The 231,694-nt window shown below is 47.8% G+C and overlaps 6 protein-coding genes across 8 annotated transcripts; 4 read left to right on the forward strand and 2 right to left on the reverse strand.

Moving 5' to 3' along the window:
- The first annotated feature begins 9,428 nt into the window (after positions 1-9,428).
- On the forward strand, positions 9,429-45,980 carry LOC118094284 (polyunsaturated fatty acid lipoxygenase ALOX15B-like). Its single transcript, XM_060281884.1, has 14 exons — positions 9,429-9,801; positions 24,459-24,663; positions 25,811-25,892; positions 27,511-27,633; positions 29,975-30,078; positions 30,439-30,611; positions 31,447-31,590; positions 32,504-32,707; positions 34,482-34,568; positions 36,463-36,632; positions 37,815-37,936; positions 39,720-39,820; positions 40,573-40,743; positions 44,193-45,980. Exons 1-14 carry the CDS (start codon positions 9,505-9,507, stop codon positions 44,370-44,372), a joined length of 2,163 nt encoding a protein of 720 aa, XP_060137867.1. The 5' UTR covers positions 9,429-9,504; the 3' UTR covers positions 44,373-45,980.
- Positions 45,981-56,321: 10,341 nt separating this feature from the next.
- Positions 56,322-85,876, forward strand: LOC118094283 (polyunsaturated fatty acid lipoxygenase ALOX15B). Of its 2 annotated transcripts, XM_035134513.2 has the most exons (16): positions 56,322-56,480; positions 59,778-59,881; positions 61,324-61,484; positions 63,207-63,425; positions 65,307-65,511; positions 69,384-69,468; positions 71,691-71,813; positions 73,849-73,952; positions 75,877-76,049; positions 76,698-76,841; positions 78,067-78,270; positions 78,716-78,802; positions 80,046-80,215; positions 80,342-80,564; positions 82,251-82,421; positions 84,760-85,876. In XM_035134513.2, exons 2-16 carry the CDS (start codon positions 59,788-59,790, stop codon positions 84,937-84,939), a joined length of 2,343 nt encoding a protein of 780 aa, XP_034990404.2. In that variant the 5' UTR covers positions 56,322-56,480; positions 59,778-59,787; the 3' UTR covers positions 84,940-85,876. The 2 variants fall into 2 exon arrangements, with proteins under 2 accessions (XP_034990404.2, XP_034990403.2); XM_035134512.2 differs by lacking the exon at positions 56,322-56,480 and having other exon boundaries at positions 58,511-59,881.
- Positions 85,877-94,389: 8,513 nt separating this feature from the next.
- LOC118094999 (hydroperoxide isomerase ALOXE3) lies at positions 94,390-129,556 on the forward strand. The gene is made up of 14 exons (XM_035135837.2): positions 94,390-94,780; positions 101,744-101,948; positions 103,340-103,424; positions 104,354-104,476; positions 110,863-110,966; positions 113,862-114,034; positions 116,260-116,403; positions 117,548-117,751; positions 118,278-118,364; positions 119,924-120,093; positions 122,500-122,621; positions 124,443-124,543; positions 126,576-126,746; positions 128,552-129,556. The coding sequence occupies exons 1-14, from the start codon at positions 94,634-94,636 to the stop codon at positions 128,729-128,731; spliced, it is 2,016 nt and encodes a 671-aa protein (XP_034991728.2). The 5' UTR covers positions 94,390-94,633; the 3' UTR covers positions 128,732-129,556.
- Positions 129,557-134,690: 5,134 nt separating this feature from the next.
- On the forward strand, positions 134,691-157,679 carry LOC118094805 (hydroperoxide isomerase ALOXE3). Of its 2 annotated transcripts, none has more exons than XM_060281886.1 (14): positions 134,691-134,776; positions 136,568-136,772; positions 140,778-140,862; positions 141,850-141,972; positions 142,398-142,501; positions 144,405-144,577; positions 146,068-146,211; positions 146,796-146,999; positions 147,760-147,846; positions 150,828-150,997; positions 152,255-152,376; positions 152,528-152,628; positions 153,747-153,917; positions 156,645-157,679. In XM_060281886.1, exons 1-14 carry the CDS (start codon positions 134,756-134,758, stop codon positions 156,822-156,824), a joined length of 1,890 nt encoding a protein of 629 aa, XP_060137869.1. In that variant the 5' UTR covers positions 134,691-134,755; the 3' UTR covers positions 156,825-157,679. The 2 variants fall into 2 exon arrangements, with proteins under 2 accessions (XP_060137869.1, XP_034991380.1); XM_035135489.2 differs by lacking the exon at positions 134,691-134,776 and adding an exon at positions 134,848-135,143.
- Positions 157,680-158,033: 354 nt separating this feature from the next.
- On the reverse strand, positions 158,034-181,494 carry LOC118094804 (polyunsaturated fatty acid lipoxygenase ALOX15B). The gene is made up of 14 exons (XM_035135487.2): positions 181,121-181,494; positions 173,308-173,512; positions 172,357-172,438; positions 170,885-171,007; positions 169,023-169,126; positions 166,683-166,855; positions 165,655-165,798; positions 164,227-164,430; positions 163,883-163,969; positions 163,603-163,772; positions 161,558-161,679; positions 160,479-160,579; positions 159,781-159,951; positions 158,034-158,473 (listed from the first exon to the last, which is right to left on the reverse strand). Exons 1-14 carry the CDS (start codon positions 181,265-181,267, stop codon positions 158,282-158,284), a joined length of 2,025 nt encoding a protein of 674 aa, XP_034991378.1. The 5' UTR covers positions 181,268-181,494; the 3' UTR covers positions 158,034-158,281.
- A 4,009-nt stretch (positions 181,495-185,503) lies between these two features.
- GUCY2D (guanylate cyclase 2D, retinal) lies at positions 185,504-220,335 on the reverse strand. The gene is made up of 20 exons (XM_035135850.2): positions 219,618-220,335; positions 212,740-213,041; positions 211,425-211,779; positions 209,831-209,915; positions 209,582-209,678; positions 208,510-208,602; positions 206,019-206,102; positions 201,572-201,652; positions 201,199-201,375; positions 199,661-199,817; positions 198,803-198,952; positions 197,838-197,986; positions 197,586-197,749; positions 196,727-196,919; positions 195,291-195,465; positions 194,987-195,085; positions 193,024-193,118; positions 191,506-191,591; positions 191,256-191,382; positions 185,504-186,158 (listed from the first exon to the last, which is right to left on the reverse strand). Exons 1-19 carry the CDS (start codon positions 220,333-220,335, stop codon positions 191,298-191,300), a joined length of 3,345 nt encoding a protein of 1,114 aa, XP_034991741.1. The 3' UTR covers positions 185,504-186,158; positions 191,256-191,297.
- Positions 220,336-231,694: the final 11,359 nt, after the last annotated feature.

The raw sequence follows: 231,694 nt of genomic DNA on the forward strand, positions 1-231,694 counted from the left end.
TTTTCCACGAATCTGCCCAATCCTAAAGCCATCCAGGTTGGTGGCCATCGCAGCTCCCTGCGGCAATGAGTTCCATAGTTGAACTATGCACTGACTGCGCAAAGCAGTACTTTCTTTTATCCTCCCTTATCCTCGAAAGCCCCTGGGCACCACCCCATTGCAATTTGCACAAAAATCAACAGCTGCTAATGTAAATGCATAGGTGCAAATTCAGGGCAACGGTCGTCGGAGGGGAAACCACCGTAGGAGCAAAGCAATAAAAATAATAATTTTTGTTTGAAGAAAGTGGAGATCTAAGAGCTAGTATCAAAGACCTGAGGCTCGTGGGGCACATGACCAGGCCGCACTCCCAGCACTGCGCCACCCCGGTGGTGTGGAAGTTAAATTTAAAAGAGTCTGCGTACTTCACAAACATGATGATGAGTCATGAGAACAGAGCATTAAGAATCGGAAGGTGTGTTAAATTGGAGCTCCCAGGGGAACCACACTTGTGAGGAACTCCTGCCATAGTTCTATGCATGCAGCCAAACCAGTGGATCGAGGATAACCCAGTACAGTATGTGCTTCACCCGATATGTGCCCACTTGGATGTTTAGATCGACGGAACGGACACCTCTACAAGCAGTGCGTAGTGTTTGTTCCACTCTTGCAAGAGATGGGATTTTCAATGTGGCAGCGCTGAACTTTGGAACTCCCCGCTCATTGATGCTAGGCCAGCACCTTCACTCTACCGCTAAAAACGTAAGAAGGGACTGCTGGATCCGGCCGGCAGCCCACCTGGTCCAGCATTCTGTTCTCTCAGTGGCCAACCAGATGCTTGTGGGGAACTTGCAAGCGGGATCCGAGTTCAAGAGCCCTCTCTCTTCTTGTGCATTGGTTTATTCCAGCCTGCCTATGCAAGGCATGTAATTTTTGCTTGTCATTTGTCCCCCCCCCCACGTAACCCGTGACCTTCTGTAACCAAGGGAGGTGCTCTGCCACTGAGCAATCGCTCCCTCCCTGTCTGCTGGGACATTTGAGGTGGGTCTCCACCTATGCAGCGCCTGTATATATTTTGCTGGCACCTGCCTGTCTCGAGAGACAATGGAGTGTACTTCTGGGGGGTGAAGCCAAACTGCTACGTTGCAGCATCCTTGAGACGCAAGCTTGGACAGTGTTTGTGGAGGTCCAGGGCTGCCCAGTCGACAAAACCCCCCTCTCGGCCTGGCTGATGGGGTCCAAAGGAAAGCAGAGCAAGACATAGAATCACAGAATCACAGAATCATAGAGTCGGAAGAGACCACAAGGGCCATCCAATCCAGCCCCCTGCCAAGCAGGAAACCCCATCAAAGCATTCTTGACATATGCCTCTCAAGCCTCTGCTTAAAGACCTCCAAAGAAGGAGACTCCACCACACTCCTTGGCAGCAAATTCCACTGCCGAACAGCTCTTACTGTCAGGAAGTTCTTCCTAATGTTTAGGTGGAATCTTCTTTCTTGAAGTTTGAATCCATTGCTCCGTCTCCGCTTCTCTGGAGCAGCAGAAAACAACCTTTCTCCCTCCTCTATATGACATCCTTTTATATATTTGAACATGGCTATCATATCACCCCTTAACCTTCTCTTCTCCAGGCTAGACATACCCAGCTCCCTAAGCCGTTCCTCATAAGGCATCGTTTCCAGGCCTTTGACCATTTTGGTTGCCCTCCTCTGGACACGTTCCAGCTTGTCAGTATCCTTATTGAACTGTGGTGCCCAGAACTGGACACAGTACTCCAGGTGAGGTCTGACCAGAGCAGAATACAGTGATACTATTACTTCCCTAGATCTAGATGCTATACTCCTATTGATGCAGCCCAGAATTGCATTGGCTTTTTTAGCTGCTGCATCACACTGTTGACTCATGTCAAGTTTGTGGTCTACCAAGACTCCTAGATCCTTTTCAGTCTGGCACCAGCTTGGCTGCAGGAGTTGCCGGAAGGAGGCGTACAAGGCGCCATCCAACCGTCTTAGGGACTCCACTCCAGATTTGTGTAGGGTTTACTCCTGAGACTTTTCTTCTCCCAGCGATATCCCGCTAGGTAGGCAGCAGAGGTTTAGGATCAGAGTTTTCCTCCTAGATGGGCTCCCTTGCAGGTGGACAAGCCCCATCTGCCCCTCAATGAGCTGTAAAAGGTAAAAGTAAAGGACCCCTGACAGTTAAGTCCAGTCGCAGACGACTTTGGGGTTGCGGCGCTCATCTCGCTTTACAGGCCAAGGGAGCTGGCGTTTGTCCGCAGACAGTTTCTCCGGGTCATGTGGCCGGCACGACTAAACCGCTTCTGGCGCAACGGAACACCGAAACCAGAGCAGTGCACGGAAATGCAGATTACCTTCCCGCCGGAGCGGTACCTATTTATCTACTTGCACTGGTGTGCTTTCGAACTGCTAGGTTGGCAGCAACTGGGACCGAGCAACGGGAGCTCACCCCATCACAGGGATTCGAACCGCCGACCTTCTGATTGGCAAACCCAAGAAGTTCAGTGGTTTGGACCACAGAGCCACCCACGTCCCTTCGTTGAGGCGTAGGCAATCTTTTCCCTGCATTCCCTACTGGGCAACTCCCTACAGAGTGGGTGGGTCCCATAGGTGCCAACTCCCTGCGGCCCTGGGTGCCAGAGCACCCACAAATTTCCCCGTGAAGCGGCTGGGTACCCAGAAATTTCGGTGGCGGGCTCATTCACACTACATGGCACCCACGAACCCGGGGACCCACAGTCACAGGGCCAAGCTGGCACTCCTGATGGATCCAAACCTTGAATGAGACAAGGTCCAAAAGCTGGCAATGTCCCCCCACTCCCCCCCACTCCCCCCCTTAGCCCAGGGAAGGGATACAATACTCCAGAATGGATCACTCACAAGGAGTTTTTGAACTCAATCCACGGACCACATGAAATTAGACCATATTTCCACATAATATAGTTTGAGGCGTCATAACTTTTATATGCCTGTTGTCTTTGTCCATGGAGTTTTCTTGGCAGGGATACTGGAGTGGCTTGCCAGTTCCTTCTCCAGGTGGATCACGTTTAGTCAAACGTATAGTTTAGTCAAACGTATAGTTAAAGCTATGGTTTTCCCAGTAGTGATGTATGGAAGTGAGAGCTGGACCATAAAGAAGGCTGATCGCTGAAGAATTGATGCTTTTGAATTATGGTGCTGGAGGAGACTCTTGAGAGTCCCATGGACTGCAAGAAGATCAAACCTCTCCATTCTGAAGGAAATCAGCCCTGAGTGCTCACTGGAAGGACAGATCGTGAAGCTGAGGCTCCAATACTTTGGCCACCTCATGAGAAGAGAAGACTCCCTGGAAAAGACCCCGATATTGGGAAAGATGGAGGGCACATGGAGAAGGGGACGACAGAGGACAAGATGGTTGGACAGTGTTCTTGAAGCTACGAACATGAGTTTGACCAAACTGCAGGAGGCAGTGGAAGACAGGAGTGCCTGGCGTGCTCTGGTCCATGGGGTCACGAAGAGTCGGACACGACTAAACGACTAAACAACAACAACAACAATAGTTTGAGGCATAGAAATCAGTATTCTGAGAATCTCGGCTTTCTTTTACAAAGCAAAACTAAACCAGCCTCTTGCCCTTACATTGGCACAGCAGGTTTCAAAGTGTGCAATCCACACTTGGAAAACTATTGATCACCAAACGGCTTTATTGTTGTTGCCCCTCACTAGGTCTTGTGGAAGAGGAACAAATTATTTAAACCAGCAAATATATGCCAGAGCTATTTGTACAAACTTTTCTGATTAATCCTAGCAACGAACAACTGTCCGATGAACCATTAAGCAAAATAAGCCCGTTCTTAGGGCATCGGGGAAGGAGGGGGACACTGCAGAAATATCCCATTGCCGGATTTTTAACATTAAGGGTCACAAATTGCCCAGCTGAGTGTTCATTTTCTCAGTTGAAGTATATTAAAAATCCCAGCCGAACAGCAATGCAACAAGGCAGGCTGGATGGCTTATCTCTAAGTTTAGAAGCCAATGTGTTGCGTAAGATGAGTTTTGAGGACCTGATCAAAGACTTTGCAATTAGAAAAATTAGGAGGAAATTTCTCAAACGGAAATAAACAAAAATAACCATTGTTTTCCATCTGTTTCATTTCGAAGGATAAAACTTCATCTTACGGTTTATTGTTCTTTATGTTTTGAATTAGATATATACGGGGCCCCCCAAATCTTTTAAGGGCTTAATCCGGCCCTGTGTCAGATAAAGACGCTCAGCCCCTCGGAGATCGGCCCAGCCACGGAATAGCCCAAGAGGCGACTCACACAAGCAAGCCAAGCCACATACTTCACATCATCCCAGACAATAACAAAAATCCCCAAGCACTTAGAGCCATTGGCCAACGTGATGACTAGCTGACAAAATTCCTTCCCTATTCTAAATATGCCAATGACTCAGAACTCCTCCTAGATTGCAATGGGAACTACCGGTAATCCATTGAGTCATCCCGAGGGAAATTTAAGTGTAACTGCACCACTGCTCAACTTCCTGCCCTGGTTAAGGCAGTTCCTGGTTTTCCAGAGGAAGCAGGTGGAAGGTGGAGGGAGACACGCTCAGAAAATGATGAAGACGTGCGGTTGGGGAGGGCTGAGGAGAGTGGGCTGTGGGTTAACAGGACAAATAAATGGGTCAACAGGACACTGTGCCCTGGGAGTAACTGCTCCTGCCTTCTAATCTCCTGATATTTCAGGAATGTTAGAGGAGGCAAGCTGCTCCCACCTAATCCAGGATCCTGTCCTCACAGCAGCCACCTGGATCAGGGACGGACTTTGGTCATTTTTGTGTGGTCTCGGGCTCTGAATGAGGCCAATATCTGTTTCCTCCAAATGGGTCTTCTCTCTCTCTCTCCTTTTTAATACTATTTTATTAATTTTAACAATAATAACAAAATAAAAATAAAAATAACCATGCCGTAATCCTTGGAACAGCTATGTATACAATCCAGTCGGGATTCAGGCCTCATCATGGGACTGAAACTGCCTTGGTTGCACTGGTTGATGATCTCCAGCAGGCTAGGGACAAAGGTAACAGCTGTTTCCTGGTTCTGCTGGATCTCTCAGCGGCCTTTGATACAATCAACCATAACATCCTTCTGGACCGTCTAGAGGGGTTGGGAGTTGGGGGCACTGTTATACAGTGGTTCCGCTCTTTCCTCCTGGGCCGTGTTCAGAAAGTGGTGGTGGGGGATGAGTGTTCAGACCCCTGGGCTCTCACTTGTGGGGTGCCTCAGGGTTCTGTCCTCTCCCCCATGCTTTTTAACATCTACATGCAGCCGCTGGGAGAGATCATCAGGGGGTTTGGGCTGGGTGTTCATCAGTATGCGGATGATACCCAGCTCTACCTTTCTTTCAAATCAGAACCAGTGAAGGCAGTGAAGGTCCTGTGTGAGTGTCTGGAGGCGGTTGAAGGATGGATGGCGGCTAACAGATTGAGATTGAATCCTGACAAGACAGAAGTACTGTTTGTGGGGGACAGGAGGCGGGCAGGTGTGGAGGACTCCCTGGTCCTGAATGGGGTAACTGTGCCCCTGAAGTGCGCAGGCCTGGGAGTCATTCTGGACTCACAGCTGTCCATGGAGGCACAGGTGAATTTTGTGTCCAGGGCAGCTGTCTATCAGCTTCACCTGGTACGCAGGCTGAGACCCTACCTGCCCGTGGACTGTCTCTCCAGAGGGGTGCATGCTCTAGTTATCTCCCGCTTGGACTACTGCAATGCGCTCTACGTGGGGCTACCTTTGAAGGTGACCCGGAAACTACAACTAATCCAGAATGCAGCAGCTAGACTGGTGACTGGGAGCGGCCGCCGAGACCACATAACACCGGTCTTGAAAGATCTACATTGGCTCCCAGTACATTTCCGAGCACAATTCAAAGTGTAGGTGCTGACCTTTAAATCCCTAAACGGCCTCGGTCCACCCCCATCGTTCTGCCCGGACACTGAGGTCCAGCTCTGAGGGCCTTCTTGCAGTTCCCTCATTGCGAGAAGCCAAGTTGCAGGGAACCAGGCAGAGGGCCTTCTCGGTGGTGGCGCCTGCCCTGTGGAACGCCCTCCCATCAGATGTCAAAAAGGAAAACAGCAACCAGATTTTTAGAAGACATCTGAAGGCAGCCCTGTTCAGGGAGGCTTTTAATGTTTAAGAAATTAGTGTATTTTAATGTTTCTGTTGGAAGCCGCCCAGAGTGGCTGGGGAAACCCAGCCAGATGGGCGGGGTATAAATAATAAATTATTATTATTATTATTATTATTATTATTATTATTATTATTATTATTAACAATTCCCAAACATGGGATTTCTAGAATTCCCTTCCCTTCCTGGTTCTTTTATTTTACATTTAATCTTGCATGCCCATAATAATACAGTGGTACCTCAGGTTAAGTACTTAATTGGTTCTGGAAGTCCGTACTTAACCTGAAGTGAACTTTCCCATTGAAAGTGATGGAAAGTGGATTAATCCGTCCCAGACGGGTCCGCAGAGTACTTAAATTGAAAGTTCTCAACCTGAAGCATACTTAACCCGAGGTATGAGTGTACTTTCCAATTTTATACATTCTTCATCATATTACAAGTGTTTTCCAAAGTCCTGCTAATGTATAATGTTGTAAGCATGCAAGAACAAATTTCCATTTTCCAAATTATTGTCTGCTTATTTTCTTGGATTTCTAATTAATTGATTATTCCTGTATGGTCCATTAATTTACTTTACCAATCTCCTTTATCTTCTTTGGCGGGGGCGTCTTCCTTTTCAAATTCTGGATGATCGTGGCCAAGAATCTCCTATCCGATACAGGGGGAGATTCTTTTTTCCCTTTGAAAACAATCGATCCTGTAGAACCCAATGTCAAGGCTTCCGTTTTTTAACAAAGGTTATTTTAAGCATTTTCTTCAAATCATTATACTGTATATCATTATCCAAGCTTTTTTCAAATAACCTTACATTGCCACCGCATATAGTAGCCTCTCAAATGGTCCCAAATGAGTCTTCTCAATGACGGGTCTTCTCAATTTTGCGGCCCCTCGACTCAGCAGGGGAACCACTCACACCCCATGAAAGAATATGATCAAATTCAAATATATAAATTGAATTGATCATCATTCAAAGAGAGCCTGTTTCTTCTTTGGCGATCACTCGTATCCAAGTAAGATTGTCTTCCATAAACACAGTTTTAACAGTGACTGTGGAGGCCAATTCTGGATCCACACATCCTTCCAAAGTGGGGACATTTGTTCCCGGGCGGGAGTTGATCACGGTGTGGATTTGCCAAGCATGCCTTCCTCTTAGCACGTTTCTCCCTTGCGTCCTGAGATCGAGTGTCTTCAAAGCCCATGACACCTTTGATAAAGGCTGTTCTCCAGCTGGAGCACTCACAGGCCAGGGTTTCCCAGTTGTCAGTGTTCATACTACATTTTTTTAGATTTGCCTTGAGACAGTCTTTAAACCTCTTTTGTTGTCTGCCAGCATTACGCTTTCCATTTTTAAGTTCGGAATAGAGTAGTTGTTTTGGAAGGTGATCATCAGGCATCCGTACAACATGACCAGTCCAACGAAGTTGATGTTGAAGAATACAGTATGATCTCACTGTATACAAGTATTTCAATTCAATTCAATTGTCCTCTCCGGGTGGAACGATGAATTTGAAAGATTGTGCCTGCCATGAATTCACATTCATTCATTTATTATTACATTTGCAGCCCACCTTTCATATCAGGGGTGAGGAGACTTTGGGACTCCATGGGTCAAGGTGTTTATGAGGACCCAGCCTTGTGGGACAATTTTGACCGCTGGGCAGGGCCTCTCACCTGTCAATAACCTGACTTCACGGTGACGTCTGGTGACAGGGCGCTTGGAAGTGTGTTTACTAAAAATATAGTAGGTTATAAATAATCATATATCCAGTACCTTTTTTCTGGAGGGACGCAGGCGGACGAATACCCCTAAACATTTTGTGAATCTAATGGGAGAAGAAAATAATTTTTTTAAAAAACAGTTTCTTCTCTTGCATGGTGAATCGTCAATTTCGTTGCTACCCCCGATGGCGGCCTTTTGTCCATTTACTGTATTTATTTTCCCCAATTTGAACTATAAAATGGTGATTTTCTTGAGTCAAAATGAGAGTACCCCTAAACATTTTTTAAAGAAAAAAAAGCACTGCATATGCGTATTTGGATAATAATAACACTTACATATTGATGTACAGTGGTACCTCGGTTTAAGAACAGCCCTCTTCATGAACTATTCGGTATAAGAACTCCACAAAACTGGAAGTTAGTGAACTTTACCTCAGTCTACGAACGGAATCCGAACGGTGGAAGGGCACCGGAGGCGGGAGGCCTCATTAGAGAAAGCGCGCCTCGGTTTAAGAACGGTTTCGATTTAAGAACGGACTTCCGGAACAGATTAAGTTCGTAAACCGAAGTACCACTGTGCTAGACAAACATGTGGAACTGTAGTTGTTTGCATATATAGTGATATAATATACCTTTCCCTTTTTATTCCATTATTAATTTATATATTTTATTGTTGTTTAGTCGTTTAGTCGTGTCCGACTCTTTGTGACCCCATGGACCATAGCACGCCAGGCACTCCTGTCTTCAATTTATATATTTTATTCCCTTTTTATTTCTGTTTATTCCGCTCAATTGAAATATCCTGTTTCTGTTTATTCTGTTCAATTGAAATATCCTGTAACAACAACAACAAATATACCAAAAAGGGGGTGGGAATGGGAAATCAAGGACTCACTCCTATTCACCTCCATCTCCGGGGGCCTGCCCCCGTGGCACTGCCAGTAGGGCGTGCCCCTAGATCTGGGGCCTGGGCTGCTCCTGACCTGGCAATGCTAGCAACCAGGTAAACAGAGAGGGGCACTGAACCCCCCCCCAAAAAAAACTCCTGCCCCCTCCAACTGCTCTGGAAGGAGTTTGTGGAGTTGGGCTTTAGCTTGGGGACAGAAGAACGCCTCCTTTGGCTGCAAAAGATCGCAGGTTCGATCCCTGCCGTCTCCAGATAGGGCTGGAATAAGACTCTGGAGGTGCCAGTGGGCCACGGCCTGGCTTAGTCCCGAACCCCTATCTTAATTTCTGTCGATGAAAAGTTACCCTCCCTTTCTCTCTGCCTATCTTCCCATCTGCTTCGCTCCATCCCCCTGCCTTCCAGCCCTGCCATCGCCCTCTCATCTCTCCCTGCCGAGATGCACCTGCCGAGATGGGAGGTCGAGCCACCCACGATGGAGAGATGGGTGGTCCGGCCCTCCATGTCCAGGTGCAGCTTGCTTTCCCCTTTTTCTATGCGGGGAGGATGGAGGAGAAGGCCTGTGTGTGGATGTGTATATATATAAACGTTAGCCTGCGCTGCACGAGGTTACCTGTATGAGTTGAGGCAGCGAGAGTGGGTGGGAGGACTGAGCTCTGTCGCTTAGAGGCACCTGGGCGTAGCTCTGCCAAAAGGGAGACGAGCCGGTTCCTGGATCAGATGTTTGCCTCGCCTGCGCACCGCACTTATAAGCCAGGCTCCCGGGTTGTTCCCGAAGCTTTTCCCAGCTTCTATTCGCCCCGATCTCCCGAGGGTCCAAACCTGGGCAGGATGGAGCAAGTGGGAATCTTCTCCGCCAAGCCGGCCGAACCAGTTACATACAAAGTCAAAGTGACAACCGGGAAAGGTCTCCTAACTGGGACCTTTGACTCCATTTCCATCACCTTGGTGGGGACCAACGGAGAGAGCGCCAAGCAACTTCTGAACCAGGTTGGAACCAGTTGCGCCAAGGGATCGGTAAGCTTTTGGGGTTTGGCTGTTCAGGGAGAAGGGAGGGCGTTGGGGAGAGGGTGGTCTGGCAGCTCCCCAGAGCAAATAGCAGCTCCTTTTGCAAACATGTTAAGGATGACCTTAAGGGAACTTTCATCTCAAGGCAGCTACGATTAAACGAACGACAATAAAACAAATTGCTTCTACATTTTTAATTCACACGCGATTTTACAATAAGCCACAAGGGACAGCTCCAGGACCAAAACAAATTTGCAGGAGAGCTCAAATTAATACCCGGGTATCCTTTTGAGTCCGACATTTTGCAACGTTTAGCTTTCGAAACCCGATCGGAAAACTCGACCAAAGAACTCTCTCGTTTCGCTATACAAGTAGCAGCCTGAAAGGTTTGTGCTGAACGTCGGGTTTTGGAGGTGAAAAACAGGGGGACGATCTCTGCGTGGCTACTTAATTTTGCATTTCAAATGCAAGGAGTCTGCCAAAAATGTTGAAGGCATTTAAATCTAAATTGATCCGGCCTCGCTTGTGGTTACTGAGACTTGGAGCGGTGGCCCTCAGACATGGGGACCTAGGAGCTGAATTATACTGAGCCGGACTCGTGGTCCATCTAGCTCATTATTGTTTACACTGGCTGGCAGCAGCTCTCTAAGATTTCAGATGGGACCTCTCCCAGCCTTACTTGGAGATGCTGGGGATTAAAAAACCAGGGACTTTCTGCATGCCTTCTCCTCCTTGGATATTTTCACACAAAGAGAGAGAGAGAGATTTAAATGGCTGTACCGGTATATTCTCTCCAATATAGATAAATAAAACCTATCGAAGTCAATGGGCCTAAGTTAGCCACGACGACCATTAATTCCAGTGGGGTCTACCTTGCATGGAACTGACATTGGATGCGGCCCAGGAACTGCAAACTCGCCATACCACAAATAACTTGTTTATTTATATTATTGGTTTCATTTAAAATTGTAGAGTTGGAAGGGATCATGAGGGTAATCTAGTCCAACGCAGGAATCTTCTGCCCCACGTGGGGCTTGAACCCACAACACTGAGCTTAAGACTCTCATGCTCTGCTGATTGAGCTATCTGATGGGCTATATCCCACCTTTATCTCTGAGGAGCTCATTTGTGGCCTCAGTTGAGAAATGCAACTAATGATGGGCAATATCATCTGCTCACCTGGATTGTATGCGCAGACAGGGCGCAGGACAAGGGTATGCTAAGAGGGCGTGAGAGCTGCATTGACAAAGGATAAGTCTAACTCTGCCGCCGGAGGCAGTTTGCCTCTGGCTATCCCTCGCTGGGAATCGCAAACCAGAAATGCACACTGCTGTCGAACCTCAGGTCTTGCTTGGGGTCTTCGCAGAAGAGGCATGATCTGGTTGGCCACTGTGAGAACAGGATGTTGGGCCTGAATGCAAGGAGCTGGCCCAAAGTGAATTCAAAGTTGGGAGAAGTGTATCCGAAGAAGTGTGCATGCACACGAAAGCTCATACCAATGACAAACTTAGTTGGTCTCTAAGGTGCTACTACAGGGACGCAGGTGGCGCTGTGGGTTAAACCACAGAGCTGAGGGCTTGCTGATCAGAAGGTCGGCGGTTCGAATCCCCGCGACGGGGTGAGCTCCCGTTGCTTGGTCCCAGCTCCTGCCAACCTAGCAGTTCGAAAGCACGTCAAAGTGCAAGTAGATAAATAGGTACTGCTCCAGCGGGAAGGTAAACGGCGTTTCCGTGCGCTGCTCTGGTTCGCCAGAAGCGGCTTTGTCATGCTGGCCACATGACCTGGAAGCTGTACGCCGGCTCCCTCGGCCAATAATGCGAGATGAGCGCCGCAACCCCAGAGTCGGTCACGACTGGACCTAATGGTCAGGGGTCCCTTTACCTTTACCTAAGGTGCTACTGGAAGGAATTTTTTTATTGTTATCTTGAAGTGAATTCAGTAACTCATTGAGGTCTAGAAACTTGGTTAGTCTGCATATTGGCAGGTGCATCACTCGATTGCTTCTCGCTCCATGGCGATTTGATGACTGACTGTAAGAAGTGACTCAAAGGCACGTGGCAAGTTGCCTTAGATCACGACAAGCTATTGACTCCTCAGACTGGTGACAGCTGTCCGGATCGCGGCTCAAGAGTGAGACCTTCCCCAGGACCTGTTGCTTGATGCTTGGGATGCTGGTGGTGAACTGGGGGCCTTCCAGATGCAAATCACACTCTCTCTGCGACTGAGCCTTGTGTTCTATCATTGCATAGCTCAGGCAGTAGAGGAAGCTTTGATTAACTACAGGGCCCAGAATCCTTTGAGAAAAAGAATGGGCTTCGAATGGGTTTCAAAGGCAGAGCACACATGCAACCCAACACTCCCGGAGTGTTAAGCTATTCCACGGGCATTTGGCTATGTCCAGTTTAAACTTATATTATTAAAAATCACTCCAGGCGATGGGTAGGTAACATAAGAAACAGGGATTATTGTTTTGTTCTGTTTCAACTGTTTATTTTGTGCTTTTTGTCTTCTGAACTGCCCTGAGATCTTTGGATGAAGGGCAGTGTCAGAGGTTGTTACGACTACTCCTGCGTAATGACCTTCCACATACTTGTCTTTCAAAAGTCTTTATTGGTGCACGTTATTTACAGTGTAGTGAGCTGTCTCCGTTTCAGAATCCGGCACTGCCCCTTTACGTGACTTTGACCAACATAAAAGCCTCGGGACAGTGAATCTCCTCCCCTTTCTCCTCCTCCTTAATTCCGGTGCCGGGGGAAAGGGTCTACGATCCGTTTTCTCCCTGTCCATTCTTCCTGCCTCTCTCTCTTCCCGCCTGAGGAGTAGGGGCTCTCCCATGCTGCCAGAGACCTGGCACTCCCTCTCCATTTCCTGACTAGCCCCTTCAGACCCCACGTTTTCATGGCTGCTTGGGGACGGACTGCTCCTGATGAGAGGGGAGGTTTCTCTATAATCCCCCCCCTTACAGGCAGTATATAAATGTTAACAACAACAGAGTCCTGCTGGATCAGGCCAATGGCCCATCTAGTCCAGTATCCTGTTCTCACAGTGGCCAACCAGGTGCCCGTGGGAACCCTGCAAGCCAAATTCGAACACAAGACCCCTCTCCCCTCCTGCGGCTCATATCCAGAGGCATTAGTGCCACTGACCATGAAGGCAGAGCACAGACATTGTGGCTGGTAGACATCGATTACCGTCTCTTCCATGAGTTTGTCTAATCCTCATATAACCTTTCCATAATGATGGCCATCAGAAATAATAATAGGGTTATAATAGGTTATATCAAATGTTAGTCCTACTGAGGGTACGCAGGTGGAAATCAATGGACATGACTAACCGGGGCCAATTAATTTCATCAGATCTACTCTGAGTAGGACTTACCTGGATACAGCCCAATCTCAGAGCATTTATTGATGATGGCTCTTCAGAAACGCTTCTGATAGTTGGATAAGTTTTTTGGAAGTCTAACCTGATTGGCCCTTGTTTCAAATGGGATTGGGGAAGGAAAAAAGGGGTGGTGTTGGAGATCTCTGGAAACAGAACTAAAGTTCACATTTGAAACTCACAGAATCTTAGAACTGTAGAGTTGGAAGGGCGCCCAAGCGGTCATCTAGTCCAACCCCCTGCAGTGCGGGAATCGCAGCTACAGATCCGCTGTGATTCTCATGTTTGCATTCTGGACAACTCAGAACCGAAACGCATTTGAAGGGGGATTCTGTCAACCACCCTTTGTACATTCCTGTCCATTTCCATCACGGAAAGAGATGGGGAATTGGCTGCATTCTTCCAGTGCATTCTGAAGCCATTGCAAGGGTTTCCTGTCTGTCTCAATGCAGGTGCTAATTGACTCAGCATTGCTTAGAGCCTTGGATGATTGTGTTATCTTCCAATTACTGTTTTTGGGAGTTTAACTTGGCATGCATCTAAGCCCTTAATTGAATTGTCACAGCCTGTCCTCCTTGCAGTCAGTCTTTGACGTCTGCTTCCATTTTCCTTCTCCCCCCCCCCTCCTTACACCCACGTGCGCCAAAGATTCACATATCTGATTACTCTCATCTTTCAGCTGATGCAACAAGGCACTTTTTTGTTGCTGCTGTTGCAAAGTTCAGCCACGGAAATCTGAAAGAGGCTCACAGGGAATACACAAATCACACCCTTGTTTTAAACTGTCTATGCCTGTTTGCGTGTTGGGGAAAAGATACGCAAATAATTAGAAGTTTTTAAATTGTGCTTGGCTTGGAGCAAGCAGAGGGAGAAGAGTTTTTCTGCCTTTCTCATAACATCAACGAAGATGAATGTTAGGAGATTCAGGACTGATAAAGGGAAACACTTCTTCATCGGTTTAACTATGGAATTTGGACTGCTTGGAAACAGAATTACCGTCAACATAGGGCAAGTCCAGTGGCGGATTTAGGTGTAAGCTAAACTAGCTAAACACTCTCTTGGGGGCCCCCCAAAAAATTAAAGGGAAAAAATAACTGGATGTACATTTCCAAAATACTGTATAAGATACAAAACAACTAAAATAAAATCTACATACAGCAACAGTGTTTTGTGTTGTGTAGGCTCCTATGATGTAAGTCATGGGCCCTGCCTGTCAGCCTGCTCCCTAAAATATCACTGGTTTACTCCTTTCTATATATAAAAGGGACCCAGGTGGCGCTGTGGGTTAAACCACTGAGCCTAGGGCTTGCTGATCAGAAGGTCGGCGGTTCGAATCCCTGTGACGGGGTGAGCTCCCATTGCTCGGTCCCAGCTCCTGCCAACCTAGCAGTTCGAAAGCACATCAAAGTGCAAGGAGATAAATAGGAACCGCTACAGCGGGAAGGTAAACGGCGTTTCCGTGTGCTGCTCTGGTTTGCCAGAAGCGGCTTTGTCATGCTGGCCACATGACCTGGAAGCTATACGCCGGCTCCCTCGGCCAATAATGCGAGATGAGCGCGCAACCCCAGAGTCGGTCACGACTGGACCTAATGGTCAGGGGTCCCTTTACCTTTTTACCTTATTACCTTCAGTAGCTTAGGGCCTCATCAAACCTAAATCCGGCCCTGGGTAAGTCTATGGATGGCTCCTAGCCCTGATGGCTGTGCTCTGCCACACACAATCGGAGGCTTCTGAATCCCAGTTGCTGGAAACCGCAGGAGGGGAGAGCGGGCTCTTGCGTTCGAATCCTGCTTGCTGGTTTCCCGTAATGGGCATCTGGTTGGCCACTGGGAGAACAAGATGCTGGACTAGGTGGGCGCCATTGCCCTGATCCAGCAGCAGGCTCATCTTATAGAATCACAGGCCTGTAGAGTTGGAGGGGGACCCAACGTGTCATCTAGTCTGACCCCCCGCAAAGCAGGAATCACAAAAAAACCCCACCCGATTTTATGCTTTGTCTTGCTGCAGCATTACAGATCTGGAGATAGTTGCCCCAGCACAATGCAAGAGAGACTGCTATGCTACACACATTTATGGGCGCCTGGACTTTTTTATTTGAAAACTTTATTACGTTTTATGGATTATGGGGGGAGGTGGAAATAGCATTCCGCCCCCCTTTTGCTTCTATTATGGTGGAAATCACAAGCTTTCTGGTATAGACCGAAGCTAATTTGGCAGCCCTCGGACCGATGATCCGAGGCCACCAATTTTCTCTGCTTTCCGGAACTCTTGCTAGTGAGTCACTTTGGCTTCCCTGCCTGTCACATTGATGTGAACTGGCTTGGTGAGGGTGCAATCAGGGCGCACATCTTAATGCGTTACGGACTAAATCACATGAATACCTGGAGATCTTTGATCTCTTCCCCTGCCATGCAAAGAGCCTGATGTACACGAGATAGCCAAGGCGTGTCAAGCAAACCCAAGTCTCGTGGCCAAGCAGTGCATCCCTCTCTCTCTCTCTCTCTCTCTCTCTCTCTCTCTCTCTCTCTCTCTCTCTCTCTGTGTGTGTGTGTGTGTGTGTGTGGCCGGCATGAATGAGCTTCGGTGGTACCACGGAATGCTCACCAACATTCCAGCTGCCATCGCAGAATGTTAATGGACAACAATTGCCATGAAGGAACTGGATATTATTTCGAGAAGTATGTCACAGAAGCATGGGAAGGGCTGTGGGCTGTAAACAGGTCAGAGAAGTTTGGGTGCCGAGGGACTACGAACCAGGAAGATACTTCAGCAGGATTCTGTTGACACAGCAGTAGTGGAATCTTAATTTCACATCTCAATTTGAACCAGCCTTTCGCTGCATTTGCTTGCATGTCTCTTGGGTATTTCTGAATTTTATCGGGCGAAAAATTCCTGCACTGCAGGGGGTTGGGCTAGATGACCCTCGGGGTCCCTTCCAACTCTACGATTCTGTGATCTCCTGGCAAGGCTGGGAGAGCTTCCTGATTGAGGTCTTGGAAAGCTGCTGCCAGTCAGTGCAGACAGTACTGAGTTAAATGGAATTCTATGATTCCACTTACTGCAGTTGTTTTTTTATTTTGAGCTTCAGCCAAGGAGGCTCCAGGCTGTATGTGTGGATTTCCTCCCCTCCCCACCCTCCATTTTGCCACCACAACAACCCTGCGAGGTAGGTAGCTCTGCCTGAAATAAATTTAAGGCTCGAGACCGCACACACAAAATTTCGCAGCAGGAAAGTGGCTGGAAGCTGGATCTTATCTGGATCTGAACTGGGCACCATAGTTCAAGAAGGATATTGACAAGCTGGAACGTGTCCAGAAGAGGGCAACCAAAATGGTCAAAGGCCTGGAAACGATGCCTTATGAGGAACGGCTTAGGGAGCTGGGTATGTTTAGCCTGGAGAAGAGAAGGTTAAGGGGTGATATGATAGCCATGTTCAAATATATGAAAGGATGTCATATGGAGGAGGGAGAAAGATTGTTTTCTGCTGCTCCAGAGAAGCGGACACGGAGCAACGGATTCAAACTTCAAGAAAGAAGATTCCACCTAAACATTAGGAAAAACTTCCTGACAGTAAGAGCTGTTCGGCAGTGGAATTTGCTACCAAGGAGTGTGGTGGAGTCTCCTTCTTTGGAGGTCTTTAAGCAGAGGCTTGACAGGCATATGTCAAGAATGCTTTGATGGTGTTTCCTGCTTGGCAGGGGGTTGGACTGGATGGCCCTTGTGGTCTCTTCCAACTCTATGATTCTATGATTCTATGATCTTTCCAGTCTAAGGGTTGCTGGCCCAAAATACTTTGCTGCCTGAGGCGCACCAGCAAATGGGGACTTGCACTATCAAAATCTCCACCCCTACGGCACACACAAACACATCAAGCTACGGTGCACCGGAGGATATCCACGGCCAACCAAGTTATAATGGCAACTGAGGCCAAAAATCCCCAAAAGCACCTCTCCGGCTGCAAAAATACAAGAATACAAATTGAATATCTAAAGAATTTGATGCCCATTATCGCCTGCCTGAGTCAGCACTGCCTCAATCTGCCTAATGGCAGGAGCGGCCGTCCCCAATCTTAATTCGGTAATCTACCGGCTACTCTTAGCTGGTTCACAATAATTGCTTTAATGCCAGAGCGGAGAGCTGCGGTTAACTTGGATTACGCTGTGTAAACATTTGTTCATTGGTTGGCATCCGTCTGCCTTGGGAGACAATGAAAGATCATATATATATATATATATATATATATATGGTTTTACAGATATAAAATTAAAACGATATCACGAGTATTCTCAAATTTTCGAGATTCCGCTCAACCTCCCGGCTTCCTACCCTGCCCTCCATGGGCCCTTCTGTCATCGTTTTCAACTGCGTATTATTTCATCCTCTATATTTTAAATCTGTCTGTATTGTCCAAAGTTTTCGTTACATTATAAAAGTTAAAGGTAAAGGACCCCTGGACGGTTAAGTCCAGTCAAAGGTGACTATGGGGTTACGGCACTGACCAAACCGCTTCTGGCGCAACAGGACACTGTCTGTGACGGAAACCAGAATGCACGGAAATGCCGTTTACCTTCCCGCTGCGGCAGTACCTATTTATCTACTTGCTCTGGCGTGCTTTTGAACTGCTAGGTTGGCAGGAGTTGGGACCGAGCAACAGGAGCTCATCCCTGTTGAGGTTGAATCCTGAGAAGCCAGAAGTACTGTTCATGGGGGACAGGAGGCGGGCAGGTGTGGAGGATTCCCTGGTTCTGAATGGGGTAACTGTGTCCATGGAGGCGCAGGTCAATTCTGTGTCCAGGGCGGCTGTCTATCAGCTCCATCTGGTATGCAGGCTGAGACCCTACCTGCCTGCAGACTGTCTCACCAGAGTGGTGCATGCTCTAGTTATCTCCCGCTTGGACTACTGCAATGCGCTCTATGTGGGGCTACCTTTGAAGGTGACTCGGAAACTACAACTAATCCAGAATGCGGCAGCTAGGCTAGTGACTGGGAGCGGCCGCCGAGACCACATAACACCGGTCTTGAAAGATCTACATTGGCTCCCAGTACGTTTCCGAGCACAATCCAAAGTGTTGGTGCTGACCTTTAAAGCCCTAAATGGCCTCGGTCCAGTATACCTGAAGGAGCGTCTCCACCTCCATCATTCTGCCCGGACACTGAGGTCCAGCAATGAGTGCCTTCTGGCGGTTCCCTCGTTGCGAGAAGCCAAGCTGCAGGGAACCAGGCAGAGGGCCTTCTCGGTGGTGGCGCCTGCCCTGTGGAACGCCCTCCCAACAGATGTCAAAGAGGAAAACAACTACCAGACTTTTAGAAGACATCTGAAGGCAGCCCTGTTCAGGGAGGCTTTTTAATGTTTAATAGATTATTGTGTTTTATTTTTCTGTTGGAAGCCGCCCAGAGTGGCTGGGGAAGCCCGGCCAGATGGGCGGGCTATAAATATATTATTATTATTATTATTATTATTATTATTATTATTATTATTATTATTATTATTATTATTATCCCATCACGGGGATTCGAACCACCGATCTTCTGATTGGCAAGCCCAAGAGTCTCAGTGGTTTAGACCACAGCACCACCCGCGTCCCTGCAAGTGTTATTCAACACCTGCAATTGTTTTCATTTGTTTGTAGTGGTCTCTCAAATACATTGTAAATCTTTCCCATTCTTTTTTGAAACTTTTGTCCTCTTGGTTTCTGAGCTTTCCAGTCTTTTTTGCCATTTTGGCGTATTCCAGCAACTTGATTTGCCCTTCCTCTCTTATATAGGGACTACTTTTTCTTTCCATCTTTGGGCTAAAAGCATCCATGCAGTCGTCATTGCATGCATGAAAAGTCTTTTCTGCTCCTTTGGGATCTTTGTACCTAAAATCCCTTCAGGTTTAATTATAAAAGCTATTTTAAACATTCTCCCCCCCCCCATTTCATTATAAATATCATTTCCCAGAAGGCTTTTATTACACGTCCACCACATATGATAAAAGTTGCCTTCTTGTTCTTTACATTTCCAACAAATATTTGTACTTGTACTGTATATTTTTGCTAATTTATTTAGTAGAAGTCAGATAACATCTATACATCATTTTCATATAGTTTTCTTTCAAGGTACAACACGCTGAAAATTTTAAATGTGTTTTCCATAACTTTCCCCATGCGGTTAATTGAATATTATGTCCCAAATCTCTCATGCAATGTATCATTACTGATTTAACCTGTTCACGCTTTGTGTGCCATTCTAAAAGTAATCTATACATTTTCAACAGGAATTTTACATTATTTTCTAACAGAACTTTTTCTAATCTTGAGGCTTCACAACTGAATCCTTTCTTTTTATCTGTCTTAAAGTCTCGTTTAATTGGTGATACTGTAACCAATTAGTTAATAAATGCCTTATCTCTCCAAAATCTTTCAGTTTCACCTGATGTTTTACTTCAATTTACAGCTCTATATAAGTCACCCATTCATTTCTCATATTTACTTTCTTCGGAGATATTGCTTCAATTGGGGAAAGCCACCACAGTGTTTTCTGTTCTAGTAAATTTTTATATTTCCCCCATGCCATAAAAATTGATTTCCTTACTAGATTATTCTGAAAACCTTTATGTACTTTTGCTTTTTTCATACTATAGATATGCATGCCATCCAAATCTATTATCATGTCCTTCCAAATCTAAAACATCTACATTTTCCAATAATATCCATTCCTGGAGCCAGCAGAGACAAGACGCCTCATAATATAGTTTTAAATCTGGCAAGGCGAAGCCCCCTCTTTCTTTAGCACCCGTTAACGATTTATATTTTATTCTTGGTTTCTTCCCCTGCCAGATAAATCTTGTAAAATCTTTTTGCCATTCTTGGAAGCATCCAGCGCCGCTGACCACAGGAATGACCACAGGAATAAAAATAACATTCTCGGCAATACATTAATTTTCATAACTGATATTCTTCCCATAATGATAGGTTCATCCTTCCCAAAATCTCTAAGTTTCTCTTTCTCTTTATGAAGTTATCTTTAAAAATATTAATATTCTTAGCTGTCAACCTAAATATTTGACTTTTTTCTCTATACATAAGGCCATAGTTTGTTGTAAATCCTTTTTATATTGTTCTGTCACATTTTTCACCAAAACTTTAGTTTTGTTTTTATATAGTTTAAAAGCTGCCACCTGGCCAAATTCCTGGACCTTCTCCAAAACTTTTGGTATACTACTTATGAGATGTTCCACCGTAATCACAAGGCCAAGGTAAATTTAATGCACAAGACTCCCCTGCGAAGAACCCTGGGAACTGTAGTTTGTTAATTGCTGGGAACTGTGCTTCTGTGTGCAGAAATCCATTTTTGTGGGCTGGGCTATGTTGGATGCGCTTTAAGTGGCTGATTATTATTATTTATTCAATTTATACACCTCCCTATACCCGTAGGTCTCAGGGCGGTTCACAAACAAGACCACAACATATAAAATCAAACTAAAAACAATAACTCAATTTTTAAAAAAACCCCAAAGCACCACATTCTAAAAGGGTGTTGGATGTTAATAAGATCAACTAAAGGCCTGGTTAAAAAGCAACATTTTCACCTGGCACCTAATGAAGGCGCCAGGCGAACTTCCCTGAAGAGAGCATTCCACAGACGGGGAGCCACTGCAGAGAAGGCCCCGTTCTCGTGTTGCCACCCTCTAGACCTCTCGAGGAGGAGGCACACGAAGGAGGGCCTCAGAAGATGATCTCAGGGTCCAGGTAGGTTCATATGGAAAGAGGCTGTCCTTGAGGTCCTGAGCCATTTATGTGTACAATTGATCTAGATCGTAAGGTAGGTAAAGGTAAAGGACCCCCGGATGGTTAAGTCCAGTCAAAGGCGACTATGGGGTTGTGGCGCTCATCTCGCTTTCAGGCCGTGGGAGCCGGTGTTTGTCTAAAGACAGCTTTCCAGGTCATGTGACCAGCATGACTAAACCGCTTCTGGCACAACAGGACACTGTGATGGAAACCAGAGTGCACAGAAACAGTGTTTACCTTCCCGCCGCAGCGGTACCTATTTATCTAGTTGCACTGGCGTGCTTTCGAACCGCTAGGTTGCCAGGAGCTGGGACAGAGCAACGGGAGCTCACCCCGTCGCAGGGATCCGAACCGCCGACCTTCCGATCGGCAAGCCCAAGAGGCTCAGTGGTTTAGAGCGCAGCGCCACCCACGTCTGGATCGTAATCAACCCTAGGAAGGCCCATTTTGTCACACACACTCAAACCACACCTTTCGCAACTGCCTAGCAACAGGAAGAAATTAAAGAGGTGAATCGATCCATTCTGGGAATGCAGGGCTTGCCGGATTCCAGCCTGTTTGGCAGAGGAGCCCTGTTTTTTAAATATAGTGGCACCTCTCATTGTTCAGTTGCCTTTTTCGATCCACCCTGTCACTTGCTTCCGTGATGGGCAGCCGACAGCCAGCGCACCGGAGTTCCTCTCTCTCTCTCGCATGTGCTCCGACCCACGTGCCATTCCAGTGGCAAGTACAGTCTGGTCTGGAATCTGACGGAACGTGATGGGAAGACGTCGCTTTATGGCTAACGTCAATTGAAAGCGAATCCTCAGCACCAACTCCAAGTTGATTCACAGCTGGGCAGCAAGGCCTGTCCAATGGGCAGACTCAGCACAGGCTCAGGGCAGGAGCAAAACAGCTCCCATCCCCCCAAAAAGTGTGTTGTTGTTGTTGTTGTACCCACATACCCACACAAAATCAAAGCAGTCAAATTCGGGGCTTTGTTGGGCTCCCTTACAATCCACTCCCCCATTTTTCTGCTCTCCTTTTATTCTTTATCCCTTCCTAGGCACACAGGGATCTGCTTTAGGTCATTTAACTCAGTACTGTCTACACTGACTGGCAGCAGCTTTCCAAGACCTCAAACAGGAAGCTCTCCCAGCCTTGCCAGGAAGATCACAGAATCGTAGAGTTGGAAGGGACCCCGAGGGTCATCTAGTCCAACCCTCTCCAATGCAGGAATCTTTTTGCCCAGTGTGGGGCTTGAACCCACGACCCTGAGATGAAAAGTCTCGTGCTCTACCGACCGAGCTATTCCACAGGTCAGAGGACTGAAGGCCCCGAGAGACGTCTCTTCCCCAATAGTTTTGAGATAAACTTCATGCCCTAAGTTTTTATTTTCTCAGATGTTAAAAGTGTCCTGTTTCCGGACTGCTCCAGTAAATCAATGGGGTGTTTGGGGTCATGTTGACCCCAAAACTGTTCCAAGGAACGTGGAAGCTGGCGGCTGGCAGGATTTCACTGCCCAACAGTGGAAAACAGTACAAAACTTAAACATTTCCATGTGGTATAAGAGCTTGTGGGCCTTGGTTAGTATGGGGGGGGGGAACCTTGTAAATTACTGGTCTCAGGGGAACCCTGAAGATTTTTATGCAGTGTGACAGGACTGTAATCTCTTATGTTTTAGATTTGGACACGTAATAATTTATCCCTGTGTTGCCTAGAGACATATCGGTGCCATGATTTAGGATTCGGGTGCCATAACTCTTAGAATCATAGCATCGTAGAGTTGGAAGGGACCCCGGGGGTCATCTAATCCAACCCCCTGCCACACAGGAATCTCAACACGCAACCCCCCCCCCCAATTCAATTTGAAGCCCTGCTTCGCTTTGCAAATGCTCTAACCGTTTATGATTACATCATTATACGCCCTGCTTGGTATTTCCGACGCTAAGCAGATCTTTTATGACTGTTTATTTGTTTTGGTTATGCAAGACTCCGTTTTGAAAAGGAATTAAAGAGTGTGTCACCATAAGCATTCTGCATTGTATGGAAGCAGCGTTAAGCAGCGGAGAGCCGGCTGCACGTTCCTTGCTCTGGAGAGAACATGTACGGAGGTTCCATTTTCATAGCTTTCCACCCCAAAGTTTCTAGTCCTCAGGGCGTCTTATGCTGTGGGTGTACAAGTTATTTAGTTGCAATTCCTGCATTGCAGGGGCTGGGCCAGATGACGGGCCCCCTCCAATTTTATGTTTTTATGAATGGCAGTTCGTTCGAAGGCATGACATTTTTGGGTGGATGGGGCAAGCTTTGGGCTCCCCCCCCCCAATCTTTGAATCAGGGTTTGCAGACTCCCCAGGTCCAAATTTTTCTAGCGATGAACTAGCAAAGCGGAATGATGTTCCAACAGTCCACCACCTGTGCACTATTATTGCATCAGTGAGTTGTTGCAGAATACACTGGTGAAAATAAAACAAAAACAATCCCCATTAAAGGGCCCTGAAGCAAAAGGAAGGTCCTCCACTAAAATTAAAAAACACCATTCAGTTTAGTTACAGGTAGGTAGCCCTGTTGGTCTGCCGTAGTCGAAACAAAACAATAATAAAAAAATTCCTTCCAGTAGCGCCTTAGAGACCAACTAAGTTTGTTATTGGTATGAGCTTTCGTGTGCATGCACTTTTGTTTCAGTGCAAAAGCTCATACCAATAACATACCAATAACAAACTTAGTTGGTCTCTAAGGTGCTACTGGAAGGATTTTTTTTATTTTGTTTCAACCATTCACGTTCTTAAGGATATAGTAAATCAAGTCTAAGCGTCGTGGGTTCGAGCCCCACACTGGGTGAAGGATTCCTGCATTGCAGGGGGTGTGTCCCTTCCAACTCCATGACCCTATGATGCTATTCTATGATTCTTAAATTAAGATAACGCTTTAGGCTGGGAGTAAACTTCATTGAATTCAACAGGGCTTACTTGGAGAGCAGACATAAGAACATAGCCAATGGTCCAGTAGACCTGAAGGAGCTTCTTCACCCCCATCGTTCTGCCAGGACACTGAGGTCCAGCTCTGAGGGCCTTCTGGCGGTTCCCTCACTGCGAGAAGTGAAGCTACGGAAAATCAGGAAGAGGGCCTTCTTGGTGGTGGCGCCCACCCTGTGGAACGCCCTCCCATCAGACGTCAAGGAAATAAACAACTACCTGACTTTTAGAAGACATCTAAAGGCAGCCCTGTTTAGTTTTTTATGTTCGATGTTGTATCGTGTTTTTAATATTCTGTTGGGATATTGTTTGTTGTTGTTGTTGTTGTTGTTGTTTGTTGTTGTTTATTATTATTAACCTGTTCTCACAGTGGCCAACCAATGTGCAGTTGCAATCAGCCTGTTATTTGCAATCACAGCCTGTCCGTTAGTGCTGCCACTTGGCGTTTGGTGTGAGTTTTGCAATCACATTTTGTGACAGAATCCATCCCAAGTTTGGACCAGAATCGAATTGATTTCTCCTCCTCCTCCTCCTCCTCCCTCCCTCCCTCCCTCCACAGGTGGAGGAGCATGAAGTCATTTGTGACCATGACCTGGGCCCAATCCTGCTGATCCACCTGCACAAGGACCCTTACTCCTTCTTCCCCGAGAACAGCTGGTACTGCAATTCTGTCGAGGTGACGTCTCCACATGGTGAGGTCTATCGTTTCCCCTGTTACCAGTGGATAGAGGGTTTCTGCACCAAGTCCTTCAGAGAAGGAGCAGGTGAGTCTTCCTCACTCCCCACCCCCACCCTGAACATCCTGGCACTTGCTGGAGAGGCAAGGTCCCATCCCATAATGATTCGTCCTGAAATGAGATTTGAAATTCAGAAGAATACTTTGTATGTTTGTTTGCTTGCTTGCTTTATTTTTGCAGACAACCCCCACCCCGAAAACTTCTTTAAATCGGATGTATTTATTTCATTTTTACCTCCCGCTGAGGACCTCATAGCAGAATGCATGGCTGTGTCTTTTCCTCTGCCTATTGATAGGGCAATCCCATTAGACACTTCCTGCATTCGTTTATGGCTTTTATTGGGTAGGTGAGGGAATATATTAACTGCACTTGATCCCTCAAAGGACAGGGCTTTTTGCAGACTCTTTCACAAGAGAGAGCCCTCTTGGCAGAGCCTAAATCTCATTTTAAGCAGTTTAATTGAAAGCATAGAGATCGGCTGTTTTGTTTCCCTGTTTATCAAAGAAACAGGCTACAGACTGGAAACTAAGTTTATAAAATGTATAGTTTACTCACGGTCAAGCATTTGTCCTTAACAGCAACAGCAGTAAAAACTAATACAGTTAAAATACTTGCATTTACAGCAAAAACAGCGTCAGGCATGCTTGTGATGCTGGAACATGTGGACAAAAATCCACTATCATACCTCGGAAGTTGAACAGAATCCGTTCCGGAAGTGCAGCTTCTGATTGGCTGCAGGAAGTTCCTGCAGCCAATCGGAAGCCGCGGAAACTCCATCAGACGTTTGGCTTCCAAAAGAACGTTCGAAAACTGGAACACTCACTCCCAGTTTTTGATCGTTCGGGAGCCTAAACGTTCGACTCCCAAGGCGTTTGGGAGACAAGGTAAGACTGTACTTCTCTGCTTCAGCTTCTTCCCTCCCAGGAGAGAAGGGGAAATGACATCACACAGAGCCTTCTCTGCCAATTACATTTCTATGGTCTGAGTCGGCAGCAATACAGCTCTATGGCCTTAACCCTTTCACACACTAACTAGCAAGAACGTGCATTGTAAGATTTGACTGCCTATCTCCCACATCCGTAAGGATGCGTAAAAAGTGGAGAAATGCTAAAAATTGGGAAAAGCCAGGGAAAGTGTCAAAACCACTTGACCCTTTTCTTCCTTTCGTGTACAGCCAAGACTCCAGCGGACGACACTCATTATCTCCAGCGGAGGCACCGCCGTGAAGAGTTGGCGCTGAGTCATACGAAATATGGGTGAGTAGGGAACAAATGTACAGAGAGACTTACCTACCTACCTACCTACCTACAGTACTTTCATTCCTCAACAGGTGGAGGAGCAGCAACGGTTGTTGCTGTTCTTGTTTTGCAGGAGGTAATCTTCTACCTTGGCCACCGGCCCTAATAACCGGGTATCTTCATCATATCATGACACATGTTAATTTTGCTATCATAGTGTTTGAAATCTAACTACCCAGAAGTGTCCTTACATCAGGCATGGAGAACATGGTGAAACCTGAAGGCCACATTCCCTTCTGGGGAAAACTTACGGCAGCCACTTTTTCCTTTTTCCTTTCCTTTCTTTCATAAAAATTACACACCGCTTGATTGTAAAACAAACAAACAAACCTCAAAATAGCTTACAAAAAGATAAGGCAATGAAATCAAGAAAGTTTTACCACCCTACTGTAACACATACAAAAGTTAAAATATTAAAACAGATTAAAGTTACCTGTCGGTAGCCTTGTTTAAACAAGAACATTTTTAGCAGGCACCAAAAAGAGTAAAGCGAAAGGTGCCTGTTTGATCTCATGAGGCAGGGAGTTCCAAAGTGTTTGTGCTACCCCACTAAAAGACTTAGTTCTTGCAAATGTGGGAAACGGTTATTGTGTGACACCAGTTCTGCCGATCGAAGTGGTAAGGCGACCTTGTAGGTGCATGTGGTGGGCGGGACCAGAGGCTAAAGTGGGTGGGGCCACAAATTAAAACTTGCCTTTGTAGAGTAGATTTGTTGCCACACACCCCCCCCACAGCCCTCTTTGTCCTCCTCGCAGAACGACGATTCCCAGAGCGCCTTAACCAGGCATCCCCAAACTTCGGCCCTCCAGATGTTTTGGACTACAATTCCCATCATCCCTGACCACTGGTCCTGTTAGCTAGGGATCATGGGAGTTGTAGGCCAAAACATCTGGAGGGCCGCAGTTTGGGGATGCTTGGCCTTAACAGTCAATCCCTTTTCCCAGGCAATTGCAGCTCTGTGACGGAAACAGATAGAGCTCCTCTAACAACTTTCAAGATCCTTAAGCAGCCACAGTTCTCGGGATTCCCAACGCTTTGAACGCAGAGTGCAGATGGGGCCTGACAATGGGCCAAATCCTGCCTCCCTTCAAACAGCCGTAGTGCCCACCGTCAGGCAATTCGTTCTGCCCTCCTGTTATGTATTCAGTGGTCTGTGTTTGCCAGAGTTTGAGTCTGGACTAAGGATTCTGAGCTCCCGTGTTCTGATTCGATACATGTTGTCCAATCACAGGACATTTCAGGATTTGGGCCTCTGCCATTGGCCCTTGAACTCTGAGTCATGATTTGCAGTTCGGAAGTTTAGACAGCCAATCACATTGGGAGTGGGAGTGGCTCAGGTTTCCAGGAATGTATATAAGCAGTTGCTTTGCCCTTGTTTCCCAGTTTTGTGGTTCAATAAAGGTTCTTGCTGTTATCGCTGTGTCTTGCCTCGTGGGAACCCACCTACACTTCAAGTCCTACACAAAAGGAAGCCTCGTGGTGTTCTGCAGGATTTTCTCACTGGCAAACACGGTTCGCAGGATTGCCTGGCCATCGTTCATTTGTTCTCCCTCTCTCTATTAATTTATCTGTACAGGTGGAAGGAATACATCCCAGGAACTCCATATTGTGCCGATGTCGACACAGACCAGACGATGGAGTACAATATCCAGTACTCTTTCCCCAAATCCACTGCCTTTTTTGGGCGTGGGACCCTCGCGTAAGTCTTGGGCAACCTGCCAGCGCTTCTTCCTTCCTTCCTTCCTTCCTTCCTTCCTTCCTTCCTTCCTTCCTTCCTTCCTTCCTTCCTTCCTTCCTTCCTTCCTTCCTTCCTTCCAACATCTTTATTGAAAGTTCAAAAAGCACGTAACCATATGTGCACCAAACATGGCGAGACGTAAATAAAAGAGAGAAAAAGAAACCTGTGTAGAAGGGAAAATAAAGGGGGTGGGAGGGAAACTATATTTTACAAGGTTGTTATTGTACTTCACCCGATCTTAACCTCTTACACTATTTGTGAGAGTGGATTCCAAATATTGTTGAGTTTGTCCATGGCAAGTCTGCGTTAAATGCAAGTTGTTCATATCTTGTGAGTTTGTATAAGTCTTCAGTTGTAGAAGGGAGGCACACTTTTATTTCCCCCCCAATTCATCAGTATCAGTCTTTTTCCTGTGGCGAGGGCACAGAGAGTCGACTCGCATTGTCCTTTTGTAAGGTTCAACATGCTGGGTCTAGAATTCAAGAGGATATTTTGCTCTGTAAATGTAAGGTTGTTCCGTACAGTTCTGTCGATAGTTTCAGTTACCTTCTGCCAAAAAATATTTCAATATAGGACAATGAAAAAAACATACGTTTCAGAAAAGCCTTATCCCTATTGTATCTCCAACAGTTAGATAGATACCTTAAAGGTAAAGGTAAAGGGACCCCTGACCATTAGGTCCAGTCGTGACCAACTCTGGGGTTGCGCGCTCATCTCGCATTATTGGCCGAGGGAGCCGACGTATAGCTTCCGGTCATGTGGCCAGCATGACAAAGCCACTTCTGGCAAACCAGAGCAGCACATGGAAACGCCGTTTACCTTCCCGCTGTAGCGGTTCCTATTTATCTACTTGCATTTTGACGTGCTTTTGAACTGCTAGGTTGGCAGGAGCTGGGACCGAGCAACGGGAGCTCACCCCGTCACAGGGATTCGAACCGCCGACCTTCTGATCAGCAAGCCCTAGGCTCAGTGGTTTAACCACAGTGCCACCTGGGTTAGATAGATACCTTTTTTAAAGAAACATAACGGGGTCCTCTGGCGTGCTCTGGTCCATGGGGTCATGAAGAGTCGGACACGACTAAGCGACTAAACAACAATATTGTAAATATTATTTTTTGTTGTATGTGCCTGCGAGCACTTCTTAAGCTAGAGGTGACTTCTGCAGTGGAAGGAGCATGCAGTCAAAGCGTAGCTTCATGTCACACTTCTCTTCCATTGTTTTATCTTTGGCTAAAGACTCCCCTGATAGTCAAATGTATGGATTCAGTCTTAGGCTGGGAGTGTTGTCTTGAATTCCTCAAGGCTTGAATGCTGCTGTGAGCTACCTGGACCTCGGCTTGGTTGTAGAAAAAGCTGCATACAAATATTACATAATACAACCTATTCATTTCAGGGGGAGAGGGATGTGTGACCCTCCAGGTGTGACTAGCCGCTCTGACCTGCAAGACCCCTGGGGATTGCTTTCCAACAATGCAACTTGCGTACCTTCCAACTTTTCCCCAATGCTAAACTGGGACGCTCATCTTCCGGGACGCAAGCGAGTCACGTGACCCGTGCCTTGCTCTCACCCTGAAAAAGTGCTTTGCGGGGTGACAGCGCAGCGCAAGGGCACGCTAGATCACAGCACCCAAAATGGCTGCCGAGATCTCGAGAGGAAAAAATGGGAAAACCCTGTTTTTTTGCAGTGCACTTGGAAGGTATGAAGTTGGTGGGCATCGCTGTTTCTTGTGGGACTGAGTTCCCTAGTTTGACAATGCAAGATGTGAAGAAATCCTTTCTTTTGTCTGTTCAGCCACCTCCCTTTGCACAAAACCTTGGACAGCAGCTGCCACCCAGAGTTGGCAACACTATGGCATAGCTGCCAAGTTCCGGCCTGAGAAATAAGGGACTGGACCGGAAGTAGCGCTGCTGCCATTTTGGAACTGGGCGGAGCATGCTTAGAAGCTACTTTTGATGCTGCTCTGCCCTGTTCCAAAATGGCCGCTGCACCAGAAGTCGCGCTGCAGCCATTTTGGAACTGGGCAAAGCAGCATCAAAAGTCGCTTCTGAGCATGCTCCGCCCAGTTCCAAAATGGCCGCCGCGCCAGTATAAACCGGGGGGAAACAAAAAACATCCGTTTTTCCGGCTGGGAACAGCTGGAAAAACGGGGGTTTCCCGGGGAATACGAGAGACTTGGCAGCTATGCACTATGGTCTGACTCTGCGTACAAGGAAACTTTGCTCAAGGGCAGATCCTCCTCCTCCTCCTCTGTAGTGGCATGTCTCTTCCTTGACAAGTTCTCTTTCTGTGCCTCCTCCTCAGGCTGTTTGAGGCCAAAATGAAGGGCTTCCTGGACAAACCATACTCCTGGGAGAAGCTTGAGGACATCCGCAAGGTCTTCTGGTTCTACCACACCCCTGTCTCAGGTCAGTGAAGGTTGAGGAGGCTGCCTCTCTTCAAAGCAAACCCTTTCCATGAGAGGTCCGGAGGGTGGCAATATGAGAACGGGCCTTCTCGGTGGTGGCACCTGCCCTGTGGAACGCCCTCCTGTCAGATGTCAAGGAGATAAACAATTATACAACCTTCCGTAGACATTTGAAGGCAGCCCTGTTTAGGGAAGCTTCTAGTGTCGGGTGTTTTTCTGTGCTTTTGTATTCTGTTGGAAACTGTCCAGAATGAGCAGGGCATCATCATCATCATCATTATTATTATTCTAGGCAAAAGCGCTTCTTTTCCACCAGGCTTTTCATTATCTGTATCTCTCCTTCCCTTCTTCCCTTCTCCAGAGTATGTGTTCAGGCACTGGAAAGATGACGATTTCTTCGGCTACCAGTATCTGAATGGAATCAACCCTGTGTTGATCCGGAAATGCACAAAGATCCCGGAAAACTTCCCTGTGACCCAGGAGATGGTGGCCGGGCCTTTGGGAGAATCCACCACCCTCAAGGAAGAGTTGAAGGTCGTTCATTGCTCTCTTAGTCATTGGTTGTATCTCAGAGTCACATTCCCTCCCTCTGTCTGTGTGTGTGTTCCCCCCCCCCCTTCTCTATGCATATACAGTGGTACCTCGGTTTACAAACACAATTGGTTCTGGAAGTCTGTACTTAACCTGAAGCAAACTTTCCCATTGAAAGTAATGGAAAGTGGATTAATCCGTTCCTGACGGGTCTGCAGAGTACTTAAACTGAAGCGCGTACTTAACCTGAAGCAAACTTTCCCATTGAAAGTAATGGAAAGTGGATTAATCCGTTCCAGACAGGTCCGCGGAGTACTTAAACTGAAAATACTCAAACCGAAGCATACTTAAAGCGAGGTATGACTGTATATGTCATATGTCTTGAAATATCCATAGCCCAGTAATAGTATCCAAGGCAGCTAACCAAAATAGCTCTAAAGAACCAAGAATGCAGCCGTCACCAGAGGAGCATGGTGGCTGGGGGATGGGAACCATAGCTGCCAAGTCTCCCGTATTCCCCGGGAAACCCCCGTTTTCCCAGCTGTCCCCAGCCGAAAAAACGGATTATTTTTGTTTTCCCCCGGTTTATTCTGGCACGGCGGCCATTTTGGAACTGGGCGGAGCAGCATCAAAAGTCGCTTCTGAGCATGCTCCGCCCAGTTCCAAAATGGCGACAGCGCTACTTCCGGTCTGCTACTTCCGGTCCAGTCCCTTATTTCTCAGGCCGGAACTTGGCAGCTATGATGGGAACCTTAGACCAAAATGGCTGGGCTGGCTGATGTCAGATGGGAGTCAAACTTTCCTCCCTTCTCCAACCCCCTCCAACTCTGTTTTTCAGAAAGGAACCATCTACCTAGCGGATTACAAGTTGCTGGAGGATATCCCTACCATCCTGGTGAACGGCAAAGAGCAATACATTGCTGCCCCTCTGTGTTTGCTCCACCAAAAGCCTTGTGGAAAAGTCATTCCTCTAGCCATTCAGGTAGCTATTTTTTTAAAAAAAGCAATCAGGGGAAAATTCACCAGAAGGATTCCAAACAAGCTAGGAGGTTCCCCCTCACTTAAGGGAAGTCAAAAGATATTCGACGAGACCAAGGAGGCGGTTGATCTTTAGCACACAAGGAGTAAACCCTACACAAATCCGGAATGGAGTCCCTAAGACAGTTCGATGGAGCCTTGTACGCCTCCTTCCATCCAGCAACTCCTGCAACCATGCGGGCGCCAAACGTCTTGCTCTGCTTTCCTTTGGACCACACCTGTGAGGCCGAGGGGGGGTGTCTTGTTGTCTGGGCAGCCCAGGACCTCCAGACGCATTGAGGGCTACGCTCTGCCTCCACAGCTTCTGAATCCCAGTTGCTGGAAACCTCGAGAGGAGAGAGGGCTCTATTGCTTGTGGATTTCCTACAGGCATTTGCTTGGGCACTGTAAGAAGAGGATGCAAGGGACCCAGGTGGCGCTGTGGGTTAAACCACTGAGCCTAGGGCTTGCTGATCAGAAGGTCGGCGGTTCAAATCCCTGAGACGGGGTGAGCTCCCGTTGCTCGGTCCCAGCTCCTGCCAACCTAGCAGTTCGAAAGCACGTCAAAAATGCAAGTAGATAAATAGGAACCGCTATAGCGGGAAGGTAAACGGCGTTTCCATGTGCTGCTCTGGTTTGCCAGAAGCGGCTTTGTCATGCTGGCCACATGACCTGGAAGCTATACGCTGGCTCCCTCGGCCAATAATGCGAGATGAGCGCACAACCCCAGAGTCGGTCACGACTGGACCTAATGGTCAGGAGTCCCTTTACCTTTAAGAAGAGGATGATGGCCTAGACGGGCCATGGGGCAGTCTGTCTTACGGACAGTCTGGAGACAGCCGTTGTTCATTTTATTCCATTGTGATTCCCCCTTTCAGTTGAGCCAACGCCCGGGTCCCCAAAGTCCCATTTTCTTGCCCACCGATGAAGAGTGGATCTGGACCTTAGCCAAGACCTGGGTGCGAAATGCCGAGTTCCACATCCACGAGGTGAACACCCACCTGCTCCGTGGACATCTGATGGCGGAAGTCTTTGCGGTGTCAACACTGAGGCAACTCCCCATGTGTCACCCCCTGTACAAGGTGAGAGGGGTTAAGTTTGGGGCATTTAGCGGCAAGTACGGGGAGGGATGTTTTCGACATCCTCTTATCTTTTGAAGGAAACAAACCGCGTCTGGGGGGGGGAGGCTGCCTCTCCCAGAGGAAGCAGCGATGTCACCAGCCTGGATAATAATAATAATAATAATAATAATAATAATAATAATAATAATAATAATTTATTATTTATACCCCACCCATCTGGCTGGGTTTACCCAGTCACTCTATTAAACATTTAAAGCCTCCCTGAACAGGGCTGCCTTCAGATGTCTTCTAAAAGTCTGGTAGTTGTTTTCCTCTTTGACATCTGTTGGGAGGGCGTTCCACAGGGCAGGCGCCACCACCGAGAAGGCCCTGATGGCTTTGAAAGAAAACTTTGCCCCCTTTTATAAAAAAAGAACTTGTGGGTATCTCGTGAAGCTGAAAGTTGGAAGATTGGGGAGAAATAAAAAGAAGTCCTTCTTGGTGCAGCGAATAGTTAAACTGTGGAACTCGCTTCTGCAGACCCAAGAATCTAGAAGGCTTTAAGAAGAGGACCAGGCAAATTCATGGAGAGAGAGAGAGAGGACTATTGTCAGGGATTGGGCTCAAGAGGGAGAGATGGAGGGGGAGAACTGGTGGGGACCCCCCCCCCCTTCTCTTGACGCTGCAGGAGAAGAGAGAGACAGTCTTGATTTACAGCAGGGCTTTGAGGAGTTTGAGGAAGGTCACAGCGCAGAGATAGATGAACAAAAGAGTTGGGACGTGTTGGGGGGGGATTGTGACAGGGCAGCCAGCTGACACATTGTCACTGGAGAGTATCTCTGATCCCCCTTCTCCCAGAACTCAGCATTCATTAAGAGTGCAGGGACAACGGAATCAGAGACTTTGGGCTACAAGCTGCCACCGTAAAGGGAGATGCTGTTGCTAGGCATGTGGGAGGAGGAAGCCCAGTTTGGAGCAATGCCATTGTTAAGGCTTGTTGTTCTCTTCCGTCTCTCGCTCTTAGGATTGAATAAAACTCATTGTTTTTTCTGCTCTGGCTGCAACTGGGGGGAGGAATAGCTTTCCCGAAGCCTTGACAGAGCCTAGACAGATATTGATAGCTACTAGCCATCGCGGCTGGGCTCTGCCTGTACGAAATGCTTCTGCAGGCCAGCAGCTGGAAACCACAGGAAGGGAGAATTCTCTTGCCCTCAGGTCCTGCTCATGGATTTCCCACCGGGACATCTGGTTGCCCACTCCCAGAATAGGATGCTAGATTAGATGAACCATTGGCCTGATCCGGGAGACTCTTTTTGCATTATTATGTCGGAGGGAGGAGCAGGAAGCTAGCTTTGCGAGGGTTTGCAGGCACCCGCCCACCAAATGAGACTCGGTGGAGGTCAACAGACCCTCCAAACTGCCTCCATCCATCCAGAATCACCTTTTCGAAATGTTCGAAAACCAAGGTGCAGCTTCTGATTGGTGCAGGCACCCCGGAAACAATAGCCAACAGCCACATTGGACGTTCGGCTTCCGAAAAACGTTCAAAAACCGGAGCGCTTACTTCCGGGTTTTCGGCGTTTGTGAACCAAGGCATTTGAGTATCAAGGTGTTTGAGAACCAAGGTACCACTGTATAGGAAAACCACAGAGGGGTGTGTGGGGGGTGGAGGGGCTGCGAAGGGGAGAATCAGAGAGAGAACATGCTATGACTTCAGTTACAAGACCTTCTCTGCGTACTTTGAGACACCCCCCCCCCCAATCCTCACACGTGTTCCCTTTCTGCCCCCCTCCAGCTTCTGATTCCTCACCTGCGTTATTCCATCCATATCAACGTACTGGCCAGAACCTACCTTATCAGCCAAGGAGGTACCTTTGACCGGGTAAGTGGGAGACTCGTGGGACGCCCTTGGAGGAATGACGCCACTGTGGAATGCCTTCCGCACTGAGCCAGCTCTTCAGGCCCAGGGACTTCCACATCCCACCCATTCCACCACAGGGTGATTCGCAGCTGACTTGGGGAGTTGTTTTCTGGGAGTGCCTCTCTGCTTTGCAGGACTTTGAGGGCAGTCTTCTGTTTGGAAGTGCCCTGCCTTTGAAGGCTGCCCAGTTTGGTTTAAAGATGCAGAACCCTAAGAAGGGGAGATTCACTGGGGAGCTTTGAGGTTTCCTCCCAAGGTTAACACCTGGGGAGCGGGTTGAGCCACATTGAAATGCATTGGGGATAGATCCCAGGTTAGTCTTACTCGGAATTTGATAGATGTAGCTAACTTAAGACTGTCCGTTTCAATGGATGTGCTCTGAGTACAAGTTAACAGAGTACAACCCAATTTAAATTATAGCAATTATTTCCTCTCTCTTTTTGGTAAAGTAGTTTTTATTTGGGTTTTTTAAAAATATAAACTTATAACAAAATCAATTTAAAATCCATATAAAGAGATTACTCTGAATCTCACGACTTCCACCCACCCATCCCCTCCATGGGTCCTAATATCAACCAGTCCACAATACACATTTTTTTATCCATCTAAATTGTCCATAGTTTTTGTTACATTACAAGTGTGATTAAAATCCTGCTAATGTTTTCATTTGCTTGCAATGGTCTCCTGAATAAATTATAATTTCCCCCCATTCTTCTTTAAAGTTCTTGTCCTCTTGGTTCCCGAGCTTCCTAGTTAATTTTGCCATTTCAGCACAATCCATCAACTTGGTTTGCCATTCTTCCTTGGTCGGGATTGTTTTTTCCTCCCATCTCTGGGCAAATAACATCCGTGTGGCTGTTGTCGCGTAATGAACAGTCTTTTCTGGTCCTTTGGGATCTCGGTACCTATAATTCCTAATCAGAAAGCTTCTGGTTGGTTTTTTTTTAAAGCAAATGTTATTTTAAACATTTTTTTCATTTCATTATATATCATCTCCCAGAAAGTTTTTGTTACCTGACACGTCCACCACATATGACAAAAGGTATCTAAATTATAGCAATTGTTTCCAAGTAGATCAGCACTGGCAAGTATAGAATCATAGAATCATAGAGTTGGAATATTGTCACCACATTTGATACTTTGTGATATGATTATGTAAATCTTGTCATGCTGAGCATTGTTTTCACTATGGAAAGGCGGCATACAAATAAAATGATGATGATGATGATGATGATGATGATGATGATGATGAGGCAGTTGTAGGGACTGACGTTCCCCACCTTCCCACACTTGTCTAAGTCTCCTCCTTCCCTGGGACCTCCCCAACAATCTGAGGCTCCCTCACTGGGCCTGTCTTTGCTCCTCTCTCTTCATATCTCTTCTGGTTCCAGGAGACCAGAAGAGAGGGGAGCTGGTTGCAGCAGGAGCATAACTGCCAAGTACCCCGTTTTCCCCAGGAACCCCCCGTATTTTCTTACTGTTTCCCACATGTGTCCTGAATGGCAAAATACCCCATATCCCCCCGGATTACGGAACTCCTGCCGGCGGCCATGTTCTTCTGGTGCCGCGCCGGCACCGGAAGTCGCTTCTATGCACTTCCGGACATGCGCAAAAGCGACCCCCGATGCCGCCGTGCCCACCCCCAACACGTCCGCAGTGCCAGAAGTCGCCTCCACGCATGTCCGGAAGTGCGCAGAAACGGCCTCTGCCGCTGCGGACACCCTGGAAATAGATTATACACAGGGGTGCCTCTGAAGACAGTTTGGAAACTTCAGCTGGGGCAGAATTCCAAATGTGCCTCATTTGGGAGTGTGCTGAGTGGTCTTCTCCCCTCCCCACCCGCTTTCCACCATAGGCCATAGCGACCGGGCGTCGAGGGCTAGCTGTGCTTCTTAAAAAGTGCCTGGACAACCTGACCTACACAGATCTGTGCCTCCCTGAGGACATTGAGGCCCGAGGAGTCAGCTCTCTTGCCGATTACTACTACAGGGACGACGGGCTGAAGATATGGGATGCCATCGAGAGGTAAGAGAAACAGGATTCGCGAGGAAATGTTGGACGGGCTCACGGAAGGTGCCCAGGTATTGTCTGGGTGCTTGCAGTGGAATGGCTGGCGTCTTCTTCAAACATCAGCCCCGTGCATACCTGCCAAGTTCCTCTCTGAAAAATAAGGGACCGGACCGAAATTAGCATGCCGGAAGTAGTGCGGCGGCCATTTTGGGACTGGGCGGAGCATGCTCAGAAGTGACTTTTGATGCTGTTGTGCCCAGTTCCAAAATGGCTGCCGCACCAGAAGTTACACTGCAGCCATTTTGGAACTGGGCAGAGCAGCATCAAAAGTCGCTTCTGAGCACGCTCCGCCCAGTTCCAAAATGGCCGCCGCGCCAGAATAAACCGGGGGAAAACAAAAAAATCCGTTTTTTCGGCTGGGGACAGCCGGAAAAACGGGGGTTTCCCGGGGAAAACGGGAGACTTGGCAGCTATGGCCCCGTGCCCACCTGTTCCTCACACTGCATGCCTGATCTCAAGCTCTGCTCCCAGTTTCCAGAGCAGTTTGCCACCATGTAAGGGGTGGGGAGAGCTGCTACTCAAAAGCAAGGCATCAAAGCACATGTAATGCACAGACACAAATCCTGGGGGGTGGTAGTTCCCGCCGAGATCATATAACACCAGTCCTGAAAGACCTACATTGGCTCCCAGTACGTTCCCGAGCACAATTCAAAGTGTTGGTGCTGACCTTAAAAGCCCTAAACGGCCTCAAAGGCCCAGTATACCTGCAGGAGCTCCTCCATCCCTATCATTCTGCTTGGACACGGAGGTCCAGCTCCGAGGGCCTTCTGGTGGTTCCCTCCCTGTGAGAAGTGAGGTTACAGGGAACCAGGCAGAGGGCCTTCTCGGTGGTGGCACCCGCCCTGTGGAATGCCCCACCATCAGATGTCAAGGAAATAAACAACTCTCTGACTTTTAGAAGACATCTGAAGGCAGCCCTGTTTAGGGAAGTTTTTAATGTTTTATTGTGTTTTTAATATTCTGTTGGAAGCTGCCCAGAGTGGCTGGGGAAACCCTGCCAGATGGGTGGGGTGTAAATAAATTGTAGTTGTTGTTGTTGTTTGTTGTTCTTATTGTTATAGTTTACGCCTCACAGAGCTACAATTCCGCACACAGCCTGCCTGGGGAGCCAGCCTAACTTCTCATTTCCCCCCACAGCTTCGTCTCTGGCATTGTGGAACTGTACTACAAGAACAACTTGTCTGTCCAGCGAGATTATGAGCTTCAGGCCTGGATCTGCGACATCTTCACAAAGGGCTTCCTGTCCAAGCGTTCGTCAGGTACTCCGCCAAAAACCATTTCTTGCTGCTTCTTTGTTCTGCTCGCTGTTTTCCTTCCTTCGGGACTTGTTTAGGCAGCCCGTCACAACTTTGGGAAACCTATAAAAAGTATCCGCTTTCCTGTAGGCCCTTTAACCTGGCGGAGGAGTGCAAAACGTCACGCTGCCCCATACCTCTGGTGTGCAGTCAGCTGCGATGCACCATTTCATGGAATCATAGAATTGTTGAGTTGGAAGGGGACACCCAGGGTCATCTAGTCCAACCCCCTGCAGGAATGTGCATTTAGCATGCACACCAGTTTTATTATGCTCTTCAGCCACGCCTCAGCCTCAACGCAAGTCACAATGTGAAAACGCATGAAGGAAGGTGCAGTTAGATTGGGGGTACTTGTCACAGCAGAGTCTCGAGACCCCTGGCAGTTGAAGCTGCAGTTCAGATTCCTAGGCTCTTTCCTCCAGTTTATGGGGGCAGGAGGAGATACGGAGGGACTTGGAATGATGAGATGCTGGCCCATGGAAGCAGCTAGTGGCCCCTGGTACCTTTTAGAGTTGGTAGGATGGAAGCAGGGACGTAGCCAGGATTTTTGTTGGGGGGGGGGGCAGCCAAAGATGTTGCTGTTTTTAAAGGAAATCAAAGTTGTTGAGCTTTCCCCCTTGGATGGAAGCCAGGGAGCCCAACACTAGATGGCGCCAGAGCCAAGAGCAGGCGGATTCTAGTTTTGTCTCTGTCCTTTTCCAACACTGCTGTAGTGGTCTGGGGTCACGAGCATAGCTGCCAAGTTTTCCCTTTTCTCACGAGGAAGCATATTCAGCATAAGTGAATTTCCCTTTAAAAAAGGGAGAACTTGGCAGCTATGGTCACGAGGGAAGGGAGGAAGACCCAATCCTATTTCTGCCCTAGGGTCCCTGTGTCCAGCCAACTTGAATAAAATATTGGGGGTGGGGTGGGCAGGCAAGCTTCACCCCATATAATTGATCACAAGATTCCCTCTCTCTCTCTCTCTCTCTCACACACACACACCCATTTGAATGGCAATGGCTATCAACTTTGGGGCCGCCCGACCTGTGTTTATAAACCTCCAACGAAGGAGGGAATGCCTTCTTCCGAGGGGGGTCCGTTCCACTGTCAAAATCCAACATGCTTTGTAAAGGGACCAGTATTCGACTGGTGGGTCAGGACCTGCAAGTGAGTTGTTGTGGGTCGCAACAGGAGCACAACCCCCTTGCAATGGTACAAGATTAAGAAACGGCTCCCAATATGCATGGCTGGGTTAAACCCCAGGGTGGTGAGTTTGAGCAAAAGATGGCAGGGCCTTGGGCTCGCTGACTCTCATGGTCCCTTCCCACTCTGCAGCTCTATGATTCTATGTTTGGTTGAAGATACCTGTTGTAAGTGGGACCCAGGTGGCGCTGTGGGTTAAACCACTGAGCCCAGGGCTTGCTGATCAGAAGGTCAGCGGTTCGAATCCCTGTGACGGGGTGAGCTCCCGTTGCTCGGTCCCAGCTCCTGCCCACCTAGCAGTTCGAAAGCACGTCAAAAATGCAAGTAGATAAATAGGAACTGCTACAGCGGGAAGGTAAATGGCGTTTCCGTGTACTGCTCTGGTTCGCCAGAAGTGGCTTTGTCATGCTGGCCACATGACCTGGAAGCTATATGCCGGCTCCCTCGGCCAATAATGCGAGGTGAGCGCGCAACCCCAGAGTCGGTCACGACTGGACCGAATGGTCAGGGGTCCCTTTACCTTTACCTGTTGTAAAGGACTTGTCCTCTCGCTTCTGTACAGGCATCCCTTCCTCCATCCGCTCTGTTCCGGAACTCATCAAGTTTCTGACCATGGCGATCTTCACGTGCTCAGCCCATCACGCGGCCGTAAACAGTGGGCAGGTAAGTGAATCTGCTCTCCTTCCTTAGAGTACATAGAGTATCTATGTAAGGGATGTTTGAAGGCACCGATTTCCATTCTGAAACATGCTAATATTTTTTCTTTTCTTTTGGTTTTACAAGTTCATTCACACAAATCAAATTCTTACAAATATTAGAATTTAACATGAGATTCCTCCGAATCGTAGGACTTCCCTCCTCCTCTCCGCGGGTTCTTTAAATAACTTTATCAACTGCGTATTATAAGTTGATCCAAATTACAACCCTCCATTATATCCAAAGTCTTTGTGCCATTGCAAGAGTTATTTAAAGCCTTCCAAAGAGTTCTAGTGTTTACAGTGTTCTTTTAAATACATTCTGTGTTTGCCCCATTCTGTACTGAAGTTTTGATCTTCCTGATTTCCGATTTTCCCGGTCAGTCTTGCCATCTCTGCATCGTCCAATGATTTCATCTGCCAAGTCCTCCCTTCTAGGTATCTTCTCATCTTTCCAGCTCCAAAACATGCTTGTCACAGCGGCGTTTCTGTTCCACTCCAGTTCGACTTTTGCAAAAAGAAAGAAAAGAAAAGATGCAATTTGTCTCGCTGCCTGCCAAAAAAAAAGATCCTTTCTGATCTTTGGGGATAGTAAAACGAAATAACAACAGAAAGGAGGAGTGTTATGTTCTTGTGCTTTTAAATCAATAGATAGGCGCTGAGTTTGCAGACTCTCTTTAACTTTCTTCTGTCCTCCCCTCTCTCTCCCCTGGGCTACAGTTCGAACTGGGTGCCTTCATGCCCAACTTGCCATCGTCCATGAGGAAGCCTCCGCCCGATGTTAAAGCCCCAGTGACGCTGAAGGAGTACCTGGACATCATCCCCGAGATGAACACCACCAGCCAAGTCCTTGCCGTCATCTGGGTCTTGCGGAACGAGGATTTTGACATGGTAAGAAAGGCGGCCTGTTGTCTTTGTCCATGGAGATTTCTTGGCAGGGATATTGGAGTGGCTTCCAGTTCCTTCTCCAGGTGGATCACGTTTAGTCAAAACTCTCCACTATGACCTGTCCATCTTGGGTGGCCCTGCATGGCATAGCTCATAGCTTCTCTGAGTTATTCAAGCCCCTTCGCCACGACAATGCAATGATCCATGAAGGATTCTTCGGCGATCAGCCTTCTTTATGGTCCAGCTCTCACTTCCATACATCACTACTGGGAAAACCATAGCTTTAACTATACGCACCTTGCCTACAAAGGTCCGTATAGTTAAAGCTATGGTTTTCTCAGTAGGGATGTATGGAAGTGAGAGCTGGACCATCAAGAAGGCCGATCGCCGAAGAATTGATGCTTTTGAATTATGGTGCTGGAGGAGACTCTTGAGAGTCCCATGGACTGCAAGAAGATCAAACCTCTCCATTCTGAAGGAAATCAGCCCTGAGTGCTCCCTGGAAGGACAGATCCTGAAGCTGAGGCTCCAATACTTTGGCCACCTCATGAGAAGAGAAGAATCCTTGGAAAAGACCCTGATGTTGGGAAAGATTGAGGGCACTAGGAGAAGGGGACGACAGAGGACGAGATGGTTGGACAGTGTTCTCGAAGCTACGAACATGAGCTTGACCAAACTGCGGGAGGCAGTGCAAGACAAGAGTGCCTGGCGTGCTATGGTCCATGGGGTCACGAAGAGTCGGACACGACTAAACGACTAAACAACAACAAGAAAGGCAGCAAATGGACAAGGGGAGGGGGGTGGGCTAGGACCTGGGAGAGACTTGGGTCCACATCCCCACTCAGCCACGAGGCTCACTGGGTGACCTCGCTGCCTCTCGGCCTAAGCCACCAGGTCAGCAATAAATCACATGGCACCAGTGAAGTGAGCTCGCTTCATTCAAAGCTCAGGAGGCCAGGCCTAGTGATCACAGCAACTGAGACTGCTTCCCTTTGTCAGTCTCTGCTCCACCCTCTTCATTCCCCCCCCTTTTATTTTGACAAAGTAATAATCATAAATAAATAAGAATAAAAATATGCGCATCCCGCCACCGAGACCATTGTAACTACCCAACCTCCCAAAATTTCAACACCTTTTGCGATGGTTTGACCCCTTTCCGTTTTAGCAGTACAAATTCTGCAAACACCTTCCATATTTCCTCAAAAGCATTCCTCCTGCGAATTCCCCGTCTTACCTTAATGGCACATGTTAATTTATCATGAATAGCTATATCCCACACCTCTTTGTACCATTCTTCCATTTTATATTCCCCTTGCCCCTTCCACTTCCTAGCTATAGTAATTCTTTTTTTTATAATGCTTTTTATTAAAATTTTCAAAAATGCAACAATAATTGGACACAGAAAGAAAAAAACTATAACAGTAACACTAAACAAGCAAAAAAGCAAGAAAAAGAAAAGAAAAAGAAAGACAAATACACAATTAAAAATACTTATTCCTCTGTTTGTTCACATTGTATATTGGGACCTCCTCGGGTTCCCTTCCCCTGTGTTTCTTTAGCTCGTTTATACTTAGCAAATTCTAAACCATTTTAATCACTTTGTATAATCTTATTTTCCTCCTTTCATTTAACATATTCATAAATTCCACAGTTTATTTACAACTTAATTTCTGATCTTAATATGTCACTTTTGCATATTTTTTAAAATATAACTTAAAATCTTTCCATTCTTCTTCTGTCGCTTCTCTCCCCGATTGCGGATTCTTCCGGGCCTAGCTATAGTAATTCATGCAGCTGTCAATAAATTTGTGAGCAAGTCCTTCTTAGCCTGCGAACCTTCCACCCCGTTATAAATCTATAACAATGCTACCTTCTGGACTTTTGGTCAGCTTTAACCCAGTGGTTTCTGTTATCTCCTTAAACATGCTTTGCCAAAAGAAATTGTGCATATTTACACCCCCACCACATGAGAAGGTAATTCCCGGTTTCCTGGCATCCCCTCCAACATAACACCGAATATTCCTTGTTTGTTTGATTTAATCTAATTGTGCCTGCCTTTGCTCCACCCTCTTCATCCCTTTTTGGGTCCTGGGAGACCAGTGGAAAGAGGAGCTGGTTACAGCAGAAGGGAGAGACACCCCCCCCCCCCAGCCTTCTTCATCAGCCTGCCTGCATTTTGATGTATATTGTCCTCTAGGAGCCTTAGTTTGGTCAGAATCGAGCATGCACTTTCAGAGTTAACACGAAATACATTACTTCTGGTAACAACAACAAGCCACCATATCCATTAGAGCGCCATGAAAATTTGTGTCCCGGGCTTTTTGGACTCTTCTATCTGTGTACCATCTGAAACCATCTGCCATATGCGGCAGCTAGATTGGTGACTGGGAGCGGCCGCCGAGACCACATAACACCGGTCTTGAAAGATCTACATTGGCTCCCAGTACGTTTCCGAGCACAATTCAAAGTGTTGGTGCTGACCTTTCAAGCCCTAAATGGCCTCGGTCCAGTATACCTGAAGGAGCGTCTCCACCCCCATCATTCTGCCCGGACACTGAGGTCCAGTGCTGAGGGCCTTCTGGCGGTTCCCTCGTTGCGAGAAGCCAAGTTGCAGGGAACTAGGCAGAGGGCCTTCTCGGTGGTGGCGCCTGCCCTGTGGAACGCCCTCCCAACAGATGTCAAAGAGGAAAACAACTACCAGACTTTTAGAAGACATCTGAAGGCAGCCCTGTTCAGGGAGGCTTTTAATGTTTAATAGATTACTGTGTTTTATTTTTCTGTTGGAAGCCGCCCAGAGTGGCTGGGGAAACCCAGCCAGGTGGGCGGGGTATAAATAATAATAATAATAGAAAAAACACACCAAAGGAGCACACCAGTTGCCAGATGTGAAATACATTGTCATTATTTTCAGCTCTCCTTCCCCACTAGTCAGTTCCTCGGCCTTCAGCTACTTCATCTCCCTGAAAACCTTTGTTTACTCATCTCTGCTAAAACCCACAACCTTTCTTTTTCCGGCGTCCCTTGCAAAGTTCCTCTGTCCATCGCACCGGCCCCCAGCACTTCCTTCCCAGCAACTGTTGTTGGTTTTTTGGGCGGCACCTTAGCAGCTTGGGGGGGTTGGCAAACATTCCCTGACATCACGGCAGCTCAGCCAATGGCAGTGGGGTGGCGGCGGCAGCGGCGGCAGTTTTCAGGCTGGCAACCGGTTGTTTTTGTGGTTTGTCAATTAGGAAGGGTGGCAGCTGTCCCTTCCGTGGCACTCTAGAGAGGAGGCACCTCCAGCGCTTTCTCCAGGGGTTAATTTCTTAAAATGTCCATGTTGAAGGCAGAGAGATGTTCTGCACAAAGGGAAGAGACACACATCCCTTTGGACGATCGAGCAGTTCCCAGAGGTGACCCCATCTTCGAACTAAACTGACCCTGCCTCTCTCTCTCTCTGTTTCTGTTTGCAGAAACCTCTGGGGCAATACGACGACGAGCACTTTGTTGAGGAGGAACCGAAGCAGCTCATAACGGCTTTTCAAGAGCGCCTGGCGCACATTTCCGAGGAAATCAAGAGCAGGAACAAGTCGATGAAGCTGCCGTACACCTACCTCTGCCCAGACAACATAGAGAACAGCACATGCATATAGAAGCAGCGCATGCTTCCAGACCACACTGGCCATGCTGCGGTGCAGCCTTCTTCAACCCGGCGCCCTCCGGGTGCTCGGTACTACAACTCCCACCAGCCCCCAGTCCAAAACACCCGGAGGGCGCCCGGTTGGGGGAAGGCTGCTTCTCAGTTTCTCTTTATGCAGCCCCACATCGCTAGAGATTTCTTTGAGTGCAGCAGGCTAGGGCCTGCGATTGTAAACACGACCCTAGGACAGGAATTCTGCAGCAGGCAGGCTCAGGCTGGCAGCATGCAACTTGAAGATTCACAGAACCCTCTAAAAAAAAAAACATCCACAAAATATGAAGGGCCTGTTCTGAATGGGGCGGCATCCTTCCCGGAGGAGCAGGGATGCCGTTTGGGGGTGCTCCTTAGAATCACAGAATTGTAGATAGATGGCCCTTGGGAATCTCTTCCAACTCTATGTATTCTATGCAGGAGGTCTGAGGTTTAATCCCTGGTGTCTCCCGGTAGAGCTGGGAGAGAAGTTCTCTGCATGAAACCACTGCTGCCAGTCAGTGTAGGTAGGGAAAGTGATCTGGGTGGACCAATGGTCTGACTCTGCAGAAAGCAGCTTCCTATTCTCTCGTGCAACCTCAAGTCTGGACTACTGTAATGCGCTCTGTGTGGGGCTGCCCTTTAAGACTGCACTCTTCACTGTGGAGGCGAGCCTAGCTGAAGCTTCTCCTGCACATTACATTTCCTGTATCATTTCATACCCTTCCTCACCCTTGTACTTTAAAGGGATCAGGAGTTTGGAGAGGGAAGAACCACTTGCAGATCACCAGGTTGCCACTTGGCGGCGTGATTCGAACACAGAGCCGTGTTTTCTTTCCATTTGGCAGGCAGTGGGGATGGTGGTAGGAGAAGTTTAGACAAAAACACATGGGGAGGTCATAAACACACACACACACACACACACACACACACACACACACACACACACACCAGCAACCCAAACCCATTTCAGGCTAAGTGAAAAGAAAATATGTCAATCCAGATAGCTTTGTGCCTTAGCGGATTTTTCAAACAAAAAACTCAATTTCCAAGCATACATACTGTAGTTTAAACCCGTTGCTGGCTTTGTGCCCCTTTGATTCCAGCGAGACTTCAAAAGATTATTGTTGTTATTTGTTAAATTTGTATATTGCCCTTCATCTGAAGACCACGGGGCAGTTCACAACATCAAAATGCAAAATGCAAAAACAAAATAAAACAATAACTCCCCACCCAGTAAGAGCTTGTGGATGGTGGATTGCGAATGAACTGCTTTCAGGTCAAGGCAGAAAATGCTGCTTGAAAAAATAAATTTATTGCATTTTTGAAAATTTACAGAGAAAGAATAAATATTACACCTGAATACACAAAAAGAAAAAGAAAAGAAAGAAAAAAGAAAAAAATACAACAATAAAGAGAAGAAGAAAAAGAATTAATGACATACACAAAATTGTTCAAAGGATAGAAACTGTAATTTGAATATTCTATACAAAAGGCTCCCAGAAAGAAATTACTGTACATTTATATTCCTTTTGTTTCTTCCCTTACAATCACTTGCTTTCTGTTCCAGTAAACTTGTTTGAATCCCTGTTATGTTAGTTGACTTCCCTCTTTGCGGCTTCGACACTTCTCATTGGTTACCAACAATCTGTATTCCTTTCTTCATTTTTTCTTACTATATCTGTGAAATTAACCTAAGCACAACCAAGCATTATTTTTGGAACCATATTTAGTCAGGTGGTTTTTGAAGCAAGCCCATTCCTTTTTTTACCTTGTCGCCTGAGTGATGCTGCTTTTAAGTCTCTCGAACAAGTAGACATTTCTGCTACCAACTGGCCAACTGTTGGTTGCTAGGGCAGGTGTGTGTGTGTGTGTGTGTGTGTGTGTGTGTGTGTGTGTGTGTGTGTGTGTAGCCCTGCAGAAGTGTGGCTGGACCTGTTGGGAGGTGGAGTCCACGAACCTGAAGGAGCGTCTTCACCATAGCTGCCAAGTTTTCCCTTTTCTCGCGAGGAAGCCTATTCAGCATAAGGGAAAATCCCTTAAAAAAAGGGAGAACTTGGCAGCTATGGTCTTCACCCCCATTGTCCAGCCTAGACACTGAGGTCCAGCTCCGAGGGCCTTCTGGCGGTTCCCTCACTGCGAGAAGCCAAGATACAGGGAACCAGGCAGAGGGCCTTCTTGGTAGTGGCACCCACCCTGTGGAACGCCCTCCCACCAGATGTCAAAGAGAAAAACAACTACAGTACCAGACTTTTAGAGGACATCTGAAGGCAGCCCTGTTTAGGGAAGCTTTTAATGTTTAATAAATTATTGTATTTTAATATTTCTGTTGGAAGCCGCCCAGAGTGGCTGGGGAAACACAGCCAGATGGGTGGGGTATGAATAATATATGATTATGATTATGATTATTATAACTATAACCTCAGCAGGTCTGAGTGTACACTAGGACCATACCTTACACACGTTTAACTTGTGTGATTTCAACTGTGCACGGTTGAAAGCTCACATAGAATCATAGAGTTGGAAGAGACCACAAGGGCCATCCAGTCCAACCCCCTGCCAAGCAGGAAACACCATCAAAGCACTCTTGACATATGTCTGTCAAGCCTCCGCTTAAAGACCTCCAAAGAAGGAGACTCCACCACACTTCTTGGCAGCAAATTCCACTGTCGAACAGCTCTTACTGTCAGGAAGTTCTTCCTAATGTTTAGGTGGAATCTTCTTTCTTGTAGTTTGAATCCATTGCTCCGTGTCCGCTTCTCTGGAGCAGCAGAAAACAACCTTTCACCCTCCTCTATATGACATCCTTTTATATATTTGAACATGGCTATCATATCACCCCTTAACCTTCTCTACTCCAGGCTAAACATACCCAGCTCCCTAAGCCGTTCCTCATAAGGCATTGTTTCCAACCTTTGACCATTTTGGTTGCCCTCTTCTGGACACGTTCCAGCTTGTCAGTATCCTTCTTGGACTGTGGTGCCCAGAACTGGACACAGTACTCCAGGTGAGGTCTGACCAGAGCAGAATACAGTGGTACTATTACTTCCCTTGATCTAGACACTATACTCCTATTGATGCAGCCCAGAATTGCATTGGCTTTTTTAGCTGCTGCATCACACTGCTGACTCATGTCAAGTTTGTGGTCTATCAGGACTGCTAGATCCTTTTCACATGCCTTGCACATGTTAAATGCAAGCAAGGCAAAGAGCTCAAGAGCTCTTTCTGTGCCAGGAAAGCCCCATGCTTTTAAGCTCTCTTCCTTGCTTGAGGAGGGCAGGCGAGACCCACTCTGCATCCCAACTCCAGAAGGCAAAGGATGCTCGAGGGTGGGGGCAGTTCAAATAGACATATTTTTGTATCTGTGAGGCCCTGGGAACCGAACCCCTGCATAAGATGTGATTGTGCTGTGCAAGAAGCCATGTTTTGTGTGTGTGTGTGATTTATTCCAGATGTGCTCAGAGACTCTGCAGACCGAACCCCCAGCAGTGAACTCTTGCCGATTGTCTTCTGCCAGAAATGTGATTTCCCTTTTTTCTCCGTTTCCCAGCATGTGAAATTCTGCTAATTCTCTCGAGGCCTTTGCGTCACCCTAACCTCGTTCCCCTAGCCTACTGTTTACCAAGTAATGTCGGAGGTTAAAATACACTGGTTTTTTGCCGCTGTCAATTTTGTACCCGTGTTTGTCCTATCGACTTTCTGATTAGCGAAACAATGGAAACTGAAGGGATAAAGTCTCAGGGCCTATCCAGCTCTTTTTTCCGTGGCTGATGAATGAAAAGACAGGAGCGCAGGAAGGCAGCTAGGTCAGAGTCAGGTCTTTCGTCCATCTAGTTCAGTAATGCTGGCACATTAGATGAAATCCTGAGCACTTATTCTGATTTGTTTTGCAGGGAGGCTGGAAGCCAAGAAGATTCATATTGATTTTATTGTGGGGTCCTTTAAAACACACACACACACACACACACCCCTTCCTGTTAATCATTCTGCACTTTGCAATGCATTTGCCCATCATTTTCCAAACCACAAAAAGCTCATTTTTAGAAAAACAACAACATTGATTTGTTGCTCTAGGGTGGACATCGTGTGTCGACCCAATTCCACAGCGCAAACCTACATTTCCCAGAATGGGAAGTTCGTTCATCAAAGGAAGCAATTCTGGTTTGGCATCTCTAAAAAGGAACTAATTCCAGCACCACATTTGTCCCTTTGCAAACAAATGAGCTAGTTTGGTTCATCTTCCATTCCCAGTTCAAGACACTTTTGGTTTGTCCAAATGATTGCGAGCAAAGAAAATTCAGCAGTCAGAATGCTACAAAGATACCCCTCCAGAGAAATCCATTTCATTCCACGTTGATGATTATTTGTGCTCATGGTGCTAAAGGGGTGGCCATAGACTCATAGAACTGTTGTAAATAAAAAAAGTAAAGGTAAAGGGACCCCTAACGGTTAAGTCCAGTCGCGGACGACTCTGGGGTTGCGGCGCTCATCTCGCTTTACTGGCCGAGGGAGCTGACGTTTATCCACAGATAGTTTTTCCAGGTCATGTGGCCGTCACGACTAAGCCGCTTCTGGCGAAACCAGAGCAGCACACGGAAACGTCATTTACCTTCCCGCCGGAGCAGTACCTATTTATCTACTTGCACTTTGATGTGCTTTTGAACTGCTAGGTTGGCAGGAGCAGGGACCGAGCAACAGGAGCTCACCCCGTTGCAGGGATTCGAAGCGCTGACCTTCTGATTGGCAAGCCCTAGGCTCTATGCTTTAGACCACAGCGCCACCCGCATCCCATAGAACTGTAGAGAAGGACAAAAAAAACCTGCACCCAGTGCTTTTCTTTTCTTTTAAAAAAATGTTTAGAGATACTCTCATTTTCCTACTCATATTGAAATACTGGCCTTCCACGAGGCCAAACTTAGATTCACAAAATGTTTAGGAGTATGCCCACGCAGGAAAAAAATGAAGGAAATGGTGAAGCTGGCATTCAAAGCCCTTCCTATAATTTCAAAGGAAAAGGTTACCAATCCACTTTAAACTCTTTAATTGCGATGCTTCAGCAGCCAGCTATTTCGCAGGAAGCACATGGAGTGTTTATTCCTTCATTGTAAATGAAACCTTACACTGTCTACTGAGAAGTAAATCCCACTGTATTCAAAGGAACTTACTCCCAGGTAACTAGGTAAAGACTGCATAGCCTTCTTAAATCTTAAGCATTTTTACTCAGAACTAATTCTCTCTGAGTTCACTAGGATTTTCTGGTATGCTCGTGATCATTTTTGCAGTTTCTATTATTATTGTTATTGTTATTGTTATTATTTCCAACCTTCTCCCCACCCCAGACAGGGACTCAAGGCTGCTTACAGCTAAAACTTTATTTCATTCTATTTACCCGTGGGCGGTTTTTGCACGCGACCCCTTCCCTCGCACATTTTTTTCCTTACAACAATCCTGCGAGGTAGGGTTAGGCTGAGAGGTTTCACTTGGCTCAAGGTGACAGATGTGTGCAGCGAGATCAAACAGGGGAGAAGCTTTCTGGTGTAGAAGAGGATGTCCCTGTTTTTCATCAGAGAAATGTTGGAGGCCGTGAACACCCCTTCGCTCCTCTTCCAGAAGCAGAACGTGGGTATTTGCTTAAGAAATTGGCGAGATCCCGAGAGAAAAGCCATTCAGAAGACATTTGTGTGGGACAACAAGGAGCTCTTGAGTATTGCAAACAGAGCGCTCCCCTGCCAGGCTACATATTCTGCCAAAGGCTTCCTAGGAATCTGGTGGCTTTGTGTACATTTGTTCTGCTTCAGATCTACCCGCCACCCCACCCTGCTTGTGAAACGATAAGATCTGCCATAAACTACCTGCTTCCTGTCCCTTATCTCCCCATAAAATTCATTCAAGCCCCAACAGCAGAAGAGAGAGTTAACCACCCCGTTTATTGAGCATTGACAATAAGCTGTGCTTGCGACAGTATTATCAGGGCAGGTGTGCAGATGCCCTATTTCAATACAGTTTGTGCCCGCTGAAAATTCTCTATGCCATCAATGCTCCAATTCAGGTTTTTGGGTCCCTTCTGGGTGTCAATAGTGCAGTAACTTCAAGAAAACATCACAAAAGCTGCCTGTTAGCCAGAAGATTGGTGGTTTGAGCCCATCCAGGGATAGCTGCACGCAGGATTCTACGATTCTGATATGCCGACAGTCCAGAATAAATCAGCCGTCATTCAAAATACAGTGGTACCTTGGTTCTCAAACTTAATCCATTCCGGGAGTCCGTTCGACTCCCGAAACTCTACTAAAACCAAGGCACAGCTTCCGATTGGCTGCGGGAGGTTCCTGCACTCAAGCAGAAGCCACGTCGGATGTTCGGCTTCCGAAAAACGTTTGCAAACCGGAACACTCACTTCCGAGTTTGCGGCGTTCGGGAGCCAAGCCGTTTGAGTACCAAGGTACGTACCAATGTACTGTGAGATTGACTCGACCTAAAATAACGACAAAACATTTTCTAAAACGACAAGAGCGGAAGTTCCATGATTCTCTGGGGGAAGCCAGGACTGTTTAAAGCGTTGTGATACCGCTCTGAATGTGTAGTGCAGATTTTAACCATCTAGCGGCTGTATCCTAAGATAGGTACAGCTTCTGGGAGACTTCAAGGGCAGCCCCATGTTGACGGCATTGCAGTAATCCAGAGGGGAAGGGAGGGAGGGAGCGTCAGAGCAGCAGGTGCTGCCGTCAATCTGTTTGCCAAAGGTGGCTTATCTGGAAGAGTGCAACTCCTTTCCAGAACTGGGCGAGGATCAAAACACCGGGCAAATGATCAAAACGTGCACCAACGGCACTTTGGTCTGGTTTATTGTTTGGGGTCCCTTATGCCATTTCTGCTGAGGGGCTGTGGGCTCGTCGTCTGCCCCCCAAGCCCTCGCCTGGGCGCACTCGGTGCCTTTCGTGAGAAAACACAGCTTTCAAGAAAATAAACTTTCCTGAGAAGGCTTTCTTCCGCCGCAAGCCTGGAGGGAAGTGAAACAGGATGAGAGGGTGTGTGTCTTCTGCCCCCCCCCAATGTCACAGACAGGACCCAAGAGTCACCAGGACAGCTCTGCAGCTGGCTCCATTTGTGGTTGTTTCCTGGTTCACTGCCCTTGTTCCCCCCCCCAGCCCCTTTGGGGAAGTCTTAGAGGGCCTTTTTACAAATCCTATCCCTGCTTAAAGCCACGTTAATTTCCGGTGTGGTTTCTCGAGGCGTGGCCATGTTAATCTCTTGCAGCAAAACCAGCAAGGGTTTTTGTTGTTAAACTCTCCTCCTCTCCCAGATCGTTATGAAGCAAGCTGAGACTACATCATGGTGCCTGTCTTTGCTCCTCCCTTTTCATACCTCTCCTGGTTCTGGGAGACCAGGGAGGAGGGGAGCTAGTCACAGCAGGAGGAGGAGACCCCCTGGCTTCTTCGCCAGCCTGCCTCACCTCTGCCTCTTGGCCCCCATCCTCTCCAGCCTCTGATCCAGCCTCCTCTTCTGCCTCTCATTCCGGACTGCTCTCTGCCACAGCCTCTTCCCACTCACAGAGCCCTGTTGCCTCTTCAGCTTCCGGCACTTCCTCCTCCCGGTCTGCTCCCTCTTCTCCCTCTGGCCATTCATTGTCATCCCACCACCCATCCCCTGGCCCGCCCCATTCATAAATATAGGGTAGCAAAGGGATACAACCGTTTCCGATTGGCTTCCAGAGCTCGTGTAGTCGAAGCACCTGCCTTTGTTGCAGCTGCGTTCGGGATTCACCCTGTGCGTTGCCTGAAGTCGGACGATTTGGATGTGGACCGCAGCGATCTAAATATTAAAGCCTTCGGAAGGAATCTTTCTTTGGAGTCTTTGTTCTCCGGCAACCGGGAGCCAAGAGAGCTGGTCTATTAGGGCGCTGCCCCATTAACCTCAGCCTAACCCCAGCCAGTTTCTGCCTGCCTGCCTTATTACACGCAAGCAGCCCAAGGTGGTGAAACTTGACATCATCTTTCTCCTCCTTAAGTCTCAATGTTGCCCTTGTAGAGCCCAGAAAAGAGGAAGATGGGGTCCAAGCCGGAATCAGGTGGCCCTGCCTCTGATCAGCTCTGGCACCACCTACTGTTGGCCTCCCTACCTTCCGACCTACCAGCCCCTGCTTGTTTGTTTGTTTGTTTGCTTGTTTGTTTGCTTGTTTGTTTGTGGTGCCCAGATTAAAATCTCCACCGCTCTGAAAGCGTTGCCCTTGATGTGTTGCCCGCACCTGTCTGTTCACCCAGGTGTTTGCAGGTTGTTAACCGCAGGGCCTTGGTGGCAACTGGCTGGTCTACTGCAGCTTGCCATTGTCTGACTGCATTCTAGCTCAGCCGGGAGAGCATGAGATGCTCAATCTCAAGGTCATAGAATCATAGAGTTGGAAGAGACCACAAGGGCCATCCAGTCCAACCCCCTGCCAAGCAGGAAACACCATCAAAGCTTTCTTGACATATGTCTGTCAAGCCTCTGCTTAAAGACCTCCAAAGAAGGAGACTCCACCACACTCCTTGGCAGCAAATCCCACTGTCGAACAGCTCTTACGGTCAGGAAGTTCTTCCTAATGTTTAGGTGGAATCTTCTTTCTTGTAGTTTGAATCCATTGCTCCGTGTCCGCTTCTCTGGAGCAGCAGAAAACAACCTTTCACCCTCCTCTATATGGCATCCTTTTATATATTTGAACATGGCTATCATATCACCTCTTAACCTTCTCTTCTCCAGGCTAAACATACCCAGTTCCCTAAGCCGTTCCTCATAAGGCATTGTTTCCAGGCCTTTGACCATTTTGGTTGCCCTCCTCTGGACACGTTCCAGCTTGTCAGTATCCTTCTTGAACCGTGGTGCCCAGAACTGGACACTGTACTCCAGGTGAGGTCTGACCAGAGCAGAATACAGTGCTACTATTACTTCCCTTGATCTAGACGCTATACTCCTATTGATGCAGCCCAGAATTGCATTGGCTTTTTTAGCTGCTGCATCACACTGTTGACTCATGTCAAGTTTGTGGTCTACCAGGACTCCTAGATCCTTTTCACATGTACTGCTCTCAAGCCAGGTGTCTCCCATCCTGTATTTGTGCCTTTCAATTTTTTTTGCCCAATAATAAATAATAATAATAATAATAAACTTTTATTTATACCCCGCCCTCCCCAGTCAAAAACCGGGCTCAGGGCGGCTGACACCAACAGAACCACAATAAAACATAAAAACAATTAATTTAAATACAGATTAAAATACAGTATTAAAATTTAAAGTGCAGCCTCATTTCAAGTAGGCCATAAGTGGCTGACACCAACAGAACCACAATAAAACATAAAAACAATTAGTTAAAATACAGATTAAAATACAGTATTAAAATTTAAAGTGCAGCCTCATTTCAAGTAGGCCATAAGTGGCTGACACCAACAGAACCACAATAAAACATAAAAACAATTAGTTAAAATACAGATTAAAATACAGTAGTACTTTACATTTCTCCTTGTTAAAATTCATATTGTTTGCTTTGGCCCAGTTGTCTAATCTGTTAAGGTCATTCTGAAGTGTGATCCTGTCCTCTGGGGTATTAGCCACCGCTCCCAATTTGGTGTCGTCTGCAAACTTGCTCAGGATGCCCTCAAGCCCACCATCCAAGTCATTGATAAAGATGTTGAATAAGACTGGGCCCAAGACAGAACCCTGTGGCACCCCACTAGTCACTTCTCTCCAGGATGAGGAGGAGCCATTGATGAGCACCCTTTGGGTTCGGTCAGTCAGCCAGTTACAAATCCACTGAATGGTAGCATTGTCTAGCCCACATTTTACCAGCTTCTTTACAAGAATATCAAGGTTCAAGTCCCACATTGGGCAAAAAGATCCCCGTATATTGTGATTCTATGAAACAGGCTGGAGGGGGCTAGCTGAGGACAAACTGAGTTTTATGGGGCAGCGGTGTCTGAATTTGACAAAACTGTGGGTCAATGCAAAGGGCTCCCCCCCTCCTTTATATTCCGAGAAGCAGCCCTGCCACCATAAAGGTTCTTGTGTGTCAGGACAGTTTTACCTGTCTTCCATGTAAACAAGGGCCGTTGTGAAACGGTTTAAAACAAAAGAAGAAGGAAGAAACCCACACGCCCCAAAGGGCAAACGCAGTTTGAGAAGTCGAGTTGGGAAAGGCCGTGCAAAATGTGCTTGTCTGAGCAAGCCAGGAGACATATAAACAGAGGCAAGTTCCTCGCTGAAGGTTGCTTAGTGGTGGGGCCTGGTTTTGGAAAAAAAGAGAGAGAGCTTTGACTTTTGATGCTGTCCTTGAACACCTGGCCTCAGGTATCGTTGTGGCTCTTAGCCTCGGTGAGAGCTCTGCCGTCCCTGAGAAGCAGGTTGACGGCAGGCAACTGTAGGCCTGCCCAGGTGCCGCCCACTGGGGGCCGGCTCTGCTATTAGGCGGAAGGAGGTCACACCCACACACTACGTTTCAAGAACCCCTAGCATAGCTGCCAAGTTCTCCCTTTTTTAAAGGGAAATTCCCTTATGCTGAATAGGCTTCCTCGCGAGAAAAGGGGAAACTTGGCAGCTATGACCCCTAGACCAGTGTTTCCCAACCAGTGTGCCTCCAGATGTTTTGGGACTACAACTCCCATCATCCCTAGCTAGCAAGACCAGTGGTCAGGAATGATGGGAGTTGTAGTCCCAAAACATCTGGAGGCACACTGGTTGGGAAACACTGTCCTAGACCACTTTAAACCGGTTCCCCCGAATAATCCTGGTAGCTTGTTAAGGGTGCCGAGAGTTGTAGGGAGGAGAGCCTATACCCCTCGCAGAGCTGCTACAACTGCCAGAGGGGTTTAAGGAGAAATCCTTCTTCCCAGGGAACTATGGGAAATGTAGCTTTGTGAAAGGACTCCTTGGCACAGCTCCCAGGAGGCTTTGGGGGAAAACCATAGACTGCTTAAAGTGTCAGAATGCCGGACGGGGACTGAGAACAAGCCAAATGCCAGCTTCCTTCAAAAAGCCATGGTGTCTGCCATCCGAAAATAGTTGATAAGAACGGATCCCAGGGAACTCTGGGAACATGGAGACTTGAGGAGGTTGAAGCAGGCAGGAGGTGCCTCCCCCTAAATGCAAGAAGGCCGGCAGGCGGGGGGCTGGCTGAGATTGGTGGGGCACTGCCTAGCTTTATGTCTTTTGATTTGATTTATTACAAACACATATTTGTTCTTCCAAGGAGCTCACGATTCTCTTCCTTTAATCCTCACAACAACCCTGCGAGGTAGGCTAAGTTGAGAAGCAGTGACCGGCCACGAGGCCACCCAGGGAGCGGATTCGAACCCTGGCCTCTCCCGGGCCCTGGTCCGAAACTCTAACCGTTGCAGTCCACCACTCTCTGTTGGTGGGGCGCCCGATCCTGTTCAGTTTAAAAACAAACCAGGCAGGAGCTGTACAAATTCTCAGCATATGTATCTTGCACACATTTCAGGAAGATGCTGGTGTCCATCCAAAAGACGATGCCCTCAGGCTGAACTCTGCGGTCTGGCGCTCAGCAGTTCCCTCTTTTGTAGACTGGGGGATCTGAACCACGCCGCCACGGACTGCAGTCGTGGCTCCTTCCGTGGCAAGGCCACTGGCCATTTCTGCCCCTCAATGGCTTCATGTTCCTTGCCCCGCTGCCGCGCAAATCCCCACCTGCCCTGCCGATCCTTCTGACAGGCCCGGTTTCCTGGAGGAGGGCAAGGTTGTGGGAGCCCCCGTTCCTTGAAGCCACGAGGGCCCTTGGCTCGGTTTTCCTTTCCACCCCGTGGCCTGGAAGCCGGGGCCTGCTGGCTGGAGAGGTCTGTACCGTGTGCTTGGCTAGGTGCCCTCTCTGCGAGGAATGCTCTTTCCTCTCCAAAGAGTGCTAGCGAAAGCACAAACTCTGCCACTCCCTCGAGCTGGGACAGCTCCTCCCAATACCTACCTCAAAGAGGAAGCAAAGTGGAAAGACAGCTGGAGGAGGAGAAAATATCTCGACTCGTTCGGTGCATCTCGGAGCTGTTTGCCTGCGCTGCCCGACTGCCCCAGCCGGTGTGGCCCACTCTGCCTTCCTGACCGAGGCAGCCAGAGAGGGGTGAGGACCCTGGGGAGGACTGGGAGGGGGAGGGAATTCCACTTAGCCCCCTCCCCAAACTATGGCAAACTCCCCCAGCATCACGGCAGCCCAATTCCTAGAGGGCACCAGTCTCCAGCTGGGTGAGAAGGCAGGGGAACTCTGTAGGTCCTCTCTGTTCTCAGGGGGTCCTGCCTCTGTGCCCCAACATTGCCTCTCAGAAGTTAGAGATTGCAATGCGCCAAGAGGCACCACCAAAGGGTGCATTTGAGCATGGTCCTTTGGGGGTTTCGCTCTCTGTCATCTTTTCTCCTCGCCATGATTGCCTGCTTTCTTTTTCTGCCTCAGCTGCCAAAATGTCTCTGGCGTGGAGGGAATGCTCCTTGCAAAAAGAGCAGCCACAGCCCATGCAATATTCTAGTCCTCATCGTGGCAGCTAAACCCACTGGCCGAACACAATGGTGTGTGTGCGCACGCATGTGTGTTTGGAAAATGCAGAGAGAGAGAGAGAGAGGCATAGATCCACAGATTTGTATATGCAAAGACTGGTGACCGGCGGGGCAGTGTGGTGCAGTGGTTAGAGTGTTGGACTAGGACCTGGGAGGCCAAGCTTCAGATCCCCACTCGGCCATGAAGCTCACTGGGTGGCCTGGGGCCAGTCACTGCCTCTCAGCCGAACCTACCTCGCAGGGTTGTTGTGGGGATTAATTGAGGAGGGAGGAAACCATGGGTGCCACCGTCGAATTCCTTGGAGAAAAAAAGAGCGATGCGAATGCCATAAGTCAATAATACTGATGCCCCTCTCGTGGCTCACCCTTTTAGCCGTTCGATGTTTCCCCCGTCAAGGCTCAAGACCACAAGAAGTTTAGCTCGCGGCGCGTTAACGTTGTCTGATGCTGCAAAGGCTCCATTCTGAGCTGCAGCAATTCACAGCAGTTTGAGCAGCGCAGCATTCTAGCCAGGCTGCTTTTATCGCAGGCAGTAATCAAAGAATTGCAACCTTTCCCCGCACGGCCTGTGTCTCAGCATGGTGCCTTGCGTGGCGCAGCTGGGAAGGGGCAGAGCTATGCGCTTGGGAATGCGTGGATATGGCAGCTTTGCTTGCTCTCGTTTTTTTCTGCTCTTAGGAAAGTTTGGCTCTCCACATTTCTGCGATTGTTTGGGACTCGTCCGGGAGAAAGCCATCAGCGAAAAATTTCTCCAAATATTTAAAATGCATTATTTATTTACTTCATACAATTGATTATACCGCTTGATTGCAAAACAAACAAACAAACCCTCAAAGCGGTTTACAAAAAAAGGATAAAGCAAAAAAACAACAAGAAGAATTAACAACAATGAATTAGGGTTTGGGGAAAGTTAATAAGCTAAAAACTGGTGAAGACTCGCGTCAACTTTCTCAATGTCTAAATACGTCTTTGTATCTCGTTTCCCCTAAATATGCACATTTTTGCATTTCCCCTCTAATATAATGAGCTTTGTATGTGTTTTTTTTAATTTTTAAAAAGCTTAATTTTATTTCAAGTTAAAATCTACAAAACATAACATAACACAACATAAACATAACATAATCAAATCTAACTAAACCCAATTAAACATAATCCAATATAATCCAATATAATCAAACATAATTTTCAAAAAAAAATTCAAAAAGAAAAAGAAAAATCGGCAAAAAGAAAAGGAAACAAAAACAGAAAAAATAAGAACAGAATAAGAAAACAAAGAAGAAATTTACAAATTAAAAAATAGCTTCCAAACATTTAAATTCGGTTCTCTCTCATGTACAATTCTACTAGGCTTTTCCTAATGTGCTTTGTATGTGCTTTCTTCTACAATATGAGCACTTATACCCTTACCAGATGTGCTTTTGTACTTGACTGGAGAACTGCTTTGCAAAATTCAGAGAGCTTTTCCAAGAATGGCTGCATTGCTTCAAAAAAAAAAGTTTAGCTTTAAATGGGAACTGAATTGAATTCATCCCTCCTCCCTCCTTGCAGAGTCATCCTATGTATGTTTACTCTGAGCAAAGAGCTTACCCCTAACGAAGGGCTTAGAGCTCAGTTGGTTAGAGCACGGTGCTGATAATGCCTGGGTTGGAAGTTCGATCCCCATATGGGGCAGCTGACTATTTCTGCTTTGCAGGGGGTTGGACTAGATGACTGTCAGGGTCCCTTCCAACTCTTATGGTCTCTCCTTGCCTCCGGAGCTTTTCCCTGTGAAAACCCGCTCTTTAATGCTAAAGCGCAACAAACAGCAATTTGGGCTTTCTGCATATTGCTGTTTGCTCCGATTCGGCGGTAAAGAGCAGATTTCTGCGGGGAAAGCTCTGGAGCTTAAAAAAAAAACACAAAATGAAAGAGAAATCGGACATGGGGCTTTAAAACACAGACCACACCTGGAAAATGTGGAGGAAAGGTACGTTTGGATGGGCCCAGTGGCGGAGCTTCATGCTCCGGCACTGGGGGGTGTAGAGCAGTTGGGGGCGTGGCTGGTGCGTATCCCAGGGGCATGATGCACTCCCCCCGCCCCCTCTTCCTCCGCCAGTGGATGGGGCCTAAGCCCTCCCTCCTGCTCCATGCGGCAAACTCCTTAGGAAGCATGCTTAAGATTTCGGTGGCTACCTGTGAAAAGGCGCTTAGAACAGATCCGCTCCAGAACCCTCATTCTTCTAATTCAGGCCAGGACTGGTTCAGATACGGCTCACTTGCAAGAAGTTGAGCGTCGGAACATCTGGGACAGTTTTAAAAAGGTACTTCTTCACGCAGCGCATAGTTAGACTACGGAACTCCCTGCCACAGGAGGCAGTAATGGCCACCGACCTGGATGGCTTTAGAAAGAGGATTAGCCAAACTCATGAAGGAGAGGGCCATCGATGGCTCCCAGCAATGATGATGATGATGATGATGATGATAATGCTACAATGGCTCTGCCCTGCTCCCACGGTCAGTGGCAGCAGTGCCATCTGAGACTACAGGAGGGGGAGAGTGTTGCTCTTGTGTTCGAATTCTGCTCGTGGGTTTCCCTATAGGGCATCTGCTTCACTGTGAGAACTGGATGCTGGACTAGGTGGGCCGCTGGCCTGATCCTGGCAAAGGCTTCAGAAAGCAGAATTGTTGCCAGCCCCTGTTGCCAGCACTGAACTAACAGTCTGTGTCAGTAGCGGGCCCTTTTCCACGTTCCTGTGCAAACAGCAAAGTTAAAAATAAAACGGCGCGTTCCAGTCTTGACATTCCCCACCCCCAGGTTAGGAATGTGTGGCATTTTGCTTCCTGGAAAAACCTGCCTGGATTCCCACCCTTTCCCTTTCTCTTTTCCAAGGACCTCGAAGATGAGGCTGAGGGTATTCTGGAAGGTGAAAGAGCGCTGGAAGAGATTGGAGGGCGCTCGCAGAGTCGTCTCCACCAGCAAATCTCCAGGAGCAGGTGAATGGTCTCTGGGGTGGAAAGAACAGCCCAAGGCAGGAGTCAGCAAACTTTTTCAGCAGGGGCCGCTCAGACCTTGTGGGGGGCCGGACTATATATTTTTTTGGGGGGGGGGAATAATGAACGAATTCCTATGCACCACAAATAACCCAGAGATGCATTTTAAATAAAAGCACACATTCTACTCGTGTAAAAACACACTGATTCCTGGACCATCCACGGGCCGGATTGAGAAGGCGATTGGGCCGGATCTGGCCCCCGGACCTTAGTTTGCCTACCCATGCCCTAAGGCAGTGTTTCCCAACCAGTGTGCCTCCAGATGTTTTGGGACTACAACTCCCATCATCCCTAGCTAGCAAGACCAGTGGTCAGGAATGATGGGAGTTGTAGTCCCAAAACATCTGGAGGCACACTGGTTGGGAAACACTGCCCTAAGGAATAATCTTGGCCTGGCGGTCCACACCCAGAGCAATTGTGTACTTAATCTGAGCGTCCGCTATTCCCCTGGCAGAAATCCTGCGCCTGTGACAGTTGTGTGGCAGGCAGAAATCCAACAGGGGAAGCCCCCTCCCCTTTGCCACACCTCCATGTGGGGAAACAGCTAATTCAGGCCTCTCGGAGACTCGCCAGGCTGCTGAGGTTAGGAGCAGCCAGCCGCGCCAAGTTGTGCCCACCTTTTTTGGGGGTTTCTGGGGGTGTGCTGCGGTTGGATCAGCGCCTTGAATAGTCATGAGTGTCGCCCGCTCTGCATTTGTGCAGCCATGCACACCGCCCGCTGAACAGCGATTTGCATAATCCGTGCGACGAGGTCCTGCACATCAAAGCATTGGGTGGAAACCACCCCTGAGTTCGAGTTCATCGCCGCTGGGCGCCACGACAGCTCTAGCATAGAATCGTAGAGTTGGAAGAGACCACAAGGGCCATCCAGTCCAACCCCCTGGCTGCCAAGCAGGAAACACCATCAAAGCATTCTTGACATATGCCTGTCAACTTCAAGCCTCTGCTTAAAGACCTCCAAAGAAGGAGACTCCACCACACTCCTTGGTAGCAAATCCCACTGCCGAACAGCTCTTACTGTCAGGAAGTTCTTCCTAATGTTTAGGTGGAATCTTCTTTCTTGTAGTTTGAATCCATTGCTCCGCGTCTGCTTCTCTGGAGCAGCAGAAAACAACCTTTCTCCCTCCTCTATATGACAGCATGGGGAAGCAGCGATAAAATAGGATGCGGGTATCGGCCAGGTCCTGGGTCACAGTGTCAGGATTGCAGCTGTCTGCCCAGAAGTCGCTCATTTGCAAACATTTGGCCCCATGCTGCTGCGTGGAACATCCCCAGGCCCCTTCTCCTCTCCTGCCCCGAATCAATAAACGCAGTGTCTGCCTGAAGTGGGAAACGGCCAGCAAGCCGCCAAGGAGATTTAAACAAACATTTTCCTGTCTCCGTAGCTTACGATGCCGCCCGGTGGAAAATGGAGGCCTTTTTGGGGAGGAGGTGGCCTCTGAACGGGGCCTGCCGTTGCTCTGGAATCCCTGCTGGCTTTCTGGGTGCCCAAGGAAGGGGGGCTGCTTCCCTGGAGAAACCCACCCATCTCCAGAAAGAACTTCAGGTAACTCTTCCGTCCCTTCAGCAGAAAGCAGAATCTTAAAATTTGGGCAGCTGTTTTGGGAGACTTCTGGGACGTTTTGACCGCCAGTCTGATATCCCGAGGTCTTTGGGGGGGGGTGCTGCGTCTGACCCCCTCCCCCAATGTGGCTGTACAACCTCCTTCACAGATGATAGTCCTGTATTTTAAAGCCGTCAGAGGACAGGCCAATGTTGGAAAGGCGTCTCTGCCTGAAGAGCCGTCAGGTCCGTTTTAAAGATAATGAATTATTATTATTATTATTATTATTATTATTATTATTATTATTATTATTACATCCCACCCATCTAACCGCGTTGCCACAGCCACTCTGGGCAGCTCGCAACAAAGTATTTAAAACACAACAAAACATTAAACATTAAAAACTTCATTGTACAGGCGTACCTTGGAAGTCGAACAGCTCAGTTCTCGGACGTTTTGGCTCCCGAACGCCGGAAACCTGGAAGTGACTGTTCCGGTTGGCGAACTTTTTTCTTGGGAAGCCAAACGTCCGACGGGGCTTCTGCGGCTTCCGATTGGCTGCAAGAGCTTCCGGCAGCCAATCAGAAGCCGCGCTTTGGTTTCCGAATGTTTTGGAAGTCGAACAGACTTCTGGAACGGATTCCGTTTGACTTCCGAGGTACGACTGTACAGGACTGGTTCCCTGCAACTTGGCTTCTCGCAGGGAGGGAACAGCCAGAAGACCCTCAGAGCTGGACCTCAGTGTCCGGGCTGAACGATGGGGGTGGAGATGCTCTTTTCAGTATATAGTGCTGAAGCCCTTTAGGTTTTAAAGGTCAGCACCATAAACCCTCAGATGGAGAGGATACGTGGGTTGGCCATAAAGCTCTACCTCGCAGAAAGGAGCTTCTAGAGAACTTGTGCCTCAGGCTAAAGAATTTGCAGGCTGCTACCTCTCAAGGACCCAGGTGGTGCTGTGGGTTAAACCACAGAGTCTAGGGCTTGCTGATCAGAAGGTTGGTGGTTCGTATCCCTGCAACGGGGTGAGCTCCCGTTGCTCGGTCCCAGCTCCTGCCCACCTAGCAGTTCGAAAGCACATCCAAGTGCAAGTAGATAAATAGGGAAGGTAAACGGCGTTTCCGTGCGCTGCTCTGGTTCGCCAGAAGCAGCTTTGTCATGCTGGCCACATGACCCGGAAGCTGTCTGCGGACAAACGCCGGCTCCCTCGGCCTATAGAGCGAGATGAGCGCCGCAACCCCAGAGTCGGACACAACAGGACCTGATGATCAGGGGCCCCTTTACCTTTACCTCTCAAACACCCAACTGTCTTCATCCTGTACTGGTTCGCACCACCCCATTGAGGAATGTTAAGCTCAACTGGTTTCACAAGGCTGGACCATTAGAGAAACGGGGCTATGATCTAGTCCCCTTCTTACAACCAGCTTCCTCCAGCCTTAGCCTTTTTGTTGCTCCTTGGGGAGGAAGAGGACAGGGTCGATGCTAGATTTAGTTGGCTCTGCCGGCCGTTGCCTCTGGCTCCCCCTCCTGTTGGCTCCCTGCCTCCTGCCCAGCCGTCCCCAGGGGAGTTGTCCCCTCTGCTTCTTCGCCCCTCGCTGATAACCTCTGGCCCACATGACGCTGAGGGGCTATCTCTGGCAGATCTGCTGCGGCCACCTCCCAGCTTCCACCGAAAGCATCTTGCTCGTCCAGCAGTCCCTCATACCTCCCTCTGGACTTCACCTTTAGCCCACGAAGCATCGAGAGGAGAGCTGCTGCAGGGGACGGCCGGCCGAGTCCAGCAGCGAAGAAGGAATCCTGATGGCTTCGTACAAGGTTCAAGTGGCAACCGGGACGTTCTGGGGCTCGGGGACCTTCGACACCGTCTCCATCACCCTGGTGGGCTCGAGGGGCAGCAGCCCCAAGCAGACGCTGAACAATACGGGGAAGGACTTTGCCCAGGGAGCGGTGAGAGGACCTGCAGAGGTGGACTTGGGGGGGGTGTGGGGAGGCAGGGAGGCAGCTCGGGGGGGGGGGGGCTGAGGAGCTCGTCTCTCCACTGCAATTCTTTTTCTATATGTAAATAATTTTTATTAGTTTTCCATTTAACAATATATAACCACAAAACAGATTTTCGGCGTCTCTGTCTGCGCAGACGCAATTTCCAGCGCCGCGGAAGCGAATCCCCGTGCTGCACCATTTTACTGCAGCGCGCGGGGACTCGCCAAGCTGGTTGGGGGGCGGCTCATGGGCTGCTTGTGGCCCATGGGCCTTGGGTTATTGACCCCTGCTCTAGAGCCTGTCCACTTCCCTCCCTCCCGCCTCATGGCTTTCAGAATTAACCTTTATATCAAATAATTTTTATTCATTTTATAAGAACACAAACAAACATACAAAACAAAAACAAAAACAAAAAAATTAACCTTCATATCATAGCATTCTATACGTTTTCCAATTCTAATTACACCCATTACAAAATACCTCAAAAGTTAAGTAAATATAAAAAGGAAGAAAATTTCTCATACAATTAAAAACCCATGTAAATGCAACATGTAGCTAATACGATTCAATGCCAACTCGTAGCGATTCAGAAATATTGAAATGATCAATAGAAACAGTTAAAAAGAATTAAAAGGCATGGGAAGATAATTAAGATCTACCACAGGCATCCCCAAACTTCGGCCCTCCAGATGTTTTGGACTACAATTCCCATCATGCCTGACCACTGGTCCTGTTAGCTAGGGATCATGGGAGTTGTAGGGCAAAACATCTGGAGGGCCGCAGCTTGGGGATGCCTGATCTACCATAATGTTAACAGTAGATTAGAATGGCTACTAAATCGAGCAGGGATTGAATTTATTTATTTAAAGCGTTTTAGTATCACCGTTCTGTGTGTGACCATATCCGCACATGAAAACAGTAAAATAATTCAAAGAATAAATGCAAATGCACAGGCGCCCCAAATACGTTACAAATTGCAAAATCTGAAAAAAAGCACAAAACGGCCAGCAGGGGAAACATGCATCTAATTTAGTCGTAATCAGACCCATTACCTGACTGATCAGAGGTTTAGGCTGCAATCCTCTATCCCAGGGGTCAGCAAACTTTTTCAGCAGGGGGCCGGTCCACTGTCCCTCAGACCTTGTGGGGGGCCGGACTATATGTTGAAAAAAAATATGAATGAATTCCTATGCCCCACAAATGACCCAGAGATGCATTTTAAATAAAAGGACACATTCTACTCATGTAAAAACATGCTGATTCCCGGACCGTCCGTGGGCCGGATTTAGAAGGCGATTGGGCCGCATCAGGCCCCCGGGCCTTAGTTTGGGGACCCCTGCTCTATCCGTTTACCTGGGAGTAAATTCAGCTGGTCTCATACCATTTTGCAAGGGGCGCTTTGGTAAGAAGCGCATATTGTGATTACTTAAATTAAAAGCGCAGAGCCCCTTCAAAGGGGGGTTGCAATTATAAAGACAAACAAAGCTCAAGAATAAAAGCAACATTTTAAAATCAAACGGCGCAATATAATCAAACTGTCTGCTGGTTTCCTGCACACACACACACACCCTCCATGTCAAAAAGTCTGATGGGAAATTCATCCAAGCAAAATCCTTCACTATCATTGGGCCGGAGGGGCTTGGTTTGACTAAAACAGCCCCACGGGCCAAAATGGATGGTGACATGGATAGTGCCATTTTTGGCTAAGGGCCAAAATTGAGGGAGGCCACGTGGGCCAAAAATAGGCCCACGGACCAGAGCTGCTTTAACAGGCCCCAAATCAAACAGGTGAAGTCCTGCTTTCTGGGTGCCGTGGCGAATCGGCGGTTGTCCCTTTTCTTTCCGCAGGTGGATGAATACAAGGTGCCCATCGATGGGGAGCTGGGACCGATCCTGCTGGTCCACCTCCACAAGGAACCCTACCTCTTCTTCCCCGAGGACAGCTGGTACTGCAACTTTGTCCAGCTGGTCACCCCACAGGGAGAGACGTACCGCTTCCCCTGCTACCAGTGGCTCGAGGGGTACACGACCGTGGAGCTGAGAGAAGGGACAGGTGAGACGCTAGTAGCATCTGTGCAGAGAAGCCCTTCACTGGGACGGCGACGCAGGGCGAACGCTCCCAGGTCGCCAAGTCCCTTCTGCCTGCAATCTCAGGGATAATGTCGTGGTTCCACCCCCTTGGTTTGTGTCATATGTGAACTCTTGGAGGTGGCTGACATCTGTCGGCCCACGTCCCTCCAGAAAATAATTCCAGACTATGGCCCCAAAGGTAGGGCTGGGGGGCTGGGGGCATTCGAGCTCCTGGGAAGGGTCATAGCTCAGAAGAACATGTTCTTGTTCCAAGGCAAAGTTCACAAACCAAAACACCTACTTCCGGGTTTGCAGCGTTCTTAATCAAAGTTGTTCCTAAACTAAACTGTTCTTAAACCAAGGTACAGCGGTACCTCGCAAGACGAATGCCCTGCAAGACGAATTTTTCGCAAGACGAAGGTGACTCGCAAGAAGAATTCGTTTTGCGAGAAATTCGTCTTGCGAATCGCGGTTTCCCATAGGAATGCATTGAAATTTAATTATTGCATTCCAATGGGCAAAAAAAAAGAAAAAAGGAGATTTCAATGCATTCCTATGGGAAACCGCAATTCGCAAGACGAATTTTTCGCAAGACGAATTGACTCACGGAACAAATTAAATTCGTCTTGCGAGGCACCACTTTACCACTGTAAAACTCATGGATCTGCCAGCGTATGTTCCGCCAAGTCCCGCCCCCTTCCTCGTGGCAAGAGGGGGGTTATTTATAACTCTTTTACAAAGCATTTTAATTTCACCCAGTCATATACAATCATTACCTCATTCAAGTTGTCAGATGCATTTCATGTTAGTACGCTTGCGCAATGAGCACCGGCTCTTTCTGCTGACACACTTTTGATTCCCACCCATGGCCTCCACGCTGTTGCAAAAGCCCCCCCCCCTGTGGTATATGGCAGGGGTGGCCAACTCCCAAGAGACTGTGATCTACTCACAGAGTTAAAAACTGGCAGTGACCTACCGCCTTTTGGCAGGTTCAGGTCAAAGCTGTTGAGCTTTTTTTTAAGGAAGGGAAGCCCTGTTTTTTGGGGATTCATGTCAAACTTGTTGAGCTTATTTTAGGACGGAGGAAGGCCCATTTCTTTAAGGGCTTTAGGTCTTAGTTGTTCAGCTTTTTGTTTTTTTAGGGAGGAGGGAATTTTTGGGTGAGCTTTTTTTAGGGGAGCCAGTAATCTAGCAGTAATCTACCACAGACATCCAGTGGTCTACCAGTAGATCACGATCTACCTGTTGGACGTGCCTGGTATATGGGAACCTGTGTTCCGTGTAACCATTTGCGTTCTGTTGTATGTTGTGTTTCTTCTTGCAGCAACTTATGTTCTAGCTTTGTGCTATATCTTGTGATTTACTATTAGCTGTATTGCTGCCCCGATGGAGACCGTGAACTTGCAGAATCAACGGTTTCTTAAGGCAGCAATTTCTTAAAGTGACAGGCTACCATAATTTCCCTATTAGCAGCACACTCTGGGTTTCACAAGGGTACACATATTGTGCCCCTTTGTGCCACCCCCACACTGGTAGGGCTGGGAATGTCCCCCCCCCCACCTAAAACCTTGGGGAACAAAGGTTGCCAGGCTGTGCTGTTGACAGTACGGTACTGAGCGAGGCAGAGCGATGGTTTTTACCAGTGCCGGATTTACGTATAAACAAGCTATAGCTTAGGGCCCCACTCTCTTGCCCCCCCCCCCAAAAAATTAAAGGAACAAAACACTGTAATATGATGTATTACCTGAAATGATGTATTACCTGAAACGATGTACCTGGAAACGATGCCTTATGAGGAACGGCTTAGGGAGCTGGGTATGTTTAGCCTGGAGAAGAGAAGGTTAAGGGGTGATATGATAGCCATGTTCAAATATATAAAAGGATGTCATATAGAGGAGGGAGAAAGGTTGTTTTCTGCTGCTTCAGAGAATCGGACACGGAGCAATGGATCCAAGCTACAAGAAAGAAGATTTCATCTAAACATTAGGAAGAACTTCCTGACAGTAAGAGCTGTTCGGCAGTGGAATTTGCTACCAAGGAGTGTGGTGGAGTCTCCTTCTTTGGAGGTCTTTAAGCAGAGGCTTGACAGGCATATGTCAAGAATGCTTTGATGGTGTTTCCTGCTTGGCAGGGGGTTGGACCATAGCTGCCAAGTTTTCCCTTTTCTCGCGAGGAAGCCTATTCAGCATAAGGGAAAATCCCTTAAAAAAAGGGATAACTTGGCAGCTATGGGTTGGACTGGATGGCCCTTGTGGTCTCTTCCAACTCTACGATTCTATGATTCTAATACAAAGCACAAGTGAGCGAAAAGATTAAAGATTTTATTCTAAACAGCAAACGATATATGTGTACCAAGCGAGCATTTCAACCTTCCACTTGGAAGCTCTCAAGAAGCGGTGAAGTGACTTCCCCGGGTAGCCTCAGTTTGCACGGCCCTGCGGCCGATCAGTCCGTACACGAGCTTCTCAAAAACTCTTCCCAGAACTGATTTATAGATTGCTAGGCTGTGTGGCTTGCCCGACTGGTTGCATGCACATCATTCATTACTGGCTACATACAGATTATTTATTAGCCAGCCCCTCCCAATGCCTCACTTTCTAACTCCTCGGGGACAAGGTCCCTTTGGCACCCCCGATAAAATATTTCAGAAGGCGGGATCCCTCCCCCAAAAGTTGATGGGCTTTGCCATTCAAATGGCGTGTATGTGCTATAACATGTGATTGATTATGGGGGGGGGGAGCGAGAAAATACCGAAGATAGAAGATTGGCAAACGAAATTAATAGGATATAAAAATTTGGCTATAAAATATGGGATCTCCAAAGGAATAGGGAAAGAGAAAGCAGGGGAAAATTGGGAATCCTTTGAGACATATTTAAAGAACAAGAGAAAGCAAATCTTGTGGCAGATTTATGAAGGGTGAGGAAATTAAAGAAAGAGAGAAATTGGAAATAAGCATGCATTAATCAAGAATGGAATAACTCAATATATAGGGAAGACTGGAAGTAAGGGAGGTTGGTGGGGGGGTAGGGGACAGAAGATTTAATCTTAAGAAAAAAGACAACATGGGAATTTTGGGGTATGAAAGAGAGAATGAATGTAAGAATTCGTTTAAAAAAATTATGATTTAATTTAGGATTATGTTTATGTTCTTTATGAATTAATTTATGATTATGATTATGTTTATGAGGATTATTATGATTTCTATCTTTTTTTGTAAATGTGTGATCTTGTTTGTCCTTTTGTTTTTGTTTTTTAGAAGTTTGGTTACTGGTTGTTATGATTTGAACAATTTTGTTTATTTTTTAATTTCCCCCCCCGGTGTGATTGTGAATGTATTTTTAATGTATAATTCAATAAAGTTTATATATATATATATATATATATATATATATATATATATATATATATAATGTGGGGGCAGGGCTTACCTGCTCCCCTCCTCCAATATTTTATTGAAGTTGGCATCCCTGCCTTGAGAAGCGTATTTTCCAGAACCACCCTGTGAACATGTTTTGCATATCAGTTCCGAATTTTCAGTTGCCTTAACCTGCTCTGGGACCTGTTGGCGAAGGGCGGGTCAGAGTTTTAATAATCATAGTCAAATGATGCTGTTGCTGCTGCTCAAAGCCACCCCAGACTTATTCATTCATTGGCATTCGTAGCTCCCCGTTCCTTAGGCCAAGAGAGGGTGATTGGCCCAAGGGGGCTCAGTGAACTTTATGGCTGAGCGGGGATTTGAACCCTGGCCTCGCAAGCCCGTGTCTGCTAAGCCACCCTCCACAGTGGAAAGTTTTCACATTTCAAATGCTAATGTCTTTTGAAACAACAGCGCTCCGTTTCTTCTCTCCTTCCAGCCAAACTTGTTTGTGACGATGACGGCAACCAGTTGCTTCTGCACCACCGGGCAGAGGAGGTGAAGGCGAGACAGGTGGCATACAGGTGAGGAGGTCTTGCCTTCAGAGCTGTAGCTCAGCGGGAACAGCACCTGTTTTGGGTGCAGAAGGTGCCCTGGTTCAAGCCCCAGGCGGGGCTGGAAGAGTTACCTTGGAAAGCCACTGCTGCCAGCCAATGTGGGCAAAGTTGAGCTCGATGCGCCAATGACCCAACTCTTTAGAGAGCAGCTTCTCCTAAATATCTGTCTCCACTTCGCTTCCCTTCTCCCGACATGCAATGGGTCATTCGTTGCTGCTGCATGTCGGCCAAATCGGCGGAAATATTTCCCAGTGAAATAGTCTTTCAGCAAACCCTGCGGAACAAAACGTGCTTGCCTACACTTCATTTGACGTTCTCCAAATATCTCCATCATCATAATTTAATTTGTATGCCCCCTTTCTATAGCCAAAGCCATGCTCAAGGTGGTTTACAACATGAAAAAGCCCACATAATTACACAAATAACCCAAGGAGCCATGAATGTTAAATAAAACACGTCAAAAAGCACACAGCTGCCATTGAACAATTCCCACATAAATCATTATAAGAACAAAGATGTAATAAAATAATAATAATAATAATAATAATAATAATAATAATAATACTGACAATGGTAAGAAAAAAAACTCTAAACAATACCCCCACCCCAGAAGGACAGAGTTTGTTTTTTGTTTTTAAAAGGGGGTGAATTTTGCAATACTAGTCCTTAAACATCTTGATTTAACACTTGTCAAGAGCTAGTCTCCCTCCCTGACTTCCAAGGAGCTCACTGAGCCTGCCCCACCTGGAACAATTTACTCCAGATTGCAGTTTAAGAGCTCACATGATTATGGGGAGCATGAATGCGGGGTGTGTATGTAGAATCCCCGCACCTATAAATCTAGCATGTCAGGGAGAAGGGTTTTAACCTAGTTTTCTATGTGCGGGGATGATGACGTTCTAGTCCGTTTCCAGGATTAAGGGTTTGAGTGCCAATCCTTGTGTCACATATGCTTTCTGCATTATTGAAATGATTTTACTTTTTTAATCCCCCCCAAAGATAAAAAAAACTCCCGAGCGGTTTATAGATTGTATAAAGATGAAGGCATTCCCTGCTTTTTGGCTTCCAATTTTTTTATAAAAGGATACAGCACAAAAAGAGTGGGAGGGAGGAGGAAATAAGCAAGCTCAGGGACACTTAGCCAAAATGGCACCATCCATGTCGAAGCAGGAGGTATTTTTTGGCAGAAGCTATATAGGTGTTGGGGGAGTAAAAACCCTAAACAACCCTAAAAAAACCTCAACAACCCAGAAAGGACTTAACATTCTTCCTGGGTATGGACTGATGACAGACTATTGAATATCCTCCAACATTTATCTGATGAAAATAGGGACGTCCTATTCAATAATAATAATAATTTTATTATTTATATCCCACCCACCTGAGTTGCCCCAGCCATACAATAAAACATTAAACATTTTAAAACTTCCCTTCAGATGTCTTCTAAAGGTTGTATAAGTTACTAATCTACCGGTTGATCGCAGGCTGTCCCTACTCGATCCTGGTTGAATGAACTCCATCAATCGAAACCCCCCCCCCAAAAAAAGCTCAACAACTCTGATCAATCCAATGGGTCGATCACTGCCAGTTTATTTATAGTGGGAGTAGATCGCAGTTTCCTGGAAGTTGGGCATCCCTGTCCTAAGGGATAGCAAGTCATTCCGGGATCAAATCAGAAACCAAGACGGCTTCTGTAAATCTGGAACTGCCCCTGGATAACAGGGACACTTGGAGGGGGTTTGCTATTGTAGAGGGTATCTCATCTTCTGCTATTTCGCATGAACCCACTACAACAAGATTAGTGGGAAATCAAACTTTATCCTCAATGAGGCCTAGGAGCCTGCGCAGAGCGGTAGCTAACTCCTCCAGCCAGGCTGCACCTCTGAGCTGAGAACTGGCCTCTTGGGGTACAGCTAGGCCAAGTGCCAGATATTTCGTCAATAATGCATATATCACCAGGGGTGGGGATAGAAAACCAGGGTGGAGGGGAAATGGAGCCCGAATGACTGGAATGGTGAGCAGGAACTTCCCACGCTGCAACATTTTGTTGCAGACGCCATGTCATTACTTCGAACAGAGGGGCGTTCCAGCACAGGATCTCTCGCCTGCCTTCTGAAGTGGCAGAAAACCAGACACTAGAGATTTTAAAGCAAACCTCTCCCCATTAAAATCTTGATTTTAAAAACCAGGTGGGCAGAATTTGCGCCGGGGATGCCTCACTGCCTGGCTGTGGAGAACATCGAGGAGCTGAACACCAACGTGAAGTTTTCCTTTACCAAGCTCAGCTCCTTCCTGGTGCGGTCAAAGCTCACGTGAGTCCCGAAAGCCGAGGAAAGCCATCATTTGGCAGTCAGGATCTGACCGGCTCTCTATCTGTCTTGACTCTCGGGTGTCGAACAAGCTGGTCTGCTCCCTTTGGGTCCTGTGCTGCGATGCTTTGGGTGAATAGGGGTTATCACAGCCAGTTATCACAGTTGCTATCGGTCCTTTTGCAACCGAAACAAGAGCAGGGAGGGGAACTTTTCCAAGCCCGAGGGCCACATCCAGTCTTCAGCAACATTCCAAGGACCTCAGGCCAGTGGGTGGGCCGATCCAGAAGTAAAATTGGCGTTGCAGCGACCAATGCAACTCTCACTTCTTTGCAAAACAGGATGGGGGCTAGGCTCTGCCTCCAAAGTCAGAGACAGAAATGCACCCCAAATTTTCCAGGGCAGTTGCCCTAATAATGTACACAAACATGCATCTACGAGGGGAAAGTGTGCATAAGAATGACTGGGAAAAGCACACACAAAATGCATTATATTGGAAAGAATAATATTTTGTTTTGTTTTGTTTTGTTTTAAAGTGCATTATGCATTTAAAAATTGCTTATTGCATTTATTTTCCACCTTCTTCTCCAAGGAGCTCATAGAATCATAGAATCATAGAGTTGGAAGAGACCACAAGGGCCATCCAGTCCAACCCCCTGCCAAGCAGGAAACACCATCAAAGCATTCTTGACATATGCCTGTCAAGCCTCTACTTAAAGAACTCCAAAGAAGGAGACTCCACCACACTCCTTGGCAGCAAATTCCACTGCCAAACAGCTCTTACTGTCAGGAAGTTCTTCCTAATGTTTAGGTGGAATCTTCTTTCTTGAAATTTGAATCCATTGCTCCGTGTCCGCTTCTCTGGAGCAGCAGAAAACAATCTTTCTCCCTCCTCCATATGACATCCTTTCATATATTTGAACATGGCTATCATATCACCCCTTAACCTTCTCTTCTCCAGGCTAAACATACCCAGCTCCCTAAGCCGTTCCTCATAAGGCATTGATTCCAGGCCTTTGACCATTTTGGTTGCCCTCCTCTGGACACGTTCCAGCTTGTCAGTATCCTTCTTGAACTGTGGTGCCCAGAACTGGACACAGTACTCCAGGTGAGGTCTGACCAGAGCAGAATACAGAGGTACTATTACTTCCCTAGATCTAGATGCTATACTTCTATTGATGCAGAATTGCATTGGCTATGTGGTTCTTCTCCCCCTCCTCATCTAATTCCCACAGCAACCCTGCGAGGTAGGCTAGGCTGAGAGAGGCAGTGACTGGCCCAAGGTTACACCGAGTGAGCTTCACAGCCTTGTAGGGATCTGAACTCTGGTTTCCCAGGTCCTGGTCTTGACACCATTGCACCACAACTGAACGTTACACAGGCCGTTGAATTTTCATGAGAGGAAACCAAAAGCGGACAGGCCTTTGAGGGCAGGAGTCCGGGGCCCCACTAAGCAGAATGAAAATAACCCCCCCCCCCAAAAAAATAACACCCAGCAGGGCTGTCTTACCACATTTGGAAGTCACATGACATCATAATGCACGTGGGCCATCTCCTGCATCGCAGGGGGTTGAACTAGATGAGCTTTGGGGGTCCCTTCCAACTCTACAATTTAAGTCCAAAGTCCGAAACCACTTTGCTGGCCGTCACTGTGCAATTTGCTGTGCCAATTTGTCGCCGAGATCCCCCGCCCCAAGGTCTCTTTCGCAAGGGGACCTGATTTAAGATAGCAACCCCCCCCCCCGTTTCCAGTTCAGCTAGCAAGACCGAGTGCCAATTTGCATTGCGAAAGCAAAGGATTGCTGTTTGGGGACCAGCCACATTCCTAGTAAGCTGATCTCCAGCTGCCCCCATTCCCTCGTTGTTAATTATTTGCTATGAAGCAGCAGCTATTGGCACTCAGCTCCACGGTCCTCAACTGTCACCCATTCTTCTCACCACCACCACCACTGCTGCCCTTCTCCCCGCATCACAGGGGGCTGGACTAGATGACCCTCCGGGAACCCTTCTGACTCTTATGATTCTGTGATTCCTTTAGATTGATGGAGGTGAAACTGAAGGGGTTCATGAACTGCCAGGAGTCTTGGAAGAAACTGGAAGACATCCGGAAGGTTTTCTGGTTCAACAAGACACCCGTTTCCGGTAGGTGCCCCTTTACACATGCACGAGCGCTATAAAATATGACGATGGAAGCCATTTGCCCAGGATAGAACAGGCACATTTGAAGGAGGAGCAGTCGGGATCTTTGGGTCATTGGAATCTACCTCTCTTTCAAATCAGAACCAGTGAAGGCAGTGAAGGTTCTGTGTGAGTGCCTGGAGGCGGTTGGAGCATGGATGGCGGCTAACAGATTGAGGTTGAATCCTGACAAGACAGAAGTACTGTTCGTGGGGGACAGGAGGCAGGCAGGTGTGGAGGATTCCCTGGTTCTGAATGGGGTAACTGTGCCCTTGAAGGACCAGGTGCGCAGCCTGGGAGTCATTTTGGACTCTCAGCTGTCCATGGAGGCGCAGGTCAATTCTGTGTCCAGGGCAGCTGTATACCTACCTGCAGACTGTCTAGCAAGAGTGGTGCATGCTCTAGTTATCTCCCGCTTGGACTACTGCAATGTGCTCTACGTGGGGCTACCTTTGAAGGTGACTCGGAAACTACAACTAATCCAGAATGCGGCAGCTAGACTGGTGACTGGGAGCGGCCGCCGAGACCACATAACACCGGTCTTGAAAGATCTACATTGGCTCCCAGTACGTTTCCGAGCACAATTCAAAGTGTTGGTGCTGACCTTTAAAGCCCTAAATGTCCTCGGTCCAGTATACCTGAAGGAGCATCTCCACCCCCCATCGTTCTGCCCGGACACTGAGGTCCAGCACCGAGGGCCTTCTGGCGGTTCCCTCGTTGCGAGAAGCCAAGTTGCAGGGAACTAGGCAGAGGGCCTTCTCGGTGGTGGCGCCTGCCCTGTGGAACGCCCTCCCAACAGATGTCAAAGAGGAAAACAACTACCAGACTTTTAGAAGACATCTGAAGGCAGCCCTGTTCAGGGAGGCTTTTAATGTTTAATAGATTACTGTGTTTTATTTTTCTGTTGGAAGCCGCCCAGAGTGGCTGGTGAAACCCAGCCAGATGGGCGGGGTATAAATAATAAATTATTATTATTATTATTATTATTATTATTATTATTATTATTATTATTATCATTATCATCATTATCATTATTGGTCCATTTAGCTCAATATTGTCTACACTGACTGGCAGCGACACTCCAGGTTTTCAGGCACAGGAAATTCCAGGCCCCTAATGGAGATGCCGTTGGGGACTGCACTTGGGACCGCCAGCATGCAAATGAGATGCTACAGCCCTTCCCCACCTTGCTGCTTTCTACAGGCCGAAACTCAACAGGTGTAGCCTTTCCAGGGAGGGAACTAGATTGAAGTGGGAAGCTTCCTCTCCCAGATTCAGACCTATCTTGTCACTGACGCAAGTACATGAGCCCTGCAAGATTAAAAAAAAAGTTCAAACATAGTCCAAGGGTTCCTGTTCCTCAGAAGGCTTCTGGGCAGAGTAGAGGAGGAAACAGGATCCTGCCAAATATTGCCCAGTACCTCCAGTGCTGCAGGTGGTATTCTGCAAATCGCAAACAGGTAGAGTGTTGTTGTGCTCATGTCTAACTTTCAGGCTTCCCACCTGCTTGGCCACTGGGAGAACAGGATGCTGGACTAGATGAGCCTCGCTCCGGGCCTGATCCAGCGGCCAGGCTCTTCTGTCACAGACTGGTTGGACGCAAGGGAGAAACCAGCTGGGGAACCCCCAAGGGAAGATGGCTGAGGGCCAAGGGAGTGGTGGTGGGACAACGTTGAGTGGTCAGAGGGAGAAGAGGGAGCAGACTGGGAAGAGGAGATGTTGGAAGCTGAAGGGGCAACTGGGCTCCGCATACCGCCCTCTACGCCGGAAAACTGTTGAGGTTCGGCTGGCTGGCTGCAACGCCGCCCACCAGATAAAAGGTGAGCGGGCTCACAGCCTTGGAGAGAGAGACGCATCGTTTTTTAAAAAAGCCTTTCTACGTCCCCAGAGTACGTTGCCGAACACTGGCAAGAAGACGCTTTCTTCGGCTCCCAGTATCTCAACGGCGTCAACCCCGTGGTAATCAGGAAGTGCACCCAGATCCCAAGCAATTTCCCCGTGACCCAGGAGATGGTTGCCGCGTCTCTCGGAGCATCCGCCACCCTGCAGGAGGAAATCCAGGTGACTCAATTCTTTCATCCCTTGCTTCTCCAAGTAAATAGCCGCTGCATCCTTCCGAAGCGTAAGAGGCTCCAAACTTGTCTCAAGAGGCGGCTGGGATGTCCCACCTGCCAAAGCTGGCTACCTGCACCAGTGGCTACTGACCCTCATGGCCATGCGCTCCCTCCGTGGCTGGGGGCGGTGGGGGCTTCTGAGCACCAGTTGCTGGAAACCACACAGGTGGAAAGCACTCCTGGGCTCTGGTCCGTCTTGCGGGTTTCCCAGAAGACGCCTCCGGTTGGCCACTGTGGCAGCAGGATGCAGGATCAGTTAGGAAGAACTTCCTGACAGTAAGAGCTGTTCGGCAGTGGAATTTGCTGCCAAGGAGTGTGGTGGAGTCTCCTTCTTTGGAGGTCTTTAAGCAGAGGCTTGACAGCCATATGTCAAGAATGCTTTGATGGTGTTTCCTGCTCGGCAGGGGGTTGGACTGGATGGCCCTTGTGGTCTCTTCCAACTCTATGATTCTATGATTCTATGACCAGATGGGCAAGACTGGATTCTTACTTTCTCGCGTTCTTATCACGCTGCTTTGGGCTAGCTTATTTCCACCGCACAGCGACGACACAAACTAGCCCTCATTTATTTTTTCTTCCTCCCTGACCCTAAAAGAAAGGGAACGTTTACATCGTGGATTACAAGATCCTACAGGGCATCCCGACGAACACGATTCAAGGGCAACGGCAGTACATGGCGAACCCTCTCTGCCTCCTGTACCAGACACCTTCCGGGGAGCTCCTCCCCATAGCTATCCAGGTAAGCAGCCAGCCAGGTAAGCACGGCAGGATGTCAGAACTGAGTCTGTTGCAGCCCACTCCCTGACTCTCTGGGGGGGGGGTCTTCCCACTTCTCTTGCCGCAGCCTGGCCACAGGCCTTCCAATTCCTCCTCTGTTGCTTTATGGTTGTTGTTTAGTCGTTTAGTCATTTACTTGTGTCCGACTCTTCATGACCCCATGGGCCAGAGCACGCCAGGCACTCCTGTCTTCCACTGCCTCCCGCAGTTTGGTCAAACTCATGTTTGTAGCTTTGAGAACACTGTCCAACCATCTCGTCCTCTGTCGTCCCCTTCTCCTAGTGCCCTCAATCTTTCCCAACATCAGGGTCTTTTCCAGGGAGTCTTCTCTTTTCATGAGGTGGCCAAAGTATTGGAGCCTCAGCTTCAGGATCTGTCCTTCCAGTGAGCACTCAGGGCTGATTTCCTTCAGAATGGATAGGTTTGATCTTCTTGCAGTCCATGGGACTCTCAAGAGTCTCCTCCAGCACCATAATTCAAAAGCATCAATTCTTCGGCGATCAGCCTTCTTTATGGTAGAGGTTGGCAACTGGCGTCCGGCGGCCAAATTGGCCCCATCAGCTGGAGGAACCACGTGGAATAAGTAAGATGGTGAGAGGAAGGCTTTCAAAGACAAGGAGGAACGCTTCTCCCCAAAACGTCTCCTTTCCTCCTCCTTTTGCTCATGCATGCCGTTCTTTCTCTCTCAGGCCTCATCCACAGCATACATCCAAAACAATATGCGACCGAACAGTCATGGCTTCCCCCAAAGGATTATGAGAGCTGTAGTTTGTTAAGGGTGCTGGGAGTTGTGAAGAGACCCCTATTCCCCTCGCGGAGATACAATTCTCAGAGTGGCTTGACAACAAATCCCACTTGGGATTTGTAGGGGGGTCTCCCAACCACTCTCAGCACCTTTAGCAAACTACAGCTCCCAGAATCCTTTGCGTGAAGCCGTGACTGTTTAAAGGGGTATCGTAGCACTTGAAAGGGATGTGGCCTCAGTCTCCTCCGTATTTGAGGTTACTGGCAGTGGAGAGGTTTGGCGCACCCCAACACAAACACAACGCGCTCTGGCAAAGAAAAAAACCACTTTCGCTCAACCCCCAAACCTGCTGGCGGGGGGCATTTCCTAATCTGTTGCCCCACCCTCTCTCCTCAGCCACCCCGACCACCCCATCACAACCTCCTCTCCTTCTTTCCCTTAGCTGAGCCAAACTCCAGGCCCCGACAACCCCATCTTCCTTCCCAGTGACTCCGTATGGGACTGGACCCTGGCTAAGATGTGGGTCCGCAACGCCGACTTCCACATCCACCAGAACATCTCCCACCTGCTCCATACGCACCTGCTGGCCGAGGTCTTTGCTATCTGCACTCTGAGGCATCTGCCGTTGTGCCACCCGGTCTTCAAGGTAGGTCAGCGGTGAGGGTGGGGCAACAGATTAGGATTCGCACAGCCAAGAGAGAAAAGGCGAGGAAAAGGCTTCGCTGGGCTCCCCCTCCTGCCGTTGCGGCAGCCCCTGGGAAACCCGAAGGTCGAACGGGAGCGACTCCATCTTGGAAAGTGATGGCAGGATGAGGGTGGAGGGGCACTGCGACAAGAACCTGTGTCCCGCAAAAGGATCTTGCTTGCTGCAAGGCTGGGCTTGTTTTACTCATAAGCTGAGCACAGCCCGATAACTTTTTGCGTTGTGAGCTATAAAGAGGTTTGCAAGCATGCTGCCTGCTTTTGGGACTGAATGGAAGCAGGATCCACTGTCGTGGGGTTTGAGTGCCTTCGCTGGAGGGTCAGCTGCGTGACTTTCAGGTCTCTCTCCCGGCCAAGGATTCCAACAGGTTTTCCTTCCCATCTTGCAGCTCCTGATCCCGCACTTCCGATACACCCTCCAGATCAATGCTTTGGCCAGGGTCAGGCTCATCATGGAAGGTGGGATGATGGACCAGGTAAGGGAGAGAGAAGGCGCCTTTCCCCTTTTGGAGTTTGCTTGTCTGTCTGGTGCATCCCCCCTACCTGCTCTCAGAGATGGATTTCGAGACCCGAATGAGAAGGTGCATCCCTTCTGCTTTAGCTTTTTGCACCACGGCCAGATTAGCTGTCCCCACACCCACGCCCCTCTCTCTGGATTGCACAAATAAGCAAGAGGAGAGCAGTGGGAGAGACGTCCAGGCAGAAAACACTGTCTGCAATGGGCAGATTTTCTTTGAAATTTGTGCCCAAAAGGGTCAGATTCGGAAATGTATCTAAAGTTGTTCTCCAACTTGGACATTTTTGAACACAGGATCCTAAATCTCATGAACCTAAGCGTGTTACACCAGAATCCTGCATCATCCATGGCTGAGAACTTTGTAACAACAACAACAACATATAATATAAAAATTTGCCCCACCCTCTCATCACTTTCCTCTTACGACTATGATCCTTGGATCCGAAAGGAGAGGAAATCTGAAACAAACAACCCAATATCAGTGTGCTAATTTCTGCTTTTTAATGTCTAGTCCCCACATCCCAGCCTCCCATCTAAATTCGTCGGTGTCCATAATTTGGAATACTGATGTATCTCATAGTTGCCAAGTCTCCCGTATTCTCTGGGAAATCCCCGTTTTTCCAGCTGTTCTTAGCTGAAAAAATTGATTTTTTTGTTTCTCCCCGGTTTAGTCTGGCACAGCGGCCATTTTGGAACTGGGCGGAGCATGCTCAGAAGCGACTTTTGATGCTGCTCTGCCCAGTTCCAAAATGGCTGCAGTGGGAGTTCTGGCGCGGCGGCCATTTTGGAACTGGGCAAAGCAGCATCAAAAGTCACTTCTGAGCATGCTCCGCCCAGTTCCAAAATGGCGGCAGCGCTACTTCCGGTCTGCTACTTCCGGCCCGGTCCCTTATTTCTCGGACAGCAACTTGGCAGGTATGATGTAGCTAAAACATTCCACATTTTATCTTTAGAATGAGAAAGGGATACTTGCAAATTTATATTGCTGTGAAATTTATTTCACCTGCCCCCTAAGGCTGAACCCGACAACCCTTCTCCTTCAGTATAGTCATCTAGAAAAGGGGCACACAATTTGGAAATGGAACGGACTATAATGGCCTGGTTTTCTCGCAATGCTGGGAGCTTGGAGATTATAACGCATTTTCTCCCTGTCCTGTCCCACCCTTCAGATACTCACATCTGACTGTTTCCTCCACCCCCAGGCTACCTCAGCAGGCTACAAAGGAATCGTGCCCATTGTGGGGAAAGGAACCTACAGCATGACTTACGCCTCCCTCTGCCTCCCCGACGACATTGAGGCCCGCGGAGTCGCCTCTGTCGCAAACTACCACTACCGGGATGATGGGCTGAAGATATGGGCCGCCATCGAGAGGTGAAGCCACCAGGCCTGCCTGATGGGAGCCGTAAAACACCTAGAGGGAACCCGGTTGGGGGGCGGCTGCCATCTTGGATCGACACCTGGCAAGACCTCCCAGCATGCACTTTCCTTATGTCCCAGGTTCGTGGCCAGCCTCGTCCGGATCTACTACAAGAGTGACGACCGCGTCCAGAGCGACCCGGAACTCCAGGCCTGGATCTGTGAGATCTTCAAGGAAGCCTTCAAGAACAGGGAGACCTCCGGAGCTCCCTCGTCTCTGGAGACCATGGAACAGCTGACCAAGTTCTTGACAATGGTGATCTTCACCTGCTCAGCGCAACACGCTGCCGTCAACTCTGGCCAGGTGAGAGGCCACCCTTACCTTCCTGCCATAATAATAATAATAATAATAATAATAATAATTTATTTATACCCCTCCCATCTGGCTGGGTTTCCCCAGCCACTCTGGGCGGCTTCCAACAGAAAAATAAAACACAGTAATCTATTAAACATTAAAAGCCTCCCTGAACAGGGCTGCCTTCAGATGTCTTCTAAAAGGCTGGTAGTTGTTTTCCTCTTTGACATCTGATAAGAGGGCGTTCCACAGGGCAGGTGCCACCACCAAGAAGGCCCTCTGCCTAGTTCCCTGCAACTTGGCTTCTCGCAACGAGGGAACCGTCAGAAGGCCCTCGGTGCTGGACCTCAGTGTCCGGGCAGAATGATGGAGGTGGAGACGCTCCTTCAGGTTTACTGGACCGAGGCCATTTAGGGCTTTAAAGGTCAGCACCAACACTTTGAATTGTGCTCGGAAACGTACATGCACGCAACTGACTCCCCACTTGAGCAGCAAAGCATAGATTTGGCCTCTTCTTGGGAAAATGCATAAGATTCCTTTTGTCTCTTGAAATATGTATTATTATTTGTTATATAATAATAATTTATTATTTATACCCCTCCCATCTGGCTGGGTTTCCCCAGCCATTCTGGGTGGCTGCCAACAGAATATTAAAATACAATAATCTATTAAACATTAAAAGCTTCCCTAAACAGGGCTGCCTTCAGATGTCTTCTAAAAGTCTGGCAGATGTTTTTCTCTTTGACATCAGATGGGAGGGCGTTCCACAGGGCGGGCGCCACTACCGAGAAGGCCCTCTGTCTGGTTCCCTGTAACTTGGCTTCTCGCAACGAGGGAACCACCAGAAGGCATTTGCACGGAGGTGGTGTTGTGGGCTGGTCCCGACCGAACTCTCGCGATGGGGACTGAGAACTCAGCCCCCTTGCTAGGGGGGAGCTCCCGCCTCCGTCAGACCCGGGCTGACCAATAGGGTCGGCCAGGAGGCTGGGCTTCGCTTCTTTTAAGCGAGCCGGAGGCGGGAGCTCAGCCTTTTCCGCCCCGGCTCCCAGCTACATCGGATCACCCACCCTCTAGGCTAGGCAGGTTAGGCCAACGCTGCTATGGACTTCGGTTGGTCGCCTCGGTTGGCCGAGGGGCCTGGTAGGACTTTTTCCACTTGGGCTAGCCAAACTGGTTTTTTCGCCTACCTCATAGGAATTCGCCACAACTTTAGTTTGGCAGTTAGGCATTGGAAATTTGCATAAAGAAGATGGGGGGGCAGATTATGTCATCCTCTGCCCAGAAATTGGAGAATTAATTCCGTTAAAGGGATTCCGGGGGTGATAGCTTTGTCCTGAGCCTGCGGAGGTCAGGGCCTTATGGCACCCCCCCCCAACGGTGGCCACAGGAGGTGTTCTAGTAGATGTACATCACCGGGCTCCTTTCTGGTGGTTAATTTCTCCCAGACACATGGGTTACAGTCCGATATAGCCGGTTAGGTTCCAATGCCTAAGCCAATACCGCTCCACATCCGAAACCAATAAAGTTCTGGCCTTTTCACCCACTTAAACTTATTCATTGTGTCTTGTGTCTTATTTCTTGTGGAGGGGGGGGGACATTGCCACACAACTGCCAGAAGGCTGTAAACTTCAGATCGCTCTTTCAGAGTTTTTCCACTTAAGGTCTGATTTAACTTGGTCCTTTGCTTGCCCACAGTATGACTATGGCGCATGGATCCCCAACAGCCCGCCCTCCATGAGAAGACCCCCACCCACCACGAAGGGCACAGAGACCTTGGAGACCGTCCTGGAGACCCTCCCCAAGGTCAACACCACCTGCATCGCCCTCTGCTCCCTGTGGTTGCTAAGCAACGAGGCAGGTGACACGGTAAGGATTTGGAGTGAAGGAAGGACTCAGTTAGGTACCAGATTTTCTGTGTAAAGAAAATTAGGGCCAGATCTCCTTTCCCGTTCCTTGCCAGCTATAATCTAGCTGCGGCTGTGATGTATAAAAATAATCTTTTCTTATCTTGTGGACGGTCCCCACAAAGGAGGATTGGATAAACAAATTAAGTGATTTTATAGGATTGGCCAAATTAACGGCAGCCGTAAGAAATCAGTCTAACCAGAATTTGAGGAAGGAGTGGCAATGTTTTGAGGATTATATGAAAAAACACTGATCCAAAGATAATGTGTTGATATGCCTAGATTAAGTATGTAAAGACGAATCAATCTAAAATAAGACTAACAATGGATAGATGATGATTAGTTTAAATACACAGTGTGAAATAGACATTATTGTTGTAAGGATGTCAGGTGGAGGTGGAGGGAAGCCACACGGGTGTATAGTTTTGTTTTTATAATTTTGATGAATACAGGTTTCGAATCGGTAAATCTGTAATTGTAAAATTATGTATTTGTAGTTTTTTATTTGTTTGTTTCTTTTTTTGTGAATAATAAAAACTAAATAATAATAAAAAGAAACTTAGGGCCAGATACACATCGTACATTGAAAGCACATTTGATGCACCTTTAAAGCACATAATTCCCCCCAGATGATACGGAAAACTGTAGTTTGTTAAGGGTGCTGGGAATTGTAGCTCTGTGAGGGGAAATCTCCATTTCCCAAGATTCTTTGAGGGAAGTCATGTGCTTTAAATGTTAGTCAAATGTGTTCTGAATATAGTCGTACCTTGGAAGTCAAACGGAATCCGTTCCAGAAGTCCGTTCGACTTCCAAAATGTTTGGAAACCAAAAGTGCGGCTTCCGATTGGCTGCAGGAAGCTCCTGTAGCCAATCGGAAGCCGCGGAAGCCCCGTCGGGACGCTCGGCTTCCAAAAATAGTTCGCCAACTGAAACACTCACTTTCGGGTTTGCGGTGTTCGGAAGCCAAAAAGTTCGGGAATTAAGCTGTCGACTTCCAAGGTATATGTTGTGGATCTGTCCTTAGTGCTCCATGTTGTTGCTAAACTCTTGAATTTCAGCCCCAAAATGGAATTTTTGCAAAATTATTAGTCTATGAAACAATTTATTTTTTGGAATTTAATAAATGCCACAAACGAAAGGTACACAAGAGAAAAAAATGGATGAGAACCACAAACATTAAAATGCCTGCTTCAAAACTCCTTGAAGAATAATATCAGGCAATACTATTGAAACTCTTATTCCCCCCCCAAAAAATCATTATACATTTAATTAAATTGTTAATTAAAATGAATTATTGTGGGGAGAATAAGGGTTTCAACAGTATGCCTGATGATTGCTTTAAAACAACAACAACAACAACAACAACAACAATTTATTATTTCTACCCAACCCATCTGGCTGGGTTTTCCCAGCCACTCTGGGCGGCTTCCAACAAAAGGTTAAAAATACATTAAAACGTCAGTCATTAAAAACTTCCCTAAACATTTGTAAGATCCCTTACAAATTTGAATAATAGGCATAGCCGTCAAGTTTTCCCTTTTCTCGCGAGGAAGCCTATTCAGCATAAGGGAATTTCCCTTAAAAAAAGGGGGAGAACTTGACAGCTATGATAATAGGATTGATAACTTCCAGATCTTATGACGTCATAAAACACTCAAATCGTTAAATCTATATATTTCTTATTAGCTTACATCGGGGGACTGCATGGAAGTACAGGCAGGAAAGCTGTGGCCCTCCAGATGTTGTTAAACTTCAACTCCCATCAGCTCCCAACCAGCATAGCCAGTGATCATGGATGATGGGAATTGTAGTCAAGCAACATCTGATAAACCACCAGTTCAACATCCCAGCATTACAGCAGTCGGCATTTGGTCTAGCATTCCCATTAAAAAGCAAACCAGGACAAAAAGTTGACTTCGTTTTGAGTACAGTGGTACCTCTACTTACGAATTTAATGCGTTCCGAATGCACATTTGTAAGTCGAAAAAAATTGTAAGTCAAATCCCATAGGAATGCATTGGGAGAAAAAATTCGTAAGTAGAAGCAACCCTTTCTAAAAATTCGTAAGTAGAAAAAAACCCTATCTAAACCGCATCCAAGATGGCGGACAGAGCTCCGTTCGTAAGTAGAAACATTCATAAGTAGAGTTATTCGTAAGTAGAGGTACCACTGTATTTCCAAATGTGGGGGTGTCCAAGGAGTTTGTGTTTTAGGATTGCGAATGCGAGAAGTTCACTGCAACTTGAATGGGAGTTTGAGGCACGGTCTTCATCCCTGATTTCTCCCAAATCTTTTTCCAGAGACCTTTGGGCCACTATCCCGATGAACATTTCACTGAGGACGAGCCAAAGCGGCTCATTGTGGACTTCCAGAACGACCTGGCTAAGATTTCTGAGGAAATCAACGAGAGGAACAAGTCATTACCCCTCCCCTACAACTACCTGGACCCACCTCAGATCGAGAACAGCATCTCGATTTAGGTCTCGGGTGTGTATAGCAATGTCAGCCTGACTAGCGTTACAAAGTCGGTCCATCTTGGAAACAACGCTAAGAGCCAGTGTGGTGTAGTGGTTAAGAGCGGTAGACTCGTAATCTGGGGAACTGGGTTCGCGTCTCCGCTCCTCCACATGCAGCTGCTGGGTGACCTTGGGCTAGTCACACTTCTCTGAAGTCTCTCAGCCCCACTAACCTCAACAGAATGTTTGTTGTGGAGGAGGAAGGAAAAGGAGAATGTTAGACGCTTTGAGACTCCTTCGGGTAGTGATAAAGCGGGATATCAAATCCAAACTCTCCTTCTCCTTCTCCTTCTCCTTCTCCTTCTCCTTCTCCTTCTCCTCCTCCTCCTCCTCCTCCTCCTTCTTCGTTGATTCCTCTCAAAAGTTCTTCTCTGGCTCAGAATGTAAAACGAGACACGACAAGATCCTTTGTCTTCTGTACGTACTGTAGTAGGCATGTAGATGTTCGTCAGTGATTCCATCATTTGAAGATTGGAGATGTAAAATGATAGAGTATATGGACTTAGCTAAGTTAACTGGAAGGGTAAGAGAACAAAAAGACCAGAAAACCCAAAAGGAGTGGTGTAAATTTTCGGAATATCTTAATACGTATTGTAAAACCTTAAAAACACTCACAGATATGTGGTAACACCTGCATCAGTAACAACTGAGTTTATTTGGATGCTGATGAAATATATTTAAGCAAATTAAGCTTGGACTTAGAAGAGCGAGAGATGTAAGAATTTGATAAATAAAACCAAAGTAGGGGGAAGGGGAAGCTGAGTTCGGCGGAACAAAGGCCAAATATTTTTGTTACTTAGGAAGATATCCCCAAGAAGTGGATAGTGGGATATTTGTCTATGTTTATGTTCATGTATGTTTAAATTTATCTTTGTTTAACTCTTTGTTTTTATGGAAAAACTCTAATAAAAATTAATATATATATATATATATATATATAAAATAGATGTTCGTCAGTGTTTAAGATTTTTCCTCCCACCGAACTCCTCTCCGGCTAATGTGAAGTTACATAAACTGAAAGGCACCTTCAAACTTTTTTAATGGTCATTTTCGTTGAGACCCTCTTGTCGATTCTATGAACTAGAATCCACACCCCAGAAATCCAATGGGACTTATAATCTTGACATTTATAGGATTGCTTGCAAGTGATCGTAGAGTGTCCTCTCTATTCATTCGATTGCTTGCTACCAATGTGCCTGGAAAAACCTCTTTACCTATCCCAAGGTATGTTAGTTTGCGGAGGAGGGGCAATTAAAATGTGCAAGCAGCTTTGTCCTGTGACTGATGCTGGGAACTGCAATTCTTGGTGGAGGCAATACAAAAAGGCACACTCTGTTCCAGCATCATAAATTAGGAGAGAACTCTCAAAGAGCAGATGGGCTTTGCCCCAGGAGTCCTCCAAGAAAGCTGTACAATGCCGAACTGAGCCGAGCTGATTCTGCCATGAGTTGGGGATAGTCGTCCCGGCTGCGAATGCTTAAACAATGATGGGCAACCTTTTGAGCTTGGTGTGTCAAAATCCGTCAAAAAACCGAGCATAACTCGGGTGGTGTGTCACTTCGAGAAAAAAACCACAATTTTGCGATATTTATAGTTTAAATAACAAAAAATGTATAATTGTAATATATAACTGTATTTAATAAACCAAAAACTAACTATTTAACCAAACCAAACCAAAAACCCCTTATTTATCACAAAGTGCCCAGAGTTGTTGAGCTTTTTGGGGGGAGCTGCTGACCAAAGATTTTGGGGAAGCTGCTGACCAAACAGCACAGAAAGCTTTAAATAACCAATCTCTGGCTACCAGCAACAACAACAAAAATGGATCCAGGTTTTAACAGCGGAGACAAGCTGTAGCGGAGAGAAGCTCTAGTGGACACAAGCTGTAGGAGGAGCGGGAGAACAAATGGGGGGGAAACAACAACAACAGCGTGAATGGGCCGATGGGGCGCGTGCCAGCAGTGAGGGCTCTGCGTGTCACGTCTGACACGCGTGTCATAGGTTCGCCATCACTGGCTTAAACGGCTGTAGGAAGAAGGCCCATCACTGGGAAGTCCTTGTAGACCAGGGGTCGGCAAAGTTTTTGTGGCTTGGGCCGGTTCACGGTCCCGCAGATGCAGCAGTGGGCCGGAGTGTGCGCGCGCATGTGCAAACACACTTTCCAGTGCTCCTTCCAGCACAAAGGAGGCCCGTGCAGCTTCCTATTGGCTGCAGGAGCTTCCTGCAGCCAATGGGAAGCTGGCCCGCATCGTGGAAGCCGGTCCCTGTTCTGCTCCGCTCCGATTTAGCACGGTGTGCGGGACCCGACCGAGCGGGCGGCGGAGGTTCCCAAGTGGGGTCCTTGGGCCGGTTAAACGACCCCCATGGGCCGCTTGTGGCCCACGGGCCTTAGGTTGCCAACCCCTGTTGTAGACAGTCCACCAGAACTGCACACTCACTTCCTTCTCAAATTTTCAGGCGCCTCAATGTTAACTTTCACAGGCTCTTCAAATAGCCCAGTTGGTTAGAGCACTGTGCTGATAACGCCAAGGTCGCAGGTTCAATCCCCATAAAGGACAGCTGCATATTCCTGCATCTGCAGGGGGGTTGGGCTAGATGATCTACAGGGTCCCTTCCACCTCTGATCTCTGATTCTAATGATATGTGACTCGATAAATAAAATAAGTGTACGAACGCAGCCCTCTGCATACTGAATCCAAATGAAAATGAGGTGCATCCTTTCGGATCGGGGCGAGGCATTTCAAAGGGGCAGGCCTGAGATTGCCGCCATGATTTCAGGGCCCAGTTGTATAGAGTCCAGAACAAATTCCAGATTTGAAGCCAAACAGCCCCCTGCATTCTAGGAGAACCTTGCCATTGTTTCCTCTTCTTTAGAAATAGTCGATATAATAATTAACCATTGAACTGCAAGTGAAGGATTTGCATCTTAGGTATACACATACCCTGGGTCCACACGGGCCTTTTCTATTCTTTATCACTCCCTGTGTTGACAGAGAAATCGAGGCACTCCTAGTCACAGGAGGTTTGGATGAATCAAAACCAAGTCGTGTGTGGCAATGGGGCTCAGCGCCCTAATTAAAGATGCCACCTGTGTTAATGAGCAGGAGTAGTTAAGATGAAATCATTCTGTGGGCGGCGGCAGAACAGCTGGGTTGGGTTGAGTGAACCAGGCCAAACACGAATCACAGCAACTTCCCCCAACCTGGTGCCCCTCCAAGTTTGCTGGAATACAACTCCCAGCAGCGCCGGTCAGAGCCATAGTCCAAAATTTATGGAGGACACCTGGCTGGGATTGTCATTACAGGGATGGTCTATGGCAGGCCTCCCCAAACTTCGGCCCTCCAGATGTTTTGGCCTACAACTCCCATGATCCCTAGCTAAGAGGACCAGTGGTCAGGGGAGATGGGAATTGTAGTCCAAAACATCTGGAGGGCCGAAGTTTGGGGAGGCCTGGTCTATGGTCAGAGGCAACTTAAGGGAAAAACTAATTGACCTCGCAGAGCTGATTAAGCAGGTATGGGAATTCATGTCTGTCTGGTTTCACACTTGTGGGAAACAGGTGGGAAACGTTTATGCGGGGGTTGCGAACTGAGGCACCGCATGTTTACGTGAAATTGCGTATATTGTGAACGCCATTGAAAGAGCCTGTAAATGCCCCCCAAGCCTATGGAAACCCGGGGGGGGGACCCTTAAAACAAACAAACCCCAAAGCCACCAAACTCTGCCACAGTCTCTCGCTCCAAACCTCGGTGCGAAGACTTCTGGGATTGCACTTGCAAAGGCTTGTTGGATTGCTAGACACTATTTCTGCACCACTTTTGCTGTTTTTGCGCTCTTTTAGGGCTGTTTTTTGCCCCCTTTCATGTCACTTCCATGTTTGTAGCATGCCTCCAACGGATGAAAACGGGGAGTTGCCTGTATTCCAAGGGGGCACCTAGGCCAGCGTTTCTCAGACGCTGGCTGGTGTGCCGCGACGTGCGGCGACGAGAAGGGTGATTTGCATTGTCACATGCCTGGCGGCCGCCAATTCACAACACAGACCCGCCGGAAAGCAATATTTCTCCTCCTCTTTCCCAAAGCTCAGTGCAAACGATACACAGCACTGACCCGCCGGACGGCTTGTGAAGCCTTATTACAGGAGATTGCAACCAACACAGCAATTGGCAAGTGTTTCTTACAGTCATAATTATAGTCAATATAGGGCGGCACAGAGTTAAATTTTTTAACTTTTTTAATGGTGGTGTGCCTCGTGATTTTTTTCACGGAACAAGTGTGCCGTGGCCCAAAAAAGGTTGAGAAACACTGACCTAGGCTACCTTGAGAGACAAACTTTCTTTCCAACTACAGAAACTGAGCAGGAACGCGCCTGCTACACCACCCTCCATAGCCACCAGGTGGCGCCAATGCTCCCCCCTCTGACTGCATGCCTCTTTCTCGTGTTTTCCAAATTGCTTAAAATTTGGGTATATATAGAGAGAAATGTCTCCCATTCCTGGCAAATGAGCCTAGAGCCTAGAGCAGGGACCCTTGAGGTGTGCTCAGTTTGCTGAACGTACAGTAGCCCGAGAAAGCGCTTCATTAACTTTCCACAACGGCCAACATTGATGCCGAAATCCAGCATCGCCTGAGCTCTGCGAGCGTACCTTTCTCGTGATTGAAGTGCAGCGTGTTTGAGGACCGGGACATTCGCAGGGAAAGCAAAATGCTTGTTTACAAAGCTACAGTATTGTACTACCAACCTTACTGTATGCTTGTGAAACATGGACCACTTATAAACGCCATCTCTAACTCCTTGAAAGATTCCATCAATGATGTCTCCGAAAAACTTTACACATCACTTGTGAGGACAGGTGAACTAATACCAGTGTACTGGAAGAAGCAAAGATCACCAGTGTCGAAGTGATGATTCTTCAACCACAACGTCGTCGGACTGGTCATGTTGTGCGGATGCCTGATGATTGTCTTCCAAAGCAACTACAGTAATCTATTCCAAACTTTAAAAAATGGAAAGCGTAATGCTTGTGGTCAACAAAAGAGGTTTAAAGACTGTCTCAATGCAAAAATGTAGTATAAAACCAACAATTGGGAAACACTTGCCTGCGAGCGCTCCATTTACCATTTACCTTTACCAAAGGTGTCATGGGCTTTGAAGACACTCGAACTCAGAATGCAAGGGAGAAACATGCTAAGATGAAGGTACGCTTGGCAAATCCACACCATGATCAACTCCCGCCCGGAAACCTATGTCTCCACTGTGGAAGGATGTGTGGATCCAGAATTGGCCTCCACAGTCACCTACGTCATAGCTGCCAAGTACCCCGTTTCCCCCGGGAAACCCCCGTTTTTACTTACCTTTTCCCGGTGGTCCCCCGTATCACTTTGTCTCCCCTTTTCTCCGTTATTTTCTCCTGCCGGCGGCCTTCCCCCCCCCCCTGATTTTCCCTTCTATGGGCACCAAAAATGGCCGCCACCGGCTTCAAAAGTAGCTTCTATGCATGACCGGAAGTGCGTCGACGCAACTTCCGGTGTCGCCCCACCCATCTATGGGCATCAAAAATGGCCGCCACCGACACCGGAAGTCGCGTCGACGCACTTCCGGTCATGCGTAGAAGCTACTTTTGAAGCCGGCGGCAGCCATTTTTGGTGCCCATAGAAGGGCAAAGCGACACCGGAAGTTACGTCGACGCAACTTCCGGTGTCACACGGCTGCCGGTCCCAGATTCTGCAGTCCGGGACTTGGAAGGTAAGCACTTACGGACCCATTGTTAAAACCGTGTTTATGGAAGACAATCTTACTCGGTTATGAGGGATCGTCAAAACAGTAGACTAACCGCAGTGGCTACATTCTCCCTCCATTGTCAGAAGCAGTAAACTGGGCATTACAAGTGGGGAGTGTTATTGTCACACACAGGTCCTATTTGTAGGCTTCCCACAACAACCCTGTGAGGTAGATTGGGCTGAAGGGCAGCACCTGCCTCTAAGTCACCCAGCAGGTTTCATCAATCCAGATAAGACCGAGGCACTTTTAGTGGGTGGTTCCCTAGATCAGGTGGCTGGGAGTCACCTGCTCTTGTTGGGGTTTATGCTCTGCTAACCTCAAGGTTCGATTACTGCAATGCGTTCTATGTAGGGCTGCCCCTGAAGACGGTTTGGAAACTTCAGCTGGTGCAGAATTCAGCGGCCAGGTTGCTCACCATAACAAGACAGCCTGACTGCACTGGTTACCAATTAGTTTCCGGGCCCAATTCAAAGTGCTAGTTTTGACCTATAAAGCCTGAAACGGCTCAGGACAACAATACCTCAAGGACCGCCTCTTCCCATATGAACCGTCCTGGATGCTGATATCATCTTCCGAGGCCCTCCTTCATGTGCCCCCTCCTTGAGAGGTCTGGAGGGTGGGAATACGAGAACAGGGCCTTCTCTGCAGTGGCTCCCCATCTGTGGAATTCTCTCCCCAGGGAAGTTCACCTGGTGCCTTCATTATACTCCTTTAGGCGTCAGGCAAAAACATTCCTTTGGTTGATTTGATTGACATCCTATGCCCTTTTAAAATGGGGGGAGTTGGGGGGGAATTTTTCGGTTTTTGTTTTTGTTGTTGTTTAGTCGTTTAGTCGTGTCCGACTCTTCGTGACCCCATGGACCAGAGCACGCCAGGCACTCCTGTCTTCCACTGCCTCCCGCAGTTTGGTCAAACTCATGTTCGTAGCTTCGAGAACACTGTCCAACCATCTCGTTCTCTGTCGTCCCCTTCTCCTAGTGCCCTCCATCTTTCCCAACATCAGGGTCTTTTCCAAGGATTCTTCTCTTCTCATGAGGTGGCCAAAGTATTGGAGCCTCAGCTTCACGATCTGTCCTTCCAGTGAGCACTCAGGGCTGATTTCCTTAAGAATGGATAGGTTTGATCTTCTTGCAGTCCATGGGACTCTCAAGAGTCTCCTCCAGCACCATAATTCAAAAGCATCAATTATTCGGTGATCAGCCTTCTTTATGGTCCATCTCTCACTTCCATACATCACTACTGGGAAAACCATAGCTTTAACTATACGGACCTTTGTTGGCAAGGTGATGTATCTGCTTTTTAAGATGCTGTCTAGGTTTGTCATTGCTTTTCTCCCAAGAATCAGGCGTCTTTTAATTTCGTGACTGCTGTCACCATCTGCAGTGATTATATTGGTTGGGGGGGTTATATTTTGATTTTGTTTTGCGAAGTGCCCTGAGACCTCCAAATATAGGGGGTCAATAGACAACAACAACAACAACAACAACAACAACAACAACAACAACAACAGTGTGTGACCTACCAAGGCCCCCACAGCCCAATCTAGGGGTCTGATTTGCCCTCTTGTATTGCTGCCTGCCTGGAACTGCATTGGGTTGGGGGGACTGGCCCTCTTGGTTGTATCACCTCCCTCAGAAGGGTTTGGGAATGTGGCCTGGGAGAGGGACTTCTCTGTGTTGGCCCCTAAACTGCAGAACTCCCTCCCCACAGCAGTACCCGTGGCACCTTCCCTGCACAGCCTCTGTCAAATGCTGAAGATTCACCTCTTTACACCTGGGCCCTTGACACCCGAGAGCACTTGTGTTTCCAGAGACCACCCTATTCCCGTCACTGCAATCTGTTTTAACTGTATTTCATTTTGAAGGTTTAAATTGCGGGTCATGTGGCCAGCATGACTAAGCCGCTTCTGGTGAAACCAGAGCAGTGCACGGAAACACTGTTTACCTTCCCGCCGGAGCGGTACCTATTTATCTACTTGCACTTTGACATGCTTTCAAACTGCTGGGTTGGCAGGAGCTGGGACCGAGCAACGGGAGCTCACCCCGTCGCAGGGATTCGAACCGCCAAGCTTCTGATCAGCAAGCCCTAGGCTCAGTGGTTTAGACCACAGCGCCACCCGTGTCCCTGTGTCCACAATTTAAGGATGTTGACAAGCTGGAATATGTGTAGAGGAGGGCAGACAAGATGACGAGGAGCCTGGAAACCAAGCCTGACGAGGAACGCTCGAAGGAGTCGGGTAGGTTTAACCTGAAAAAAGAGAGAGGCTGAGAAGAAATACGATAGCCAGGGCTGCCACATGTTCGGATTTCCCCGGATATTATCGAGATTTCAAAGGCGGAATTGGTGTCTGGGGGTCCGGAAGACAGTGTCCTGGATCTTAGGCAAGTCAATCGAAAAATTGTGTTTTGGGGGTGCTTTGTCTTGAGAAAAGCTCAACTAATTTCGGGTCTTCCTGAAAACAGCTCTACAGTTTTGGTGGTTTCCTAAATAAAATCTCCTTCTAAAAAAAGCTCAACAGGGGTGTCCTGGTTCTTACTTTTTGAAACATGGCAACCCTTGGCTTGTTGTTGTTTAGTCGTTTAGTCGTGTCCGACTCCTCGTGACCCCACGGACCAGAGCACGCCAGGCACTCCTGTCTTCCACTGCCTCCCGCAGTTTGGTCAAACTCATGTTCGTAGCTTCGAGAACACTGTCCAACCATCTCGTCCTCTGTCATCCCCTTCTCCTTGTGCCCTCCAAATTTCCCAACATCAGGGTCTTTTCCAGGGAGCCTTCTCTTCTCATGAGGTGGCCAAAGTATAAAGGTAAAGGTAAAGGGACCCCTGACCATTAGGTCCAGTCGTGACCAACTCTGGGGTTGCGTGCTCATCTCGCATTATTGGCCAAGGGAGCCGGCGTATAGCTTCCAGGTCATGTAGCCAGCATGACAAAGCTGCTTCTGGCGAACCAGAGCAGCGCACGGAAACGCCGTTTACCTTCCCGCTGTAGCGGTTCCTATTTATCTACTTGCACTTTGACGTGCTTTCGAACTGCTAGGTTGGCAGGAGCTGGGACTGAGCAACGGGAGCTCACCCCGTCACAGGGATTCGAACCGCCGACCTTCTGATCAGCAAGCCCTAGGCTCAGTGATTTAACCCAAAGCGCCACCTGGGTCCCTGTGGCCAAAGTATAGCCATCTTCAAATATCAAGCGACAAGAAAAGAGATCCAGACTAAGGAACTTCTCGATGGTAAGAGCTGTTCGACAGTGGAGCAGACTCCCTGGAAAGGGGGGCGAATACTCCTCTATTGGAGTTTTTAAAACAGGGGTTGGATGTCTGTCTGTCAGGGACCCTGTAGGGGGTCGTACGAGATGACATTTGACGGCACCTTCCAACTTTACAATTCTGTGACAACAACAACAACAACAGCAACCAAAATGTGAAAACGTATTGCAATATTCATTTTGCTCTTGCTGTGCTCGTCTAAGCCAGCAAGTTTCCTGCAACACATTGCTTGTGTGTGTTTGCAGGGATGCACAAGGGCGCAGCGATGTCCCAATGAGGCGAAGGTTATGAAACAGTTACACAATCAGCCAGTGTGGGTCTTTCTGCAATTTCTTTCTGGGAGCAAATCTGTCTTATTGTCGCCACTGTGAGCCTAGAAGTGGTCACAGCAGAACTTTTGCAGCCAACTGGGGAATCTGATCTGAGCCCCACCCTTCGCATCGCAGCAGCTGCCTGTGGCCTAAACCGCTCTGGAGGAGGGTTGAGAGAGGCGGGGTATTTGTGTGTGCTGTGCAACAGCCCTCGAGGAGGAGCAGGCGAAGCTGTTCATACCTGCCTCGGCACCGACACCGCACAAACCCACGCCATCAGAGCCTCCTCTCGCCTCTTCCCAAATGGCTGCTTACAAGGTCCAGGTGGCCACAGGTGACATCTTGCTGGCGGGCACCTACAGCACCGTCTCCATCACCCTGGTGGGGGCTCGCGGGGAGAGCCCCAAGCAGCGCCTGGACCACCTGGGCAGAGATTTTGTCCGTGGGGCTGTGAGTACCAAGAAGGGAGGGGATCAGGGCTGGGGGAGAGGGTTAAGGTGGCAAACCGGGCATCCTCTCGGGGCTCCTCACTGCTCGTGGGGCGGTGTAAATGCGTAACCGGTTGCTTCTTGTTTGGGGGTGACATACGCTGTCGCTTCTAGGTCTCAACGGGAGGAGGTTGTAGGAAAGAAACACCATGCTTGGTAGAGACTTGGTCAAGGTGTCATTTGGCTCATGTCTGTACTCCCTGGCTTCCCACCCCGGTTGGCACCCGTCTGTCTCAGGAGGCAACGGAGGAGTGCCACTTTGGGGGTGATGTCAAACTGTTGGGGAGTCGCGGCGCCTGCTGCGGCTGCCGTGGCCGAAACGGGAGAGACATGTTTTGTTGCAGCTGGGGCAGACGAAGGCGTCCGGTTGTTGCGGCGTTCCTTCTCTTGGCACTTCGCCCAGAGGTCATTCCTCTTCCAGTTACTGCTGGGGGTACACAACTTGGCTGATTGTCTCCTGTCGGTTGACTGCAGGGGATTCCCACACGGTGGGGGCTGATGTGGCCAGGCTTCAAGTCCCAGCTCCCTGTAGCAAGCAGTGGAAGTTTCTTCCTTCCTTCCTTCCTTCCTTCCTTCCTTCCTTCCTTCCTTCCTTCCTTCCTTCCTTCCTTCCTTTCTCTCTCCCTCTGTCTCTCTGTCTCTCTCTCTTTCTTTCTCCCTCCCTCCCTCCCTCGCTTCCTTCATTCCTCCCTCCCCCCCTCTCTCACACACACTTTTTGCTAGGATCAACTGCCAAGCAGCACTGGCCAAGCCTCCAATCACCCAAACATCTTTAATTTTCCCATAATGTTCCTGGCTCCACCTACATTGCCTCCCAGGACATTTCTGAGCACAATTCAAAGTGTTGGTGCTGACCTTGAAAGCTTTAAACAGCCTCAGCCCAGTATATCTGAAGGAGCTTCTCCACCCCCATCGTTCAGCCTGGACACAGAGGTCCAGCTCCAAGGGCCTTCTGGCGGTTCCCTCATTGCGAGAAGTGAGGTTACAGGAACCAGGCAGAGGGCCTTCTCAGTGGTGGCGCCCGACCTGTGGAACGCCCTCCCGTCAGATGTCAAGGAAATAAACAACTACTGTATCTGATGTTTAGAAGACATCTGAAGGCAGCCCTGTTTAGGGAAGTTTTTAATGTCTGATGTTTTAATGTATTTTTAATCTTTTGTTGGAAGCCGCCCAGAGTGGCTGGGGAAACCCAGCCAGATGGGCGGGGTATAAATAAATTATAATTAATTAATTAATTATTACTATGCCAGGCATTTTGGGGGAAAGAAAATGGCCACTGGCCACAGCCTGAGTCAGCTTCTTTGTTTCATAGCAGGATTGCCATTCTAGTACAGTACTGTAATAATTTTTAAAGAAACCTTTAAAGAGAAAGGAAAGAGAAAAGGAATACTGGTGACCAGCGTTGGCCCTGATGGACCTTCCTGGGTCTCGCAGACGCCCAGCATTGCACAGACTGTTCCCACTGCCACCACCACACCTGTCCTGGCAAGTTAACTTCTAGATTTGGCAATTAAGATTATTGGCTGAAGTTGTGTCTGCAAGACTTAACAGCGTCCCTTTTGATGCAAGAATGTAAAAGCCCTGGGCACAACGTTTGAAAATCGGGGTAAAAAAATAACACCATTGGAAGAGCCTAGTCCAGACTCCTGTTCTCACGGTGGCCAACCAGATGCCCGCAAGGGAAGCCGCAAACGGGTCCTGAGTGCGAGAACACTCTCTGCGCTCGGGATCCCCAACAACTGGGAGTCAGAGGCACATCACCACCTCCAACAACAGAGGCAGTCAACAGACATTGTGGCTAGTAGCCACGGAGTGCCTAATAATAATAATAATAATAATAATAATAATAATAATAACAATGCCTTGCCCTCCTTTGTAATGAAGTCTTTGGCACAACACCCCCACACACTCTGCCCTCCTTGCCCTCCTGCCACTGAGCCTAGAACAGTATGTACTTCTCAAGTATTAAGCCCATCTTTCTCCCTGATTCCCTCGCTATCTTCCCCCTCCTCTGCCACCTCACTGGTATTAAATGTGAGATTGTAAGCTCTGAGGGAGCAGGGCCCGCACCGCTTGCTCCTCCTCGTAAACAGCCAGGCACATTGACCTTGTGGGACCTCTCCAAGCTCAGGAGTAAACTCTACACAAATCCGAAGCAGTTGGACGGCACCGCGTTCGCCTTCTTCCGGCGACTCCTGCACATAGCTGCCAAGTCTCCCGTTTCCCCCGGGAAATCCCCGTTTTTCCAGCTGTTCCTGTTTTGTTTCCCCCCGGTTTATTCTGGCGTGGCGGCCATTTTGGAACTGGGCAGAGCATGCTCAGAAGCGACTTTTGATGCCGCTCTGCCCAGTTCCAAAATGGCTGCAGTGCGACTTCTGGCGCAGCGGCCATTTTGGAACTGGGCAAAGCAGCATCAAAAGTCACTTCTGAGCATGCTCCGCCCAGTACCAAAATGGCGGCAGCGCTACTTCCGGCCCGGTCCCTTATTTCTCTGACAGCAACTTGGCAGGTATGCTCCTGCAGCCGAGCTGGTGCCAGACATCTTGCTTTGCTTCCCTTTGGACCACATCAACGAGGCTGAGAGCGAGGGGGGTCTTGTCATCTGGGCAGCCCAGGCCTCCAAACACACTGCCCAGGCGTGTGCTCTGGGGAAGTCGCTTCAGCGCTGCTAATGCAGCAAAAACAACAGCGGTTACGAGTTCCCGGTCTCTGCAGGTGCTGCTACGATTCTCCAGGTGTTTGGCTCCATCTCCGAAGGCACACTCCGTTGTCTCTCGAGGCAGACAAAAGCCAACTACAAGCCGTACCCCAGAGAGCCAGTGTGGTGTAGTGGTTAAGAGCGGTAGACTCGTAATCTGGGGAACTGGGTTCGCGTCTCCGCTGCTCCACATGCAGCTGCTGGGTGGTACCTTGGGCTAGTCACACTTCTCTGAAGTCTCTCAGCCCCACCCACCTCACAGAGTGTTTGTTGTGGAGGAGGAAGGGAAAGGAGATCGTTAGCCGCTTTGAGACTCCTTCAGGTAGTGATAAAGCGGGATATCAAATCCAAACTATTCTTCTTCTTCTTGCTTTCTGTGCAAGATGTTTTCCCCAGGGAAACGTCCCTTAAAGTCAAGGCATGGCGCTCCTTCTGATACTCTCTTCTCTTTTCACTCATCTTTTTACAGCCCCATTCTCTCTCTGTGTGTGTGTGTGTGCTGTAAGCCAAAAAAATAGCTTATCTCCTGAGTTTACGCCAATAAAACTCAGAAACGCGGGGAGTTAGGAGTCCAGTGTTGTTTTTTGCAAAGCAATAGGTTGCAGTGGGATCATTCCCCAAAGTCGGATCATTCCCCCAAACTGCAAGTCCAGGCAGTGGTATTTATAAAATTCCAAACAAAGCATTTCAATTCTCACCAATCATGCCCCATTTCATGTTTAATACACATGTGCAATAAGCACTGACCATTTCTGCTGGTTAAGTTTTGATTCCCGCCGTGTTCTGCTAAATTGCGTTAGTGTGCATGTTGAGAAACTGTGTTACGTGTAGCCATTTGCACCATGTAGCAACTTACGTTCTAGCTTTGAGCTGTATCTTTGTGATTCACATATTAGCTGTACAGAATTCCCGCCCCAATTGGTGTGTGTGTGTGTGTGTGTGTGTGTGTGTGTGTGTGTGTGGCAACTTGCAAAATCATCAGTTTCGTAAAGCGACAGGTAACCATAACTTCTCTATTAGAAGCACACTCACATTTACATTATCACATTTATTGTAGCGCTTTGGGCCGCCAGCACATCTCTCTCTTTCCTGTAGCTCAGGGGTAGAGCCTTGGATGCCAGGATCAGTCCCCAGCATCTCCAACCAGGGTTACAAAACACTCGCATCAGAAACCCTGCCAGATCCACCTTGACAATCCTGAGTTTGATGGACCAGTGGTCTGACTCTGCACAAGGACTATGTCCCATCTTGCCAACTCTCTCTCTCCAGAACCCCTAAAGATTGTCCCTGGGTTGTTTTTAGACTGGAAGAGGGTGCTGCAGAAATGGGTGGTCTTTCATGACTTCTAGGCCACCGGTGGGTAACTTAGCTTATGCATGCATGGGCCGTAAGAAAATAATAAGAGCCCGCTGGATCAGGCCAAGCTCCATCTAGGCCAGCATCCTGTTCTCACAGATCATGCCTGTAAGAAACCAACAAGCAGGATCCAAGCACGAGAGCAAAACTCTCCCCACTTGTGGTTTCTAGCAACTGGTCTTCAGAAACATCGCTGCCATCGCCCACCCCCTCCTCCTCCATGAATTTGCCTAATCCTCTTTTCAAGCCATCTAGGCTGGTGGCCACCCCTATCTCCTGTGGCAGGGAGTTCCACAGTTGAACTGGGTGAAGGAGGACTTTATCTGTCTCACGCTCACTGGAAGGACAGATCCTGAAGCTGAGGCTCTAATACTTTGGCCACCTCATGAGAAGAGAAAAATCATTGGAAAAGACCCTGATGTTGGGAAAGATGGAGGGCACTAGGAGAAGGGGACGACAGAGGACGAGATGGTTGGACAGCGTTCTTGAAGCTATGAACATGAGTTTGACTAAACTGCGGGAGGCAGTGGAAGACAGGAGTGCCTGGCGTGCTCTGGTCCATGGGGTCATGAAGAGTCGGACATGACTAATGGACTAAACAACAACAACATCTGTCTCACATCTTCCGATGATAAATCCAGTGGCCTCATTTGCAAAGGCTGGCCTACATAGAGTAAGGAAGAGCTGTTGACCAACCTCTCGTCCTTGCGTTTGCCTAATCCTTTCCCAAACGACAGAGATGCTGTTTGCTCTAGATTGCGGTTAATGGTATTCACCACAAGGCCAGGAGGAGGAGGAGGAGGAGGAGGAGGAGGAGGAGGAGGAGGAGGAGGAGGAGGAGGAGGAGGAGGCAGAAGATCCCATGGAGAAATAACTCCAGAAATTGCTTCTAGGGGGCAATATGGGAGCAAATGGTCATTAAAGGACCAAGAGCTTTGCTTGGAGCCAGTGCCGATTTATGTACAAGCTAAACAAGCTATATAGCTTAGGGCCCCACTCTCTTCGGGGCCGCAAAAAAATTTAAAGGAAAAAAAACTGAATGTAAATTTCCAATATATAAGATAAAAAACCAAATAAACTTTGATAAAATACATATTTTGTTATGTGCAAATGGCTTTAGATACTTATTAGGTCCATAAATCCTATACAGTGGAACCTCGGTTTATGAACACCTCGGTTTATGAATTTTCGGTTTATGAACGCCGCAGACCCATCTGGAACGGATTGATTCACTTTTCATTACTTTCAATGGGAAAGTTCGCTTCAGTTTATGAACGCTTCAGTTTAAGTACTCTGCAGACCGTCTCGAACAGATTAATCCACTTTCCATTACTTTCAATGGGAAAGTTCACTTCAGTTTATGAACGCTTCAGTTTATGAACAGACTTCCGGAACCAATTGTGTTCATAAACCGAGGTACCACTGTATAGCATATATTCAACACACAAAAACAGCGACAATTTGTTGTTGACAAAGGACAGCTGGACATATAAAGGGCCCCATTACCTTCGGTAGCTTAGGGCAGGCATCCCCAAACTGCAGCCCTCCAGATGTTTTGGCCTACAACTCCCATGATCCCTAGCTAACAGGACCAGTGGTCAGGGATGATGGGAATTGTAGTCCAACACATCTGGAGGGCCGAAGTTTGGGGATGCCTGGCTTAGGGCCTCATCAAACCTAAATCCGGCCCTGCTTGGAGCTGTCCACAGGATCAATCCAAGACATTTTGGCACCTGAGGAGAACCAGGGAACGGCGGCCTCCTGCCCACCCCACCCCCCACCCCCGCCAATTTAGTGAGATGGAGGTGATGGTGTGGAAGCAATTCTGCTTCCACTGAAACAAAGTGCAAAACCAGATTTCTAAAGACAATTCCAGTACACACTACTCTGTAGCCCCCACACAATGAAATGTGGTGTTTGGGGCCCCTAGTGACCCACCAGGTTTATCTGTTTAAGGGCGCCGTTGGCAACTTGGGACAGATCAAGGTGATCAAGGGCCTTGGAACCAAGCAGGAAAGAAAGGATTCACTCATTCATTAGATTTAGCCAAATTCCTGCTTCCCCATATCAGTACAGTGGTACCTCGGTTTTTGAGCGCCTTGGAAGCGGAACATTTCTGTTTTCGAACGCCGGAAACCTGGAAGTAATTGCTTCTGTTTTCGAACGTGCCTCAGCAGTCGACATAGCTGCCAAGTCTTCCGTTTTCCCCGGGAAATCCCCGTTTTCCCAGCTGTTCCTAGCTGAAAAAAACGGATTTTTTTTTGTTTTTCCCTGGTTTGTTCTGGCGCGGCGGACATTTTGGAACTGGGCGGAGCATGCTCAGAAGCGACTTTTGATGCTGCTTTGCCCAGTTCCAAAATGGCTGCAGTGCGACTTCTGGCGCGGCGGCCATTTTGGAACTGGGCAAAGCAGCATCAAAAGTCACTTCTGAGCATGGTCCGCCCAGTTCCAAAATGGCGGCAGCGCTACTTCCGGTCTGCTATTTCAAGCCTGGTATGGCAGGTATTGCAGTCGAACGGCTTCTGCGGCATGTTTTTTCAATTATTCCAATTGAAATTGCAGACTGCCTTTTGCACCTTGGTTTTCGAACATTTCGGAAGTTGAACGGTCTTCGGGAACGGATTGCGTTTGAGAACCGAGGTACCTCTGTAGCTGAGAGACCTTAGGAAAAAGAGGGTGCCTACTTTTAGGTCCCTCTTCTCTCCCCTGTAATCCGAGCTCTGCCTGAGTGCTGACCCGAAGTTTTTGGCTGGGTGAAAGGGTGTTTGGAGAGGAATCTCTGTATTTCTTCTTCTTCTTCTTCTTTTGCAATCTAGTGCATTGCACTTTTAAAGCTCCCCTTCCAGACCAGGTTTCCCTTTGTGTGTCTAGGTAGACGACTACGAGGTGCTGATCGAACAGGACCTGGGCCCCATCCATCTGATCCGCCTGCACAAGGAGCCGTACTTATTCTTCCCCACGGACAACTGGTTCTGCAATTTCGTCAGGGTGACGACCCCACAGGGGGAGACGTACAACTTCCCTTCCTACCAGTGGCTGGAGGGCTCCTGCACCTTGACCCTGAGGGAGGGGGCAGGTACTGGTCCCCTCTCTCCCTTCCCAGGGATTGGGGGTGGGTGTTCACTGAACCAAGCAGGCCCAAAGCTTTGTGGGTTTTCATTCTGCAGAAGCAGTGATGGAGAGACGATGGAGGAGAAGCGTTGCTGTTGCTTGTGTCCGTGCTGGTTTGGTAATGGTAACCAGAACTATAACCAGCAAGCAAAAGGAGGGGCTCGATCCGGGATGGGAGACTGTCAATTTTGCTTGGTTTCTCATTTTCCCAGGCTTAAATTCAGCCCTCCACCTTTCCACACCAGTTTACAAGCTAGAGCAAAAACGCGAGACCTCGTGAAAACTCGTGTTAATGTGAAATATTCCCTCTTTGCATGTGGTTTGGCCTCGTACGGACATTTTCTCAATGCTGTTTTCTCCGACACATGCATTTTCGGCTACATATTGCTTGGCTGCATTGCAAAAGCTCAGAGAAGTGCAAATTTCAAAGGGTGGCTGTGCATCAGTTTGTACAAATCACACACACACAAAATCTGTCTTAAGTGCGAATGGGAATGAATTACTTCCCAGGTTTGAGACGTCTTGCTCTCTCTCTCTTTCTCTTGCACACAAGCACACGTTCATAGAATCGCCATGGATTCATCCACGGAAACGGTCTAATGGAATGGAGAGAGGGTATCTCTGGGCATGTGCAGAGGGCACATCATTCAGGAGTAACTACAGCGTGTTAGGAAGCAGCAGGGCTTTGCTGGCAAAGAGTACGGCTCGTAGGCAAGCTTCCCCCTGTAGCCTTATCAGCTACTAAGGGTCCTTTAAGTTGCGCCCAGGCAGGACAGAGACAGTCAAAAATGACACCGGGGGTTGAATTCAGAGAAAGAATTTAATTTCTTATTAATAAGAGACTCTAGGTGATCAGCTCACGACAAGAGTAGAGAAACACAAATTGCAAAGCTTCTTATACACTTTCTTGGGCTCCTTTCCCCCTCCTCTGTAAATGTGCGCACGCAAGGGGGTCACAAGTACATATAATGATCTTCCTGTGTCCGGTCCTTTGCATAAACACATGCTGACTCATGCTACCCCGGTAGCATCTTCCAGCAGCCTTGAGTGCCTGTTCTCTGTGCGTCAGACTGATAGCGTCAGACAAGACAGTCATCCGGCCTTGATAGCTTAGCAAGGCATTCTGTCTGGCTTACCCTTTGGCACACAGAGAGGCAAAGAGAGCAATTGGGGGTGGGGGTGGCTAAGCCATGCACTCAGAATTATACAATGCAGACTATATGATCAGATTTAGCTCAATAACACAATTGGCAAATCTCTCCCTTCACTCCCCCCCCTCCTTCTCATTTGGCTCATTAGATTAATTACCATTTACCTGGTCTCCTCTTCTCTCTCTCCCTATCTCTGTCCCTCCAGCCAAAACGGTTTGCGATGACAAAGGAAACCCCCAACTCGTGGAGCATCGCAAGGAAGAGCTGAAGAAACGGCAGGAATCCTATGGGTCAGTAAAACACATCTCTTTAGGCTGAGATGGGGGCAGGGAACCTCTGGCCCTCGGGAAACGCATGCGGCCCTTCAAAGCCTCTCTTTATGGCTCCTGGAACTCTCTCTACAAGCCATGACCTCTCTCCTACGTTGCATCCCTTACTGGCCCCGGAGGGCTCCTTCCTTGAGAGCTTTTGCCTGGCAGGATTTACTGAGTCCGTGATTGTTGGTCTTTTAATTTATTGGATTCTCCACAGAAATGGTCATTGCTCCATAAATAAGATGGGATGGAATTTTGAGGAGGGTGGTGTTGTGTGAGCACCGCGAAAAGCTTGCAGATGTGAACAGGACCAGGTCCACAATTAACTGCCACACGGACTTGGAATCATAGCTCTTAGAATTTTGAAGTGTCAGGCATAGCTCTAGTAGCAGAGTTTTCCTGCACAGCGCAGAAGCTAGTAGAGGTGGAAATGATTAGTCGGCTAGACGCAGAATAACTATTTACAGGATTTATTAAAAGAAAAGAAAACCTCTGCATACAAAGCAAAGCAAAATAAATCCTTACTCTCTCTCTCTCTCCAACCATACGCAGCACTCCTACTCCTAACACCCACAAGAAACAACTGTGCTAGCATTCCCAGATAACAGAGTTCAGTGCTGGTCATTAACCAATGAGAGAGTTGTTGCCAGGCCAGGCAGACCTTGGCTTTCTGCCAAGAGTAAATTGGCACTGCCTTGAGTTAATTGTGTGAGGCAAGAATCTGTAAGTTTCCCATGAGAACCAATTATCAGAAACCGAACAATAGCATTAGCTCAACAGGGCTAAAGGCCATCGCGACATCCTGTGGCAATGAGTTCCATAGCTGACTTCTGAGTTGCTCAAAGATGGACTTCCTTCTGGGTGACCTCCTCCCCCCTCACCGGGCTCTTCTTTGTTTGCTGCAGCTGGAAGGAGTACGCCCCAGGCTGGCCGAGGTGCGTCGACGCGAAAAGCACCGAAGATCTGGATTCCAATTCGAAGTACTTGTTCACCAAGTCCTCTGTCTTTGCCCTGCGCACCGTCAAATCGTGAGTTGCTTTGGCCATGGGGCTTGCGTGGATCGGGAGCAGGGGGTGGGATCTGTAGCCCTATTTTCTCATAAGGGGGGAGAGAGAGAGAGAGAGAGAGAGAGAGAGAGAGAGAGAGAGAGACGGCTGTGATTTCACTCTCAAATTTGTCAGAAGCCAGAAATTAAATTAAGATGGAGGACCGAAACATCACTTTTGGCGTGGCGTCGTCCATTTTTTGGCATAAGTTCAGACGCCTCTTGAGATATTGTCTCCAAATTCAGCACAATAATTTCCAAGGTGGGGTGGTGTTCCTTGCCAATGCTTTCGATGCTGGCTGCCATTTTGATTCAAGATGGCGGACAGAACTATGACTTTGGCATGGCATCGCCTACCTTTTGCCTTGGTTCAGCTGCCTATCGAGATATACCTACCAAATGTGGCATGAGGGTTCTCAGGGTAGTCGTGGACATTTAGCTGTCATGCGCCATTTGGTGGAATAAACCATGCCGGTGACCTAACTTCACCCAATTTCAGGCGTGACTGGTCCAAATTCACAAATTACGCTACCCATTTAAAAATACCAATATTCCTAATGTTTCCTAAAGATCCTTGGGCAGTGCCAGGCGCTTCCCACTAGTTTAAAAAAACTAAAGTAAGGAAAAAATGAGGACCAGAAACTTGAAACCAATTTGTAGCACAGATACAGTGGTACCTTGGTTCTCAAACTTAATCCATTCCAGATGTCCGTTCCAAAACCAAAGCGTTCCAAAACCAAGGCGCGCTTTTCCATTGAAAGTAATGCAAGGCGGATTAATCCGTTCCAGACTTTTATAAGCAACCCCTAAAACAGCAATCTAACATGAATTTTACTATCTAACGAAACCATTGATCCATGGGCGTAGGCAGGGGGGGCAGGAGGGGGCAGCTGCCCCCCCTAGAAGCAAAAAAATTAATGTATTTTACAGACCATAACCAGCACTTTTCCCCTCCAAAAACTGAAGTGGAAAGAGCTTTGCTTTAGCAAGAGCAGCTAAGTCTCCGCTTGCTGGGGGGGGGGGACACAGCAGTAACAAAAACACATCAAATAAATAAAGCAAAGTGGCTACCAGTAGTTAAGCAGTTAAGACAATGGAGCATATATCCCCAGGCAAGATTCGATAGCTGACCATTTCACCCTATTGTTCTTAAGTGGGAGTTGTTAATGAGCATTCAGGAGCATTAAGAGTTCTATTGGCGATTTAATGAGGGTGCAGACTCAGAGGATTCAATTTGACTAAGGTGGCTCTGCAAGGCTAAAAAGAAGTGAATAAGAAGGGGGGGAGGCTGTAGCTTTGACAGACACAGTGATGTTTATAAAAAGCATTGGTGTTCCAGTCTGCCCCTCCGCCTGCATCTGTATACTGTAAATCAGGGGTGGCCACCTCCCAAGAGACTCTGATCTACTCAGAGTTTAAAACTGGGGGTGATCTACCCCCTTTTGGGGGGTTCAGGTCAAAGCTGTTGAGTTTTTTTTAAAGGGAGGGAAGCCCTGTTTTGGGGGGTTTAGGTCAAACTTGTTGAGCTTCTTTTAGGAGGGAGGGAGGCCCATTTTTGTTTAGGGCTTCAGGTCATAGTTCAACTTTTTTGAGGGAGGAGGATAATTTTGGGTGAGCTTTTTTTAGGGGTGCCAGTGACCTACCAGTGATCTACCACAGACATCCAGTGATCTACTGGTAGATCACAATCTACCTGTTGGACGTGCCTGCTGTAAATCAAGCAGAGAGAAAGCTGCTTACAAGGCTCCTGTACATGCAGAGTTCCAGCATCACAGCGTCACCCAGAGGCACCCACAAATATGAGTTATCCCTCTCTCTATTTCTTCCTTCCTTCCCTCCCTCTTCCATCCTTAATAAAATACGGGGGGGGGCAGATAAGCCCCACATAGAAAGCCCATCAACATGGGGGGATGACTCTTTCAAATACGGTATTTACCAGTAATTGGGGGGGGGCACCTAGGCCTCTAGGAGTTGGATGCTATGCCTAGGAGTAGGACAATTCAAGAAAGCAGAATGATGCATATGCTATGGTAATATATCAATAGAATCATAGAATTGTAGTCGGAAGGGACCACAAGGGTCATCTAGTCCAACCCCCTGCAATGCAGGATTTTTTTCCTAAGGTGGGGCTTGAACCATGGTTGAAATATTATGCTGATATGCAGCAACGCCTCGGAGCCGTTGTGGCTGCGGCCGTGTCTTGCCTCGCCCTCGCCCGCCCTGCCACCCCCTCTCGCCTGCCCGACCCTCCCGTCCTCTCCAGCCAAGCAGGGTAGCCGCCAACGCTACCAGCCCCAGAAGCACAAGGTGGCCTCTGCTGCCACCGCCACGATGTCATCAGGCCCGTTGGCCCTTTAGCCCCGCCCACTTTGTGGCCCCTCCCCTTCTGTGCCTTGTCCCCGCCCCTGAACAACCATGGCTTGCCCCCCCCCTAGTTTTGATCCTGGCTACGCCCCTGCATTGATCCATAAAATGAAAGCAATAATCAATGTACTGTACTATAAAATAAATAAGACAATTAATTTTTTTCCCCTACCTGCACTGATGATAGTCATTGTTTGGATGAGGGGCTTTTATCCATTTCCGCAGTCACACAATCAATCAATTAGTAGCTGAACTGGGTTCCACAGCTCAAAAACAGTCACAAAAACAAATTAACCAAAAAAGCCTCAAAAATGCAAAATAAATAGCAGCAGCAGCAGCAGCAGCAGCAACAACAACAACAACAACAACATATTTATACCCCGCCAATCTGGCTGAGTTTTCCCTCTGGGCAGGGCTGGTGATAGGGTTTTTTGCACCCTAGGTGAGACCACCTTCTGGCGCTCCCCCCCCCCGGGGCGTATGCCTCCTCCCTGCAGGCCTGGCCCAGCCTTCACCCCCTTCCCTTCCCAGCCTCCCTCCCACTTAACTGCAACGTCGACGGCTGGGTTGCTCTGGCCGCCCTCGGGCTTCAGCCACGGACCCCCGGGCACAACAGCAGCTGCTCCCACCTGCCCGAGAAGTAGAGCGTGGCAACAGCGCCTGGAGCCAAAGGCCTGGCTCTGGTGCGCGCGTGCCGCAGGAAGGGGCTGCTCTCGCCCCACGTGTCCTCCACATGCTGCTGCCCTCGGCGCTCCGGGCACGCCTGGGCTGCACCGGCACCGCTGCTGCCGCCTGCCCTGGACGCGGGTAGGTGGCGTCGGGGTGCAGCGGCCATGCGGCAGAGCGAGTCCTGCGAAGCCAGCAGCGCTCCCCGTCGTGCCAGTGCCCCCTCCATTTTGGCGCCCTAGGCAACTGCCTAGTTCGCCTTAATGGACGCGCCGGCCCTGACTCTGGGCTGCTCCCAATCAAGTATTGAAAACAATACAGCAATAACAAAAGCGCCAAACTTAATCCGTTCCAGAAGTCTGTTTGACTTCAGAAATGTTTGAAAACCAAGGCGCAGCCTCTGATTGGTGCAGGTGCTCGGGAAACAATAGCCAAAAACCACATCGGACGTTCGGCTTCCGAAAAACGTTTGAAAACCGGAACACTTCCTTCCAGGTTTCTGGTGTTTGGGAATCAAGGCGTTTGAGAACCAAGGTACCACTGTACTGCCGTTTGAGCTCCGGCCCATTGTGTGCTTTGATCATGCCAAGGTCTCTGAGCTGGTGTGGAGCTTGGCAGCCTCCTTCCGACCACGTCACCCCATCCCAAGCAAACAGGTGAACCATCCCGTTCTCCAGGAGTGCCACATTTCACAATCCCAGGGCACCTCTGCTTTTTTCAACCCACACTGCCCAGACAGCCCTGCCTGAGAGCAGCGATACCATCAGCATCTCTTGCCTAACCTGTCAATCTGGGTCAGAGATGCTTGGAATCTGAGACTTGGCTGAACCGCCTGCACCTTCTCCCCTGCCACCTTGGCAAAGTTTCAAGGCTCACAGCGGCAAAACGCCAAGAGAAATTCCTGCCCCCGTGCTCTGCGCCTCCTTCACTCTCCCCCGAGATTCGTCATCACGGGGCTGCTTTGAGGAGAGAAACACGATGCAGATGGATAGTTTTAGATGCCACAGACTTAAAGACCTTGTGGTGGTGTAGTGGTTAGAGCAGTGTGTGGTCAATGCCTCTCCCCAAGACCCCGTTAATGGGGGTACCCTGATCTTGACACCGCCAAGGGGGTGGGGTCACTGCCTCACGCCCCTCCCTTCAGGAAGATAGCCTAAAGCAGGCACCCCCAAACTTCGGCCCTCCAGATGTTTTGGACTACAATCCCCATCATCCCTGACCTCTGGTCCTGTTAGCTAGGGATCATGGGAGTTGTAGGCCAAAACATCTGCAGGGCCGCAGTTTGGGGATGGCTGTGCTAGGACCTGGGAGAGACCAGGGTTCAAATGCCCACTTGGCCGCGAAGCCAGCCACTGCCTCTCAGCCTAACCTACCTCGCAAGGTTGTTGTGGAGATTAAATGAGGAGTGGGAGGAGAACCATATATACCGCCTTGAGATGGAGGAAAAGGTGGGGATATTAATGCAATAGATATATAAATCCTCTAATATTATTGGGTTCATTTTTCTTCACCACAGAAATAAGGGACAATATTATTTCTGCATTGATTCATATAAAAATGATGATGATTTTTATGAGTGAAATGACCGCTCCCCACATTAAATGGGGGGCGACTTTTGCGTGGTCGTGTGCGCAGCTCCCCTGGATCCCTCACTGGTAGTTCAGATCTGGCACTACCTTACCAGGCTGGATACCTGGGGTCTCCGCCTACCCCAGCCAATCGTCCAATCTCACCTGGGGAGGTGTTGCCAGGGGACTGACCAGGTAAGGGGAGGGACTGTCCAGCTCACACAATAGGATTTGAATCTTACCTGCTAAGCAGCAGTCGGCTCCAGAGCTTCTCCCACCCTCCACAGCCACACCCTCATTAAAAAAAAATTTTTTTTGGCAGGTTAACCTCTCTTTATCACAGGTACGCAGGCGCTGCTACGTCAGGGCCACTGTTGAAGGGCCGGAAAGGAATTTCCCTGCATTGGCAGGTTTCGCCTTTCCTGTAGCAATACGTCACAACTTTGACAGTTTTAGGTCTTGGGCAGAATCCTTTAGGCTATCTTCCTGAAGGGAGGGGCGTGAGCATAGCTGCCAAGTCTCCCGTATTCCCCGGGAAACCCCCGTTTTTCCAGCTGTTCCCAGCCGGAAAAAAACGGATTTTTTTGTTTCCCCCCGGTTTATTCTGGCGCGGCGGCCATTTTGGAACTGGGTGGAGCATGCTCAGAAGCGACTTTTGGTGCTGCTTTGCCCAGTTCCAAAATGGCTGCAGCGTGACTTCTGGTGCGACGGCCATTTTGGAACAGGGCAGAGCAGCATCAAAAGTAGCTTCTGAGCATGCTCCGCCCAGTTCCAAAATGGCGGCAGCGCTACTTCCAGTCTTCTACTTCCGGTCCAGTCCCTTATTTCTCAGGCCGGAACTTGGCAGCTATGGGCGTGAGGCGGTGACCTCACCCCCTTTGCGTCGTCAAGATCAGGGTACCCCCGTTAAAGGGGTCTTGGGGAGAGGCATTGACCACACACCGAGAGGTTGTCATTGCTCTCCCCCTCCAGCGGCGGCGAACGGGGGGGGGCTCTCTCTCTGCTTGTTCTCCAGAGCCAGCCCAATCCCCACACATTCTGGATAACCCTGAAGTCCCCCAGATCCCCGGCTCTGGGGACTGGGAAGGATAAACACCTAATGCCTGAGCCAAGGTCTCCCTAGACCGGAATCTTAATAAAGTTGTGGCCAATTTGAATCCCATAACACGTTGTCTAGAGTCATTATTCCGCTCAGGGGTAGCCTGGGGTTTTGGGGGACTCCGCCTGTCCACGCAAAATATAGTACAGGCCTTTGGCTGCTTACTGTTCTATAGACTTCTAAATGTGTTTGTGGGAGAGGGGTTATTGTTTTGTTGCTTCTGGATTAGCTATTTATTTGTGCTTTTATCTTATATTTTTATCTTGTGAACCACCCTGAGATCTTTTGACAAATCAAATAAATAAATAAATAAATATTATCATTAGATACAGGCAATAAGACATCTTGCTTGCCGAACCCCACTTATCAAACTTTCTGACTGTTCACGCTAGCATGCTGGCATAACTGCCCACTGAGAGATCCCTATAGAGGTGCCCCTTCCATTTCCACAGACATTTAATTATCCAACTTGAAGGCAAACATCACAGATTTTCTGACCAATCAAATGCATGCCTGCGCCCTTCTGGCTGTGCTCAGTGACGCCACCTGCTGGCGTTTCCTGGAAATTAAATAGGGCAAGATGCGGTTGACTCATATGGAGAAAAACGGGGTGCGGTCAGTAGATTTCAAAGCTGCCCCCCCCCCCCCGTTGATTGTGCTCCTTTCCCTCAGGGAACTTGAGATGCGGCTGAAAGGCTTCTCCAAGCTGACGGAGTCGTGGAAGAACCTGGACGACATTCGCAGAGTCTTCTGGTTCATGAAAACACCTGTCACAGGTGAGTCTCCTCTCTGCCCTGAGCAGACAAAAATAGCTGGATCTGACCAAGAGTGGACAATAAATGACATGCTTCTCTAATGAACCATTCTCCCCACTCCCGCCACTCGCTGCCTAAGGATAATTTTACGTGAGGATTTAAATATGCACGACACTCCTTTTAAATATACAAGGTGTGACCGGAAAGTTTGGTAAATGGTCACAGAAATCGGAGAGCAAGAAATATTCGAACATACAGTGGTACCTTTAGAAAGCATCTCAAGGCAGCCCTGTTTAGGGAAGCTTTTAATGTTTGATGGATTTCTGTATTTTAATATTCTGTTGGAAGCCGCCCAGAGTGCCTGGGGGAACCCGGCCAGATGGGCGGGATATAAATAATATATTATTATTATTGTTGTTGTTATTATTATTATTATTACCTTGGTTCTCAAACTTAATCCGTTCCAGAAGTCCCTTCCAAAACCAAAGCGTTCCAAAACCAAGGCACGCTTTCCCATTGAAAGTAATGCAAAACAGATTAATCCGTTCCAGCCTTTTAAAAACAACCCCTAAAACAGCAATTTAACATGAATTTTACTATCTAACGAGACCTTTGATCCATAAAATGAAAGCAATAATCAATGTACTGTACAGTACTATAAAATAAATAAGACAGTATTGTAGATAATAAAAATTAAACTTTTTAAAAAATTCTTACCTGCCCTGATTATAGTTATTGTTTGGATGGGGGGGGGGGCTTTTATCCATTTCTGCAGCCACACAATCAATCAATCAATCAATCAATCCAATCAATCAGTAGCTGAACTGGGATCCACAGAGTCACAAAAACAAATTAACTGAAAAAGCCTCAAAACAAACAAAAAACCCCGCAAAATAAATAGAGAAAACAAAAGCACCAAATATAAGGTCCAAATATCTCCTTAAAGGTAAAGGTAAAGGGACCCCTGACCATTAGGTCCAGTCGTGACCGACTCTGGGGTTGCGCGCTCATCTCGCATTATTGGCCGAGGGAGCCGGCGTATAGCTTCCAGGTCATGTGGCCAGCATGACAAAGCCGCTTCTGGCAAACCAGAGCAGCCGATGGAAACGCCGTTTACCTTCCCGCTATAGCGTTTCCTATTTATCTACTTGCATTTTGATGTGCTTTCGAACTGCTAGGTTGGCAGGAGCTGGGACCGAGCAACGGGAGCTCACCCCGTCACAGGGATTCAAACCGCCGACCTTCTGATCAGCAAGCCCTAGGCTCAGTGGTTTAACCCACAGCGCCACCTGGGTCCCTAAATATCTCCTTAGAACACTGCAATAGGAAATTGAAGGCTTGAATTACAGTACAATGGGGGGGCGCAAATTAGCAGCGCAACAGGAAACACAGGGGGATGCAAAACGGAGCATGTTCGGCTTCCGAAAAAGGTTGAAAAACACCTACTTCCGGTTTTCCAGCGTTCGGGTTCCACGTTGTTCGTGAACTAAGCTGTTTGAAAACCAAGGTACCAGTCTACAACCTTACAGGCCTTCAAAGTATCCCCCTCTGATACAATGCTCCATTGACAACGTTCGTAGAACTGGCGGAAACTTCTGGAGAAGTCCTCTTTTCGTAGTGCTTTCAGTTCCCTCATCACAGCCGCTTGGACGTGTGGAAATGTTGGGAAATCTCTGCCCTTTCAGTGCACATTTCAGTTTTGGAAAAAGAAAGAAATCCGGTGGGGCCAGATTGGGAGAATATGGAGGGTGGGACAACTCGGTAACCTCAGGAACGATTTCACGCGGAATATGCAATTCTTCCGCCATCATTCGGGCGCACAAACACCGATCCCGCATCAATAAGTCACAAACTCTGTCGACATTTGCCGCCCTTCAGGGAAACGCTTAAAATACATTGTCTTTCGAGTTACAGCTTCATCTCCGTGCACAATTGTGAGCATTTCGTGGGTTTCCGATGCCGGTTGTATCTTCGAATATTTCTCGCTCTCCGGTTTCTGTGACCGTTCACCGAACTTTCCGGTCACACCTTGCACATACATTCCTTTAAATAGATAAAAAAGGAACAGAGCTGAGATTGCATAAAGAGGCCTGGTAGATCAGGCCAAAGGCCTAGCTATGCCCTCATCCTGTGCCCATAGTGGCTTCTTCTTAGAAGTCCCCTGGCAAGTGGCATGAGTTACATAGCTGCCAAGTATCCTGTATCCGCCGGGGAAACCCCTTTTTTCTTACCGTTTCCCGGCGGTCTCCCGTTTAGGTTAAAATCCCGGTATTGTCCCTTAAATCGGCTTCGGCCCGGCGGCCATTTTTCTGGTGCCGCTTTGCCCTTCTATGGGCACCAGAAAATGGCGGCGCCGGCGCCGGAAGTCGCTTCCGCGCATGACCGGAAGTTGTGTGACGCGACTTCCGGTTGCGCTTTGCCCTTCTATGGGCATTAGAAAATGGTGGCGCCGGCGCTGGAAGTCGCTTTTACGTGTTTCCGGTCATGCGCGGAAGCGACTTTCGGCGCTGGCGCCGCCATTTTCTGGTGCCCATAGAAGGGCGAAGCGCCACCGGAAGTTGCGTCACGCAACTTCCGGTCATGCGTGCGCTGCCGATCCCGGATCTTTACGTCCGGATCTTGGCAGGTATGATGAGTTAATAGCCCCTCTCCTGCTTTTGTTTCCCAGAAGGTGTTATTGAAAGGTAGACTGCCTCTAAAGAGGGAGGTTCTATTTAGCCATAATGACTAATAGCCATTGGCAGACCCCCCTCCTCCCTGAATTGTCCAATCCCTTAAAGCTGTCTAATCTGCTATTATTATTATTTATATAATAATAATAATAATAATAATAATAATAAGATTTTTTAAAAAAAAATATGTTAAGCAGTATACAAATTAAATAATCAATAATCAATACTTCTTTCTCTGCCTCAGAGTACGTCACAGAGCACTGGATGGATGACGATTTTTTTGGCTACCAGTATCTGAACGGTGTGAATCCGGTGGTGATCAAGAAATGCCCCGTCATCCCCGATAACTTCCCGGTGACCCCAGAGATGGTGGCTGGAAGCCTGGGGAAATCAACTAGCCTCCAGGAGGAGCTGAAGGTAAACTTGACACTCGTGTTTGATCGTCACAAGAGACTACCTGCCCCCTGCAAAACGGTGGGTGGAACCTTGGATCTGGGAGAGCTGCATTCAAGTCCTGCCTTTTCGCTGTGCGGCCTTGAGCAAGCCTTTCGGGCTCAGTTTTCCCTGGTGTAAGGCAGGAATAATGGTGACCACAGCAAAGTAGCTCAGTTGGTAGAGCATAAGACTCATAATCTCTGGGTCATGGGTTCAAGACCCATGCTGGGCAGAAACAGGGCCGTCTTAACCATATCTCGCGCCCTGGTGCCAAGATCCCTCCGGCGCCCCCCGTGAGTGAGGCGGGCAGGCGGGGAGCTGAGAGGCGTAGAGGAGGCAGCCCCAGGCTCACGCTCCCTGCGCGCCTCCGGAGAGCAGCCTGAAGCCGCTCAAAAACTGAGAGGCGCGGAGGAGGAGGCCCCAGGCTCGCGCTCCCCGTGTGAAGCTCTGGAAGCGCGCAGGGAGTGCGCGCCTGGGGCCGCCGCACCGTGCCTCTCAGCTGTTCAGGCGGTCCCAGGCCAGCGCTCCCCGCGCGCCTCTAGGGAGCGGCCTGAAGCCGCTCATCAGCAGAGGCGCACGGAGGCAGACACCAGCGTTCGCCGCCCCTTCCGTGCCTCTGATGGCCAGGCGCCCTGGCGCCTTGCGCCACCCAGACCGGGCCTAGGGACGGCCCTGGGCAGAACGTTCTTTCATATGTCGTAGACCTGTAAAAGGGTAAAAGAGTATTGGGGGTGGAAATCCATAATGAATTGAAAAAAATGTTTAAAAGTACAACCAGAGTCCTTTCTGTTGGGGATCATTCAGACGGAAATTCCCAGGTGTCAAAAAAGCTTATTTATGTGTGCCACTACTGCGGCCCGTGTTTTGTTAGCCCCAAATTGGAAAATGAGTGAGGTCCCAACTAAAGAAGAATGGCAACTTAAGCCAATGAAATATGCGCAGCTTGCTGACTTTACATATAGAATAAGAGAACAAGAAGAACATTGGAAAACGTTTATTGAATACATGGGGGGAAATGTGTCCACTTGAAAACGTTGGCAGCATTAAGATAAATTCAATAGTGTAAATAAGTTTCGATGGATGTAATAATGGAATACTGAACCGTTTAGTTTTTTTAAAATATGCAGGGATTTATGATATGGGGACCCAGGTGGCGCTGTGGGTTAAACCACAGAGTCAAGGGCTTGCTGATCAGAAGGTCGGCGGTTCGAATCCCTGCAACGGGGTGAGCTCCCGTTGCTCGGTCCCAGCTCCTGCCCACCTAGCAGTTTGAAAGCACATCAAAGTGCAAGTAGATAAATAGGGACCGCTCCGGCGGGAAGGTAAACGGCGTTTCCGTGCGCTGCTCTGGTTCGCCAGAAGCAGCTTTGTCATGCTGGCCACATGACCCGGAAGCTGTCTGCGGACAAACACCGGCTCCCTCGGCCTATAGAGCGAGATGAGCGCCGCAACCCCAGAGTCGGACACGACTGGACCTGATGGTCAGGGGCCCCTTTACCTTTATGATATGCAAAATGAACTGTGGAAAGAGAAGAAGGGAAGTCATTGATATTTTAAGGATGTTTCAATGAGTATTCTAAATTGTAAAACAGAAAAATTAATAAAAATTATATATACAGTCGTACCTCGGTTTACGAACTGCTCGGGTTGCGAACAGTTCGGGTTACGAACGGTGTTCGTAAACCCAGAAGCGGTGCGCGCGCTTTGCGCATGCGTAAAGCGCGAAAATCACGCTTTGCGTATGCGCAGAAGCGGCGCTCAGTTTGCGACCTTTTCGGGTTACGAACTGCGACCCGGAACGGATCGCGTTCGTAACCCGAGGTACTACCGTACTGTATTTTTTTTCGTGTATAAGACTAGGTTTCCCCCCTTTAAAATAATGTCAAAACTTAGGGGGTGTCTTATACATAGATACATCTCCCCCCATTTTCTTAAATCTCCGTCCCCAAAAATAGGTGGGGGTCTTATACATGGGGGCGTCTTATAAACGAAAGAATACAGGTATATACCCACGCTGGGCAAAAAGATTTCTGCATTGCTGGGGGTTGGACTAGATGACCATCAGGGTCCCTCCCAATTCTATGATTCTGCCTACGGTTAGTGGGGGGAAATGCAACATGAATATTTTCACTGTAACAGATAGCTGTAGGATTGATTCATTGCGTCTCGCTCGCCCCGGTCCATTTCTTTCTCCCCCTCTCCCACAGAAAGGAAACATCTTCATCACCGACTACAAGATCCTTGAGGGCATCCCCACCTGCAAACTGAACGGGAAGCGTCAGTATCTGGCAGCCCCCCTCTGCCTGCTGCACCTCAACCCCAAAGGGCAGATGATGCCATTAGCCATTCAGGTAACAGCAGGCTTCTTGCTTGTTGCATCCTGACCCAAAAGCTATCTGCGTGGGACCGGAAGCATTGCAAACGTCCTTGCAGCAGGGGGCTGACTCCCGCCCCTCTCCACCAGATCACCCCTGGGGCACCCCGGCTAGAAGTTGGAAGCCAGCCCAGACACTGGTTCTGAGTTTACACCGTGCTTTTACGTCCTTCGAGCTAGACAGGTCTAACCCGGAGGATTTGCTGGCACCCGTCTGTCTCGGGAGACAATGGAGGAGTGCGATTTTGGGGGTGAAGTCAAACTGTTGGGGAGTTACGGTGCCTGCTGTGGCTGTGGAGATCGATGCGGGAGAGACATGTTTTGTGGCAGCTGGGGCAGAGGAAGGGGTCCAGTTATGGGGTGTCGGGAGGGGCGGTACCTCTTGCTGGGGACATATGGTGCTCCTTCTGGGGTATTTTGTCCAGCTCTGGTCCCCACGCTGCACTCTGCTCTCACCTGTGGCTAATAATAATAATAATAATAATAATAAATATTTTTATTTATACCCTGCCCATCTGGACGGGTATTAAAAACACAATTAAAAACACCAGACATTAAAAACATCCCTAAACAGGGCTGCCTTCAGATGTCTTCTAAACGTCAGATAGTTGTTTATTTCCTTGACATCTGATGGGACGGCGTTCCACAGGCTGGGCGCCACCACCGAGAAGGCCCTCTGCCTGGTTCCTGTAACCTCATTTCTCACAGTGAGGGAACTGCCAGAAGGCCCTCGGAGCTGGACCTCAGCATCTGGGCTGAACAATGGGGTGGAGGCGCTCCTTCAGGCATACAGCGGCTACACCCCAAATAACAGCCTAACCCTGACAGTACAGAAAATAAGGCAGTTTTAAATCATGTAACAATGATGCAAAAATTCATTCTTTGATTACCCAGCCTCCCCCCTAGGTAAGCCCTCTGCTCCCCCATGGAGCTGTTGGCGTCTTCGATTCCTGCATTGCAGTGGGTTGGACTAGATGACCCCTGGGGTCCCTTCCAGCGTTACGATTCTATCATTCCTCCTGCCGCTTGCTGTCCTCCGCGGACAGTTCCCAGCCTTGCAGGTGTCTATAAAACAGGACAACATCCTTTCTGATCTCCTCTCATTGGTTCTTTCCCGGTAGCTTAAACAGACCCCCGGCCCGGAGAACCCCATTTTCTTGCCCACTGACTCCAAGTGGGACTGGACGCTTGCCAAGATCTGGGTGAGAATGTCCAACTTCCACGTCCACGAGGTCAACACCCACCTCCTCGAAGCGCACTTCCATTGTGAGGTCTACAGTATGGCCACCCTTCGCCAGCTGCCAATGTGCCACCCTCTGTACAAGGTAAGGGGTCTTGAGGGGAACGTCTCCCAGCGGGTGGCCAGACATTGGGGCGCACTCTGTGATGGGGGCCTGCTAACATCTGAACAACCTGATGCCTTACTAGTGTTACAAGAAAGGAGATTCCGACTAAACATCAGGAAGAACTTTGACAGTGGAACGGACTCCCTCAGGAGGTGGTGGACTCTCCTTCCTTGGAGGTTTTTAAGCAGAGGCCAGGTGGCCCTCTGCCATAAATGCTTTAGTTGAGATTCCTGCTTTGCAGGGGGTGGACTAGATGACTCTTAGGGGTCCCTTACAACTCTATGATTCTTTGATTTGGGTGTGAATTGGAACAGATGCATAACCTAGCAGAAAATGGCAGAAATATGGCAAAATTTCGTTGTTCCCGCAAGGGGACAATGACAATAAAGATATCTTATCTTAAAAAATCATGAGAACCTGAAATGTTTGCATTTGAGTGTGAGTCAGGAGACACTTCCCTTCGAGTCTTAAACCTGTGTTTCTTCTCCTTCTCTCTTTCTCACAGCTCCTGATACCCCACACCCGTTATACTCTGCACATCAACACCCTTGCCCGTACCAGTCTTATCCAACCAGGAGGGGTATTTGATCAGGTAAGAGAGGTTTGCAACAGGAGGAGAAAGCCCTGGGTCCCGGTCCCACATCAGGTGTCTAGCCAGCGGCCAAAAACACGCACACCCATAAGTTGGGGCCTGGGCTGAGGTGGGCGGCTGGAGCTGGGCTGAGACCCCTTAATGCGTCAGCGTGGGTTTGTGTCCAAAATGATGTCTGTGCGCCATGGCAGTTGAGGGACAGCTGAGGGACTGCTTCCAGTTAGGGGGAATCTGACTTTGTATTTTATTTTAGTTTTAGTTTTTCATTTACGGTATACTTTTCAAATTTATACATTTCATTAGCTTCGCAATCAATTTAACGTTTCAAAGTTTGACTTCCTCCCCCCTCTTTCTGCGGTTCCTTAAATTTATTTTTTAAAATAATCTTCTGCATATCCAAATTCATTTAATTTGCTCCTTTAATTTGTCTACTACTTGAAACATAAACTCTTATGAAACTGCAGGTTATTACAATAATCCTGCCAATGTTTTTATCTGTTTGCAATTTATCTGTAAATAATAATAATAATAATAATAATAATAATAATAATAATAATAATAATTTATTATTTATACCCCACCCATCTGGCTGGGTTTCTCCAGCCACTCTGGGCGGCTTCCAACAGAATATATTAAAATACAATAAGTTATTAAACATTAAAAGCTTCCCTAAACAAGGCTGCCTTCAGATGTCTTCTAAAAGTCTGGTAGTTGTTTTCCTCTTTGACATCTGTTGAGAGGGCGTTCCACAGGGCAGGCGCCACCACCGAGAAGGCCCTCTGCCTGGTTCCCTGTAACTTGGCTTCTCGCAACGAGGGAACCGCCAGAAGGCCCTCGGTGCTGGACCTCAGTGTCTGGGCAGAATGATGGAGGTGGAGACGCTCCTTCAGGTATTCTGGACCGAGGCCATTTAGGGCTTGAAAGGTCAGCACCAACACTTTGAATCATGCTCGGAAACGTACTGGGAAATATTCAATAAACCATTTCCATTCTTTTATATATACAGTGAACACCTCGGTTTATGAATTTTCGGTTTATGAACGCCGCGGACCCATCTGGAACGGATTAATTCACTTTCCATTACTTTTAATGGGAAAGTTCGCTTCAGTTTATGAATGCTTCAGTTGATGAACAGACTTCCGGAAGCAATTACACCCATGTTTCAGTTTATGAACTGAAGTTTAAGTACTCCGCGGACCGTCTGGAACGGATTAATCCACTTTCCATTACTTTCAATGGGAAAGTTCGCTTCAGTTTATGAATGCTTCAGTTTATGAACAGACTTCCGGAACCAATTGTGTTCATAAACCGAGGTACCACTGTATAGAAAAGTTCGTTATCTTGATTTCTTATTCTTCCGGTAACTTCTGCCATTTCCCTGCACATTCCATAAGTTTTTGTATCCGTTCTTCCTTTCCTGGGACTTCTGCTTCTTTCTTTCCACTTTGGGGCAAGTACCATTCTCGCTGCTGTTGTAGCATGCATAAATAAATTTCTGTACAATTCCCCAGAGGGAATCTGCCTTTGTGATCCTTGCATTTCCCCCTGTTGGTCTGCAGGCAACGGCGACGGGACGGGACGGGATGATAAAACTGCTAGCCAAAGGCGTGGAGGCCTCTAGCTACAGCTCCCTCTGCCTCCCAGATGACCTGCAAGAAAGAGGAGTCGCGTCCTTGCCCAATTACTACTACAGGGATGATGGGATGAAGATTTGGAAGGCTATAGAGACGTGAGCCTTTGCGGATTGGGGCCTGGGATCTGGGTACAGAAGGGGCTGGTTGGGTATGCCTGAAGTGTGGAAGTAAATATTCTTGCCGCTCTTCCAAAACCAGAAGAATCTAGGCTGCCAGAGTTGAGACCGTTTCTGGCCACACGGGGTCTTGCACGTTGGAAATCATAGAATCGCAGAGTTGGAAGGGACCCCAAGGGTCATCTAGGCCAACCCCCTGCAAAGCAGGATTCACAACCGAGAATCCCTGACAGGTGGCCACCCAACCACTGTTTAAAAACCTCCAGCGAGGGAGAATCCACCACCTTCTGAGGGAATCTGTTCCACTGTCCGATAATAATAATAATAATAATAATAATTTATTATTTATACCCCGCCCATCTGGCCGGGTTTCCCCAGCCACTCTGGGCGGCTTCCAACAAAACAGAAATTCTAAAATACAGAAATCCATCAAACATTAAAATACAGAAATCCATCAAACATTAAAAGCTTCCCTAAACAGGGCTGCCTTGAGATGCCTTCTAAAGGTCTGGTAATTGTTGTTCTCTTTGACCTCTAGTGGGAGGGCATTCCACAGGGTGGGTGCCACTACCGAGAAGGCCCTCTGCCTGGTTCCCTGTAACTTGGCTTCTCGTAGTGAGGGAACCGCCAGAAGGCCCTCGGAGCTGGACCTGTGTCCGGGCAGAACGATGGGGGTGGAGACGCTCCTTCAGGTATACCGGACCGAGGCCGTTTAGGGCTTTAAAGGTCAACACCAACACTTTGAATTGTGCTCGGAAACGTACTGGGAGCCAATGTAGGTCTTTCAGGACCGGTGTTATGTGGTCTCGGCGGCCGCTCCCAGTCACCAGTCTAGCTGCCGCATTCTGGATTAGTTGTAGTTTCCGGGTCACCTTCAAAGGTAGCCCCACGTAGAGCGCATTGCAGTAGTCCAAGCGAGAGATAACTAGAGCATGCACCACTCTGGAGAGACAGTCAGTGGGCAGGTAGGGACTCAGCCTGCGTACCAGATGGAGCTGATAAACAGCTGTCTTGGACACAGAGTTGACCTGTGCCGATGGCTCTTACAAGCAGGATGTTCTTCCTAATGTAGCAAAATGAGGAAGGTAGGTTCGGAAGCAGCAGAAGCAAGGAGAATATCAGAGAAAAATTGCACGGTTAAGGTTTTTCTGGGTCTGATTTCCCTAAGCAATCTGTCCACTAGCTTTGCCCCCCAAATAAACACTGAAAAGGAGGGAAATGACAGGTGGCCTCGTTCTCTGAGAAGGGAAAGGAAGTAGTTAATTGTGGAAAGCAAATTAGGTATTAAAATCACATTCCTCTCCCCACCCCCCCAAACACACACCTTTTTAGATTTGTTTCGACTAGTTCAGTTTAAGTGATTGCCTTCAGCAAAAGCTGGAAATTAGATCTGCTCTTAATTAAGGATCAAGGGTGATGATTAAGATGAGAGCAAGTGTTAGGCTTGAAACAATGCCATGACCTCCAGCCAATTTGAAAGGAATCTCTGTTAAAGCTTTTTCCCTGACATGGTCTGGGAGAAACTTTTGCGAGAAGGTGCTCTGGGTGAGGGAAAAGCTCAGTCAGTAGAGCACGAGACCCTTAAGCTCAGGATTGTGGGTACAAGCCCCACGTTGGGTGAAAGATTCCTGGATTGCAGGGGGTTGGATTAGAGGACCCTCGTGAACCATTCCAACTCTACAATTTTCAGATTTTCTGACGCTCTCTTAGGGCGCCCCTGTTGCCGCTTGTTTCCCCTACTGCCAGGGTCCCAGTCATAGCTGCCAAGTTCCGGATTGAAAAATCCAGGACCAGCAGCGGCGCAGCACCGGAAGTTGCTTCTACGCGACTTCCGGACATGGGTAGAAGCAACTTCGGGTGCCGCTCTGCCCATTTCCAAAATGGCCGCGGCGCCAGAAGTCGCTTCTATGCATGTCCAAAAGTGCGTAGAAGTGACTTCCGGCGCCGCTCTGCCCATTTCCAAAATGTCCGCAGCGCCAGAAGTCGCTTCTACGCACTTCCGGACATAGAAGCGACTTCTGGCGCTGCGGACATTTTGGAAATGGGCAGAGTGGCACCAGAAACATGGCCGCCGGTAGGAGCTGCTATCCGGGGGATTTACGGGAGATAAATCCATTCAGGAGACGAGCGGGAAACGGTAAGAAAATACAGGGGTTTCCCGGGCAAAACGGGGTACTTGGCAGCTATGGTCCCAGTGCCTCTAAAATGCACATGAAAGACAGAAAATCAACAGGTGGAGCTTTTCTCAGCCCACACTTCTGCTTGTCCCCCAAGAAAACCAACTCTTTACTGTTGAATCAGAGCATGTGTCAAATTCCCATTAGGCTTTCGCCGATTTCCTTCCATGAGCAGGTTTGTGAATATCTTGATTCTTCCGCTTTCCAGGTTTGTCTCTGGAATCGTCGGTCTCTACTACAAATCTGACGCATCTGTGAAGGACGACCCCGAACTGCAAGCCTGGGTTCACGAGATCTTCACTGAAGCGTTCCTGGGCAGGGCGGCATCAGGTAACCCTCCTCCCCGTTGCCTCTGTGTCCAACTAGTTCATGGTCCCTTTGCCGGGCAAGAAAAGGACAACGGTCCAGGAAGCCGGGCCTGAAACAGGAAGTGCCTCGCAAGCCCCAAAGGGTGATTGCCATGGGCACCCCCCCAGTTGTTCCCCCAGGTCTTCCTGGCGAAGGAAGGGGGAGAAGGAACTTTGTGGTTGCTGTTATAAGAAAAAGCCCGCTCCTTTTCCCTTAATGGGGTACCCGAGAGCCCGTAGAGAGTCCTTACCTAGGTTCTCTATCAGTAGGAGAAAATAACAGAGGCCAGCCAGAGAATATTGAAAAGCAAAGCAGTTAGTAAGCCTGATCTTGATTCAATAAACTGTTGCAACAGGGTCCTCACTCCCCACACACAGGAGGGAGGAGAACCCTGAACAATGGTGTGGAAGCCCTTATATAGACTCTTGAAATTGCCCACCCTGTAGCCCAAGACCACCACCCTCCCCAAAACATCATACATACATGACAGAAGGGGCGGTCTACAGCAGAATCCTGTCTGGCAGGAAACCTGTTAATGGGTTTACCTGGACAGCCTGGCCATTCTTTTGTGATTATAAATAGTTAATTCCTGAGTCAAGGTCACAGGCACACCCTAGGTAAAGGTAAAGAGACCCCTAACCATTAAGTCCAGTCACGGATGACTCTGGGGTTGTGGCGCTCATCTCGCGTTATTGGCTGAGGGAGCCGGCGTACAGCTTCCAGGTCATGTGGCCAGCATGACTAAGCCGCTTCTGGTGAACCAGAGCAGCGCACGGAAACACCGTTTACCTTCCCGCCGGAGCGGTACCTATTTATCTACTTGCACTTTGACGTGCTTTCGAACTGCTAGGTTGGCAGGAGCAGGGACTGAGCAACAGGAGCTCACCCCGTCGCGGGGATTCGAACCGCCGACCTTCTGATCGGCAAGCCCTAGGCTCTGTGGTTTAGACCACAGCGCCACCCTATTCGTACCCAAACGTGCCCTTAAGGCAGGATTTGTGAGCACAGTGACAATGGGGAGGTTTTTTCCCTTTTCCATCCAAACTGCAGAGGAATATTTGAGGTCACTGGAAGAGTCAGAATGGCTTTAGGACTTTTCCCCTGTACTGTTTCAGACATATGGTTTATATATTTATGCATGTGCTTGCCTGGCACATTTATGAACATTTATTTTATATCTTAGACCTTATAATTCTTATAAAAGGTAAAGGGGCCCCTGACCATCAGGTCCAGTCGTGTCCGACTCTGGGGTTGCGGCGCTCATCTCGCTCTATAGGCCAAGGGAGCCGGCGTTTGTCCTCAGACAGCTTCCGGGTCATGTGGCCAGCATGACAAAGCCGCTTCTGGCGAACCAGAGCAGCACATGGAAACGCTGTTTACCTTCCCGCCAGAGCGGTCCCTATTTCTCTACTTGCACTTGGATGTGCTTTCGAACTGCTAGGTGGGCAGGAGCTGGGACCGAGCAACGGGAGCTCACCCTGTTGCAGGGATTCGAACCGCCAACCTTCTGATCAGCAAGCCCTAGGCTCTGTGGTTTAACCCACAGCGCCACCTGGGTCCCTTATAACCTGGGTCCTGTTATAATTCTTATAACAGTTGCCAAACAGTTACAGGGCTTTGCTTTGAAGGCATCACCACCTACAAACTTCCCCTCCCTCCCTTTCATCCCCTTTCCTCTCCCACAATCCCCTCTGCTCCATCACATCTCTAACCATCAACAGAACTGCCCACACACCATCAATATAGGACACGGCTTCATGTTGCAGAGCGGGGGAAAGCTAAACTTCCTGTCCGTCCCAACAGGTGTTCCTTCCACCTTGGAAACCAGAGCTGAGCTCATCAAGTTCCTCACCATGGTCATCTTCTGCTCCTCCGCAAGGCATGCGGCTGTCAATAGCGGACAGGTACGTGGCCTCATCCGGTCCTCTTTCTCCCCATCCCTTTCCTTAAACCCAACTCCGTATTGGACTGTGTCTGTTTCCCAGTGGTATGTCCACCGCAAGGGGGAGAGGCAAAATTTCAAGGAACTGCAAGAGGATGCCTGTCACGGCATGTTAGACTCTTTTTTTTGGGGGGGGGGTTCTACTAACCCCACATAATTTCAGGTTAGCAGGGGCATAGCTGCCAAGTCTCCTGTTTTTCGCGGGAAACCTCCGTTTTTAAAGCCGTTTCCCGCTGGCAGCCTGGATTTTTAAAAACCCCTGTAAATCCGCTGGAATTCTTACCGGCCAGGGGGAGCTCCTTCTGTGTATGTTTCTGGCGCTGTGGACATTTTGGAAATGGGCAGAGCGGCACTGGAAGTGCGTAGAAGCGACTTCCGGCGCTGCTGATCCTGTATTTTGTAACAGGAGACTTGGCAGCTATGAGCAGAGGGCACCCAACACTGCCTGGGAATCTGTAGAACCCCCACCCCACCCCACCCAAACCCCAAAAGGAAATGCATAGCTCCCCAGCCGAAAAAATGGATTTTTTTTGTTTTTTCCCAGTTTATTCTGGCACGGCGGCCATTTTGGAACTGGGCAGAGCATGCTCAGAAGCGACTTTTGATGCTGCTCTGCCCAGTTCCAAAATGGCTGCAGCGCGACTTCTGGTGCGGCAGCCATTTTGGAACTGGTCACAGCAGCATCAAAAGTCACTTCTGAGCATGCTCCGCCCAGTTCCAAAATGGCCGCCATGCTACTTCTGGTATGCTACTTTCGGTCCGGTCCCTTATTTTTCAGAGAGGAACTTGGCAGGTATGGAAATGTGATTTTTTAAAATGGATAATGTCATTTTTGGGTTTGGTCCAAGAGATCACTACCTCCACCTCAGTAGCCATCATGCAAAGTTAGGAAACGACATCTCAAAAGGTGACCAACCCCTCACTAATGGGTGAAGTCACACCACAATTGTGCTTCGCTCCACCATCTTGATTGGCAGCAGCCAGCATCAAAACATCAGTGAAGACCACTGCTCCTACCTCAGGAAACCCTCATGCCAAGTTGGGTGACCAACGGTGGAGGAAGGCTCTCGGGGACCTGGGCCGGCGTGCCATGGGGTGGGGCGCGTAGCCCATAGAGACGGGGTGGGGCGCACAGTGCCCTTAGGGACGGGATAAGGTAAGCCACGGGGCCTCGGCCGCCCTACAGCTGGGGGGAGGCAGTGGGCGGACAGCGTGGAGCCTGCGGGTGCCGAGACACGTGGTTTATGCACGCTGCAAGCCCCGCAGTGAGTGCCGCCCGCCATTTTGTCACACACACCCTGTCAGGGTGGCACCCAGGGTAGACCGCACCCCCCACCCTTCCCACGCCCCTGTTGCCAACCATAGCTGCCAAGTCTCCCGTATTCCCCGGGAAATCCCCATTTTTCCAGCTGTTCCTAGCTGAAAAAACGGAATTTTTTTTGTTTTTCCCCGGTTTATTCTGGCGCGGCGGCCATTTTGGAACTGGGCGGAGCATGCTTAGAAGCGACTTTTGATGCTGCTCTGCCCAGTTCCAAAATGGCTGCAGTGCGACTTCTGGCGCGGCGGCCATTTTGGAACTGGGCAAAGCAGCATCAAAAGTCACTTCTGAGCATGCTCCGCCCAGTTCCAAAATGGCAGCAGCGCTACTTCTGGTCTGCTACTTCCGGCCCGGTCCCTTATTTCTCCGACAGCAACTTGGCAGGTATGTTGGCAACCGTATCTCGAGAAGCAGATGAACCCTTAGAAAACAAACAACCATTTCCCAAAACATATAGTAGATTCTGCCCGAGACATCGTTTTGCCCTCTGAAGAAATGGGTCCACAACCAGACCAGGCTGGCTAAAACACCCCCACAACCAGTCCCTGTGACACACGACAAATTCCCACACCGATTCTTTTATCATTGGGTTTCCCACCTGCTCTCGCCTGGACTCTACCTGTTTTCTCCCACCTCCTTGACGGTGCCATTTCTCCCCCCCCCCCCCGCGCAACAGTTTGATTTCGCCGCCTGGATGCCCAACACGCCGGCCACCTTGCGCCAGCCCCCGCCCAAGGTGAAGGGCTCCGCGACTTTGGAGAGCATCTTGGCCACGCTTCCCGAAGTCAACTCCTCCTGCGCTCTGCTGACGCTGCTCTCCATCGTGAGCTACGAGCCGGGAGACCTGGTGAGTGTGCTGGGGGCAGAGCGAAGGGAAAGGAGAAGCAGGGAGCGGCAGAGATAAAATGCAGTGGTTAAATGTTTTTAAATAAAGGAATCAGAGTCTGCAAAGCTAAATTAGACGGCCGACGTAGATAAGCAATGTTTGAAATGGGACTTCCATGCTAGAGCTAAGGCATTGCCGCACAGGGCTGGAAGTGGAATTATCATGGCAGTTCCATGTTCCCCCTGGTATAATGCTACACAGAATTTCACAGTTAGAAGGGAACCCAGTCCAACCCCCCCCGCAATGCAGGGACATTATCCAACAACGCCTATCCCAGTGGCCATGACCTTGCTATATCTCCTCACCAGTAAGTCATGTTAAAGGGGTGCAGGGCCAGATTTAGGCTTGATGAGGCCCTAAGCTACTGAAGGTAATGGGGCCCTTTCTATGTCCAGCTGTCCTTTGTCAACAACAAATTGCCGCTGTTTTTTGTGTTGAATATATGCTATATGGTCATTTGTGGACCTAATAGGTATCTCAAGACATTTGCACATAACAAAATATGCATTTTATCAAAATAATTGTTGAACTGAAATACAATTAAGAAGTATATTAATAGTGAAATAATGATTAAGCTCTAATTTAAAATGATTTTTTATTCAAAGCAAACTTAATAGTGCAAACACATTGGCATTTGGCAATAACAAAAGTTCCTTTAGAAACACAATTTACAAAGACACATAACCTAGTCTCTAGATTGAAACTTGCTATAAGTATAACATGAAATAATAATAGGTGTAAACATATGATGCAAACCATGTACTAATAATTATAAATAGTAGAATGTAAAGGTAAAGGTAAAGGTACCCCTGACCATTAGGTCCAGTCATGGACGACCCTGGGGTTGCACACTCATCTCGCTCTATAGACCGAGGGAGCCGGTGTTTGTCCGCAGACAGCTTCCGGGTCATGTGGCCAGCATGACTAAGCCGCTTCTGGCAAACAAGAAACACCATTTCTGTATGTAGGTTTTATTTTATTTTTGTTTTTTTATCTTATATTTTGGAAATGTACATCCAGGGGTTTTTTCCCTTTAATTTTTTGGGGGGGCCTCAAGAGAGTGGGGCCCTAAGCTATAGCTTGTTTAGCTTTTACGTAAATCCAGCACTGAAGGGGGTGACATATAGAGAGAAAGGGGGATGACAGAAAGCCTGTTCACATGGTGGACTGAACACAGGTCAGCTGTCTCCACGCATGTTTGTGTGCCCACAATGACAATGTGTTTGTCATTGGTATGAGCTTTCATGTGCATGCACACTTCTTCAGATACCTGAATGGGATGCGGGTGGCACCGCGGGTTAAACCTTGCTGATCAGAAGGTCGGCAGTTCGAATCCCTGCGATGGGGTAAGCTCCCGTTGCTCGGTCCCAGCTCCTGCCAACCTAGCAGTTCGACCTGGAAGCTGTACGCCAGCTCCCTCAGCCAATAACGCAAGATGAGCGTCGCAACCCGAGTCGGTCACGACTGGACCTAATGCTCAGGGGTCCCTTTACCTTTAAGGTGCTACTGGAAGGATTTTTTTTTATTTTGTTTCAAAAACAGAGCAGGTTGCAGCCACATCTTTGCTTCACCCCCTGCCCCCTGCCAATATGTGGCCCTGGGCAAACTAACTTTGGGGCAGTGTGGCCCTTGAGTGGAAAAAAAGGTTGCCTCCCTTTTTTCTTTTGGACCAGTGTGGTCAATACTGTGTTAGCTGAGCCAAGGGTCCAGGTAAGGCCTGCCTGTCATGTTCCTGGTAATATGTACTCCACAATTTTTTCTCTCAGAGACCCCTGGGCTACTACCCTGAGGAACATTTCACAGAGGAAGCACCGAGGAAGCTTATCGCTGCCTTCCAGGAACGCCTGGCCGAGATCTCGAAGGAAATCGAGGCCAGGAACAAGGAACTGCCCATCGGGTACCTCTACATGAATCCTACCGAAGCCCAGAACAGTGTCTCCATATAACTTCCTCTCTCACGCACCTTTCACAAGCTGGAAAAGGGCTTCCCTCATGACTGCTGACTTGGAAGGCTGGAGCAGGAAGCCAAACATCTGCAGTCTGGGGAAAAAAAAGACTTGAGAGCTGCTTAATTTGCAATTTGCGGATTTCGCAAAAGGGGGTGGTTGTTGAGCTGCAGGGGTGCCCGTGCAGGTGTCAAAGCAGGTGTAGGTGATATCAATGAAAGGTTTTGCAAAAGGTGGTACAGGCCACGAAATCTGTGCTCTTTGATTCCTGGAAGCCGAGCCCAGGTTGGTTCTGAACATTTCCTTCAAACATTTCCCAGTTTTGTTTCATGAGGGCTAGGCGCTTTTTAGGCAAATGTAGAAGTCTCCTGGGTCAGCACAACATTCCGCCCGGCACAGAGCGGCCCTCCAGATGTTTTGGCCTACAACTCCCATGATCCCTAGCTAGCAGGACCAGTGGTTGGGGAAGATGGGAATTGTAGCCCAAAACATCTGGAGGGCAGCAGGTTTGACATGCCTGAAACTCTCTGCCCCTTCCTGCAGCCTTCACATTTTGGCGTGCTTTTATTTTTCTTTAGGGTGGGCTTAATTCCTTGATGTCCTTTTAAAAAAATTCCACATGTCTGCTTACAGAGATGTGGGGGAGAGGCAGGGGGAGAAACAAGATGGAAAACTTGGAAAAAATGGAAAGATGGAAAAAATATTCTAGTGTTACAAAGTTTTCATTTCGATTGATCTGTTTCCGCTCCTTCATCTGCTTGTTTTGCCTGCAGGAATGCACAGTTCTAACGTGGCTTTGTGCTAATAAACATGTCAAGATGCTAATGTGCCTTTTGGAATGGTGCCTATGATACAAGTTTCACAAAATAAAGACTTCACAGGAAGGATGCTCAACCCTTTTCCTAGGATGCCCAAATCACAGTGCCTCCTTCTCTGCTGTCTGCCCTTGACCTTGCACCAAAGGTTCCCTCTGTGGGCAGCCTGAGATGGGGCCTAGGGGGGTGGGGCTTCTCTGAATCATCAGTGGGTATAGAGAAAAAAAAATGATTTTGTTTGCATTTTGATGAGAAGCCACCTCCTCCAAACTTATCGAGCCACTACGCCAAACCGAAACACATTTAGCCTTTGAAATTTGCACCTCTCCAAATTTTGCAAGGCAGTTCTCCAGCAAGAACAAAAAATGTTTATTTTAGGGGAAAGTGTAGATCTCTCCGAAAACAGCATGCAAACATGTGTTACATTGGAGGGAATGGCTTTGCAAAAATATGCATACTGTGAGGGACAACCCCTGTGACACATACAGTCGTACCTCGGAATCCATTCCGGAAGTCTGTTCGACTCCCAAAACATTCAGAAACCAAAGCACAGCTTCTGATTGGCTGCAGGAAGTTCCTGCAGCCAACCGGAAGCCGCGGAAGCCCTGTTGGACGTTCGGCTTCCGAAAGAACGTTCGCAAACCAGAATACTTGCTTCTGGGTTTGCGGCGTTCGGAAGACAAAACGTTCGAGAGCTAAGCTGTTTGAAAACCAAGATACGACTGTATTAGTTTTTTTAAAAAATGCATGTATTAGGAGAAATTAACACTAAGATGCTGGCAAATTTTCCTGCGAATTAAAAACAATATCAAATTGCTGCAGAACTGAAATTAAGATTGAGGAATTGGGAGACCTGTCATTGACAGATGAACAGCCATCCCCAATCACCTTGGCGGTCCCAGACTAAGATGCTGAATTTGTTCAAGGTCCATGTTGGTTGGAAGAGGAGGAATACAAAAGGTCCTTTGGGCTGATCAGGAAAGGAAAATCAGGGGAGGCAAAAGGAGGGATTTCTGCACACAACTCGCCATCAGCTGATGGAATCCAATGCCCACAATGACGCGATGGGCAGTAGTCTTGATGGATTTAACTAGGAATTTGGTAAACCCACAGAGAATTAGCCTATCCTATATATGTTTGTCCAGTTATACCAGCCACACAGGCCCTCCGGGTTGAGAGCAAGGGGCTGCTACAGTTTCCTGCATTGCATGAGAAAGTCCCGGATTTGAATTCCCAGCATCTCCAGCTAGGTCTGGGAGAGACCCCAGCCTGGAAAAATTCTGGAGATTTTTGCAGGGATCCAGGTGGCGCTGTGGTTAAACCACTGAGCCTAGGGCTTGCTGATCAGAAGGTCGGCGGTTCGAATCCCTGTGACGGGGTGAGCTCCCGTTGCTTGGTCCCAGCTCCTGCCAACCTAGCAGTTCGAAAGCACGTCAAAATGCAAGTAGATAAATAGGAACCGCTACAGCGGGAAGGTAAACGGCATTTCCATGTGCTGCTCTGGTTTGCCAGAAGCGGCTTTGTCATGCTGGCCACATGACCTGGAAGCTATACGCCGGCTCCCTCGGCCAATAATGCGAGATGAGTGCGCAACCCCAGAGACGGTCACGACTGGACCTAATGGTCAGGGGTCCCTTTACCTTTACCTAGTGTAGGCAATACTGAGCCAGATGGATCAGGGGTCTAGTCAGTGTAAAGCAGTTTCCTATGGTCTTAGGCCATCTTCTCGAGGAAGAACCACAGCTCAGAGGTGGAACATCTCCTTTACCTTCAGAAATGTTCCAGGTTCAAATTTCCAGAATCTCCAGGCAGGGCTGGGAGAGAGACTCCCAGTCTGAGGTGCTGAGGACAACCTGCCAGTCATTGTAGATGTTGCCAATCTGGATTGACAAATAGTCCCTCTCAAATAAGGAATCTGCAAAGAGTCAAAGCTCAGAGGGTACGAAGAGCAGGCCTGAAGTGTGGAAATCACTAAGATTATGACCCCTCTCCAAGAAACCGCAGCAACAACAGCCCTGCGGTGTTCAAAACCTGCCCCCACCAGGCAAGACCATTCTCGTGGGAGAGGGGGAGGTTAATGGGATTGTTCAATGGGATCTAATCCATCCTCTCCAAACTCCTAAATCTCCTAATCTCCTAAATGGTTTAGAAGTGCATAGACTTTACACACATCTTAGGAAGCCAATGGTTCCGATGACATATAATTAATGCAGATCCGCAACTTGCTCACACAACACACTCAGCTCGAACCTGTCACTAGTTGTTCTTCTTTAGTCGTGTCCGACTCTTCGTGACCCCATGGACCAGAGCACGCCAGACACTCCTGTCTTCCACTGCCTCCCGCAGTTTGGTCAGACTCATGTTGGTGGCTTCGAGAACACTGTCCAACCATCTCATCCTCTGTCGTCCCCTTCTCCTTGTGCCTTCACCCCAATTCCTTTGGGGATCGATAGCTTTCCCACAGACATTGCCTTCGTCTTGATGGTGATAACCTCTGAATGGAGCAGAGGTCAACAAATAGGGATTTAGCCCTGCTGGAGAAATGGGGCATTCCTTTTCAGGGGCAGTATATCGGAGAAGGGCCGTGGATCAGTGGGAGAGCACTTCCTGAGGGCCGCATGCCAACAGCGGGGGGTGGGGGTGGCAGAGCCAAAGAATGGACATTGTACCTTTGTGCAGTAAAATGTGCCACTAGCTTCTACACACAGAGATATGTAGTTGTAGTTGTTTGCATATATTGCACATATTATTATTATTATTATTTCAATTTATATACAGTACTGCCCTATGCCCACAGGTCTCAGGGGCAGTTCACAGACTAAAATCAGAATATAAAACCACAAAATGCACAATCAAAATAAAAACAACACCCCAATAATGACATATTGAAGGAGCGTCTCCTCCCCCATCGTTCTGCCCGGACACTGAGGTCCAGCGCCGAGGCCCTTCTGGCGGTTCCCTCGCTACGAGAAGCTAAGTTACAGGGAACCAGGCAGAGGGCCTTCTCGGTAGTGGCACCCGCCCTGTGGAACGCCCTCCCACCAGAGGTCAAAGAGAACAACAATTACCAGACCTTTAGAAGGCATCTCAAGGCAGCCCTGTTTAGGGAAGCTTTTAATGTTTAATGGAATTCTTTATTTTAATATTTTGTTGGAAGCCGCCCAGAGTGGCTGGGGGAACCCGGCCAGATGGGCGGGGTATAAATAAAAAATTATTATTATTATTATTATTATTATTATTATTATTATTATTTTATACTACTTATTTTTTAATGTGCTTTTTATTTTTATTTTTATTTGTTCAAGTGAAATACTTTCAATATTTTGAAATGTGGGTACCAGTTGCCGGGAATCAGAAGTGGGCAGGGCACAGCTGTTGCCTTCTGGATCTGACCAGGTTGGGTTTCTCATTGGGGTACCTGGTTGGCTGCAGTGAGAAAAGGATGCTGGGCTAGCTGGGCCTTCTTTGGTCTGATCCAGTTCTTCTTGAGTTATTGTGGATGGTGGAGAAAGAAGAATTTAGAAGGCTGGGAGTCATTTGGCAAAGGCTCGTTCTTTCATAGGGAGGCCTGCTCTGTTTTAAGATGAACCGGATCTCCGAAGCAAAAGGCTGGGAGGCCTCAGGCCTCAGGCCAGCATGGAGGCGGCAACAACCAGCTGAGGGAGGAAAGCTGCCAGATTATGAGAGAGAGAGAGAGATGGGGAAAGAAAGAAAGAAAGAAAGAAAGAAAGAAAGAAAGAAAGAAAGAAAGAAAGAAAGAAAGAAAGAAAGAAAGAAAGAAAGAAAGAAAGAAATGTTTGCTATGCGTTCCACAGGGCGGGCACCACCACCGAGAAGGCCCTCTGCCTGGTTCCCTGTAACCTCACTTCTCGCAACGAGGGAACCGCCAGAAGGCCCTCAGAGCTGGTGTCCGGGCTGAACGATGGAGGTGGAGACGCTGGCCCAGTAATACTGGGCCGAGGCTGTCACTGCTTCTAACTCTGCAGGCAACCCACAATTTGCACGGGGCAGGGGGCATTCTGGGTCACTGCACACTTGCGTGAAATAGTGTGAAATTGAAACACCCCATCCTGCCCTTTTAGTGACGTTTTTTATGACATTTCCAGGTCACTTCTGGGTTTAGCGATTGTGCACAGATCTATTGCACCTAAAGCGGGGGAAGCTTGGCTTTATCTGTTGAGAGAGGGGCCCCACCCATTTGCCATCTTGCGCAGAGTCCTTCTTTGGAGGTCTTTAAGCAGAGGCTTGACAGGCATATGTCAAGAATGCTTTGATGGTGTTTCCTGCTTGGCAGGGGGTTGGACTGGATGGCCCTTGTGGTCTCTTCCAACTCTGATTCTATGATCCTTTGTTCTCTTAATGGCCCATCACCTGGCACTTGGCCAAATGTTAGCCACTTGTTAGCCAAATGTTAGCCACTTGTTCGATCAAGGAATTAAGAGTTGCCTGGTGCATATCTTAACACTCCCGACTTTGATTTAATTCTAACACTAGCTGAATCCAGGGATTATAGGAGTCCAGCACGCACAAACTCAAAAAAATATTGCAGGAAATTGAACATCATGTTAAACAGAAGATCCTTTACTCCATTTTTATACTATCTTGTGCTTTTTAAAAAAATGTTGCATGAATCCTGAATCCTGTTCAAGGAGGGAAGAGGGTCTGTTTATATTCATTCAATTGATATTATTTTTGTAACACAGTTTGGGAGGGAAATTATAAAAAAATGATGTGTTGATTAAAATAAGTAAGTAGAAGAATTAGAAGACATGGCCACCCAGATCCTTGCTGCGATGGCAGAGTTGGCAGTGGAGAGCCAAGGGTTGTGAGGCCCAGTTCTGGTTCCAGACTGGATTAGTGCTGCAGCATGATCTGGCAACATTGGGCATTATCCTGGCAACCCATCAGCGTCTGGAAATACGTTCCAGCAGCAGTTGGTATCGCATGCTACGATCCCAGCCAATCAGATTACGTAGCATGGTATGCTTGCTTTCAAAAGCCTGTGAGAATTACCCACGTCAAGATTGCAGAGTCAAAGATTCCAGGTGGGGAGTCCTATGGTCTTGTAATAATTTGTTACCGATTTATTTTTTTTAATCTTCCCTGCGGATAAAAGGAAGCCGGCTTTGCCCGCAGCCCCTGGTCTCGAACCTAAGATCTCCTAGCATCTGATAAAGCTCCGGTGAAGTGAAACGTCCCGCCCGCCTGCATGAACTTGCACCTGTCCCAGGTGAGCTTGCGTGGGAGTCAGGAGGGGGCGACTCGTGGTTACTCCCAAATTCTCTTCCAAGCACCAACCCTGCAAGGCGGGGCAGTGGGAGAACTGGCTGATCTTCTCCTTGAAACAGCCACATTCTAGGCGGGAAGCAGGCGGCAGGAGGGAGGAAATAAAAAACCTCGCTGGCTTTCGTCAAGGTTTCTGGAAAAGTCCCGCAGCTGAAGTCCCCATGGCTACTACCTACAAAATCCGGGTTGCCACAGGCAACTACCTGTGTGCGGGGACCATGGATTCCATCTCCATCACCTTGGTGGGATCTCGAGGGGAGAGCCCCAAATCCCAGCTGGATAAATGCGGCAAAGACTTTTCGCCCGGAGAGGTGAGTGCTTTGGGGTTTTCGGAAGCTCCTTTATACCGGGCCTGCCTAGCTCAGCATTGTCTGCGCTGATTTCAGCAGGATTTCAGCTCAGCCCTAATTTTTAATTCCATTTCAATTTTAATTCGTGTACAGCCTTTCTTTGAACACAAGGTGGTTCACAGCAACAAAATATACAGCGAAGAACACAAACCTTATGATAATTACCTGATACGATACAAAAAGTCGTAATAAAACCTAACTTTCAAATGGAATGACTTATATCAAATAAGGTAATATTTAATAACCTATTAGAATATGATAGTGCACAATAAAATTAGCTCTCAAAACACCAGCAAATAATAATGAAACAGAAACTCACTCTTAGCAATTACAATAAACTATAATCAATACATAGACAGCATCTTAAAAAGCAGAGACATCACCTTGCCTACAAAGGTCCGTATAGTTAAAGCTATGGTTTTCCCAGTAGTGATGTATGGAAGTGAGAGCTGGACCATAAAGAAGGCTGATCGCTGAAGAATTGATGCTTTTGAATTGTGGTGCTGGAGGAGACTCTTGAGAGTCCCATGGACTGCAAGAAGATCAAACCTATCCATTCTGAAGGAAATCAGCCCTGAGTGCTCACTGGAAGGACAGATCGTGAAGCTGAGGCTCCAATACTTTGGCCACCTCACGAGAAGAGAAGAATCCTTGGAAAAGACCCTGATGTTGGGAAAGATTGAGGGCACTAGGAGAAGGGGACGACAGAGGACGAGATGGTGGGACAGTGTTCTCGAAACTACGAACATGAGTTTCACCAAACTGCAGGAGGCAGTGCAAGACAGGAGTGCCTGGCGTGCTATGGTCCATGGGGTCACGAAGAGTCAGACACGACTAAACGACTAAACAACAACAATAACCTATTAGAATATACAGTAATAGTGCACAATAAAATTAGCTCTCAAAACACCAGCAAATAATAATGAAACAGAAACTCACTCTTACCTATTGCAACAAACTATGATCAATACAAACGAGTGCAAGGCAAAATGCATAAAATACCATACTACGTGCAAAAGCATGTAAAAGGGTCAAATTGAGAAACAAAGGCAACTTACAAAATGATTATTTTTTAAAAAATCTATGAACTCCTATCCTCCCTTCCCAGCTTCTGCTTCTGCTGTTCTGATAGCCTAGCGATAAACCTTCGTGAAGATGCAAGTGATAGATAGAGTGAGCGGGCGGAGGGATAAACTCAAAACTGATCCATTGTGTACAGGACACTTTTGGGTTGGGTTAACTCTCAGGCTTACTGCTGGAATCCTGTGTCCTTTTGCCGGAGGGGAAGGTGGCTGCGAAAACACCCTCTTCTTTGCGTTTCACAAATTCACAGCCTGTTCCGTTTTGCCCCGATGCCTTTTAAACTCTCCCCTTCTGCCTCTCAGGTGGGTGAATATGTGGTCCAAAGCGAGCAGGACTTGGGCCCCATCCTGTTGGTCCGGCTCCACAAGGAGAAGTACAGCATCTTCCCCCAGACAAACTGGAACTGCAGCTATGTCGAAGTGGCCGCCCCCCAGGGGGAGACCTACCGCTTCCCCTGCTACCAGTGGCTTCTGGGGTACCAGACCCTCGAGCTCAGAGAAGGGGCAGGTGAGAGACCTTGTCCGGCTATATATATATATAATTATTATTGACTTGCTCTTTAGCCAAAAAGGCTCCAGGTGCAGCTTATGAGGTCTGTGGCAAGGTAGTATCTGCCCTGAGGCTGACAATATGAAAGTCATGACACAAAAGGAAAAAGCGATGGTGAGGGAAGAGGAAGGGAAGGAGGCTCAGGCTTGAGTTCTTGAAGTGGCAGTCCTTATTAGAATGAGCTGGGCTGGAAATAGTTCGGGGAAAAGTGGCGTCTCCACTCCCATCATTCAGCCTGGATACTGAGGTCCAGCTCCGATGGCCTTCTAGCAGTTCCCTCACTGCAATAAGTGAAAGTTACAGGCACAGGGCCTTCTCGGTGGTGGCGCCTGCCCTGTGGAATGCCCTCCTATCAGATGTCAAGGAAATAAACAACTATCTGACTTTTAGAAGACATCTGAAGGCCGCCCTGTTTAGGGAAGTTTTTAATGTTGGATGTTTTATTGTGTTTTTAATATTCTATTGGGAGCCGCCTAGAGTGGCTGGGCGGGGTATAAATAATTTATTATTATTATTATTATTATTATTATTATTATTACGGATTTGCCCTATGCTCTGCACCAAGGGTAGCCAACGAGGTGCCCTCCAGAAGTTGCTGGACGACAACTCCCAGCGTCCCTGAGCATTGGCCATGCTGGCTGGACCAGATGTTGTGGGGCTCTTCCCATCAGACCCAGCCAGCATGACCAATGGTCAGAGCTGATGCTCTGCAATGTTTGAAGGGCCAGAGGTTTCACTCCCTGCCTTAAGTCTAGGTGTACCAACCTGTGAGGAAAGGTCGCAGCGCTTGGGGCCTTTGAGTTTAGAGAAAAGTTGAGTTAGAGGTAAAAGGACAGAAGCTTATACAATTTTACATGTTGTAGTAGAAGGGGACAGAGAAAAGTTTTGTCCCTCACTTTTATTTATTTTTAAATAAAAATTATCATAAACATATGCACAAACACCCTGGGATAGCTCGCTTGGTAGAGCATGAGACTCTTAATTTCAGGGTTGTGGGTTCGAGTCCCATGTTGAGCAAAAAGATTCCTGCATTGCAGGGGGTTGGACTAGATGACCCCTGGGGGTACCTTCCAATGCTACGAGTCTATGAAACTAACACATAACTATACAAGCAATAACAGAACCGCACACAGAGTATGTTCAGTATTTAAAAAAAAACAAATTATAGAGATGCAGTTACATACAGCCAATGAGCCTATATAGTCCGACCACAACCAACAGTGAGTCATGGGAGGGGTGCTTATATGACTCCCTGTTTTTAGAATTAAAAAATGGAAACGGTTCTGAGCCAAAACGGTCCAATTTGGTTTCGTCGCAGTCTACAGTATATACATTCAGATAAAGCAGTCTCCTAGACATTAGAAAACCGCTCCTCCAGCATGGGATAAAATCACAGACCCCAAGAGCCATCTAGTCCAAACCCCTGCAATGCAGGAATCTCAACTAAAGCATTTTAACCCCTGCTTAAAAATCTCCAAAGGAAGGAAAGTCCACAACCTCTCGAGCAGTGCTATTTCCCCAGAAAAGTAGGTTCCCGGAACTCACCCTCCTGAACCTTGTTCTCTTATAATGGTGATATCTCCCACACGAGAGGTGCCCGAACTTCATCCTAGCAAGTTCTGGCTGGGGAAAAAGCTCTGCTCCCGAGGGAGCCCGCTGCCCTGTCGAACAGCTCTTGCTGTCAGAAAGTTCTCCCTGACGTCAAGTCAGAATCTCCCTTCTTGTAACTTGAAGCCATGGGTTCAAGTCCTACCCTCTGGAGCAGAAGGAAACTAGCTTGCTCCATCTTCCACGCGACGGCCCTTGAGATATTTGAATGCTGAGCTAGATGGGCCATTGGTCTGATCCAGTAGCAGGCACTTCTTATGCTATTATTATTATTATTATTATTATTATTATTATTATTATTATTATTATTATCCTCCTTGTGGGCACATGTTCTGTGCATGCCAGAGGAGATTTTCCTACCATGATAGAGAAAGGTCTCTGGTTCCACAAAGACAGGGCTGTGGTGTTTGTATTAAGGGGATGCCCTGAATTAGAGGACCTTACGCATTATATCAGGGACCCAGGTGGCGCTTTGGGTTAAACCACTGAGCCTAGGGCTTGCTGATCAGAAGGTCAGCGGTTCGAATCCCTGTGACGGGGTGAGTTCCCGTTGCTCGGTCCCAGCTCCTGCCAACCTAGCAGTTTGAAAGCACATCAAAGTGCAAGTAGATAAATAGGAACCGCTACAGCGGGAAGGTAAACGGCGTTTCCGTGTGCTGCTCTGGTTCGCCAGAAGCGGCTCTGTCATGCTGGCCACATGACCTGGAAGCTATACGCCGGCTCCCTCGGCCAATAATGCGAGATGAGCGCGCAACCCCAGAGTCGGCCACGACTGGACCTAATGGTCAGGGGTCCCCTTTACCCTTTACCCTTACGCATTATATCTTGTGCTGCCCCTTATATAATGAAGCAAGAGAACAGTTTCTGAAACCTATAATGACAAGGTCCCCTGGCCAGAATCCTTCTGACATGATTCTACATCTCCTTGCAGGATGTGACCTGGCGCGTAGCACTTTTTGCAACTGCCGCCAGGAAAATGAGAAAAAATTATATAGCCGAGACAGCTATCAACTGTAAAGGAGATGAATTTATTTGACCCCCATCTACATCAAGCTGTATCTTTATTACTAAACTTCGTACATAATTGTCTATTGTATTATTCAACATTACTTTTAATATATTAGTGGCCCCACGGGGAGTTTAGCTTATGAATTTCATTGCCTAATGTCTCAATTTGTATATTAAGGAGTTTCTATAGCTTTGTGCAGATAAGGTCAGGTTTTGACAATACAAATGTTTTTAAGCTTTTTGTATCAAACTAGTTCAGTGGCATCTAATTGGTTCCGGAGGTCTGTACTTAACCTGAAGCGCACTTAACCTGAAACGAACATTCCCATTGAAAGTACAGTGGAACCTCGGTTTATGAACACCACGGTTTACGAACTTTCGGTTTACGAACGCCGCGGACCCATCTGGAACGGATTAATTCACTTTCCATTACTTTCAATGGGAAAGTTCGCTTCAGTTTATGAATGCCTCAGTTTATGAACAGACTTCCAGAACCAATTACACCCATGCTTCGGGTTAAGTACGCTTCAGGTTGAGTACTCCGCGGACCTGTCTGGAACGGATTAATCCACTTTCCATTACTTTCAATGGGAAAGTAAACAGACTAGAAAGAGAAGTTGCTGAATTGGAACTCATTACCAAGCTTAAAACCATGGAGCCACCTGGGATGAATAAAGACATCGGATTCTTATCTCATTATGCATGATCAAGCTTTCTTTAGCGCCTCAGCCCTTGCTCCCCCCCCCAGGACTAATTGCAGTCATCAGCAGTCGTTAACAGCCATCTACAGGTTTACCACTCCCATCAGCCCATCACCCATTCCCACCCACCCCCACCACCCTCTGTATATATATAAGGGTCTGACACTTCTGTTTCAAGTGTATCTGAAGAAGTGTGCATGCACACGAAAGCGCATACCAAAATAAAAACTTAGTTGATCTTTAAGGTGCTACTGAAGGAATTTTTTTTCTATTTTGTTTCAATGGGAAAGTTCGCTTCAGTTTATGAACGCTTCAGTTTATGAGCAGACTTCCGGAACCAATTGTGTTCATAAACCGAGGTACCACTGTAATGGAAAGTGGATTAATCCGTTCCAGACAGGTCCGCGGAGTACTTAAACAGAAAATACTCAAACCGAAGCGTACTTAAACTGAGGTATGACTGTATATATTTTACTGAATGACATTGTATAAATTGGAGCAGCCTTTGGCTATAAGCAATAAACTTGACGGACAGGGCTGTGGCCTCAAAGCTGGCCCTGGGTTCAGAGGGATGGAGCCAGGTTGCCAAAGAAAGCCTCACCGCAAAAAACTCTCTTTCCATCCCACCCACCTCTCTTCCCTCCAGCCAAAACCGTTTGCATGGACAAGGAGAACCAGTTGCTCTTACAACATCGGAGAGATGAGCTGAGAGCGAAGCAAGAGGCCTACAGGTGAGCAGATTCTGTGGCTAGCTCACCTGACTGGGCCGGGAGTTGGTTGCAGGGACGAGCCAATCTGTCAACGTTGGGTTCCCTCAGGGCAGAGCCACACTGTACAATTTAAAGCACATTTCACGCATGACCCCAAAGATCGTGCACAGAATTTAGGTCTTCCTAAGATCAAACCTATCCATTCTTAAGGAAATCAGCCCTGAGTGCTCCCTGGAAGGACAGATCCTGAAGCTGAGGCTCCAATACTTTAGCCACCTCATGAGAAGAGAAGACTCCCTGGAAAAGACCCTGATGTTGGGAAAGATTGAGGGCACAAGGAGAAGGGGATGACAGAGGACGAGATGGTTGGACAGTGTTCTCGAAGCCACCAACATGAGTCTGACCAAACTGCGGGAGGCAGTGGAAGACAGGAGTGCCTGGCGTGCTCTGGTCCATGGGGTCATGAAGAGTCGGACACGACCAAACGACTAAACAACAACAACAAAATCCTCATGGTTGGCATAATATGCTTGGAAGTGTGAAATCTCAGGAGGCGAATAAGATTTCAGGGCGCTCTCTGCACCATACATTTAAAGCACTTACTGCAAAGGAAGCTGGGAGCTGTCCTTCGGCAAGGGTGCTGGGAATTGTAGCTCAGCGAGGGGGGAACTACAGTTCCCAGGGTTCTTTGGGAGACGTTGCATCCAGTGAATGTATGGCGTGGCTCTCCCCAGAGCTTCTCACTTTCCCCGTCTTTACTTCAGTTCCCCACATTTCCAAATCACTTTGAGGGGCTTATTCAAAGGTCCCTGTGAAAATTTAGCAGCATTTTACTGCAAAATTCCCTACACTCGTTTTTTAAAGCAGTTTTGAGTAACGCACACATTTCTGCAAGCAATTTTCATCAGGTATAATGCACAGTTGTATTTTTGCTGATACGTTACTTTTTATGCAGTTTCCCCCCGTTTATGGATTTTTGCAAACATTTATGTTTGTTTGTTGGTGCAGATATAAAGAATATCAGCCAGGCTGGCCCCAATGCCTAGATGTTGACTGCGTTGATAATTTGCATCCAAACGATCAGTATTCCTGCAGCCGATACAGCGCCTTCCAGGTGCAAATGGTGGCTTCGTAAGTATCTGTTGGGACACGAGCAGCAGAGGCGAGAGCTGGAGGAGGGATGAGAGGAATCCCCCAGGATCTGAACTTGTGCAAAACATATGGTCCAACCCATTTGCTCAAAGCGAATTTCACTGGATTTTAAATGTACTGGCAAGGGAACAACTGTGGATTGGCAAGGATGTACGTACCTGTGTGTGGAATAAGCAGTGGCAGTATAAAATCCCCAGCCATTTTGCCATTAAGGCTTGTAGAGCAGACAGGAACTCAACAGGTGAAGTTCCTCCCTATCATGCTTATCTATGCTGTGGGAAATATCTATGCTGTAGCTGTTTTATTTCTGCCAGTCATTTGGGGGGGGCAGAAGCAAGGGGAGCTTTGGAGACCCAGTTCCCCCCCACTCTTCAATATGTTTTATTTTCCTTTCTGAATGCCAGGGAAGTTGAGTTGAAACTGAAGGGTTTGCTGGATTGTAAGAATTCCTGGCGGAAGCTGGATGATGTACGAAGGGCTTTTTGGTTTTATCGATCCCCTGTTTCAGGTCAGTATCTTCATCCACACCACATTCGTCCTATAAACCATTATTATTATTATTATTATTATTATTATCATTATTATTAGGGAAGCTTTTAATGTTTAATTAATTATTGTATTTTAATACTTCTGTTGGAAGCCGCCCAGAGCGGCTGGGGAAACCCAGCCAGATGGGCGGGGTGTAAATAAATAATAATAATAATAATAATAATAATAATAATAATAATAATTACTATTACTATACCACACTTCATCCAAAGATCACAGGGTGGTTTACAATATAAACAAAAAAAAAACATACTGTAACAACAACAAAAACCAATAAACTCACCCCACACAGTTTAAAAGGCCATAGAGAGTTTAATTAGCCAAAGGCCTGGGAGAAGAGGGATATTTTTTAAAAATAATAATAATAATTTTTTTCTAATTAAACACAAACAAAACAAAATACACACACAAACAAAAATTTCATAATCTCAATTTCGTCTCTAATCATTGTGTTTGACTTCCTCGGTTCCTCCTTACTGCGATTCATAACATATTAATCTGTTAGCAATTTCTACTTCATGTTCCTCTTTAGCTTTAATTCCATATATTTATACCTTAATCCATCCATAACCTTAATAAATATTACAATTTTCCTTCTACACAAATCTGTTTTCGTAAGCTACAGCTCCCTGTTTCTATCAAAAACCCTTTCTTGTTACTCTATTTCTATATTATTCTTTTTCAAATAGTCTTTAAAACACTTCCAATCTTCTTCCACCATTTTTTCTCGCTGGTCTCGAAGTCTCCCGGTCAGGTCAGCTAATTCCATCTGCCATTCTTCCACCGTCGGTATTTCTTTCGTCTTCCAATATTTCGCTATCAAGATTCTTGCTGCTGTTGTGGCATATAAGAAAAATGTAGTGTCTTTTTTCGGTATTTCACTCCCAACTAGTCCCAATAGAAAGGCCTCTGGTTTCTTTATAAAAGTGTTCTTCAACACTTTTTTCAATTCATTATAAACTTTTTCCCAGAAGTCCTTTATCCTGGGACAGGAGAAGAGGGATATTTTTGCCTGGTGCTGAACGTGATGTAGTGAAGGCGCCAGGCGAGCCTCTCTGGGGAGAGAGCATTCCACGAATGGGGAGCCACTGCAGAAAAGGCCCGTTCTTGTGTTGCCACCCTCCGGACCTCATACGAAGGAGGCATAAGAAGAAGGGCCTCAGGTGATCACAGGGTCCAGGTCGGTTCATCTGGCGAGAGGCAGTGCTTGAGGTCTTGCAGTCCTGAGACATTTAAGGTTTTATAGGTCAAAACCAGCACTTTCAATTGAGAACGGGGAACTAATTGGCAGCCAGTGCAATTGGGCCAGGATTGACGTTATCTGCTCAAACCATCTTGCAACCTGCCGAATTCTGCACCAGCCGAAGTTTCCAAACCATCTTCAGAGGCAGCCCCTCATATAACGGGTTGTAATAATCTAACCCCAAAGAATTCTGGGAGCTGTAGTTTGTTAAAGATGCCGAGAGTTGTCAACAGACCCCTATTCCCCCCTCAGAGGGGTAAAATTCCCAAAGTTCCCCGTGAAAAGGGATTGATAGTAAAACCACTCTGTTAATGGCATGGCCATGACCCTAAAATCTCGTTCAGCTCCCGAGATTTCACAATTCCAGCATGTTTTCCTAGCCATAAAGACAGCAAGTTCCTCTGGCTGAGATTCCCAGGAGCCTAAATTCTGCACCTGCAAAATCCTGCCACACATGCAGACCTATTAGACCCACTTTATGGATGGGAAGAACTGAGGACTAAAAGGACTTTTGCGGTTTGTACCGTCTGCCCCCCACCTCTGAATAAAGGCCTGGGCCACCCACCAAAAGAAATCTGCCCTCTTTGATACCTTACCAAGGACATCTCTGTGTCCCCAGAATATGTCAGCAAGCACTGGGACGAAGATGCTTTCTTTGGGTACCAGTATCTCAACGGAGTGAATCCTGTCGTCATCCGGCGCTGCACCGAGATCCCAGCCAATTTCCCCGTCACGCATGAGATGGTTGCCAAATCGTTGGAGAATCACACCACCCTGGAGGAGGAGCTGAAGGTAAGAAGATAGGGCGGGCCCCCACACCTCCCAAACGCAGCCTCACAAAGGGTCTTCATCCTCAGATCAGGGATGCCCTTCGCTCTATCCTCTCGCTTTGTTCCTTTTTTGTGAACGGTTGAGGCCACGCTGCTTTTACTGCTCGTTCTCTCTCGCAATTTTAATGCTCTTTCGTAAGATTCCATAATTGTCATTTAAAGCTTTGGGTGTCTCCAATAATTTCACGTAGTTTTACTACAGACTTGCAATGTATGAGTCAATGGAAAGGAGACACCATTTATATTATTAGACCAGCAGCTGGATAGAAGCCACTTTTCTTTTCTTTTTCAAAATAATGTTTATTAATTTTCCATTTAAACATATATAATCACATCATTATTCCCACTTTACCTCTTTGGCTCTTTAGAGCAGGCTTCCTCAACATTGGCCCTCCAGATGTTTTGAGACTACATAGAATTCCCATCATCCATCATACTACAATTCCCATCATCCCTGACCATTGGTCCTGCTGGCTAGGGATCATGGGAGTTGTCGGCCAAAAACATCTAGAGGGGCGAGGCTGAGGAAGCCTGCTCTAGAGCCTATTGACTTCCTTCCCTCCCACCTCTAAGTGCCTCGACTTACAAATTTAATCCATTCCGAAGGCACCTTCGTAGGTCAAAAAATCCGTAAGTCGAAAAGTGCCATTGGAAACGCGATTTCCCATAGGAATGCATTGGAAACAGAAAAATTCGTAAGTCGAAGCAACCCCATCTAAAAATTCGTAAGTCGAAAAAACCCTATCTAAAACCGCCACGGTTTTCGTTCGGATGTCTAGAAATTCATAAGTGTGTGGCCAATTGCCCCACTCGTAAGTTGAAAAATTCGGTTATCGAGTCGTTCGTAAGACAAGGTACCTCTGTAAACCTTTCTATTACAGCATTTTATATATTTTCCAATTCTAATAAGACTCATCACAAAAGACCACCAAGTTTAAATAAATATAGAAAGGTAAAAAAATTCTCATTACAAATCTTCAGATAAACCTACTACCGGTAGTGTTGTTAATTGCTTACAATGATCTTTCAAATATTGTATAAATTTACTCCAGTCTTTTTGGAATACTTGATCATGCTGGTTTCGGATTTTTCTTGTCAAATTCGCCAGTTCTGCAAAGTCCATCATTTTCATCTGCCACTCTTCTATCGTTGGTACTTCTTGTTGTTTCCATTTTGGGGCTAAAAGGGTTCTTGTCTCTGCTATTGTTGCAAACACAAACAGTCTTTTATCTTTTCTTGGTATCTCTCCACCTACAATACCCATTCAAAAGGCTTCTGGTTTTTTGTTTTTTTTAACAAAAGTGTTTTTGAACATTTTCTTTAGCTCATTATATATCGTTTCCCAGAAAGCCTTTAGTAGATAGATGCCACTTTTCGTTTTGGAGGCGTATTGTTTTTCTGCCTCACCCCTCCATCCTATTAATGGCAGGCTCCTCTTGCTTTGACTTACAGAAGGGCACCATCTTCCTCATCGACTGCCAGATTCTGGAAGGCGTCCCAGCCGCCAAGCTGAACGGTACCCTCCAGCATATCTCTGCTCCTCTCTGCCTCCTGCACTCGACTCCCCTGGGGGAGATGATCCCCATTGCCATCCAGGTAACACCTGTCTCCATAGCTGCCAAGTCTCCCGTATTCCCCGGGAAACCCCCGTTTTTCTAGCTGTTCTCAGCTGAAAAAACGGATTTTTTTGTTTTCCCCCGGTTTATTCTGGCGCAGCGGCCATTTTGGAACTGGGCAGAGCATGCTCAGAAGCGACTTTTGATGCAGCTCTGCCCAGTTCCAAAATGGCTGCAGTGCGACTTCTGGCGCGACGGCCATTTTGGAACTGGGCAAAGCAGCATCAAAAGTCACTTCTGAGCATGCTCCGCCCAGTTCCAAAATGGCGGCAGCACTACTTCCGGTCTGCTACTTCCTGTCCACAGTGGGGACATTGGTTTCCGGGTGGGAGTTGATCACGGTGAGGGTTTGCCAAGCATGCCTTCCTCTTAGCACGTTTCTCCCTTGCGTCCTGAGTTCGAGTGCCTTCAAAGCCCATGGCACCTTTGGTAAAGGCTGTTCTCCAACTGGAGCACTCACAGGCAAGTGATTCCCAGTTGTCGGTGTTTATAATACTTTTTTAAAGATTTGCCTTGAGAGAGTCTTTAAACCTCTTTTGTTGACCACTAGCATTACACTTCCAGCTCACCCAGCAACCCGGACCAGAGAGCCCCATCTTCTTGCCCACCGATTCAGAGTGGGACTGGGCACTGGCAAAGCTCTGGGTGCGCAACAGCACTTTCCACATCCACGAAGTTCTCACCCACCTGCTGTACACACACCTGGTGGTGGAAGTCTTCCTGCTGGCCACCCTGCGGCAACTGCCCATGTGCCACCCGGTGCACAAGGTGGGTGTGGGTCACAGGGAGGGCCGGCCCTGCTATTGGGCAGCGTGAGGTGGCTGCCTCAGGCGGCACATTCTGGGAGGCGGTGGTCCCCCTTAGCTCTTCCTCCTGAGCCTCCCTGGCCCTCTCCTTGGAGAAGAGAGTTGTGTATCACACCCCTAGCCCTCCACATTTGTGGCTGCCCTGCTGACAACCTTCGGGGCATTGCAGTGCCCCCTTGCAGGTACTGAAGCTGGATTATTTGCTACATTATCTGGAATGGGTACGTGTGTTTGTGTCCTTTGAAATCTATGCCTCTGGATTTTTTTCCATGGCAGTTGTCCAGTGACGCGCAGCAGAAATGCACATAACAGGGCAAAGTGTGCATACGAATGCGTATAATGGTGAAAAGAAGGTGCAAAATTGGATTATTATTAGGGAATTGGCTTTGCAACAAATGTGTCTATTAGGTCCAACGGCATGCAAAGAGGCATATGTTGGGAAAAATTCACTCTAAACCTCCTTCAGCGGATGTTTTTAAAGGGGGGGGTGGCCATCTGCCAGGGATTTTTTAGTTGTGTTGTAGGGGGTTGGACTTGATGACCCTAGGTGGGCCCCTTCCAACTCTGCAATTCTATGAAAATATTTGTGGAGGGAGGACATACGCAGAATTGGCCTGAGCAACGTTTAAGGGGATTTTCTCACCTCTCCCTTGGACTCCCCTACCCCCAGTGACCGCCTTTCTCTGACCTTCTTGTTTTATTTCTCTCTCCCCCCCCCCCAGCTGTTAATCCCACACTTCAGATATACGCTCCATATCAACGTCCTTGGCAGGGGAAACCTCTTTGCTCCAGGTGGCCTCATAGACCTGGTAAGCTCAGATCTTTTGCTTAACCCTTAGCAGTCTGATCCTGGGGGCAGTTGCCCACAATGAAGTCTTTGCTTTGGGAAATAAACTGTTAATAATAATAAAAATTATTATTTATTCCCCAGCCACTCTGGGCGGCTCCCAACAGAATATTAAAACACGATAAAACATCAAACATTAAAAACTTCCCTAAACAGGGCTGCCTTCAGATAGTTGTTTATTTCCTTGAAATCTGGTGAGAGGGCGTTTCACAGGGCGGGCGCCACCACCGAGAAGGCCCTCTGCCTGGTTCTCTGCAACCTCGCTTCTCGCAGGGAGGGAACTGCCAGAAGGCCCTCAGAGCTGGACTTCAGTGTCCGGGCTGAACAATGGGGGTGGAGATGCTTCTTCAGGTATACTGGACCGAGGCCGTTTGTTGACTCGCTGCCAAAGCTTTTTACTTCCATTGGGGTGCGTGTTTGCATGTTTTGTGTGAATTGCATGATCAAGTCTATATTATAATGTTGTTGTTGTTGTTGTTGTTGTTGTTGTTGTTGTTTATACCCCACCCATCTGGCTGGGTTTTCCCAGCTACTCTGGGCAACTTCCAACAAAATATTAAAAATGCATGAAAATATCAGTCATTAAAAACTTCCCTAAACAGGGCTGCCTTCAGATGTCTTTTATTTATGCACGCTTTTAAAAGCAGTGCGGTTGCATCTTACTCATTCGATGCCAACCATACGGAGTTGAAAGTGGGCTGCTTGAAATTGCACAAGTTAACCCCGAGCAAAGCAGAAAGCTTATTAAGAGCTCTTTTCGCCTTGGGTTACCCAGCACAAAAAGAGCTTTTAAGCTCTCCGCCTTGCTTGCTGGGCAAGGCCCACACAGTGTGTGGGGTCTGGGATTATGGGGGATTCTCCTTCTCTCCCCGCTACCCGCTAGCCATGGGGTAGCTCCATGGGTCTGATTATATGTGATTTTTTACGTATACGCAGATCCCGTGGGACTGAACACACACACACACCATGCAAAAGCCTATTGCACTGTACCCTGTAAGTTGCTCAGAGATCTCTTTGCAACAAGCAGCTAGCCAGTCTAAGAAATAATAATAATATGTGTTGGGCTTGTAAAAGGGTAAAAGAGTATTAGGAAATGCAGGGCTGTCTTAAGCCCATCCAGCGCCCTGGTGCTAGGTCCCTCCAGCGCCCCCCTCCAGAGCCTCTCCAAGGGCCCGGGAGTGCCAAGCGGACCGCGGCAGCAGCGGGAGGCCACCTCCGAGGACTCCGCGCTGCGCCTCCTTCTCGTTTCCCCAGCGCTGGGTTCCACTCAGTCAAGCTTCGCCACCAGCGCGCGCACCGCGGGACCAGCAAGAGCTGCTTGGGCGCTGTGAGCGCGCTGGTGACGAAGTTCGACTGAGCGGAACCCAGCGCTGGGGAAACGAGAAGGAGGCGCAGTGCGGAGTCCTCGGAGAAGGAGCGCAGTCCTGGCCAGATCGCCGGAGCCCTGCGCTCACTTGGCACCCTTCTCCGTGCCACTAGCCTCTATGGCTAGGACGGGCCTGAGGAAATGATCCATAATGAATTGAAAAAAAAAATGTTTGAAAGTACTCCCCCCCCCCACAGAATCTTTTTTGTTGGGGATAATTCAGAGTAAAATTCCCAGGTGTCAAAAAGGGTTATTTATGTATGCCACTACTGCAGCCCGTGTTTTATTAGCCCCAAAATGGAAAATAAGTGAGGTCCCAATCAAAGAAGAATGGCAATTAAGTTGACAGAATATGTGAAGTTTGCAGACTTAACATACAGTATAGAATGAGAGAACAAAAAGAGCATACATTTAGAGAAGAATATATGGGAAATAACTGTGTACAGATGAAAACACTGACAGCATTGAGATAAATGCAACAGTGTAAATAAGTTTTGATGGACGTAATAACGGAATACTGAATGGTATAGTTCAGGCATCCCCAGTTAGCTATGCCTCTGCTAACCTGAAATTATGTGGGGTTAGTAGAACCCCCCCCCCAAAGTCTAACATGCCGTGACAGGCATCCTCTTGTAGTTCCTTGAAATTTTGCCTCTCCCCCTTGCGGTGGACATACCACTGGGAAACAGACACAGTCCAATACGGAATTGGGTTTAAGGAAAGGGATGGGGAGAAAGAGGACTGGATGAGGCCACGTACCTGTCCGCTATTGACAGCCGCATGCCTTGCAGAGGAGCAGAAGATGACCATGGTGAGGAACTTGATGAGCTCAGCTCTGGTTTCCAAGGTGGAAGGAACACCTGTTGGGACGGACAGGAAGTTTAGCTTTCCCCCGCTCTGCAACATGAAGCCATGTCCTATAGCAGGCATTCCCAAACTGTGGCCCTCCAGATGTTTTGGCCTACAACTCCCATGATCCCTAGCTAACAGGATCAGTGGTCGTGGAAGATGGGAATTGTAGTCCAAAACATGTGGAGGGCCGAAGTTTGGGGATGCCTGGTATAGTTTTTGTAAAATATGCAGGGGGGGGGGTTGATATGTAAAATGAACCATGGAAAGAGAGGAAGGGAAGTCATTGATATCTTGAGGATGTAAAAATGAGTAAATTGTAAAACAGAAAAAATTAACAAAAAATTATAAATAATAATAATAATAATAGCCGCAATAATAATATTATAATGAATACACTTTGGAATTCCCTGCCTTAAGCAGGTGCTTTCCTGTTTCTGAGCTCAGCATCTTACCTGCTATACGGCATTCACATACCATTCAATATTTTCAGACCCCAAACCGGGACATGTGTCTTCCGGGATGCTCTCCCATGAAAGTCTCGCGACCCGCACCTCTCTCCACCTCCCAAGTGCTTTTTCAGCACAAGAGCACCCAAAACGGCTGCCGTGATCTCTCATGAAAAAACGAGATGTCCCGGGTTTTTTTTTCCAGGGCACTTGGCAGCTTTGCATTTGCTTCCACCATGTAACAAGCTTCTCAAAATGGGCCTTTTCTCTCTCTCCCAGGCCATGGCCACAGGCTTCCACGGTCTGTCATATCTGCTGGCTAAAGGTCTTTCGGCGCTGACATATTCCACCCTCTGCCTCCCCGACGACCTCCGGGAGAGGGGGCTTGAGTCGCTCCCCGGCTACTACTACAAGGAGGACGGCATGAAGCTCTGGGAAGCCATTGAGAGGTGCGATCCGGGCTCCGGGAGGCCAGAGAGGGACAAAGCGGGAAGCGAGAGCAAGCCTTCCTGCCGGGGAAACTGCAAAGGGCTGCAAAGGCAGCCCATCTCTTGGAATTCCTAGACTCCGTTTGAATCCACGGAGCAATGGATTCAAACTACAAGAAAGAAGATCCCACGTAAACAATAGGAAGAACTTCCTGACAGTAAGAGCTGTTTGGCAGTGGAATTTGCTACCAAGGAGTGTGGTGGAGTCTCCTTCTTTGGAGGTCTTTAAGCAGAGGTCACGAAGAGTCGGACACGACTAAACGACTAAACAACAACAACAAGCAGAGGCTTGACAGCCATCTGTCAAGAATGCTTTGGTGGTGTTTCCTGCTTGGCAGGGGGTTGGACTGGATGGCCCTTGTGGTCTCTTCCAACTCTATGATTCTATGATTCTATGACTTGGGAAGGAACAAGATTTAGACTATTGCTAAGTAGGTCGTGTTGTTTGCAAGCATAATCTCACTGGGGGAGAAGCCATCATTACGGACACGCTTAGGTCAAAAGAGTCTCTCTGGAGCCTTCGTCGGTAAGATCTGTGAGACTAGATGAGGCCAATGGAGGCCCATCTACTGCAGCATTCTCTTTTTGCAGTGACCACCAATAATAATAATAATAATACCGGTAATAATAATAATTTTATTTATACCCTGCCGATCTGGGCAGTTCCCAACAGAATAGTAAAAAACAACGATAAAACATCAAACGTAAAAAAGCTTCCCTAAACAGGGCTGCCTTCAGATGTCTTCTAAAAGTCAGGTAGTTGCACACCTCTCCTCTATGATGATGATGATGATGATATTATTATTATTATTATTATTATTATTATTATTATTATTATTATTACTGCCGCGTCCATCTGGCTGGGTTTCCCCAGCCACTCTGGGTGGCTCCCAACAGAATATTAAAACCACAATAAAACATCAAACATTAAAAACTTCCCTAAACAGGGCTGCCTTCAGATGTCTTCTAAAAGTCAGATAGTTGTTTATTTCCTTGACTTCTGATGGGAGGGCGTTCCACAGGGTGGGCACCACCACCAAGAAGGCCCTCTGCCTGGTTCCCTGTAAGCTCACTTATTGCAGGGAGGGAACTGCCAGAAGGTCCTCGGAGCTGGACCTCAGTGTCTGGGCAGAACGATGGGGGTGGAGACGCTCTTTCAGGTCTACCGGGCCTTTGAGGCCGATGCCACCGACTCTTTCCCTTCTCTCATTGCTGCAGCTTTGTGAAGGGCATTGTCCATCTCTACTACAAAAGTGACGGCTCTGTCAAGGAGGACCCTGAGATCCAGGCCTGGGTGGCCGAGATTTTCGACAAGTGCTTTTTCCAGCGAGAGTCCTCTGGTAAGACCTGCTTCCCGCGCCCTCTTCATCGTGAGCTACAAAAATGGCCGCCGGACCCTGAATCGCCTCACGCTGCGACCACCTCTGGGGGAAGTCGGGGGGGTCAGTTGAGTGGGGTGGCATCTTGAACCCCATTTTGCTCTCCTTCCAGGCTTCCCTGAGCATCTAGAAACCATGGCCCAGCTCACCAAATACCTCACCATGGTAATATTCACCTGCTCCATCCGCCATGCCAGCGTCAACAACGGCCAGGTTGGGGTCTTCATCTTTCTCTTGTTCTTTAACTCTGTGAAATGCAAATGATTGCATAGAGAGATAGAGGAGAGGGAGAATTGTGTGTATGTGTGCGAGAGGGGGGTCAGAACAGCATTCCTTATCCTCATGTGGGTGGGTGGCGCCGTGGTCTAAACCCCTGAGCCTCTTGGGCTTGCCGATCGGAAGGTCAGCAGTTCGAATCCCCTCAATGGGGTGAGCTCCCGTTGCTCTGTCAACCTAGCAGTTTGAAAGCACACCAGTGCAGGTAGATAAACAGGTACCACTGTGGCGGGAAGGTAAATGGCATTTCTGTGAGCTCTGGCACTCGCCACAGTGTCCCGTTGCACCAGAAGCGGTTTAGTCCTGCTGGCCACATGACCCAGAAAGCTGTCTGCAGACAGACGCAGGCTCCCTTGGCCTGAGAGCGAGATGAGCACCACAACCCCACAGTCGCCTTTGACTGGACTTAACCACCCAGGGGTCCCTTACCTTTACCTATCCTCATGCTCCCCAGATGTCATTGGACTCCCGTTTCCACCAGCCACAACCACCACAGCCAGGTGAAGCAGGAGTGGTCTCCAACAACATCTGGAGGGCACCAGGTTGGGGAGGAGTGGTGTAGACAATTCTGAGCCAGGTGGGCCAAGAGATGGCATCATAGCTGCCAAGTTCCGGCCTGAGAAATAAGGGACTGGACCGGAAGTAGCAGACCTGAAGTAGTGCTGCCGCCATTTTGGAACTGGGTGGAGCATGCTCAGAAGCTACTTTTGATGCTGCTCTGCCCTGTTCCAAAATGGCCGCTGCGCCAGAATAAACCGGGGGGAAACAAAAAAACCCCGTTTTTTCATATGGGAACAGCTGGAAAAACGGGGGTTTCCCGGGGAATACGGGAGACTTGGCAGCTATGGATGGCATCCGTAGAAGGCAACTTCCAATGCTGGTTCCCCAGCCTCACCTAATGGAGAATCCTTTCCTTCCTCTGAGATTCAATCCCAGTGAACATCTTCTGTGGATCTCTCAGGTGACCCATCTCCCCAGGCAGAGAAGAAGAAAGGGTGCCAGGTGCCTTTTGACCCCCCCCCAAGGTCCTCTAACCTTCAGCTCTTCTTCCCCAGTTTGACTTTGGCGCCTGGATGCCCAACTACCCCTCCTCCATGAGGAAGCCACCCCCCAAAATAAAGGGCGGGGTGACTTTCGAGAGCGTCCTGGAGACTTTGCCGGACGTCAGCACGACTTGTAACACTTTGCTGCTCCTTTGGCTGCTTAGCAAGGAACCAGAGGATAGGGTAAGAGGAAGACGGGAGGGACATTGATGAAGGGGTTATTGGGTTGTTATTTTGATTTTGTTATATGTTGTGGTTTTATATTTTGATTTTGTTCTGTGAACTGCCCTGAGACCTCCGGCTATAGGGCGGTACATGAATTCAATAAATAAATCATCATCATCTTAGAATCGTAGAGTTGGAAGGGGCTCCAAGGGTCATCTAGTCCAACCCTCCACAACATGGGAATCTCAGCTAAAGCTTCCATGACAGATGGCCATCTCCTTATCCGGGACACAGCACAGCCAGAACAAGAAAAGGTGTATGCTGTATTCTGCTACAAAGCAACCAGAGGGCCAACCTGAACGAGACAGTGTCGAGTAGTGGTTAGCGTTGGACTAGGAGTGGGGAACCCCCTACTCCCGTTCAAATCCCCACTCAGCGATGAGGCTCCCTTGGTGAAGTTGGGCTAGTCATTATCTGTCGGCCTGGCCTACCTTGCAGAGTTGTTGTTAGGGAAAAGTGGGTTGAGGAGAAACCCTGTATGTAGCTGCCACGAGCCACTCAGAGGAAAAAGGGGAATGAAGAGGGGGATTCAATTAAGTTTTACTCATTGAAATAAATGCGCACAGTTATTCGGTTCAGCGAATCTGCTCTGAGGAAAACTTAGTTCAAGACCACCCTAAATGTAATAATATTAGGAATGTGGGGAGTATTAGATTCAGTTCACATTTATAGGCAAAACTACCTAATTCACACTTTTGGGGGGAGGGGGGGAGGAACACAAATCGAAATGCAGCCATCTGTCGGAAGTTGTATTTCCCCGAATTTTGCAATACAATTCTCAAGCCAAGCAAGATATTACAAAAATACAACACAAACATGTGAAAAATTGTATATGAGGCAAAATTTCATACAAAGAGGTTACATTAGGAGAAATCTGCACCAAAATGCTGATTAATTTTAAAGGGGACTTGTTTTTTGTTTTTTTATTTTGATACTTTTGCAAATCCATGGAAGTGTGAATAACTAAATTTTAGAATGGCAAAATGAGAACCTGAGAAAAACCAAAGCCGACAGATTCGCCCATCACTAAATAATACAATGTGAAATTCATTTTATTTATTTAACAAATCTTACACGCGGCTTACTAGAACAAAACACCTCTAAGCAATTTATTGTTTTCCTATAAAGTGGTTGAATTAATTGTGACTGCTCTGAATTTAGCGGGTCATGGGAATCGCTATTACCGTCAGAAAGTTATTCCTAATGTTGAGTCAGAATCTTTTTTCTTGTAACTTTAACAAATTGGTTCAGGTCCTACCCTCCAAAGCAAGCGAAAACAGGCTTGCTCCATCTTCCGTGGAAAAGACCTTTAGCTATTTGAAGATGGCTATCATGTCACCTCTCAGACTCCTAAACATCCCCAACTCCTTCCATCATTCAGACTTGATTGCCCTCCTCTGCACGCCTTCCAGCTTGTCAATATCCATTTTTAAATCTGAGATGCCCAGAATAAGACATAGTATTCCAGGTGGGGTCTGACCAAGGCAGAATAGAGTGAGACTATTACTTCCTCTGTCCTGGACACGAGACTTCTGTTGATGCAGCCTAGTATAGCATTAGCCTTTTTTGCTACTGCATCACACTCCTGGCTCGTGTTAAACTTGCGGTCTATTAAGACCCCTAGATCCTTTTCACATGGTCTATGCTTTTTATAGGGTGGGGGGGGTAGAGGGCACTGGGGACGAGTTTATGTGAGATGTAATCCACTGGGAGCAGTCAAATACAACATTCCTTGTTTTCCTAGAGTGGACATGCAAGGGGATGTTTGGTCCAGCCAGTCGAAACTTCCTGTTCCTCCTGGCCTGGAGCATCCTTCCTTGCATGTGACTAGTGGGTGGGCGTGACCTTTCCAGACCTGGTAAAAGGACAAGGCATGCTGCCACTCTCCCTCTTTTCCATCTTCTTTTCATCCTGAGAGCTTCCTGGAATGAACTGCTGGCTGCCAGCCAAGCCATCCCTCAGGTCATCTCCCTTATGGGGTAAACCTGTTAGTATAAGTTTGTAACTTTAAGCCTTGAGCCTGCCTTTAGAGATTGTGAGTAAACTTTCTTCTTATTGCTTATGAATATGACTGTGGTGTCTTTATTCTTTTAGGAAGGATTCAAGGGGTCTTACCAGGCAAATATCAGAATACATTTCAATCTGGACAAGCCAGGTTGAATTGCGTATTGTCTTAAGAAACTCACACGAGTTTGCAACTAACTTTCTGCTGCGTAAAGGGGAATGCACTCTGCTAAGTAAAGAAACTTGCTAATGCAAGTTAGGAAGGGTGTTAATACAGTGGTGCCTCGCTAGACGAATTTAATTCGTTCCACGGGTCTTTTCTTATAACGAAAAATTCGTCTAGCGAATCCCATAGGAATGCATTGGATTTTATTTTATTTTTGCCCATAGGAACGCATGAATTGAATTTCAATGCATTCCTATGGGCAACCGCGATTCGCTAGATGAATTTTTCGTAAAATGAATTCGTCTAGTGAGGCAACCTCCGCTTGGAAAATCTCTTCGTTAAGCGAAAAATTCGTCTTACAGGGCGTTCGTCTAGCGAGGCACCACTGTAAACAATATAGCCTCTCCTGCCACCCTGAACATTCCCACAGTTTATATCACCAAGGCGGCAGTGGCCCCCAAAGGTTGGGAAACACATTTTCTAGAACCTTACCCTCATTTCTCATCTCCCTCCAGAGACCGCTGGGGTGCTACCCTGACGAACATTTCACAGAAGAGGGGCCGAAGGAGGTCATTGCAGCTTTCCAGAACCGCCTGGCCCAGATCTCCCTGGAAATTGAGGAGCGGAACCGGAGGCTGCCTCTGCCGTACCACTACCTCAACCCCCCGGAAGTAGAAAACAGCACGTCCATCTAAGCACAGCTGTCTCCCAGCCTGCTCTGCAAAGAGGCGCCTTGAAGACTACGGTTCCTAAAAGCCAGAAACCCAGGGATAGAAGCAGGGGTGCCCTATGGACCTGGCACTCCCTATAGCGTTGAAACGTTGAACCTCCAAGTTGGGGCTTCGAGGCCTGATGCTTCCAAGGGTGAATATATGAGAAACTGCAGAACACCACATGCCAATGGTCCATTTGAAATGTGCCTTGGCTTCCTTTCTTCCGGACCCCTAGGAAATCTCAGGCCTCCAAGGCTAGATTCGGGACAGGTAGAAGAAATTGCACCTTAACCTAGTCGAACTGGGAAAGTCATTCCCACGGGAGGCAGTGATGGCTGTCAACTTGGGAAGCTTTGAAAAAGGAGCACGCATAGCAGGGGGTTAGACTAGATGACCATTGGGGGTCTCTTCCAATTCTACAATTCTATGATTCTATTGCTCTCTGTTGGCTGGGGCCGATGGGAGTTATGTTCCAAAACATCTGGACGCCACCCTGTGCTTGCAGTAGGGAGTAGGATTATTGTCACCAAGGAACAAAGCCACAAGCAGGAGAGTCAGAGCAATGTTGGGCGTCTGCTTGAATCCAAGGTTGTGGCTATGGAACAAACTAGAGTCTCTTGGGATAGGCTCAGGTTGTATATATAGTATGTGTAAATAAACCATATATCATAATCAGCAGTCGTTAACAGCCATCAACAGGTTTACCACTCCTATCAGCCCATCACCCATTCCCATCTGAATATACATAAGGGTCTGGTTGATTCTGTTTCAGTGTATCTGACGAAGTGTGCATGCACATGAAAGCTCATACCAAAATAAAAACTTAGTTGGTCTTTAAGGTGCTACTGAAGGAATATTTTTTTATTTTCATATATCATAAAGACACCAAAGTCTTTGCTGTGCCTCATTCCCAAAAGGGAACACAAACCCTGGCGAGTGTCTGGAACCCCTAAAACTTCATACCACTCAGAGATTGGGGAGGGGTGCAACACTGGTGTCAGAAGTGGGATCTGTGTTTCCCGGAGGAGGGCCTGTGAGCGAGGCATCACTGAGCTGGAGGAATAGCAATAATCCCTGAGCGGCTTGAAGAAATGGAGCAGCAGGAGAACCAGCAGTTTGGTGAAATGAAGCTGCTGCAAGCAGAGTGCGTGAGGAGTCTCATTAGAGAGAAAAGCGTGACTCCGTGCGAGGCGAGGGCCCTGCTAGAAGACGGTGTTAACTGTATGTCATAGGATACTTGGGCTGATGGGAGTTGTAGTCCAAAACATCTGGCAGGCAACTGGTTGGTGAAGTGTAACCTGCAACAGCCACCGCAGAGTGACTCCCTGTGCTGAGGCTGATATCCACTGCATTAATGCAAATCACACCAATATATGCAAATGTAATATGGTAACAAATATTGGAAGAGCAGCGTGAAATGGATTCACCACCCGCAGAGCTTATATAGCGACGCTGTTCTCTATCTCAGGCGGGTACAGGTACTCGTAGCCAGAAGGGATCAGTTTGGAGACCGACTTGTTCCTTTCCTCGATTTCCTGGGAGATCCTGTGCAGGTCTTGCTGAAAGGCCTCGATGAGACCCTTTGGGGCATCCTCTGTGAAATGCTCCTCAGGGTATTTCCCCAAGCGTACCTGTCAAAAAGAGGGAAAGTATCTCACAAAAGGCTGGCTAAGCAAGAAAGCAGGCCCCAAGAGGCAGTACTGTATTGTATAGGCCCTGGAGATGGAGGTTAATTGGGAGAGGGGAGAAGAAGAGAGCAGAAATGCCCCCCCCATTCTATAACTTGCAACCAGTTCCTGCCAGGCTGTAGCCTGCAAACTGCATGCACAGTCTTCTTGATATTTTCACTATTATTATTAAAGGCCCTCTTCATCCTTTAATCCAGGGGTTCCCAACAAAATTTTCTCGAGGACCCCTCATCGAGCCGCTATTCTGACAAGGACCCCCATTAATTGACTTACTTGCTTGAACATCAAATGCATTATCTTCCTCTTCATCTGTAGGCCTTTGTCGTTTTAACGAACCACTTTTTAACCAACGGTCCATTTTTAACTACGCGAACTGTAGCTTCCGCGAAAAACAACGCTTTGTTTACAAACACTACTGTTTTGCAAAGAGGCAGCGCGCGCCAGGGAGGAGGGAGGGGAATGGAGAAGACAGGGTACCTGCGCAGTAGCGCACAAATGAAGCCGACGCGCGCAAAGCATCTTGGGGAGGTGAGCGTTTAGAATGCGTGTGCTGCCTCTTTGCAAAACAGTAGTGTCTGTAAAGCGCCACCTAACGGCATACAGCAGAACTACTGCCTCTATCTAGTTTTGCGCTAGACTCTGCTCATGCAGGAAGCGGCCAAAACAAAAAATCTGTTATACGAAATATATTTAATATATTTTTTATTCTAATAGCATCTTGCGGACCCCTCTGGCATAGCTCGCAGACCCCTGGGGGTCTGCGGACCACCTGTTGGGAAGCACTGCTTTAATCAAAGAACTGTAGGGTTGGAAGGGACCCCAAGGGTCACCTATCCCAACCCATAGCTGCCACGTCTCCCGTATTCCCCGGGAAACCCCCGTTTTTCCAGCTGTCCCCAGCCGAAAAAACGGGGTTTTTTTGTTTTCCCCAGTTTATTCTGGCGCGGCGGCCATTTTGGAACTGGGCGGAGCATGCTCAGAAGCGACTTTTGATGCTGCTTTGCCCAGTTCCAAAATGGCCACAGCGCAACTTCTGGTGCGGCAGCCATTTTGGAACAGGGCAGAGCAGCATCAAAAGTCGCTTCTGAGCATGCTCCGCCCAGTTCCAAAATGGCGACAGCGCTACTTCCGGTCTGCTACTTCCGGTCCAGTCCCTTATTTCTCAGGCCGGAACTTGGCAGCTATGTCCCCACCCCTGGCAATGTAGGAATCTCAGCTCTAGCATCCCTGGCAGACGGCCACCCACTCACCATGTCTGGAGATTTGGAACTAAGCAACCACAGCGTGCTCAGGATGGTGCAGGTGGTGTTGATCGCCGGGATGGTGTCTAAGTAGTCCTCCAAGCTTGCCGCCCCCTTGGTCTGAGGCGGCGGCTTCCTCATGGACGGGGGGAAGTTGGGCATCCACGCCCCCAAATCGAACTGCGAATGAAAGCAACCGCCACCCAAGGATGAAGAACGCAGAGAGGTGGGCTACGTGACCGAGAGGCATGCAAATTTGTGAAATTAAGGTAAATATGAAAGCTCCGCTCGATCGGAAATCTTGTTGGAAGTTTCAGGAGAAAGAAAAGACCTCTCCGCGCGTCACATCGTTAAACTGTGGAACTCGCTCCTGCAGGAGGCAACGAAGGCCGCCAATGTGGACGGCTTGGAAAGAGGATCAGGCAAATTTATGGGCTATCGACGGCTACTAGCCAAAATGGCTACGCTTTTATCTTTTGGCCCATTGACACCATAAAAGTAAACCGGTCACTTTAGCTCCCCAGAGAACCAGAAGAGCTGTCTTTAGGGTGGGGCATCTTGGGATCTTTTCCCAGGATTCTTTGGGGCAAGCCATGACAGTTAAAACTATGATAAAACCCAACATAGGTTTGTAGCCAGGCCTGCTTAGTCTGCCTCGCGATGTCTACCTGCCTGGAGGTGAATATGAGGGAGCACCACTCTCCTACCTGCCCACTGTTGACAGCAGAGTGCTGGGCCGAGCTGGTATAAATCGCCATTGTGAAGAACTTCTTGAGCTCTTTCACAGTTTTAAATGCGGAAGGGATGCCTGCGAAGAGGAAGAGGAAAGCTAAATCCACAACAGTTATTAATCAGGAGCAAGTGCAGTATACGGGCAGGCACACTGGGGAGCAGGAGAGCACGCAGGGCACCGCTGGGTACCACGACCCTCAGGGTAACCCCCCTGAGGTTTTGGAGGTCCGCGGAGCCTTCGCGCGACCTCCGTGAGCCCCGTTAAGCTCGGGATTCCCCGAAAGGCTATCCTGCGCTTCCTAAGATGTCCGCAGCTCGCCGGAAGTCTTGTGTTGCCATATCTTCACAGCTACGGCTCTCGTAGATTTCTTTTGAAAACTATGTAGCCCTCACAATGCTGAAGATCGGCTTAAAAATAGTGAGCATCTATTAATGGCTCCATACCATCCGACATTTCAAGGATAAATTCCAGGACATAATTTTCCAGGGCACCATCTACCCATTTCTGCTCTCAAGAGAATGGCGGCCATTTTGAACTTTGTCATCTTGCACAATTTCATGCCACAGCACACCCCCCCAAAAAACCCAGCACTTTCCCAAGGCATGGCACCCAAAAATGCATGTTTTGGGGTGCTGCACAAGATTGCGGCTCTCAAAATTGCTTTTTTTGTGGGTGGGGGGGACAACGGTGCAGAAACATGTGAAATCACGGTGTCCAAAATGGTCACCATTCTCTCGCGAGAAAAACAGAGTGTCGTGGGTTTTCTGGGACACTTGCGGGATAGGTGGTGCTGGCCCTTTCAGGACCTTAGAAAATCCCAAGAGTCAGTTGGCAGCTATTTTCACTTTCTGTTTTAGGGGGACTATTCACCTGTTTGACCTATTGACCATATACCTCAGTCCCATGTGACTTAAGAGTTCATTGAACAGCATTAAGGTACACTGAGGAGCATGGCATGCATGGTTACTTTTAGAACCATTGGCAGATTCTTAACCCCCTCCCTCTGTTCATTGCTATAGGAAATCCCCTAATTTTATGAGGGCTGGGCGTTACCAGAGGACTCTTGCTGCAGGAAGCCTTTCATGAAGACGTCACGTATCCAGGACTGCAGCTCAAAATCATCCTGCACAGAGCGGTCGTCTTTGTAATACAAGTCGACAATGCCAGAGACAAAGCTACAGGAAAGAGTCAAATAAAGGGGAAATAAGAGAATGCTCAGCTTGCAGAATCGGGACCTCCTCATGGACCACTTGGTCCTCCACCCACAGAAAAAGGAGATTGTGGGGTGCCAAGTCTCCTCCACACCCAACACAAACCAGTAATAATAATAATAATAATAATAACAACAACAACAACAATAATATTTGGGCTGTAAAATGGAAATAGAGGAGGGAACTAAATTAAGGGGATATAGCCTTTCTGAGCTACAACTACAGACGCAAAATTTCCTTCACTTTGTCAACGGTTAGCTCCTAGGAATTTCTACAGATTATTATTATTATTATTATTATTATTATTATTATTATTATTATTATTACCCCACCCATCTGGCTGGGTTTCCCTAGCCACTCTAGCCAACTTCCAACAGAATATATTAAAAACACGATAAAATATCAAACATTAAAAACTTCCCTAAACAGGGCTGCCTTCAGATGTCTTCTAAAAGTCAGATAGTTGTTTATTTCATTGACATCTGATGGGAGGGAGTTCCACAGGGCGGGTGCCACCACCAAGAAGGCCCTCTGCCTGGTTCCCTGTAACCTCACTTCTCGCAGGGAGGGAACTGCCAGAAGGTCTTCGGCGCTGGAGCTCAGTGTCCAGGCAGAACAATATTCTACCACCTGAGTCGGAGCCCCCCAACCAACCCTTTGCAATCCTGCACACACAGCTGCAAACACACACATACACACACCCCACATTCACGTTCTTGAATCATAGCTGTCAAATTTAGGATTTAAAAATAAGGGATCACTTGCCGAGTGCTGCCGGAAATCGCCTCTGCGCATGCCCGGGCATGCGCAGAAGCGATTTCCGGTGCCGGCTCTACCCAGGTCCAGACATGTGCAAAAGCGACCTCCGGTGCCAGGCTGCCCGTGTCCGCATGTCTGGGCACCGGAAATAATAATAATAATAATAATAATAATAATAATAATAATTTATTATTTATACCCCGCCCATCTGGCTGGGTTTCCCCAGCCACTCTGGGCGGCTTCCAACAGAAGAGTAAAACACAATAATCTATTAAACATTAAAAGCCTCCCTGAACAGGGCTGCCTTCAGATGTCTTCTAAAAGTCTGGTAGTTGTTTTCCTCTTTGACATCTGTTGGGAGGGCGTTCCACAGGGCAGGCGCCACCACCGAGAAGGCCCTCTGCCTAGTTCCCTGCAACTTGGCATCTCGCAATGAGGGAACCGCCAGAAGGCCCTCGGTGCTGGACCTCAGTGTCTGGGCAGAATGATGGAGGTGGAGACGCTCCTTCAGGTATACTGGACCGAGGCCATTTAGGGCTTTAAAGCATAGCTGCCAAGTTATCCCTTTTTAAAAGGGATTTTCCCTTATGCTGAATAGGCTTCCTCGCGAGAAAAGGGAAAACTTGGCAGCTATGCTTTAAAGGTCAGCACCAACACTTTGAATTGTGCTCGGAAACGTACTGGGAGCCAATGTAGATCTTTCAAGACCAGTAGATCTTTCAAAATCGCTTCTGCGCAGAGGCGATTTCCGGCAGCACTCGGCATAATACCCGTTCATAATAACTAAATAATAAATAATTATGAACTTATGAATTATGTCTGAGGAAACAGACATCATGTCCAGTGAAACGAGTAATGAGCCAGCATCTCGTCAGGGTTGACTTTAGTTCAGAGGTTATTTGGTAAATTTACATCCTTATCTTATCTAGTCTTTTGAGAGGTTTATACCCATTATATTCTTTGAGTGGTGTTTGCTTTTAAGTTCAGTATTTTTCACTATAATTACATCTCGTTTCAGGGATTTGTCACGGCTGGGTTCTAATTTTTGTTCTTATTATATATCCCGTGATTGAATTTCACTCCAGGCAGAATGGAGACTGACACAGCCCTACCCATGCCCTCCCTGACCTCTCCACGGCTGCCCAGATCTTCAGGCCGTCCTTCTTGTAGTAATAATTGGGCAACGAGGACACCCCACGAGCTTCGAGGTCTTCTGAGAGGCAGAGGGAGGAGTAGGTCATGGTCTTCAAGTCCCTTTGCAGCAGCTCAATCAAGCCTTGGAGTCCGACGCCAGTTGCCTGGAGACATGGGGTGGGGAAAAGGGAATCACAACCTGGAAGGAGAAGGTCTAGGAGCAGCTCAGCCCGGTTCTTCTCAGGCGGGGTAGCGTGACCCCAGGGCAGCTTACCCGGTCGAAGACGCCACCCTCTGAAATGAGGCGCTCCCGGGCCAAGGCGTTGATGTGGAGGGTGTAGCGGGTGTGGGGGATCAGGAGCTGTAAAAGATGGGAGAGGACGGCTTTGTTAATGGCTTAAAGGTAAAGGGACTCCTGGGGTTGCGGTGCTCATCTCGCTCTATAGGCCGAGGGAGCCAGCGTACATCTGTGAGCATCCATCTTGGGTGCTGTACTCTCTTTGTTCTAAGCTACTGAAGAGAATGGAGGTGCTTCCTTTCTGTCTCCAGTGCAGTCTTTTAGGTAGGCCCGGTCCCAAGTTCCACCAGCGCCCAAGGAAACAGAATTGGAAGCCTCACCTTATAGAGCGGGTGGCACATGGGGAGGTGGCGCAGGGTGGCCATGGTGAACACCTCCGCTAGCAGGTGCGTCCGGAGCAGGTGGGTGAGGACCTGGTGCACATGGAAGTCAGCGTTTCGCACCCAGGTCTTGGCCAGGATCCAGTCCCATTCAGGATCACTCGGCAGGAAGATGGGAGCCTCCGGGCCAGGGGTCTGGCTGAGCTGTGGGGGGTGGCAGAATACAACATTTGCTCCATTTATTCCTACTCTCCATTTCCTGTTTCTTGGACAGTCTCCGGTCAATAAGAGGAGGGGTAAACTGCAGATTCTTTATCTCTAGAGTCTCTGGTGAGATTCTTTATCGATAAATCTGGTACCATCGCATCTTGTGCAGGGGTTACATTCTGTGCCTGGTACGTTTTGAAAAACATGTCTCTTCAAACTGCCCCACTGTGAGCATCCTTTCCTTCCAAGCAACATAGGGAGCTTGCAAATTCTCTGCCCTGCTTATCAGACTCTGGGATGCTGTCATGAGAGCATCCCAGAACCCACTAAGCAAGGCAGAGAACTTGACGGCTCTATCCATGCCAGGAAAACGAATCACAAAAGGAACATCACAGCTCTTTGCCTTGCATGCCATTAATTTGTGGGATTTCAAACAGCCATCTTTCAATCATATAAGTGCCACCTGGAGCAGGTCAGCAATAACTCACACAGTGTCAGTGAAATTAACTCCTCATTCAAAGAAGCAAGGCCAGGCCTAATGAGCACAGCAACTATTCCTGGTAGATCTAGCTCCAATGAAGTCCCCAGGCCTTCCCACAGCTCCCTAAGTCTCCTCTTCCCCCAGGGCCTTCCTAAGCATCTGAGACTCCTTCGTCTCTCTTTGCTCCAGCCTTTTCATTCATCCCCATGTTCTGGGAGACCAGGCAGGGTAAGGAGCTGGTCGCAGCAGGAGAGGGAAGACCCCCTAGATTCTTCACCATCCTGACTCATTTCTGTTTCCTGACCCCCCCCCCCTTTCTCTCCACTCTTCTCTCCTGGCTCCGAGTCTGAACTGCTCTCTGCCGCAGCCTCTTCCTGCTCACAAAACCCTGTTGCCTCTTCAGCTTCCGACACCTTCTCCTCCCAGTCTGCTCCCTCTTCTGCCTCTGACCATTCACTGTCATCCCGCCACTACTTCTCAGGCACTGAGCCTTCTTCCCTCAGCTGCTGCCGCCCACCATTCCTTGGTACCCAGTCAGTCCGTGACAGTAAGGTTGAAATCGTGCAAGTCGACTCTGCACAGTATGACTCAATTTAAAGTATGAGGTTGCAGAGTACCGCGGAGAACCACCAGGGGTCGCCTTCGGCCCGTGATGGAGGGACAGCCTCCCTTCCTCACTGCTATCTCCCAAAGGCAGATCTGCAGCATCTTCTGAGCCCCCAGCTGCCCCAACCTGTTACCTGGATGGCGAGGGGCATGAGCTGCTCCTGGGCTGTGAGATGCAGCAAGCACAAAGGGGCTGCTATGTATTGCTGGCAGTTGTTATTGATTCCTGCAGAGAGCCCATCCAGGATGCGGTAGTCAGCAATGAAGATGGACCCCTTCTGTTTGGGAGAAGAACACAAGCCTCGGTCAGAGATCCATCTGGTACGCAGGATGAGACCCTCCCTGCCTGCAGACTGCCTTAGAATCATAGAATCATAGAATCATAGAGTTGGAAGAGACCACAAGGGCCATCCAGTCCAACCCCCTGCCAAGCCTTGTCTGAGTGGTGCATGCTCTGGTTATCTCCCGCTTGGACTACTGCAATGTGCTCTACGTGGGGCGACCTTTGAAGGTGACCCGGAAACTACAACTAATCCAGAATGCGGCAGCTAGACTGGTGACTGGGAGCGGCTGCCGAGACCACATAACACCGGTCCTGAAAGACCTACATTGGCTCCCAGTACATTTCCAAGCACAATTCAAAGTGTTGGTGCTGACCTTGAAAGCCCTAAATGGCCTCGGTCCAGTATACCTGAAGGAGCGTCTCCACACACACACACACCCATCGTTCAGCCTGAGGTCCAGCTCTGAGGGCCTTCTGGTGGTTCCCTCCCTGCGAGAAGCCAGGTTGCAGGGAACCAGGCAGAGGGCCTTCTCGATAGTGGTGCCTGCCCTGTGGAACACCCTCCCATCAGGTGTCAAAGAGAAAAACAACTACCTGACTTTTAGAAGACATCTGAAGGCAGCCCTGTTTAGGGAAGTTTTTAATGTTTGATGTTTTATTGTGTTTTTAATATTCTGTTGGGAGCCACCCAGAGTGGCTGGGGAAACCCAGCTATATGGGCAGGGTAATAATAATAATAATAATAATAATAATAATAATAATAATAATAATAATATCATCATCATCATCATCATAGAGGAGAGGTGTGCAGCTAGTGCGCCTCTTCTGGTGCAACAGCGTTTTCCCATCAGTGAGCTGCAGAGCGCTTTCCATCCTCACCTCCAGCTCCTTCTGCAGCGTGGTGGAGGCCCCAAGGGATTGGGCCACCATGTCCTGAGTCACAGGGAAGTTAGATGGAATCTCTGTGCATCTTTGGATCATTCTTGGGTTCAGACCATTCAGAAACTGGTACCCAAAGAACGCGTCGTCCTTCCAGTGCTTCACCACGTATCCTAGGAACAGAGGGAGATGCCTTAGACCGTGGAGTCGAAACAAGCGAGAGCTTCAAAACACAGGAGCATCAAGCCAGGGCTGGAGTGTGTTGAGCTTGCCCTGCGTGGAGAACATCTGACACAAGAAGGGTCTTCTCAGTTTCTCTCTTCCTGATCCCAGATAGCTTAGTCTACCTTTTACGTGGGTCTGCCTCCAGGAGTCATGAAATTATTTGGGTCACGGCGGTGCCAGTGGTTCCCCTAGTTGATGCGCCAGGCATCCCCAGTTCCTCCTTGGCAGTGGCGGCGGCAGCGGAAGTCTCAGCAGCCCAGAGCCTGCCTGGGAGCGCAGTCGGCTCTGGCTGGCTTCAGGAGCTGCTCACTGCCGTGGTGCCACGCCTGCCGTTTTGCCTCGCCAGAAGTCCCCATAGGATGTGTCTTGTGCCGTTGAACCAATCACATAACATTCATCCCCTACTAATAAATCTACAACACTTAAAATATAAATCCGGGGACATTAGACGAAATCCGGGGGCATTCCGGGGACGGATTTTGTAAATCCGGGGACTGTCCCCTGGAAACGGGGATGTCTGGTAACCATAACATAAAGGGACCCACGGTTGAGAAAGGCCAGGTTAGAGTGTCTGACTAGGACCAGGTTCGAATCCCCGCTCAGGCATGAAGCTCACTGGGTAGCCTCAGGCTGAAGGGAGAGGTTTGCCAATTGTGTTATTGAGCTAAAACTGATCCTATAGTTTGCATTACCTGCATTGTATAATTCTGATTGTGTCGCTTAGCCCCCCCCCCCCCAATATCCCTGGGATGTCTTGCTTAAAATGCTTTTTCTTTGCCTCTCTCTGTGTGCCAAAGTGGAATGTAAGCAATAGCAAAAGGAACAGGATGCCCAGCTTGCTATCAAGGCCGGATGGGTGGCTGGCCTTGTCTGACGCTATCAGTCTGACGCACAAAACAGTCAGGGACTCAAGCCCCCCACTCAAGTCTTTGTTGAGTCAGCATGTGTCTATGCACAGGACCGGACACGGATCTCCCTTATATGTACTTGTGACCCCCTTGTGTTTATGAGAAGGACAGGATACGGATCTTCCTTATATGGATTTGCAACCTGTGACCCCCCCTTGCGTGCGCACATTTACAGGGGAGGGGGAAAGGAGCCCAAGAAGTGTATAAGAAGCTTTGCAAATTTGTGTTTCTTTACTCTTGTCACCAGGAGTCTCTCTATATAGAGATTAAAACTCTTTCTCTGAATTCAACCCCCGGTGTCATTATTGACTGTCTCTGTCCTGCCTGGGCGCAACTTAAGGACCCTTATCAGCAAATAAGGCTGCAAGGCCAGTCACTGCCTCACACTGCAACCTACATCACAGGGATGTTGGGGAATTAAATGAGGAGTGGGAAAAACCATATAAGCCACCTTCCAGTCCATGGAGAAAAAGGAGGGATATAAATGCAACCAATCAATCAATTTCTTGTTCTCTTTTGCTGTCTACTAACCTGCCCTGTATCTCCCAGCTGAAAGCCTCAAAGACTGGCCTGCTGAGTTAGATTCGGTAATTATGACATTTAGTAATCTCATTTGCTCAAGAACCTATAACTATTTTGCAACTGGAGTGGGTTAGGAGGCGATTATGCAATTTTCCCAGCCTGATTGCTTTCTCAATGCCAGTTATTACCTTAATTAGTTTGTGCAAATTAGTTTGTGCAAACTGTCTCAAATTGTTTTAAGTTGCTTCAGATTTCATTATAGGTACATTGCTTTATTATTATACTTTGCTTTAAATCCAACAAATTCCACAAGCTTTCCTAATGCCATTAAGCTTTGGACGCCAACAAACCGAGCTACTCCCTGTTCCGCTGCTGAGCAAATTAAAAGTTTGACTGAAGGATCCAGTGAGCGTCAGCGCGTTGGCCAGCATTTGACGCTAACCTCGACTGGATCTCCCCACGAGCAAAAGCAGGTTCGGGCACGTTATATCAGTGGCAACCACTTTTGGACTTCACAGGTCCCATTCACAGTAGGATCCATTGTGTTACTAAATCAGGAAAGAGCTGAGGACCCAGATTTCTGGAAACCAACCCCCCATCTCTAGGTAGCTGGAAACGAAATCCACACTATGGGGGTCTATCAGAGGTTGTGTGCAGTGTGTTTTCAACAGGGCTACCATCTTACTGGACAAATCCGTCTCGGTGAACAAGAAGACTTTGTTGATATCTTCCAGCTTCTCCCAGGACTCTTGGCTAGTGGAGTATCCTCTCAGCTTGAGCTCCACCTGCCTGAAGTCAGAAGGGAACAAAGTGGGGATGAATGTCAAGGGCTGAGGATGAAATGTGCTCTTCCTTGTCTTTTAAAGGTGCCTCATGAACAGGAAACAGCACACACACACACGGGCCAATCTATTACAGAACCTTGGTTCTCAAACTTAATCCGTTCCAGAAGTCAGTTGCAAAACCAAAGCGTTCCAAAACCAAGGCATGCTTTCCCATAGAGAGTAATGCAAAATGGATTAATCTGTTCCAGACTTTTAAAAACAACCTCCAAAACAGCAATTTAACATGAATTTTCCTATCTAATGAGACCATTGATCCATAAAATGAAAGCAATAAACAATGTACTGTACTGCAGTTGCACAATCAATTCATCAGTAGCTGAACTGGGTTCCACACAGTCACACACCAAAAAAAAAAAAGCCACAAAAATGCAAAATGAATAGCAAAAACAGACAGACTTCAATGTAACACTCCAAACGGAAGTGTGGCACTCAAATCAGAAGCGTAACACTCAAAACGGAGCACGTTCGGCTTCCGAAAAACGTTCGCAAACCGGAACACTTACTTCCAGGTTTGCAGTGTTTGGGTTCCAAGTTGTTTGAGAACCAAGGCGTTTGAGAACCAAGGGACCACTGTCCTTACTGAAAGCATTTGTACGCTGCAATAGCAATACTATTTGGGCAGCTTCCAAAGCTAAAATACAACAGCAAATCAACCATCAAAAGAAGTCAACGCGAGAATTTTAGAAGTGGCCAGTAAAACAGTGTAATGCAATGCGGAGAGCGTCACTAAATGCAAGAAGCCACCATCCCCACCCCATGACATTCTCATGGAGGAAAGACATGGTAGATGAGCCATCTCACATGCTCTTTCTGGGGAGGCCTCGTCTTTCTTTTGGCGCCACACAAAGACAGTTTTTTGCTGGATAGCTCCATTGGTTAGAGTATGGTGCTGATAATGCCAGGGTCACAGGTTCGATACCCATGTAGGGCAGCTGCATATTCCTGCATTGCAGGGGGTTCGAGTAGATGACCCTTGGGGTCCCTTCCAACTCTACGATTCTATTTTCCTGGGTATTCGGGCAGTGCAAATGATATGATACTGAAATGTTCCATCTGCTACCAATATGTGTACATAATTTTTCATTATTATATTGTTATTGCTTTACTTTGGTTGTCAGTCACTTTGGGACTTTCTTTGGTATGTCCCACATGGTGGATTTCTGAGGGGATATACTGAGACTTTTCCTGGGCATTGTAGGAGGTGCAAATGACCAGAGCAACATTGACTAGCGTTATTCCTCCTTCCAGAATTCTCCTTCCCCTTGTCTGTTAGCTGTGTAGTCAGTGGTCTGTGTTTGCCTGAGCTTGAGTCTGGACTAAGGATTCTGAGCCCCTGTGTTCTGACTTGATACATGTTGTCCAATCACAGGACATTTCAGGATTTGGGCCTCTGCCATTGGCCCTGAAACTCTGAGTCGTGATTCGCAGCGTGGAAATTTAGACAGCCAATCACGTTGGGAGTGGGAGTGGCCCAGGCTTTCAGGAATGCATATAAGCAGTTGCTTTGCCCATGTTGTCCAGTTCTGTTAGTTCAATAAAGGTTCTTGCTGTTATCACTGTGTCTTGCCTTGTCACAACCCAGCTACACTTCACTGCTTACCACAGACTGTGGCCTGGAACTGCCTGTGGGTAGCCCAGAAAGTGGTCTGCATTAAGGAACGTGATCTGCCACCAACATTGCGGCTTCTTTCCCCAAACTTACTGGGCTTTGGAGCGATTGGCAAAATCCACTGCTTTGACGAAAGAAAACCTGATGTTTGTGTCCAGTTCCTGGGGGGATGCAACGTCCAGATGGAAAGGGATGCCCTCAGCAAACTTCTTCCACCTGTGTAGAAGGAAATCAGTATCACAATGTCATGGACTGGTTGGATCCAAAGGAATGGTGGGAGGAACCAGCTGGGGAACCAACAAGAGAAGAAGGCTCGGGGCCCCAAGACTGGTGTTGGGACGATGCTGAGTGGTCAGAGGGAGAATCCTGGGAAGAAGAGATATTGGAAGCTGAAGAGGCAACAGGGCTTAGTGAACAGGGAGAGTCTGTGTCAGATGGAGGTCCAGAATCAGAGGTAGAAGCTGAAGTAGGAGAGGTAGGAGGTTGAGAGGCAGAGATGAGCCAGGCTGGTAAAGAAGCCAGGGGGGTCTCTCCCTCTTTCTGTGACCATCTCCCCTCCCCACTGGTCCCCCAGGACCAGGAAAGCTATGAAGTGGGAGGACAAAAGACGGGCACGCCGGCATAGTCTGTGATTGCTCAGAAAGGACCTGGAGGAGGAGGAGACAGGCAGCTATGGAAAGGTCGGGACCTTAACAACTGCCTCATTGGGGCAAGACCCACTGAAAAGAGTTGCTGTGCTCATTAGGCCTGGCACTCCTGAGCAGACCTAGCTTCTCCCAACAAAGAGTTAACTTCATTTACTCCTTGTGATTTATTGCTGGCTAGCTCCTGACACATAAGTGGAACCAGCAACAAAATGCTGCAGTGCGGGGTGGGGGGGGGAAGTGCCTGCTCGCCCACACATTCCTGCAGGAAACTCCATTCCATTCATCATCATCATCATCATCATAATTTATTATTTATACCCCACCCATCTGGCTGGGTTTCCCTACCAGCCACTCTGAGCGGCTCCCAACGGAATATTAAAAACACAATAAAACATTAAAAACTTCCCTAAACAGGGCTGCTTTCAGATGTCTTCTAAAAGTCAGATAGTTGTTTATTTCCTTGACATCTGCTGGGAGGATGTTCCACAGGGCAGGCGCCACCACCAAGAAGGCCCTCTGCCTGGTTCCCTGTAACTTGGCTTCTCTCAAGGAGGGAACCGCCAGAAGGCCCTCGGAGCTGGACCTCAGTATGCAGGCTGGACGATGGGAGGTGGAGACGCTCCTTCAGGGCCAAACGGGCTTCCCATCCTGCTCCCCAACAGTCAGCCAGCATTCTGTGTCCACTGAGCACAGGGGTTTCCTGCATGCTTAGGCTTCCTCCCCTGAACGATTCGTTGCATCCCTACAAACCTTGGGGTTCCCCCAAATTGTGCCTGCGCAGGTGGCGCCATTTTGGCTGCCTAAGCAACAGCACTCACATTCTGAACATTGGAAATGGAAGAAATGAGGACTAGAAGCACAGACAGACACACACACACTAGATGTGTATTACTAGAAGTTTACAGCAGCCACACTCACTCGTAGCAAGATTGTCTCTGCTGAAGCTGCTTCTTTCGTTGGTTCTGGAGTAAAGGATGGGTATCCATGGCTGGTGTTTTCGCTGGAGGGACAGAGAGAGAGAGAGAAAGATGGTGTTTATTATGTCAGCCTGCTTCATTCGGTTCAGATCTGGTACAGTGGTACCTTGGTTCTCAAATGCCTTGGTACCCAAACAACTTGGAACCCAAACACTGCAAACCTGGAAGTAAGTCTTCTGCTTTGCGAACTTTTTTTCGGAAGCCGAACGTGCTCCGTTTTGAGTGCCACACTTCCATTTGGAGTGTTACACTGAGGTCTGTCTGTTTTTGCTATTTATTTTGTGTTTTTGTTTTTGCGGCTCAAGTGTGCATGCACATGAAAGCTCATACCAATGACAAACGTAGTTGGTCTTTAAGGTGCTGCTGGAAGGAATTTTTTCATTTTGTTTGGTTTTTGTGACTGTTGGAACCCAGTTCAGCTACTGATTGATTGATTGGTTGGTTGGTTGGTTGTGTGACTGCAGTACATTGTTTATTGCTTTCATTTTATGGATCAACACTCTTGTTAGATAGTAAAATTCATGTTTAAATTGCTGTTTTAGGGGTTGTTTTTAAAAGTCTGGAACGGATCGATCCATTTTGCATTACTTTCTATGGGAAAGCGTGCCTTGGTTTTGGAACGCTTTGGTTTTGGAACCGACTTCTGGAACGGATTAAGTCTGAGAACCAAGGTACCACTGTAGTTTACATTTTCTTATGAACAGTAAATACCCTTGATCACCATGGGGGGGCATGCTGCCCAAACAATCAACAGGCTAAAAGATGATTTTGCAGAATAGTGACCTTCTCTCTCTCTCTCTCTCTCTCTCTCTCTCTCTCTCTCTCTCTCTCTCTCTCTCTCTCTCTCTCTCTCTCTCTCTCTCTCCCCCCCCCCCCAAGCAGGTCCACTTACCCGTCCCCTCCCTCAGCTCCAGGGTATCGGAACCCGCAATCCACTGATAGCATGGAAATCTGTAGACTTCTCCTTTGTGGGACGACACGGTGACAAAACTACAGTACCAGCTAGTGGACAGCACATTACATACAGCTTCTTTGTGGAGACGGAGAAGCACGATTTCCCCCAGATCCTGCTCACAGGTGACTTTGTAGTCATGCACCTGCAACGGAAAAGTCGGGAGATCCAGAGGCAGCCTTAGAAAGCAGGAAGGGATGATAAAGTGACAGATTTCAACTCCAGGTGAAAAACCTCACCTTTAACTTAGCCTGTAGGTTCTATGGGAATTATCAAAGTCCTTGGCACTGCGGCCCTCAGAAGAACCCCATTCTCACTCAGGCAGCTAGCTGCTTGTTTGACTAAAGGTAAAGGGGCCCCTGACCATCAGGTCCAGTCGTGTCCGACTCTGGGGTTGCGGCGCTCATCTCACTCTATAGGCCGAGGGAGCCGGCGTTTGTCCGCAGACAGCTTCCAGGTCATGTGGCCAGCATGACAAAGCCGCTTCTGGCAAACCAGAGCAGCACACAGAAACGCTGTTTACCTTCCCGCCGGAGTGATCCCTATTTATCTACTTGCACTTTGACGTGCTTTCAAACTACTAGGTGGGCAGGAGCTGGGACCAAGCAACGGGAGCTCACCCCATTGCAGGGATTCGAACCGCCGACCTTCTGATCAGCAAGCCCTAGACTCTGTGATTTAACCTACAGCGCCACCTGGGTCCCATTGTTCGACTACCCTGCTTGTTGGACTACCCTGCTGTTATTGATGGATGCAACAAATAGAATTTACTCGCCTCAGCATCCCCTGCTGACCCCAATAGAAGCAGACACGGTGTTTGTCCTCCCCCCCCCCCAACCTCCATGATGGGTGAGCCATTAGAAGATGGGCCAGAACTCTGTCTGCAAAGATAGCAGTTTCTGGGAAGGAATGGGGAACTGTGGTTAATCTTGAGAAGGGAACTAATCTTGAAATTTCCTTGGGAAACAAGTTGCCCAGGGGAGGAACTGGTGGGATGGGATTCTTGTGATTTGCTTGCTTGCTTGCTTGCTTGCAAAATTGTATCTTGTTCTGGATGCGATCATATGTTCTGCTGATAGTTGTTTGTCTCGAACTATAAAAAAACCTGCTCTGTTTTAGATACGACGCTCAGCTTTTGGGAGCTACCCCACTGCAGCCAGCTGCGTAGCTTCATAAACCAAAGGCTTTTCCTCTGAGAACCCGGGGTCTCTCTTACTGACTGAGAATCCTGCAACATTATACGAAAATCTGGGGTTGGCTTTTAAAGTCCAACTCCCCATCAAGCGACCCAATATCCCAGAATCTTCCTGATGTAGAACAGAATGTCCCTTTTTTCGTCAGAGAAATGTTGGAGGGTATGCAATTGGTGTGGATGAGGCCCATTCATTCATTCATTGCATTTTTGTACTGCCCCTCACCCAGAGATCACAGGGCCCTCCTTTCCCCCCAAGCTGCTCACGGTCACCCCATCTCATTTAATCCCCACTGCAGGTTAGGCTGAGAGAGGCAGTGACTGGCCCCCAAGGTCACGCAGTGAGCTTCGTGGCCAAGTGGGGATTCGAACCCTGGTCTCCCCCAGGTTCTAGTCCAGCACTCTAACCATTGCACCACGCTGAACTGCCTATGCTGAGTCAGACCATTGGTCTGTCGAGAGCCATACAATCGATCACTGGGGAAGCTCGAGGGTCTTATTCCCTTCCAGGGGACACATGTGGATGGTGGGCTGGTCAGAGGCAAAGGTAGGGAAGAGCAATTAATCTTAATTTCACCTTTGTATAATAATAATAATAGTAAATAATTATTATTTATACCCCGCCCACCTGGCTGGTTTTCCCCGGCCACTCTGGGCGGCTTCCAACAGAAACATTAAAATACACTAATTTCTTAAACATTAAAAGCCTCCCTAAACAGGGCTGCCTTCAGATGTCTTCTAAAAATCTGGTAGCTGTTTTCCTTTTTGACATCTGATGGGAGGGCGTTCCACAGGGCAGGCGCCACCACCTGGTTCCCTGCAACTTGGCTTCTCGCAACGAGGGAACCGCCAGAAGGACCTCGGAGCTGGACCTCAGTGTCTGGGCAGAACGATGGGGGTGGAGACGCTCCTTCAGGTATACTGGGCCGAGGCCGTTTAGGGCTTTAAAGGTCAGCACCAACACTTTGAACTGTGCTTGGAAACGTACTGGGAGCCAATGTAGATCTTTCAAGACCGGTGTTATGTGGTCTCGGCGGCCGCTCCCAGTCACCACTCTAGCTGCCGCATTCTGAATTAGTTGTAGTTTCCAGGTCACCTTCAAAGGTAGCCCCATGTAGAGCGCATTGCAGTAGTCCAAGCGGGAGATAACCAGAGCATGCACCACTCTGGCGAGACAGTCTGCAGGCAGGTAGGGTCTCAGCCTGCGTACCAGGTGGAGCTGGTAGACAGCTGCCCTGGACACAGAATTGACCTGTGCCTCCATGGACAGCTGTGTACAGTGGACCAATTCCTAAACACGCTTGGACATTCCTCTGCCATCCACCTGGGCAAAGGAGAGGGATTATCAAAATTCCAGGACGTTTCCCACCATTGTGAAGTCACGTGGGGAGGGATGCATCCTGCGGAGACTCTCAAGGACCAGATAGAGTGGACCGGAAGACAGCATTTTGGCCCCAGGACTGTGTTTCCCCACTCCTCATCCACACTAATTGCATACCCTTCATTCATAAATAAATAAAACATAAATGAAATAAATAAAAAGATTGCTTTCCTTTGCTGGACTTGGTTTTCTTCAGAACAAGACTGTTACAAAAGCCGCTTGCAACAGAGTACAGCCTAAGTTAAGAAAGGAAATGTAAGTTTCACAACCTCGCTCTTCCGGGTATTCTCCGGTTACGGGAACCAGGGGTTTGCCAACAGCAAAGAAGGAAGGAAGAAGCCATGAAACTCACTTCTGGGAAAAAGAGGAAACACGGACCTGATTTCCCTACAGGAGGGCAATCCGTGGCAGGATACAGGCGGTGGGGGAAGGGTTAAGCACCAGCTCACCTTCCCCTGCCCTTCAATGCCCCATTATTGCTCTTGCACTCAGAAATGCAGCCTGGATTTTGTTAGAATGTGTTTTGTTTTTGTTTTTGAAAATGATTTTTATTGATTTTCAAATTTTAAGAATTATATAATACCATAACAAAACCACCATTATATCTGCCAAACATACAACTTCCCTCTGTCCTTTTTCTGTTGCATTTTTTTTTTTGGCACATTTATAACATCTCCATCCTATATTTATCTTAGCTTGTCTTAATGCTCACTTTTATCTTAAATAGAATGTTAATTCTTCTCGCGAAGTGAGTCTTATCTCAGTCCTGCTAGTGTCTTTATATGTGTACATTAAGTCTCTAAGTATAGTATAAATTTAGTCCATTCTTTCTGGAACACTTGGTCAGCCTGGTTCTGGATATGTCCAGTCAGCCTTGCCACTTCCGCATATTCCATGGCCTTTGTTTGCCATTCTTCTATTGTTGATAGTTCCCACTGTTTCCATTTTTTGGCTAGCAAAATTCTTGCCGCCGTAGTAGCATATATAAACAATTTCTGATCTATTTTTGATATTTCCTCTCCAACCATTCCTTCCTAATAGAAATGCTTCAGGTCTTTTTGGAAAGGTGTACCTGAACATTCTTTTTAACCCATTATATATATATTGTTCCAGAAGACTTTAACCTTGTCACAGGTCCACCACATATGGTAAAAATCACCAGCTTTAACATAACATTTCCAGCAATTCTTATTCCTTATTTTACACATTTTAGCTAACTTGGTTAGAGTCAAGTACCATCTAGACATCATTTTCATTATGTTCTCCTTTAAAGTCATACATGCAGTGAATTTTAATCCTGTGTTCCATAAACTATACCATGTGTCAAATTCTATATTATGCCCAATGTCTAGTGCCCATTTCGTCATCACCTCCTTGACTTCTTCATCTTTTGTATGCCATTCCAACAAAAGATCATACATTTTTGATAACATTTTTGTTTTACCCTCCAACAACTCGGTTTCCAGCTTTGATCTTGAAATTCCAAAGCCATTCTTATTTTTATCTTTATTAAAAACATCATTGATCTGATGGTACTGTAACCAACCTGACAATTTATCGGCTAGTTCTGCATATGGTTTCATCCTTAGCCCTCTATCATCTTTCATTAGCAACTTCCTGTATGTAAGCCAGGAATCTTTCATATTTAGCCTTTTTACTGAGATTGATTCTACTGGAGAAAGCCACCATGGTGTTTTCCATTCTAACAATTCTTTGTACCTGGTCCAAACCTCATATAGTGGCTTTCTTATAGAATGATTTAGGAAGCCTCTGTGAACTTTCACTTTATCATGCCACAGATATGCATGCCATCCATATCTGTTTCCATATCTGTCTAAATTTAGCAAACTTGTATTTTCTAATTTCATCCAATCCCTCAACCAAACCAAACAAGACGCTTCATAATATATCTTTAGGTCTGGCAGGGAAAATCCGCCTCTTTCTTTCTTCTCAGTGAGAAGTTTAAACCAGGCATCCCCAAACTGTGGCCCTCCAGATGTTTTGGCCTACAACTCCCATGATCCCTAGCTAACAGGACCAGTGGTTGGGGAAGATAGGAATTGTAGTCCAAAACATCTGGAGGGCCGAAGTTTGGGGATGCCTGATTTAAACTTTATCCTGGACTTCTTTCCCTGCCAGATGAATCTATCTATATATCTATATCTATATCTATATCTATATCTATATCTATATCTATATCTATATCTATATATATCCAATCTTTAAACTGTCCTATCTCACTAATCACAGGGATTATCTGAAACAGGAATAACATTTTAGGTAACACATTTTGATCACAGAGATTCTTCCCCAGGAAGAGAGCTTCAATCTCTCCCATATTTCTAAATCTCTTTCCAAATCAATACATAATTATCCTTAAATAAATTGATATTTTTAGGGGTCAGCCATATGCCCAGGTATTTAATCCTTTTCACTGCCATAACTTCTGTTTTATTTTGTAATTCTTCAATTTGTTTCTGATCCATATTTTTGACCAACGTTTTTGTTTTGGCTTTATTTAGTTTGAAGCCTGCCAATTGCCCGAACTCTTCAATTACTTCCAGCGCTTCTGTTACACTGGTCTGAGGCTCTTCAAATGTTAATACCACATCGTCTGCAAATACTTTGATCTTGTATTCACTTATGCCCACCTTAGTACCTTTTACTCCTTTAAAGGTAAAGGTAAAGGGACCCCTGACCATTAGGTACAGTCGTGACCGACTCTGGGGTTGCGGCGCTCATCTCACATTATTGGCCGAGGGAGACGGCGTATAGCTTCCAGGTCATGTGGCCAGCATGACAAAGCTGCTTCTGGCGAACCAGAGCAGCACACGGAAATGCCGTTTACCTTCCTGCCGGAGCGGTACCTATTTATCTACTTGCACTTTGACGTGCTTTCGAACTGCTAGGTGGGCAGGAGCTGGGACCGAGCAACGGGAGCTCACCCCGTTGCAGGGATTTGAACTGCCGACCTTCTGATCGGCAAGCCCTAGGCTCTGTGGTTTAACCCACAGCGCCAGTCTTCCTTAATTGTTAGAATGGTTTTTTGCCATAGTATGGTGACCTTTACATAGCTTCTGTATTTGTTGCTGGTGGCAGCGGGGAGATGATGGAGGGAAGCATAGCGGTGGTATTTAGTAGTCCCCATGTTCAAGCATTTATTGCACAAGAATGTGCTTTAGAAGCAAAAAGCATCCTTTCCATGCCTTCCTGCCAAAGATGTCTAGGAATCCCCTGGGGTTGAAAATGAGCTCTGGGGCCCATATGTATGTGCTATGCATTGCATTTATATCCCACCTTCCTTCCAAGGAGCTCAAGAGGCATACAGAGTTCTCCTCTCCACTTTATCCGTCCAACAACCCTGCAAGGTAGGCTGAGAGGCAGAGACAGGCCCAAGGTCACCCGGTGGTCTTCATGGCCGAGTGTGGATTTGAACCCTGGTGTTTCCCAGGGCCAAAGTCCAACACACTAACCACTACACCACACTGGCTTGGTAACAACTTAAGTCATCCCCAAAGTACAAACTGAGGGATGAAAATCAGGACAGCAAAACTAATAAGAAGATCAGCGCACCTGGACATCTACCTGAAAGCTTCTGGCATCAATCACAGGAAGGGAAATGGATGTGTGAGAGAGATAAAATCTCAAGAATGCACAAAAACCACAGATTTAATTTTTTTAAAGGAGGATTTCAGCTTCTTCTTCTTCTTCTGGGGCGCTTCAACAGCACACTGGAATTGGGTTGTAGAGCCCACTAGAGAACTCAGTGCTGTGTGTATGTATGTCATAGAATCACATGAAGATGAAAGGAATTTGGAGCCGTGGATGAGGGAGGCATGGAGACTTAGATGGTGATTAATTAAAATGAATGTACTCCAAGATCCCCTGCGGTGGAAGCTGAATCCCTCTTTCTCTAGCTGTGGAAATTTCTAGATGTTGACCGAGAAGTGAGAAAGAGTGGACTGTTGGAGTATGTTGTTGTCTGGAAACACTGAGCAAGATGAGAGCACGATGGGAGGGCGCTATTGAGATATTTTGAGAATTCTCCAGGATTATAGCCCCGCCCCGGTTACACTGGGAGACAACAGCAATTGTAGGAATTTCAAGAATTGGACAGTAGACAAAGGCCAAGGAGTTTTATAATTGGATATATTCAGACTGACACACGCAGGGAGAAGGAAAATAATTAGAGCAGCTCATTTGAAATCCTATGGAAAGTTAGATAAGGTATTAACACAAATAGTAATCACTAAAAATGCAGCTGTTATCTTAATGATTAATATACCAACTGAAATGTAATTAGATGTTAATTAAAAAATATGAACCACAGCAATATAAGAACTGGACAAAAAACATTGATCAAGGAGCACAGGAAACCACTTTGATTAAATTGTATAAATCTGGAAATGACTGGAATTATTTTGATATTAATTGGAATCTGCATAATTGGCAAAACTCTGGTAATATTGGGTAATTATTGGAAAATTAATTTAAAAATGTTTTTAAAAGAAATTACATGAGTGGAGCCTTGAGATTTCCATTCTTTCCCCGACCTAATTTTAACGTTTCAGACAGAGTTAAACTTGCTTGGGGGAAAGTGGAGAAGACCACACAAAATTAATAGGGCCAAGATGTCTCGTATTATTTTGAATTAATATTCTATGAAATTATCATTAGACATTTTTACATTGATGGGGTTTTATTCAAAACTCAGTGCATATAGAACACTCTGTTTAAATGTCACTGGAAGCGTTTAACTGGATAACCACTGACTTGCTACACAATATTGGGAAGGGGAAAAAGGCTATGGCCAGAGGGGTAGACATAACCGCATCCAACTATTTATCAGCAAGTTTTAACATGGAAAGCATGAGCAGGCAAAAGAGAAGGTTGATTTCAGGCACGTATCAAACCAGCAAAGCAAGCACGCGAACACAATTTATTCTCGGGAGAAAATGCAACAACAGATTTTTTTTCATTTTTCCAGTAGCAGAAAAGCATACTTAACATTTTACTTCTCAAATATTATTATTTTGCTCCTTGGGGAAGATTTGACTCCGCTTTTCAGTTACCGGTACCCAGCTCATCAGAGGGAAATGTTAGATACGCCATTTTTTTTAAAAAAGAAATGCTCTGCCCCCCTGCCCCCCCCCCAACCATGCCTGTTCGGAACCACTCACCGCTCCTCTGTAGAAATCTGGGCCCCAGTTGTCCAGCACAGTTTTGGGGCTCTCACCATGGGTGCCCACCAAGGTGGCAAAAACAGAATCAATGGTGCCAGCGCGGATCTGCTTCCCAGTCACCACCTGGACGTTGTATGTGGCCATGCTGGCGGCTCAAGTAATGCGAAGCAGGCTAGCTGGCGTGCACGACTCCTTGGGAGCAGGATGTTCAAGACATCCCAGGCAACCCACCTCTCTACGTCTTCTCTCAATAATGGGTCGTGCGAATAAGCCAAGCTTTTCAGCAAAAAAGAAACAGCCCCACCCCTTCCTACAGCAGAGCTCCACCCCTGGTGCCCAGGTGTCAGAAGAGGACAGTGAACTTTCATGCAGGTCACCAACCCATCCATGCCTCTAGAGCGGCTAAATTCTGTGCCCTGCTCCAGGATCCCTGTGTGTGTGCGTCAGGGGGGGGGGGGGAGATGGAGAATAGGTGCTTAAGGAAGACTTGAGGAAAGAGGAGGAAAAGAAAAGAACGAAGTGGGCAGAGATTAAAGGAACAAAGTGTGGTTTGACTTCACCACTTTTGGCAACAGTAGAACTAATGATTCATCTCCTCCTTCGCAGTATAGGAAGGTTTGGGGGGGGTCTTGAAGTAAACGGCTCTTTTGATTTAATAAATTCTGGTGTGTATTATGATTAGCGTTTAATGATTCTTCCTTTGCTACACCTGCTGAGGAGTAATGGGACATTTTTATTCTTATGACACCTGGAACCACAGGGTCTGTCTGTTGTGGGTGGGGAGGGTTTTTTTTTGTTTCAATTGCAGTTTGTTAGTTACAGTGCTCCAGTGTAAGTTGGTTTGCTGGTTGAGGGAAGGGTGAGGGTGAGGGTGTGATGCAATTGCCTCAACATACTTTATTGAACCGGGACCCAGGTGGCGCTGTGGGTTAAACCACAGAGTCTAGGGCTTGCTGATCAGAAGGTCGGCGGTTCGAATCCCTGCAATGGGGTGAGCTCCTGTTGCTCGGTCCCAGCTCCTGCCCACCTACCGTAGCAGTTTGAAAGCACATCAAAAGTGCAAGTAGATAAATAAGGACCGCTCCAGCGGGAAGGTAAACAGCGTTTCCGTGCGCTGCTCTGGTTCGCCAGAAGCAGCTTTGTCATGCTGGCCACATGACCCGGAAGCTGTCTGCGGACAAACGCTGGCTCCCTCGACCTATAGAGCGAGATGAGCGCCGCAACCCCAGAGCCGGACACCACTGGACCTGATGGTCAGGGGCCCCTTTACCTTTACTTTATTGAACAGATAGCTTCCTCTGCTGATGGGTTTACTTATTCTCAAAAACCCTATAAAAATGGGTTGAGGGGGGGGGGTAAAAGCAGGGCCGGATTTAGATGAAGAAAGGCCCTAGGCTACTCCAGTTGTGAGGTCCCTCCCAATCTTGAAAAACTCCTCTCTCCTAAGCAGCTACCGTAGTGACCATAAAACTAAGAAACAGCCGCACAATTGCTTCCGCAATAGGAAAGGCCACCTGAATTTTTCCATTGTACAGTCATACCTTGGGTTAAGTACGCTTTCAAGTTGAGGAATTTCAATTTAAGTACTCTGCGGACCCACCTGGAACAGATTAATCCACTTTCCATTACTTTCAATGGGAAAGTTCGCTTCAGGTTAAATCCGCTTCAGGTTAAGTACGGACTTCCAGAACCAATTAAGTACTTAACCTGAGGTACCACTGTATATCATTTGATAAAGGTCTGTAGGAGACAGAGAGTGCGCTGCTGTAAGCCTATGGCTTCGTCTCACGTACAGGTGAAAGTGCAAAAGTTCATCAATAAGTTTCAGGTCAGTATCTTCTGGGTATGCTTCCAACACCTTGCTGAATTTCTTGCTTAGATGCTATCAGAATAGCAAGAATAGAAAAACAATTGTGCAACGTCACTGTACGCAGTATTTCTTTTTAAATTGGCTTCAAGTGCATCTAATTTAGGAATAAAGGATTTTATCCTAAACTTATCTCTTGAAGAAAGTGCATCTAAGGCGTCAGGTGCACTTCTGTCATTTCTTCGCTGCTCCCTCACTCTTTGTCTCCTTGTTTTCTCGTTAACATTTGGCAAGGTGGCTTTTGCTTGTTTCTCAAGCTCATCAAAATCTTCTTTAAAAAAATCCAGACGTGAACCGTACAAACTTGCACAAGAACTCAATAACAGGTCTGATTTCTTAAGGGCGTTGCTGACCTTGTCAAAATGACCTGGCACACAGATTTATATCTCTAAGATTCTGCAGATTGTGGCTGTGAACTAGGACCCCACAAAAAAAATGTGCAAGTTGGGCCCTAGAGTTTCAAATTGGGCCCCACTGGCTGGCCCTGAGTCTCATAGTTGCTGGGCCCAGGTTGCCCTGCCCTTGCATGAAGTCTTGGGTTTGCAATTTTGGGAGAGGGGAGACTGCCTGCTGGGTAGGCCCCCTAGATCTAGAGGCTCTAGGCTTCAGCCTACTTAGCCTATACATAATTCCGGCACTGGAGAAAAGAAGCAAAGTGGATGCAGAACAACACGGAAAACAACTTTTGAGGAAAGATGTTGTTCGGCTACCGCCAGAAAACTGGAGTCATCATTGCACAACCCCGGAAGGTGCGTTTGTGGTTTTGTTTCTTCATTGTTAGAATTAACCAGCTGTGCTTGAGAAATATTGCTTGTGGCTGTCATCGTGAAGATCCACTGCTGATCTGCCTCTCCTCATCTGTAACAGAGCTGGGTGGGTTCCTGCCTGGCCTGCAGCTACCCAAGAGGCAGAAACTCAACTGGTGAAGTTTTCCAAGTAGGCAAAATCGTGCAGCTAATCATATTCTTTCCCCAAAGGGACCATTTTAGCTTCTGTCTGTGTGCAGTTGGGCTAGCCTCAGGAACACATCCTGACTCTTTGGGAGGACTGGGGGTGAGCCAGCCCTAACTTGGTTTAAGGGCAGAACCCCAACTCCAGTGTAAGCCCCGCTTGGGCAGGTCAAATAAGCCAACACACCCCTCAGGATCACTAGTCTGGCCCTTTAATTGCAGAGTTCGCACATACAGTCATTTATGGACCAGCTGCAAAGCGCCTACTGGGCATCCCGATGGGATACAGAGTACAAGGATCGCCTCTGCCATGTCGCAATGATGCATATATTGTACACATACATTTTTAGCCTCCCCCACCCCACAGATGCTACCGCTGCCGCTCAGATCTGCAAAATAACATTGCAAAAAAACCAACCAAAAACACCATATACATATACAATTAAATAAAATATCCCAATGCTGATAATAAGAATGAAGGGGGAAAAGTACAATTTGTACACAGTCTATGAAAATGATAGACAAATTCTGAGGCCAGCCAATCCATGCTCAGTGGGGAAATGGTGATCGATTACCACTGCCTGCCCCTTTAAGGAAAATATTTTTTGCCCGGTGACAAATAACAAAAATCCCTTTGAAGAAATATAATCTTATATACATACTGCTCAATTGCACATGCCATCTCACCACAGGATGACATGTCTTATAACGCTTTTGCCTGCAGATAGGTACCAGGAGCAAAGTTTTGCTCTGTGTATTGAGCAAACTTTTGAAATTCAGACACAGGCAGTCAACCACAGATGACCCCAGAGGATCAATTCCAACAACCCCTTTGAAACCAATTACTGTAGTTGAATCTGAAGATGTAAATGAGCCAGGTTTTCCAAGTATCATCTGGGATTTCTGAGGAAAAACTGATGCGGTGAGTAAATTTGTAGCCAAAAACCCTTTTGAAAGCCGACATCCCATTAAGAAAACTCTTCCGGGGTGCAGAATACTATTCAGAAGAGGTTTGTATATCACAACAAATGTTTGCAGCCCCAACCCATCCTCAAACTTGCCCCAATTCCTTCCTCATCTCCTTGAATGCTTGGCCAGGCTGCAGAATGTCCAGCTGGAGGCTTAATATTGACTACTAAATGACATCCCAGAGAGAGCCATATTCGGAGCTGCAGTCAAGATACTCCACACCCTCCTCACTTCTCCATTCTAAACAGCCCAGTCCCAAAGTATCTGTTTGCTGTTCTTTATTACTGGTTCTAAAGAAACGTTGGGGCTCAAGGGTTTGTAGTAGGCGGCCACCCCCTTAAGATGAAAAGCCAATTTCTGAAAGTCTTGCAAGTATTCCCATCAGGAAACACTGTCATCTAGTGTGGTTAACCATATGAGCTGAATTCCCAAAGGATTGTTCGCTTGCTTAAATATGGGGCCATGATGAATCTCCAGGCACATCCTGTCTGATAAGGCTCCTCAACCTCCACCCTCTCCACCCCCCCCCAAGTTTAATCTCCACATGGAACCTGCCCCTGTTCTCTGAAAAGAGAAGGGGCAGTGAATCTACACCATGCCAAGGCCACTCTGCTACCTGCTGGGCCACTGTCGCATCTACGGACCCAAGTGCTTCAGAGTGGGGCAGGAACAAAGCCTGCTCCCTCTAGCCCCAAGCATGGCTCCATTTAACCAGATCACCAGGACTGTCCTCTATGGAATCACTGCCCACAAGCATCCTGCATTGGCCACAAGAAACCATGACAGAGCCCCCCCGTTGAGCCTGATCTTCTTCGAAGAAAGCCACTCCGAAAACAGGCCTCCTTCCGCGTCCATCCTTCCATTATAGTCTGTGACAATGGAGGCAAGCACCTCTGGTGAGGGAGAAGAATCCACAGCCATTCTCGGATTTGGCCAGAAGTCCCGACGCACGCTGGCCACTTTTCGTTTTCCTTTTTGGTTGGAGAGTGAATCCTAGGTTGGCCAAAGGTCCTTTGTGCACCAGAGCCAGCAAGAGTGGCAGAGGAAGAGAGAAGAGAGAAGAAAGGGTGAGTCCAAGATGGCCGCGGGCGAAAGGAGGCTGCGAGTCCCTCGAGCACCAACTGCTGATTCATCCCCCTTCCAAAGGTCGCTCCTGACTACCTGCCTCGCAGGCTGCGTGAAAGGCCTCATCAGAGTTGGTCAGAAAACAGCGGCAGGTGCAGGCCACAGGTCTCTGTTGCTGTTTGAGCTGCATAAACACGAGAAGCAAAGTTAGGTAAGACCATAGAATCATAGAGGATCATCTAGTCTAATTCCCTGCAGTGCAGGAATATGCAGGTGGGATTGAACCCACAACCTTTGCATTGTTAGCGCCATGCTCTAAACCAACTGAGCTATCCAGCTGATCAAAAGCAATCCACTCCACTATGGGGTGCTCTAGGCCATATCTCTATGGCCAGAGAGAGAAATAAGTAGGCTGTAGGAAGTCCTACAATACACTATCCTGTGCTACAGCATATGGAATCACAGGATCATAGAACTGTGGAGTTGTGAAGGGATCCCAGCCCAACCTCCAGCAATGCAGGAATCACAGCTAAAAAATCCCTGATAGAAGGCTGTCCAACCTCTGTTCAAAAACCTCTGTTTAAAAAAACCTCTGTTTAAAAACCTCCAACAAAAGACAGCCCACCACCTTCCGCATTTCTTTACACATTGTTTGGTTGAAGATCCATGATGCAGAACGTGGAGAAGTATAAACGCCGAAGGGTCTTAGAATCATAGAATCATAGAATCATAGAGTTGGAAGAGACCACAAGGGCCATCCAGTCCAACCCCCTGCCAAGCAGGAAACACCATCAAAGCATTCCTGACAGATGGCTGTCAAGCCTCTGCTTAAAGACCTCCAAAGAAGGAGACTCCACCACACTCCTTGGCAGCAAATTCCACTGCCGAACAGCTCTTACTGTCAGGAAGTTCTTCCTAATGTTTAGGTGGAATTTTCTTTCTTGTAGTTTGAATCCGTTGCTCCGTGTCCGCTTCTCTGGAGCAGCAGAAAACAACCTTTCTCCCTCCTCTATATGACATCCTTTTATATATTTGAACATGGTTATCATATCACCCCTTAACCTTCTCTTCTCCAGGCTAAACATACCCAGCTCCCTAAGCCGTTCCTCATAAGGCATCGTTTCCAGGCCTTTGACCATTTTGGTTGCCCTCTTCTGGACACGTTCCAGCTTATCAGTATCCTTCTTGAACTGTGGTGCCCAGAACTGGACACAGTACTCCAGGTGAGGTCTGACCAGAGCAGAATACAGTGGTACTATTACTTCCCTTGATCTAGATGCTATACTCCTATTGATGCAGCCCAGAATTGCATTGGCTTTTTTAGCTGCTGCATCACACTGCTGACTCATGTCAAGTTTGTGGTCTACCAAGACTCCTAGATCCTTTTCACATGTACTGCTCTCAAGCCAGGTGTCTCCCATCCTGCATTTGTGCCTTTCATTTTTTTTGCCCAAGTGTAGTACTTTACATTTCTCCTTGTTAAAATTCATCTTGTTTGCTTTGGCCCAGTTGTCTAATCTGTTAAGGTCATTCTGAAGTGTGATCCTGTCCTCTGGGGTGTTAGCCACCCCTCCCAATTTGGTGTCATCTGCAAACTTGCTCAGGATGCCCTCAAGCCCATCATCCAAGTCATTGATAAAGATGTTGAACAAGACTGGGCCCAAGACAGAACCCTGTGGCACCCCACTAGTCACTACTCTCCAGGATGAGGAGGAGCCATTGATGAGCACCCTTTGGGTTCGGTCAGTAAGCCAGTTACAAATCCACTGAATGGTAGCATTGTCTAGCCCACATTTTACCAGCTTCTTTACAAGAATATCATGGGGCACCTTGTCAAAGGCCTTGCTGAAATCAAGATAGGCTACATCCACAGCGTTCCCTTCATCTACCAGGCTTGTAATTCTGTCAAAAAATGAGATCAGATTAGTCTGACATGACTTATTTTTCAGGAACCCATGCTGACTTTTAGTGATCACAGAGTTTCTTTCTAGGTGCTCACAGACTGTTTGCTTAATGATCTGCTCTAGAATCTTTCCTGGTATTGATGTCAGGCTGACTGGGCGGTAATTGTTTGGGTCCTCTCTTTTCCCCTTTTGGAAAATAGGGACAACATTTGCCCTCCTCCAGTCTGCTGGAACTTCGCCTGTTCTCCAGGAATTTTCAAAGATTATTGCCAGTGGTTCTGAAATCACCTCTGCCAGTTCTTTTAATACTCTTGGATGTAGTTCATCTGGCCCTGGAGACTTGAATACATCTAAACTAGCCAAGTATTCTTGTACTACTTCCTTACTTATTCTGGGCTGTGTTTCCCCTGCTGAATCATCTGCTCCATATTCTTCAGGTCGGGCGTTGTTTTCTTTCTTGGAGAAGACTGAGGCAAAGAAGGCATTGAGGAGTTCTGCCCTTTCTCTGTCCCCTGTTTGCATTTCACCATCTTCTCCTCTGAGTGACCCCACTGTTTCCTTGTTTTTCCTTTTGCTACGGACATACCCATAAAAGCCCTTTTTGTTGCTTTTAACCTCTCTAGCGAGCCTGAGTTCATTCTGTGCTTTAGCTTTTCTGACTTTGTCTCTACACGTGCTGGCTATATGTTTGAATTCCTCTCTGGAGATTCCCCCCCTTTTCCATTTTTTGTACATATCCCTTTTAAATCTTAACTCAGTCAAAAGTTCTTTAGATAGCCAGCCTGGCTTCTTTAGGCACCTTCCATGTTTCCGTCTCATTGGTATTGCCTGAAGTTGTGCTTTTAATATCTCCCTTTTAACAAACTCCCAACCATCATAAACTCCCTTCCCTTTTAGTATTACTGTCCATGGGATTTCACCCAGCGTTTCCCTAAGTTTTCTGAAGTTGGCTTTCTTAAAGTCTAGAATTTGGACCTTAGTATGCTTGGTTGCTCCTTTCCGCTGGATAATAAACTCCAGAAGAGCATGGTCACTCCCACCTAATGATCCTGCCACTTCTACCCCACTAACCAAGTCATCACTATTGGTTAGGACCAGATCTAAAATGGCTGATCCTCTTGTTGCTTCTCCCACTTTCTGGACAATGAAGTTGTCTGCAAGGCCAGTGAGGAATCTGTTCGACCTTATGCTCTTGGCTGAGTTTGACATCCAACAAATATCAGGATAGTTGAAATCCCCCATTACTACTATCTCACTTCCTTTGGAATGCTTGGCCATCTGTTCCAGGAAGGCATCATCTGTGTCCTCAGTTTGGCTTGGGGATCTATAGTAAACTCCCACAATGAGATCACTGTTGTTTTTCTCTCCCTTAATTTTGACCCAGATACTCTCAATTTGGCTTTGAAGTTTTAAATCCTGGATCTCTTCACAGGTATACATATCCCTAACATATAAAGCTACTCCTCCTCCTTTCCTGTTTGGTCTATTTCTCTTAAATAGATTGTATCCCTCTATTACTACATTCCAGTCATGAGACTCATCCCACAAGGTTTCAGTGATGCCTATTATGTCATATTTAGTTTGCTGTACCAAGAGCTCAAGTTCATCTTGTTTATTTCCCATGCTCTGTGCATTAGTGTACAGACATTGAAGACCGTTGATCATTCCCCCATGTCTCTTATTTAAGGATATTTTCGTCCCACCACTAGGTCTGCATGCTGCTTGCTCCATTTGGTCCTTGACATTTGGATGATCATCTTCAGCATTTGATAGACTCCTACCTTCAGGACCACTGTCTCCCTCCCCCACATAAGTCAGTTTAAAGCCCTCCTGATGAGGTTTTTGAGTTTTGTGGCAAAAACATTCCTCCCAACTTTTGTGAGGTGCAGTCCATCACTTGCCAGAAGTCCATCTTCAAGAAACTGCAGACCGTGATCTAGGAATCCAAACCGTTCCTGTTTGCACCATTTGCGAAGCCAGTTGTTCACTTCCCCTATTTTTCCCTCTCTCCCTGGGCCATGTCGTTCAACTGGGAGGACAGAAGAGATGACAATTTGTGCATCTAATTGCTTCAACTTCCTGCCCAGAGCCTCATAATCATTTTTGATCTTCTGTAAGCTATGGCTTGCAGTGTCATTGGTTCCCACATGCACCAAAAGGAAGGGGTATTTGTCGGTGGGTTTTATGATTCCTTGCAGCCGTTCTGTTACATCTTTGATCTTGGCCCCAGGTAGACAGCACACCTCTCGAGACATCTTGTCAGGCCCACAGATCACTGCTTCTGTACCCCTCAGTAGGGAATCCCCTATCACCACTACACGCCTCTTCATAGGCTTGGTTGGGATTCTTCCATGTGCTGTCCCTTCCAAGGTTACCTGCATATTCCCGGAGGACTGACTTTGCTGCTCGTCTTCATATTCCTCATCAACTGTGATGAGGGAGAGATCCTCAGGTGGAGTCTGTTCCTCATCTTCCATGAGCACTTCAAAACGGTTGTGTAATTCTAAGCACTCAGAGCGATCCCTGGGCCTTCTACTTCTATGAGTCACGTTCCTCCATACATCTGGCTGCTGTGTTGGGGAACTGACCTCCTCCTCAGGGAGATCCCCTGTCTCCTCCTTGGTGCAGACAGTGTGCTCTGCTGCATCCAAGAAAAGCTCCAGCTCTTTAATTCTCTGGAGCGTAGATACACGCCCCTGAAGCTGCTGCACCTTCTCTTCCAGAAGGGCAACCTTGTTTTCTAGTAGGGCAACCAACTTGCAATTGTTGCACGTGTAGCTACCCACATCCTTTGTTCAGGGCATGGCAAATTAGGTAGCTTCAGCCTGAAATTCAAACCGACCTGAATTTCTCCCCCAGTCTCTAACATCTTCAAATCCAGAAACCAGGCAGGGGAAAAGAGAAAATGCAGGTGGCTCAAAGCTACATGCTGGAGATTGGGCATTAGAAAGGAAGAGGAAGAAGAGTTTGGATTTGATATCCCGCTTTATCACTACCCGAAGGAGTCTCAAAGCGGCTAACAATCTCATTTCCCTTCCTCCCCCACAACAAACAGCCTGTGAGGTGGGTGGGGCTGAGAGACTTCAGAGAAGTGTGACTAGCCCACGGTCACCCAGCAGCTGCATGTGGAAGAGCGGAGACACGAACCCGGTTCCCCAGATTACTAATCTACCGCTCTTAACCACTATACCACACTGGCTCTCAGAAGGGAAGAGAAGACACAAGAATCTTTTCTCCACACCCCTGAAGTAACAGGAGGAGTCGGGGAAGATCACATTTTGCAAGGATGGGAGAGGAGCTCAAAGCCTCTTGGAGGCAGAGGCTGGGCATGCAAGTCAAGGGCACATGCGTCACTCCCCCATCTGTCCCAGCCTCACCTCCATCACAAGTGGGCTCATGTTAACATGGCTGCTCTCTGGCTACACATTCCCTCCACGTGCTTTCTCTAGCTTCTTCCTTCGGTCTTCTGGGATCTCGTGCATGCTTATCCCATGGTTGCTCGCCCTGGAAGCAGAGAGGAGAAACAGGAGATTTGTGTGGAGAAGGGGGCCGTGTCCCCCAAGAGCCCAGAACCCACCCTATTCTGTTCCAAAGCTGGATATTCTGTTCCTTGTCCTCATAACTCACCCTGGCTGTAGGTCAGGGGGTGTGGGGATGGGTTTGTTAAAGCCCACACGGCCTATGAGCCAAAATGTCTCTTCAGTGCCTTTTCCCTGCGGAGAAAAAGAAAGAGGCTGATGCGGGTGCGAGGACATGTTTCGAGTGAACTCCTTGAGCACTAAGAGCAGCAGCCCCAACAGAATCCTTGCAACAGGTGACACCAGAAGCGCTTTGCCAGCTTCACCGACACGGCTGTTCCCAAGGCAGGTGCTACCTCCCCTTGTGGGGGGCAGCAAGATTACCTGGTGGGGGGGTCTAAGAGGCATGGGGCAGCGGTGTGCTAAGAATTTACTTCTAAACCACCTCTTAATGGTTCATGCCCAGGTGAGGGAATAACACCTTAAAGAGAAATGCAGCCAAGAAAGATATACGAACTTAGCGTCCCAGTTTTTTTAAGAGATAAGTGACAGCATCTCCAAACCAGGAGTTCAAAGAACCACCAGTTAGGAGAACTGTGCCTGAGGCATATTTTAGCACAGCTTGCATAGGGTTTCTCAGAAGCATACTGGTATTAGCTCATAGAACATATATGTGAAAGGTCAGGGAGCTACAACTGTCTTGCTTCGCTTGTTTTTCCTCTTCCACCCATTACCTTGGGTGCCCCATTCTCTTGATGCCTTAGAATGTCCATTTCACTCACTTACCGTCCGTCTTCTTGACAAGCAGACATTCAAAAAGTCCTTAACATACCATTCCTATAGCTTCCCACCTGAGAAGACTCGAGGCGAGAACAGCATGTCACATAAACATTATGTTGCTATACTAGGCAAGCAGCACTCAGAGTTACAGGGTGGGTCAGGGTTGAGAAGTCCACATAGCACAGAAGTCATTACAGCATTGATACACAGGTTCCATTACAGAGGGTAAATGCAGGGATTACGAAAGCACATGCATTTTATTCAGTGCTAAATTCTATTAAGTGCTAGATGGGCTAACTAATTTCATAAAGCAGGGGAGGCACTGCAGGTGTAAAGGACTATCATCTTGAAAAGCTGATTATCACTGAAACAAGTTAATCCATTTTGCCAAATTAAATCAATTTTGAATAAATGTGCAATCAATGGTTACTGTTTTGAATTCCATTGCGTTATTATCTTCCTCAGTGGGTCGTGCAAACTGCTATTCTGAACAATGCTTTTTATAGGGTAGGGGGAAGGCAGCACTGGGGGTGGGTTTATGCAACAGGGTGGGGGAAGCAGTGGCACCAAACAGTTTGGGAACTGTGGATCTAGCAGTTCCAAAGCACACACAGGTGTGCTGCCCACACTGGGGCTCCTCTGTTTGCTTCCCTGCCAGGGAAACCATCACCCATGGACACACATGCAAATGAAGGGGGCATATCTTTTGCTTGCCAGAGGGCTCCCCACCCCCATCCTAGGGATTTGGGTCTGTTCTGCATCCTCTGGATGGAGCTTTGACTGGAGATAGGAGGGAGAATTGGAGGGTCCTTGAAGTTGGAAGAAGCCCCTCCCTTGCCCCAGGTACCTTGAGCTCCGTCTTGCCTCGGAGGTCCAGCTTGTAGCCCTCCTTGAGGTCATGTAGGATCTGAACGGTGCGGATGTTGACGTGGATTCGATAAGCTGCAGAGACAACGGGGGGTGAGATGGGGGTGCCTCTGAGAGACATAACAGCATAAGAAGGGTCTTCTGGATCAGGCCCATCTACTCCAGCATCCTGTTCTCACAGTGGCCAACCAGATGCCTGTGGGAAATCCACATGCAGGATTTGAGCACATGAGTCCTGCTCCCTCCTGTGGCTTCCAGCAACTGGCTTCCAGAAGCATTGCTGCCTCCAGTGGTGGAGGCAGAGCACAACCATCATGGCTAGCGGCCACTGATAGCCCGCTCCTCCTCCATGAATTTGTCTAACCCACTTTTAAAGTCATAGGGGTTGGCGGCCATCACTGCCACCTGTGGGAGCAAGTTCCATGGTTTAACTCAGGGGTCCCCAGACTTACCGCGCGGTGGGCCGGTGCCCGCCGCGCTGACCGCGCGGTGGGCTAGAGGGCAGGGAAGTGCGCGCGCAGCGGGCCGGAGGGCGGGGGAGTGCGCGCCCGTGCGCATGCGCACACGCACACAGGCGGGGAAAAAATCGCCGAAAATCGCTTGTGCGCATGCGTATGGGCCTCCCCGACCCGGAAGTGCACCAGAAATGACCTCTTCCGGGTCGGGAGAGGCCCATACGCATGCGCACAAAGGATTTTCGGCGATTTTTTGCCGATTTTTTAGATCGTCGCTGCGCCGTGCGCCGTGAGAGCGGGCGGCGGCAGCGGGCGGCGGGGGTCGTCGCGGGCCGGATTGGAAGGCCGATTGGGCCGCATCCGGCTCGGGGGCCGTAGTTTGGGGAACCCTGGTTTAACTTCACGTTGTGTGAAGGAGGACTTTCTTTCATCCATCCTGAATCTTCCAACACTTCATTGGCTATCCATGAGTTCTAGTGTTATGAGAAAGGGAGAAAACCCTTCCCCCCCCCCAGGCCAATGGCTGGGATTCCAAAACCAGGGGAAGGGGCACGTCGTAGAAGGAGACCACATGCTTAGTGTGCGAAAGGTCCCAGGTTTAATCCCCAGCATCTCCATGTGAGGCTGAGAAATCCCTGGAGAGCCACTGCCTGTCAAGGCCACCATGGATCGAAGCTTCATACACAGCAGAAGCCCTGCCACTGAGCTACGCCCCTTCTAATATTTCTGTATTCTAATATTTCTGTTGGAAGCCGCCCAGAGTGGCTGGGGAAACCCAGACAGACGGGCGGGGTATAAATAATAAATTATTATTATTATTATTATTATTCCTTGAATTTCCATTTGTTTCCTAATCTATCGCCATAAAGTTTGATGGCTTTTTAAAATTATTGCCTTTTATTCGTATGTTTGTTGGAAGCCACCCAGAGTGGCTGGGACAACCCAGTCAGATGGGAAAGGTGTAAGAAATATAATATTATATACAGTATATAAAAAGGTAAAGGGACCCCTGACCATTAGGTCCAGTCGTGACCGACTCTGGGGTTGCACACTCATCTCGCATTATTGGCCGAGGGAGCCGGCGTACAGCTTCCAGGCCATGTGGCCAGCATGATAAAGCCACTTCTGGCGAACCAGAGCAGCACATGGAAACGCCGTTTACCTTCCCGCTATAGCGGTTCCTATTTATCTACTTGCACTTAGACGTGCTTTCAAACTGCTAGGTTGGCAGGAGCTGGGACCAAGCAATGGGAGCTCACCCCGTCACAGGGATTCGAACCGCCGACCTTCTGATCAGCAAGTCCTAGGCTCAGTGGTTTAGCCCACAGCGCCACCTGGGTCCCATATACAGTATATAATTATATATAATTATTATAAATGGCATCCCAAGATGGTCAGCCAAGCCCATCCAAATGGGGGCAAACTCCATCCCCAGCAGGAACCCCTCCCTCCCTCTGCAGCCCCCCACCTGGGCCATGGGCTACTCACGCAGTCCTGTGGACTCCATCCGTGAGGCGGTGTTGACTGTGTCTCCAAAAAGACAGTATCGTGGCATCGTCAGCCCCACCACACCAGCCACGCAAGGCCCTGCCATGGGAAACAGATCCACCTTGAGCTCAGGTGTTTCTTCCACCTTAACAGCTCCCCCCCATCCCCTCTCCCCTCCTGCCCAGTTGAGCTCTCTTCAGAAGAGCCGAGTGAGGGTGGACAGGGCCACGAAGTACAGGTGGGTCCCTGTGGCTGGAGGCCATTGGCACCGCTCTGCAGCAGCCCTGCCTTTAGGACAGCCTACCTGAGTGCAGGCCGATGCGGATCCGTACTGGCACTTCTGGCATGTGACGCATCCTGAAGGTGCCGACAGCGCTGAGGATATCCAGCGACATGTTGGCGATCTCACCTGCGTGCCGGTTGCCGTTGCGCTTGGGCAGCCCAGAAGCAACCATGTAGGCGTCGCCAATGGTCTCCACCTGTTGGGAGAAGCCAGATGGAGATGGAGCCCGTCCTCAGGGGAAGAGGCCATGGATTCAGGGGACACCTCAAGCCAGGAACAAGGCCTGCTCTGAGAACCAGGCTTTGCCCATTCCCCCCTCCTCAGTAGAGTTCCTGGTGCCAGCACCTCTCTGGCCTGAAGAGGTCACGTTGCCTTAGCTGAGAGGCCGTAGCAGAACCCTGAGCTCCACTGCACCGCTGGAGGCAGAAGCTTCTGAAACAGGCTGGGCTCCTTTAAGAGGAGTGGCTCCACCCACCTAGCTCCCCAGAGGAAGTTGCAGTCCTAGTTAAGGCTCAGTCTAGATTCCCTGGAATGAACGTCCACAAGGCTGCCTTGTCTGGCTGCCAGCATGTGTGTCACTTGGAGCTCTCCAGGGTGCTAGCCACTTCGCCGCTTTGCCTTTAAGGATGTTGCCCTTCCTTTTATCAGACCTGCATCTATCATCTGAGTTGACTGACCTTTGCTTGACCTGACTTCACCTCCTGGATCCTAAATTTTTACTAGCAATATGTGACCTGTTTATCCCTGGACATATCTACATCTAGCACATTCTGCACTCAGGCTAAGTTCCTGTCCCATGTTCAGGACAGAACCCTAGTAGGGGTTGAGTCCATGAGGAAAGAGAGCTCCCCCAGTTGCCAGAGGGCCAGGGAGACCTAGGACATGGCTAGGCAAACTAAGACCCGGGGGCCGGATCCAGCCCAATCGCCTTCTAAATCCGGCCTGCGGACAGTCTGGGAATCAGCATGTTTTTACATGATTTACATACATTTGATTTAAAATGCATCTCTGGGTTATTTGTGGGGCCTGCCTCGTGTTTTTACATGGGTAGAATGTGTGCTTTTATTTAAAATGCATCTCTGGGTTATTTGTGGGGCACAGGAATTCGTTCTCCCCCCCAAAAAAAAAATAGTCCGGCCCCCCCACAAGGTCTGAGGGACAGTGGACCAGCCCCCTGCTCAAAAAGTTTGCGGACCCCTGACCTAGGAATAACACCCCCCTCCTGAATAACACCCCCCTCCTGATTATCACTAGGAAGCCATTCAGGAGCCCTAGAATCATCCTCCCCTCCAACTAACTCAAGACCCAGCCACTTCCCAGCCAACATGAGTTTCGCTTGGCAACACTAAGCATCTGTGTCGTCCTTTTCCTTCACATCCCTTGGATCCTCCAAGCCCCACCCTTTCTCTGCCTCCTGCCCACAGTAAAGGTGGCTGACAGAGCCGACAGGACTGTACCTTATAGACATCATGGGAACCGATGATGGCATCGAAGAGGGTGTAAAGGTCATTCAGAAGGTCGACCACCTCAATGGGTTCACTCATGGCTGAGATGGTGGTGAAGCCCACAATGTCACTGAAGTACAAGGTCACCTCTTCAAAATACTCTGGTTCCACTGGTGCACCAGTCTTCAGGGCCTCCGCTACTGAACTGAAGGGGTGACAAGCAGAAATGTCAGCCAGTCTCTCCTTGGGAGAATCAGAAAGCACTTAAGGGTGCCTGCAAGGTGCAATTAACAATATTCTTTTAAAAAAATAGCTTCCCCCAATTTCTCTCCAAATTCTAACCCAAGCTTAGCAATGCTCACTGCTGACAGAACATATTAATCACAGCAAAGCAAGGAAGGGGCAGCAAGAAAAATCCTTGCTTCACAGCTCAGAAGGGAGCTCAGAAAGCAATAAAAAGGTGGAAAACTTTGAGAAAAACTGAGCGTTTTTTGTTTTGTTTTACACATTAAAAGAAAATCAGGGAAAGAGCGGTTGGAGAAAATAAATGAGGACCCAAAAATCCCCCTGAAATAAAGCAGGAGATGAAATAACAGCTAGGGTATAAGAGAACAGATTGAAGGAGAGAGACTCCAAACAGGTTGTTGCACTGAGCTGACACAGGAAACAGACTGAGCTTCAACAGGAAGAGAGCAGAAATGTCTTCTGTAGAAGTTCTGGGCATTTCCTGTACCTGACCTACACAACCCACTTGGAGACCTCTTACATGCACAGGTGAACAGGCAATTCCCTCATTTCTAGGAATGTGAGGCCACTAGGACTTGCTCTGGTTGCCCCACTTAAGCTCCGCACATAATTTCCACAGACTCACGGGGGCAACATCTGCGTTAACAACTTGTCTGTCTTTTGCTTCTCCACCTCCAGCTCTTCTGTTCGCTCCCGGATCAAGTCCTCCAAGTTGCTGGAGTACTGCTCCAACATCCGTAGCATGGAGTCGATGATGTTTGTCTTACGACCTTTGTTGATGCTCTTGAACTGCAGGGGAGGGACGGAAGGGGCATTAGGAGGCAACCTCCCTAACCTCTGGAATCCTGGCAAATAACTGCTCCAGAGGCCCACTCACCTGGTCAAAAATCTGGTTGATGTTTGGCCTTTTCTCGGGCTGCTCACTCCAGCACTGCTTCATCAGCTGAATGCACTCCATTGGGGCTTGGTCTACTGAAACAGAGGGCCGGCAGAGCGGGGGCGGCTTTTCTACTTTCTTGATTATCTCTGTCAGACAAGGAAAACAATTTGCTTCTGTCCTGGGCAGGCCAGGTCCCCTCCACTCTGCAATCACTCCATAAACTCCATTACTACCCTGTTTCACACAGCACTCTGTGTTTCAGCAACCAAACCCTACAACAGGGCCTGTCCTCTCCATGTAATCAAGACCACTCACCCTGCACCCTTCCTTAACCCCACCATGTTTCTGCTCCACTTGACTCGGGGCCAGCACGTTAACTCACCAACCCTGCTCAACTCTCCAAACCAAACCAATGTGATAACCATCTTCAAACATCTTAAGAGCGGTCCCATGGAATACGCCCTGGAGGGTGGGACTCAAACCAATGGCTTCAAGTTACAAGAAAGGAGATTCCGACTAAACATTTAGGGAGAACTTTCTGGCAGTAATAACTGTTCAACAGTGGAACAGACTCCCTCTGAAGGTTGTGGACTCTCCTTCCTTGGAGGTTTTTAAGCAGAGGCTGGATGCCACCTGTCATGGATGCTTTAGTTGTGATTCCTGCACTGCAGGGAGTTTAGCTAGATGACCCTTGAGGTCCCCTTCCAACTCTTTGGTTCTAACTTTTCCATATTGAAGGCAGCATGGCCAACTCTAGAGTGACCCTCCAATCCTCACCAGGCAATGTTTGCCATGGAAAAGCAATGTGGTAATGCCATGTTACATGGGATGGGCCCGTTGTTCAGAAGCAGAGCCTCTGCTTGGCATGCAGAAGGCCCCAGGCTCAAAAATAGTCATACAGACAGGGAAAGGTTGGGGATGGGAGCTGGTCTGTAACCAACCAATTCCTGCCCTTTATATACCTTCAGGGGTCATGTCCAGCATGCAATAGGGGGCAGCACGGCATATGACTTCCTGCATAATTATGGAGATACTGAAGACATCTCCCCGGAAAGAGCCTTTCCGCTCCTGGGATGGGTCTCGCAGTAGCTCGGGCGCCGTCCATAACCGGTCTAGAAGGGGGCATGGGAAACAAAAATCAAGCACTACGCTGCATCCCCTCCTTCATCATACCCAGCCTTCTCTGCCTCTCATTCCCTGCATCTGCAGGCATTCTCTATAGCTCCATTGGTCTGCCCCCTTTATTATGGGTTCCCTCTCCAAATCTAACAAAGGGAGCAAAACCTGCAGCCTCCTCCAAGGCCAGTGATGGAGACTTCCTCACTCCTCTCTTATTCAGCCACTGGCTGCTTGAAACACAGTGGATGTGTGTACCTGAGTTCCGCAGCCCCTTGCTAAAAAACCTGCTTCCAAAGTCCCTGTTAAAATTGCTGTGAATAAAGAGTGCAACTTGAAATGTTTGGGCACTGTTTCTCTACAGACACCTAAGATTCAGCCTCCTTTCATAACTTAGAAAATGCACAGGTGGGTGCAATCTTTGCTGCTATCTATATTTCTGGTTGACAGGCTGGCAAAATCCCTGGTTGACAGATTTGGCCCAGAGAGCTGTTTGCCGCTGATCTCTAATCTATATTGAACAATTCCGTGGAAAAATTGCGCCAGCCAGTAGAGCAATATATGTCACTGCTTTTAAAAATCATTTCATAGCAGGGAGCAGCAACGACACCTTCCCTGCTTACCAAAGATCTCTGCAACATACCCCAGACTTTGTATTTGCCTGTCTCCCTTCCCCTTCCCGGGTCCCAACTTCCCCTGCTAACCCTCTGGTTTCGGTGTCTCTCGCGGGATCTTCTGGGCCTCCAACAGCTCGTTGTAGCCATGGTCTGTGACCTTGAGGACGAAGCGGCCATCCACCACACAGTTCCGAGACTTCAGCCGCCCGTGTGGGAAATCATGATGGTGAAGGTATTTCATCCCCTAGAGAGCAGAGTGAGGGAAGAAAGGGGTGAATAATCTGCTCACAGCTCTGCTCTATTGCTTGGATCTCCTCCCAAGAACAGCAGCACCCATTTCTCTTCTTCCTCCCTCCTACTGCCAGGACATCTTCTAAGCCAGCCTTTGCCAACCTGCTGCCCTCCAGATGTTTTGGACTGAAATCCCTACAGCTCATCCACACTTCTGCTTGCCGTGCCTAGAAAACATGGGTCCAAGCAATTTTCCGCTTGTCCCATGCTTTCTAGGTCAGGTCTGAGTGGATTTGCCTTTGTCCTGCTGCTATCCGCTAGAAAACCTGTGCTATCCCCACGGAAAACCCTATTACTATTTGTTACAATTCAGCGATAAACAGTGTGTTTTCCCAGGGAAAGTGGCAGGAAAAAGGGAAATGTAGATGAGCTGCTAGGCTTTCTGGGGCTGATGGAAGCTGCAAAACAACTGGAGTTCACCTGGTTGTGAAGACTTGTCTAAGCCAAGCCAGATGTTTTTGACAAATAGACCAGGTGGTTTGGGCAACAGTGTCTAGCCTGCTAGACTGCGTAAATTGGAAAACCTACAAAATTATTCCTATTACACTGCCCACTCACCCACCTGTGGTGGATTCTCCAATACGATTCTGCCAACAAGTTTCCCTTGTGTTTATATCCCCTTGTTCTATAGAACACCTCTGACTTCTCTGTTAGGCAAGCAAGACCCCTGGATACTGCAAAATACTGCAAAATCCAAATGGATTGGGGAAGAGACACAGATAGAGTATCTGTTTGGCTTGTATAAGGTCCCAGGTTCAGTTATTGGATGGGAATGTCACCACCTGCAACCCTGCTTGTGGGCTTTCCCAGTGGCACCTGACTTGCCACAGCAAGAAGGAAGATACTGGACAAAAAGGAACAGTGGTCTGATCCAGCAGGACTCTGTGGTTTCTGTTATGTATTCAGTGGCCTGTGTTTGCCTGAGCTTGAGTCTGGACTAAGGATTCTGAGCTCCTGTGTTCTGATTTGATACACAATGTCCAATCACAGAACATTTCAGGATTTGGGCCTCTGCCATTGGCCCTTGAACTCTGAGTCATGATTCGCAGCGTGGAATTTAGACAGCCAATCACGTTGGGAGGGGGAGTGGCCCAGATTTTCAGAAATGTACCGTATATAAGCAGTTGCTTTGCCCCTGTTTCCCAGTTATGTGGTTCAATAAAGGTGCTTGCTGTTATCACTGTCTCTTGCCTCGTGGGAACCCACCTACACTTCAATTTCCTTTCCTGTTCCCATCAGAAATGTCCTGCTCCTCTTCCTATGATGAGGAAGTGGCATTACCTACCCACCCAGATCCCCAAAACTAGATTGCTAGATCCCTCTCCCCCAAGCACCTTAATAAGGTCAAGCAGCAAGGACGACTTGAACATCCAGTCCAGCTTCATGTCCTCGTTATTGATGAGATCCTCAAGGCTGCCACGTGTACAGTGCTCTGAGACCACAGCAAAGATCCCACAGTCATGGAAGAAGCCCAGGAAAAGGTTCACATTTTCATGCCGCAGGTCCCGGAGCTGAAGGTGAGGGAAAGTAGGGAAAGTAACAAGAACAGAGGGATGAGAGGAGGAAGCCCACGAAGATGACCGTCCAGTAGAGGGTGCTGTGCATAGTCCTAGTGGTCAGGTTGGGAATTGCACTGGGGTGATTGCCTCACCCACTGAAGCAGCAGCGACCCCCAATGGCCACAGAGAGTTGCGCAAGAGCACTGACCTTTAAGAATGCTGTTTTGGTGGCAGGTTTGATTTCAGTGTGCTTTTCGCCTGGGAATTTCTTCAGCCACACCCAGTCACCCTGGGAAGGAAGACAAGGGAGGGCATGAATGTTCCCCCTCTTAAGATAATGCACCTGAAAGAAGGAAGACAAGCCCACAAACCCTCCCCACAGCCTGAAAGGCTCACAGAAGTAAAGGGAAACAGGTAAATACATATGCTTTTAAGCAAGAGGAGTGGAGAGTGAAGCAAGGAATGAACAGAACCCAACCCCCGAGAGACCAGGAAAGGAAAATTGGCCCAGCCAAGCTAACAGGGACCTCTTAACCCCTGAGAGAAAGAAAACAGCAGGGGAAAGGGGTCTTGCCAAGTAACAGCAAAGCAGTTATCTTATACTCTCAGATTCTTCACAGACTGAGACTACCAGGGTACAACCTCCCTTCCACAAGATCTTCTTCGGGCACCTTTCTGAAAGTGCCCCACATTAGGCGAGGTGCAGTAGGTGGGTATGGTAGACAGGACATTTTGGGTGGTATGGAATGCCCTCCCTGGAGAGGTTCACCTGGCACCTATCCTTTTATTTCTCCAGGCCTTTTAAGGTGCAATCCTGTACTGGAGTGATGCTGATGGAGGGGCTTTAGGATTTATTTTGGTGGAATGCCAGAACCAGTAGGGGAATGCCAGACAGGCCACTGTTGTGACAGATACAACAATATGCTGGCTGTGGAATGGCCAAAACGGGATGGAGTCATAGGTGGGATGTGGGCACCATGGGGGTAAGAGAAAACGTAGACTGTATCCAGTACGCCTTCAATTCCCTATGGCTGTAACCTGGCCAAGGGTGGAACTTTCCTGTCTTCCACCCAGGACCTGATGCAAATCATTTCCTCCCCTTTTACTGCAACCAGGGGTGGGGTGGGGAATAAAAACTAGCCCCATGTCATTGACTACAATGACTACATTGCCACGGCAAAGCATATGGTGTAACTCAAACACCCAATGACAGCACAACACTGCCTGCCAGTATATAATCCCCACACAGGGAGACCATAACTCAGATGGCAGGGAGTGTAGCGATGGGGCTGCAACTTTCTGGCTCATGTTGTGCATGCTTAGTGCTCACAGGAGGAAACTCTGGTGCAGGGGGCTATAAGGAAAGGGGCACTTTGTACAAAAAGTGGGGGGGGGGGCTTTGCAAGAAGCTTGCATCCCAAGAAACTGTGTTTATCCGCAGTGCTTCTAAGGTCGCTATGGCATATGTTTTAGTACTAATCAAAATACTTTGCTACTACCTTGCCCTGCCCCTCCTCTTCAGCATAGAAGTTTGCCAAGCCAGCATGCATTGTGTGATCCTGCTAAGATATTTGGTTTCCCACAGCCGGTTTCTCAGGTCACAGAGGCAGAAATGGGAGCTGGAAGCCATTCGGATTCGCCACACTCAAGGGTAATCCCCCTCCAAAGTCTTCCAGTATTCAGTTCAACAATATTACTTTCCCCACCTTCTAAAAAACTTACAACAAAATAATTCAGGAATGGGATTAATAATTATTCCCCATAACCAACTTCTTTTATACAAAAAAAAAATGTAGCATTTCTTGTGATTTTCAGTAGTAAAGTATTTCCTTCCTTCTATTTCTAAGCAAACCTGCACAATAACCATTCCGAGGACACCAGAAAGGTCTTCTAGGTAACCAGCAAAATAGCACTGAGTTGGTGCACTAACAGATGTGCACCTCTCTAGAAGCCAATTTTGCTACAAGGTAGTTTGCAAAACGAGGCAGGGGAATTTGCAGAAAGGGGGGAGGGGGCAGGGAAAGGCTTTTGAAGCACTCATGGGATTAGGATGTAGCCAGCCATCCTGCAAAGCCGGAAACAAACAAAAAGCTTGTTTAGGGCCCCTGTGTGCTACAGAACAGAAGGTGTCTGCTTATTCACGTGCCTTGCCCGTTCTTGTATGAAGCAAAGACTGAGCAGTGGGGAGGCAGTCTGGTTTTTACATCAAAACCTCCCTGTGGAATTTACCTGCCCAGATTACTGGCAGTGAACTAGGCTGGGAGGCAAGTTTGTCTCCTATCACCTGCACACTCCCTTTCGATTACAAATTTCACATTTCTTTTGCGTGCACACACACACACACACACACACACAGAGAGAGAGAGAGAGAGAGAGAGAGAGAGAGAGAGAGAGAGAAGCAATATATTCCATCCCTGAAAATATTCATAAAAATTGTGGCGGCAACATTTAAATTGCATTTACTAATCTTAGATGAAACTGTTTAATCAAGTGAAAAGGCAGCTATGATTAAACCAGGCAACACTTTCTTTTTGTAGGTTGAATGTTTCAATATAAAAATATAAATTTAAGAAGTGCAGGTGGCAGAGGAGGTATCTTTGCTACCACACACAACTTTCACTTTACAGCCGGAGAGAATTCCTCTTCTAATAGCATGCCTGTTGAGACCCATATATGTACGATGAAGGTTGCAGACTAATCACATCAGTTGTAGCATGCTGATTAAATCTGCACACATTTGCAAGTGTGTGCAGATTTAATCAGTCGGTTACAACTTATTTGATTAGTTAGCTAAGATTGCTTTAAAGGGTGTGACAGCACTGTTAAGAATGGAATCATCTATGCTGGTCGTAGGTTGTAGGTTTGGGCCTGTATTCCATAGCCAAGGCCGGCCCACCCATGAGGGGGTGAAGTGACCCCCTCAGGCGGCAGGATCCACAGGGGCAGCAGATACCGACGTGGATCTCATACCCTCCAACATTTCTCCAGTGAAAATAGAGACATCCTACTTCATAATAATGCTAATAATTTTATTACTTGTACCCGACCCATCTGCTTTGGTTTCCCCAGCTACTCTGGACAGCTTCCAACATATATGAAAACATCACACGTTAAAACGTGTCTTAACATCACACGTTAAAAGGGCTGCCTTCAGATGTCTTCTGAAGGTTGTATAATTACTTATCTCCTTGGCTCGAAGGTTGCACAACTCTACACCCTCCAACATTTCTCTGATGAAAAGAGGGACATCCTAAGGAAAAGCAAGTCTTTCCAGGATCAAATGAGAAACTGGGGTGACTTCTGTAAATCCAGGACTGTCCCTGGAAAACAGGGACACTTGGAGAGTCTAGACCTTTGTTACTGTTGTGAATCTTCACCTACCCCTTCTTCCTTGGGAGGGAAGGGGCACATCAGGTGCCAAGATGTCTTGGCCCTGTCCACAGCAGAGAGAGATGCTACATGGAGTTGGACTGAACAGGCTACCTGATCAGAGGAAGCATGTGTAGTTGGGCTTAAGCCCCATACAACAAGGGCGTACCCACCGCGGGGCAGGGAGGGGCCGCTGCCCTACTCTAGAGGCAGGGCCGGTCGGGCAGCTGCGGGCAAGAGTGGCGCTGCCGGCGGGGCTGGTGGGCAGAGGCGGAGGACAGCCCAGCGGAGCGCGAGTTCGGCGCCCGCAGCAGTCTCTTGCGCCCGAGCCGTGCGGAGTCCACACAGCCGCGCTGTGTGGGAGGGGGCAAGGGCTGACGCTCCCGACGTTTGGGAGACCTTTGCGCATGCGCAAAGCGGGGCGCATGCGCACAGCGCGGCTGTGGACTCCGGCGGCCGCCGTGCAGGGCGCATGCGCACAGCGCGGCTGTGCTCAAAGGTCTCCCGAACGTCGGGAGTCGTTCAGCGCCTGCCAGACCGCTGCAGCAACGGAGCCTCGGATAGCTTCGCGGAGGCCGGGGCTTTGCTCCAGACCTCCGCGGAGGCCCCGATCCAAGCCTGGTTCCCTTCTCTCCCCCCCCAGCCCACCCCCAGACTTCCCTCTTCTCCTCTAGGCGGCCGCTGGTTTTCTCCCCTTCGCCGCCGTCGCTTCAGGTTTATTTTGATTTCACCTGGGCTCTGTAGCCCCGCCCACATTCCCACTTTGTGGCCCCTCCCCTCCCGTGCCTTGGCCCCGCCCCTTGCCCCCCCTAGTTTTGATCCTGGGTACGCCCCTGCCATACAACAACTCAGTTGCAAATTAAGCACTTCACCTATAATATCTCTCTCTCTCTCTCTCTCTCTCTCTCTCTCTCTCTCTCTCTCACACACACACACACACACACACACACAATTTTTCCAGCAAACCACCAATCTGAACCTGTTTTCTACCTCCCATTTCAATCCTTGCCAACACCTTCTCCCCAGAGGAGGGAGTATGGCCTGCAAGTAGGGGGGGGGGGGATGAAGTAACAAGTGCCATAGCCAACTTTTTTCTTCCTCTCATTTTTGAGAGGAGGGAAAAAACCCTAACACAACAAAATGCATGAGAGCTAAAAAGGTCAAGTGAAAGAGAAGGAGCATCAAACTTTTGGGAGTGAGGGGAGGGTGTAAAAACCAAACTGAAAGGCAGAGCAGACTGGCAAAAAGGCACAACTTAAAAGGGCCTTTTGCCAAATGGGACTTACCTGGACCGCGGCTATTACGCCTTGGCTGTTAAACAAAAGGAGGAGCAAGGGGAGTTGGCTGGTGAATTTTGGCTTGTCCTCGCCCTAAGGATAGCAGGAAGCAGGCGGTCAAAAATAAATGATGCTGGTGGTGGATGGAAGGGGGTGGGGGCAGAAAGGGAGGGCAAAACCCAGAAGGACAGGTGTATGAACTGGGGTGGGGCGCTCCCTCAACACACTCTCTCTCAGCTGGGCCTGATCAATGGGGGTTCATAATTATGAGGGTGCCTCTGAGCATGTGCTAAGTACATTTCCGTGAAAACCTGCCCCACCCTCCAACAAGCAATGCTGGAGATTGGAGCAATAGGCTTCTCAGACAGACATGCTGAGGATTCAAGCCCCTCTTTAGGGATTAAACACTGAACTCTCTCAGCAAACTGTAGGATGGGAACCAGGTGTGTAGAGCTGTGGGGCTGGGGAAGGCAGCAGTGAGCTGGAGAAGATGGGTGCACTTACAGTGTCGAGCACACAGTGATGGTGCCATGGCTAGGCTCACAAGGATAATTAAAGATGCCTTAGGATTTTGCACAAAAACACACTGGTGTCAGAGCAGATTTAAGCCACATTCACACCAGGTATTTAAAGCACCATGGTACCACTTGCAACAGTCGTGGCTCCCCCAAAGAATTCTGGGAGTTGTAGTTTGTTAACCATTCCTAGAATGGTTTAGCGATCAGCCCCTCTTCTTGGGAATGGTAACTCTGTGAGAGGAAAAGCATTCTCCGGACAACTCTCAGCACCTCCCATAATTCTTTGCAGTGGGGGAACCATGACTGCTCAAAGTGGTATCCTAGTGCTTTAATTCATATGCTGTGAATATGACCTTAGAAATTAACATGGACTTGGGGCAGAGTACCACAGACCCCAGGGCTGGATTATCGCCAACATGGAAACAACTGCTTCTAGAGAAGCTTCCTGGTTTCCTAGCAACAGCCAGCAGAGGCACACTTGGCTGCAGCCTCCCTGCCATGACCAGAGGGATTGCAACCCTGACCCCCGTAACATCCAAATCATGAGCCCAATAAGTGTGGTTGAGTACTGAGGCGGGAAGGAGAGGATGCCCAGACACACATCACTTCCTGACCAATATGGTGCAGGAAAAGGTGGTGGGTTGGGGGACGGGGGAGCAAGCAAGGTCTCCAGGGAGCAGGGAGCAGTGCCGGCAAGCAAAGCCACGTTGAGATCAGTGGCGGGAGCTGCAGGAATCAGTGAGGTCACCCTTCACAGAGGGATGTACCTGGGCATGCTCCCTGAACATGTAAGCCCCTCCAGCCCCCTACCGCTGAGCCGGTGGCAGCCAACTGCCCCTCACCAGCCACTGAATGTGGGGTTGCTGTGCTTCGCTCACTTTCTTTTTACAGGGCATCCACACTATGCCACAGCTGAGCATTAATCATGGATATTAATCAGGCAAGTGAACCTACCATACCTCAGCCTTTTGCAGTGGGCAACATTACAGTATTAAATCCTTGTTTGTTTTTGAACTCTATCTTTTAATTAGTGCCAAAATGCTTTTCTAGCTATGTTTTTCTTAAAATAAGACCAGTACAGTGCTACAAACCCACCAAGATGCTATATTAAAATTAAAAAATTAAGAAAAGTATTTCATTTTGGCAAATATCAGCACAGTATAAAACTTCTCATAAGAAGTAATGCAGCTGAGAGCAACAGTCATGTTACATTTTCATCACATTTCATGTCAGCTGTAATTATTCAATAATTTAATTTAAAAATTATAGCCAGAAAAGCCCTTCAGAACTAATTAAAAGAGCAGTTTGGGGGGGAACAGATGGGGTTATAAAATGTCTCCCACCACAAGGGTCATACTGAGTGTGTTCTGAGCTTCAAATGACATGTCTACTGTGTGGACAGGGCATAATGGGATGTACACAAAGAAAAGGCACAATATTCCAGGTGGTGGAGGAAAGTCAATTGCAATTCCGCTTGTAGCTTACAAGGGAAGAGCAATGTTTGGATAGTGGCAGGAGCCACCAATCAGGAAGCAGCCCCAGCCTCTCAAAATGGCACCCGCCATGACAGGAAGTAGGCGATGGATGGAAAATGTAAAATGGCAAGGACCCTGGGAGGATATATTTCAAAACAAAACACCATTATATAAAGGTGAAGGGAGATTCAGCAGTGCGACAAACTGGGCCCAATAAAAAAGGATCTGTGTGGAATAGAACTGCTTAGAATGAGTGGAAGGAGATGGCTTGGCGTCACCATCAAAACCTGCCACCCAATTTTAGTGCATTCTTTCCAGCCCCAACCCACCCACAATGATTATATCAGTGCTGGCACTGCTCCAGGAAAGGCTGCTGGCAAGAACGCCATCTGCGCCTCCTGGGGAAATGGCTTTGCACCAGAGGCTTCTCCTGGCCCACCCACTAGTAACTGGGAAAGAGGGAGGGTGCAGGAATAGGAACTGTGAAGGAGGGGGACATGCTTTTACCTCAACCACAGCCATGTTGCTGTTTTCTGCATTTGCCGCCACACTCTTGAGACTTTTCATGTCCGACGTACTTTTTCGACTGTCGTCCATTTTCTGGGGGATGAAGAGGGGAGTACCATGAACTAAGGAACAGCTTTCTTATTCTTTTAAATTAATTCTATTGAAGTTATTCACAACACAAATCTACTACAACAACTAAAACAAATAAATCCACCACCATGACATCTAAAGCGATACAAACTTAACAACTTTACACTTACCACAAAGAAAAAATATTTTTAAAAATAAAAGACTTCCTTTATCCTTCTTTACTTCTAATAAACTGTTTCCCATATAGATAATTATTACTGGTTATCTCAAATTGTAACTTTGTTGTTGTTTAGTCGTGTCCGACTTCGTGACCCCATGGACCCTAGCACGCCAGGCACTCCTGTCTTGCACTGCCCCCCTTCATGGATCAATGCCTTGTCGTAGCGAAGGGGCTTGAATAACTCAGAGAAGCTATGAGCTATGCCATGCAGGGCCACCCAAGATGGACATAGTGGAGAGTTTTGACTAAATGTGATCCACCTGGAGAAGGAACTGGCAAGCCACTCCAGTATCCCTGCCAAGAAAACTCCATGGACAAAGACAACAGGCATATAAATTGTAACTTAAAAACCATAAATCCTCCTGTAGGAATTAATCAAAACAAGTCCGGGTGGTTATTTCAGGGCACTGCTTGATAAACAGCTTTCTTATTCTTAACTTGGACCTTTATCATACAGTAATGACCCTTGGCCAATACTGCAACCCTCTAACATAGCATCCGCATTCTCAAACAGTTCTGGCCTGACCATCATACCCATCCAATGTCTGAAGGCGAGAATCTGCTCCTACATAACCAAAAACAGCAGTCCTTTCTGTCCGCTGCCCTTTATTTCAGTTGCATGAAGCAACCATCATAGAAACCTTAAGCATTACTATTACTCGCATTGCCTGTTTTGATCCCTCTTTGACTTTGCAGCGCTCCATCTTGCCAGCCTCTCCTTAGTCTCCTCAATGGTCCCTCCCACAGAGACAAACTCCTCACCTTCTTGCTGTTCTGGGAATGGATGAATGTCAAGTCATCCATGGTGAGGACAATCTTGTCGGGCCCCTTCATTAGCTGGGCATGCTGAAACTGCCGCCTGTCGGAATCAACAACATGTGCAGAGCAAAAATAAAAAAATGGTTGTTCGTAAAGATAAAGCACGCAGCACGGGGAGGTCCCAAAATCCAAAATGTCAGCTGGTAGCTGTTGTCCAGCAGACCTAGTCGCCAAGGTGTTTGCGTAACTCACCTGAGATGGAAAGCAAGGGCACCTCCACCCAACATCAAGCAGATAACCAGGAGGAATATGAGGAGGATAAAACCAGCATTCACCCCTGAAGGAGAAGGAGAAGAGTGTTACCACTGGGGACTTCACTTCCAGGAAACAGACTTGAGAGGTTATTTCCAGCTCCATCACCATCTTCTCCTAGTCACATATGGGGAGTACCATGCAAAATATCTCCACCCACCCACTGTAGTATTACAAATCCTGACAGAGATGCCTTTTGCCTTCTCCCCAGACTTTCCTTGTCTTCTCTTCCCTGCGTGACTTTACCATAAGACACCCAAACCTATGAAATCAACAGCTCCTTTCTCACCTTCCTAAAGCGCCATTTGGGCGCCGTGATCTCACCCCCAAAAAAGTATGTCCTTGGGGGCTGCGATCTTACACGGGCCATGTGATTCACGCAGGAGTGTGGCGCTGAAAGACGTGCGTCCCAGTGGGAGGGTCTGCGAGTGGAGTATATGAGGTGAGCTGGCTAGCTGGCAGGACACATAGCTAGCGTATATCACAGGCATCCCCAAACTTCGGCCCTCCAGATGTTTTGGACTACAATTCCCATCATCCCTGACCACTGGTCCTGTTAGCTAGGGATCATGGGAGTTGTAAGCCAAAACATCTGGAGGGCCGCAGTTTGGGGGGTGCCTGGTATATGAGATTGGTTGATCGATCAACTGGATGGTATATTTGAAGTTGGTGGGATGGAACGATGGATGGATGGCTAGGATAGAACAGGGCCTTCAGTATGGACCTGACTTCCCCTCAAAATAAGGCAGGCACCTACAATCTTAGGCTTTCAGTGTATGCTGAAAACCATTCTTTTCACTTGGGCCTTCACAGCTTAGTATTAGTACAATACTACCTCTGGATGCGAACGGGATCCATTCCGGAGCTCCGTTCGCATCCAGAGCAGTACACAACTTGAAACGCCGAATCTGCGCATGCTCACCGTGTGATTCGGCGCTTTTGTGCATGCGTGTGACATCATCCGGCGCATCTGCGCATGCGTGAATCGCTGAACCCGGAAGTAACCCATCCCAGCACTTCTGGGTTCGGCGCGTTCTTAACCCGTGATGTACGCAACCCGCAGCGAATGTAACTAGAGGTATGACTGTATTGCTAATTTCCCTTCATGACCAGAACTGGGGTCATGTGAAATTTGTTTCGCACTGTTTTTAACGATATACAATAATAGGTGGTATTCAACAAAATATTATTTAGAATAGACCCACAGAAATTAACTTTGTGTGCAATTTTCCCTGGTATACACATTTTTGCAAAGCAATTTTCCATAATATAATGAAATTTTGTATGTTATTTTCAGTAACATATGCACACTTTACCCTAGTATATGCATTTTTGTGCACATTACTGGACTGGAAAACTGCACTGCAAAATTCAGGGAAGAGCAAATTTCAAAGGATGGCCGAGTCTCAGTTCTCGTATTGTTTTGGAAAGTGCAAATTAGGGAGGTTTACCTTTAAATGCAAATCAAATTCCTCTCCATCCTCCCTCTCCCTCTCCATCCTTGCACACCCAGGCAGCCCACTTCAGCACTCACCCCCATTGCAGATGGTGACCGAGTCAAACCAGCAGATGGAGTCCGTGTCTGGACTGGAACTGTGAGGCCAATGGATAGTGTACCCAGCATAGCGCAGAGTACGAGCACCGACGTTCACACTGTAGGTAGGCCAGAGGCGGCTGCCCTTCCCATTTGTGTCCAATATGATATAGGGGATCACGGCATCCCCATATTCATCGGCTGATACTGGCTGGCTGAAGCCTTCCAGTTCAAAGTCTTTGGCGTGCTCTGCAATGGTGGAGCCCATCACCCACTTGCCGGACTTCCGAGTACTCTCCACTGCCTTGGCCAGGAAGTAGATGGAGTTAAAGATAGTACCAAACAGGGGGTGTGCCTTTAAAGAGAAGCAAGCAAGAGTTAGGACCAGGTTCTCAAATTCTGCAACCTGAATAAATGGTGCTAATGGGTAACATTTGCTTCTGTTTTCTTGATTCCCCTCATTTGCGTGGACAGGCGGAGTCCCCCCAACCCCAGATGACCCCTGAGCGGAATAATGACTCAAGACAAAGTGCTATGGGATTAAAATTGGCCACAACTTTATTAAGCTTCAGGTCTAGGGAGACCTTGGCTCAGGCATTGGGCGTTTATCCTTCCCAGTCCCCAGCCGGGTATCTGGGAGACATCAGGGTTATCCAGAATGTGTGGGGATTGGGCTGGCTCTGGAGAACATATGTTCAAGCAGAGAGCCCACCCCCTGTTTCGCCGCCGTCACAGGGGAGAACAATGACAACCTCTCGGCGTATGGCCAATGCCTCCCCTCAAGACACCTTTAACGGGGAACCCTGGGATCACCACTGCAAGGGGGGACATGGGTCACCGCTTCAAACCCCCCCCCCCCCATTTAGGAAGATAGACTAAAGGATTCCACCCAAGGCCTGAAACTGCCAAATTTCAATTCAGTGGAGCAGGGTCAAGATATTAACTGATATGCATGAAATTTCAGATATAGCTATATAATCCCTAGTGTAGTAAGATAAGACCTTTGGAGCAGGCATTTTTTTAAAAAAATAATAATAATTATGAACCACCCTACTGCAGAATAGGCACACAATAAAGTCTCCAAGAGCCGTCAGAAGCTCAAAAGTGAGGAGGCTTGCCAAACCTCTGCTGGAAGAGTATTCCGCAGCAGTGCTAAAACGCCCTTCATTCAGGCAGATCTAAAAATTAATGTAGTTGTGAGCACACACAGCTCTGAACGGCATATGGAACCTCCTAAATCTGAGCCTCTCCTGCACCTCAAACAGCCACCCCTTGTACCTGCCCGCCCCCACCCGCTGCCTCTTTTCTCACACACCTTGTCAGCATCAAGGTGGCCAGGGATTTCCCTCTTCTCCTGAGCCTCCCTGAAAGTCTGCCGGAAGGACTGCTCCGGCGAGTCGATGGTGATGGTGAGCACCGCGTCGTAGGCCATGCGGAGTTTGAGGCTGTCATCCAGCACAGGGTAGGACTCCTTCTGGTAGGGCATGCTGTAAGTCAGGGCGTCGTAGGGGATGAAAACGTAGGTCCCGTCTGTCATACGCAGGTCCTCGGCCTTCTCCAGCAGGAGGCGCTGATCCTCCCCACCCAGCAGGGCAGAGTGCATACACATGACGATCACTGGATAGGAAAGGAACAAGGAGGAGGAAATGGACAGGGTAGACAGGGGGAAGGATTAGGGCAAGGGTCAGCAAACTTTTCCAGCAGGGGGGTGGTCCACTGTCCCTCAGACCTTGTGGGGAGCCAGACTATATTTTTTGGGGGGGGAATGAACGAATTCCTATGCCCCACAGATAACCCAGAGAGATGCATTTTAAATAAAAGCACACATTCTACTCATGTAAAAACACAGTGATTCCCGGACTGTCCACAGGCTCCCGGATTTAGAAGGTGATTGGGACGCATCCAGCCCCCGGGCCTTAGTTTGCCTACCCATTAGGGTATAGGTCAATAGGAGAAAAATCAGTGTAAAGTCCAGAGCTCACCAAGGGACCGCAGTGAGGTGAAGAGGGCCTCTGTGTATGTGCAAAGTGACCTTCTGCAAAATGGACTGCCTCTCCTAATATGAGCCAACCCAGACCCTGCATTTATAATCTGAGGTCCCTCTCCATGTGCCCTCTCCAAAGGAGATGCAGAGGGTAGCAGCACAAGAACAGGTCCTTTCTGTGGTGGCTCCTCACTTATGGAATGCCCTCCCCAGGAAGGAAAGCCTGGCACTTTCACTGGCTATTTTTAGGCACCAAGCAATAATGTTTCTAGTCCGTCAGTTTAGGGGCCCTTTACGCTGGAAAGTTTTAGATATTGCGACCTCCCTTAGGATGTCGGTAGGATGTATATGAATGCGTTTAGCTTTTATTTTACTATCGTTTTGGAGCAGTTTCTATTTTTGCATTTATGTTTTAAGTTGCTTTGGGTTCCTTTTCGTAAAAAAAAAAGTGACCATTATAAGTACTATTATAATAATATTAATATGCTATAGCCACATCCATAACATACATTTAATGCACATTGCTTTCCCAAAGATCCTGGGAGATGTACTGTGAACTTTAATGTTTTAGTATTTTAACTTCGTGTATGTTTAAAACACTTTTAAGTTTTTCTTGATTTTATCATTTTATAAAAATAAAAAAAATATTGAAAATTTTTATTTTATTTTTTATTTCGACTGTGTCCGACCAACACAGCTGTCAGGGGTGCTGGTGGCTACCCTCAAGTGACGACGCTCCACACCGCCGCGTCTTTAAGACTTTTATTGGTGCATACTTACTTACAGTGCAAGAGATAAGAAAGACATGACTGTTCAGTCTGCATCAGAATCTCGCAATGGCGCTTTCCGGCTACGCGCCCAGCAAAGTAGTTTGGGGACCCCCCAAAGCGCCACCCCTTGCTCCTATGGGAGCTGGCACACCTCAAATAAGGCGTTGGGGGAAAAGGGCGCCTGTGCGATGCTCCGCCGCTTGCCGTTTCCTGTATAGGAGCTCTAGGCTGCAGTCGCGGCTCTTGGATGCTGCCGGAGCCCTGTACCAACCTGCTCACTTCCTCCTGCCCTTCACTGGACCCGCTGCTGGAGCTCTGACTGGTTGAGGAGCTGGACTTTATGATGGGGGGGATGTTCTCTGTAACTCCGCCCCCTTACACTACCTGAATCTGTTATCATTTTATCTTTTAGCACTTTGAGGTTTGTGTGTTTCTAAACAATCAAGTAGTGTATAAATTTTATTAAATAAATAGCTTACACCTCACATACCTACTAGTTCCAGGACTCTTCATAGCAGTGATGTCTGACCACCATCCCTGCACAGCAACAGCAACAGCAGCCTTTGACTTCCAGATGTTTTGGGCTACAAAACATCACCTGCCCTAGCCAGTACAGCCGTGGGAGCTGTTGCCCAAAACATCGGGATGACACCAGGTTGGGGAAGGTTACTTTAGAGCAGTGTTTCCCAAACTTGGGTCTCCAACTGCTTTTGGACTACAATTCCCATCATCACCAGCTAGCAGGACCAGTGGTCAGGGATGACGGGCATTGTAGTCCAAAAACAGCTGGAGACCCAAGTTTGGGAAAGGTTGCTTTAGAACCACAAGCAGTCTTACCATCAGGAGAGTGAGGCATTCCTTCTCAGGTGGCAGGTTTTTTAAGGGGGCGGGTACCATTAGAGGGTCGGCAGATTGGATCAGTTTGGATAAAGGGAGGTTTAGACATTTTTTTTAAAAGAATAATGTAGTTTATGTTTACTGGGTGTGCAATTTGGTTTTGACTACAATGCGCAGGAGGGGAAGTTGACACTTTCCCTCCCCAGCCATGATACTGATGGAAATAGTGTGCCCACCACCACACTAATTAATTGGCACTACTTAACTGTAGCACATTCCAAAGAAGGGCAGTGCCAAAGAATGCTCCAACTACCGCACAATTGTGCTCATTTCACACGCTAGCAAGGTTATGCTTAAAATTCTACAAGGCAGGCTTAGGCAGTATGTGGACCGAGAACTCCCAGAAGTGCAAGCTGGATTTCGAAGGGGCAGAGGAACCAGAGACCAAGTAGCAAACATGCGCTGGATTATGGAGAAAGCTAGAGAGTTCCAGAAAAACATCTACTTCTGCTTCATTGACTATGCAAAAGCCTTTGACTGTGTCGACCACAGCAAACTATGGCAAGTTCTTAAAGAAATGGGAGTGCCTGATCACCTCATCTGTCTCCTGAGAAATCTCTATGTGGGACAAGAAGCTACAGTTAGAACTGGATATGGAACAACTGAGTGGTTCAAAATTGGGAAAGGAGTACGACAAGGTTGTATATTGTCTCCCTGCTTATTTAACTTATATGCAGAATTCATCATGCGAAAGGCTGGACTAGATGAATCCCAAGCCGGAATTAAGATTGCTGGAAGAAATATCAACAACCTCAGATATGCAGATGACACAACCTTGATGGCAGAAAGCGAGGAGGAATTAAAGAACCTTTTAATGAGGGTGAAAGAGGAGAGCGCAAAATATGGTCTGAAGCTCAACATCAAAAAAACCAAGATCATGGCCACTGGTCCCATCACCTCCTGGCAAATAGAAGGGGAAGAAATGGAAGCAGTGAGAGATTTTACTTTCTTGGGCTCCTTGATCACTGCAGATGGTGACAGCAGTCACGAAATTAAAAGACGCCTGCTTCTTGGGAGAAAAGCAATGACAAACCTAGACAGCATCTTAAAAAGCAGAGACATCACCTTGCCGACAAAGGTCCGTATAGTTAAAGCTATGGTTTTCCCAGTAGTGATGTATGGAAGTGAGAGTTGGACCATAAAGAAGGCTGATCGCCGAAGAATTGATGCTTTTGAATTATGGTGCTGGAGGAGACTCTTGAGAGTCCCATGGACTGCAAGAAGATCAAACCTATCCATTCTTAAGGAAATCAGCCCTGAGTGCTCCCTGGAAGGACAGATCGTGAAGCTGAGGCTCCAATACTTTGGCCACCTCATGAGAAGAGAAGAATCCTTGGAAAAGACCCTGATGTTGGGAAAGATTGAGGGCACTAGGAGAAGGGGACGACAGAGGACAAGATGGTTGGACAGTGTTCTCGAAGCTACGAACATGAGTTTGACCAAACTGCGGGAGGCAGTGCGAGACAGGAGTGCCTGGCGTGCTATGGTCCATGGGGTCACGAAGAGTCGGACACGACTAAACGACTAAACAACAACAACTGTAGCACTAATGGCAGAGGTGCCATATGGTAATTTCAGAGTCTGGACTTAACGGTCTTATGGAGCGCCCTTCTTTAGGTGGTTTGCACATAGCCCCTCCTGTCCATTCCTCCAAAGTGGGGCCCTGGAGATCTGCCCTAAAATCCTGTCCTGATGGCACCACCGGCTAAGGGAAGCTTTCTTTTTCTTTGGCTAATAACAGCATATGGGGGTTATTTTCGATGGGGTTGTTGCTGGGGGTTAGGGATGGGGAGAAATTTGATTCAGTTCACATTGGATTGCCATATTTTAAATGGTGGGAATCTGAACAGAAAAGTTGTTGAGTTCCCCCCCCCCCAAAGTTGTTGAGTGATTTTTTTTGGGGGGGGAGGCAAATCAATATTCCGGATATATTTACGTCCAGAGATTCCGGACATATTGCAACCCTAGTTCACATTTAAAGGCAAATTTACACAATTTGCGCTTTGAGAAACGATACGCAACAAACATACATCCTTCAAATTTGCATTTCTCCACGTTCCATTCTCCAGTCAATAAATGTGGACAACAGTGCATTGCATTAGGGTCAACTGTGCATTTATCAGTGAAGATAGTGGACAAAAGCATTATATTAGGGAAAAGGTCTTACAAAATGTGTATATTGTTACAGGCGCGCCAGTTTCTGCCCAACATGGGGGGGGGGGGCGTGCGACATCACATGGTGGGAGGGGGCCTGGCGGGACTTGTCACACCCTCTGAAAGGCCCGGCAGAGCCAGCCATGGCTGCTGAAGCTAGGCCCAATGTAGCCTAGTCGCAGCTACGGGAGGACCTGGTGGAGCCCGCTGTGGCTGCCGCTCCTCTTGCACGCTCACACCCAGCTCTGATTCCTCCTACTGCACCTCTTCCCCTGACACACCCTCTTCCAAAATAGGCTTCCAGTGAGTGGAGAAATCAATTAGCAGCAGCTCCTCAGCTCCAGCCAGCTCCAGCTTTCTCCGACATGTTGCCTTCCCCCCTTGCCTTCAGCTGCCCCCCTACATTCTGGATCTCTTCAGCTGCCCCTTCCATCTGGGTGCCTTGCAGCTGGGCTCCTGGGTGACTTTCAACCCCCTGTAGCATCTCATTTGGCAGGGCCCTCAGCTCACATGGAGTCACACTTTCCTGTCCATGGAAGCTTCTCACCCAAGCTACTCTCATTCAATCAAACTGCTCACTTTGTCACTGCTCTATTCTCACAAGCCACTCGAGGGGTGTTGCTATTCCTCCCTCCATCTCTACTCAGGCACACCTCCTCCAGGAAACAGAAATCCCACATCTGACACCAGTGTGGCTGCTTTTATACAGAGACAGAAAGCACTAAAGCCACATTCTTACTTCATCTTGATAAGCAATACAGTCGTACCTCGGGTTACGACCACCTCGGTTTGCGAACAGTTCGGGTTACGAACTGCGCAAACCCGGAAGTGTTTTCGCCGCGCGCAGCGCGATCGCGCAATTTGCGCATGCGCAAAATGGCGGCGCCCATCGCGCTCGGTTTGCGAACTATTCGGGTTACGAACTGCGATCCGGAACGGATCGCGTTCGTAACCCGAGGTATTACTGTACTTTCTTAACGTCCATTGTGCTTGGAGCACAATTAGGGAGAGCGCGGGATGTGGAAGAAGGGTTAAAAAGACATCCCCTGGGTTGGGGGTGGTGCTGGTTGAGAGGGAGTGTGTGTGATAGGACCAACCTGGGTTGCTGGGGGGGGAAGCATGTAGCGATTTTTGATGGACAGGGACTGACCCTTAAAACCTCAGCGCAGTTAGTTTCACTTTTGCAAAGTGCTTCTGCTCTCCCTCCCGCCCACCGCCTTTTCTTATGGTTTAGCCTGACATTGCTTTGCCTTTTATGGGGTCGCTTGCTTTGCAAGGGCCCAGTAGGAATTTTGCCATTTGGCTGATTGGCTGTTGCCATTGGTTTTTGCCTACTGCTTAGCAAAGCGTCACAACTTGTTAGGTTGGCGGTTAGGCATTGGTTAATAATTCTGGTTGGCATGGAGGTGCCTTCCCCTCATTAAAATGCTGCTCCACATAGAAGTATTCCGTTAAAGGAATCCTGGGGCTCCGGGGCTCTTGTCCATACACCCCCGCAATGGGCGGGGCTGGGGCCATTACAGAGCACGAGCCTTGGGGAGCATTTCTGGTCGAGGGGAGAGTGCCTGGACACAGCTACCTCCTCTCCCATGGGGTGTTTACTTGACTTCCCTATACGGCTAGGGAAGTCGGAGCTGATCTGTCCCAGGCGGTGGACAGATGGATTAACCCAGGGGTTCCCAAACTAAGGCCCAGGGGCCGGATGCGGCCCAATCGCCTTCTCAATCCGGCCCGCAGAAGGTCTGGGAATCAGCATGTTTTTACATGAGTAGAATGTGTCCTTTTATTTAAAATGCACCTCTGGGTTATTTGTGGGGTTATTTGTAGGAATTCGTTCATATTTTTTCCCCAAAATATAGTCCGGCCCCCCCACAAGGTCTGAGGGACAGTGGACCGGCCCCCTGCTGAAAAAGTTTGCTGACCCCTGGATTAACCAATGCCTAAGCCAACACTCACATTTAATTGTATTTAAATAAAGTTGTAGCCAAATTAATGCCACAACCCAAACTAAAATTCTGTGTGTGGTGTGAGTTATTTGGGGGGGGGGGCGTGTCTGGCAACCTCGTCACGCAATTTATCATGAGGCAACAGCATGGAAGCTTTTCTTGGCAAATGCTGTTGTATCGTGATCCTGCGTATCTCTTGTCCCATCAGGCTACTTCTTAAAAGTATGGATCAGGCTGGAGGGTGGAGAAGCCTGTCATATGTACGCAATTGCACCTTATAGAACAGTTCCTGCTCATTTAAAATGACTATGTGAACTGATCTTATCCACACTGACTAAGAACCTTGGCAGAACCTAGAAGTTTTCTAACAATTACCCCCCAAATATTAGACCCTCTTCCTTTGAGAGTCGCGCAAGCACATGTGGCCCTAACCCAGCCATACCTCGTACATCATAGGCCCTCTGTACACGGCGGAGGGCATCCCGTGCCCCATTCGGTTCATCTTCCATAGTGGTTACCACAGTGACAGGGAGGCCAAAGTTGCGCAACGACTCCGCCAGGCCTTGCCCTACTTCCACCCAGAGGTCCTGCTCGGAGCTGATCACAGCGACGTGGGCCCAGCGGAAGTACTTGAGCACGGTGTAGAGGACGGCAGAGGCCTGGGGCAGCGGCCGGGAAAAGGTACCAAAACGCTCCACCTCGGCATCGTCAGTCAGGCAAGACCAGGAGAAGACGGGCTTGTTCCAAGCTCTGCCCAGCAGCCCAGCTGCCTCGCAGGTGGCTGGGTTGACCGGGCCCACAAAGCCAGAGGCATAGCGTTCCGAGTTGACAAAGCCAACCATGGCCTGAGACGACTTGCAGTCTTCGTTGAGGAGGACGTAGTCAAACCAGTAGCCCTGGTTCAGAGTAGGGTCCTTGTTGATGCGGGCAATGGCCAGCTTGGCCGCTGCGTCAGGGTAGGCCCTGGCGTAGATGGGGTCGCAGGTCCAGGGGCCCATCACACCCACCTTGAAGGTTGACGGCAGGACGTGGCAGGGCAAAGAGAGGAACAAGAGCCAGAAGAGGAGGGCTTGCCAGCAGGGGCCCCTGTAGCAGGCCCACCTGGGGTGATTGGAAAGGCGGAGCAGGAATCTGTGGAAGCCAAGCCAGGCTAGGATCATGGTGTCGCAGAGCCCGGGAATGGCGCGGCGGTGGGGGAAGGGGGAAGGGAGGGGAAGAAGAGGGAGAAGGCACGGCTCACAAATCCTTTAGTCCCTCAGGGGCCAAGGGCCAGAAGCCTTTTGTCGGAGTGGGTCCATTTGCCGCCATCAACTTGGTTAAGACTCAACGCACGCAGTCAAGAGAAATCACCCTGGAATAGAGAAAAAAGAGAAACATCACACTATGCTGGGGAAAGGATGCTTGGGGTCCTGTGCATAGCTGTGGGGATCAGTGGGCATTGCCACAAACAACCCCGTTTGTATGTCCTGTGTTTTTTAATCTCATTAAAAAAACACACATTTTTTTAAGACTGAGTAGCGTCATGCTGCTCACAGAAAGTTGGGTAAACAGCATGCGGCCAAACACCTCTCCACTTTGGGCAGCCATCTTGTTACCAAAGGCAAGCTTGTTGCCCGTAGCAACTACCTCACCATCTTCACAGGTGTAAAATGAACAAAAAGAGCACCACTCCGGGTTAGCTACTGCGGAGCCATATTTGTTGCCCAACTTTTAGGGCTGGTGATGCTTACAAATATTATTTGCTTCGCATTTCTTTTGGGCAAGGCAAACAATCCCATAGCGTGGGGGGGGGGGGCCTGATATCACTGCACTTCCGGGAGAGAGAGAGAGAGAGAAGAGAGAGGTCATGACAGGAGAGGCAGCCAGCTGCTTTGGCCAAAGTCCACCCTATTCTACCAGCCTCGGGTGGTATTATCCAAACTACTGTTCTGCTCATGCTCCAGCACCTCAACGAAGCTGCCCCATCCCTCAAATCCTAATCTTGCAGCTGAACTAAAACAGGATTAGCCTTTTGGCCCCAGCTGCCTCTTCGCATTAGGTGCGAATCGGTATGATGGCCCTCACGTGCCCACAAGTGCTCAGCAGGTCACCTCTACCAACTCCTTTTACCCTTTACTAGGAATAATGTTGCAAGGTGTGTTTGTGTTTGTGTGTGTATGTATGTGTGAAGTTACAGAGGGGGAAAGAGCTATCAGGTCTTAATTTTACACCCTTTGAGAAAAACTGGAAATGTGAGGGAAAGCTGGAAAACCACAAGCATCAATTATGTTTTCTTTTAACACAACGATGGCATGTAAGATCTGTTTCAATGTGTTATTTGAAACCAACAGGCATTATATTTGTTACTGATGGTAAAGAACATAGAGCTGTTTTACTGGAACAAAATATTGTCTTTGCCACACTTTTAACACTTATTGGAATTTTTACACTGGCTCATTCTTGCATTTTTTCAAACATAATAATTTTATGGGTGAATAGCATTCCCCCCCCAATCTATGTACTAGATTTACGCTCACTGTGGCCCATTCTATTTTTAAATTTATTTAAAGTATGTGATAGCTTCTGTATGGCTGGTTAGAAGCCAGCTTTCTCCAACTAATAATCATGTGTAGCAACATTAGCAAGTTCCAGAATCAACTATCAGAATTTGAGGTCTTAACTATAAGACATGTTGGACATTTTACAGAGCTCCAATGCATAAATACACTTTTTTAAAAAAATTAAAGATTGTATAGATGATAATGGAATTAATCTTTCAAAATGTGAGTTTGCAAAAATATTTGGTGGGAGGGGCACATATTTAAGACACCCACAAAAATATGCTTCTGTGCTATTCTCATTATCCCACTGGGAAGAGCTATTGCATTATGCAACACGACACAAGTCTACCTATTTTCATCTGACAAAGGTCAAGCGACTTGCCTTTCCACACCTGTGAATCTATTAAAAACTGAGTGCATAGCTGGTGACCTACATTTACGATTCGGTGGAACGCTGTGGAATTCAGCAAGGCACAGTTGCTTACGAAGAAACCACTCTGGCTGAATCCCACTGAATGAAGATGCCCGTATTTGCTTTTGATACAAATGAGTTTTCCACGCAAGACTAGAGTGGGTCCCAATTAGGCCTATTCTGGTCTCAAATCTGGGTCCTGGAATAGGCTGTGAAAATGACACCTTGCTGTCCAGACTCTGCCTGCTTCTTCTGCCCGCTATCTCCCTCTATTCCAGAGGTTGGACGGACACCAACTACCAGAATCTCTGACCACTAGTCATGCTAGCTGAGACAGAGAGGAGTCATCTGGAGGGTCATAGCCTAGCCATGCCTGCTCTCTCTCTCTCTCTCTCTCTCTCTCTCTCTCTCTCTCTCTCTCTCTCTCTCTCTCTCACACACACACACACACACACACACCATTTCAACAGGTAATTTCCCACCCCATGCAACACAACGACAAACTTCACCTGTACATCTGCATCTTTGATGCATCTTTTATAGAAACAGGGGTTAAGTACACTGTTTCATGGAAGGTAAAAGCTATTGGTCGCTACTAGCAATGACCACTGTGATGTATCTCCACTGCTGGAGTCAGTATGCCTCTGAACGCCTCCATCCCCGACGAAAAATAGCAGCCCCTACTAGTGCCGGATTTACGTATAAGCTAAACAAGCTATAGCTTAGGGCCCCACTCTCTCGGGGACCCCAAAAAAATATAAAGGGGAAAAAACCTGGATGTACATTTCCAAAATATAAGATAAAAAACAAATAAAATAAAACCTACTTACAGCAACAGTGTTTTGTGTTGTGTAGGCTCCTATGATGTAAGACAATGCCTGCTAGCCTGCTCCCTAAAATATCACTGGTTTGCTCATTTCTATATATAGGGTCCCTACATTTTGCATGGACTGGTTGCAGGGCAACATGGGCAAATGGCTTCAGATACCTATGAGGTCCATAAATTACTATGTACCATATATCCAACACAAAAAACAGCAACAATTTGTTGTTGACAAAGGACAGCTGGACATATAAAGGGCCCCATTACCTTCAGTTCTAGTTACAGGTAGGTAGCTGTGTTGGTCTGCCGTAGTCGAAACAAAATTAAAAAATTCCTTCCGGTAGCACCTTAGAGACCAACTAAGTTTGTCATTGATATGAGCTTTTGTCTGCATGCACACTTCTTCAGGTACATGTATCTATATCCAGGATGAGATGAATCTTGTAAAATATTATTTGCTTTTTTTAATAGGAGTATAGCATCTAGATCAAGGGAAGTTAATAGTACCACTGTATTCTGCTCTGGTCAGACCTCACCTGGAGTACTGTGTCCAGTTCTGGGCCCCACAGTTCAAGGAGGATACTGACAAGCTGGAACGTGTCCAGAGGAGGGCAACCAAAATGGTCAAAGGCCTGGAAACGATGCCTTATGAGGAACGGCTATGGGAGCTGGGTATGTTTAGCCTGGAGAAGAGAAGGTTAAGGGGTGATATGATTGTTGTTTAGTCGTTTAGTCGTGTCCGACTCTTCGTGACCCCATGGACCATAGCACGCCAGGTACTCCTGTCTTGCACTGCCTCCCGCAGTTTGGTCAAACTCATGTTCGTAGCTTTGAGAACACTGTCCAACCATCTTGTCCTCTGTCGTCCCCTTCTCCTAGTGCCCTCAATCTTTCCCAACATCAGGGTCTTTTCCAAGGATTCTTCTCTTCTCATGAGGTGGCCAAAGTATTGGAGCCTCAGCTTCACGATCTGTCCTTCCAGGGAGCACTCAGGGCTGATTTCCTTAAGAATGGATAGGTTTGATCTTCTTGCAGTCCATGGGACTCTCAAGAGTCTCCTCCAGCACCACAATTCAAAAGCATCAATTCTTTGGCGATCAGCCTTCTTTATGGTCCAGCTCTCACTTCCATACATCACTACTGGGAAAACCATAGCTTTAACTATACGGACCTTTGTAGGCAAGGTGATGTCTCTGCTTTTTAAGATGCTGTCTAGGTTTGTCATTGCTTTTCTCCCAAGAAGCAGGCGTCTTTTAATTTCGTGACTGCTGTCACCATCTGCAGTGATCAAGGAGCCCAAGAAAGTAAAATCTCTCACTGCCTCCATTTCTTCCCCTTCTATTTGCCAGGAGGTGATGGGACCGGTGGCCATGATCTTGGTTTTTTTGATGTTGAGCTTCAGACCATATTTTGCGCTCTCCTCTTTCACCCTCATTAAAAGGTTCTTTAATTCCTCCTCGCTTTCTGCCATCAAGGTTGTGTCATCTGCATATCTGAGGTTGTTGATATTTCTTCCGGCAATCTTAATTCCGGCTTGGGATTCATCTAGTCCAGCCTTTCGCATGATGAATTCTGCATATAGGTTAAATAAGCAGGGAGACAATATACAACCTTGTCGTACTCCTTTCCCAATTTTGAACCACTCAGTTGTTCCATATCCAGTTCTAACTGTAGCTTCTTGTCCCACATAGAGATTTCTCAGGAGACAGATGAGGTGATCAGGCACTCCCATTTCTTTAAGAACTTGCCATAGTTTGCTGTGGTCGACACAGTCAAAGGCTTTTGCATAGTCAATGAAGCAGAAGTAGACGTTTTTCTGGAACTCTCTAGCTTTCTCCATAATCCAGCGCATGTTTGCTATTTGGTCTCTGGTTCCTCTGCCCTTTCGAAATCCAGCTTGCACTTCTGGGAGTTCTCGGTCCACATACTGCCCAAGCCTGCCTTGTAGAATTTTGAGCATAACCTTGCTAGCGTGTGAAATGAGCGCAATTGTGCGGTAGTTGGAGCATTCTTTGGCACTGCCCTTCTTTGGAATTGGGATGTAGACTGATCTTCTCCAATCCTCTGGCCATTGCTGAGTTTTCCAAACTTGCTGGCATATTGGGTGTAGCACCTTAACAGCATCATCTTTTAAAATTTTAAATAGTTCAGCTGGAATATCATCACTTCCACTGGCCTTGTTATTAGCAGTGCTTTCTAAGGCCCATTTGACTTCAGTCTCCAAGATGTCTGGCTCAAGGTCAGCAACCACACTACCTGGGGTGTACGAGACCTCCATATCTTTCTGGTATAATTCCTCTGTGTATTCTTGCCACCTCTTCTTGATGTCTTCTGCTTCTGTTAGGTCCTTACCACTTTTGTCCTTGATTATGGTAATCTTTGTACGAAATGTTCCTTTCATATCTCCAATTTTCTTGAACAGATCTCTGGTTTTCCCCATTCTATTGTTTTCCTCTATTTCTTTGCATTGATCATTTAAGAAGACCCTCTTGTCTCTCCTTGCTGCTTTTTGGAAATCTGCATTCAGTTTCCTGTATCTTTCCCTATCTCCCTTGCATTTTGCTTGCCTCCTCTCCTCCGCTATTTGTAAGGCCTCGTTGGACAGCCATTTTGCTTTCTTGCATTTCCTTTTCCTTGGGATGGTTTTCGTTGCTGCCTCCTGTATAATGTTACGAGCCTCCATCCATAGTTCTTCAGGCACTCTGTCCACCAAATCTAAATCCTTAAACCTGTTCCTCACTTCCACTGTGTATTCATAAGGGATTTGATTCAGATTATATCTTACTGGCCCAGTGGTTTTTCCTACTTTCTTCAGTTTAAGCTGGAATTTTGCTATAAGAAGCTGATGATCTGAGTTACAGTCAGCTCCAGGTCTTGTTTTTGCTGACTGTATAGAGCTTCTCCATCTTTGGCTGCAGAGAATATAATCAATCTGATTTCGATGCTGCCCATTTGGTGATATCCATGTGTAGAGTCGTCTCTTGTGTTGTTGGAAGAGAGTGTTTGTGATGACCAGCTTGTTCTCTTGACAGAACTCTATTAGCCTTTGCCCTGCTTCGTTTTGAACTCCAAGGCCAAACTTGCCAGTTATTCCTTTTATCTCTTGATTCCCTACTTTAGCATTCCAATCACCTGTAATGAGAAGAACATCCTTCTTTGGTGTCATTTCTAGAAGGTGTTGTAGGTCTTCATAGAATTGGTCAATTTCACTTTCTTCAGCACCGGTAGTTGGTGCATAAACTTGGATTACTGTGATGTTAAAAGGTCTGCCTTGGATTCGTATCGAGATCATTCTGTCATTTTTGAGATTGCATCCCAATACAGCTTTTGCCACTCTTTTGTTGACTATGAGGGCCACTCCATTTCTTCTACAGGATTCTTGCCCACAGTAGTAGATATGATAGTCACCCGAACTGAATTCGCCCATTCCCTTCCATTTTAGTTCACTGATGCCCAGGATGTCGATATTTATTCTTGTCATCTCATTTTTGACCACATCCAGCTTACCTCCATCCATGGTTCTTACATTCCAGGTTCCTATGCAATATTTTTCTTTACAGCATCGGACTTTCCTTTCGCTTCCAGGCATATCCGCAACTGAGCGTCCTTTCGGCTTTGGCCCAGCCGCTTCATCAGCTCTGAATCTACTTGTACTTGTCCTCCGCTCTTCCTCAGTAGCATGTTGGACGCCTTCCGACCTGAGGGGCTCATCTTCCAGCGTCATAACTTTTATATGCCTGTTGTCTTTGTCCATGGAGTTTTCTTGGCAGGGATACTGGAGTGGCTTGCCAGTTCCTTCTCCAGGTGGATCACGTTTAGTCAAAACTCTCCACTATGACCTGTCCATCTTGGGTGGCCCTGCATGGCATAGCTCATAGCTTCTCCGAGTTATTCAAGCCCCTTCGCCACGACAAGGCATTGATCCATGAAGGGGGGGTGATATGATAGCCATGTTCAAATATATAAAAGGATGTCGTATAGAGGAGGGTGAAAGGTTGTTTTCTGCTGCCCTAGAGAAGCAGACACGGAGCAATGGATTCAAACTACAAGGCAGTAGAATCCACCTAAACATTAGGAAGAACTTCCTGACAGTAAGAGCTGTTTGGCAGTGGAATTTACTACCAAGGAGTGTGGTGGAGTCTCCTTCTTTGGAGGTCTTTACTTTGGCCACCTCATGAGAAGAGAAGAATCCTTGGAAAAGACCCTGATGTTGGGAAAGATTGAGGGCACTAGGAGAAGGGGACGACAGAGGACAAGATGGTTGGACAGTGTTCTCGAAGCTACGAACATGAGTTTGACCAAACTACGGGAGGCAGTGGAAGACAGGAGTGCCTGGCGTGCTATGGTCCATGGGGTCACGAAGAGTCGGACACGACTAAACGACTAAACAACAACAACAAGCAGAGGCTTGACAGCCATATGTCAAGAATGCTTTGATGGTGTTTCCTGCTTGGCAGGGGGTTGGACTGGATGGCCCTTGTGGTCTCTTCCAACTCCATGATTCTATGAATCTATGATTCTAAGGCAACGGGACTTGTATAGTTCTTCCAGAGATAGGAGAGGATGACCGATAATCTTTTGGGCTGTGGTTATGACCTTCTGGAGCACTTTCCTGTCCTGCACAGGAAATCAACCTCATTCATTTTCCCTTAGGGTTTACTCATCTGATGAGAAGGGGGTGCAGGCCTGACTGATCATATTTGGCTCAGGGGGAGAATGATGGATTGATTGAAATACTTCATTGTCACTTGGACAACTTGTATACAGTGAGATTACACTGTAATGCGTGTAAGAATGCATCGCCGTCAGGACCACACAAACACAAACCTAGGCCATGCTGGCCAATGAACCCACAACCACAGATATGAATATATGTATTAGTTAATGTACCAGTTATTTTTATTGTTTCTGAGGCATGTGCTTTGGCTAGCTTAGTTTTGGGATCACTCGTGCAATTTGCTGTGCAGTAACTTTTGCACAACAGAATTATTTTACTTTATCTATTACTCACTCACATATTCTCCCTTTCATGTAGCTTGTCCCCACCCCAGGATGACAACCCAGAATTATGTGTGGCTTTCTTTCTTTCTTTCTTTCTTTCTTTCTTTCTTTCTTTCTTTCTTTCTTTCTTTCTAAACTCATTTTTATTTCAATTTTACTACACAAACACCCACAGCCCCAGATGAAATTGAAAATTATAAATCAATATAGAAAAAGAAAATGAAAATTTCAGACACAAATATGAATAACTAAAAAGAAGAAAAGAGAAATATATCATATAGTACTAAGATCCAGTATAAATTAGAAAAAAACAATATAGGCTAATTATACCATATTTCATTTCATCTTTTCTTCTGGTTGACTTTCATTCCTCCTCAAAGCAGTTGCACTACATCCTTTTATAAACTGTTTCCTTTTTTTTTGTTCCTATTCTCCCCTTCTGTTTTTCGTTCAAATTTCAATTTTTACATTGTCGTTTTTTGCAGAATTTAATCAAAAGAAGACCAAGTGTTAATTTGGGGGCACTGCCCTTTCAGATAATCTCTGTATTTATCCCAGTCCTTTTGAAATTTTTGTTTCGATTTACCCCTAATTGCCTCTGTTATTCTGGCCATTTCTATATAATCAAATAATTTTTCTTGCCAATCTTTTTTTGTTGGGGTTTCCTCTTTTTTCCAATTTTGGGTAAATAGGGAGCTTGCTGCTGCTGTGGCGTAAAGAAATATTTTTTCCCCCTTGGGTGGGTCTGTGTCTAAAATTCCCAGCAAGAAAGCTTCCGTTTTCTTGCTGAAATTTTGCTTATTTTTTTTCTTTGATTCTTCATATATTGAATCCCAGAAAGCTTTAATTTTACCACACGTCCACCACATATGCAGCAGTGTCCCCTCTCCCTGTTTGCACCTCCAACATAAATTTGATTTCGTTTTGTACATTTTACATATTTTTGTTGGGGTTAGATACCACCTATAGAACATCTTTATTAGATTTTCTTTTATCGATTATGGCTTTCTGAGACAGGCATGCCCAAGGACCAATCAGGAAAGCAGGTGCTTTAAGGCCCGGCCTCCGTGTTCTGAGGAGATTCCCCTCCCTCAAAAAATATTTTTTACTGTATTAGTTTTCCACAAATTTTGCACATATAATTTCAAAACTGAGGAGATAATTTTGACAAGGAGACCTGTTTTAATTCCTTCGCGCTCTCAAAGGAGCGTCGCCCACAAGCTCCCTGACTAAAGCTGCTAACAAGGGCTTTGCTGGACCTTCGACAGCAAGGAGAAAACCAATTCTTCTTACGCAGCTTTGAAGCAGGGATAGTGTAAAAAACGAAACGAAACGGAAAAAAACCAGCATGCCACACTCTCTCTGGTTTCATAAAAGTCCCTCTCTCATTCTCCTGCCATTATACCTGCCGTTCTGTACAAAGCGGTGTCCTGAAAAGATTAGGAGAAATAAGGCTTCTTATAGTAGAAACCTGAAACTATTTAAATCACCTCTTATAAGCCAGGCCCATTGTCTGTGGAGAAGAGGATTCTCCCTCTCTTTTGCAAGGGAGAATCGCATTTGTGTTGACAGGAAAATGGTGGCCAAAAGGGTGGGGGACAGGGACAATGTCAAGTACAGTTTCGAAACACAAACCGCAATGACTTCATGGATAAATTAGTCATATTTAAACCAACCGGGAGGGAAAGATTTTGAGTGACTAGAAAAATTCTCCTCAGACAGCAGAATCACATGGAGCGGCACCCCTGCTCCCGCTCCAAGGGTCATGGCGGCAGCTTCTCCTGGCAAGATCTCTTAAGATTCCTGAGAGATCTTGCCAGAAGCCACGGCATAAACCCGGTGAGCACAGCAGGAGAAGTAGGGCCACAGCACCACAGAAAGGGGCCCTGCCTCCTGGGGTCAGTCCTGTCCCCCTCCCAGTGGCCATGATGGCTTTGCTTGCCAGCAGTCGTTGGTCAGCAAAGGCAGCGTCGACCTCTGATAAGCCCGAGTGCCCCAGTTTAAAAATATATAGGGGTGTTGTTGTTGTTTTTAACATAAGCACTTGTAAAAGCTGCGGCTGCCATCTTAGAGGAGGATGGAGGCCTTTCGCCTTCTTCTCTCACGCATGAGAAAATAGGTCCTCTAAGATGCAACGCCTTAAAAAACAAAGGAAGCATGGGCCTTGTTTCAAAACAGTTGTTTCCTCAGTTATGTATTAGTCTATATAGTTTTCCCTCAGGTCCTCAGGTCCTTGTCAGTTGTTTTAGGAGGGAACTTTAGGAGGGAACTTTGAATTATGTTTGATACATTGTTTGAGCCAGCCTCTATAAAAGCAGGCCGGCTCAGCAATGCAGTTCAGTTCAGTTCTGGCTTCCGAATAAAGAGCTTCTTGAAGAACCACTGTGTTGTCTACCCACTATTTAATATCCTCAAATGCAAATTAATTAATTAAGCCAATTAAAGTATCTTTTGATCAGCTGGCAGCCCTAAAAAAAACAAAAACCCAAATCCAAACTGCATAGTGCCACATCAGCTTGAAAATTGAAGTTTATGTATGTGTAGATTATTAGGGCTATGTTTTCTAATTCCTTCTGTAGCACATAGGAAAATGAGAACAGAGCAGATTAGTCATTATTATCCTGTGCTTACAATAAACCCCTCGGTGGTCTGCCGGTTATGCTCTACTGATGTGGCAAATTACTGGAAGTCCCTTAACTTGGCAGGTTAAAGGTGGAGGCTCTGACATGACCTATGGGGAAAAGGCGAGTTTCATGCACAAGCCAGTCCACACTTGCATCTATTGGAAAGCAGCGCCAAATGACGGTTTGCCTGTATGACTCAGCCACCGCACCTTAAATCAGTGTTTCTCAACCAGTGTGCCTCCAGATGTTTTGGGGCTACAACTCCCATCATTCCTGACCACTGGTCTTGCTAGCTAGGGATGATGGGAGTTGTAGTCCCAGAACATCTGGAGGCACACTGGTTGAGAAACACTGCCTTAAATCACCACAGATATAGCACCCGGTGTCAACTCAGACCATAATACTTGCCCTGGGAGACAGAGCACACATTTGACTGAGAGGCGTCGAGTGGATGAATAAACGAAGGGAGGAATTTCATTACTAGATTATTCAGTTGCATTCTGTGGCTTTATTAGGATCTATTTTTTCAGGTTGCATCTAAAATCGCAGTTAGTTTGCTTAAGCAATGGGGTGTTTTGAAATTGGCCGGCAGAAATGTAGTTGGTAACTAAGGGCCTGCATTTGCTATACTAAAGATATATACTGTACGTTGCTTAAGGTCTTGTGCCTGGTAAAGGGGCCTGCATTAGACATCAGGAAACTACAAAGAAACGGACGAAGAATATTGTGAGGGGGCAGGAACAAGAATGGAAAATTCCCCACATGTGCTCTATCCCTAAATTTATGAAGTAATGCAGTTGGCCTCTGGGTCGCTATATATGCAATCCATATATAAGCTCAAGTTTGCCGAAAGCTTTTGATTGGCTAAAAGTAGAGTTGCCAAAAAGTCGTTGAGCTTTTTCTAGGAAAAGCAGAATTTTTGCTGATTTCCGCCAGTTAAATCCCGGACATTTGACAACCCTACTAAAAGCCATCGCACGTGTCCTGATGGATGGTTATAAGTATTTTACTAACCTCCAAGGGCACGCATATTCTCTATAGCTTCACTAAAGACTTCTCTGTTAGGCATTTATTTGGGACCTCCATCATTGGACCCCAGGACTAAATTTCACTCTCCAG

Source organism: Zootoca vivipara, chromosome 13, assembly GCF_963506605.1.
Source record: "Zootoca vivipara chromosome 13, rZooViv1.1, whole genome shotgun sequence".
Classification (NCBI taxonomy): domain Eukaryota; kingdom Metazoa; phylum Chordata; class Lepidosauria; order Squamata; family Lacertidae; genus Zootoca; species Zootoca vivipara.

Coding starts and splice junctions, on each gene's coding strand:
- LOC118094284 (XM_060281884.1), top strand. CDS start 9,505: ATGTTTGCCTCGCCTGCGCACCGCACTTATAAGCCAGGCTCCCGGGTT. Junction 30,612..31,446: donor CCCTCAAGGAAGAGTTGAAG/GTCGTTCATTGC, acceptor TCTGTTTTTCAG/AAAGGAACCATCTACCTAGC. Junction 37,937..39,719: donor CCTGTCCAAGCGTTCGTCAG/GTACTCCGCCAA, acceptor GCTTCTGTACAG/GCATCCCTTCCTCCATCCGC.
- LOC118094283 (XM_035134512.2), top strand. CDS start 59,710: ATGTGTGGCATTTTGCTTCCTGGAAAAACCTGCCTGGATTCCCACCCT. Junction 71,814..73,848: donor CTGGTGCGGTCAAAGCTCAC/GTGAGTCCCGAA, acceptor TGATTCCTTTAG/ATTGATGGAGGTGAAACTGA. Junction 82,422..84,759: donor GCAACGAGGCAGGTGACACG/GTAAGGATTTGG, acceptor ATCTTTTTCCAG/AGACCTTTGGGCCACTATCC.
- LOC118094999 (XM_035135837.2), top strand. CDS start 94,634: ATGGCTGCTTACAAGGTCCAGGTGGCCACAGGTGACATCTTGCTGGCG. Junction 103,425..104,353: donor AAACGGCAGGAATCCTATGG/GTCAGTAAAACA, acceptor TGTTTGCTGCAG/CTGGAAGGAGTACGCCCCAG. Junction 116,404..117,547: donor TGATGCCATTAGCCATTCAG/GTAACAGCAGGC, acceptor CTTTCCCGGTAG/CTTAAACAGACCCCCGGCCC.
- LOC118094805 (XM_035135489.2), top strand. CDS start 134,994: ATGGCTACTACCTACAAAATCCGGGTTGCCACAGGCAACTACCTGTGT. Junction 144,578..146,067: donor CCCTGGAGGAGGAGCTGAAG/GTAAGAAGATAG, acceptor TTTGACTTACAG/AAGGGCACCATCTTCCTCAT. Junction 146,212..146,795: donor TGATCCCCATTGCCATCCAG/GTAACACCTGTC, acceptor TTACACTTCCAG/CTCACCCAGCAACCCGGACC.
- LOC118094804 (XM_035135487.2), bottom strand. CDS start 181,267: ATGGCCACATACAACGTCCAGGTGGTGACTGGGAAGCAGATCCGCGCT. Junction 169,127..170,884: donor GCCAATCGCTCCAAAGCCCA/GTAAGTTTGGGG, acceptor TTCTGACTTCAG/GCAGGTGGAGCTCAAGCTGA. Junction 158,474..159,780: donor GTTCCAAATCTCCAGACATG/GTGAGTGGGTGG, acceptor TCTTTTTGACAG/GTACGCTTGGGGAAATACCC.
- GUCY2D (XM_035135850.2), bottom strand. CDS start 220,335: ATGATCCTAGCCTGGCTTGGCTTCCACAGATTCCTGCTCCGCCTTTCC. Junction 195,086..195,290: donor CCGCATCGGCCTGCACTCAG/GTAGGCTGTCCT, acceptor TTCCCATGGCAG/GGCCTTGCGTGGCTGGTGTG. Junction 191,383..191,505: donor CCCCCTGACCTACAGCCAGG/GTGAGTTATGAG, acceptor CTCTGCTTCCAG/GGCGAGCAACCATGGGATAA.